This window comes from Paroedura picta, chromosome 1 (assembly GCF_049243985.1).
Source record: "Paroedura picta isolate Pp20150507F chromosome 1, Ppicta_v3.0, whole genome shotgun sequence".
NCBI classification, from domain to species: domain Eukaryota; kingdom Metazoa; phylum Chordata; class Lepidosauria; order Squamata; family Gekkonidae; genus Paroedura; species Paroedura picta.
Window position 1 is genome coordinate 13,359,376 of NC_135369.1, and position 281,885 is coordinate 13,641,260.

The window sequence follows — 281,885 nt, forward strand, 5'->3', positions numbered from 1 at the left end:
AGACGCTAGTCTTCACGGATTGTGGCAAAGACCTTCCTTTCTTCCAAAGAAACAGGGAGGTTGAAGTCCTCTCAAAGATTGCATGATGGGGCGGGGTCCTATTGTATTTCAAAAGCAGAAGCACAATTCCTTCAAAATAAATATCCCACCATCCCAATATATATATTGGCTCTATGATCACTCAAAGTGGTGGGTGCAGCCGTGAGATCAAACGGCGAATGTTACTGGGCCGGAACGCAATATTAGTCATGAACCAAATATGGAAGAGTAAGGATATCAGCCTTAATACAAAGTGCTGGCTAGTCAACACCGTTGTCTTCCCCATAACAACCTATGGATGCGAAAGCTGGACCATGAAGATGGAAGACAGGAGGAGAATAGATGCTTTCGAATTATTTTTATTATTATTATTATTATTTAATTTCTAGACCGCCCTTCTCCCAATAGGTCTCAGGGCGGTTTACAACATAAATAGTTAAAATACAATAAAATCCCCATAAAAACCCCAATTAAAAGTTACATATAACATAACATATAGCGGCGGTGGTCACAATTCTGATCTTAGTTCAGCCTGGTGGAGAGAATAATGTTCAGAAGAGGGTGGCACCAATACAATAGATCTAACCATGATCTCGGTGTTAGAGATCTCAATATTGGAGGGGATCCTCTGATGGGTTAGTGGGAGAGCTGCCCTGGCCTCAACCATATGCCTGGCGGAAGAGCTCCGTCTTACAGGCCCTGCGGAAAGCTGGTAGATCCTGCAGGGCCCTTAGCTCTTCTGGGAGCTCGTTCCACCAGGTTGGGGCCAGGACTGAAAAGGCCCTGGCCCGGGTCGAGGCCAGGCGCACATCCCGTGGGCCCGGGACAACCAGTAAATTCATACCCGCAGAGCGGAGTGCCCTGCGGGGGGCATAAGCAACCAAGCGGTCCCGCAGGTAGATGGGACCCAGACCGCGTATAGCCTTAAAGGTCAATACCAATACCTTGAATCTGATTCGGAAACAGACTGGTAACCAGTGCAGATGACGAAGCACCGGCTGAATGTGGGCCCTCAAAGGTGTTCTAGTGAGGACCCTGGCAGCCGCATTTTGGACCAGCTGTAACTTCCGAGTCAAAGACAAGGGAAGGCCCGCGTAGAGCGAGTTACAGAAGTCTAATCTGGAAGTGACCGTTGCATGGATCACTGTGGCCAGGTGTTCCGAGGACAGGTAGGGCGCTAGTAGCCGGGCTTGGCGAAGATGGAAAAATGCTGTCCGAGCTACATTGGTGACCTGAGCCTCCATAGAGAGGGAGGCATCAAATGTCACTCCCAAATTCCTGGCAACTGGTGCAGGTGTTAATTGCACCCCGTTCAGGCATGGGAGGCGCGCTTCCTGGTCCTGCCCTCTTCTGCCCAGCCACAGGACCTCCGTCTTGGAGGGGTTGAGTTTCAGGCGACTCTGCCTGAGCCATCCAGCTACCGCTTCCAAACAGCTGGCAAATGTATCCGGGGTGGAGTCCGGCCGGCCGTCCATTAGGAAGTAGAGCTGGGTGTCATCCGCATATTGGTGGCAACCCAGCCCATAGCCCCGGACCAGCTGGGCTAGAGGGCGCATATAGATGTTAAAAAGTGTGGGAGAGAGTATCGCCCCCTGCGGAACCCCACAAGGGAGCTCACAAGGGCTCGACAAACTCTCCCCCATCGCAACCCTCTGCGTCCGGTTCTGGAGGAAGGAGACCAGCCATTGAAGCGCAGTCCCCCTTATTCCAGCTCCGGCGAGGCGGTGTACCAATAACTCGTGGTCGACCACATCAAATGCGGCTGACAGGTCTAGAAGCACGAGAATGGCGGAGCCGCCCCGATCCAGCTGGCGCCGGATATCATCCATGAGGGCGACCAGCACGGTCTCCACCCCGTGGCCAGGGCGGAAGCCAGACTGGTATGGGTCGAGGGCCGAAGTTTCATCCAAGAAACCTAGGAGTTGGTCCGCTGCGGCCCGCTCTATCACCTTACCCAGAAACGCCAAATGCGAAACTGGGCGGTAACTGGCGGGGTTCCGCGGGTCCAATGATGGCTTTTTCAGTAAGGGGCGTACCACTGCTTCCTTAAGCCCCTTGGGAAACTCTCCAGATGTTAAGGAGAGGTTGACAATCTCCCTCAAGGGGCCTCCTATCCGCTGGTCGCCCGATTTGAGCAACCAGGACGGACAGGGATCCAAGGGGCAAGTGGTTGCCCTCACTGAACCCAGTAACTTGTCCACTTCGGTTACAGAGAGCCGCCTGAAGCCATCAAACACTAACCCCCTTGACGGCCACGGAGCTTCCAGTTCACTAACTGTATCAATCGTGGCAGGTAGGTCACGGCGGAGCGACAGGACTTTGTCCGCAAAATAGCTTGATAATGCCACACAGCTCAATTCCAATTCCCTTATCGTTTGTCGCCCTTCTTCCAGGGCGGTAAGTGATCTAATTACCTTAAATAATTGTGCTGGGCGAGAGCTTGCGGACGCGATTTCTGCGGCGTAGAAGTCTCGTTTCGCCGCTTTCACCGCATTCTCATACGCCTTCATAAGCGTGCGATGAGATGTCCTTGTAGCTTCGTCACGAGTCTTCCTCCACACTCGCTCAAGCCGTCTCACTTCCTTCTTCCTCTCCCGAAGCTCCTGGGAATACCATGGAGCCTGTTTGAGGCGAAGGCGGAGAGGGCGCCTAGGAGCAATCTCGTCAATGGCGGCCGTAAGGCGGGACTGCCAGTCCTCCACCAAGGCCGTCAACGAGGTGCCGGAGGGCATCGGGTCCCGCAGGGCATTCAGGAATCTCTCAGATTCCATGAGTCTCCGCGGGCGGACTAGAATACGTCCGTCACCCAAACGGAGAGGGGGTGGTATCCTCAGTCGAGCCTTCAGGGCATGGTGGTCTGACCATGGAACGATGTTATTCGCCACCAGATCTACCGCTACACCTGCACCAAAGATCAAATCGAGGGTGTGACCAGCCTGATGGGTGGGACCAGCAACAATCTGCGAGAACCCTAGTGTCTCCATGGCTGACACTAGATCCAGGCCAAGTCCTGAAGACGGCGCATCCGCATGAACGTTGAAGTCCCCCAAAACTAAAAGTTTTGGGTACTGCAATGTCCAGGCAGCCACCGCCTCCAGCAGGCCTGGCAGGGAATCGGGCGGAGCAGTGGGTGCTCGGTACACCAACCAGATCGCCACGTTCTCGACCGATTCCCACCCAAGACCGACACACTCAATCCCCGGAATCGTTGGCGCAGGGAGAGCCCTGAAGGAGAAGGTGTCTCTGACCAGAATTGCCACCCCCCCTCCCCTCCCATGGAGCCGGGGTTGATGCAGGACGGAAAACCCAGGCGGTGCCAGATCTTTCAAGGCGACGGTCTCGCCTTCACGCACCCAGCTTTCCGTCACGCAAGCCAGGTCAGCCTCATGCCTTACGAAGTAATCCCGCAGGGTTGAGGACTTGTTGTTTATTGACCTGGCATTGCATAGGATCAACACCGGTTCCACCCTAGCCCTCTCCCCCATGAACCTGGGGATGGGACGAAGATTTGAAGGGCAACGTCCATATCGACCAGGCCACCGTCCGTGGAAATTCCACGGCTGGGGCCTTCTTGGACCTACGTATGTCGTTGCCCCCCTATTATTGAATCTCCTCCCACCGCTATGTTTGCCTTGGCCCAGAAGAACTGGAATTATAGCCCCGGGCCGGATCCCCATCTCAATGGCCACACTCTCTTCCCTAGGCCACCATGTAGGGCAGTCCTTCATCTAGCAGTTCTAATAGCTGTCTAAAAACCTCCCAACCCAATCCCTCCCGTCCCAATCCCCCCTCAAAAAACCCTCCCTCAAACCCACCCTCGACTAACTACAGCTATACTGGTCCCACCCACTAGCTATCCAGGGTGTTATACCGAGGATCCAGCTGAGTACCCAGCTGCTCTCCTCTGGTCGTCCACCCCTACCTAACACTCTGGAAAAATAAAATCCTGTCCCCCAACTGAATAGAACTTAGTCAGAGCAGTTCTGTCAACATCCAGGAGGTGGCGCAGGGGGTAGCTTGAGACAGTCTCCTTCTTCTCCTACTCTTCGGATGTTGCCGTTGCACTTTATAGCAGCAGGGCCTCTGATCTTGATTGCTCCAGCATGGAATGCGTGGAATGCAGGGGTCCGTTCTGCTCTCAACAGCTCTGCCACAGCTGAGTGAGACAGACAAGGTCCCACACTGCAACCAACCTTCCAGGCTGAATCCTCCCAAGCTTCGAGTTGGGGGAAGCTGTTTTCTGTGCCAACACCTGCTGGATGGATCAAAGGTGTGCAGTCCTTGCAGCAAGAGCTCCCACTCGTCCTCCAAGAAGAGGGCAGTGAGAGGGGGTGGGGGAGAGGGGGAGTAGTAGAAGAGCGAGCCATGCAGTGTTAAAGTGACCGCAGAGCATTCTTCCGTTCCAATGATGTGGGAAAACTCTCTAGGCGACGCCAGCTAAACACAGAGCAACGCAGCTCCTGCTGCTCTCAGGCCAGCTACTGAATTGTGCTGGTCCTCCGCACACAGTAAGTTCCACGTAGCTCAGATATTAACTATTAGCTCAGCATTAACCGCTCCGGCTTTTCTGCTCAAAAGCTCTCCGACTCCTTCCCAGTTCCTTGTTCTTCAACTCTCCCAGTCTCTCACTTTCTCCTCTCAATCCCCCTCCACTTGCCCTCTTCGTCTCCAGCCGGCTCGTCTGCTGTCTCTCGGCCGCTCCGCTCTCCTCGGCACTCCCTGCAGCTTTCTTCCAAGCTTCCCAGCTTTCTTTCCAGCTTTCAGTCTTTGGAAACTGCTCTTCTAGTTAAACAGTTGGGGTGGTCTCTGCCCTACCCGGTTGACAAGTTCGGGGCTGAACAATGAAAAAAAAAAAAAAAAAAAAAAAAAAAAAAAAAAGAACCCTAAAAATTCCCCAGGACGGAGGAGCTAATGCCTTCCATCCGCCCCGGTGGCCATCTTGCCGCCAATGTGGTGTTGGAGACGAATGCTGCAAATACCATTGACAGCCAGTTACCAACAAGATAGTTTTTTGTTGTTGTTAGGTGCGAAGTCGTGTCCGACCCATCGCGACCCCCTGGACAATGATCCTCCCGGCCTTCCTGTCCTCTACCATTCCCCGGCGTCCATTTAAGTTTGCACCGACTGCTTCAATGACTCCATCCAGCCACCTCATTCTCTGTCGTCCCCTTCTTCTTTTGCCCTCAATCGCTCCCAGCATTAGGCTCTTCTCCAGGGAGTCCTTCCTTCTCATGAGGTGGCCAAAGTCCTTCAAGGATCGCTGCCTTGTCGTGGCAAGGGGGCTTGCGTAGTTCAGTGAAGCTATGAGCTATGCTGTGCAGGGCCACCCAAGACGGACAGGTCATAGCTGAGAGCTCTGACAAAAGGTGATCCAAAGGAAAAGGAGATGGCAAACCACTCTAGTATCTTTGCCATGAAAACTCTATGGACAGTTCCAAAAGATAGTTTTAGAGAGGAGCAGACCAACTATGCCATTAGAAGGCAAGATATTAGGGCTAAAGCTCACTTACTTTGGACACATCATGCGATCAAACTCGTTGGAGAAATCATTAATGCTCGGCATGGTCAGCGGCAAAAGGAAACCTGGTCGCCAAAGGATCCGCTGGCTCGACACGATCAAAGCCGATACAGGGAAGACCATGAACCAACTACAAGAAGTGGTCATTGACAGAAACGTAAGGCGAAAACTTTCCTATAGAATCACCGAGGGTCGGACACGACTGAACGGAATCGTAGCCAAACGAGGTTTTTTCTTGGAACTCCAGTCGAGGTTTTTAGACTATCATTTACAGAAGCAACTTCCTACCTCCAGTTCTTTGTTACAGGATACAACATTTCATTTCATAAAACTGTAAAAGCAGTGGTTCTCAACCTTCCTAATGCCGTGACCCTTTAATCCAGTTCCTCATGTGGTGGTGACCCCCAACCATAAAATTATGCTTTCTTTCACATAAATTAAACCAAAACTGACCAATGGCGTGAAGATCCATTATTGACAATTGTATATAAATTGTTTTTCCCCCGGGGTTTCTCTGCTCAGTCCTGCCTCTTGGCCCACCGTGCCGATCTCTCTCTTTTCCGCTGCTCCCGACAGACGAATGCTCTATCTCGATCTACCCTGCAAGGCTGTTGTGTGGATGGCGCTCCCCCAGCCAAGCTGCTTGCCCTGCCGCGACCCCTGTGAAAGGGTTGTTCAACCCCAAAAGGGGTCCCGACCCCCATGTTGAGAACCACTGTTGTAAAGATACCTCCTGGGGCATTGCTAGTCAATTTGTATATCACAGCTCTTTACATGAACATACCTCACGATGAGGCAAGAAATGTTGTAGAAAATTGTTTAGTCATCCTAACCCCCCATACACACTCATTTTTTAAAAAATCTGTTTGATATTGTTTTAGAAAACCATTGTTTCAAGTTCGAGGGAGAGTCATTTCTACAGATTAGCAGACTCTCAATAGGATCTGCCCTAGAACCAATCACTGCTAATTTATTCGTGCTCTGGGTAGAAGAATCTTGGCTTTAAAATAGGGAGGAACCACCCCCCTTTTTTATTGTATTATTATGCAAGATTTGTGACCCTTCTAAAATTAATGACTTTTCTGTGTGGATCAACAATCAACATGGAACTATTTTTTTAGGAATGGGGGTAGGAAGGGGATCTTATTATTGTGCTGCCATGTTGTGACATTTTAAAGTCTTTTAATGGGAGTTTTAATGGGTTTTTTAAGACATTGTAACCCGCCGCGAGCCATTAGGGAGTGGCGGGAAATAAATTGAAATAATAATAATAATAATAATAATAATAATAATAATAATAATAATAATAATAATAATAATAATAATAATAATAATAATAATAGCAGCACAACAGGACCTCCAACAAATTTTCTTTTTGGACACATTGGTAACTAAAGATGTTGAAAGGGGGTTTATTTGTTTCATCCTCCCAGATGCCTCCAGGCAGACTCTTCTGCACTTTGATTCTTTCCACCCCAGACTTTTCAAAGTTGAACCGCCGCTTGGTCAATTTCTCCGATTAAGATACAACAATGTGTCTTTAGCACATTTTGAGAAGGTGAGTGAACAATTAGTGGTGGAGTTACAGGAAAGGGAATATCCAAACTGGACTAATAGCAGAACACAAAATTGGCCAGGCAGCATCAACTTACTATGAAATGCTTCTCACATACAAACACAGAATCCCTGTTAACAGACTTGCATGTTCTTTTGAGTTTAGCCGATTTTCTAATCCGGTAAAAAGTATTATTTTTCATCATTGGCATTTAATATCCAGCATACCTGGTTGTGAAGAAAAGCTTTTATGGGCATGGAAAAACAGTCACAGCATGGTCAATTGGACCATGCCCCATTGTGGGGGAGAGGAGGATAATAACACAGACTTACCAAAGGGTAATTTACAACATGGACATTGTGTGTAAACACAGGTGGAAAATTTCTGAATATATGCATCCTTATAATGGCTTCAAAATCAATATTATATCTTTCATAAACTGTATATCCTCCTCGTCCTCCTCCCCGGCTGCTGCCTCAGGGGCTGCCCTGCCACTCTGCCGCCGGCTCACCTTTGGTGCTCTCCAGCGGCCGCCATGGCTGGGGCTCGCCCTCGGCGTGGCACTGTGCAGCTGCTGCTGGCAGCGCCCCCCAGCGGGTGGTAAGAAGTCAAGGATGCCAGCAGGAAAGCAAGTGGAGCAGGGGCTCAGCCAGCGGCGTCCCTCGGCAAATGACTACCCCCCCGGGCCTCAGTAAAATTGTCAAGCATTGACCGGTCTCCGGTGATAAAAAGGTTGGGGACCACTGTTATAGACTATTCAACTATAATTAAAATCTATTCATAAAAATTACAGCATAGAGATTAAGGTATGTTCAGGTTGGTAGGCATATCTGGTTTATCATAAAGATCCCAGTAGGGGATATTAAAGAGCCTCTTGTGGCGCAGAGTGGTAAGGCAGCCGTCTGAAAGCTTTGCCCATGAGGCTGGGAGTTCGATCCCAGCAGCCGGCTCAAGGTTGACTCAGCCTTCCATCCTTCCGAGGTCGGTAAAATGAGTACCCAGCTTGCTGCTGGGGGGTAAACGGTAATGACTGAGGAAGGCACTGGCAAACCACCCCGTATTGAGTCTGCCATGAAAACGCTAGAGGGCGTCACCCCAAGGGTCAGACATGACCCGGTGCTTGCACAGGGGATACCTTTACCTTTACCTTTAGGGGATATTAATTTGGTATTATGTCATTATTTATTTATTTATTTGTTTGTTTCTTTATTTATTTGTTTGTTTGATTTCTAGCCCACCACTCCCAATAAGGCTCATGGTGGGTTACAAACATATATAAAAACCCCAATAAAACTACCTCTAAAAACAATCAAAAATCTACTCAATAAAATACACAACAGTTCAATACACAAGATGTCCAAAAGCAGCGGAAACTCTATATAACTAACCCTATTTATAATGATTCTGGAGTCAGCCATCTGCTTTCTGAAAATGAGAGTAAAATCTGGGACCTCATTTTGGCAAAGCTCCGATTTTGATTTCCACTGTTTGACTTCTACTGAGACAACACACACACACACAAAAAAAATCCCGGATTTGAATCTTACAATAAAAGAACTTCATTGTACAATCATACTGTTGACTCTTTCTCTTCATCCAACCTGCAGGTCATGGCTGGAGACCTCCCCTCCCCAAACCCCACACTTCTCAGGCGCCACTCCCCAAATTTTCAGGCACTTATGAATCTGGATCAGATAACCCTATCCTTTAGACTAGCCTGGCCTTTACGTTGCGGCCTTTCAGGCACCATGCCAAAATAGTTCTCTTTGGCCAAGGTTTTAAATCTGAAGTTCTATCCTTTCCAAACAGCTCGCACGGTCTGCTTGTAGCCTGACGAGTATTAACAGGCATCATTTTAGGCTGCTGAGTACGGCATTATGTTCCCCCTGGCTTGGCTTCTGGCTTATCTTTTCATTGATTCTTACGTTGCTGTTTCTATGGTCTTAGTCTATTTATTTACGTTTGGATTTATGCGACCGCTCCTCCTGGGATGCCGGCCCCGGTTGTTTAAACAGCATATTAGTTTTCCCTTCTGAGACATGGCATGGAAATGCTCTAAATATAGGGTCTGCTATCTCTGGTGCCAGAGCCCCATGTGCTCTGGAAGAACTGCTCTGCAAGAACAGCTCTCAGAGAACTGGGAAAATTGAACTCTAGAAATTCTTAGAGAAGCTTCATAAAAACAGAAGCGACAGGGATGAACAGGTGCCCGGAATCCAAGCATGCACCGCACACAGATTTATGTTGGCACACTAAAACAATCGCTCTGGGTGTTCCAATGTGTATTTATGACTTATTATGTGTTTGCCACTTCCTAATAAAGGGCTGGCAATGAGAAGCGTTTGAACGGTGGAAACATGATGGGTCATAAATCCATAGGTTGGCAGTCAGTTACGGAAATGACATTCTCAGAAAGTCACTTTGCTGGCCTCTAGCTCCGAGTCTAGCTCTGAGAGCCTCTTGTGGCACAGAGTGGTAAGGCAGCAGAAATGCTGTCTGAAGCTCTTTTCCATGAGGTTGGGAGTTCAATCCCAGCAGCCGGCTTGAGGTTGACTCAGCCTTCCATCCTTCTGAGGTCGGTAAAATGAGCACCCAGCTTGCTGGGGGGTAAACGGTAATGACTGGGGAAGGGAATGGAAAACCACCCCGTATTGAGTCTGCCATGAAAACGCTAGAGGGCGTCACCCCAAGGGTCAGATATGATTTGGTGCTTGCACAGGGGATACCTTTACCTTTACCTATAGCTCTGAGTCTGGAGGTCACTTTTCAGGGATAAAAAGGCTGCTCAGCCCTGTTCTAAATAAATACAGGAGCAGCAGCATCTCCAACGCGGTACTCGTGAGCACCATTCCGCATGCTGATTCCTAGTGCCTGCCAAGTCCTTTTAGAAAGTGGGGAGCCCTCTAATCTGGAGAGTAGGGCTTGATTCCAGGTGGGTGACCTTGTTTTGCCCAAAACGAACCCTCAAAATGGTCTGCATATTCTGCTTTGCGTGACATGCACCAGTAAGCCCATTCCTGGCCTGTCGTTGTCCTTGGGGGGTGCCTCCCCCACTTCCATTGGTTAGGACTCCAGCCTCATTCCTCTGGACCCTGTACAAATGTTCAGCTTCTAAAGTAGCCAAATTCCTGGTGGTTTTCAAGCTGGTGACGGCAAATAACAGTTTATTCCACTATGAACAATTCCTCAAACTTCCAAAACATCAAAACGAACTCCTAGGTATTTGTTCGTCTTTGTTATCTTCGTCAGTGATGTAAGATACTTTTCAATTCCTATCATATGTCAGATATGATAATACGTATCGTAATATGTATCATTTCATTTGCTTGTATTACGGCTGATGGGTCTTCACCAGTTGGATAACCTCCTGGTAGTGGCTGGAGCTTTCTTGGGCTTCCAGCTGATCTCCAGGAGATAGAGATCATTTCCCCTGGGGAAAAGGGCTGCTGTGGAACGAGGACTCTATGATGTTATAGTCCAGGGGTAGTCAAACTGCGGCCCTCCAGATGCTCGTGGACTACAATTCCCATGAGCCCCTGCCAGCATTTGCTGGCAGGGGCTCATGGGAATCGTAGTCCACAGACATCTGGAGGGCCGCAGTTTGACTACCCCTGTTATAGTCCGTTGAAGTCCCTCCCCTCCCTAAACCGCACCCTCTTCAGGCTCCACCCACCCAAAACTCTATGTATCTTTCCAATCTGGAGTTAGCAGCCTTAAACTGTGACGGATACCTGCTGAACTTCAACCCTCTCGGCCTTGGGAAGTGGCGTTCTTGTGTTGGAAAGAACATAACAAAGCTTAAGCAATCTTCTCCCTTTTTTTTACTGTTGATCCCAACATCTGTTATGACTGGAGAGTTTTGTTCTCCTGAGCGTCAAGGACGTTACCCTCTGTGTCAAGAACATGCGATAAGGGCCGAAAATAAAGATTGCCTAAGAGGAGATCAGCCCTGACTGCTCCTTAGAAGGCCAGATCCTGAAGATGAAACTCAAATACTTTGGCCACCTCATGAGAAGGAAGGACTCCCTGGAGAAGAGCCTAATGCTGGGAGCGATCGAGGGCAAAAGAAGAAGGGGACAACAGAGAATGAGGTGGATGGATGGAGTCACTGAAGCAGTAGGTGCAAGCTTAAATGGACTCCGGGGAATGGTAGAGGACAGGAAGGCCTGGAGGATCATTGTCCATGGGGTTGCGATGGGTCGGACACGACTTCGCACCTAACAACAACAAGAGGAGAAGGTTGGGAGGAGAGAAGCACAGATGCCCAAGGTAAAGGATTCAAGCCGACACTTTTTTATTGTGATCCCAGGGGATCTCCAGCCACCAACTGGAGATTGGCAACCCTATTGATTTAAGAAGAGGAAGAGTTGGCTTTTCTACCCCACTTATTCACTACCTGAAGGATTCTCAATTGCCTCCCCTTCCTCTCCTCACCACAGACACCCTATGAGGTAGGTAGGGCTGAGAGAGCTCTGACAGAACTGCTCTGTGAGATCAGCACTATCAGGTCTGTGACTAGCCCCAAGGTCACCCATCTGGCAGCCTGTGGAGGAGCGGGAAATCAAAGCTGCTGCTCCTGTCAGCTACTCCAAACTGACTCTCTTGTGGCAACGTAAAAGACGATAAAATATTCAATGAAACACGAGTTTTGAGATATCATTTATCCGGACTTCCTTTGTGCCTTTGCATGAATTCCGTCCTCTGAGGTGCTATTACCGCCGTGTAATAGCAAAGTGCGTTTAGTCAAGGCTATGGTCTTCCCAGTTGCAATGTATGGCTGCGAAAGTTGGGCCATAAGGAAGGCCGAGCGTCAAAGAATTGAGGCTTTTGAACTGGAGAAGACTCTTGCGAGTCCCTTGGACTGCAAGGCGAACAAACCGGTCAGTCCTAGAGGAGATCAGCCCTGACTGCTCCTTAGAAGGTCAGATCCTGAAGATGAGACTCAAATACTTTGGCCACCTCATGAGAAGGAAGGACTCCCTGGAGAAGAGCCTAATGCTGGGAGCGATTGAGGGCAAAAGAAGAAGGGGACGACAGAGAATGAGGTGGCTGGATGGAGTCACTGAAGCAGTCGGTGCAAACTTAAATGGACTCCGGGGAATGGTAGAGGACAGGAAGGCCTGGAGGATCATTGTCCGTGGGGTGGCAATGGGTCAGACACAACTTCGCACCGAACAACAACAAACAGCAAACAAACAGCAAAGACAGGTCCCTTTTTGTATACAGATTGACTTCAGCCACACAGTGAGGACTCTTGTGCTATGGCGGCAAAGGCAGCCCAAGCAAAACTGCACAGCCACTCAAAGCTCACTCCACCACTATGCCCGGCCACTTCCTAATAACATTGGCGGGCACCAGAAAAAGTGTTGATGGGTGCTGTCGGGCACACGGGCACCCTGTTGGGGACCCCTGAAAGAGGTCCATGGAAGAGGATGTCACAGTGAAGGCAATAATTGTTACGATGCTATAATATTCCTTCCGGCTAGGTTGCCAAAGACCAACACAGTTTTCCCCGTGAATGTGAACTCGCGCATTCATCCTGCACGCATGCTCCCAGCGTCACCATTCCTGGGGCTACAGCGCCACCCTCTGGGTTTTCCTTCCCAACAGCAAAGACAGGTCCCTTTCTAAAGCATTTATAGACGTGTCTGTACGTATCAATAAAACCAAAATAATTTCGTCCTCAAGTGCCTCTAGACGGCAGAGGGTTTGACCTGTTTGCCCTCTACTGGATAATGGCAGTTCTCTTCCCCAAGTCCTGTTGGGCAAGCTGTTTCTTGTTCACAGACAACCCCCCCAGTCTCAAAAACTCCTCACCCTTAACAATGCAATGTCTAATCTGGACACTGGTACTAGAGTTTTCAACAAACTCGGATGCCAACTCTGCTGCCACATACACTCCAATGACACAATCACCTAACAACATCACCTACACCAGGGGTAGTCAACCTGTGATCCTCCAGATGTCCATGGAATACAATTCCCATGAGCCCCTGCCAGCTGGCAGGGGCTCATGGGGATTGTAGTCCATGGACATCTGGAGGACCACAGGTTGACTACCCATGACCTACACCATCAAAGGCTTATTCACTTGCTCAAGTTCTGACATTTATCCCATTAAACGCCAACAATGCCTCTCTGTTCTCTACATAGGGCAAACAGGTCAAACACTCTGCCAAAGAACTAATGGACATAAAGTCTGACATCAAAAACCACAGGACTGAAAAACCTGTAGGGGAAGATTTCACCCTTGCAGGACATTCAAGAAGGGACCTCAAAGTAGCTGTTTTATTGCAAAGGAACTTCAAGAACAGACTGGAAAGGGAGATTGCAGAAATGCAAGTTATTACAACACTGAAAACAATGGCATGCCCAGGACTCAACAAGGACCCAGGTTTTTTTATCTGACTATGCTTGCTAATCTCATTAAACTTTTATGTCCACATTTCTTACAATCCCCTCTTCTTCTTTTTTTTAAATTTTATTTGGGACAATGTGACTGTAATGTGATGTTAGTAATCTGCAATATAATTTTGAATCTAGCTCTCTGGCCTCAGGACAAGATAACTGGCCAGCATAGCTTGTCCCTTGCAGGGATGCTTCCATGCTCACATGGAGACAGATGGGGCCAGCAACTAGACTCTTTTAACTATTTCTTTTCACAACTGGGAAAGTGTCTGCCATTAATTACTAACATGGACAGTTTTATTTCTCCAATGTTTCTGCGAACCACAACTGAACTCAAAAGGACTGATTAGCTGTTTTAGCAAAGAATTTATCATACTGCATTATTTGGCTGTTAGAACATTGTTTACTAATTTGCCACTAATTTACCTTTTCTATATATCTGTACGGGCCTCTTATGGCACAGAGTGGTAAGGCAGCTGACATGCCGTCTGAAGCTCTGCCCATAAGGCCGGGGGTTTGATCCCAGCAGCTGGCTCAAGGTTGACTCAGCCTTCCATCCTTCCGGGGTCAGTAAAATGAGTACCCAGCTTGCTGGGGGGTAAACAGTAATGACTGGAGAAGGCACTGGCAAACCACCCCGTATTGAGTCTGCCATGAAAACGCTGGAGGGCGTCACCCCAAGGGTCAGGCATGACTCGGTGCTCACACAGGGGATACCTTTACCTTTACCTTTCTATATCTGTAGTCTCATGATCCTTGTTCCATTTTGAGGAAGTGTGCATGCACACGAAAGCTCATGTCTTGAATAAACCTTTGTTGGTTTTAAAGGTGCTACTGGACTCAATTTTTGTTGAGCAGACGGAATAGTTATCCAGAGAAGTGAAGGTAACTGTCTTCACCTGAACAATTTTGAGTCCCACAACACAAGACCAGCCATGTTTTATTCAAGGTATGAGCTTTTGTCTGTGCATGCACACTTCCTCAGATGCAGTGCTCAGACCTTGAATAAGGGTCATCTAGTCTAACACCTCCCCCAGCACAATGCAGGAACTCACAACTGCCTGCCCACCCACAGCGACCCCAATTTCATGCCCCTGTGATCTCCCCACCAAAAGGCCAAGCAGATAACCATGAAGGAAGACCAAGTAGGTGACCAAGAAGAAGACAGCCAAAGAGAATAAGTAAATGACTGAGTAGATAACCAAAGAGAAGAAGACAACCAACAAGAAGGCATTCTTCAAGGAAGGGATTACAAAGAAGACAGGCAGGATGAAGGAACGGGTGACCAAGTCGATGACTAAGATCAGCAGGAACAAGAAATTACCCAAAGAAACAACCAAAAAGAAGATAGCCAAGAAGATGTCGAAGTAAGTAACAAAGGAGATGCTGTTCAAGGAAGTGTTTTTAAAAACCCCAAACCCACAAAATCAACCAAGGTAGAATAGCCAAAATCATGAGGTTGAGGGAGCTTAGTCTGTTTAGTTTGGAGAGAAGACGACTAAGAAGTGATATGATAACCATCTTCAAGTATTTAAATGACTGCTATATAGAGGATGGAGCAGAGTTGTTTCCTGCTGCCCCAGAGGGTCAGACCTGAACCAATGGGTTGAAATTAATTCAAAAGAATTTTCGGCTAAACATCAGGAAGAAATCCTGACAGAGTAGTTCCTCAGTGGAACAGGCTTCCTCGCAGGGTGGTGGGTTCTTCTTTGGGAGTTTTTAAGCAGAGGCTGCATAGTCATCTGGCAGAAATGCTGATTTTATGAACAGATTGTGAGTGGGTGGGCAGCAAGGGATGTGCCAGTGTTTGTCTCTTGTGGCCCTTCCTTTCATACCTAGGGCATTGCTGATCACCACTGTGGGATGGTAGAATTCCCGCCCGGCCAGGCTGTATTCTGGAGATATTTGGTGATCATTTGGGCATGAAATGGGGGTCACTGTGGGTGGGCAGGCAGTTGTGAGTTCCTGCATTGTGCGGGAGTTGGACTAAATGACCCTGGAGGTCCTTTCCAACACTATGACTCTATGATTCTATGAGCTGAAGAGTTAAAACCAAAATCAAGGATAGAGAATAGGTCATTGTTCAATGAAAGAATTTTTGAAATTCTAATTTGTAACTTTGGGTTGCAAATGTTCGTGTTAGAATCCCCGACACTCACACACCAAGGTAATACCATGTGGAGAGACAGCTCTGGTGATTCTGCCTCTGAATACTCACCACCAAGTCTTGAAGGTGACTGTGAAACCTTCGTTTTCTTTTAGCACCTGGTAGCCAGAGATAGATTGCTCTTTAACACAGAAGCTCCATTCTTAACCATCAGGATGAATCAAATGAATATTGACATGATTTATTGGCATAGCTCTGTTGGATTGGACCCAGCGTCCATCGAGCACAGCATCCTGTTTCCCAAAATGGCCAGCAGAGCACAAAAAACAGGACAGCAACCCTTCCCAATCTTTGTTCCCCAGCACAAAGCTGGGTGCCAACCTACCGGTGTGGCCTGGGATCACCTGGAATTACAACTGATCTCCACTCGTGAACAAAGGCTAAATTCTGAATTCAAAGCCCAAATTCATGAGTGATGTAAGGCCAGTTTCCCATCTAGGGTCCCTCGAAGGTACACACACACCTGGGCTCTCGAAGGATTGTTCTCAATTTTAAATTGAATTCATTCATTAGAAGGAGTAACCACTTGTAACTGAGCTGGAGCTATGCATAAAAGGTGACTGATGATCTTTGTAATAAATAATTATTGGCATGCTTGCTACAGTAACCCGAGTTCCTGTTTTAAGAAAAAAAGAATTTTATGCTTGCTGCCATCTCCCCATTGGCTCAACTACGATTGATTTGACACGCAGTGAAGAACACAATTTGTTGACGGGAAATAAACCCTTAATAGCTATCTGACCATCTTCGGCCAACAGAGGGCAGTCCCCCTGGAGGAAATGGCTGCTTTGGAAGTTGGTCTCTAGGGCAGGGGTAGTCAACCCGTGGTCCTCCAGATGTCCATGGACTACAATTCCCATGAGCCCCTGCCAGCAAATACTGGCAGGGGTTCATGGGTATTGTAGTCCATTGACATGTGGAGGACCACGGGTTGACTACCCCTGCTCCAGGGCATTCCCCCATGCTGAGGCCACTCCCCTTTCTAGGCTCCACCCCCAAATCACCAGGAATTCCCCAACTCTACCCGTCAGCCATCTTGGGGGTGAGAGGTGGTCCCCAAGGAAAGGAGGTTGTTTTAATCAATATGTACAGACACTTCACTTTCAGAAACACTAAATAATGCCCATAAACGTCTCTTTGGTCCCAGATTCGTGTTAAATATTCATCATATTATCTGCATATAAAGGTGTGTTCACCATCTTTATGGGTTCTCCATCTTTGGAGATTGTTAAGCAAAGGCTAGAGAGCCATCTGATGGAGAGGCTGATTCTGTGAAGGTTCAAGGGGGTGGCAGGTAACAGTGGATGAGCAATAGAGTTCTGGGTGTCCTCCATAGTGCAGGGGGTTGGACTAGATGACCTTACAACTCTATGATTCTATGTGTCAAGGAATTAACCCTATACTATCATGTTCACAACCTTTGAAGGCAATCACAATAAGAAAAACGGCTGTTCCCCACCCCACTATCCAAAGGGGTCTCAAAGCAGCTTACAAACACCTTTCCCTTCCTCTCCCCTGTGAGGGAGGTGGGGCTGAGAGAGCTGTAAGAGAACTGCTCTGTGAGAACAGCCCGAAGAGAACTGTGACTGGTCCAAGGTCTCCCAGCTGATGGCAAGTGGAGGAGGAGCGGAGAATCCAACCCGGCCCTCCAGAATAGACACTGCCCCTCTTAACCGTTACGCCACGCATTACGGACGTTTCTCCCCCAAAAACTAAAAGAAAAAACCAAACTAACAAACAAAACCTAAATCTAAGAATAACGTTAGCTTGCACTTCCAATGTTCAAGTGAAGAGTCTGGAAATAAAGTTTGCACCAGCTAAATGGGCCTAATAGAGATATCTTCCAAATCACATCTGGGAAAATTCCATCTTGTAAAATGGTTGGGATTCCCCCCCCAAAAAAAACAAAAACACCTTTACAGAGCTTGTTAGAGGGGTGGAAGTCAGGAATGAGATTTGGAACTGAAAATACATTATATAGCCCTAAAGGTTTCAGCGGTCGCTCAGAGGCACAGGGAAAACATTTGGCACATGCTCAGAGGCGGCTCTGCTGACTTTGCAGCCCGTCTCCAGGGCCGAGGCCCTGGGTTTGCGTGTGTACTGTTGCCTGTCCCCGTCTCCCTTGGCAGCTTGCGCATTGCCCTTTTAAGAGCGGGCTTCTCCTTGCCTGAATGGGCTCCACAGCCCAGGCATGTCCATTGTTGCCGACGCTCCCGTCCCGGGCGGCTCCATTGTGCACCAGAAGGGCAACGCTAAGGGGGCCCCTCGGAACAGAAGTTTTGCGGGAACTGACGCCAGCCAGGGCCTGGGACTGGCAGAGGGGCAAAAGAGGAGCTGCGTCAAGCTTCTCCCCCAGCCCCGACGCCCCCGCATGCGTCCTCCAGGCTGGGGGGCAGAGAGGATTTCCTCCCCGAAAGGCAAGTGGGAATTACGCGGGAGGGAAGGGGTAGGGGGAACGGTTAGGCCTTCTGCCCAGGAGACCCTCTCCAAGCTCAGCGGACGGGTTAGCCAACAGGTGGATTGGGAGGTGGCCAACTATTCCCCACCTGACCTGCTCCTGTGTCCTGAGACTGAGCAGGTGGAGCTGTATGGGCATGTCTGGGAAAAAAAACGTTGCCCATGCACTCTTCCCCAATCCAGGCTACGCTGCCAGAAAAGCAGCAGCGCCTACAGGGAGAAAGGGGCCACCTTGGCGGATCCCGAGGAGGAAATGTGGCGGCGAACGGTGCGCCTTACAAAAACTCCGGGAAAGTTTTACCGAGGCGTGAAGTTTCGTGAGGACGAACTGTCGTCCCGAACCCTGCAATGCTCGAAATTTCACAAGGACGAATTCATTTTCCAAGCTCTGTTATGTGCTTGGGGGAGATTCGCACCAGTGGGTTGGCCACTCCGCCTTATGCGGTGAATGAGTTTGTGGGAAGGGGGGGGCGGCAAAGGCTTTTTGCGAGGGCCGCATTCACTTGACCGTTGCCGGGACACTCATCGCCACGGCAACCCCCGAGCGCTTCAGCCAGGCGGGTGATTATTTAACCGAATTCCCAGGTCCCGCGTGCCAAGCGGCCACTTCGGCACTCCCGGGGGACCTGGATGAGGCTTGGGAATACTCGCTGTGAGTTCGCTGGGGAAGGGGGGTGGGCGTGCAGATTTGGGGTGGGGCTCCAAAATACGCACACTAAACTTCTGAACTTTCTTTCCCCAGAGTGTCATGCCAACTGCGGAGCCTGACTGCGAAGCGGAGTGAGCCGTTCACCGTCCCAGACAGGCGCTGGCTTCCGGGGCGGCCGGAGGGATGGGACAGAGTGCAGTGTTGTTTGCTTTCACACTAATATTGCACTTGTCCCGGCCTCCTGCTGTCCTGGGTTCACGCACGGGTGCCTGCTGGGACCGCTCCTAGCGGAGGAAGACTGCCCCGGCCTGCCTTTGCGCTACTTGTGGGGTGGATGTCACCCAGTGGGGTTACGGAGCCCCGCACTGGTCTGAGGGCCAGGGGAGAGTGGACTGAGGGCTGCTGCTGACCTTCAGGATGTCCACCCAGGAAAAGTGAACTGGGTGGCCAGAAAGCTGGACTTCAGGGTTGACTGAATGCTGCACAGTTCCTTATGCCATGGTCGGGAGGAAAAGTCAAGGCAGCTGAAAGGAACGAATAATCGTTTTTTGGATGTTGAGGGCAATGCCATGCCTTGGGGAGCTCTCTTGTAGCTTGACGCAGAACTGAGAGCAGTCCTGAACAGGGGCATATTCCTATAGGCGTGGAAAGTGACCCTGCAGAGTTTTCATGGCCAAAGTTGAACGGAGGTGGTTTGTCATCGCCTGTCTATGCGTAGTGACTTGGGGCTTCCTTGGTGGTCTCCCATCCAAGTATTAGTGCTCACCCTGATGAGTTTCTGAGATCTGAACAGACTGGGCTAGCCAGGTGAGGGCATATTCCCATAGGAAGGGTTTAAAACCAGGAACAGCCAAACGGGCTCTCCAGATGTCCATGGACTATGCTTGCAGGGGCTCATGGGAACTGTAGTCCATGGACATCTGGACAGCCACAGTTTTGCCATCCCTGGTTCACAGTTATTCCCAAGGAACCCTGGGGACTGTAGTTATCTGCGAGGAGGAGAAGTTTTGAGATCTTTAAGAAAATTCTTACCGTGCTCGCAAAACTACGTTTCCCAGGGTTCTTTGGGAAGCATAGAGGCAGCCATGACTTTCAACCTGGTATCAACCTGACTTGGAAATCTGGAACAGATATATAGGGCTGGGCCCTCTATTGACGGCTACTCTGCAAGGACTGGAACAGCCCAAACGGTGATCATTCAGAATGGTAGAAGGGGTTCGGAGTAACGGGGGCAAATCAGAAAATAGGATTCAGACCAGATTGCTTCCAGCCCCTCCCCTCCCCTCCCCTGAAACCATCCAAGCAACAGAAGGTAGAAAAAAAAACAGCCAGAATTTTATGGGCAAATTGTTTCCCAAAGACAGGGAGCAAAACTCAAGAGGGAGGCCGCAGCACGAGGGAATGAGCTCGGTAGAGGCCTCGTTCTATTGGCTGGAGCCTTTGCTGCCCCACAATCCTCGGTTGTATCCTGTGGCTTTAGCAAACCTCACGGACAAGACTGCCAGGCTGGGTTTGCAGCTTTGGGGTCTCCGGTTGCTGCAGGGTGAGGTCGGTCAGTTTCCCAGTCCCTGGTGTGTGAAAGAGAGGCGGGCGATGGATGCCCAACTTTGGGATGAGCCATCAAGGAGTCTTTGGGGAGAGATGTCCTGATCTTGCACGGGTGACGGAGAGCGGTGCTTTCATGGCCCTTCCAGTAGCATCCGCCGAAATGGCTCAAAGTCCTCGGGGACGGTGTCTGTGATGGAAAGAGAGAGGGATGCTCAACCTGGCTTTGACAATATTTAGGTTAGCAACAACCTGGGGGGGGGGGGGAATAGGTTCCCTTAAGTCAGCCTTTCTCAACTTTTCTCCCACTTAGAAACTCCTGAAACATTCTTCAGGCTTCAAGAAACCCCACAAGTGGCACAATCGTGCAGAATATGGTTAGGAAGCAGAGCTGAGTATATGCCCACCCGGGGCTCCTCCCCTCCCCACCCCCCTCCAGGCCCATCATTGGCCATTGGAGGAGGGGAACGGGTCGGCATGACCCTATATCACCCAATAAATGTTTAATAAATTTTAAAAAATCATATTAAAGCTAATTAACTCCCACCCATTCAGGAAACTCTTCCAGGGCTGTCAAGAAACCCCTGGGTTTCATGAAACCCTGGTTGAGAAAGCCTGCCTTAAGGGAAGCTTAACAGGATGTTTAGCGGGTGACGTTATTTACCTTTGTGCTGTGGAATGCCCCAGAAACCCGTTTCAAGCACCTATAAACAAGGTATCTGCACTACAACCTTGCTTGTGTGTACAGCGCTGTCAAGTCACGGCCGACTCATAGTGACCCTCGCAGGGGGGGTTTGAGGAAGGGGAAAAGCAGAGGTGGATTGCCGTCGCCTTCCTCTGCAGACCTTGGCGGGCTCCCTTCCAAGTACCGACCCTGCTTTGCTTCCAACACGTGACCTTAACCACGGGTTCTCAAAGGGAGAACCAGAGGTGGTTTGCCATGGCCTTCCTCGGCAGAGTCCTCCTTGGTGGTCCCCCATCCAAGCTTAGGTTCTGAGATCTGACAAGATCAGGTCATACTGTGCTGTCTTCCCTCTGCTACTACAATCTTACAGCAGATTTATGCCAGTATTAATTGTCGCGGCTTCCCCCAAGAACCCTGGAACTGTAGCTCAGTGAGATTCCTCGATTTTAAAAATCCCTTCCCCTCTTACCTGCGAGAGGGATTTGGGTGGGTGGGTGGGTGGTCGTGTTGGTCGGAAGCAGCAGGACAAAGTTTGAGTCTGGCAGCACTTTTAAGTCCAACCCAGTTTTATTCTGGGCTCAAACTTTGTTCTGCGAGTGGGAATGGCTGAAGCCAGTTTAAGGAGGATTTTATATGATGGAAAGAAAACAGGTTGAAGTGTCCCTTCTTTCCCCGCAAGGAGCCTTGGGAACTGTAGTTCTGAAAAGTATGGAGACGTTTAATTAAAAATGTAATTGGAATTATGAGTTTTAGAACTTTAGTCTTAGTCTTAGCACCTTTATTGGCATTATGCATTTTAGAATTTCAAGACCTATTTAAAACATGTTGTATATTTTAATTTTTTTTGTAAGCCGCCCTAAATCTCTAGCAAAAATGTCCAAATAAATGGGAATGCCTGACACCTTGACCACAAATAATTACCCAGCGTTCAACAGGAGAAACAGACATGTTTAAATGAAATATAACCCAGACTGTTAGTCTGTCTGTAGTAACAGAAAAGAGCAAGAGTTCAGTGGAACCTTCAAGGCTAACAAAATTTGTGGCGCCTCCGTGGGGTACAAAGCAGCTGTTTTCTCAATGGGAACTGATCTCTGTAGTCTGGAGAGGAGCTATAATTCCAGGGGATCCCCAGGCCCCACCTGGAGGCTGGCATCCCTAACTTCCCGCACTCAGCTGTCCCAGTTCAAAGCCAACAACTTGCTGAAAGTTTTTATTTTGCTCCTTGAGGAAAGCTTTAGCGGATTCTCCTGGTCAGGAAGCCCCAAAGTTTCCCTTTCTGTTGGATCTACCTGTTGGGCCATTGTGGTTCTCATGCCAGGTCCCTCTGCGACCTGTTCTTTGTCCTGCCTGCTCCCAAAACATGGGTGAGAAGCAGGAGGGATTGATGTATGAGCTGGCATTTTGTTGGAGTGTGGACATCAGTTCAGCCCAAGTTGGATGTGAATTCATGGATGATTTCAGATTTGCAAAAGCCCCTTTCTGCTTGAGGCTAAAGGAAAAACTCAACTTCCAGGTAGGACCTGGGGCTCCCCTGGATTTATAGCCCCTCTCCAGACTACAGAGGTCAGTTCCCCTGGAGAAAATGGATGCTTTGGAGGTGGACTCTGTGGCCGTGTACCCCTCTGAGGTCCCTGTCCTCCCTAGGCTATTTCCTTCCTAGATCATGCCAACTTCCTTCCAATTCAAAGCTTGCTTCCTGTTTCCTCCCTGGTGAATGCCCACTCCCAGTTTCATCCCTGATCCTTTGTTGCTGTTTGTTCCTATGATACCTGTGCCTTTCTGTTGCCTGGGCCTGACACGCTCCATCCACTCTTGGCTTGGAGGCCGTTCTTTCACAAACACAGAATCATAGAGTTGGAAGGGATATCCAGGGTCATCTTGTCCAATTCCTTTCACAAGGCAGGAAGCCCACCCCAGAGTGACCCCCATTTTTTGGTGATGCCCCCCCCAAAACATTTGTCATGATATCAACACATTGTGCTTTTCCACGTCTTTGCCAGCAACATCCAGGGATGTGGGGACAAGGGTGGCTTAATCAGTAACATGACACCATTGGGATAAATTATCCTGTTACAGGGGAGATGGTGAGAGCTAAACACAGTAGTGCTTTTTTCTATGGTTAACCCATGCACTTCCATTCCACTTAAAGTTGCCAGGTCCTGCCTGGCCACAGATAGTCAATGGGAGAGTCGGATTGCCAAATCTACCCTCCAAAGTATCCATTTTCTCCAGGGGAACTGATCTCTGCAGTCTGAAGAAGAGCTTTAATTAAAGGGCATCTATAGGTCCCACCTGGAGGCTGGCATCCCTCGTTCCACCTCCGGCAAAGTTTTATGGCAACGCTATTCACAATTATTCCCAAATGCCCTCAAGGAGTATTTCTAATCCCAGAAGGTCCAACCATCTGTTGGGCCAAAAAAACTATATATGACAATATGTCATAGTTCCAGTGTGACCAATGTGGTATATGGTCAGACTCCATCTGGAGTCCAATGAGCAGCTCTGAAGGCCACACTTCAAAAAGGAAGTGGACAAAATTAAGAGGGTTCAGAGGAGAGTGATGAGAATGACCTGGGGGCTGGGGACCAAGCCCTGTGAGGAAAGTCTGAGGGACTTGGGAATGTTCAGCCTAGAGAAGAGGAGGCTGAGAGGGGACAGGATGGCTCTCTTGAAGGATCTGAAAGGCTGTCACTTGGAGAAGAGCAGGGAGCAGTTCCTGTTGGCAGCAGAGGAGAGGACCTGCAGTCATGGGTTTAAACTACGTGGAGAACGATATTGGCTAGATACCAGGGGGGGAAATGTCCAGAGTCCGAGTAGTTCAGTAGTGGAATCACCTGCGTAGGAAGTGATGAGCTCCCCGTCACTGACATTCTTCAGCTAGACAAATAATTAGCAGCTGGACAGATAATTATCCTGGATGCTTTGGGCTGATCCTGCATCAAGCAAGGGTTGGACTAGATGGCCTGTATGGCCCCTTCCAACTCTGATTCTATGATAAACTATGGCTAAAGCTCACTTACTCTGGACACATCATGCGATCAAACCTGTTAGAAAAATCATTAATGCTCGGCATGGTCCGCGGCAAAAGGAAACGTGGTCGCCAAAGGATCCGCTGGCTCGACACGATCAAAGCCGATACAGGGAAGACCATGAACCAACTAAAAGAAGCGGTCATTGACAGAAACATATGGCGAAAACTTTCCTATAGAATTACCAAGGGTCGGACACCACTGAACGGATAACATCACCATCATGATCATAGAATCATAGAATTATAGAATCATAGAGTTGGAAGGGGCCATGCAGGCCATCTAGTCCAACCCCCTGCTCAACGCAGGATTAGCCCTAAGCATCCTAAAGCATCCAAGAAAAGTGTGCATCCAACCTTTGCTTGAAGACTGCCAGTGAGGGGGAGCTCACCACCTCCTTAGGCAGCCTATTCCACTGCTGAACTACTCTGACTGTGAAAATTTTTTTCCTGATATCTAGCCTATATCGTTGTACTTGAAGTTTAAACCCATTACTGCGTGTCCTCTCCTCTGCAGCCAACAGAAACAGCCTCCTGCCCTCCTCCAAGTGACAACCTTTCAAATACTTAAAGAGGGCTATCATGTCCCCTCTCAACCTCCTTTTCTCCAGGCTGAACATTCCCAAGTCCCTCAACCTATCTTCATAGGGCTTGGTCCCTTGGCCCCAGATCATCCTCGTCGCTCTCCTCTGTACCCTTTCAATTTTATCTACGTCCTTCTTGAAGTGAGGCCTCCAGAACTGCACACAGTACTCCAGGTGTGGTCTGACCAGTGCCGTATACAATGGGACTATGACATCTTGTGATTTTGATGTGATAAACTAGGTTAAATTGCTTCCCACAAAGAATCCCCACCCCCCAACCCCCGCAAGCACAACCCCCCGCCCTGCATTCCTCCCTCCGTGTATCCCGAGCCTCACCGTTGCAGCGGTACTGCAGGTTCGACCATATGATGTTTTCCTGGGAGAAGCAGAACACGCCCAGGCGGCCCCCGCGCATTGTCGTGTCGATGACCACGCCTGAGTCAGCCACCAGCTGGGGACCCTCATACAGGAGCACCCTGTGAAGGGAGACAGAGCCAAGGAAGACCGGAATTGAGGGAATGTCACTGCACAGAACAAGCGGGCGACCGAGGTTGGAGTTTTTATCGCTAGCGGGCAAGAAAAATCCTTGGGGGTGTTAAAAAAATAATGGAGTCTTCTGTCTCAGTGTGAAGGCATTACATGCTAGAAGGCCAGCACGTAGGAGATAGAGACAGTAAAAATAGGAGTAGACTCAGGCTGGTATGTTACAAGATGCAAGGGCACAGACACTGTAGCAGAAGGCTTAGCATCATTTGGGGTGGAAGGAGGAAAGAAAGAGCACAGTCCGAAGGGAGGGAGAACGAAAGTCAGAACACTAATGTGGGGAGGAAGGGAGACATTGAAATTTAGAAGTGTAGCGTGATAGGATGAGTGTGAGCCCATTGACCTACTGGCCAATTGGACAGAGTCAGGTGTGTGCTTAAGATGAGCTGCCCTGCGAGGCAGACCTCAGAGTGGTTCCGGGACTGCACTGGGCTGCTCTGGATGCTTTGCAAACCCTGTTTTAGGTTAAATAAACCTTGCTCTTTCCTAAACTTGGTGTGATTCTTTGTCCGACGGAAAGGCTCTGAAGCTGTCACTTTTAACAGGGGCTACTCAGTGGGCATGCTTTTGCTCGGAAGGAATGACTTGTTGGTATGCCCACCAGCGTGCGTGTTATCGACTGTCAAGTTGCTTCCAATGTATGGGGACGCTGTCTAGGGTTGCAGACTCTGAGATGGAATAATCCAGGAGATTTGGGGGTGGAGCCTAGAAGGGAGGGGAGGGGCCTCAGCAGGGTATCACACCATAGAGCAGGGGTGGTCAAACTGCGGCCCTCCAGATGTCCATGGACTACAATTCCCATGAGCCCCTGCCAGCATTCGCTGGCAGGGGCTCATGGGAATTGTAGTCCATGGACATCTGGAGGGCCGCAGTTTGACGACCCCTGCCATAGAGTCTGCCCTCCAAGCCAGCCACTTCCTCCAGGGGAATAGGCCTCTGTAGTCTGGAGATAAGTTTTGATTCCAGCTCTTCAAGCCCCTCCTGGGGGCGGAAATAATCAAAGCACCGTCTGAGGCACAGAACGAAAGAACATTTGAATTTTAGTCCTATTAAGTCCAATTTTTTAAAGTATCTTTTATCAAGCACTTCAAGAGCCTCTTGTGGCGCAGGGTGATAAGGCAGCAGAAATGCTGTCTGAAGCTGTCTGCCCATGAGGTTGGGAGTTCGATCCCAGCAGCCGGCTCAAGGTTGACTCAGCCTTCCATCCTTCCGAGGTCGGTAAAATGAGGACCCAGCTTGCTGGGGGGCAAACGGTAATGACTGGGGAAGGCACTGGCAAACCACCCCGTATTGAGTCTGCCATGAAAACGCTGGAGGGCGTCACCCCAAGGGTCAGACATGACCCGGTGCTTGCACAGGGGATACCTTTACCTTTACCTTTATCAAGCACTTCACATGGGGGGGGAATCCTAAGCTATGAAGACAAGACAAAAATAAAGATTGTATTATCAATGTTTCCAATAAGAACTTTAAAATATGAGCCTTATTTTTGCCTTGGGTTCATGCCTCCCAAGTGCAAAGTTCGAGTTTGAAAAAAGACATTTAAAAAGACAATATTGGACGTAATAGGACTAAAATTAAAACCTTCCCCCCCCCCCCGTTTTGTGCCTTAAAGCAGTGGTCCCCAACCTTTCCAGGGCCGCGCCCACGGATCGGGCCGCACCCGCGGATCGGGCCGAGCGGGCGTGGCCCGCACAGGCGCGGCCCGGCCCTGATTCCCTCTCCCCGCCTCCCGCAGTAAGAAGCTTCCCGGGCCGCAAGCTTGCGGCCTGGGAAGTTTTTTACTGCGGGGGCGGGGCGGGGAGAGGGAGCCGCGGCCCGGTGCCATGGCCTTTGTGGCCCGGCACCGGGCCGCGGCCCGCAGGTTGGGGACCACTGCCTTAAAGGCTTTTTTGATTATTTCTACTTCTACTCTTTGGCCAACTTGTTTGCTTGCCCTTCTGGAGGTTGGCAACCCTCCTTTCACCAATGACCCCACATAGATGTTGATCCTAAAGTGGTGACCCAGTATGGTTTGCCCATCTCCTAGTGGGCATGGAGCATTTGGGTTATGACAATATTTCTTATTTATTAAATTTTTATCCTGCCGTTCCCAGACAAGCTGGCTCACGGGGGCTTACAATGTTAAAAGCATAATCTTATAGTAAAGGTAAAGGTATCCCCTGAGCAAGCACCAGGTCATGTCTGACCCTTGGGGTGACGCCCTCTAGCGTTTTCATGGCAGACTCAATACAGGGTGGTTTGCCAGTGCCTTCCCCAATAACCTTATAAATACAAGCTAAAAACCCGATAAAACAGAAAAATACCGAAAGATGGCGGTCGGATAATCCCTATTCCTCCAATTCCTTCTTTTCCCAGCTGTGTCCATCCAATGTAAGTCTGGGGGCGATGGTAGGCCCCCTCCTGGGGGTCCAGATTGTACAAGCACAGGGGAGGACCTGATATTATTTCCCGGTATGCAGCCCAGCCTCAACCAAAAGCCTGGCGGAAGAGCTCCGTCTTGCAGGCCCTGCGGAAAGCTGACAATTCCGGCAGGGCTATCAGCAATTCCGGGAGCTCATTCCACCTGGCAGGGGCCAGTACTGAAAAGGCCTTGGCCCTGGTCAAGGCTAGGTGTGCTTCCCGGTGGCCCGGGACCCTCAATAGATTCATACCCACAGAGCAAAGTGCTTTGCAGGGGTCATAAGGAAATAAGCAGTCCCTCATCTCCGAATGACAGGGATCAGTTCCTCTGCCAAAAATGGCTGCTTTGGGAGGGAGGGGGGTAGCCTCTGTGGTACTATACCCCCCCATCCCGAAACTCACCCCTAGGCTCCGCCTCCCCCAAATCTCCGGTTATTTCCCAAACCCAGATCTGGCGACCCCATAACCAGAGACCTTCCTTCCTAATTCTCTCAAGGTCACGGGACGATACTTTGGAAGGGTTATTGCAAGCAGCCGGCTTCATTGGTCCAAGCGTGTCAGCCACAGAGCTCTGAGAAACGGGAGTAGCCATCCCAGACAAGTGAAAAGTGCAAAACGGGTGGGTTTTTTTTTGGGGGGGGGGAGGTGTTTAGAAGAGATGGAGCCAACATTTTTTCTCATGGTCATGCAGAGAAGGCAGAGAGGTTCCCAGGCCCCGGCCGGCTGCCGCCTCCCCCTCTGCCCCCTCCGGCTCCCCCCTTCCCCTGGTTTAGCCGCTTTGCATTTTAAAAGGCCTGTGGTAGGCCGAAGCATTCCACCCGGACTGGGGTTGCCATGGCGATGAGGACAATGGGCCTTGGGGCCCAACAAGTGAATGGTTCTTAGGGAAGGGAATTGGGCGGTGATGCTGGGGGGGGGGGGGTACAATTTCCCAGAAGCCTCCGGGGCTGCACAAACATGCTTCCCCCCCCCCCCCCCCCGGCATCAATACACACAAACCCTGCCCACTTCTCGTAGCTGTCAACCCCGAACGAGGGCCGGACAGATTTTTAAACAAGGAATGGAGCCTCTGGGGAGAGGGAGAGGCCCAAAGTGGGGGTCCCTTCCTGGCCCCTCCCTCATGCCATGAAGGTCGGGGAGGGGGGAGGCGCGTTCTGCAGAATGAGAGGGCCACGCTGCCTCAGTCCAAGGGTTGCCAATCGCCAGGTGGGGCCCGGAGAACTCCTGGGATTAAAACTGGTCTCCAGACATTTATGTATTTTGTCTACTTAATTTTTTTTTAGCTCCCACTTTTCTCCCAAGTAGAGAGCCAAAGTGGCTTATATCATTCTCCTCCCCTCCACTTTAGCCTCGCAACAACCCTGTGAGGTAGGCTACGCTGAGAGTGTGCGGCTGGCCCCAGGTCACCCAGCGAGCTCCCGTGGCAGGCTGAGGATTCCACTGTGGGTTCTCCCAGATCGTAGCCTGACACTCTAAATTGGGGGTGGCCAAACTGTGCCTCTTCAGTTGTCCATGGTGGGGGCTCATGGGAATTGTAGTCTATGGACATCTGGAGAACCGCAGTTTGGCCATCAGAGCAAAGTTTGAGTCCGGTACTACTTTTAAGATCAACGACGTTTAATTCTGGCACACAAACGCCTGTACCCAGAATTAAGCTTTGTTGGTCTTGAAGGCGCCACTGATTCTGACCAATATGGCTACCTAGCTGACTCTAACCACTACACCAGCCTGGCTCTCACAGCTCTCAGAAATAGTGGAGAAAATAGCTGCTTCAGAGTCCAAAGCATTATACTCTTCCCTCTCCAAAGCCCTCCTTATCTAGGCTGCATCCCTAAAGGTTCAGGAATTTCCCAACCTGGAGTTGGAAACCCTTTACAACAAGCCACAAACATTAAGTCAGATAGCTCACGCAAGTGAGCCAAGCTGCATAACACAGAAGGGGGGGAGAGGGGCTAATCTTCCAATGCACAAACCTTTAATTCATCCGTATATAATACTGAAAGAAGAAGAAGAAGAGTTGGTTCTTATATGCCGCTATTCCCTACCCGAAGGAGGCTCAAAGCGGCTTACAATCGCCTTCCCATTCCTCAGCTTTGCTGAAGTGATTGTTTGCAAGAAGTATGTTTACAGCATAACACACACATCCTGCCCTTAACTGTTCTGAGGCCGTGACCTCCCTTTGTGTTTTTCTTATTTCCCAACAGGGGCTGATCAGAAACAAAATAAGTCTTTAAAAAATTACACAATCCAGCACTCCAACTAGCAACCCCAGCTTCAGTTGAGGGAACTAGCTATTCAAATAGTAAAGAATGAGAAAATTTCATTTGACTCAACTGTCTCTCCAGGCTATTATAACTGCTTGTGATTTTTCCTGCCCTTTCTATTTCCTCATTTTCCTCTCTAGTTGTACTCCACTCTTGACTACTTTAAGGAGTCTTAAAATTATCTTCCTCTCCCCTCAATAGGCACCTTGTGAGGCAGATGGGACTGAGAGAGCCTTGAGACAACTGGGACGGGCTAAAGTCACCCAACTGGCTGCCCGTGAAGGAGAAGTGGGGAATCAAACCTTGTTCTCCAGATTAGAGGCTGCTGGTCTTAACCACGACACAATGCTGGGGGCATACACTGGTGCCGGTGGGAACGGGAAGTTTTTTTTTTAATGGGATTTTATTATGTTTTAATGTGGTCATTGATTTTAAGGCTATTTTTTAATTGCCATTTATGTAAACCGTCCTGAGCCTGCTTGCAGAGAGGGGCAATAAGGTAAAGGTAAAGGTATCCCCTGTGCAAGCACCAAGTCATGTCTGACCCTTGGGGTGACGCCCTCCAGCGTTTTCATGGCAGAGTCAATACGGGGTGGTTTGCCAGTGCCTTCCCCAGTCATTACCGTTTACCCCCCAGCAGCAAGCTGGGTACTCATTTTACCGACCTCGGAAGGATGGAAGGCTGAGTCAACCTTGAGGCGGCTGCTGGGATCGAACTCCCAACCTCATGGGCAAAGCTTTCAGGCAGCTGCCTTACCACTCTGCGCCACAAGAGGGGCAATATAAAAGCCAAATTAATTACTATACATTTATTGATGTATTTAATTGATTTATACCCCACTTTCCTTCCCCTTGGGGCTTATATCATTCTCCTATCCTCCATAAATAATCGTATCAGTACCAGTAATCAATCTATCTATCTATCTATCTATCTATCTATCTATCTATCTATCTATCTATCTATCTATCTATCTATCTATCTATCTATCTATCTATCTATCTATCTATCATCTATCCATCTATCCATCTATCCATCTATCCATCTATCCATCTATCCATCCATTCATCCATCTATCCATCCATCCACCCACCCACCCTGATGGTTCACAATAGCTAAAATATACAAATTATATATAAATAGAATTTAAATGATCTTAGGCTTTAAAAACATTAAAACTGAGGAGAGGAAACTAAATTGCTCATAAATTCCTCCCTCTCAAGGGAGAGATTTGTGTGTGTGTGTGTGTGTGTGTGTGTGTGTGTGTGTGTGGAACTACACAATATAATCTTCAATGAAATGTCTATTAGGTGGAAGTTGTTTGGGAAGCCAGCCAATTGGACGTTATGTCAGGCCTCAACCACAGGCCTGGCAGAACAGCGGTTATTCTTATTGATATTCTTGTTGTTCCTATTAAGGATATTGTTATCATGCTTTTTTAAACTAAAGAATTCCATTGCATTTCAAAAATATTTTTTGTAAATTTCAGGCTAGCATGCTCCATTCTGCGCTGATTCATCATCTCCGGTATATTCATGGATCCCCTTGAAACAGAATTCCTGGCCTAGGATTTCGGAACCAGGAGGAACACAAACCTTTCTGACCCTCACGAATCACCACTCAGGTGTCCAGGCAAGCAAAGGGTAGCAAGACGGGAAAATACCTGCAGCAGGTGAGCCCTGCAGCCTGCCTCCTCACCTGATGTAGCCCACCTGAGGCCGGTGCAGGAGACGCCAGCGATAAGAGGTTTTGTCCTTCCACCCCACGTTGCGCGGGTCCTTCCAGAGCAGCCGCACATGGTCAGGGGTGTGCCCCGTGTGCCAAAGAGCATTACGCAGGTATTCACCGGGGCCCGTGGCTGACTTCACTGCCTGGCAGAAAGGGAAAAAAAATCCAGTCACCATCTAGTACTTATTGAGACATTTCAGCGTTCCACACCCACTCTGTACTTCTAGACTTTGCAATAAATTAGCACGTTCACTACCAGAAGGAGCCCCAAAGCAGCTTATAAACAACTTTCCCTCCCCCTCCCCACAACAGACACCCTGTGAGGCAGGTGGGACTGAGAGAGCCCTGAGAGAACTGCTCTGCGAGAACAGCTTTAAGAGAACTGCGACTGACCAAGGTCACCCAGGAGGAGTGGGGAATCAAACCCAGTTCTCCAGATTAGAGGCTGCCACTCTTAACCACAACACGACGCTGGCTCTCTGCGAAATTCGTTTCAGGAGAAAGTTCGCAAGCCAATTCCAGTTAGGGGAGATTGCTGGAGATTCTCTGCCTCCACCAGCGGGAGAAGCAGAGGGATGGTTGCCAGATCCAGGCTGAGAAACTCCTGGGGTGGAGCCAAGAGAGGAAAGGGACCTCAGAGGGGAACAAAGCCAAACAACCCATCCTCCAAAGCAGTCTGGAGAGGAGCTGTGATTCCGTAGATCCCCAGATCCCACTTGGAAGTTGGCATTCCTATCTGAAGCTCTCCCAAATGACTATAGATTCCGTTGTGGTAGCCATGCTGGTCTGAAGCAATTAAAATTTGCGTCCAGCATTTGGTAGGGTGCCGTGGGAGGCTGGAATCTGTGCAAGGAATAGGGTTGGCGGCTCTGGGTTGGGAAATACCTGGAAACTTTGGGGGTGGAGCCAGAAATGGGTGGGATTGGGTGGAGGGACCCCAATAGAGTTATAATACTATGGAGTCCACCTTCTAAAGCAGCCATTTTCTCTGAGGAACGGACCTCCGTTGCCTGGAGATGAGCTATAATTCCAAGGGATCCCCGGGTCTATGGTTGCCAGCTCTGGATGAAAAATACCTGGAGACTTTGTGGGTGGGGCCAGGAGTGGGTGGGATTTGGGGTGGGGAGGGATGGAGTCTAATGCTATGGAGTCCACCCTGCAAAGTAGCCATTTTCTCCAGTGGAGCTGATCACTGTAATCTGGAAATGAGCAGTCATTACAGGGGATCCTTAAGTCCCACCTGGAGGCTGGCATCCCTAGCAAGGAAACAGCAATCCCATAGGTCTTTGGCCTTCTTGCTCAGATTACATCTCCCTTGCCTCTGCCCCTGCGAATCCGCAAACTCCAGGTGCCAGATAAAACTATTGCACGCGAGCCAGAAGGAGAAAGATCTCAGACCTTCAGCTGTAGGCCCGGTTCGGCATTGGCCCGGAAGGGAGTCCCCTGCCAGTACACCTGTTCCGTTTGCTTCCACATGACCACGTAAAAGCTGGCGCTGTCCTGGTAGGCAAAGATGAAGCCCGCGTAGTCGTCGTCTGTGATGGTGTTCACATGGAAGGTGCCTTCAAAGTCGACCCCGTTGAACGCTGTGTACCCTGCCACAGGATTGGACGTAAGGGGTTAGTGGACATCTTGCTGGGAAGGGGAAGGACGGTTCTCCAGCTGAGCTACCCAACGTACTGCTTGGAGCAGCACTATCAGAAAGGTACTGATGGATCACAAGGGAACCACTCTGTCCCTGCCATCTGCATGAGCTCCAATGAGTGTTCCTGCCATGGACTCCACCTCCATTAAGAGAACATCAGAGAAGCCCTGTTGGATCAGGCCAATGGCACAGTTCAATCCTCTGTGTCACACAGTGGCCAAAGCCCAGGGGCCCTCAGGAGGCAGGGCCAGAACACCAGGAGTGCCTCCCACTGGGGCCCTCCCAGGCACCAAGAGTACAGATTATCACTGCCCCAGACACAAGGACATAAGAGAAGCCATGCCAGAGTAGGCCAATGACCCATCCAATCCAACACTGCATGACACAGCGGCCAAAACCCGATCAGGAGGTCCACCAGCGGGACTAGAACTCCAGAAGCCCTCCCACTGTGGCCCTTCAGGAACTAGCCAGGGCTGAGGAAAGTCTGTGTGGCAGTGACAGGAAGAGGCAACAGTGGGATTTACAGGGTTACCAACCTCCAGGCAGGGCCTGGCAATCTCCTGGAAGTACAAGTGATCTCCAGGAGACAGAGATCAATCCCCTGGAGAAAATAGCTACTTTAGAAGGTGGGCTCTAGGACATTTAACCCCTCTTCTCTCCAAATCCCACCCTTTGTAGGCACAACCCTTCAAAAAAACCTCCAGAAATTTCCCAGAGCCACCGGAGGAGACCCCAGTGGGGAGGAGGGGGCAGCCAGGCTGAGCCACTAGAGTTTCTGCTGAGGGAAAGAGAAGGGGGAGGTGGTTTCCTCTGTTCCCCCCTCCTCTCTGCAGCCCCCCCCCCAGGCTGCCCAGCTTTTTGTTAACTTGAGTCCTGCAGCCTCCAGAATCAGAAGTGTGAAGTTCACGGTGGACTGTGGGGATGAGGTGGGAGAGGAATCCAGCCCTGACACACATGCCATCCCCGAGATCCAAGCCAATATGTTGAAAAGCAGCTCCTACCTACTGCCAATCCTGGGTCACTGTTCATCGTCTGCACAATCTCCATGCCCTGCGGAAGAAGAGGCCGAAGAAGAAGAAGAGTTGGTTTTTATGTCTTGCTTTTCACTGCCCAAATGAAGCTTACAATCACCTTCTCCTCCTCTCCCCACAACAGATGCCCTGTGAGGGAGGGAGGTGGAGCTGAGAGAGCTCTGACAGGACTGATTATTATTATTATTATTATTATTATTATTATTATTATTATTATTATTATTATTATTATTATTACTATTACTATTACTATTATTACTATTACTATTACTACTACTACTACTACTACTACTACTATTATTATTATTATTATTATTATTATTATTATTATTATTATTATTCTCTGCCACTCCCGGAGCCAGCTCGTGGTGGATTACAGATTTCCCATAAAAACCCATTAAAACCCCATTTAAAAGGAAATAAAACTCAGAATACAATCACAATAAAAAGAGAGAAACGTGGCAGAATATTACCCACCCCAACCCTGCCTCTAGAGGGGGGAGGAAGGAGAGCTAAGATGACTTGAGTTGCTTAGCGCTGGAGGGGGGGCACCCTCGATCTTTCTCACCGACCCCGGCCTGTCAGAGCTGTGACTGGCTCAAGGTCACCCTTGACAATAAAAACCACACCGTCAGAAACTATAGGAATCCCCACCCCATCAAAATGAACAGCTTTCCCTGGGCAGAACCAATGTGTTCCATTTATATGGCCCCGTTTCCCAAGTGTGTGGATTTTCCGGTTCCCGAAACCAGCCGTGCCTTACTGTACCTGATTGAGAACCACCCAATTGGGGTCGATCTGGGCGTCCCCCTCGGGATCCAGTATGACCGTCTGATACGCACGGAAGTCAGTGAGCGTCACCTCGGAGCTCTCTGGGCATACGTCCATCGGATCGGCGACCGTGTCGTTGTCAAAGTCCTCCTCGCATGCGTCCCCTATGCCGTCACCTGCGGGCAAGCGGAGTGTAAGAAAACGTACATGGGAAAACGCCTGAAGAACTACATGATGACCATCTATACCACAAGTACATGCATTGGCAAAGGCTAGAGATGCTCAGGAGTTTGGTGTAGTGGTTAGGAGTGCGGACTTCTAATCTGGCATGCCGGGTTCGATTCTGCACTCCCCCACATGCAACCGGCTGGGTGACCTTGGACTCTCCACAGCACTGATAAAGCTGTTCTGACCGGGCAGTGATATCAGGGCTCTGTCAGCCTCACCCACCTCACAGGGTGTCTGTTGTGGGGAGAGGAAAGGGAATGCGAATGATCGGGTAGAGAAAAGCGGCATATAAGAAACAACTTTTCTTCTTCTTCTTTCCTGCATTCAGCAGGGGGTTGGACTAGATGGCCCTTCCAACCCTTATGATTCTATGCTGTGTTGGAATTTTAAAGCTGGGACCAACTGGGTACTGCTGACTTGACAAGGTCAGAAACCTTTTGCAAACATTCCTCATAATCCAGGCCACCTGATTTTCATAGGAAGAATCTGGCTGGGGGGAAAGGATAAACCAGCCCCAAGAGAAAAATTCACAAGGGAAACGCAAAATCGGAAGAAGGATGCTTGAGGCTGATCCTGCCTTGAGCAGGGGGCTGGACTACATGGCCTGTATATCTCCTTCCTACTCTATGATTCTCTAAGCAGCAGCTGGACAGATATCCTGGATGCTTGAGGCTGATCCTGCCTTGAGCAGGGGGCTGGACTACATGGCCTGTATATCTCCTTCCTACTCTATGATTCTCTAAGCAGCAGCTGGACAGATATCCTGGATGCTTGAGGCTGATCCTGCATTGAGCAGGGGGCTGGACTACATGGCCTGTATATTTCCTTCCTACTCTATGATTCTCTAAGCAGCAGCTGGACAGATATCCTGGATGCTTGAGGCTGATCCTGCACTGAGCAGGGGGCTGGACTACATGGCCTGTATATCTCCTTCCTACTCTATGATTCTCTAAGCAGCAGCTGGACAGATATCCTGGATGCTTGAGGCTGATCCTGCATTGAGCAGGGGGAGGACCAGATGGCCTGTCTGGTCCCCATCCAACTCTATGGTTCTATATTCTGCATTCGGATCCCACAAGCCAGCTTTTGAGCTTTCATCTTCCTCCTGCTTTGGAACGACAGCCTGCAGAAGGCCAGAACCCAGCCCCGCCCCTCCTCCTTCGACACTCACTGTCTGAATCCTTCTGGTTGGGGTTGGCCACGAGGCGGCAGTTGTCGGGGCCGGGGGGCACGTAGTCCGGGATGCCGTCATTGTCATCGTCGTTGTCGCATTCGTCCCCCAACCCGTCGTTGTCCGAGTCCAGCTGAGAGCTGTTGGGGATCTCCGCACAGTTGTCTTTGGTGTCCTGATGACCATCACCATCGCTGGACAAGACGAGAAGGAGATCATGGTGAGTGAGGCTCAGGGGGGCAAAGGAGCCCTCCTGCAATTGGGGGTGGGGGTGAGCGGAGAGTAGCTTAGTGGGATTTTTTTCCAGGAACAAGTTTCTAGTTCCTCCTTTTAGAAAGATAGGAAATGTTGGACAAACTTTTCAGGTAGGGCTCCAGAAGTTAGAAGAGTAGCATGCTAAGATTTCCAGGGGCCACCAAGTTTGGGCTGGGAATAGCTGTTTGCCCTAAGTGTAGACTAACATTAAACTTTTGTGAACTCTTGCCAAGTCACTTCAACCTCCCTGAGACATTGCAGTGAGGGGAGGTGTATAAATGGAATGAATGAATGAATGAATGAATGAATGAATGGATGGATGGATGGATGGATGGATGGATGGATGGATGGATGGATGGATGGATGGATGGATGGATCATAGAGCTGGAAGGGACAACCAGGGTCACCTAGTCCAACCCCCTGCCCAATGAATGAATGAATGAATGAATGAATGGATGGATGGATGGATGGATGGATGGATGGATGGATGGATGGATGGATGGATGAATCATAGAGCTGGAAGGGACAACCAGGATCACCTAGTCCAACCCCCTGCCCAATGAATGAATGAATGAATGAATGAATGAATGAATGAATGAATGAATGAATGAATGAATGAATGAAAAGGACGTGAACAAAATTGAGAGGGTTCAGAGGAGAGCGACAAGGATGATCTGGGACCTGGGGACCAAGCCCTAGGAAGAAAGGCTGAGGGACTTGGGAATATTCAGCCTGGTGAAGAAGAGGTTGAGAGGGGTTCATGATGGCTCTCTTTTTTATTTATTCTGATGATACAATTTCACGAGCGCTTTTGATTTCATATAGTGCTGTCCAGCTTTTGTATAAAAGTTGGGGTTGGTTGTGGGTTTCTTGAATCCGGTTTTTGTCTTTTGTACCATTATGTTGGGGTCATAATAAAGAGCTGAAATGAACTCCCAGGGTCCTGGTCTCTCGGAACCCGCAGATCTGGCATGTTATGAAATGATTTCAGCACCAAAGAAAGCATGTTTCCCTGTGTTTGTGTGTGCATCATCATTACCTGTCCTGGTTGGTGTCACACACGTCCCCCACCAAATCGTTGTCTACATCTGTCTGAAAGACACCAGGGGCTCAGGTGAGCAATGGATTGGGCGCATGCCACACTCCCCCCCCCCCCCAAGGCAATCTGCTTTGGGCCGAAATGAAATTTCCCACCAATTCGGCTTCTAAGATCTCCCTTTGTTTTCCAATCCTGACACTTCAGTTTTGCTGGGTTCCCAAATCCTACTGTTTTCAAATTGCACTAGTTAACCTCGTTTAGCCTTTCAGTCTAAAAGAAAAAAACAACGAAGTCTTGTTGGCAAATTTAAACGTGCCGCAAGCTGGGGAACTGGACATCACATCCTTTCTGTGAATGACAGTGAGAAGAGTAGAGCTGGTTTTATTTGTAGCCCGCTTTTTACTACTTGAAGGAGTATCACAGCAGCTTGCCCCTCCTCTCCCCACAACGGGCACCCTGGGAGGAAGAGAAAGCTCAGAAAGAACTGGGACTGGCCCAAGGTCACCCAGCTGGCCGCATGTGGTGGAGGAGTGGGGAAGCCAACTCAGATCTCCAGATTCGAGGCTGCCACTGTGAACCACAACGCTGGCTCTCTGCAAAATTTGTTTCAGGCCAATTCCTGTTTGGTGGAGTTTCTCTGCCTCCACCTGATCCATTTGGGGTCTGCCCAGATCCTGAACCCCTCAACCACCTTTATCTGCATGGAACACGGATTTCAATTGGCTCAATTGGTTGGGTATGTTCCTCCCCAGGGCAGTCTTAGCCAACGGGCAACCAGGGCAATTACCCAGAGCCCTGCATGAAGGAACAGGGACTAACCAACAGGGGGAAAGAAGACCATGAGTAAGCTCCACTCACTACTGCTTTCACCTGTCCCATCTGGTCCTTGGGGAGCTGGATTCTGATGGCAGCAGCTCCTGCGTGCAGCCCCTTGCTTGGCCCTGGTGCAGAGGAACACTGTTTCTGGGGCCACACCCTGGCCTTTTGCCCAGAGCTCTAGAACCACTTAAGACTACCCCTGCCCCTCTCTTCCCTCTGTTCTCTCCCCACTGCCAAACTCTCCTGCAAGTTCCTTGGGGCAGAGACTCTGTCTTTGGCGTACCCAGCTCTGGAGAGTGCTCCTCCCACTTGCAGAATGACATGGTATCATCCGTCCCCTGATTCAGAACCAGAATTTCCTAGCTCCAAGAAGACTGTGCATGTTACGTGCTGCCAACTCGCTTCTGAATTATGGCGACCCTGTGAATGAATGACCTCCAAAACGGTCTGGCCGTTAACAGCCTTGCTCAGGCTTTGCTAAGAGAGGGCCGTGGCCTCCATCCATTTCCTGTTGGGGCTTCCTCTCTTCCTGCTGCCGCCCACATTTCCCGGCACGATTGTCCTCTCCCAGTGATTCCACTTGCAGAAAGGGTGGGTCTTTGTGGATCAGGGGAAATCATCCGGCCATATAGCCATCTGTTTTAACATCTACTCTGAGACTTGGGGGTAGGGCTGGGGTCTGTGGAGGTTGTTTTGTCATTTTATAAACGGCCGTGAGCCGTCCGGTCTGAGAGTGGTGGTGAACAAATTGAATTAATAAATACAAAATAAATAAACAATAAATCCAAGTCATAGAAGCACAGAGTTGGAAGGGACCTCCTGGGTCATCTAGTCCAACCCCCCACACTATGCAGGACACTCACAACCCTCTCGCTCATCCACTGTAACCTGCCACCCCCTTGAGCCTTCACAGAATCAGCCTCTCCGTCAGATGGCTATCCACACTGCATGTCTTACTTCTACCAAGTGGTTCGTTCTCGGACTATTTTGTCTGTCTATTAGCAACAATTTTTCAGGGCATCGACATACAGATGTCAGACTGTTACTCTCTGGCGAATTACCCCAGTATACAGCTTTTAAATGTGAAATTGCATGCGGCTGCTTGTAAAATACATCAGCGGTGAACAACCTAACTTTTTTATTTTCATAATTCTTGCTGTTTGTAAGGTTTAACGTATTATTTTTATACATGCAGTCTACCCCGTGAATGCATTTGCTGGTCAAAGACCGTCTTAATAAATACCACTCTTTCCAGTGAGTTGCGTCTTCTTGTTGTTGTTATTGTTAGGTGCAAAGTCGTGTCCAACCCATTGCGACCCCATGGACTATGATCCTCCAGGCCTTCCTGTCCTCTACCATTCCCCGGAGTTCATTTAAGTCTGCACCAACTGCTTCAGTGACTCCATCCAGCCACCTCATTCTCTGTCGTCCCCTTCTTCTTTTGCCCTCGATCGCTCCCAGCATTAGGCTCTTCTCCAGGGAGTCTTTCCTTCTCATGAGGTGGCCAAAGTATTTGAGTTTCATCTTCAGGATCTGGCCTTCTAAAGAGCAGTCAGGGCTGATCTCCTCTAGGACTGTCCGGTTGGTTCGCCTTGCAGTCCAAGGGACTCGCAAGAGTCTTCTCCAGCACCAGAGTTCAAAAGCCTCAATTCTTTGATGCTCGGCCTTCCTTACGGTCCAGCTTTCGCAGCCATACATTGCAGCTGGGAAGACCATAGCCTTGACTAAACACACTTTAATTGGCAGGGTGATGTCTCTTGCATCTTCTTAGGATGTGACCAAAGGAAGATAGCCTCAGTTGAGCCATTTTAGCTTCTAGGGTGAATCTAGCAAGCCTGTCAGCTCTTCTTTCTTGACTCCGGGCCCTGTAGACTGTAAGCCCCCCCCCCCTCCCCACACCAAATGCTCCTACCTGAGTTGGGTTGCTCATCTCCGGGCAGCTATCGCAAGCATCGCCCACCCCATCTTCATCCCGATCCGTCTGCAGTGGGTTGGGTACCTTGGGGCAATTGTCTAGCCCATTAGGGATGCCTGCAGAAGCGGAGAAAGGAAAGGAACAGTTAAAGGTTCAGCCCATGGGCACGCTGACCCACAGCAAAATTGTTCCAATGGACTCCTGACTGCCCACACACCAGAAAGCCCCACTGCCTCCTATTTGGCCTCGTGTTTATTTTTATGTCCTTCAAGGCAGTGGTCCCCAACCTGCGGGCTGCGGCCCAGTGCTGGGCCGCAAAGGCCATGGCGCCGGGCCGCGGCTCCCTCTCCCCGCCCCCCCCCCGCAGTAAAAAACTTCCCAGGCCACAAGCTTGCGGCCCGGGAAGCTTCTTACTGCGGGAGGGCGGGGAGAGGGAATCAGGGCCGAGCCGCGCACTGCGCATGCACGACCGGGCCACGCATGCGCACATGCGCCACACGCGGCCAAAATAGCACATGCGCAGCACTTTGCGAATGCGTGATTTCAGCCGTACATGGCGCATATGCATCCCCATGTGCGATGCGCAGGCGGGGCAGTTGCCCTGCCGGTCCCCAGCCTCAGAAAGGTTGGGGACCACTGCTTCAAGGGACTGTGTATCTGAGGAACTACCTTTCCCAGTATGCTCACTGAAGGGCATTGCGCTCTGCAAGTTCCAATCTGCTGGTGCTCCCTGGCCGCAGAGAAATCAGGTTGACCTCAACCAGAGGCAGGGCCTTCTCAGCTTTGGCTCCTGCCTAGTGGAATGATCTGTCAAGAGTGAACCGGGCTCCGACGGAGCTATCAGCGTTTGGCAGTGGCTGTAAAATGGGGCTCTTCCACTAGCCTACGGGTGAGGCCAGGACAAGGTGGAAACAATTACGGGCTTCTGTCCTAGCTTCTTCCTATCCTTTCCTCTAATTGGGCTCCCCCCTCAATCTAGGGATTATCCCACCATTGGGAATATGCCAGCCAGAAAACGGTAATAAGACAAAGTGGTGAATCCCCCCCTTTTTTTAATTGTGAGTTATCATGTTTTTATTTAAGAAGAAGAAGAAGAAGAGTTGGTTCTTATATGCTGCTTTTCCCTACCCGAAGGAGGCTCAAAGCGGCTTACAGTCGCCTTCCCATTCCTCTACCCACAACAGACACTCTGTGAGGGAGGTGAGGCTGAGAGAGCCCTGATATCACCGCTCGGTCAGAACAGTTTTATCAGTGCCGTGGCGAGCGCAAGGTCACCCAGCTGGTTGCATGTGGGGGAGCGCAGAATCGAACCTGGCATGCCAGATTAGAAGTCCGCACTCCTAACCACTACACCAAACTGGCTCTTGTTTTTTTGTTTTTCATGTTTATGTTGTAAACCAGGGGTAGTCAAACTGAGGCCCTCCAGATGTCCATGGACTACAATTCCCGTGAGCCCCTGCCAGCGAATGCAGTCCCCTGCCAGCGAATTGTAGTCCATGAACATCTGGAGGGCCGCAGTTTGACTACCCCTGTTGTAAATGGAGGGGTGGCCTAGAAATTAAATGACAATACTAATAATTAACAGGGATTTGACCTTGAGTTCCCAAGGGACCTAGTCAATCACGCTGTACACTACATTTTAGGGAAGAGGACGGTGTCCTCATATTCCAACAGAGAGTGCCGCATTTCAGACAGTACTAGGGTAGCCGCTCAGATTGTGTGGCTTGCAGAAGAGTTCAGACCCGCATGGTACTTCTAGGGAAGTACCGAATTGTGCTGTCCCAAGAGCCACTCTGACTCCCCACCAGCTGGGTGTAGTGGTTAAGAGCAGTGGCTTCTAATCTGGCAAGCCGGGTTTGATCCCCTGCTCCTCCACAGGCAGCCAGCAGGGTGACCTTGGGCCAGTCACAGCCCTGATAGTGCTGTTCTCACAGAACAGTTCTCTCAGAGTTCTCTACCTCATCTACCTCATGGGTAGATGTTGTGGGGATAAGAAAGGGAAGGCGATTGCAAGCTGCTTTGAGACCCATTCAGTCAGTGGAAAGCAGGGTACATAAACCAACTCATCTTCTTCTCCCCCAAATGTCCTCACCATCCCCGTCGATGTCATTGTCACACGCGTCGCCCTCCCCGTTGCCATCTGTGTCCTTCTGGTCATTGTTGGGTACGTTCGGACAGTTGTCGCAAGCATCCCCATATGAGTCGGTGTCCGAGTTCTGCTGGTCTTTGTTGGGGAAAAGACGGCAGTTATCCTGCATTGGTGACACAGAGAGAAAGATGATAACGCCACGCCGACCGTGGGAGATCAGATAACGGTCACAAGAAACCTCCTGATTCCAGCGGTTTCTCAGTGGAACAGGCTTCCTCGGGTGGTGGTGGGTTCCCCATCTTTGGAGATTTTTAAACAGAGGCTGGAGAGCCATCTGACGGAGAGGCTGATTCTGGGAAGGCAAAGGGGTGGCACGTGACAGTGAATGAGCGATAGGGTTGTGCTGCATAGTGCAGGGGGTTGGACTAGATGACCCAGGAAGTCCCTTCCAACTCTATGATTCTGATTCTATGAGTCAGACCATCGAGTCTCAAACGGTCTTCTCCAACCGGGCCGTAATTTTTCAGTGTCTGTATTTCCCAGCTTGCACCTCATGAGACCCCTAAATTGGGGACTGAACTCGGCATTTTCAGCGTCGCCTGCTGAGCCAAAAGTTTTTTCGCTCTGGCCGGGGTCTCGGTGGTTGTCAAAGCTGGGCCCACACGGGAGTCTGATCTACAAGCCCCATGAATTCTGCTTCCCTAGGCAGCTGCCCACACTGGCTGTTGGTTTGAGCCAACCCTGCCCGTTCCCCCACCCAGGAAACTGAGAATCGAGCACCTCGACATTCTTGATTCCGTCGCCGTCTGCGTCGTCGTCACACTGGTCCCCGATGCCATCGTTATCGGCGTCCTCTTGACCCGAATTTGGCGTAAACCGGCAGTTGTCCTGTGCAAAGTCGGAGGAGTGGGTGTGACAAAAGAGATCAGGTGCTGCTTTTGAGATGGTGGCGGACAACGAATTAAAAATAACGAATGCAAAAAATACGCCCAGTCATTTAATATATAATAAATATATATTATATAAGCCCTGATCTGGATGGTCCAGGCTAGCCCAATCTCAGCAGATCCTGGAAGCTAAGCAAGGAAGTCCAAGGTTGCTATGGAGAGGCAGGTAAAGGTAAAGGTAAAGGTAAAGGTATCCCCTGTGCAAGCACCGGGTCATTTCTGACCCTTGGGGTGACGCCCTCTAGCATTTTCTTGGCAGACTCTATACGGGGTGGTTTGCCAGTGCCTTCCCCAGTCATTACCGTTTACCCCCCAGCAAGCTGGGTACTCATTTTACCGACCTCGGAAGGATGGAAGGCTGAGTCAACCTTGAGCCGGCTGCTGGGATTGAACTCCCAGCCTCATGGGCAGAGCTTTCAGACTGCATGTCTGCTGCCTTACCACTCTGCGCCACAAGAGGCTCTAGGAGAGGCAGGTAAGGGCAGACAAACTGTGTCTCTGCCCTGGCCTGGCTGGCCCAGCTGTTCCACCAGATTTATGGCTGAGGCCAAAATTCATATCCACCGAAAAAGCTGGACTCACAGCTGGAAGGGTGGGAAGAGACAGAAGATGGAAAATCGGACCCTTGCCAAAACCCTCCTGTCTTGGAATTTAGCCAGGGGGTATTAGTTAGATTGTAAACGTCTTAATTATTAAATTTCGCATGTGGTTTTAATGTTGTTACCCACCCGGAGCGATTTGGAAGGATCGGATAAAGATATATTATTATTGTTGCTGTTGTTGTTATAACAGCCAGTCTGACGATCCCACCCTACCTCCTTATCATCAGGGCCCCCGGGTTTACATCACCCAGGGTCATCTATGTGAGGAACGAGACTGGGAACAGCTGGGTGGTGGATCCTGGAGAGAACAAGTCTTCGGCTACGCCACCAGCATTTGTCATTGCAATGAGGGGTTATGTGTTTCATTCTGTCATTTTTATTGGTTTTAAAATCTGTAAACCGCCAGGAGACAGCTAATGCTGGCAGTGGCAGTCTAAAAATCAAATGATAAATAAAATAAAATAAAATAAGTAATTTATTAAAAATTATTTTAAAATAATGTATTTATTAATTTATTAAAATCTTTATGCCAGAGATACTAATAAAATCAAATCAAGAATAATCACTGAAGCACCACACAGAGAGAATACTTACTCTGCTACCCATGACAACACTCATAAATACTACCAAACCAAGGTGTAAACTGCACGGAGCTTTTATTCCAACCCCAGATCGATTCAGTCCCTGCCCTCTACACAGAATGCGATTTTAATTTTCCTTCTGCAGCAAGAAGGATTGATCCGGAGTGACCCTACCCTTATTGTGCGATATCTCAGACTGCTTTTAAGCCTGAATATCCATTGTGAAAGAAAGCTCCGTGGTAGAGAACCTCTGATAGGCTACACCTGGTCATGTGACATGTTTGCCTTAAAGGAGAAGCCCCTAATTTCTCTCAACTTCTGTCGGTCCTGGATTTTTCCTTCCTCCTCTGCCTTTTTCAGTCCTCTCCCCCTCCCCTCCAAGAAAAGAAAGAGGCTCCCTGCTTGGCTCCTCCCCCCCCTTCTGAGCCTCCCTAACCACGTGCAGAAAACTTTCCTGTTTCAATGGGGAGGAGGGGGGGAGAGGAAGACCTGAGTTCAAAGCGATCTGAATTCAACAGGATTGACAATGGAATAAAGAAAGTAAGTGCAGACTCTGCCCAGGGGTCACCAGTGTGGTGGGTGTGGGCACTGTGGGGCCCACCAAACACTTCTCTTGCTGCCCACCAAGAGTTTTTAAGAAGTGGCCGGCGACTGGTGAGAAATGGGGGTGGACTTACCAGTAGAAACAAGGCGGCCCAGGCCACGTCACCAGCAAACCACAGGAAGTGACATCATCACCCCCGTGACTTCCGGGAGACACTCCAGTATTGGGGCAAAAACTCTACCACAGAGCTTTTGGCTAAATACCAGCACGTCACCCAAAAGTAGCTGGAGTGATGACATCACTTCTTAGGTGATGCTGGCAACATGGCGCAAGCCCCCGCCCCGTCCTCCGCACCATCGCCCCCGCACGGCTGGAGCCTCCTGCCACAGCCTCCTCCATCGCCAGCCACGCGCCCTCGGCCAGCCCACGGCCCAAACGACCCTTGCATTGTGCCAGATCTACCCGGCACCTCTGAGGACGGGGCCCGCCGCGGGGAGACGTCTCCATGCCTCTATGACCACCCCTCGCCACGCACTCCCACTTGCGCCTGCTGTCTTATAAAGCAGCAGACTTAGCAGCTAGTAATTCAATAAATCTCCCTCCCCTCACCGAGGGTCGTTTCTACCTGTGCGCAGTTCTTGTGGTTGTCGATGCACGGCAGGGGCTCATCGGGGTACCCATCGATGTCCGTGTCTCGCCCACAGATGTTCCCGTTGCCTGCCCAGCCCACGTTGCACTGCGGAGTCAAAGAGGGAATTTTGTGTTGGGGAGAGACACGGAGAGCAGCAGGGATCCGACAGATTTGGGGATGGAAAATGTTGCACAAGGTAAAGGTAAAGGGATCCCCTGTGCAAGCACCGAGTCATGTCTGACCCTTGGGGTGATACCCTCTAGTGTTTTCATGGCAGACTCAATACAGGGTGGTTTGCCAGTGCCTTCCCCAGTCATTACCCTTTTACCCCCAGCAAGCTGGGTACTCATTTTACCAACCTCGGAAGGATGGAAGGCTGAGTCAGCCTTGAGCCGGCTGCTGGGATCGAACTCCCAGCCTCATGGGCAGAGCTTCAGACAACATGTCAGCTGCCTTACCACCCTGCGCCACAAGAGGCTCTACCTTCACATGGTTAGAGGGACTCAAAAAGGTATCTGCGGCTTGACTTCACTGCAAAAGAACCAGCGGAGGATGTGGGGATGTCGTGAAAAGACGGACACAAACACACGCAAACGCATGCCCTGGTTCTCTGAATCTGCTTCTCGAAATCTATCCACGACAGGCTGCGTTGACTTACAGCACAGGAAACGTCTCCGTTGCGCTCGAAGAGGCAGTAGCCGTTGATGTCGCAAGGGTTGTGCGTGGGACTCTGGCACGTCTTCTGCGGGGTGCAGCTGCCCGTCTGGTTCCCGACGAAACCCAGTTTGCAAGGCCCGCATTTATAGGAACCCTGGGAGACAGACAGAGAAACAGCAGAGAAACTTACCGGGTTTCCCTTCATCAGCAGAATCCCCAGCAATGGCCTACAAATGACATCCTATTTGCCTTCTCCAGGTAAACGTTTCGGTTTGCCCAGGGGCCGACCCAACCTGTAGTTAGATTTTTAGCTCAGTTAGCTCGGTATGGGGATGCCTGGTGGAATGAGCTCCTGGGAGAGCTGAGGGCCCTGCAGCAACTTTCCCAGTTCCACAGGACCTGCAAGACGGATCGATCCTGCCACGTACGTGGTTGAGGCCAGAGCAATTAAGCTCTTGGGGCTCTCTTCACCACAGCTGTCACATCATGCGATCTCCCCGCTTATTCCCCTGAAGTTCACTGAATCTGGGGGGTGGGTGGGGGCCCAGGGATTGGATTACTGCCCCAGCTGTTAATTTTAAGGGCTGGGGCTGGGGGTTATTATTTTGTTGTGGGGATTTATTGTAACCCGCTTGAGCCTAGTCCGGGAGTGGCGGGTAATAAATCAAAACAAAACATTAAAGGACAGACTATACCTATGCTCAGAACAAAGGGCCTGACACCCAACCATTACACATCTGTAAGAAGTTCCTGACAGAGCGGTTTCTCAGTGGAACAGGCTTCCTCAGGAGGTGGTGGGTTCTCCATCTTTGGAGATTTTTAAGCAGAGGCTGGAGAGCCATCTGACGGAGAGGCTGATTTTCTGAAGGTTCAAGGGGATGGCAGGTTAAAATGGATGAGCGAGAGGGTTGTGGGTATCCTGCATAGTGCAGGGGGTTGGACTAGATGACCCAGGAGGCCCCTTCCAACTCTATGATTCTATGATTCTACGCCCTCAGCTAGATGGACTCACCAACGTGTTGGTGCAGATGGCGTTGGGGTCACAGCCGCCGGTGTTGCCGTCGTTGCATTCGTCGATGTCCGTGCAAACCTGGCAGAAACAGGAAATGGGGGCTGGGGATGACTTGGCCCGCAAGAAAGGTCTCCTCATGTAGGGACTGGGAAATCCCTGGAGGCTTGGGGGCGGAGCCCAAGGAGGGCGTGGTTTGGGGAGGGGAGGGGCTTCCACCAAGGCCACATTCTAAAGCGGCCATTTTCTCCAGAGGAGCCGACCTATGTTGTCTGAAGATCAGTCGTCACCCGAGGAGATCTCCCGCCACCAGCTGGAGATTGGCAACCCTAGTAGGCCACGAATGTCCTAGGGCAGGGGTAGTCAAACTGCGGCCCTCCAGATGTCCATGGACTACAATTCCCAGGAGCCCCTGCCAGCGAATGCCCTGGGACCTTCAGCAGATTCATACCCACAGAGCAAAGTGCTCTACGGGGAGCATAAGGAGGCAAATCGCAACAACTGTCTCACCTGCTTGCTGGCCTTGGCGTAGTCAACCCCTACGCCGGAGACGAGGTTCCCCTTGAAGCCGGCGGGGCAGGGTTGGCACCGGAAGCCGGGGGCTGTGTTCAGACACTTGGATCCCGGAAAACAGGGGTTGGCGTGGGCACACTGTGGGCGACAGAGTCGGGAACACGAGGTCAGTCATCCCTCCGCCGCCGCACCTCTCCGGCCCAGGTGCTGACCCACATTGTCCAGGCCCGCTAACCTCGTTGATGTCGGCACAGTGGGTACCATTCCCGTGGAAGCCCGGGGGGCAGGGCCCGCAGCGGTAGCCCGGATACTCGTACGTCTCCATGCAATCCACACCGCTGAAACAAGGATTTGGATTGCAGCGGGAGCGATGCTCGTGGAAGCCTGCAGGATGGAGAAATCGTGAGGTTCAGTGCCTGGAAAACTGGGGCAGGAGAAGAATCTCTGCTTTAAGAGGCAAAGGAAATTCCTAGGTCTTAGGGCTGTTGAACGAAGCTTCAACGCTGCATGGCACAGGTTTCAGCAGGAAAAAGTGGAATATTTTCAAATCAGAGTCCCTGAATTCTTTCAGCCTCGAAACCTTTGGGATTTTGGGAACCACCCCAAAAATGGCTGCCGCAGGAACCAGTTTGGTGTACTGGTTAAGTGCAGCAGCTTCTAATCTGGTGAGCAGGGTTTGATTCCCCACTTCTCCACATGCAGCCAGCTGGGTGACCTTGGGCCAGTCACAGTCCTGGTAGCACTGTTCCCACAAAGCAGTCCTGTCAGAGCTCTCTCCGCCTGTTGTAGGGAGGGGAAGGCGCTTGTAAGTTGCTTTGAGACTCCTTCTGATAGCAAAAAGCAGGGTATAAAAACCAATTCTTCTTCTTCTTCAAAGCCCAAATGGCTGCCATGGGAGGAGGAATCAAACCCAAAATGGCTGCCACATGAGGCAGAGGCAAACCCAGCACCATTCCTTGCTCTGCGAAGGAATTGCATGGGAACCCTGCCCAACACATAAAGCTGCCTTGTTCTCGGAATCAAACTACTGATCTGTCAAACTTAGTATTATTTGTACTTATACTGAAGGAAGTTGTGTGTTGTGTTGGCAGGTAGTTGTGAGTTCCTGCATCATGCAGGGAGTTGGACTAGATCAGTGGTCCCCAACCTTTTTATCACCGAGGACAGGTCAATACTTGACTATTTTACTGAGGCCCGGGGGGGGGGGGGTAGTCTTTTGCCGAGGTGCGTCACTGCCGCCTGAGCCCCTGCTCCGCTTGCTTTCCCGCCGGCACCCCTGACTTCCTGCTGCCCGCTGGGGGGCGCTGCACAGTGCCATGCTGAGGGGGAGCCCCAGCCATGGCGGCCACTGGAGAGCACCAAAAGTGAGCTGGTGACAGAGTGGGAGGGTAGCCCCCGAGGCAGCAGCTGGGGAGGTGGACAAGGAGGAGCCGTGGCCCGGTACCGACTGATCCACGGACCAGGGGTTGGGGACCGCTGGACTAGATGACCCTGGAGGTCCCTTCCAACTCTAGGATTCTATGAGGTATGGCCCATCCACTGGGAGGACACAGTGATTAAGGAAAGATGGGGTCCTTACCAGCCCTCCCAGTCTCCAATGGCTGTGGATGCCACTACAGAGATCATAAACCCCGCTAATTCAGATTAAGGAAGCTTTACTCTACTCTGGAAGGATGTAGACAAACTGGAGCGTGTCCAGAGGAGGGCGACAAAGATGGTGAGGGGTTTGGGGACCAAGACATATGAGGAAAGGTTGGGGGAGCTTGGTCTGTTTAGCCTTGAGAGGAGACGACTAAGAGGGGATTTGATAACCATCTTCAAGTATTTAAAAGGCTGCCATGTAGAGGATGGAGCAGAGTTGTTCTCTCTTGCCCCAAAGGGACGGCCCAGAACCAATGGGATGAAATTGATGCAAAAGAAATTCCATCTAAACATCTAGAAGAAGTTCCTGACAGTCAGAGCGGTTTCTCAGTGGAACAGGCTTCCTCGGGAGGTGGTGGGTTCTCCATCTTTGGAAATTTTTAAACAAAGGCTGGATAGCCATCTGATGGAAAGGCTGATTCTGTGAAGGTTCAAGGGGGTGGCAGGTTACTATGGGTGAGCAATTGGGTTCTGAGTGTCCTGCATAGTGCAGGGGGTTGGACTGGATGACCCAGGAGGCCCCTTCCAACTCTATGATTCTAGGATTCTAATAACAAACTCTGCCTGTCATGGTTTCACCCACTTTCTGAAGCCGCTGGCAGTGGGCACCCCTATTTTAAACCATCCGTCCCCTTAGAACGTTGCCTTCCAGTCATATTCAAGTTCTGCTTGCTTTGATGTACAAAATCAAAGAGAGGGAAGGAACGACTTCACAATCTGCTTAGCATTTTTTGGTACGCCACATTTTCTTGCGTTTGACGAAACCCCCCTTTATCTTCAGGGCGCCCAATGAAAAATCGTTCCCTTGATGGGTTGTTCTGAGATATGAGTGAGTCCAAAGCCCCCTGGATCATCCAGAGGTCCTTCTCGACATGCTAAATCCACTTCAGCCCTACGTTAACTTGTTGGCCGTTTATAAAACTTGTCAGCTGTGTATAAACAGGTCGCCGGCTGAAAGGGGAGCTGTCAGGATAGAGCGAGGAATAGCCCGAGGAAATGTGTGCTCATTATGTCAAGACTTGGCCAGCCTCCTGGCTTGGAGCCGTTCCCGTTCCAGCACTCACCGCACACCTGGCACTCCATGATGGTGTTCCGGATCAAGGACATCTCCTTCACCTGGAAAGAATTTATATGGTGTCAGAACGGGCATCGGGAGAGGGGCCAGCCTGCGGGCACCGAGGTCCAGGAAGAGAGCAGCCGTTTTGGGGGGTAGCTGACAGGGCACCACACAGATTCTTCCACAGAGCCAGGCTTCTCTGCTGGATGCTCTGTGGCCGCTGGACGGAGAGCTTGCCAGGCATCCAAAGCTGCCAAGGCCCAGGGTCTGGCTTCAGGCCCTCCAGCACCCACAAACGCTTGGCCCCTCTGCTTCCACCAGGAAGGTTAGACTAGCCAGAGGTCTCCATAATGACACCAGGACAACCTTCTGTTTCATGCTGAACATGCCTCATGTGCCCCTTCAGCTTTGCTGAAAACTGCAGGGCTTAAAGGAGTGCCAAAGTAGACGTAGTGGGGCACCAGAAGGCAGCGGGCCTGCATAAGAGATGCCGGATCAGGCCAATGGCCCGTCCAGTCCAACATTCTGTGTCTCACAGTGGACAAAACCCAGGGTTCAAAACCCAAGAGGTCCCCCAGTGGAGCCAGAACTCCAGAAGCCCTCCCACTGTTGCTCCCCAAGCACCAAGAACACAACAGAAGCCCTGTTGCATCAGGCCACTGGCCAGTGGCACTTGATTGGGGAAGGTCAGAGTGGGGAGGGGAGTGGTGGTAATGACTCCATCTGGCACTAGTGCTTTATTTCTTCTCTTTCGACTCCCGAGCCAGCAGCAGCCTCTCAGAGAACGAGGCAAATCTCTGCTGATGGGTGAAAGCTCACGCCTTGAATAAATCTTTGTGGGTCCTCAAGGCGCTATTGGACTCTATTTTTGTCGGGCTACTTCAGACTAACACAGCTACCCACTTGAATCTCTCCTTCTGGAGCACAGTCACTTTAAAACAGGGAAGGAAGCCTTGTAACCAGGAACCAGGAAGTCTTTGAACTGATGCTCTGGCCAATCAGGGAAGACTGCTTTGCTACGAGGCACGGAGAAGGGAGTTAATTCGCAAAAAGGAGAAATCTACGCTTATACTGGTGGCGGTTTTTCAAATATTGAGGTCTATATCTGCTCCTGGATATCGTGGGGGAAAGGTAGGGTCACCACGGATCAATCATGCATGTGCGCCCAAAATTAAAGTGGATATCGAATTCAGTGTAGACGGGAGGGATTTATTTGGACTGGGAGTGGATAAAAAGTCCTGTGCAGACTTGACCCAGGTCAGGGATAGGCTATGGTATCGCCCTCCTCAAATCATTCAGTTAGCTCACTATAACTCCCACATGACCCCTCTCATTTTGCCCATCTACCAATGAAGTGATACTACTTTTCAGGTCAGATGCAGAATTACCCAAACGGAGAGAGGAAAATGTTTCTGGAGGGGCGTCTGCTCTCCCTCGCTGTTCCCCAGACTTGTCCCTGCTCCAAGTCTTGTGAATCTCAATCCCCCAGAAGTCCCCCAGAACACCCCAGCCAGAACCAACCCAGCAGAGTCCAGCTCTCCCCATCCACACTCACCTGATCTCTCATGTCCTCTTGAAGCTCCATCAGGATCTGGTTGAAGAGGGTGAGCTGTTTCACCAAAGCCTTCGTCTGTTCACCTGCCAGGCAATGGGACAGTTCATCACCCTGTCCTCTAGGATGCCTGTCCAGAAAGTATAGATCAGGGGTCCCCAACGTGGTGCCCTTTCCAGCTGCCTGCCAAGGGCTTGAAGAAAAGGGGTGGGGCCAGGTAAGTCTTTTGCCCAGCAAGGTTTCTGACTGGCTATTGGAGATTCAAGGGGCTATGCGAGTTTTTTTAAATGTTGCCTTGGCGGCAGCCGCCACAACACTAAAGAGAGCTTCATCATGTGGATGAATCTAAGTTGTAGCAGCCATTTTGTGGCAGCCATTTTGTGCCCACCACACAGTGTCAAAACTCCAAAGGTGCCTGAAGGCTCAAAAAAGTTGGGGACCCCTGGTATAAATGGAGATGTCAACCCCCATACTCCTGGCTTTGGGCCAGTCACTGTCTTCCTGCCTAATCAGCTCTCAGAGTTGTTGTTATATTATTGGGGGAGGGAACCATATACATACAGATAAAAATGAAGTGAACCTAACAGCATAAGAGAAGCCATGTTGGATCAGACCAGGAGCCCATCCACTCCAATGATCCATCAGTGAGGACAGAACTCCAGAGGCCCTCCCATTCTTGCCCCCCCAAGAGCCAAGAAAATGTGAAAACAAGCCATCTTGGATCAGGCCAGTGGCCCATCTAGCCCAACACTCTGTGTCACACAGAGGCCAAAACCCAGGGGCCATTAAGAGGTCCATCAGCAGGGCCAGAACTCCAGGAGCCCTCCCACTATGGCGCCTCAAGTGCCAAGAAAATGAGAAGAGAAGCCATGTTGGATCAGGTCAATGGCCCATCTAACCCAACAATGGCCCATCTAACCCAAGTCACACAGTGGCCAAAACCCAGGGGCCATCAGGAGGTCCACCTGACACTGCAGATCCAAGATTTTTTATCAGAGGCCATTCACATGTCAGCCAAGAATCCATCAATGGCCATGTTGTATGACCTCTCAGTTCCACGCTTCTTGCACTGATCAGATGAGATCAGGCCAGCCTGGGCCATTCAGCTCAGAAGGCTTTACAGGACGTTATTTACCAGATGATGCTGTTGACCTCAGCTGCCCATTTCACAGGATCACTGAATCATAGAGTTGGAAGGGCCCAACCAGGCCATCTAGTCCAACCAATGCAGGATCAGCCTCAGGCCTCTAGGATAAGGATCTGTCCAGCTGCTGCTTGAAGACCACCAGTGAGGGGGAGCTCCCCACCTCCTTCAGCGGCCCATTCCACTGCTGAACTACTCTGGCTGTGAAATTTCCCCCCTGATATCTAGCCGATATAGTTCTCCGCCTAGTTTAAACCCATTCCTTTGGGTCCTTTCCTCTGCCGCCAACAGGAACCTTTCCCTGCCCTCCTCCAAGTGACCACTTTTCAGATCCTTCAAGAGAGCCATCCTGTCCCCTCTCAGCCTCCTCTTCTTCAGGCTGGACATTCCCTAGTGTGTATTTCCACAGATGCAGCCTCTGCTAAGGGGGAAAGGCAGTTTTTCCCTCCAGGCGGCCAGCAAAACTGTCCTCCCTCTATCCTCCTGCCAGGAAGTGCTTTAGATGCCTACAGGCTGTGCTGGCACAATGCTGGCCCCTGTGGGCCGCAGGCATTGGGGTCTTAGGGTGGGTCAGGCTGCCAGCTCTTGATTGGGAAATAACTGGAGATTTGGAGGGGGTGGAGCTTGGAAGGGTGGAGTCTGGGGAGGGGAAGGACCCTCCTCAGCAGCCATTTTCTCCAGGAGAACATTTCTCTATTATCTGGAGATTAGTGATAATAGTGGGAGATCTCCACACACACACACACACCCATGGGTGATCACAACCGTACATTATGGGGCTGGCAGCTTCATTCATTTCAGTCAAGCCATTCATGACAGCGTGCTGTTTTCTGGTTCAGCGTTTGCCCACTGGGGCAGTACCGGACCCCCCAACCTACTTTCCTCAGACCAAGGATTTGCTCTCGCGCCCAAATCCCCCCCTGAAGCGCTCAGAGGAAACACAAAGAAGGCCAGCCGGGTGGTCGGCAAACTCACCAAAGAGGGAATTGATCACGTTGGAGACTGAAAGAGAAGCAAAGGAGAAATAAAAATTTGAATGGGGGAGGAAGGAGCCAACGGCTTAGGAAAGCTGCCAGGGCGTGCCAGGTTTTCCACAAAGTTTTCCCTCTCCAAGAGAATCTTTGTTGTTGTTGTTTTCCATTTCCAAATCTCCAACATTAGGCAATATTTAGGAAGAAGATCCATACGCCTGAAAGCAATGGTTAGGGGACTTTCCTTGCTGCCTGGGCTCGTGGCCTTCAAAATGGGGTTCCTCCAGAGAGGAAAAGACTGAAGGTAGCAGGAAATGAGGAAGACCCAACAGAAGATGAATCGACTCCATCAGGTAGGATTGATAGGTCCCTCCTGGCAACTGGCAGGGGGGACTTAGCAGGAACAGCAGGAAGACGATCAGACGTGCAGTGACGTATCTTTGTCACTGTCCACATGACCTGGAAGAGACGTCATCATGTCTGGAATGTCAGGGAGACCCACTAGCATTTTGGGCCAAAATTCTATGGCCAATTCGTTTTTTTTACCATAGAGATCTGTTCAAATACCAGAGCGTTGTCTCGACATTCTGGATGTGATGACATCACTTCCGGGTCACATGAGCAGTGAGGTAGACACGTCATTGCACGTTGTATGGATTTCCCTCTTCTTTGGGGCAAGGTCCCCCCTACTGGTCAACTAATCAGTGGAAGAGCATTGGGACCTGACATCAGGGGACCCTTGCCTCCCTGGGGGGGGGGGGGGTTAGCAACAGTTGACAAGAACTGAGCAAAACTGAAAAATCTAAGAAATTAAACAAATAAACAAACAAACAAGCAAACAAGCAAATAAACAAACAAGCAAGCAAGCAAATAAACAAACAAATAAACAAGCTGTTTTTGAGGTCATTAATTTATCTGGTTGCCATAAGCCGGAAGCAGTTTGATGGCTCATAGGCCTCAGAGATGAGATGTGGAGATCTGTCTAACCAAAACATGAGGAAACAGTCTATGAAGAGGAAGAAGAAGAGCTGGTCTTTTATAACCCACTTTTCTCTACCTGAAGGGGTCCCAAAATGGCTTACAAACACCTTCCACTTCCTCTCCCCACAACAGACACCCGGTGAGTAGGTGTAGCTGAGAGAGCTCTGAAAGAACTGTTCCAGAGGTCCCAGCAGGATTTCTGAGCTAGAGCTACTCTTGATTGCTAGATTGGCAGATCAGCCCTGGTCACTACACTGCAGTTCTAGGAATCGCCAGGAACTCTATGATCAGAACTTCTGGTAGGTAGGCCAGATCTTATTTTAGTTTTGAAATTCGTCTCCCAGGGTGCTCCCTCCCCGGATCCTCTTGCCAGTAGACTGGCAACTTTAGTTCAGGCCAGTTTTAATTCCAGTTGTGGGGGAGGAGAGCAACAGGATAGACCCCACTTGTGAGCCAACTTGGTATCATAGAATCATAGAGTTGGAAGGGACCTCCTGGGTCATCTAGTCCAACCCCCTGCACCATGCAGGACTCTAGTCCAACCCCCTGCACCATGCAGTGGTTGGCCACTGTGGGAACCAGCATGCTGAACTAGATGGACTGCTGGCCTGATCCGGTAGGGCTAGTCTCATGTCTTCATTCTTACAATTGTTTTGTTCCTTGGTTTTTATTGTTCTCTTGCTCTGTCACAAGCCTTCGTGTGCCCTTTAAAGCCCCTGTAAGCATACTGGTTAAGAGCAGTGGCCTCTAATCTGGAGAACGGGGGGCTGATTCCCAGATCCTCCACATGCAGCCAGCTGGGTGAACTTGAGCCAGTCACAGTTCTCTTAGAGCTGTTCTCAAAGAGCAGTTCTCTCAGATCTCTCTCAGCCCCACCTCCCTCACAGGGTGTCTGGTTTGGGGAGAGGAAGGGAAAGGTGTTTGTAAGCTGCTCTGAGAGTCCTTCAGGCTGCAAAAAGCAGGGTACAAAAAACCCAGCTCTTCTTCTTAAATAACAAGAAAGGAGGGACATAACTTTTCCAACAGAAATGAAATTAAACTAAAAGACCAAGGCATCAAAATCATTTAAAATGGCAATAAAAACAAGGGAAGGGGGTAAAAGAAGAGAACCAAGGACTGACCTGTGTTTTGCATAGATTCATCCCCCTGGAAGGGACACTCGCTCAGTGCCCCTACTCGGCTCATGGAGCCTCCTAAAATCAGCTTCAGGATCTCCACGAAACCCTAATACAGAAACAACACAGAAACAAGGGACGTGTGAATTTAGGGAAAAACATGCTCTTGAGGGAATAGCTCTTTAGCTTCTCCTTCCCATCCACTGAGCACTGTTCCCTTCTCTTTAGCTCCTCCCTTCCTCCATCCACTGCACGCCGCTCCCTTCTCTTTAGCTCCTCCCTTCCTCCAACCACTGCATGCTGCTCCCTTCTCTTTAGCTCCTCCCTTCCTCCTATCCACTGCATGCCGCTCCCTTCTCTTTAGCTCCTCCCTTCCTCCAACCACTGCATGCTGCTCCCTTCTCTTTAGCTCCTCCCTTCCTCCAACCACTGCATGCTGCTCCCTTCTCTTTAGCTCCTCCCTTCCTCCTATCCACTGCATGCCGCTCCCTTCTCTTTAGCTCCTCCCTTCCTCCCAACCACTGCATGCCGCTCCCTTCTCTTTAGCTCCTCCCTTCCTCCTATCCACTGCATGCCGCTCCCTTCTCTTTAGCTCCTCCCTTCCTCCAACCACTGCATGCTGCTCCCTTCTCTTTAGCTCCTCCCTTCCTCCTATCCACTGCATGCCGCTCCCTTCTCTTTAGCTCCTCCCTTCCTCCCAACCATTGCATGCCGCTCCCTTCTCTTTAGCTCCTCCCTTCCTCCTATCCACTGCATGCCGCTCCCTTCTCTTTAGCTCCTCCCTTCCTCCCAACCACTGCATGCCGCTCCCTTCTCCTTAGCTCCTCCCTTCCTCCTATCCACTGCATGCCGCTCCCTTCGCTTTAGCTCCTCCCTTCCTCCCAACCACTGCATGCCGCTCCCTTCTCTTTAGCTCCTCCCTTCCTCCTATCCACTGCATGCCGCTCCCTTCTCTTTAGCTCCTCCCTTCCTCCCAACCACTGCATGCCGCTCCCTTCTCCTTAGCTCCTCCCTTCCTCCTATCCACTGCATGCCGCTCCCTTCTCTTTAGCTCCTCCCTTCCTCCTATCCACTGCATGCCGCTCCCTTCTCTTTAGCTCCTCCCTTCCTCCTAGCCACTGAGCAACACTCCCTTCTCCTTAGTTCCTCCTTTCCTCCCAGCCACTGCATGCCACTTCCTTCTCTTTAGCTCCTCCCTTCCTTCTATCCACTGCATGCCGCTCCCTTCTCTTTAGCTCCTCCCTTCCTCCCAACCACTGCATGCCGCTCCCTTCTCTTTAGCTCCTCCCTTCCTCCTATCCACTGCATGCCGCTCCCTTCTCTTTAGCTCCTCCCTTCCTCCCAACCACTGCATGCCGCTCCCTTCTCTTTAGCTCCTCCCTTCCTCCTATCCACTGCATGCCGCTCCCTTCTCTTTAGCTCCTCCCTTCCTCCCAACCACTGCATGCCGCTCCCTTCTCCTTAGCTCCTCCCTTCCTCCTATCCACTGCATGCCGCTCCCTTCTCTTTAGCTCCTCCCTTCCTCCCAACCACTGCATGCCGCTCCCTTCTCTTTAGCTCCTCCCTTCCTCCTATCCACTGCATGCCGCTCCCTTCTCTTTAGCTCCTCCCTTCCTCCCAACCACTGCATGCCGCTCCCTTCTCCTTAGCTCCTCCCTTCCTCCTATCCACTGCATGCCGCTCCCTTCTCCTTAGCTCCTCCCTTCCTCCTATCCACTGCATGCCGCTCCCTTCTCTTTAGCTCCTCCCTTCCTCCTAGCCACTGAGCAACACTCCCTTCTCCTTAGTTCCTCCTTTCCTCCCAGCCACTGCATGCCACTTCCTTCTCTTTAGCTCCTCCCTTCCTTCTATCCACTGCATGCCGCTCCCTTCTCTTTAGCTCCTCCCTTCCTCCCAGCCACTGCATGCCGCTCCCTTCTCTTTAGCTCCTCCCTTCCTCCTAGCCACTGAGCAACACTCCCTTCTCCTTAGTTCCTCCTTTCTTCCCAGCCACTGCATGCCACTTCCTTCTCTTTAGCTCCTCCCTTCATCCACTGCACGCCGCTCCCTTCTCTTTATCTCCTCCCTTCCTCCATCCACTGCATGCCACTCCCTTCTCTTTAGCTCCTCCCTTCCTCCCAACCACTGCATGCCGTTCCCTTCTCTTCAGCTCCTCCCTTCCTCCCAGCCACTGCAAGCCGCTAGATGGGGGGGGGGCATGGAAGAACTCTGTGGATGGCCTTTCTCTCCCCCCACAACCTGGAAAGGCTGCAGGCCCCCGGGAAGTGAACTCACTGGCAGGGGCAGCTTTCAAGCAGCAAGGATCTGCAGCCTCTGAACCTCAGAGGGAAGTAGAAGGAGGATAGGGGGGTCAGCAGTAGGGGATGTAAGGCGATTGGCTGGCTGCTGGGCAGACAGGCAAACCAGTTGGAGGAGGAGGCACGCAGGGGCGGGACAACCGCCCTGAATGGGTGTTAAGCGCTGAGTGGCACTTAATCCATGAGACACGCTCCTTCCACTTCCCTCCGAGGCTCGGAGGCTGCAGATCCCTGCTGTGTGAGAGCTGCCCCTGCCAGTGAGTTCCCTAACAGCTGCCTGCATCCTTCCCAGGCCCTGGGGGGTGGGAGTGCCCGTCTAGTGCCCGTTGTATTCCTGAATGCAATGGGCTTCGTCCCTAGGAACATCATAAAACAATAACCATGCGATCAATTACCATGAAAGTCAACCAAAGCAAGCCATTAAAACTTTCAAACCAAACCAAGTTGAAATCCTTGGTCACGCTACAGCGTCCTACCACACTGGGAGCCACCTTGTAGGTTCAGATGCTCCTTACCTGCATGCGGAGATAGGCCTTCTGTCCTGTCCGCACTTCCATGGCCTCCACCTGGTCCGGGTCTATGGGCACCATCTGGGGCAGCCCCGCATTGGAGTCCACCTGCTTGCAGTCCACGTACAGCTCCACTGACATGCTGCTTCCCTGAAGGCCGCTCAGCCGTAAGAGGGCCGTGTGGCTGCGGCCATCAGCCAAGTTGGCGTTCTGCAGGTTCAGGGAGTGGAGTTTGCCGTCAGCCCGCAAGTATCGGATGAGGACTGTGGGAGGAGGCAGAAGGGAGAGTTATTATGGCCAAGGCTGCGTGCCTGAATTGGAAGAGGCCCTACAGGCCATCTGATCCAACCCCCTGCTCAGTGCAGGATCAGCCTCAAGCATCCAGGATCAGGATCTGTCCAGCCACTGCTTGAAGACGGCCAGTGAGGGGGAGCTCACTACCTCCTTAGGCAGTTGCTTTCCCACTGCTAAAATGTGAAAATCTTTTCTCTGATATCTAGTCGGTACCATTCTACATGTAGTTTAAAGCCATGAATGCCTTAAGAAGAAGAATTGGTGGTTATATCCTGCTTTTCAGGAGCTTCAAAGCGGCTTACAAGTTGCCCACCCTCCGGCTTCCCACAAGAGGCACCTTGTGAGTAGGTAGGGCTGAGAACACTCTGAGAGAACTGTGACTGGCCCAAGGTCACCCAGCTGGCTGCATGTGGAGGAGGAGTGGAGAATCAAACCCAGTTCTCCCGATTAGAGGCCGTCACTCTTAGCCATGACTCCAAGCTGGCATAGAATCATATCATAGAATAATAGAGTTGGAAGGGACCTCCTGGGTCATCTAGTCCAACCCCCTGCACTATGCAGGACATGCACATCCCAATAGCTCATCCACTGTCACCTGCCACCCCCTTGAGCCTTCACAGAATCAGCCTCTCTGTCCGATGGCTCTCCAGCCTCTGTTTAAAAATCTCCAAAGATGGAGAACCCACCACCTCCCGAGGAAGCCTGTTCCACTGAGGAACCGCTCTGACTGTCAGGAACTTCTTCCAGAGGTTTAGACAGAATTTCTTTTGCATTAATTCATCCCATTGGTTCTGGGCCATCTCTCTGGGGGAAGAGAGAACAACTCTGCTACATCCTCTATATGGCAGCCTTTTAAATACTTGAAGATGGCTATCAGATCCCCTCTCAGTCGTCTCCTCTCCAGGCTAAGACCAAGCTCCCCCAACCTTTCTTCATACATCTTGGTCTCCAAACCCCTCACCATCTTTGTTGCCCTCCTCTGGACACGTTCCAGTTTGTCTACATCCCTCTTCAACTGGGGTGCCCAAAACTGAACACAGGACTCCAAGTGAGGCCGAACCAGAGCAGAGTAAAGTGGTACCATCACCTCCCATGATCTTGACACGATACTCCGTTTGATACAGCCCAAAATCCCATTTGCCTTTTTAGCCACTGAGTCACACTGCTGATGGTGCTTATTGAAATCCCTGAAGGGAAAGGACTAGCTAGCCAAGGCCTCCTGTATGAACCTCTCTGCTTGTTCAAGCACTCTACATTGTGGGACATATTAAGCAAAAGATGAGAAATTGCACCAGGAGGATTTTAATGTTTGTACTTTTGAGGACTTGCAAAACTCAGCTCTTCTTGGCCCAGAGCATTCTCTTGCACAACTGAGGAGCCCACACATTTTGACAGCTGCCCGAACGGATCCAATTCAGCACCAATGGAAAGCATAAGGTCTTCTGACACACAAATTGCCTGTAAAAGCCTCCATTTGCCTTGGGGCCAGGCGCTGGTAGAAGATGTTAACTCTTTCCTGCTCAAAACCACCACGATCCAGGCTGTTACCATCCCCAGTAGGGGGAAGAGAAAGGTAAAGAAAGGACACATTAGCTTTTTCCTCACAAGATCCAATTTTATAAGCAGTTTTGAGGCACGGAATTGTCCTGGGGGAAAGAGTAAACTCTCTCACACACACCCCCCCCCCCCAATGCCCGAATCCTGATCTATCGTCCCCTTTCGTCTCAGGTGTTGTCAACCTATGGTCCTCCAGATGTCCATGGACTACAATTCCCATGAGCCCCTGCCAGTATTTGCTAGCAGGGGCTCATGGGAATTGTAGTCCATGAGCATCTGGAGGACCACATGTTGACTACCCGTTTTAAAATTTAAACACATGTTGCTTCATTCATAAGCCTTCAAGTAGGGATAACTCCAGGGAATTGCACCGGATAGTGGACATCTTTTGAAAAGTTTGTCCCTCTACCCCTTCTGGCATTCCAGTCTTTAATCAAAAAGAACCAGCGTGGTGTTGGTTAAAAGCAGTGGCTTCTAATCTGGGAAGCTGGGTTTGATTCCCCACTCCTCCTCCACATGCACCCAGCTGAGCAACCTTGGGCCAATCACAGCCTTGTTAGAGCTGTTCTCATCGAGCAGTTCTGTCAGAGCTCTCTCAACTTCACCTACCTCACAGGGTGTCTGTTGTGGGGAGAGGAAGGGAAGGTGATTGTCAGCCGCTTTGAGACTCCTTTGGGCAGTGAAAAGCGGGGTATGAAAACCAACTCTTCTTTTTTCCGACATGTCTGACCTGAAAACTCTACGTTGGAGCCAGCCCACAGAACACAAGAGGAGCGAAACAGGGCTGAGTTTTGCAGCTCTTTTTCGGAATAGTGCCGGCTTTTACTCAAGGGACTGCGCTCCAGTTACAGCTGACACCCTGGATTTCTGACCTGATTTCCCCTGGCACAAAACAGGATTGACTCCAGAGGCTCCTGGAGAAAAGCTGGGGAGGATTGTTGGCAAGAGAAAGTAATGGTGAATTATACAAAGATCAGGCCACAACTTCTTCTGCATATACACAGCAGGCATGGCAGCCAGATTTAAGCGATTCCCAAATCTCAGCTACTAAGGGTGGTGCCCAGTCTCTAATCAAAACCACAGTTAGAACTGTTCAGAAAAGAGCGACAAGAATGATCTGGGGTGAGGAAAGGCTGAGAGACTTGGGAATGTTCAGCCTGGAGAAGAGGAGGTTGAGAGGAGCCAGGATGGACGTCTTTAAGTATTTGAGAGCCAGCTTGGTGTAGTGGCGAGGAGCGCGGACTTCTAATCTGGCGAGCTGGGTTTCATTCGCCACTCCTCCTCGACATGCAGCCAGCTGGGTGACCTTGGGATGGTCACAGCACTGATAAAGCTGCTCTGACCAAGCAGTGATCTCAGGGCTCTCTCAGCCTCACCCACCTCACAGGGGGTCTGTTGTGGGGAGAGGAAAGGGAAGGCAACTGGAAGCCACTTTGAGACTCCTTCTGGTAGAGAAAAGCGGCATATAAGAACCAACTCTTCTTCTTCAGTAATCTCAGGGCTCCCTCAGCCTCACCTCCCTCACAGGGTGTCTGTTGTGGGGAGAGGAAAGAGAAGGCAATCGTAAGCCGCACTGAGACTCCTTCTGGTAGAGAAAAGCAGCATATAAGAATCAACTCTTCTTCTTCTGAAAGGTTGTCACCTGGAGGAGGGCAGGGAAAGGTTCCTGTTGGCAGCAGAGGAGAGGACCTGCAGTAATGAATTTAAATCTGTGGAGAACAATATCGGCTGGATATCAGGAGAAAATTTCACTGTCAGAATAGTTCAGCAGTGGAGTCAGCTGCCTAAAGAGGTGGTGAGCTCCCCCCTCACTGGCAGTCTTCAAGCAGCAGCTGGACAGATACTGATCCTGGATGCTTTAGGTTGATCTTGCATTGAGCAGTGGGTTGGACTAGATGGCCTCCAGGACCCTTTCCTTGGTTCTAGGATTCTATGGACAAAACTCAAGAGGAATGACAAATATTCAGTAAACAGTAAAGCAAAAAAATTATATTAAAATATGGCAACCCATTCATTTCCTTAAAATCTGGAATAGTTCAACAGTAAGAGCCAATATGGAGTAATAGTTAAGAGCAGTGCCTTGTAATCTGGAGAACCGGATTTATTATTGTTGTTGTTGTTGTTATTGTTATATTTATATTTATATACCGCCCTCCCCGAGGGCTCAGGGCAGTTTACAGGAAACAGGAAAAGATACAGATAACATATAGTAACAGGTGATAGTCTAGTAACAGGTATTCCCAGTTGCAATGTATGGCTGGGAAAGTTAGACCATAAGGAAGGCCGAGTGTCAAAGAATTGAGGCTTTTGAACTCTGGTGCTGGAGAAGACTCTTGCGAGTCCCTTGGACTGCAAGGCGAACAAACCGGTCAGTCCTAGAGGAGATCAGCCCTGACTGCTCTTTAGAAGGCCAAATCCTGAAGATGAAACTCAAATACTTTGGCCCCCTCATGAGAAGGAAGGACTCCCTGGAGAAGAGCCTAATGCTGGGAGCGATCGAGGGCAAAAGAAGAAGGGGACGACAGAGAATGAGGTGGCTGCATGGAGTCACTGAAGCAGTAGGTGCAAACTTAAATGGACTCCGGGGAATGGTAGAGGACAGGAAGGGCTGGAGGATCATTGTCCACGGGGTTGCGATGGGTCGGACACGACTAAGCACCTAACAACAACAACAGGTGATAACAGTAATAACTTTATAACAATAATAACTTAACATGATCATAACAATAACATTAGAAAATAGACATTGCAAGAGCCTCAGCTCAACTCTTACTGGGACCCAGTGGGTAAGGCCGATTAGTGTCAGTCGTAGCGGGGGGGGGGGCTTGGGGGCCAACTGGAATCGATGGTTTGGATCGACCTCAACCGATTCTCTGCTTCCTCATGTGAAACGTCAGGGGCTAAAACGGCCAGACCGCGGCCCCGCAAGCAGCCCGGAAAACCCACAACAACCAGCTGACTCTGGCCATGAAAGCTCTCGGTAATTTGTTATTTATACTGTGTTCAGTTTTCCATGTCTTGCTCACACAGCAAATTTTTTATGCCGCTCAGGGGGAGCTCTTCTAAAACAAACAGCCGTTGACTAAGATGACAATCTCAGAATATGGTTATGCAAGCCCTTGGTAGGTCAATGGACGAGACTTGGGGCCAGAGACAGGTGGAAATGGTGCCACACATTGCAGGAATCCCATGTCAGGCTGGGACTGGTGTATTTTTTTTTCCTTTCGAAGATCCGCGGACCAAAATCTGCTTGGGATCCCTGGCCCAAAGGAGGTCCAATTGGCCTTGACCAGGGCCAGGGCCTTCTCGGCCTCGGCCCCAGCCCCTTGGAATGCTCTCCAAAGAGATTCAGGCCCTGCTGGACTCTAACTACCAGTCCTGCAGGGCCCATAAGAGCAGGCCCATGATCGGGCCCAGAGAGACCTCTAAGAACTGCTGCCTGTGCTCCTGAGAACTGAGGAAAACCGGCTCCAAGAACTCTGACCCACTCCGCATTTGACCCGGTGATTTAGTCAGGGGTAATTGAGAATGTTTTTCGGATTCTAAGGTTTTATTGATTGTGTACTATATAGTGTTGTCACCTGGCCTGAGCTCCAAAGGAAGGGTGGGGTATAAATGAGCTCCCGGAGGAGATCAGGGCCCTATCGGACCTGGCACACTTTCGCAGGCCCTGCAAGACGGAGCTCTTCCACCAAGCTTTGGGCTGGAGCCAATGATCTAATAACATCTGTGGCCCTATCCTACAAAACACCCCCATGACATGCAGTCTGGAGATCTATGGGCAGTGGAATGTCTGGATCAGGGGTAGTCAAACTGCGGCCCTCCAGATGTCCATAGACTACAATTCCCAGGAGCCCCCTGCCAGCGAATGCTGGCAGGGGGCTCCTGGAAATTGTAGTCCATGGACATCTGGAGGGCCGCAGTTTGACTACCCCTGGTCTGGATGCTTGTATTGTTAATGCTGCTAATTTGTTGCTGAAGTTTTATTTTGTCTTATTTAATATTGATGTATTGTGTTGTTTTTTTAATCCACTGTTAATTTAACCAGTTTTGTACACAGCCCTGAGCCATATTGGGAGGGCGATATAAAAACTATAATAACAATAACTATAATAATAATGCCATAGAGTCCATCTCCCAAAGTGGTCATTTTCTCCAGGTGAACTAATTTCTGTTATTCTGTTATAACAACAACAACAACTTTATTTGTTGAACCAATGAAATCAGGACCCTCCCTCTTAATGAAAGAGCTCTGGACTGCAAGCTGGACAGGGAAGGAGATTGTTGTTGTTGTTGTTGTTAGGTGCGAAGTCGTGTCCGACCCATCGCGACCCCATGGACAATGATCCTCCAGGCCTTCCTGTCCTCTACCATTCCCCGGAGTCCGTTTAAGTTTGCACCGACTTCTTCAGTGACTCCATCCAGCCACCTCATTCTCTGTCGTCCCCTTCTTCATTTGCCCTCGATCGCTCCCAGCATTAGGCTCTTCTCCAGGGAGTCCTTCCTTCTCATGAGGTGGCCAAAGTATTTGAGTTTCATCCTCAGGATCTGGCCTTCTAAATAGGGGGTTAATTTTACTGAATTGCCATCTTTTATGTCTGGGGATTTTAACGGTTGTTATTTTATTCTTTTACTAGACGTAAAGCGAGTTTTTGAGAGTGGCGGTATATAAGTTAAAATATGAATGAATGAATGAATGAATGAATGAATGAATGAATGAATGAATGAATGAATGAATGAATGAATGAATGAATGAATGAATGAATGAATGAATGCATTTTTATAGCCTGCCTTTTCTGGTTGACCCAGGGCAGGGAATAAGAAGTGATAAAGTTGCATTGATAAACAATGACATTTTTAAAAATTAAAATCCAAATTAAATTATATTATCAAACTACCTTTTATATTATCAAACCACCATCTTTTCCTGTTTTCTGTAAACCACCCTGAGCCTTCGGGGAGGGCAGTAAATAAATAAATAAATAAATAAATAAATAAATAAATAAATAAATAAATAAATAAATGAATGAATGAATGAATGAATGAATGAATGAATGAATGAATGAATGAATGAATGAACAAAATAAAATAAAACAAAACAAAACAAATCAAATAAATAAATAAAACAAACAAATAAAACAAACAAATAAAACAAACAAACAAATAAATAATAAACCTTCATTAATTATAAAGTGGAACTATTCCTGCTGGACAGTTGGTGGCTTTGGAGTAGGAAGGCCAGCATTTTTGCAGTGTTAATTCCTTGGCCTCGACCCTAGGCCTGGCGGAACAGCTCTGTCTTGCAGGCCTTCCGGAACTGTTGATGGTTCCGGAAGGCCCTGATCTCATCAGGGAGAGCATTCCACCAGGTTGGAGCCAGGACCAAAAAGGCCCTGCTTCCGGTCGAGGCCAGTTTGACTTCTTTTGGGCCAGGGATCCTGAGCAAGTGGACAGGAAATCAGTTGTCAACTGGGGAGATTGTCAGCCACCAACTGGAGGTTGGCAACTCTAAATTACGATCCATTCAACGCCGGTTTGGCCAACATCTCCTGGTTGCATCTTCCACCTCCCGCCCCCCACTCACCTTTGTTACTTTTGCCAACGACCGAAGCCTCGAACCAACGAGAATTGTCCTTCCTGTAGTGCAGGCCGAACAGCACCCCGCCCTGCTTGGGGGGCAGGCGGAAAGTGGACAGCAGGTAGACGTCGTTGACAGAGAGCAGTTCCGCTCGGATCTTGCTGGCCACGCTGGCCATGTGCCGTGACTCCGTCACTGTCAGGAGGTCGATGACTACGAGGAGGGAGGGAGAAGTCAAGGTGGGGCACAGCTGCACATTCCACAGCATACTTGCTAATGTAACAAACACCCTCCTCTTGGGAACTCAAATATGAAAAGTGTGGGGTTTGCCCAGCCAGGCAGAGTGATGTGGCTGCTGGTCTAGATGGCTTTAAAAGGGGGGTGGGGAGGGGTAGAACCTGTTGGCAGAGTTTAAATACGCCAAGGTATAAAGCACAGGCTTCTTAAAAGAGTAAAATAGCTGTATTGAGAAGAGAAACAACTTTGTAAGTGAGAGAGGAGAGAGATGGTCCTAACTGACTAACTGTTGTGAAGGGGATGTGAAGAAGAAATGGATAGATGCCAGTCCCCAGGTGAGACCTGGGGTTCCCTTGAATTGTAGCTCATCTCCAGGCAACACAGATCAGCTCCCCTGGAGAAAATGGCAAAGAAGAAGATAGTTTGAAAATATCAGGAAGTTCCTAATCTAAAATTGCTAACTATACGTCCCTCCCAATGCCCCCCCCTTTTGTAGGATATTCTTCACATGCTGTTGAATCATGCACGCTACGGATCCTGCATATTCCGACAGAACCAATGCCAGCAGGCGGAACGCTAGCATGGTGAACAGGAAGTGGAAGGCCCGAGTTCATATCCCATTCTACCACAAACCTCTTTAGGACTAGTCACTCTTTGTGGGCCAAAACCCGTCTCAGGAGCCTGTTGTAGGGATAAAATGGAATAGTAGGACACAGATAGGAACTTGGAGGAAAAATGCAAGATAGTCAGATGTCAATGGCTGTCCCATTGTATATGGCACTGGTCAGACCACACCTGGAGTACTGTGTGCAGTTCTGGAGGCCTCACTTCAAGAAGGACGTAGATAAAATTGAAAGGGTACAGAGGAGAGCGACGAGGATGATCTGGGGCCAAGGGACCAAGCCCTATGAAGATAGGTTGAGGGACTTGGGAATGTTCAGCCTGGAGAAAAGGAGGTTGAGAGGGGACATGATAGCCCTCTTTAAGTATTTGAAAGGTTGTCACTTGGAGGAGGGCAGGATGCTGTTCCCGCTGGCTGCAGAGGAGAGGACACGCAGTAATGGGTTTAAACTTCAAGTACAACGATATAGGCTAGATATCAGGGGGAAAAATTTCACAGTCAGAGTAGTTCAGCAGTGGAATAGGCTGCCTAAGGAGGTGGGGAGCTCCCCCTCACTGGCAGTCTTCAAGCAAAGGTAGGATACACACTTTTCTTGGATGCTTTAGGATGCTTTGGGCTGATCCTGCGTTGAGCAGGGGGTTGGACTAGATGGCCTCTATGGCCCCTTCCAACTCTATGATTCTATGATTCTAGCAAGATAATTAAAGGAAACCCTCTCAGTACAGAGGCAGTCTACCACTGAATGGGGATTGGATTCTCAGAATGCAGTTGAGGACCCGGCTATGTGGATGGAGCTTAACGGAGCCTACAGGTTCAGAGGCAGTCTACCACAAACGGAGGAAAAGCCACTCAGGGGCACGAAGAACCAGGAGGCTGGATTAGACAGGCCCTCAAATGGATCCACCTCTGTTCTTCCAAAATGTTTATGTTCCCCTGTTTGGAATGTGGGTATTCAGATCCTTTCATATGTAGGCACTTATTCTGATCACAGCTGCATCCTGCCCTTCCCCTAGGACAGCGGTAGTCAACCTGTGGCCCTCCAGATGTTCGTGGACTACAATTCCCATGAGCCCCTGCCAGCAAACGCTGGCAGGGGCTCATGGGAATTGTAGTCCATGGACATCTGGAGGACCACAGGTTGACTACCCCTGCCCTAGGACATGGGTGACCACACGGTGGCTTTCCAGATGTCCACGGAGTACAATTGAGATTTTCAAAAACGGGTTTCGTACACTGGCCCCGTTGAAGTACACGGAGGCCAGCAGAGCTGTGGAGGCCGCTGTGGTCTCCTCCTGGTTGAAGGGAAGAATCTTTCCGTAACTCCTCATGTCAGACCTCTCCAAGAACATGTGGTGACCCATAAGATTCCACACGGACACAGCCCAGATCCTGGTTCCTGGCACGGGTTTTCAGAAATCCTCCCTCCCTGATGAACAATGCACAGTTTGAGCAACCAGGAGTGGGAAGGGATGTCAAAATCCTCCCTCCAAGGTGGCCACTTGGCAGGGCCCACCTCGGGGCTGGCAAGGAGTCCAGGTGATGAGAACGCTGGGCACAAGGTCTGGATGACTCCTGCAAGGGCAGGCAGGGTCGCCTTGGCAAGCTTGGAGGGGGACTTGGACTGGCCCGATTCAGAATGTGCGTCAAACAAGAAAGGTCGTGGCTCAGCGATAGGTCAAGAGAGACCAAGAGTCCGGTAGCCCCTTAAAGGTAAAGGTGAAGGTATCCCCTGTACAAGCACCGAGTCATGTCTGACCCTTGGGGTGACGCCCTCCAGCGTTTTCATGGCAGACTCAATACGGGGTGGTTTGCCAGTGCCTTCCCCAGTCATGACCGTTTACCCCCCAGCAAGCTGGGTACTCATTTTACCAACCTCAAAAGGATGGAAGGCTGAGTCAACCTTGAGCCGGCTGCTGGGATTGAACTCCCAGCCTCATGGGCAAAGCTTTCAGACGGCTGCCTTACCACTCTGCGCCACAAGAGGCTCTTAAGGACAAGCAAAACTTGAGCTTCCATCACTGTCCACCTATTTAGATATCTGCCAAAACTTTTGTTCACATTTAAGGTGTTCCTGGATTTTTGCTTGGTCTCTTTACCTGGAGAGGAGACACCTGAGAGGGGATCTGATAACCATCTTCAAGCATTCAAGTGTTTCCTCAGTGGAACAGGCTTCCTCAGGAGGTGGTGGGTTCTCCATCTTTGGAGATATTTAAACAGAGGCTGGAGAGCCATCTGATGGAGAGGTTGAATCTGTGAAGGCTCAAGGGGGTGGCAGGTTACAGTGGATGAGCAATTGGGTTGTGAGTGTCCTGCATAGCGCAGGGGGTTGGACTACATGGCCCAGGAGGTCCCTTCCAACTTGTCACATCCAGAAGCGATTTGCCATTGTCTGCCTCTGCGTGACAACTCTGGCCTTCCTTGGCGGTCCTCCCCTCCAAATACTAGCCAGGGTTGCCCTCGCTTAGTTTCCGAGATCCGACAAGATCAGGGTGACCTGGGCGCTGGAGGTGTCCTGAAATGATCCACATTCAGCAGAGAGAGAGAGAGAGCACGTAGGACTTAGAACTGGCAGACCCGGGTTCGAATCTCACTCTAACACTGGTGCTGTCGCGGTGACCTTGCACCAGTCACTGTCACCCACCTCACAAGCTTGCTACGAGAATAAAATGGAGGGGTGTTTGTGTGTGTGGCTAATGTTCCATGCTCCTCTGGGTGCCCTTGGGGAGAAAAGCAGTGAAATATAAAAACGGAAGAAAGTGATTGCGTTGAAGGTGGAAAAATACCATCAAGTCAGACTACAATGACCATGAGCCCCTGCCAACCCAGGGGCTCAGGGTAATTGCAGTCTATGGGCTTCTGGGAAGCCACAGTTTGGCCACTCCTGCTGCAGGGTTTTCAAGAGAAGAGAGGTGGTTTAGCTTTCAAGTTGCAACTCGGGACATCCTTGGTGGTCTCCCACGCAAACACTCACTGGGGCCAACTTCTAAGGCCTGATGCGATCCAGCCCTTGCTGCAAATAAGCCCTTGTTGCGTTCCCAACCTTGTTTTGTGGCTTTACGAAACCGTTCTTTCTTGCCTCCCCCATCCCAAGGGGCCAAGGCAGCAGGACAGCGCCAGCCGACACAGGGAATTCAACGGAGCGGGCGACCCGGATGCCAATGCTCAAAAAGGCGCCAGGGTCTTGATTGACTAGACCAGGGGTAGTCAAACTGCGGCCCTCCAGATGTCCATGGACTACAATTCCCAGGAGCCCCCTGCTGGCAGGGGGCTCCTGGGAATTGTAGTCCATGGACATCTGGAGGGCCGCAGTTTGACTACCCCTGGACTAGACTCTCCAAACTCTTAAAGTGAACTGCGATGCCACGAGACAGGGGGTCAGAGAGCTTAATTCCTCCCCTATGTTTGCAAAGGGGCCTAAAAAGATCTTGGTGCCAGCCAGAGCCTCATTTGCCAGAGGTAAGTGATGTGTGCCCAGCTGGGTCCCTGATGGCACAGGCCAGCCCAGTCTCTTCCGATCCGGGAAGCTAGCAGGGTCAGCTCCAGCTAGACCTTGAATGAAAGACCACCAAGGAAGTCCAGGGGGGCACACAGAGGCAGGGAATGGCAAGCAGTCACTAAACGTCTCTTGTCCCCCCACGGGGGTCGCCGTAAGTGGGCCGCGGCTTGACAGCCTTTCAAAAACACTGAACAGATTTCAGAAGGCTTTAAAAGGGGCAGGGGGACACAGGTGGCTCTTTGTCCCGATAACCAAGCCGTGGAACCTCCACGTTCAGGGGCAGTTTACCCTGGAATACCGTTCCCTGAGATGGGGGGCTCCAGGAGAGGGGAATGGCCATTCTGACTTGCTCCTGCGTTTCCCTGGAAGCATCTTGGGTGGGGTGGGGGGCAAAAGGATGCCCGACCGGGATGCCCGGGGGTTCGATACCGCAGGGCACATTGGAGCTTCTTCCACGGGCACGCCAGGTTCCCAGGCACCGAAGGCCACGGATGCTCCGGACCAGCCAAACTCCCCGCGCGGCGATGCCAAGGTGCTTGGGAAAGAGGGTGCCAAGCGGGGCTTTGGCACGCTGCCACCCTTCTCTGGAGGTGCCCAGGGCCAAGTTTTGCGAGCCAGGCGAGCAGTGAAGGGGGGAAGAACGAGCCTGGGCATCACCTCCGCGCGTTTCTCAGTCGCGCCAAGCGCCGGGACTGGCACCTTTCCCTTGCTGGGGCGATCAAGGGAGAGGGGCACCCAAGGCGCCGTCGCCAGGCGCGCGTGTGTAGGGAGGGGGCTTACCTTGCAAGTCCTGCCTGGCGGCGCCCAGCATCAGGAGCCAGGGGAGGAGGGCGAGGGGTCTTCGGAGGCGCGTCCGCCGCTCCATCGCTGCTTCCCGCCGTGGGGTGGGGGGTGGCCCCGAGGAAGGGGCGGCGCTGCTGGGACAAAGGGCAGCGGCGGAGGCGCCTGGCTCGCTTTGAACGGCGCGGACGGAGCGCTGCCTCCTCCGGGGTCCCTCCCCTCGCAGGAGCCGCCGCAGCCCAGCCCTCCTCGAGCCGACGGGACGGCCCAAAGCCGGGCGGGGGCCCCGAGAGCGCGCTTGGCCTGAGCCCCCCCTCCCGCGGCACGACTACAGGACCTCGGGGGCACCAGGATCCCCTTCCCGAGAGGCCGCCTGTCCCTTTAAGAGCGGCGCGGCGCGGAAGCTAGCCGGCCCACCCGTCCGATGTGGCTCTTCAAAGACGGGCCGGGCGCTCTTAAAGGCACAGGGACCCTCGGAGAAGCAGCAGCAGGAGGAACAGCAGCGCTGGGTTGTTTTCTTTTTTTCATATATATATATGAAATATATATATTTCCTACCCGGAGGAGTCCCAAAGCGGCTTACGATCAATTTCCCTTCCTCTCCCCGCCGAACGCCCAGAGAGGTAGGAGGACCTGAGAGGGTTCTGAAAGAACTGCTCTGCAAGGACAGCTCTGAAAGAATGGTGACTGGCCCAAGGGACATTGAAGATTGCAGCTACAGCTGTGCCATGGGATGGCCAAGAGCTGGCCACGACTGAATGGCTGGCAACAATTAATATAGGGACTCTTTGGTATAGAATATGAAAGAACAGAGAAGGATAAAGGGGGACAGGCTAGGGGGTTATAAAATTATGCCCCAGGGGGAGGGTGGTGAAGTGGACAAAGGGAACTTTTGTCTCCTCCTGAAAGACTAGAACTCACGGGCATCCAATTGAGCTGGTGGGCAGTAGGTTCAGAAGGGACAAAAGGAAAGACATCTTTACATGGAGAGTGATTAAAATGTGGAATTTGCTGCCAGAGGATTTAGTGATGGCCACAGGCGTAGATTACTACGAAAGGGGATTAAACAGATGCAGGGAGAAAAGGTCTATCAGTGGCTACTAACTATAGTAACTAAAGCGAGCCTCCGTGTTCAGAGGCTGTCAGAATCCCTGTGTCAACAGGCAATATCAGGGGAAGCTCTTGGCCTCTATACTTAGCTGTTGTCCCCCTAGAAGAACTGGCTGTTGCCACTGTGAGGCAAGATGCTGGACTAGATGACCCATCCAGCAGAACTCATTTGAAGGTTTTACCAGGGGAAGACCTCAGCCTCTTTGCCCTACTGTCGGCCCTGCAGAGGGACTGGCTGGCCCCTGGGTGAGGCAGGAGGCTGGACTGGAGGGACCCTTCCTGGTCTGACCCAGCAGGGCTCTCCTGTGTCCTTATGAGGGGAAGGCCTCGGCCTCCCTGCCCTGTTGCTGGCCCTGCAGAGGGACTGGCTGGCCCCTGTGTGAGGCAGGAGGCTGGACTGGATGGACCCTCCCTGGTCTGACCCAGCAGGGCTCTCCTGTGTCCTTATGAGGGGAAGGCCTCGACCTCCCTGCCCTGTTGCTGGCCCTGCTCTTCTTTTGTGCTTTGAACAGACTGAACCAGACCCAGCAGCCTCAGAAACATTCACACCAGAGCAGTGAAGCATTCACACACTATGGTTTGCAAACCATAACATCCTTTAGATGCTTTGTTAGCATCTCCCAACACTGAGAGATCCTTGACGGCACATAAGATTTGCTAAAAATAAATAGTAGCATTATTGCCTCCTGCTAGGGATCTTCCCTCGCCCTATAAAGCAGAAGAGTCTTGGGTACATCTTCAGTCAGGCCAGCCTAACTGACCCGACCCAGAAAGTTGTCAAACCGTTCCTGAATTTTACAAGTTTAGATTCCAGACAGGAAATTGCATGGCTGTATATTCTTCCGTGGGGAGGAACAAACAAAAGATGCCTCATCTGCTACCCTTATTGATTTCTTGGCGTGCTTCGCTTCTAGTCTGTCTTTCTCGCCGTAGGACTCAAATAAGACTGGTGATGGGAAATTCCATCGAGTTGCAGCTGACTTAGAAGAAGAAGAGCTGTTTTTTTATACCCTGCTTTTCACTGCCCAAAGGAGTCTCAAAGCGGCTTACAATCACCTTCCTTTCCTCTCTCCACAACAGACACCCTGTGAGGGAGGTGAGGCTGAGAGCACTATGACTAGACTGCTCTGCGAGAACAGAACTACCAGGGCTGTGAGTAGCCAAAAGTCACCCAGCTGGCTGCATAGGGAGGAAGAGTGGGGAATCGAACCCAGCTCGCCAGATTAGAAGCCACCATTCTTAACCACTGCTACATTCTGGCTCAAGGCAGCTTACAACCCCCTTTCCCTCTCCCCATAACAGACACCCTGTGAGATAGGTGGGGCTGAGAGAGCTCTGACAGGACTGCTCTGGGAGAACTGCACTCTCAGGGCTGTGAAGAGCCAAGTGTCACCAGATTAGAAGCCACCGCTCTTAATCATGTTGGCCTGCAGAGTTTTCAAGAGAAGAGATTATCTATCTGTCTGTCTGTCTGTCTGTCTGTCTGTCTGCCTGCCTACCTACCTGTTAGGTTTTTATATTTTACAGAATATAAATACATAAAGCCCCAATAAAAATGCCCTTAAAAATTTATAAGATCATATAATCTACAACCCCAGGATGTGATGCAACAAACCAATTAAAAACCGCCCCCCCCCCACTACCTCCGGGGTAGAAATATGGGATGTCATGAGCCGCCAAGGATGGTTCCAAAGGGGGGGTCAGATCTTCCTTGGTGCGCTGGCCTCAACCATGGACCTGGCGGAAGGGACCGCTTGTCTGCTTATGCCCCCCACAGGGCACTCTGCTCTGTGGCTTCTAATCTGGTAGTGGTCCCTGGCCCTAGACCCGGGCCAGGGCCTTTTTAGTCCTGGCCCCAACCTGGTGGCATGAGCTCCCAGAACTGAGGGTCCTGATGGAGCTGGCGAAGTTCCACAGGGCCTGTAAAACAGAGCTTTTCCTCCAGGTCTTTGGTTGAGGCCGGTTTAGTAAGATCAGTGGGCCACCCTCAAGTCCCACTATAATATCTAGCACACCCTGGTTAGTTGGCTGCAGGAGGTAGGAGGGACTTTGCCATCTTAGTACATTTTTTGATTGTGTTGTTTTTAGGATGAGGCTTTATGGGGATTTTTATATGTAACCTGCCTTGAGTCCAAGGAGGAAAGCAGGCTAGAAATTTAATATGCAAATAAATAAAACTGGATTACAAAATTTAAGAACAATAGGACTGGCTTTCTCAACCAGGGTTTCGTGACACCCTGTGTTTTCTTGGTGGCCCTGGAAGGATTTCCTGAATAGTTGAGAGTTAATTTTAAATAAATATTTTTTGAAAAGTTGTTAGACATTTATTGGATGAAAAGTTGTTAGACATTTATTGGATGCTATGACAATACATATGGTCATGTTGACCCACAAATCCCTCCCAAACTGCTCAATGATGGGTCTGGAGGGGGTGGGAAGGGGAGGGTCTCCAGGTGGGCGTGTCCACAGCCCTGCTTCCGAACCATATTCTGTCCAATGGTATCACTACAGGGGTGATACTACTTCGAAGCCTGAAGGATATTTCAGGTGGTTCTCAATGGGAAAAAAGTTGAGAAAGGCCGGACTAGGGCCTTTGTAGCATAGAATCATAGAATCACAGAATCATAGAGTTGGAAGGGGCCATACAGGCCATCTAGTCCAACCCCCTGCTCTACGCAGGATCAGCCCTAAGCATCCTAAAGCATCCAAGAAAAGTGTGTATCCAACCTTTGCCTGAAGACTGCCAGTGAGGGGGAGATCACCACCTCCTTAGGCAGCCTATTCCTCCTTAGGCAGCATATGCAAAGTCTGACAAAGAGTGCTTGCACTCGAAAGCTCATGCCTTGAATAAATCTTTGTTGGTCTTAAAGGAACTACTGGCATATGTTGTGTATGCCGGTTCAGTCCCCTGCATCTCCAGTGAGAAGGATCGCAGGCAAACCGCTGCAGCTCAAGAGCTGACAAACTGGTTGTTGTTGTTGTTAGGTGTGAAGTTGTGTCTGACCCATCGCGACCCCATGGACAATGATCCTCCAGGCCTTCCTGTCCTCTACCATTCCCCAGAGTCCATTTAAGTTTGCACCGACTGCTTCAGTGACTCCATCCAGCCACCTCATTCTCTGTCATCCCCTTCTTCATTTGCCCTCGATCGCTCCCAGCATTAGGCTCTTCTCCAGGGAGTCCTTCCTTCTCATGAGGTGGCCAAAGTACCTGAGTCTCATCTTCAGGATCTGGCCTTCTAAGGAGCAGTCAGGGCTGATCTCCTCTAGGACTGACCGGTTTGTTCCCCTTGCAGTCCAAGGGACTCGCAAGAGTCTTCTCCAGCACCAGAGTTCAAAAGCCTCAATTCTTTGACACTCGGCCTTCCTTATGGTCCAACTTTCGCAGCCATACATTGCAACTGGGAAGACCATAGCCTTGACTAAACGCACTTTTGTTGGCAGGGTGATGTCTCTGCTTTTTAGGATGCTGTCTAGATTTGCCATAGCTTTCCTCCCCAGGAGCAAGCATCTTTTAATTTCTTTGCTGCAGTCCCCATCTGCAGTGATCTTGGAGCCTAGGAAAATAAAATCTGTCACTACCTCCATTTCTTCCCCATCTATTTGCTAGGAATAGATCTATTTGCCAGGAATAGGACAAACTGGACTCAAGGGTAAAATTCAGCATCATGCCATTTCACCCACTGTTTGAAGAGTCTTTCACAGGCTACCAGCTGCTCGTGTTAATCGGAGCGCTCTCCGGACTCCTTGACACCATGCCGCGGTTTCAGGGCAATGTTTGGCAAACTCTGCTGCAGACACTCCTGCTTCCCGTGGCTGAAATTGGGTCTGCCAGACGGTCCTGGCTTCCCTGCTCCCTGCCTCTCTTCCCCTGGTCTTGTCTGTGAGCTTCCAAGATGACCTCATTGTTTTGTTTCCCCCAAGATTTGGGCTGACTCCCAAGAACAGGAATTTTTTCTGGGGTGGTTGTTACTGTGGTCTGGCAGAGCTCTCTTTCTCCACCCAGTGAGCGCTGGGATTGCACGTGGGGTACCCATGTCAGGGGGGGAATCCCTATGAATCAGCAGCAGAGGAAAGCAAGCATCCAGTAGCACCTTAAAAACTAACAAAAGTTGGGGGAGATTAGTTTTTTGGGAGCCATGGCTCACTTCTTCAGATACCCGTGACTCACGAAAGCTCCTGCCCTGCCATAAATTTTGTTAGCCTTTAAGTTGCTACTGAACCTGTGCTCTTTTCTAGTGCTAAAAATGGAAAGGTAAAGGTATCCCCTGTGCAAGCACCGGGTCATGTGTGACCCTTGGGGTGACGCCCTCCAGCGATTTCATGGCAGACTCAAGACAGGGTGGTTTGCCAGTGCCTTCCCCAGTCATTACCGTTTACCCCCCAGCAGCAAGCTGGGTATTCATTGTACCGACCTTGGAAGGATGGAAGGCTGAGTCAACCTTGAGGCGTCTGTTGGGATTGAACTCCCAGCCTCAGGGGCAGAGCTTTCAGACTGCATGTCTGCTGCCTTATCACTCTGCACCACAAGAGGCTCTTTTCTAGTGCTACAGACAGACTGACTCGGCTACCCATCTCAATCTGTTTTAATTGGCAGGGAAGATTTTGTCTTCTGGAAAGGAATCACCTTCCAGTTTCCTTTTGTATGGCCAAAACCCCTTGCATTTTAATTTTGCAAACCCAAGACAGGATTCTGCCAGCATATCGATCGTGTTTTTCTCCCAAATTCTCAGGGTCCTTAGTATTCTCTCCCTTGGGGTTATTAACTGGCTTCGAGAAAAATGTCTCGTCCTTTTAATAGGTGAATATGGGGCAATTGAAGCTTTTCATGGTATACAGCAGGGGTAGTCAAACTGCAGCCCTCCAGATGTCCATGGACTACAATTCCCAGAAGCCCCTGCCAGCATTCGCTGGCAGGGGCTTCTGGGAATTGTAGTCCATGGACATCTGGAGGGCCGCAGTCTGACTACCCCTGGTCCCCTCTTGGATAGGAAACCATACCAAACAGAAGCAGATTCGACCAAAAAATTATTCAAGATGAAAAGCCTCAAGTTCCATTCTAGATAGCGAAATTTTGCATCCATGTCATTCAAGCCTGCCAGGAGGATACAAAATACTTACCATTTTAATCCTTTCAGTGCCATATATTGAACATTTAATTTTTTGATCACTTTAACGTCCTCAAAGTTTTATCGTGCTTATAATCTTGACATTCTGGTCAGTGACCATATAAATAAACCTGTCTGACTGACTGGATGCGTGGGGTAAAGAGGGATTATGTCTGGTATTTATTGAAGGTCAGGCTGATAGTAAAGGAACAGCTAGAGGGGCTGGTTTAACAGCTGGCACAGCAGAGGTTATTTTTAACCTTTCCATGTCGCAAGTGCATATCATAACTATAGTATGAGATACACAGGCTTGATTAGGGATCAGGGCCCAGGCTAGACCAGTCTTGTCAGATTTCAGGAAATAAGCAGGGTTGGTCCTGGGTAGTGCTTGGATGGGAGAAAGACTAGTAATCTCTCGTCTTTGGCTACCGATTGCTGGCCAGATTAGATTCAAGGTTTCGGTTTTAACCTTCAAGGCCCTCCACGGACTGGGACCCACATACTTGAGGGACCGCCTCGCGCCCTATGCCCTCTGCAGAGCCTTACGCTCTGACTTCACTGGAAGTCTTCAAGCAAAGGTTGGATACACACTTTTCTTGGATGCTTTAGGATGCTTAGGGCTGATCCTGTGTTGAGCAGGGGGTTGGACTAGATGGCCTGTATGGCCCCTTCCAACTCTATGATTCTATGATCCTGCGTTGAGCAGGGGGTTGGACTAGATGGCCTGTATGGCCCCTTCCAACTCTATGATTCTATGATCCTGCGTTGAGCAGGGGGTTGGACTAGATGGCCTGTATGGCCCCTTCCAACTCTATGGTTCTATGATTCTATGATTCTATGATCCTGCGTTGAGCAGGGGGTTGGACTAGATGGCCTGTATGGCCCCTTCCAACTCTATGATTCTAAATTTGTTGGTTGTTTCCGGCCCCCGGGAGGTGCGTCTGGCCTTGACCCAGGCCAGGGCCTTTTCGGTCCTGGCCCCTGCCTGGTGGAATGAGCTTCCGGAAGAGCTGCGGGCCCTGTGGGATTTGCCAGCTTTCCGCAGGGCCTGCAAAACGGAGCTCTTCCGCCAGGCTTTTGGTTGAGGCCGGCGCCTCCATAGTAGATCAGACCCCCCCCCTTCCCTTTTAGAATTATGATTACAGTGATTCTTACTATCTCCTTGGGTTATAAGCTAGGTGGTATAATGTCGCCACCACTTGGATTGCTTGGGTTAGGTTGGATTGTTCGGCTTTTTTAGAAGATTTTGTTGTATTAGGGGGTTTTATGCAGGTTTTATTGTTGTGACCCGCCACGAGCCTTGTGGGAGTGGAGGGCTATAAGTCGGATGAATGAATGAATGTATGAATGAATGAAATCCTAGAGTTGGAAGGGGCCATCCAGGCCACCTGGTCCAACCCCCTGCTCAAGGCAGGATCAGCCTCAAGCATCCAGGATAAGTATCTGTCCAGCCACTGCTTGAAGACTGCCAGTGAGGGGGAGCTCACCGCCTCCTGAGGCAGCTGATTTAAAAATATATATCATAGTCAAGTAGTTCATCAGTAGAATATATATAAGAGTGGGGCATGTATAGTTTGATAGCAGGTTTTCTCAACCAGGGTTTCATGAAACCCTGCAATTTCTTGACGGCCCTGGCTTACCCGAATGAGTGGGATTAATTAATTTAAAAAAAACAACTTTTAGTCATTTATCAGGTAATAATCAGGTCATGTCTATTTGCCCCCCCCTCCCAAAGTGGCCACTGAAGGTCCTGAAGAGGGTGGGAAGAGGAGGGGACCCTGGGTAGACGTGTCCACAGTTCTCCTTCCCAACCATATTGGGCACGATCCCTCAACTTCTGGGGTTTCTCAAAGCCTAGAGAATGTTTCAGGGGTTTCTCAATGGCAATATAGCTGAGAAAGGGTGCTCTATAAGAGGTACCCGATGGACTAACAGCTTGCAATTTTGATTCAGGAAATTATAGTGTACGTTTTGAAACAGAAAATCCAATATTCAACACCCCCCTCTAAAAAAAGGTTTACCATGTAGGCCAGGGGTAGTCAAACTGCGGCCCTCCAGATGTCCGTGGACTACAATTCCCATGAGCCCCTGCTGGCAGGGGCTCATGGGAACTGTAGTCCATGGACATCTGGAGGGCCGCAGTTTGACTACCCCTGATGCAGGCCCTGATCCTTGGTGACCTATTCAGATGCAGCTGTTGAGGCTTATGTGAAAGAGGAAGGATTTCCTCTCCCCACCCCCCCACCCCCATCTCTGAAGATGGCTGGGAAGGTTTTCCCTGCGCTGCAGCCAAGCCCTGGGCTGGAGAAGCTGTGTTTACGCTTTGTTTTCCCCCCCAACGCCATGACAACGGGGCCTAGTGGTGCCCAGGTGGGCCTTTCCGTCGCTTCCCTTCCCGCCAGGCCACAAAGTCACGTCAAGGCAGGCCGCTGTGGTCAGGCCGGGATCCCAGCCCTTAATCAAAGGGGCTCCTTCTGGGATTCTCCCCCAAATTACAGAGCGAGTGGTTTATCCGTCAGGCAGCTCCCGCGCCTTGTTTTCTTTCCATGGCAACCATCTGCGGAGACCACGACATTGGCCAGGTCTGGATCCAAGCATCACGACCTCCCGAAAACATGCAGCGTCTGGCAGCCGAAGAGGCCGGAGGAGGAAACGCGAGACGGAGCTGCCGGGAGCGTAAATTTGGGCGTTTTCACAAGTGGCTTGGAATTTTGCTTTCATGATCGGCTGCTGCGTGAAAGCCGTCCCTGCTGGGTCAGACCAAAAGTTCATCTTGTCCAGCCTCTTTCGTTCTAACCAGCCTGGGATCTCCAAGAAAGCTGACCAGCGGGATGCAAAGGCCACAGCCGATTGTTCCTCCGGCATCGGGTGTTCAAGGGTAGACTGCCTCTGAGCATGGAAGTTCCATCAATGGCTTAACAGCAATGAATCAAAAAAAAAAACCCCATGTTGGTTCATTGCTGTTAGCCATAAATGAAGGGGAGCATCGTGGTTCAGTGAAAGCACTTCTGCTTTGCATGTAGAAGGGCCCAGGTTTAACACTGGGCATCTCCAATTGAAAAAGGGCCAGGAAATAGGTAATGGGAAGGACCTCTGCCCAAGACTCTGGAGAGCTGCTGCCAGTCTGCATAGGCAGTTATTTGAATGGAGCTTCAAGTGTGATCCAAATGAACAAGTTTGCATTAATCTCAAGCCTTTGCAAACATTATTTTCAATTATCATATGGTGTGAGCATAACCTGAGGATAACCTCAGAACTGAGGATAGTTCAGAACTATCTGAGGATAGTTCAGCAGTCAGACAATGGTGGTGGTTTGTCATTGCTAGCCTAAACCAAGGATTTAGAGAGACAAATGGATGTTTTGCGCTTCCCAGAGTATTCGACAGCTCCAAGTTTGAGGTATATTCAAGCCCTAGCTGAATACCTTTCTTACCTGGAAATAAAAAATCACAGAAGGGCATTCACGTTGGCGAGATGTTCGGCTCCCCCCTCTGCAATTCTAGAGGGTCGACAGAAGAAAATTCCTAGAGCTGAAAGAATTAGCCCCTGTAATTCTGGAGAGTTGGAGACGGCAGATCATCTGCTATTCAGATGTCCATTCCATATGACAGCTAGAGGTCATTTTTCTCCCCTTTACTCGGTAAGACCGGTGCTACTTCAGAAAAAGGAAAAGTTCTTCCTGTTGCAAGGGAAAGAGTCCACTTTCAGGCAGGTTGCTAAATTTTGTGCCTTTGCATACAGAGTACGCCCACAGAGAATTAGCGGTCAAAAATGGGATACTGTAATTGAAAACTAACTCTAATATATTTATACTGCTTTCATATTTTAAAAATGGTTATTTTATTTTATTAATTATCTGTGCAGGTCAATGTTTTGGTTAAATGGGGGACAACAGAGATCCAGCGTGGTGCAGTGGTTAGTGTGGACTTCTAATCTGGTGAGCCTGGTTTGATTCCCCGCTCCTCCTCCACATGCTGCCAGCTGGGTGACCTTGGGCTCGCCACAGTGGTGATAAAACTGTTCTGACCAAGCAGTGATATTAGGGTTCTCTCAGCCTCACAAGGTGTATGTTGTGGGGAGAGGAAAGGGAAGGCGAATGTAAGCCGCTTTGAGACTCCTTCGGGTAGACAAAAGCGGCATATAAGAACAAACTCTTCTTCTACTCCAGTAATCTCAGGGCTCTCTCAGCCTCACCTCCCTCATAGGGTGTTTGTTGTGGGGAGAGGAAAGGGAAGGCAATTGCAAGCTGCTTTGAGACTCCTTTGGGTAGAGAAAAGTGGCATATAAGAACCAACTCTTCTTCTTCAGTAATCTCAGGGCTCTCTCAGCCTCACCTCCCTCACAGGGTATCTGTTGTAGGGAGAAGAACAGAAGAGGAAAACTTATCTGACTGGCCCTTGTGGAGAAGAGGATGCTGAACAGCTGTCAAGAACCTGTCCTCATATTCTTGCCATGGGATGTTTCCTTGACCTGTTTCTACCCTGCTTTATTTGTATAGTATTTTTCCATAGTTGACAGGCCTCTCCTTGGAGTGTTTTATTGTTTTGACCTTGCTAGCCTGATGCCTTTGGAGTGTCTCAGCTGCTCTCTGTGCTTTTGCATGGGAAAACTGTTCACTCATCTCATCCAGCATGCCGATTTTCAAACTAGGGGAGGGGATTTGGGGAAAGCATATAGTCTTCCTTGTAAGCTTTGGTTTTTAGTTATAGCAAGGAAACACCTTGCTCTCTGTTCACTATTTTTCTTTCAAATAAAGGGATTTTCACTCAACAGCAAGTCAGCTTACTGGGAATTCGAAAGACACCTGACAGTCCTCTGCTGTGTTCCTGGATCACCACCTTCCCACCCACTCACCCCCTCCTGCCCAGGAGGTGACTGAATGAGGTACTGGGTTCTCCTCCACATGAGATCACTGTGAAGGGAAATATCATTTGGCCACAGCAGATTGTGTTGGCTGCCTGCCTGGGTAAAGCTGGGTATTGCTTAGCTAAGCAGGTCCCCCAAGAGAGTCTCTCTCCCTTGCAGAACAATGGGGTCCATGCATTGCTCTTCTCGGACATGGATCACACATCCTTTTGCAAAAAAGGGCAGGACATATACACCCACCAGGTCTTCAGAAGAGCATACACACAAAAGCTTATGATGATGTCATCCGTTCAGTCGTGTCCGACCCTCGCCGATTCTATAGCAAAGCTTCTGCCACGCGTTTCTGTCAGTGACTGCTTCTTTTAGTTGGTTCATGGTCTTCCCTGTATCGGCATTGATCGTGTCGAGCCAGCGGATCCTTTGGCGACCACGTTTCCTTTTGCCGCTGACCATGCCGAGCATTAATTATTTCTCCAACGTGTTTGATCGCACGATGTGTCCAAAGTAAGTAGTAAGCTTTAGCCGTAATATCTTCCCTTCTAACGACATAGTTGGTTTGCTCCTCTCTAAAACTGTCTTGTTGATAACTAAATAAACAAAGAAATAAATAAAATATTGTTCTCCATGTAGTTTAAAGCCATTACTATGGGTCCTCTCCTCTGCTGCAAACAGGAGCCTTTCCCTGCCCTCCTCTAAGAGGCAACTTTACTCATATTTAAAGACAGCAATCATGGCCCCTCTCAACCTCCTCTTCTCCAGGCTTCCTTCCAGATCATAGAATCATAGAGTTGGAAGGGGCCTTACAGGCCATCTAGTCCAACCCCCTGCTCAACGCAGGATTAGCCCTAAGATCTGACTTCCATGCTCCAAGTCAAACACACCTGGGAGTAAACCCCCATCACATCCTATGGAATTATGGCTACCAACCTTCAAGCGAGGCCTGCAAGTCTCCCAGAATGAACAGCGGTCAGACAAGAGACAGGTTTCCCTGGAGAAAATGATTGCTTTGTGGGGTGGACTACAGTTACCACAATCCCCTGCCAGCACGGTTTGGCCCCCCGCCATACAGAAGCTGGCAGGGGCTCGTAGTCATTTTAATCCATGGACATACACACACATTGGATAATGCACTTTCAATGTGCTTTTGCAGCCTAGTATTGCGGTCAAGAGTGGCGGATTCTAATCCGGCGAGCTGGGCTTGATCCCCACTCCTCTACACGCAGCCAGCTGGGTGACCTTGGCCTAGTCACAGTTCCCTTAGAGCTGTTCTCACAGAGCTCTCTCAGCCCCACCTCCCTCCCGGGGTGTCCGCTGTGGGGAGACAGAGGGAAAGCGACTGCAAGCCGCTTTGAAACTCCTTCAGGCCGCGAAACGTGGGGTACAAAAACCAACTCTTCTGGATTTGCAGGAAAATCCACTTCTAAAGAGCACTGAAAGCGCACATATCCAAACTGTGCACAATGGGGAGAGCCACCGTCTGGCCACCCTCCACTCTAACCCCCCAATTCCCGAAAATGTCCCCTAATCCAGGGAATCCTCAACCGGTGCTCCTCCAGATGTTCATGGACTACAATTCCCATGAGCCCCTGCCAGCAAATGCTGGCAGGGGCTCGTGGGAATTGTAGTCCATGAACATCTGGAGGAGCACAGCTTGAGGATCCCTGCCCTAATCTGCATCGAGGGAACCCAATCCGGTTTACATTTCCGCGCCCTGTTCCTGGCACCAGCCCGGCCTGCGACTCCCAAATTCCCATCCGCGCGCGAGGGAAGCCCGCGGGGAACTCTGCGCGCGTCCCGGGCCCTTCCGAGGCGGAGCTCCACGCCGTGCCCAGCCGAGAGCCAAGCGCTCAGGAGCGAGCGGAGCTTTGCGCGCAGGCGGCCGGGCGGCCGGGCCCTTGGAGCGCGTCGCCTCGTGCGGTTCCGGGTCGGGAGGGCTGGAAGATGGCGGCGCCCATGGAGCTGTACTGCTGGGCCCCGGGCTGGGGCTTGCCCTCGGTGGATCCCGACTGCCTGACGGTGCTGGTGAGCAGAGGGCAAAAGCAAGGGCGGGCAGGCAGGCAGGCAGTGGCGCCTCTTCTTCTTCTTCTTCTTCTTCTTCCTCCTCCTCCTCCTCCTCCTCTCCAGCCTGGGCGCGCAGGGGCTCTCCAGCACGCGTGCAACCGTCCCGGGGCAGGTTGAACTTCCCAGCCTCGTCGCCGCATGTCTTAAGGGAGGCAGAAGGGTGGATCTCCGGGGGTAGGGCGCGCTTCACCGGGTCGACTCCTGCCTGATGGAGGCCCCCCCCCCCTCCCCGCGTCAGTCCACGCGCTCTCGGCTTCATCGCCGAAAGGGCAGCGTCACCTGCCTGGTTCCTGCCTGCTTGATTGGGGGCCTCTTCCCCCGCTTTTAATCGCCACGCTGAAGAAAGCAACCCCACCTGTTTGATCTCTGGCCCTCATTCTAAGGCAGGGGATAGGGCTGCCAGTCTCCAGGAGAGGCCTGGAGATCCCCTGGAATTGTAGCTCATCCCCAGGGTTCCCCTGGAATTGTAGCTCATCCCCAGGGATCCCCTGGAATTGTAGCTCATCTCCGGAATTGTAGCTCATCTCCAGACTACAGAGGCCAGTTCTCCCGGAGAAAATGACCGCCTTGGAGGGCGGGTTTAGGGATATCCTCCAGGCGGGACCCAGGAATTATAGCTCATCTCCAGGCGACTGAGATCAGTTCCCCTGGAGAAAAGTCTGCTTTCCAGAGTGGGCTTTGTAATACAGTGGTTTGCAACCTTCCTAATGCCACGACCCTTGAATACAGTCCCTCCTGTTTTGGTGACCTCCAGCCATAAAATTATCCAAGTGTTCTTTCACAGAAATTAAACAGAAACTGACCAGTGGCGTGAAGATTCATTGTTCATGATTGTATATAAATGAGTTTTCCCCCAGGATTTCTCCGTTCAATTATGCCTCTTGTCCCGCCATGCCCATCTCGTTCTTTTCCGCTGCTCCAGACAGACGAACGCCCTATCTCGATCTACCCCGCAAGGCTGTTGTGTGGATGGCGCCAGCCCGGCTAAGCTGCTTGTACTGCTGCGAACCCAACCCCCAAAGGGGTCCCAATTCCCAGCTGAGAACCACTGCTGTAGTATCTAAGGATGCCAGCCTCCTGGTGGGACCTGAGGATCCCCCAGAATTACAGCTCATCTCCAGACTACAAAGGTCAATTCTCCTGGAGAAAAGGGCTGTTTTGGAGGGTGGACTATATAGCATTATACTCCACTGAGGTCCCTCCTGGCCACTCCCTGCTCTACCCCCAAAATCTCCAGGTATTTCACAACCCATAGCTGGCAACCATAGTAGGTAAAGCAGGACTGGGGCTACCTAGGCACTTTGTATGTTCTCAGAGAGCACTTTTTGCCTTCATGACCGTCTTGGCTGTCCGCTGTTCTGAAGATCTTAGCTGACCTGGTTTTAGTTAGTTTAGTTAGGTGTCACAGGATGCTGTACTGCTCATGTGCACGATGTTGACAACCCCAGAGCTAGGGAGTGTCTGCTGCCCCCCCCCCACATACTTTGAGGCTCCTGTGGTTGGCTTGGCTTTTCTACCTTTGTGACTGGCGTCGGGGTTCAGGCATTTCTATACAGCAATAATATTGTCTCTCTTGGTTGTAAAACCCATGAAGGCGCTGTATAAATTATGAGGGTTGTTATTGGGAAAGCAGTGGTATTTTATAGAATCATAGAATCATAGAGTTGGAAGGGGCCATACAGGCCATCTAGTCCAACCCCCTGGTCAATAGAATCATAGAATCATAGAGTTGGAAGGGGCCATACAGGCCATCTAGTCCAACCCCCTGCTCAACGCAGGATCAGCTCAAAGCGTCCTAAAGCATCCAAGGAAGACTGCCTCATTTCTTTGTTTTTGAGGCTGTGTGCAAATGTCTCACAAGGCCCTCAAAAGAAGCTCTTTTGGGGTGTCCGCTGGACATACCTCCTTGTCAAGATATTGTCGTTCCAGTGCTGGCAGCGATTTGATGGCCCAGATGGTTCCTTCCGGCTCTGAGATTAAATAACGAACTGGCCCCCGATGCTCACAGTTTTGCAAGGACACTTCTAAATAAACAGGATAACCTCTTTCTTTTTTTTTTTAAAGCATTGCCTCATTAAGTGGGAGTACTTTTAAGGAAAACTAGAAAATTCTTAAATGGCTGCTCGTGTCAATTGACATGGAGGGGAGGGTGCAGACAAAGAAAATTTCCTCTCTCTCTCTCTCTCTCTCAACATAATAGAACTCGAGGACATCCAACAGAACTGATGGGCAGTAGGTTCAGGATGGACAAAAAGAAAGACTTCTTTACACAAATTGTGATTCAAATATGGGATTTGCTGCCAGGGAAAGTTTTGATGGCCACAGGAATAAACATCTTGAAAGGGGGTTACATAGATTCATGGAGTTATCCCCATTTTGACTGAGGGGAACCTGCACATTTAAAGGACTAAACCTCTGAATCCCAGAGCCAGGAGGCAGCATCAGGGGAAGGCCTCGACCTATATTCTCTGCTGTTGGCTCCCCAGAGGAATTGGCTGGCCCCTGTGTGAGGCAGGATGCTGGACTAGATAGACCACTAGTTTGACCCAGCAGTGCTCTACTAATGTACTTAGGAAACCCTGCTGATAAACCATTGTCATTTCCATTTCCCATTCTGGAAAAGCCTCCCAAAGACCTATAAGGCCGACTCAGTTTTCTCTCCTTCCTTCCTTTCCAGACTTACGCCCGGTTCACAGGAGCGCCCCTGAAGGTTCACAAAATTGCAAACCCCTGGCGAAGCCCCTCAGGTAACGTTGCAGTGGGAAGGAGGAGGGGTTTGAGGTGGATCATGTGGATGATAATTCAGTGACAGGAACCAGTCGATAGCCTTCACGTCAGGCAGTGTCAAGTAGAAAAACCTCTCCGTTTTTGTCTTCTGAAAGGATGTTTCTTGTCCTTAAAGACAGGTTCACAGCCATTTTGAGCCTGCAGGCGTTTTTGGAACTCTGGCCGAGCGTGGTAGACGCAGCCACAAAATGGCTGCCCCAAATGGTTCCTGCAAGAGGTTAAGCCAGCCCTAAAATGGCTGCCACAGCTTGCTTTTGTCACACATTGACGATCCCTGTCTTGTGGTGGCAGCTTAGCACAGTCGAAGCATTTATCCCACTCACTGTTCCAAAGTCTCTTGGTCATGAGGCCCGTTACAAAGAATCTTGAACCGTTTCTGAGCATGGCCCGGCTGGACGGAAAGTTCCAGAATGTGGCGTCTTCTCTGTGCCATGGCTGCTTCACCCTGAACTCAACCGCCAAAATAGCGTTTTGAAGAGGAAGTGCTGGTATTCTCCCTCCGGGCCCGGCAGACTCTTGGCCGCCTCAGAGGCTGGGCTTCTTTTTCCACAGGAAACAGGCGCTGAACATTTGGCTTTGGTTACAGTCCTGCAGAAAGCCCTGGAGAACCCGGCTAGCCCTCAAGGAGACTCCCTCCCCAACTAGAATTGCCAGCTGTGTGAATTGGCTCTGCTCTTGTGCTGTAAACCGATGTCTGGCGTGGAAAAATTAAGTGGGCATGGGTTTTCTTGGGAGAGATGGTAGGAAACGCCATTTTTAGTCTCTTAAGCTGAAGCTGCAGGGCTGGGCTTAAGTTGGCAGCCTTCACCTGCAGCCTCTTTTCTGAGAAATCCTGATACTGGGAACCGGAATTCCAGCTATAAGCCTTAAAACCAGCAGCATTTAATGGGTTTTAAGTCTTAGAACCGAGAAGTTGTATGCGAAAGATGTGAGAGCCAAGGTGGTGTAGAATCATAGAATAATAGAGTTGGAAGGGACCTCCTGGGTCATCTAGTCCAACCCCCTGCACTATGCAGGATACTCACATCCCTATCGCTCATCCACTAGAACCTTCACAGAATCAGTCTCTCTGTGAGATGGCTATCCAGCCTCTGTTTAAAAACCTCCAAAGATGGAGAACCCACCACCTCCCGAGGAAGCCTGTTCCACTGAGAAACCGCTCTGTCAGGAACTTTTTCTGGATGTTTAGGTGGAATTTCTTTTGAATTAATTTCATCCCATTGGTTCTGGCCCGTCCCTCTGGGGCAAGAGAGAAAGGAGGGTTTCCAGATGGTTTATTCCCTGTGCCCAAATTTATTTCCCTACAAAATCTGTATCCCGCCTTTCTGTCCTCACAAGGGCCACCAAAGTGGCTAACAATTTAGGGGACACATGATAAAGTCATATTATAAAATGTAAGAACATAAGAAAAGCTCACCTGGAGCAAACCAGTGGTCCATCTACCCCAGCATCCTGTCTCAGACACTGGCCAACCAGTTCCTCTGGAAAGCCAACAATACTGCACAGAGATTGAGGCCTTTCCCTGATAAGAACAAAAGAACCCTTCTAGGTCAGCCCAGTGGTCCATCTAGTCCAGCATCCTGCCTCACACAGCAGCCAGCCAGTTCCTCTGGAGGGCCAGCCACAGGGCAGGGAGGCCAAGGCCTTCCCCTCATAAGGACACAGGAGAGCCCTGCTGGGTCAGGCCAGGGAGGGTCCCTCCAGTCCAGCCTCCTGCCTCACCCAGGGTCCAGCCAGTCCCTCTGGAGGGCCAGCAACAGGGCAGGGAGGCCAAGGCCTTCCCCTGAAGTTGCCTCCTGGAAGCCAGGACATATGACCCAAGAATGAAGTGAGGTGGTCCCTTACAACCTTCTCCAGTCAACAAAGTGAATGACTCCTCAGAAGCCCCAAACAGATAATCAAACATCTGCTTTAACTGCTGTTTTTAAGTAGAGTTGTTTTTTATACCCCATTTCTCACTACCTGAAGGAGCATTGTGGCTTACAATCACCTTCCCTTCCCCTCCCCACAACAGACACCCTAGGAGGTAGGTGGATCAAGAGAGCTCTGAGAAAACTGCTCTGTGAGAGCAGCACTATCAGGGCTGGGACAAGCCCAAGGTCACCCAGCTGGCTGCATGTGATGGAGCGGGAACCTTTCCTCCAGAGTATAAAACGTCACCTGTCTCCCGTGTTTTGCATCTGCTTCCAGGGACCCTCCCAGCGCTGAGGACCAAGGACGAGGGCGTCCTCTCAGACACACATCAGATTATCACCCATCTCAGGAAACAGGTATGGTGCCTGGGAGAATCGCTGGTGTATCCCAAGACAAGATGGTGACCCCAGGTGCTTGTCAATGCCCCTGGGCACCAAAAGCGGAAGGGATGTTCATAAGCGAGACACCCCCCCCCCAAATGAAAGCATGCCCCTAGATTGAAGGGCATGACCTCACTTTGCATTGCATCTCACACATGGCCTTGTCCGACAAAGTGACATTAATGTCATATCCGGCCCTCCTAACAAAGGAGTTCAGCCTCTCTGAGTTGGCCCCGCAAATGCTTTTGGAAGCTGCTGTCCTCCTGGCCCTTACTGTGTCTCCTTCTGGCTTCAGAAATTCAATGCGGATTATGACCTCTCGGCCCGGCAGGGGGCCGACACGCTTGCCTTTGTGTCCCTGCTGCAGAAGAAGCTGCTGCCTGTATTGGTGAGTTCTCCAGGTCAGGCGATTCTGTGTGTCCAGAGCGGGTGGGACTAGGTGGGAGGCCCAGGTTAGCCCGAGAGCATCAGATTTCGGAAGCTAAGTAGGGTTGTCCCTGCTTAGGACTTGGATGGGAGACCTCCAAGGAAGTTCGGGGTCTTTTTGCCATTTTATGAGGGAAGGCTGAAGAGTCTGGCACTTTTCAGTTCTTAAAAGAGACGACTGGGGGAGGGGGAGGCGTGATAGAAGGTTATTCAATTACTCATGGGCTAGAGAGAGTTGACAAGGAGAACTTTCCCTCCCTCTCCCAAAATGCTAGAACTCCAGAGCATCCAAGGAAGCTGATGGGAACTAGATTTAGGAGAGACTAAAGGCAATACTGCTTTACACAGAGAGTGATTAAAATGTGGAATTTGCTGATACAGGATGTAGTGATGGCCACAGGCATTATCCTGCTTTAAGGCAGGATAAGGGAGATTCATGGAAGCTACAGTTGACTCTGTTATCCTCTGAACTCCAGAGGCAGGAGGCAACATCAGGAAGGCCTCGGGCTCCCTGCCCTGTTGCTGGCCCTGCAGAGGGACTGGCTGGCCCCTGTGTGAGGCAGGAGGCTGGACTGGAGGGACCCTCCCTGGTCTGACCCAGCAGGGCTCTCCTGTGTCCTTATGAGGGGAAGGCCTCGGCCTCCCTGCCCTGTTGCTGGCCCTGCAGAGGGACTGGCTGGCCCCTGGGTGAGGCAGGAGGCTGGACTAGGAATATACATGACCTTGGCTAAGGGCAGCAGAAACAGGCTGTATGGGAGGTCCCGATGCCATGCGGTCCCCTCTTCCAGATCCACACGTTCTGGGTGGATGCCAAGAATTACGTGGAGCACACGCGGAAGTGGTATGCTGAGGCCATCCCCTTCCCGCTGAACTTCTTCCTGCCGGGCCGTATGCACAGGCGGCAGCTGGAGCGGCTGCAGATGATCTGCGGAGAAAACTGCCTGGAGAACGAGGAGGTGCAGGAGAAGGAGGTGAGCAGAATCACTCTGGCTGGAAACGCTGTCTGGGAACCTTCCACCCTGTCGTAATTGTAGGAGTCGTCGTCCGATAGCCCAGTTGTCCTCAACCTTTTTAACTCTCCATTCATCTCTGGAATTAAGGCAAACATTAGTTTCTGATGGAGTGGATAGTAAGTGTGTTTTGATATTTGCAGACAGAGTTAAAACTGAGTACCCCCAGGTCACTTCCTTTCAGGTCCAGTACACTAGCGATCCCCAACCTGTGGGCTGCAGACCACATGTGGTCCTTCGACTAATTGGAGGTGGGCCCCGAAGGACGCCTTCTCCCCCCCCCCCGGCCATCCCCCCCGGCCCTTTACAACACACTTCGGGTGTCATTGTCTCCCATCACTCCCAGATGGAGTGTAGAGAAACAATCTCGTTGCCGAGAAACAAGCTCAGGGTTCCCATTGATTTGTCATTGTCATGAGTTAAAATTTCCATGAAAATAAAATGTTCCTTATGTTCATTGTTGTGGCGTGTCTGTATCTTATTTTGAAGGGGTGTTTAAACAATACCATAGCGATCAGAGAGCGTTAGGGCAGTGGTTGAGAGTAGAGGAGTAAACTAACCCCCCCACGGGCCTCAGTAAAATTGTCAAGCGTTGAGTGGTCCCCGGTGATAAAAAGGTTGGGGACCACTGCAATACACCATACTCTTGTGGGTGATTAACTTGAATTGTAAATGCCCATCCAACGCCCATCATTTTATGTTTACTTGCATTTGAGTGGTTGGCTTCGATCGTGACCGAATCGGCAGGCTGCCAGCTGGTAGCCAGCTTGGTGTAGTGGTTGAGAGCGGCAGCCTCTAACCTGGAGAACTGGGTTTGATTCCTCGCTCCTCCTCCGCATGCAGCCAGCTGAGTGACCTTGAGAGAGTCCCAGTTCTCTCAGGGCTCTCTCAGCCTCACAGGGTGTCTGTTGTGGGGAGAGGAAGGGAAGGTGACTGTAAGGTGCTTTGAGACTCCTTCGAGGAGTGAGAAGTGGGGTATAAGAACCAGCTCCTTTTTCGCGCTGCTGTTTGCATCTGTTCAGAACCTACTGGGGAAGGTGTGAGCTGAGTTGTCTGAGTCTTTCAGATTACAAAAACTACAATTCCCATAAGCCCAGCAGGAAACCATGCTGGGGGTGAGCGATTTACAGAAAAGATGGAATCCAACAAGGGATGATCTGCTCCCCATTATCCCCACACAGAAGGATACTCTCCTCCTAACCCCACCTCTGCAAACAATGTTTATGTCTTGGGGAAGGGCTGGTAAAGAGGGGAGTGTGCTTCTCTGAGTGTGCTCAGGTGTACATAGAATCATGGAATCATAGAGTTGGAAGGGGCCATACAGGCCATCTAGTCCAACCCCCTGCTCAACACAGGATCAGCCCAAAGCATCCTAAAACATAAGTTTCATGATGTGATATGAGCCACTGGCTTTGACATAGTGACTTTCTTCTGCCCTGCAGCTGTACTGGGAAGCCTGCGAGTGCCTGACCCTCCTGTCCCAACGCCTTGGGAGGCAGAAGTTCTTTTTCGGAGACTCGTAAGTAGCTGGCAGCAGGCACTTTGGGGGTTGATGGCGAAGGCAAGCTGCTGAAAGGAGGGTGGTGCAAGTAGTTTGGGTCAGTGATGACAAAGAAAATCTATATTTAATTAACACCGCTATATCTAATTCTCAGCTATGTCCCATCTGCGGATACTTAAATCTGGCAATTAGGGCCGTGCGTAGACTAGACATCTTTCTACAAACTTGACAAAAGCGAAAACCTGTGCTCTCCACCCATATTATCCAGCTCGACCAGGTTGGGGATTCTCAAGGTGTCCCATTTTCTTTCTCTTTCAGGCCGGCTTCCTTGGACGCCTTCGTCTTCAGCCACCTGGCCCCACTCCTGAAGGCCAAGCTGCCCAACGCCAAGCTCCAGCAGCATCTGAAGTCCTTACCAAACCTCTGCAATTACTGCACGACCATCTTGAGTCTATACTTCCCCTGGGATGAAGGTGAGGGCTGCTCCCACTCTGTCGGAGATGGGAGGGGAGGGAAACATCCACTTCCTCACCTGGAATGATAAGTGAGGGGGGGGTCAAACCCTCTTGTGGATGGATCCCCAGATGGTCCGGGTGGGATAGTTTCACCAAGTCTTCCTTTGACCAAGAAGGACTTTCTTCACGAAATAAAGGCTTTTCTCCATCAGAGGGGGAAAAATTTCCCTTAGAAAAATTATTCAGGAGGAAGACTTTGTGGAAGAGAGTCATAGGTCCCAACTCTCGTTCTATCCAGGAGAAAGCTCATGTGTAGAGTACAAACTCTACACCCAGTACAAACAATTGATATTCTGCAGTGGTTTATCCCATTCTGCAACCTGTGCAATTCTGCAATCTTCCTCTCATTTGCATTATTTAGTCTGATGATTCTGCTAAGCTTGGGGGGAGTCAGTGAGCTGCTTAGAACAGCCTTTTTCAAACTTTAGACTATGGAGGCATCCCGGAAATATTTTTTCAGGCTTTGTGAAACCCCAAAAGTGGTGCCATGCCCCTTCAGAGGAGTGGGCACAGGAGTAAGATGTGGAAGCCAGCCAGTCAAACAGACGACCATTCACTCTTCCAATTGTGGAGAAAGAGACTAGGCCTGTAAAGTGACAGGGAAAGCGGGACTGAAAATAAAGGAGCTAATATCATAAGGCAGGGGTAGTCCAACTGCGGCCCTCCAGATGTCCATGGACTACAATTCCCAGGAGCCCCTGCCAGCTTTCGCTGGCAGGGGCTCCTGGGAATTGTAGTCCATGGACATCTGGAGGGCCGCAGTTGGACTACCCCTGTCATGAGGCCTCCACATAGCTCTGTGGTGTGGCCTCATTAGGAACACCGTGTCCAGTTCTGGTCACCGAATCTCAAAAGGGGCCTTGCAAACCTGGAAAAGGTACAGAGGAGGGCGAACAAGATAATGGGGGTGGGTTGAAACCCCTTCCCTAAGAAGAACGGCTGAAGAGTCTGAGGCTTTCCCACTTAGAAAAGAGACAACTGGAGGTAGGGGGGTGTACTATAGAAGTTTATAAAATTCTGCACGGGGCAGAGAGAGTCGCCACAGATAATTTTTTCCTTCCCTTTCCCAAAATACTAGCACGCCCAAAGAAGCTGAGGGGCTGTAGGTTGAGGAGGGACAAAAGAAAGTACTTCTTTAGCCAAGAAATTATTACAATGTGGAATTTCGTGCCAGGGGATGTGGTGATGGCCCTGGGCAAAGATGGCTCTCCAACAGAACCAGACAGCATCATCAAAGATGAGTCTGTTAGCCCTGGTGCCTAAACATAACCTGTTCAAAAAAAGGCCTCAGCCTCTCTGCCCCCCGTTGGCCCTTCAGAGGAGTTGGTTAGCCAGTGTGTTAAGCCGGGACGTGAGACTAGCTTAGGGTGGCCAGACTGTGGCTCTCCAGAGGTCCACGGTCTACAATTCCCATGAGCCCCTGGGGCTCTTCTGGACTAGACAGACCACCAGATTAATCCAGCAGGGCTCTTCTCCTATTCAGGTGACCCTCCGCCCGTGGTTCCCAAGGCAGCCACCGGCGACGAGGCCGAGGAGGACCCCCACAAACGGCGGAACCAGATCCTGTCCGTGCTGGTGGGGCTGGCCGCCATGATCAGTTACGCGTTCCTCAGCGGCATCATCTCTGTCCAGAGGCAAGTGCCCAGCCAGTTACGGCCTCGCGCCATCTTACTGGAGGAAGAAGAGGAAGAGGAGGAGGAGTGACCCACCCAGGAGGAGTGACCCACACGTGCGGTCATCTTTCCACGGACTGTTTTGTACCTGGCCTGGCCCCGCCCACCCATCTCCTCAGACTTTTTCCACTGATCCATTCCAGAATCCCAGGGGGTGGGGATGGGGCGGGGGAAGCAGAGGCCAATAAATCCATGCGAACCCACTGGGTTTCAATCCGTGTCTTCTCCAGCCTTTTGGTCCTAAGGCATTTCTTTCTTCTGGGGTTGTGAAATGAAGAATTCAGGTGTGGGCGAAACTGGGTGTTAGTTCCACAGAAATTTGGTACGAATCCTTTCTTCTTTTCTTTTTCTGCCCTAAGCAATTTATTTTGTGTTCCGTTTGGTCCAAAGCAGCCTTTCTCAGCTTTTCAACCACTGAGACCCCCTGAAACCTTCTCCAGGCTTCAAGAAGCCCCAGGAGTTGTATAATAGTGCACAGTATGGTTCGGAAGCAGAGCTGTGGACATGCCCCCCCCGGGACCCTCCCCTTCCCACCCCCTCCAGGACCACCCATGGATATTTTTTTGTGGGAGAAGGTTGACATTGACCATGTATGGTCACATCATCCAAAAGATGTTGAACAATTTTTTTTAAATATGTTAAAAATTTACTCCCACCTGTTCATGACACCCCATGGTTTCACAAAACCCTGGTTGAAAAAGCCCGATCTAAAAATAGTCAGGTCAGATTTTATTGCATGTAGCCATAGGCCATTACAATACAAAAGGAAAATATAAAAGGATTTAAAACATTTCAAATCAGTAATAAAAAGAATGTGCAATCTCAGACAACGATCACTTAACATCATAAAAATATTTCCAGACTACATATGTCCACCTATCCTAAAACTCCCCTAGGTACTTGCTCTCTGCAGCACCACTCTGGCCCTTATTTTCTTTGCTGCAAGGGCAAATAATGACATTTTGCTAGAAACAAATGAATTAGTATCTGCTAACAAAAACACAAGTTTTTCCTGGTCGGATTTATCATTTAGCCCATCTAGTAGGCCTGCTAGAAATTTGGCCCTAGGATCTGTATACGATGGGCAAGTGAGAATGTAATGTGGGAGATCCTCCAGGCCTAAAGCTCCACAAATACAGAAGCATTGATCTTTTGGTGTTTTATGAAAATAGTCAAGGTATTTTATCTTACGTCTCTGTTCTTTAAAAAAAGAAAAGAAAAAAAGGATTGGCACAATGTTTGTTTTATATCATTGGGATCAATCTTTTGATTTGGGACCAGCCCCTTCGAAAGTCTGAGGTGATGCACTGCTGCGTTTACAACCAAGCACTGCAAAAATTGTATCAAAACTGCACCCCTTTCTTCCCCGCAACCTAACGCCCAGCATCCTCACGTCTCCATAATCTGTGGGTGGGCAGAGCACAACCTTGGGCTGTGGGGTGAATGGAGAAGGTTATGGATAGACTTCTGTGGGGTGCTCTGAAATTTAAGATCCGGGAGTCTGAAGCATTTTACCATATTGGGACACTGTATGCCCTGATCTTCCTTCATGGGCACTTTGGATCCAGTGCCAGGAAAGATGCTGGCTCCGCCTCTTGATCGTTAATAGCCCCGCCCCTTGTGGCAGAAAGCCACTCCCCTTGGACTCGAGCCGATGCTAGGAGGGCCAATGAGAGCCAGTCTGATGGTGTGGGAAGAGGAAAGGAAGTTCCACTGAAATATTAGGAAGCATTTTCGGACATTGAGGGCTGCCTGTCAATGGAATGTGATGTCTCAGAGGGTGGTGGAGACTCCATTCTTGGAAGTTTTTAGGAGGAGATTGGATGAGCCCCTGCCAGAAGCTGTGGTTTTTAAATCCCTGAGAAGGTAGGAGGGGAGCTGGACTGGCTGGCCTTTTGCCAGCTCTGTGTGATTCTGATCTTGGGCGACCGAGCTTTGAATTCCCACTTCTACCCTGGAAACTCACTGGGTGACTTTGGGCACATCTCAAACTTAGCCTGGCCTACCTCACAAGGTTGTTGTGAGAAAATGGAGGAGGGGTGAGCAACGTTCTAAGCTGCTTTGAGACCCTGCTATGTGGAGAGTTGTAGGATATAATTAAGTGTGTGTATTGCTCTCGGACAGAAGGTGCAAACTTCCTAAGGTAGCCTCACAATTAAAAAAAAATTACAGGCATTTTTGTTCTTTTGGTCTGGGTCACGATGATTTTAAATCCATGAAACCAAAGCAAAGTTCTTTCCCAATCTCACTTTTACCCCTTGTCCCCCGCCCCCCAAAAAGGGGGGGAGGAAATGGATTTCTAAGCAAGGCCAGCAACTTTGAAACACTCCCCCAAAAGATGCGAGGGGGTGGAGGAGCACATTCCCTTCTTGGGAAAGACAAGGTGTCCAGATTACTAAATGGATTCTAAATCTCGGGAAGGGGAAGGTAGGAAAACAATCTTCCCCATTCTTAGGGGATATATCTCATCCATTGAGAGCCAACTTGGCGTAATGATTAGCAGCATGGACTTCTAATCTGGCGAGCTGGTTTTGATTCCCTGCTCCCCCACATGAAGCCAGCTAGGTGACCTTGGGCTCACCAGGGAACTGAGAGCTGTTCTGACCGAGCAGAGGGGTGGATTAAGAAGAAGTTGGTTTTTATACCCTGCTTTTCACTGCCCAGAGGAGTTTCAAAGTGGCTTACAATCACCTTCCCTTCCTCTACCCACAGCAGCCACCCTGTGAGGTAGATGGGGCTGAGAGAGCTCGGATGGAACTGCTCTGTGAGAACAGCTCTAAGAGGACTGGGACTAGCTCAAAGTCACCCGCTAACTGCGTGTGGAGGAGTGGACAATCAAACCTGGCTCACCAGATTAGAAGCCACCGCTCTCAACTACAACAAGTTGGCTTTAAAACACACACACAAATACACACCAAGTGGAGAAGCATCACTTTATTCTGTATAATGGATTGGATCTTTAAGTGGCCAATCAGAAGCCCTGCTGGACGAGACCCCCACCCACTTTATAAAGGGATCGGTCCCTTGGGGTCCCTAAGCATTACCTCGAGGACCTCCGCTATGCACTACGGGTTTTTGTTTTGTGCGTGAATCCAGCTTTACGGGGAGGTTTTGTGGAGGAGGAGGAGAGAGCGAGGGTTTCCTTGCAGCCTTCCCCAAGATCCTGCCATCCTCCTGCCGCTGACCGTCCCGCCAACCCCATGACTTTGTTCGCACCACCAGTTTGGCCCTGCTTACGTAGTCCAGAGCCTGCCGTCATGGCTGTGCAAACTGCTTGGCCACACATCAGCCCCGGGTGCTTTCTGGCAGCGCTGGCCAGACAGGAGCGTTTCCCCGCAGACGTAGCTGTTGATTTAGACAGGGTGACGTCACCGCTCCGTCCTTGCCAAGACCCAAAGCCAACAGCTTCTGTTTTCCGTAGAGAGGCGCGGAGCCAGCCCAACCTCCTGTGCCCTGCGGTAACTTCGTGCCTCTCGCCTGGATGCTTCAGCCTTCGGAGACAGTGTGGCTGACCCATTTGCTTTGGCAGCTCTGCTTTCCAGCTCTACAAGCCTCTTGTGCTTGCAGGGGCCGGAGGTGCTCTGTTTGAACATCTCCGGGAATGATGTGGTTTGAATCCTCATTCGGCCACAGGCGTGGTGGGTGGCTTCTTTTTGCTCTCTGGACAAACAAAACAGATCGGTTGCTCTTGAGATCGCCGTGTCTTCTGAACTAGCCACCAGATAGCCAGCCTCCGGGCAGTGTCTGGAGATCTCGTGGGATGGAGAGGAGCTCCCTTGGAGAAAATGGCTATTTGGGAAAGTTGAATTCTAGGACATTATAACCTACTGAACTTCCTTCTCTCCCCAAGCAAACCTTCCCCAGCATTTGCCTGGCCATATATACCTTTGTGAAGGGGACAGTATCCTTTTTTTCACATTTCCAATTCACTCCCTCATTTGAATAAAGATCTCTTTTTCCTCCTTTTTAATAAAAAGTATGTACGTGCAGTTGCATTATAGAATCATAGAATAACAAAGTTGGGCCTCCTGGGTCATCTAGTCCAACCCCCTGCACGAAGCAGGACACTCACAACCCTCTTGCTCGTCCACTGTCACCTGCCACCCCCTTGAGCCTTCACAGAATCTTTAGTTTTTGTCTGTCTTCTCAATAAAATGTTGAGAAAACTAGAGCTATGTTAGCTGTAAGTCAAAATTACCTCACGGAGTGTGAGAGATTTCCTGCCAAGGCGTTGAAAGACCGAAATTAGCTGAGTAAGATTACTTCATCAGTGAAATATTCGTGGTCCAATCATGGTGAAAAACAATTCCTCTTGATGACGCTTGCCTAAATTTTTGTCTGGGTTCCCTCACTGGAGACTAATGGTGAGCTGAATACGTTTATAAAACTTTTTTAATCATCTTACTTTCATGAATACAGAATATTCAGCCTACAGCTCTCTTTGGACCTGGGTTTCCTAAATCGGTGGGAATTATTTTTTATATATTTCTTAAATTTGGTAAACATTTATCAGGTGATATGACCATATAGGCATATTGACCTGCCCCTCCCTCCCAAAATGGCCAAAAATAGGCCTGGGGGGCCAGAAGGGGCCTTAGGTGGGCATGTACACAGCTATGCTCCCAACCATATTCTACATGATTACATCACTGCTGGGCTTTCTTGAAGCCTAAGAAATGTTTCAGGGGTTTCCCAATGGTAAAAAAGTTGTGAAAGGCTGCTGAAGAAGAAGAAGAAGTTGGTTCTTATATGCCGCTTTTCTCTACCAGAAGGAGGCTCAAAGTGGCTTCCAATCGCCTTCCCTTTCCTCTCCCCACAACAGACACCCTGAGAGGGAGGGGAGGCTGAGAGAGCCCTGAGATTACTGAGGAGGAAGAGTTGGATCTTATATGCTGCTTTTCTCTACAAGAAGGAGTCTCAAAGCGGCTTACAGTCGCCTTCCCTTTCCTCTCCCCACAACAGACACCCTGAGAGGGAGGGGAGGCTGAGAGAGCCCTCAGATTAGTGAAGAAGAAGAAGAGTTGGTTCTTATATGCTGCTTTTCTCTACAAGAAGGAGTCTCAAAGCGGCTTACTTTCGCCTTCTTTCTCCTTTCCCTACAACAGATACCCTGTGAGGTGGATGAGGCTGAGAGAGCCCTGAGATTACAGAAGAAGAAGAAGAGTTGGTTCTTATATGCCGCTTTTCTCTACCTGAAGAATGCTCAAAGCGGCTTACAGTCGCCTTCCCTTTCCTCTCCCCACAACAGACACCCTGTGAGGTGGATGAGGCTGAGAGAGCCCTGATATCACTGCTCAGTCAGAACAGCTTTATCAGTGCCGTGGTGAGCCCAAGGTTACCCAGCTGGCTGCATGTGGGGAAGTGCAGAATCGAACCCAGCTCGCCAGATTAGAAGTCCGCACTCCTAACCACTACAGCAAGCTGATTCCCTAGATGGGCCACTGGCCTGATCCAGCATGGCCCTTCTTACGTTCTTCAAAGGAATTCACCACCGTTAGAGTGGGATGTCCACCAGGTGGCACTGCAGACTTTGACCCTTTCCCGCTGGACTGGAAAGCCGGGGCTTTTAAAACAGGCAGCTGCTGCGAAGGAATCGATGTTCCCTTTCTGGACACAAGTTGCATTTACACAGGGGTGGTCTCAGCCAGTGGGCAACAAGAGCAGCTGTCTGGGACCCCACACTGGGAGGGCCCCCCAAAGTACCCTGCCTCCCACTTCCCAGAATGTGAGGAAAGAGTGGGAGGTTCTTGCCACACCTTGTAAAATTCCCGTGTGGGGTTTGGACAGCAACCCACTGCCTCTCCAAGGCCAGCAGTGGGCTGGAAATGATTGTGGGTGTCCATCTTGTGCTTTTGCCAAGGTCCCAGAATCACTGAAACCACCCCTGCAGATTCACACACAAATGCCAATATTATTATTATTAAATTTCTAGACTGTCTCTCTCATTGGCTTGCAATTGCCTTCCCTTCCTCTCCCCACAACAGACACTCTGTGAGGCAGGTGGGCCTGAGAGAGCTCTGACAGAACTGCTAGGCGAGAACAGCTCTCAGGGAACTGTGGTAGCCCAAGGTCCCCGAATCAAACCTGGCTCTCCAGATTAGAAGGTGCCGCTCTTAACTACCACACCAAGCTGGCTCTCGAGGCGGTTTACCAAATATGAAAAGATGCAAGACACTTTATTAATTATGTATTAAAATTCAAACATTAAGCACTGAAAAGAAGCACTTCTCTGTCCAGGAACTAATTTCGTTAATTAACTAACCTCCTCCCCCATTTTCAGCCATCATTTCATTTCCCTGAGAATTGGATACGGCAGGGACCTCAGCGGCATAGAAAACAGTGGGGAAGATCTGCCAAGATTGGAAGGAGGCCCTTTCAGTGGGTCGTCCTGGCCTCCCCTATAGGCCTGGTGGAAGAGTGTCACTTTGCAGGCCCTGCAGAACTTTAATAACTCTATCAGGACCCTAGAATCAGGCAGCAGCTCATCCCACCAGGTTGGAGCCAGTCCCAAAAAGACCCCATCTCTGGTCGAGGCCAGGCTGCCCCATCTCCTTGGGGCCAGCTGCCACAGACTACCAGTAAGTTCTTACTAGATCACCGAAGTGCTCTCTGGGGTATATATTGGGAGAGGCAATCCCTCCCAGTGGGTATAGACTAGTAGAGCTGAACCAATGTGCCCCCAATTGCTGCCCCCCCCCCCTTATTAAAGTTCAACAATACATTTTCTTCACACAAGTGAGGGAGGGTGGGAAGAAGACAATTGTTCTGGGACAAGGAAGCCCAACTTTCAGAAACTGTAGCGCTGCCAACCTCCAGGTGGTGGCTGGAAACCTGTTATTTCAACAGTTCTCCAGGCAACACAAATCACTTCCCCTGGAGAAAATGGCCACTTTGTTAGGAACCCTGGACCCGGTCCACTGTGGGCAAGGAGGAATGTGACTGCAAACTTCCATTTGTTAATGGCGAGAGCCAGTTTGGTGTAGTGGTTAGGAGTGTGGACTTCTAATCTGGCATGCCGGGTTCAATTCTGCACTCCCCCACATGCAACCAGCTGGGTGACCTTGGGCTCGCCACGGCTCTGATAAAGCTGTTCTGACTGAGCAGTGATCTCAGGGCTCTCTCAGCCTCCCTTCCCTCACAGGGTGTCTGTTGTGGGGAGAGGAAAGGGAAGGCGACTGTAAGCCACTTTGAGCCTCCTTCGGGTAGGGAAAAGCGGCATATAAGAAAGAACTCTTCTTCTTCTTCTTCTTCTTCTTCTTCTTCTTCTTCTTCTTCTTCTTCTTCTTCTTCTTCTTCTTCTTCTTCTTCTTCTTCTTCTTCTTCTTCTTCTTCTTCTTCTTCTTCTTCTTCTTCTTCTTAATATTTGTAGTACAATGTAAGCAAGGAGGGTTAGGCCAGAAAGCCTTCCCAGGAATCTCTGCATATCAGAAATAGGCTGTACTTGAAGTCAGTCTCCTCTAAGAGAATTTCTGACTGTCCCAGGAGTGATGCAATTAATCAGGACAAAGGAAGGCCTGGGCCATTAACTGCTCCCTCAACCTGAGACAGAGGAAGCATTGGCATCTGGCACTTAACCCCCTCAACGACCAGCCACACTTGGAAGGATTGTTTCCCCCTAATGTGTTTTACCAATGAAGTCTTCCTTCATCCCATTATCCCATCCTTAATTGCTGGTTCATCAAGCTCCCATTGACTGCCTAAAAGACCCATTGTGGTCAGGGTGTAAATATGGCCGACACCTGAGGAAATCCCTTTTCACTACATCAAAATGGGGATTTACGGAGAATCCAACTGAGGCTTATCCATCAAGGATTAGCTCACTCATTAGCAAAGTCTCCACATCTTTGTCTTACCCCCCCCCCCTAGCTATTCCAAACACATTGTCTTAGAAAATAATCACCCCGACCTGCCCTCAGGATACATTTTTGTCTATAAAAACAGCATGCTTGGCTCAGTGCAGTGTGGTGTGTTGTTTGGACCTTGTACAGTGTGCTGGTTCATTCTTTGCTTCTTCTCTGCATGAACCCCTACTGAATTTCTGCACATCAGACGGTGGATATTAAAACCTTTGCTGACCCAAAAACCTAATCCTCTTAATCTCAGCCCTATACTTTCTTCTGTGTGCTTGCCTATCTTAAAGACCATGAACGTATGTTAGGGTCTTTTAAGTAGTTTCTCAATAAAAATCCTTTTTGGTTAATTTCTAAAGTCTGACTCTGTCTGAGATTTCTGGCTAGAGCCTCCCCTCATATACACAGGTGGAATATTCTTGCTGACAAAGTAGATTCCTATAATTGCTAATTCTCCCATCATGAATTCAGAGGAGAGGCCTATTTTAGGTAATAGCTTTAGAAGACGGACTCTGTGACATTATACCCCCTTGAAATCCCTCCTCTCCCCGAGCCCCACCCTCATCCGGTTCCACCACCAAAATCTCCAGGTATTTCCCAACTTGAAACTGGCAATGCTACAAAAGCCCTACAGGGAATTCCTCACCCTGAAGTTTCTGTGTAGGTAAAATCTCAGGGATGTGAAATAGGGATGTGAACTAACAGAAAAATCCGGACCGCTTCGGGTTTGGAAGAATCTGCCCCAGACCAGCATAAATTTGCCTGAAGCGGATACTTTGGACGAAGCTTCGGTTGGAGTGCTTTGGACATCTCTGAACTGCTTCGCCCATTAAAGTCCTGCACATTCCTGCTCCGCCAGGGAGACCGAAGCCACAGGCATGGAGCTTTGGGGAATGGGAAAAGCTAGGGCCTGCCTCCCCCTCCTCGAAACTCACTCTCTCCATCTCCAGGGCAAGCAAGCTGGCACAGCTGCCTTCCAGGCTGGTGCAGCTCCTGCCCAGGCTCAGCCTCACCTGGGCAGCAGGGTGACGGCAGAATTCTTCCCTCTGTGGTGCATGTACTCTGTGGTGCTCAGGGGAGGTGGCAGCCATGGAGGCTGCTGCTTCTCGTCACCTGCCCAGCAGGCGGAGACCCAGGACTCGGAGCGCTTTCCTCCAACCGCAGGTGAGTTAGGGAGTGAGTGACAGTCCGGGCATGGAGAGGGCCAGGGTGGACCTCTCGCTCTCCTCCCTTGAGGCCCTTGAGGCCAGGGCAGGCCTCATGAGAGGAACATCGCTCCAGGGAGGATGGGCACAGAGGCATGCCAAAGCATGCTTCAGACAGCCACTTCAGCTTTGTCTCCCTGTGGGATTTTATGCTCCAGACTGTATTTGGTCGATTTTTTTGCTTCAGAGATTTTTCGACCAGAGTGCTCCAAAGCGCACATCCCCAGTTTGGAATGTTGTATCATCTAGCAATGCTTACGTGGGAACGCGGCTGAAAAAGATCATTTGTACCTGACAAGTACTTTGCGTGCCAGGATTCAAACTGGGAAGAGAGGCTGCAGGTAGCCATAGTGGTATGCTAACTGAATTGCAAATCAGTTTCAGCAAGGGAAACCTTGCTCTTAGTTGTGCCTTCTCAATAAAGAGATTTCATTTCCACAAATGAGTCTGCATATTGGAAGTACTCCTGGGAATTGGCCCTCTAGGAATTGTTGGCAACTCTATGGCAGTAACTTCCTGTCATTAGAAGTTTTATTTTTTACAGTTCTCCCTCTCTGGTTTCCTTCTCCTCCATGGCAGCCTTACTGTCAACCTTCACTCCTCCTCAAGGCAGAACGACAAAGAAAATCCAGAGAACAAAAGGATTCCTAGAAAAAAATGGTTTATTCTATGAAAACATCTGAGAAAAGGAGACCCTGAGCCAATGAGGAGGACATGAGGAACGCTGAGGGATTAATGTCAAGCAACTGGGAGGAAGCAGATAGGGAAGGCAGAACACCGTGGGAATATTTACTGCACCAATCCTGGTCAGGACAGGATCGGGAGTGACCAACACCCCCCTCGTGACTATCTCAACCTGGTTCATGCAGGCTTCTCTGTGTAGACCCCTCACAGGACCCTGATCCCCAATCTACCCGCAGCGTTAAGCCTTCTCAAGGGAGCAAAGCAATTTAGGGCCATGATTATCGGGAGCCAAGCTGCTCCGCCTCTTCCGTGGGCCGTTTCCACAGATAAGTCTGGATGGAGTCTGCAGTGGACACTGCTTGGATGTAGCCCACGCCAGGATCGGAGATTCCGAATGGCACATCTTTGGAGGACCTGGGAAGGAGAATAAACATGGTGAGCACATACAAGGGGAGGAAGAAAAAGAAGAAGAATGATTGGTTCTTATATGCCACTTTTCTCTACCCGAAGGAGTCTCAGAGCAGCTTACAATCACCTTCCCTTTCTTCTCCCCACAACAGAGACCCTGTGAGGGAGGTGGGGCTGTAGTCACCATGGCCAGTAGCTGCTGGTGGTAAGGTTGCCAGGTCTGCTTCGGGAGATACCTAGAGATTTTGGGGGACGAGCTAGGAGTGGGCGGGTTTTGGGGTGGGGAGGGACCTCAGTGGACTATAATGGAGGGAATTCACCCTCCAAAGCAGCCATTTTCTCCAGGGGAACTGATCTTGACCCACAGAACTCTGCCAGGCAAGGAAACCTCTCATGCTGAGGAGGCAGACAGTCTCTCCTTGAGAAACTTTGACTGTCTTCCCAAAAGCCAGTTAGCTTTTGTTGAATTTCTAGATAGTCCCTCTGAACAGCGGTGTGAAGACACACACACAGCCCAGTTGACATTATTTGGCCACCCCAAGCAAGAAGAAGAAGAAGAAGAGGAAGAGGAAGAGGAAGAGGAAGAGGAAGAAGAAGAAGAAGAAGAAGAAGAAGAAGAAGAAGAAGAAGAAGAAGAAGAAGAAATGCTTGCCACTTCCTTCTGCATTGCTCAAAGGGGCAGAAAAAGCATTGGTAGAACCCCAAGGGCTGAATTTGGACATAGTCATCAGCAATGTAGATCCAGGAAGTAGCTGTGAGTGGAGGCCAGGGTCGGGTGGGAGGTAGTTAAATGTTTATATATTTTTCAAATTTGTTAAACATTTATCAGGTGATATGACCTTATATGACAGGGGTGGCCAAACTGTGGCTCCCCAGATGTCCATGGATTACAATTCCCACGAGCCCCTGCCAGTACCATGTTGGCAGGAGCTCATGGGAATCGTAGAGCGTGGACATCTGGAAAGCCAGTTTAGCCACCCCTTCCATATATGGTCACATCGACCCACCCACCTCTTTCCAAAATGGCCAATGATGGGCCGGGAGGGGGTGGGAAGGGGAGGGGCCTCTGGTGGGCGTGTCCACAGCTCTACTTCCTAGCCATATTCTGAATGATTGCGCCACTTCTGGGGTTCCTTAAAGCCTGAAGACGTTTTCAGGGATTTCTCAATGGTAAAAAAGTTAAGAAAGGCTGGTGTAGTCTATGCCTGTCTTTCAATATGTCAGCAGCACCATCTACATTTCAATAGAGTGAGCACGCATGCACACACACACAAGCAGAGCTTCCCATTCTACTTTGAGCCATATCTCAGGGAGCTCCTCGAGCCATTCTTGATCCTGTTTGCTCACCTGTTCAAGACCACGACAGCCGCTGAACCATCGGGGCGCAGGAAAGCAGAATACTCTAAGCTGGTCCACTTGCTGCTCTGGATGCCGATGCGCTGGGTCCCCTCTGGGAGGAATTTGCTATGGGAACAGAACAGCGAGACAATTAAGGGTTGTCGCCTGCAACCCCAACTGGGTGTGTTTGAGTTTTGGCAGTAAGAATATAAGAAAAGCCCTGCTAGAAGAGACCCATAGTCTGTCTAGTCCAGCATCCTGTCTCTCACGTGGAATCATAGAGTTGGAAGGGACCTCCAGGGCCATCTAGTGAAACTCCCTGTGTTCAGTTTTGGGATGAGGAGTGTAGACAAACTGGAGCTTGTCGAGAGGAGGGCAACAAAGATGGTGAGGGGTTTGGAGACCAAGACGTAGGAGGAAAGGTCGGGGGAGCTTGGTCTGTTTAGCCTGGAGAGGAGATGACTGAGAGGGGATCTGATAACCATCTTCAAGTATTTCAAAGGCTGCCATATAGAGGATGGAGTTGTTCTCTCTTGCCCCGGAGGGATGGACCAGAACCAATGGGATGAAATTAAGGCAAAAGAAATTCCATCTAAACATCCGGAAGAAATTCCTGACAGTCAGAGCCACTGAGGCCCAGGTCTCATAGCCCTAGAGGCTTGTCCTGTTGTTTCCAGGTCCTCTTCTGCATGATGGATAAGCTGATGAAAACTCACTAAATACATTGTTTTTCTGATCTCTGCGCAGAAGAGTGAATTTACTCCACAAAACTGATTTTGCTCTGCATGGTGAACTGCCTCTTCGCTGCTTTAAGCGTCTTTTAAGCGTTGTTTCTGAAAAATGCTTTTCACCTATTCATTTCTCTCCTGCCTGCCTGAGACGTCCTTTCAGTCATGCAGAGAAGCTCCTTAGTTATGCAGATCAGTAACTGCATTAGAGAACAATGCAGAGTTGGCAAAACTACAGGGGGCGGGGCTATGAATTGTTTCATGCAGAGAGCATTGCAACGTAGTTTTTCAACAGACTATATTCAATGCAGAACAACGGCTGTAATATAATAAAAGCGGTCTAAACTGGTTTATAAACTGTTTTATGTGGCTCCGTGCAGAATACCTCCAGGCAACGAAACAGTCTCCTGCATCTCTCACCTGAAATGGGCCATGTGGTAGAACATCGGTTGCTTGTAGAAGATGTCGTTCGCTGCGTCAACGATGATCGGGCTGTCCACGTAATTCCTACTCCAGTTGGGGCCCCCTTCCATGTCCAGCACCAGGTTCCAGTCGGTCCAGCCCGTGACATAGTTGTTCAGGTTCTGCAAGACCAAGAGACAGTGGGGGAGCTGATCCAGAGCTTTGCTTGTGGCAATAAATGCATTCAAATGAATTCAAAAAGAGATCTGTTCCCTGGAGGCTGAGCTGGATGAAGGCCAAGTACTGCCAGAAGCACAACCCAACGACAGTGCCCTTCGGCACTAAAACTTGCCTTGTTTATGTGAAGAATCAGTAAAATAAATAATAAACCAGCTTAAGGCTCCATTTTGCAAATTGGCTGATGAGTTAAACCAGGTTTTCTTTACCAGGGCAGAGTCTGCACTTACTTTCTTTATTCCATTGTTAATCCTGTTGAATTCAGATCGCTTTGAACTCGATTCTTCCTTCCCCCCCTCCCCATTGAAACAGAAAAGTCTTCTGCACATGGTTAGGGAGGCTCAGAAGGTGGGTGGGGGGGAGCCAAGCCTCTTTCTTTCTTTTCTTGAAGGGGGGGGGGAGAGGAGCCAGGCAGGGAGCCTCTTTCTTTTCTGGGAGGGGAGTGGGAGAGGATCGAAAAAGGCAGAGGAGGGAGGAAAAATCCAGGACCGACAGAAATTGAGAGAAATTAGGGGCTTCGCCTTTAAGGCAAGCGTGTCATATGACCTCGTGTAGCCTATCAGAGGACCAGGTGTAGCCACGGAGCTTTCTTTATTCAGGATTAACAGCACTCTGAGATATCGCACAATAAAGGTAGGGTCACTCTGGATCAATCCTTCTTGCTGCAGAAGGAAAATTAAAATCCCCCAAAATCCAAACGGAAATCGCATTCTGTGTAGAGGGCAAGGACTGTATTGATCTGGGGTTGGAATAAAAACTCCGTGCAGTTTACACCCAGGGTTTTGTGAAACCCTGGGGTTTCTTGATGGCCCTGGAAGGGTTTCCTGAAAGGGTGGGAGTTAATTCTTTATATATTTAAAAAAAATAAACATTTAATAGCTGATGTGACCACCTATGGTCACGATGACCCATATCTCCTTCCCAAAATGGCTCTTGGATGGGGTGGGAAGGGGAGGGGCCCCAGGTGGGTGTGTACAAGCTTTTTATAAGGATGCCGTAAATTCTCCAGGATCCAAAGAAAGACATGTCCCCAGGGTCAATGTTAAGTTATCCGCAGCTATCTGAAACTTACCGCAAGAATACTGTGGCTGTATTTGCTGCCACGGTCCCAGCCCCCAAGCACCACACGTGGCTCCCAAAAGTACGAACCGGTGGAGGCTTCGGTGGAAATGAGATAATATTGGGGAAAGAGATGATGGGTGATGGACAGTGTCAAGTCGATGGGGGCCAGGAAATCCAAATACCAGTGGATGCCAATCCCATTAATGTAGCGGGAAGCCTTGTGGTCCTTAAGAACCTAGAAACAAACAGAGTGCTTGATGTTACAGCTGCTAGCCAATCAGTAATTTCTTTCAAATGATTGCTAGGGTCCAAGAGTTGATATTTAAGCAAGGGGAAGTAAAAGTTACAACATGTTCCCCTGGATTTTGGTAATCCTCCATCTCCAGACTTGAACAGGAGTCCCATCAAGGCTAGGAGAAACTCTGGAAGGGCAGGCACTAAACTTCTGGATTCCCGAGTCAGGAGGCAGCATCAGGAAAAGACCTCTCTGTCCTTTTGCAGGCCCTCCAGAGGGACTGGCTGGCCCATGTGTGAGGCAGGACTGGATGGACCCTCCCTGGCCTGACCCAGCAGGGCTCTCCTGTGTCCTTAGGAGGGGAAGGCCTCGGCCTCCCTGCCCTGTTGCTGGCCCTGCAGAGGGACTGGCTGGCCCCTCTGTGAGGCAGGAGGCTGGACTGGAGGGACTCTCCCTGGTCTGACCCAGCAGGGCTCTCCTGTGTCCTTAGGAGGGGAAGGCCTCAGCCTCCCTGCCCTGTTGCTGGCCCTGCAGAGGGACTGGCTGGCCCCTCTGTGAGGCAGGAGGCTGGACTGGAGGGACCCTCCCTGGTCTGACCCAGCAGGGCTCTCCTGTGTCCTTAGGAGGGGAAGGCCTCGGCCTCCCTGCCCTGTTGCTGGCCCTGCAGAGGGACTGGCTGGCCCCTGGGTGAGGCAGGAGGCTGGACTGGAGGGACCCTCCCTGGTCTGACCCAGCAGGGCTCTCCTGTGTCCTTAGGAGGGGAAGGCCTCGGCCTCCCTGCCCTGTTGCTGGCCCTGCAGAGGGACTGGCTGGCCCCTCTGTGAGGCAGGAGGCTGGACTGGAGGGACCTTTGGTCTCATCCAACCGGGCTTTTCTGATGTTCTTATGAACAGAGAGACAGAGGCCAACAACTTTCCTTTCGAAATCTTGCCGGAGGCTCTGGGGTACCCTGGGGGAGTCAGCAAACTCACCACTTCTGCCCAGTAAGGCAGCATGACTCGTTGGTCGTCAAGAATGATGAGCTCTATGTCCTTGTAGGAGCTGTTGGCCAAGGCAGGGCCCAAGTCTTCGGCGATGAAGTCTCGTTGGTGCTCCGGGGAAAATCCCAGACACTGGAAGGGGTAGAAGATGATGTCTCCGGCTGTCGGTTCGTTCCCGGCCGTCAAGGCCCAGAAAGTCAGGTTGTATTTGGCATACTCATCTAAGAACCTGTAAGCCAGAAAATGGTTGGCATTATGCATAAGAAGCATAAGAAGCTGGCTGAATCAGCGTCAAGATCTATCTAGGCTAGGGTTACCAGCTCTAGCTTGGGAAGTTTCTGGAAAATTAGGGGTGGAGCCTGGGAAGGGCAGGATTTGGGAAGGGATCTCAAAGCTGCCTACATTCGCCTTCCCTTCCTCTCCCCACAACAGACACCCTGTGGGGAAGGTGGGGGCGAGAGAGCTCTGAGAGAACTGTTCTGAGAAAACTACTAAAACAGAACTGTGACTAGCCCTAGGTCACCCAGCTGGCTGCATGCAGAGGAGAAGACTATCAAATCTGGCTCGCCAGATTACAAGCCACCGCTCTTAACCACTACGCCACGCTGGCTCTCATCCCTCACTTAAAACGTGCCTACATTTATAGGGTGCACTAGGAAAGTGCACAAGAGCCTGTTGTGGCGCAGAGTGGTAAGGCAGCAGACATGCAGTCTGAAAGCACAGCCCATGAGGCTGGGAGTTCAATCCCAGCAGCCGGCTCAAGGTTGACTCAGCCTTCCATCCTTCCGAGGTCGGTAAAATGAGGACCCAGCTTGCTGGGGGGTAAACGGTAATGACTGGGGAAGGCACTGGCAAACCACCCCGTATTGAGTCTGCCATGAAAACGCTAGAGGGCGTCACCCCAAGGGTCAGACATGACTCGGTGCTTGCACGGGGGATACCTTTACCTTTAGGAAAGTATACAATATTGCACACAAATGAACAACAACCTTTTGGACTACGGCTCATACAACGATACCTGTTATACAACGCTCGCTACAGTGTGATCCACATCTCTTTTGATTTGGGCCAATCAGAGTAGACAAGAGGGATGGTCAAACTGTAGCTCTCCAGATGTCCATGGACTACAATTTATTTAATTAATTTATTTATTATATTTGGCCGTGCAGACAGCCCAGGAGGCCGGCCGGGCTCAGGAGGCCCCCTGGGAAAGGTCCAGGCCCCTGCGCAAGCTGCTGGGCGGGGCTTGAGTGGCGCGGCCATTCCCACCGGGGCCGGCCGCTGTAGGGAACTTTTTACTACCTGAAGAAGTCACAGCTTACTGTTCGGCCAGCTCTGCTGCCACCTGCTCGGGCGGCCTTTTCTTGCACGCCTTCCTGCCTCCTCCTCCCTTTAAAGATAGACCCGTCCGCTGGGCTCTTCCTGGGCCACTGCTGCCGCCACCCTTCTTGAGCCCAGTCGGGGAGGGGGAGGCGGAGGGGAAGGGGAAGGGGAAGGCGGAGGGGGGGTGATGTCATGTGCAACTTGTGCCTCACTGGTTTGCATGCTTTTCCTTGGGAATGGGAGGAAGCCCGCCTTTTCCTGAGAACCAGAGAAACCTTCCTGTTTCCGCTGAGGACGGAATTCTATTGATCAGGGTGTTGCCTATCAAACTAGTTTCAGCAGGAATAATCCTGAGCTTCGTAGCGCTACCTCAGTGAGCCGCTTCCACAGCTAATGCCAAGGTCCATTCCGCACGGCTTTAATGTAGCAGAAGGCTTGCAAATTGTAAACGCTACTAATTTGCAGTTCCGCAAGACGTCGCACACAATCTGCAACACGCCTGAAACAGTCCCGCGAAAAACAATTCGCTGTAGCGCTTCTAGGGAAATCGGGAAAAGTGGATTCACCCTCCGAAAAGCGTATTCATTGGGAAAGTCGACGGGGATCTGACACTGACATGTCATTGGCCACCCTCTGCAACTACTATGCCCCACCCAGATGCCCCAAGGCCCACCCCTAATCCTCCTGGCGCCACCCGTTACGTCCCAGGCTCTGCCTCCTGAATCTGAGCCAGGAGCTCTAGGGTCCAGGCGGCCGCCTGGGTGGCTCTTGTGGAGACAGAAAGGCAGGAGGTACGATTTGTAAACTAAAACAAACAGAAGTGGGAGCTTTTCCCAGGAACAGAAGCAACCCCTTGAGGGTGCCTGCAGCGGACACAGCACAATCCCTGTTTCAAGCACCGGTACCTGATGAAATAGTTGGCCCAGGTCTTGTGGTACTGGTCACCTGGCTTCCCCTTCAGGGTCCCGCGGCCCGTCATGGCTCCGTTGGTTTTCATCCAGACCGGGGAAGTCCAGGGGCTGGCGTAGAGGGACAAGGGCTTTGAGGCCACAGCTTGGGCCTGCTGAAGGATGGGGATCTGTGGGACAGAAGGCCTATATCATTTACCTGGACATTCTGAGCACTCATCTGGCCTGTATTGCTTACCTGTCATTCATCAACATCGGATATTCATGGCTGATGGGGGCCCTGGGGCCCACAGGGATGCTAACTCTGGGCTGGGGGATTCCAGGAGATTTGGGGGGGAGGGTGGGGCTTGGGGAGGGACATTGGGCACAATGGCATAGACCTTCTTCTCTGAAGCAGCAGAACTGATCTCTGCAGTCTGGAGAATTGTTGCCATTCACGGAGACCTGCAGGCCCCACCTGTAGGTTAGCATCCCTATGAAAAGCGATTCCTTTTGCCAAAGAGTGGTGTGGAACGGGCTTTTTAGAAGAAGAAGAAGAAAGAAGAAAGAAGAAGAAGAAGAAGAAGAAGAAAGAAGAAGAAGAATTGGTTTTTATACTCCGCTTTTCACTATCTGAAGGAGTCTCAAAGCAGCTTACAATTGCCTTCCCTTTCTCTCCCCACAACAGACACCCTGTGAGGTAAATGGGGTTGGGAGAGCACTGACAGAACTGCTCTGTGAGAACAGCATTATAAGGGCTGTGATGACTCTAAGATTGCCCAGCTGGCTGCATGTGGAAGAGGAGTGGAGAATCAAACCCAGCTCTCCAGATTAGAAGCCGCCACTCTTAACTACTGTACCAAGCTGGCCCACAGCTGTGACTTCTTCTGTAGGGTTTATTTGAGCGGATTTGGCTCAGCCCATCCATTTTTAATCCCCTTTAGAAATTTTCAGCCCTGCTGTTAAGCCATTAAAGCAAATTTCCTAAAGTGCACATGAATATGTGTGGAGAATCCCAAATTTCAAACAAGTTTCTACTCCTGAGGGTTCAAATGTTCCTGCCCTGATTTCTGGAAATTGTTGTTTTCCTATTTCCCTGAACATATCTCGTACAGACCTGAAAGTCATCATTCTTCTCAGCAAAAAACAAATTTCAAAAGGACTATGCAGTGGGAAAGTGCTGAATTAGAAGTTATAAAGAAATTAAACTCTGCATGTCATCCTGGTCTAAACAAAGATTTGGGTTTCCTTACTCAGTGACATCTCTAACAGCTCTACAGAGCCCACTTTTTAGAAATTTTAATTGGCTGCTATTAATGTTTCAGCACATTATAAACATGCTGAAATCAGTTAACTTTCATGTAAATTTCGGACTACTCCCCTAGTAATTGTTATTTACCCTGCTTATTTTACTTTGCCACTTTTCTAGTTTGTTCAAACCTCTGACCTTTCTCATCATACATTATGTGTCATGATGCTGAAAGGGAAAGCAGGGGGGGATGAGCCAGTGTTCAGCTCTTGTGGCCCTTTTTTAAGTGCCCAGGGTCATGCTGATCATCATTTTGGGGCCAGGAAGGACTTTTCCTCTAGGCCAGATTGGCCCAGGGATCCTGGAGGGTGTTTGCCTTCCTCTCGGATCCCTGGGGGAATGGAGATGGATGGAAGGTAGTTGTGAATCATAGAATCATACAGTTGGAAGGGCCCTCCAGAGTCATCTAGTCCACCCCCAGCAGAATGCAGGAAATTCACAACTACCCTGTGAAATTCACTGTGAAGCCAATTCCATGCCCGGATTATGTCCCTCCAAGAAAACCAGAATCCTCGGCCAATCTGGCCTGGAGGAAATTTGCCTCCCGACCCCAAAGTAGTGATCGGAATTTCCCTGGGCATGAAAGAGAGCCAAATTTCCTGCCTTATGCAGTGGGGTTGGACTAGATGACCCCTGAGGTTACTTACAGCTCTATATTTCTGTGTTTCTAACTGCTGATTCTGTTTCCCGCCACTTGGCACAAGGAATTTACACTTGGAAGTCTCCTGATGGGCTTCACACCTCCTCTTTCTCCCCCAGCTCCTCCCTTTTTCTCTTCTATCGAGAATGTACATGCAAAGGATCCTTGACACAGAATTCACCTGCAGCCTCTGTGATTCAAAGGCTTCTTCTCTGGTAATCCAGACTTTCTGAACTTTTTTACCATTGAGAAACCCCTGAAACATAGTTCAGGCTTCCAGAAGCCCCAGAAGTGGCACCATCATGCAGAATATGGTCAAGAAGCAGAGCTGTGGACACGCCCACCAGAGGTCCCTCCCTTCCCTCTTCTAGGCCCATCATGGGCCATTGGGGGGGCGGTCAACATGACCATATATAGTCATATCACCCAATAAATGATTATCAAATTTAAAAAAATACATTTTTTTTAACTCCCACCCATTCCAGAAACCCTTCCAGGGCTGTCAAGAGACCCCAGGGTTTCACAAAACCCTGGTTGAGAAAGCCTGGGTTAGAGTGTCAGACCAGGATGTGAAAATCCCCGGTTCGAATCCCAGCCAGCTTGCTAGGTGACCTTGGGCTAATCACCCTCTCTCGGCCTGACCTATGTCACAGGGTTGCTGTGAGGCAAAAATGGAGGAGAGGAGAAAGATGTAAGCCACTTCGGGTCCCTATAGGGTAGGATGGTGGGGTGTAAAAAACGGTGCCACTGGAATTTTGCTTGGTTTAGAGAGAGTAGACTGACACAGCTCCCCTTTTACAATTCTGTTGGTTTTATATTCTGCTTTCCAGTACACCATGGAGTCTCACAGCAGCTTACAAATGCCTTCCCTTCCTCTCCCCACAACAGAGACCATGTGAGGTAAGTGAGGCTGAGAGAGCTCTAAGAGAACAGCTCTGTGAGAACAGCTCTAACAGGACTGTGACTAGCCAAAGATCCCCCAGCTGGCTGGATGCAGAAGAGAAGTGGGACATCAAACCCTGATTCTCCAGGTCAGAAGCCACTGCTCTTAACCATGACCCCTAGCCTCCATGTCCATATTTCAAGTGGACACAATAGCACTTGCCTTCATTTTGGTGTCTTCCTCAGTCAGACTGAAATTTTTCAGATCGAAATCATTCTCCGTGTCGTCGTAGGTGTACAGTCTCACGGAGAAGTCACAGCTGGCCATGGGGACCCGGATTAAGTTGTACTCGATCCCTGGGAGAGAGCCGGGAAAGACGCACAGGGTTCAGGGATGAGAAATCAAGTTCCTCTTCCAACCAGCCGATTGTCAGTGTGTCTGGGGGGGGGGGGTAAGGCCCAGGGTTGGGGATCCCATGCCTCCAGTGAGGGGCTAGCAACCCTAGGACTTCCCCCACTTAGCTTCCAAGATCGAATGAGATCAGTCTAGCTGGGCCACGCTAGAAGGAATTCTAAAATGGTTCTCCTTGTGAGGTTTTCAGCATTTGTGTTTTGTCATGAACTGGGCTAGTAAAGTCCTCTCAAAGCAAGCATCCGAGATTTCCAGGTGAAATCCAAAGAAAAACTTTATTGAATAGGCAATACAAAAACTGAAGGCAGCCAAGAAGCATAGAGCAAACTTCTTGGCAGAGACAATTGACATAGGCACATTAGTTACATATATAGGACCCGTACCATGGGTAAGGGGGGCACTGGAATTATGGCGGGTGAGCATAGAATACACAAGGGTGCTAAGGTTCTCAGGCCAGGCCAGATGGCCCAACTTTGATCTACTTCGTAACAACTCTGTTTCATCTCTGCATTCTACAAGGCCACTTTAGGTGGAAGAGATAAGAGCGTCCCTCAGGGGGATGTGAAGGGAGGTTTGGGCAATAGATAGAAGGCAGGAGAGGCCTGAAGGTTTTATGGCTACAGGTTCAGAGTGCGTGTGAACTGGGTTCAAAGGGGCATCATGAACGCTGGAATGCAAGGCAATCGAGGAGGCATGAATCGGGGTTCATGACAGGTTTTGATCACCTCCTGAAAGAGCTGAACAGAAAAAGCTTGGCATGCGGGTGACAGAGCAGGAGAATCTTTGCTTATCTAATTTCAGGAGGCCAGCCCTGCTAAAGGTGCACAGGGGCACTGGAGAACCTTCCCCAGGCACTTACCTTGCTCCGAGAAGTATGATTTGAGAAGATTCGTCTGAGCCTTAGGCGATAGTGCCAGTATATTGATAGCTGCAGAGTCTGTCAAAGCCCCTCCGAAACCCTTGATCTTCTGATGTTTCTGGGTGGTCTTGAGCTTCAACTGGAGACTTGCTGGAGGGGGAGAAGGGAGCGGCATTAAGAAGAGGGGGGGGGGATTCTCTCCAAGGCCCGTTCTGCACACATAGGATAATGCACTTTCAATGTGCTTTGGGAGCTGGATTTTCCTGTGCGGAACAGGAAAATCTACTTCTAAAGTGCATTCAAAGTGCATTATCTATTGTGTGCAGAATAGGTCCAAGGCTTATTATTTAAAAAGAAGAAAAGTATACCCTGCCTTTCACTGCCTGAAGGAGTCTTAAAGCAGCTTCCAATTGTCTTCCCTTTCTCTCCCCTCAGCAGAAACCCTGTGAGGTAGGAGGGTCTGGGAGAGCTCTAACAAAACTATGACTGGCCCAGGGTTGCCCAGCCGGCTGCATGTGGAGGAGCGGGGAATCAAACTCGGCTCTCCGGGTTAGAAGCCAGCGCTTTTAACCATTACACCCAGCCCCAGTTCGGTAATCCCAAGATAATGCATACGGCATGCATATACTTGGCCAGCTTGTGCACGAACCAACAATAAAAGGCTAGACTATGTGACAAGGAAGCATATGATGCCGATAGCATTTTAGGCTACTTTGGCACTGAATTAGAATCATAGAATCATAGGGTTGGAAGGGACCTCCTGGGTCATCTAGTCCATCCGCCTGCACTATGCAGGACACTCACAACCGTATTGCTGTAACCTGCCATCCCCTTGAGCCTTCACAGAATCAGCCTCTCAGTCAAATGGCTATCCAGGCTCTGATTAAAAATCTCCAAATTTAGAGAACCCACCACCTTCCCAGGAAGCCTGTTCCACTGAGGAACCGCTCTGACTGTCAGGAACTTCTTCCGGATGTTTAGATCTCCAGGCTAAACAGACCAAGCTCCCCCAACCTTTCTGCATATATCTAGGTCTGCAAACCCTTCACCATCTTTGTTGCCCTCCTCTGGACACGTTCCAGTTTGTCTACATCCCTCTTCAACTGGGGTGCCCCATAACTTGGCAGAACTTTCTAAAACTGTTCTTTGATATAGGTTTATTTTGTTTATTTCATTCTTTTATGGTCCACTGGCCTGATCCAGTAAGGCGTCTCTTATGTTCTTCTGTCTGTGTGACACAGAGTGTTGGACTGGACAGACCATTGGCTTGATCCAGCATGGCCTCTCTGACGTTCTTATGTCTGGGTCACTGATGTTCAACATCCTTGGTACTTGGGGGGCAACACTGGGAGGACTTCTGAAGTTCTCAACCTGCTGGTGAACCTCCTGATAGCCCCTGGGGTTGGCCACTGTGTGACACAGAGTTTTGGACTGAAGGGGCCACTGGCCTCATCCAACATGGCTTCTCTTATGTTGTTATGTAAATGGAGACAAAGCAAGACTAAATGGAGGCAGTTTTACAGAATCATAAAATCACAGAATCATAGAGTTGGAAGGGGCCACACAGGCCATCTAGTCCAACCCCCTGCTCAACGCAGGACCAGCCCTAAGCATCCTAAAGCATCCAAGAAATGTGTGCATCCAACCTTTGCTTGAAGACTGCCAGTTAGGGGGAGCTCACCACCTCCTTAGGCAGCCTATTCCACTGCTGAACTACTCTGACTGTGAAATTTTTTTTCCTGATATCTAGCCTATATCGTTGTACTTGTAGCTTAAACCCATTACTGCGTGTCCTCTCCTCTGCAGCCAGCAGAAACAGCATCCTGCCCTCCTCCAAGTGACAACCTTTCAAATACTTAAAGAGGGCTATCATGTCCCCTCTCAACCTCCTTTTCTCCAGGCTGAACATTCCCAAGTCCCTCAACCTATCTTCATAGGGCTTGGTCCCTTGGCCCCAGATCATCCTCGTCGCTCTCCTCTGTACCCTTTCAACTTTATCCACGTCCTTCTTGAAGTGAGGCCTCCAGAACTGCACACAGGACTCCAGCACGTATTTACAAAACGTTTCTCGGTCGTAAACATCAGGCCCACCTACCTGTTTGCTCAGGATTTCCCTGCAAGCTTCCTTCACTGCGCTCCATGCGCCTCCCAGCCTTGCTGCTCTCATACCTGACGTAAGAGTTCAAGGGAGGGAGTGTGACCGGCTCCAGCGTGTCACAATAGGAGGCTCCACATTCGCACACCAATGAGCCATGGCCAAAATTCCTCGCCGAACACGGGTGGCCTCCTGCGAAAGACAAGCATGCTTTTCTTAGCAAGAAAGTATTTGCTGAGCGAAACATCAAGGCAGATTCCTCCGGAGACCGTCTCACTCAAGCCTCGGGGGGGAGTCTCAGCCGGAATATGGTTTCAGTGCCAGAATCGCAACTTGGAGTATTGAAATATCGGCACCCATCAATGTAAATGGGCCAAATCCTTTTATAGACTCAATCAATCAATCAAACTTTATTGCAGTCGTTCAGACCAAATTATATGAAGTCATTACATAAGGGACCAAAAGAATACGGTCATTTAATATCATACAATTTAAAACAGATCATAAAATAGAACTCAAAACTATGCTACTTTAGAGCAGGGGTAGTCAACCTGTGGTCCTCCAGATGTTCACGGACTACAATTCCCACGAGCCCCTGCCAGCGTTCGCTGGCAGGGGCTCGTGGGAATTGTAGTCTGTGAACATCTGGAGGACCACAGGTTGACTACTCCTGCTTTAGAGCATCGGATTTTATGGCGGCGGCACTAAACGTAGCCAGCTGAGTTGTCACCTGGGGGGACTCCTCCCTTAGCAGCCTCTTCGACTTCTCATGACCACAAGGAACTCTGCACGTGCTCCGAGGAGCCTGCTACAGCACTGGTAATGTGCTTAGCTTAGCTCAAGCTGTCAAACAGTATGGCTTTCTATTTGAATATCTCTGTTCTGTTGTTGCTGTGTGCTTTCTCCTGTATTTTGTTTTGCCTCCCCTCTCTCCTTTTTGAGTGAATCCAACCGCCCATTTTGCTCTCCCTTACAATTTTTTAAAAAATGAATCCCTCTCCCCACTACAGACACCCTGTGAGGCAGGTGGGGCTTTTTCAGTGATGTAGTGAGCCCAAGGTCACCCAGCTGGCTGCATGTGGAGTAGGAACGAGGAATCGAACCCGGCTCGCCAGATTAGAAGGCCGCACTCTTAACCACTACACCAAGCGGCTGTAGTATTTGGCTGGAAGCCTGCCTTCTCAGTGGCTCAGTCTAGGCCAGGGGTCCCCACTCTTGGGGAGTCCGTGGGCCCATTTGGAATCCTGACACAACACGGTGGACAAAATGGCTGCTGCAAAATGGCTACTGCAGGAGGCGGAGCCAGCCACAAAATGATCATCACAGTTTAATTTCAGTCACGCACTGTCGATCTTTGTGCTGTTTTTCGACTGACATTCCCCACAATACTTCACAGAGCCTGTGGCCTATTTATATACATAAAAATTGCTTGATAAAGAGTATAAGGAATCAACCACTGAAGAAAAACTGTGAAAATGGAGTATATCTAGAAACCGTTTTGGTTGGTCCTTAAAAAATTATCAATATATAAAATTTATTGTACCAATTGCCTTGGAAAGGTTCTGCTTTTCTCTGTTTATGTTTTGAACCTTTCTTCCTTTTTTTCGTATTGTAAGATTTTTGTGCTGTGGCAGCAGCTGCCAGAAAAGCAATATTTTAAAAAAATATCCCATAAACAATCAAAAGCCTAGCTGGGCAAAAGCCCTCCCTGGTCCCACCCAGACACGCTTGGGACTCCTGGTCTAAATGTTCTCAGGAGACCCTGAATGGCAGCAGGTTAAGAAGGTATTTTCTGTAGAGCCCTTGGTTTGAGGGAGTTTCCCAGCAAGGAAAGGCACCGATTCCCCCTTGCTGCTCTAAGAAATTTCTCCAATCCCTTTGTACACGAAATAGGTGTTGTGCTTGGATGTACTTGAATTTGCCCTGAAGCAACCGCTGAGCAATTTCACACTCTTACCTGCCACATTAATTGTCAGCTGGAAAAACAGGACACCAGCCGAGAAACTGAGTCCCCAATGCCACATGACAACACTCTGGCACACCTTGGGATGGATTTTACAGCCCAGATGGGAGTCGGCAGCTTCAGGCACCTGAAAGGAGAAAGGAAAAGGGAGAGGATCTGAGTCCCACGGCTCTGTAGTCCCAGAAGGTTATTTTCATGGTCAAGGCCCAGGGTCGAGCATACAGAACTTCCTGATCAGGTCTTTCAACAATTTTGTTTAAATGTGAAGAAGAAGAAGAAGAAGAAGAAGAAGAAGAAGAAGAAGAAGAAGAAGAAGAAGAAGAAGAAGAAGAAGATCTGGCTTTTTATACCCCATTTTTTACTACTCCAAAGAATCTCAAAGTGGTTTACAATTTCCTTCCCTTCCTCTCCCAACAACAGACACCCTGTGAGGTAGGTGAGGTTGAGAAAGCACTGACAGGACTGCTCTGTGAGAACAGCTCTGATAGAACTGTGACTGGCCCAAGGGTCATCCATCCGGTTGCATGTGGAGGACTGGGGGGATCACCCAGTTCTCCACTACACCATGTTGGCTCTGGAATTACCCCAGCACAGGGATCTTCAGCCTGCTGCCCACAGGTACTAAATTCCTTTTCCGATGCCTGCCAAGGAAGGTTGGTGACTGGTGGGGGGTGGATGGGATTTACCAGGAGCAGGAGGGAGGCCTAGGCAACGTCACCATGACACGTCAACATCGCTTCTGCCATGTTCCAGAAATGACGTCATGTCACAATGTTGGGAGATGCTTGTATTTGGGCAAAACTCTATGGTAAAAATCCCCCTAGCCACTCCACCCCACAAATCTCTATGGTAAAAATGGCTTCTACTAGACACTTTTTGACAAAATACCAGACGGTGGTCTGGGCATTGCCAACTTGATGACATCATTTCCCATGCACACTGGAAGTGATGTCACCACATCGCCAGCGTTGTAACCTGGGCCTCACTCTCTCTCCTGGTAAGTCCCCTTGGCCAGCTGATTGGTGGCAGGACATGAAGCCTGGCATCAGGGGGTCCCTGCCTGTCTCCACTGGGGGGTCTGATAACCCAATGGCCAAGAACCTTTAGAAAGTGGATGTGGCCATTACTGAACAGGGCTTCTGATTGGCCATTTGAGATGGGTTTGATGGTGCAGATTAAAATAACGTTGTTTTGTCAGTGGCTGCCATTGTAGAGTTAATTTTAATCTGCCACCGTACACAAGGGGCAGTTTGCCCCCAGAGCTCTCTCAGTACCTGGAATTATACTTTTTCTAATTTCTTCCCTGATCAATTTATCTCACCCATCCATTTCCCATGCATGTGCACTGGATTGTCAAGCTCTGCCACACCCAAACACCCATTCAGATACAAATGCTAATGCTGCAGTGACAACCCTTCAAATACTCAAGGCATTTCGGCACATCAGAAAAAATGCAGGTAAACAAGGTAAACCTGTCATTCAGTCAAAGAAGGAAACCAGGTTGGTCTGGCAGGAGACAAATCCAAGCTGACTTCCCTAGGATCAACAAATTGTCCTTCAGATCTTCGCAGATAGCCCCCTTTAAAATTATCTTCCTTGCAGCTGAGGTGAGGCTCATAGAATCATAGAATAATAGAGTTGGAAGGGACCTCGTGGGTCATCTAGTCCATCCCCCGCACTATGCAGGACACTCCCAACCCTATTGCTCATCCACTTGAGCCTTCACAGAATCAGCCTCTCCATCAGATGGCTCTCCAGTCTCTGTTTACAAATCTCCAAAGATGGAGAACCCACCACCTCCCGAGGAAGCCGGTTCCACTGAGAAACCACTCTGACTGTCAGGAACTTCTTCTGGATGTTTAGATGGAATTTCTTTTGAATTATTTTCGTCCCATTGGTTCTGGTCTGTCCTTCTGGGTCAAGAAAGAACAACTCACTGGCCTACAGTTTCCCAGGTCATCTCCATTTTTTTGAAGATAGGGATAACATTCACTTCTCCTCCAGTCTTCTGGCACATCTCCAGTCCTCCAAGATGTCCTAAAGATGGACAATCTGAAAGCTCTCCAGAAAGTTCTTGAGTACTCTTGGGTGCATATCATCTGGCCTAGGGGTTTCAGACTCATTCAGTGGAATCAGGTGCCTCTTGACAAACTCTGTGTCTACGTCAACCTGCCACCCAGCCATGATGCCTTCCTACTACCATCTCCAGATGTGTCCATATTCTTCTTGGGGGAAAACAGAGGCAAAATAATACCGAACCTTTCTACTTTCTCTCCATCTTCTGTCAGTGTCTCCATCTTCATCCAACAGCAGGCCTATTGCCTTCACATATCTGAAGAATTTTTCTTTTGGTATAGTGGGCTTCCTTGGCCACTCTCAGCTTACTCTCAGCGTTGGCCTCTCTGCTGGCTGACCTACAGTGCCTTGTAACCTACAGATATTCTTCTTTAGAGACAGTTCGATGTAGTGGTTAGGAGTGCGGACTTCTAATCTGGCATGCAGGGTTCGATTCTACACTCCTCCACATGCAGCCAGCTGGGTGACCTTCGGCCCGCCACAGCCCTGATTAAAATGTTCTGACCGAGTAGTAATCTCAGGGCTCTCTCAGCCTCACCATCCTCACAGGGTGTCTGTTGTGGGGAGAGGAAAGGGAAGGCAAATGTAAGCCGCTTTGAGCCTCCTTCGAGTAGAGAAACGTGGCATATAAGAACCAACTTCCTCTTCCTCTTCCTCTTCCTCTTCCTCTTCCTCTTCTTCTTTAGAAGTCTGTCCTTCCCTCCATTTCTTAAACATTTCCTTTTTCTTTCTTAGCTCAATTCTGAAATTCTCTGTTAATCTATATAGGCTTCTTGGCTTCCCTACCATGTTTCCATCTTGTTAGAATAGTCATGGCTTGAGCACTGAATAACTCTTCTTTAACGAGAGCCCACCTGACACTTTCTCTTCAGCATTGTGGTCCACAGGATGACTTTCATGTCTCTGAGTTTATTAAATTTTGCCCTACAAAAGTCTAACAGATACCCCGTCTCAAAAAAGGAATTCTAGGAGGATATGGTCACCCCCAAAGGCCCTCACCCCCTTCACCCTATCCACTAGCTCTTGCTTGCTTCTTGGTCAGTATTAAATTGAGCATGGCCAAGCGTCTTGTAAGTTCTTCCACCATTTGATAAATGAAATTGCTGGCCCGGCAGGCCAGAAAGTTGCATGATGCTGGACACTTAGCAGTTTGTTACCCAGCATACATCAGAGAAATTGAAGTCACCCATACTGACCCCCAGCTCTTCCTTCTGATGGATGGCCGCTGTGACTCTCCCCCAGAAACATCAGCCAGCTGCCTGGAAGCAGTGACGGGACGGCTCAAGCAGAGTCGTCTGAAGCTCAACCCTTCAAAGACGGAGGTCCTGAGGCTGGGCAGGAAGGGTCCAAGCGAGAAAGTGCGCCTACCCAACCTGGATGGAGTGCAGCTATCAGAGGCCCAATCCGGCAGGAACCTGGGAGTGAGTCTTGAGGCCTTCCTCTCAATGGAAGCTCAGGTCACGACGGAAGCACGGCTGGCCTTCTACCACCTTCGTTAAGCCAAACTACTTGCACCCTACTTGGCCACAGTGATCCACGCAACAGTAACCTCTAGGCTGGACTTCTGCAATTCAATCTATGCTAGCCTGCCCTTATACTTGATCCAGAAACTACAATGAGTCCATAATGCAGCTGCCAGGGTCCTCACAGCAACACCTTGGAGGTCCCACACTCAGCCCATCCTCCAGCAACTGCGCTGGCTTCCGGTCGAATTCCGGTCGAATTCCGGTCGAAGCTTAAGGTTTTGGTTATCATCTTGAAGGCCATACGAGGTCTGGGCCCAGTATACCTGAGGGATCACCTCTCTGCCTACACCACGCAAAGAGTCTTGCGCTTCACCACCTCCAACCTCCTGGTGGTCCCTAAACTCAAGGAAGTCTCAACCAGGGCCAGAGCCTTCTCTCTCCTGAACCCCACCTGGTGGAATGAGCTCCCAGAGGAGATCAGGGCCCTGACGGAACTTGAACAGTTATGCAGGGCCTGCAAAAGGGAGCTCCTCCGCCAGGCATTTGGTCGAAGTCAACCTGAACAACTGCTTCCCATAGGCCCCCATGCCTCCATCTTACACTACAAATTCGCCCAACCCACTGGGCATCAGTACAAGTTGAATTCAATGATCTTCACAGTATTCCACTGTTCTATAATGTTGTTATTGTTATTACTGTGGTAGTTATAATTATCATCACGTTATTATTACAAATGGAGTTACCTGTATCATTCTAGTTTCATGTTAACTGCCCTGAGCCTTTGGGAAGGGTGGTATATAAATACAATAATAAATAAAATAAATTAAAAAGGAGGGCAGTATCCACGTCCTCACCTTGGCCTATGGCAGATGCCAACCAATATACTCGTTGTTTTCCCCTCTATCTTCACCCAGATACTTTCCACTGGAGTGTCACTCTCTTCCTCTAGTATATCTTGAAAGGCAAGCCCTCTCCTCACATACAATGCCACTCCACCTCCTCTTTGTCATAGACTTGCTGAAACCTTTAGTGAGTCTCCGTTTCTTTATTTCACATTGGTAATTGATTCATGTACATTGTTTTAGGGGCCAACTGCTCAAACCTTGCCTTAGGATACATTTCTGGCTACTAAAATGTCACACCAGATCCTGTCTTGTGCATGCTGTTCCTGTATACACAATATACATCCAACCTCACACACTGGATGGTCTGGCTTCAAACCCAAAATATCAGTCCTCTTTTGTACCATCTCAACTCCTTTATTTCTTCTTTTATGCCTGCTTGGTTTAAATAGCATGAAAGTGTGTTAGATACTTTTGTTTTTCGATAGACTCGTTTTTAATATATTTTTTTAGCTCCTCCTCCTGTGGCAGCCATTTTATGATTGTGCCCACCTCCCTGTGTCAGAATTTTAAAGGTGTCCACCCCCTGCCAGCTGGCAGGGGCTCATGGGAATTGCAATCCGTGAACATCTGAAGAGCCACAGTCTGGCCACCCTTGGGCTACGGGAAGGGACATATCTCCTAAAACAGTCACTGCTGCAATGCAGTTATTTTTGACATTCTTGGCTCTCGTGGTCCTTTCTTGCATACCCAGTGAAATGTCGATGGCCACTTTGGGGGCAGGAGTCAAATTTCCTCCAGGCCAGACTGGCCAGGGATTCTTGGGGGGGGGTATCATCTGGGCATGGATTTGGGGTAACTGTGGGTGTGCAGGTAGTTGTTAGTTTCCTGCATTGTGCCAGGGGTTGGACTAGAAGACCCTTGATGACCCTTCCAGCTCTGATTCTATGACTATGACTCCCAGGGGAGACCTCTTCTCCATCATCTTTCCTTCCAAACCCTTTATTCCCTTTCACATGTGGATTCCACTGATTTATTCAATAATTAAAACACAGAACAACAGATCAGCTAAGAATTCTTGAGTGTCTGGTGATAGTTTTTCAGAATGTATGTTAACCAAACGTGTCTGTGCCATCATTTTTTGTTACTAATTATCCCAAGGAGATATCATTCTGGGGACATTCACAAGAAAAGTAACATATTTTAGGGTTACCAGTCCTATTTTTTGTGTATCCATCCTCTTAAAAAAAGAAAACTGACGAAAAGTCCGCTTTTGGGGTTAGAAGTTAAGGAGAGCTGAGTGGGTTTTATGCCCTGCTGTTCACTCCCCGAAGGAGTCGCAGAGCGGCTTACAAACACCTTCCCCGTCCTCTCCCCATAACACAGGCACCTGGGAAGTAGGCGGGGCTGAAAGAAAAATGCTCTGTGAGAACTGCTGTAACAGGACTGTGACTAGCCCAAGGTCACCCAGCTGGCTGCATGTGAAGAAATAGGGAATCAAACCCAGTTCTCCAGATTAGAGGCCGCCACTCTTAACCACTGCATCACACTGGTAGGGAAGATTCCTCGTTAGAAGCAATTATCACTGTTTCAATGGGAGGGATATTTAAAATGAGAGTTGTTATGGTAACCTGCACAGCAAGCAGAGGCTCTGCTGCAGCCCCCACCCAAAACTTTCAGTGACCTTCAGAGGCCCCAGGGATTCGGGCCCCCAGAATGACAGCCCATCTCCAGACTACAGAGATCAGTTCCTCTGGAGAACACGGATGCTTTGGAGGGTGGACTCTATGGCAGGGGTGGCCAAAATGTGGCTCTCCAGATGTCCATGGACTACAGTTCTCACAAGCTCCTGCCAATTGGCCATGCCACCAAGGGGCTCATGGGAATTGTAGTCCAGGGACATCTGGAGAGCTACAGCTTGGTCTCCCCTGCTCTGTGGTATAGTACTGCCGTCTCTGTCCTCCCTCAGGTTCCTTCCCCAATAACATCTCCAGATGTTTCCCAACCTGTAACTGGAAGCGCTATGCCTTCCCTATGCCCTAGGACAGGGGTAGTCAAACTGCAGCCCTCCAGATGTCAATGGACTACAATTCCCATGAGTCCCTGCCAGTGAATGCTGACAGGGGCTCATGGGAATTGTAGCCCATGGTCATCCAGAGGGCCACACTTTGACTACCCCTGCCCTAAGATGTCTTCAGACTGGCTATAAACCATCCTTGCTTGCACCTGGGTCCCATAATGCTTTGCTCTTGTTTCCATCTGCAGACTGCCCAAGGGGAAGGTTCTTCCACCCACCGCCTCTCCCTCCTCCACCTCCACCGGCCACTCCCAGGCAGCTCCTTTGATGCGCCCTGGTGCATCTTGGGCCGCCATACGTCAATCACTGGCCCCAAATCTGAGGCTGCCGGTTTGGGCTCCTGTTGTTTGTCTGTGGGTTAGCCCAGTGGTTTTTGACACCTGAGAACGAACACATGACCTTTATCCGGCCGTTCCTTTGACTGCAACAAGCCTCTACAATTTCCGTTGCAACATTGCTACCTACCCCCGGTTGTCTGAGTCAAGATGTGCAAGCGACAGCCTGCAGAGCTGGAAAAGGTACAGGATGAACAAGGGGGGGGACACTTTCTCCACTACAAGAGGCTAAAAAACCAAGCATCTTGTGAGGTAGGTGGGGCTGAGAGAGCTCTGACAGGACTGCTGTGTAAGAACAGCATTATCTGGGCTGTGACTAGCCCAAGGTCACCCTGCCGGCTGCCTAGGGAGAAGCGGGGAATCTTTCCCTTGCTTAGATCAAAAACTAACTGCAATTCCCCCCCTCCCGCTGGTTGTTGCAACATTCCATCGTGGGCGTCCTCACAAACCGAGGAGTTTCCTTCCCCAGTAAACAAAGGATTCCTCATCATGCTTCCATCTCAACAGAAGGCCTGGGTGTAAACTGCACGGAGCTTTTATTCCAATCCCAAGGTCGATTCAGTCCCTGCTGTCTACACAGAATGCGATTTCCGTTTTGATTTGAGGTGATTTGAATTTTCATTCTGCAGCAAGAAGGATTGATCCAGAGTGACCCTACCTTTATTGTGCGATATCTTAGAGTGCTTTTAATGCTCAATATTTCAAGATTCGGATTGAGAAAGCGGGTTGTTTTGAATCTGGGCTTTGCTCTGTGGTAGAGAACCCCTGATTGGCCAAAGCTGATCATGTGACAAGCTTGCCTTAAAGGAGAAGCCCCTAATTTCTCTCAACTTCTGTTGGTCTTGGATTTTTTCTCCCTCCACTGCCTTCTTTGATCCACTCTCCCCCCCCCCCCCAAGAAAAGAAAGAGGCTTCCTGCTTGGCTCCTCTCCCACCTCCCTTCAAGAAAAAAAAGAGGCTTGGCTCCCCCCCCCCTTCTGAACTACCCTAACCACATGCAGAACACTTTCCTGTTTCAATGGGGACAGGGGGGAAGAGGAAGACCTGAGTTCAAATCATCTGAATTCAACAGGATTGACAATGGAATAAACAAAGTAAGTGCAGACTCTGCCCTGGTTTGTTAAATGCTCCTCAAGGGCACTCCGTCAATTTCCCAATCCCTGAAATTTATAACTGAGGTTAAGTCCCAGGGAAGGAACCAACCGTGGCTTGTTATAGAGTCCGCGCTTAGAAGACAAGGACAAATTAGACCTGATACACGATCTCAATCAGTCTTGTTTTAACACAGGAGAGAAAAGGAGATGGGTTTTTTCTACCCCACTTTTTACTACAAGGAGTCCCAAGTGGTTCTCGTCTCCCTGTGCTCTTCCCACAACAGACACCCTGTGAGGTAGGTGGGGCTGAGAGAGCTCTGAGAGAACTGGCACTGGCACGTGGTCACTTAGCTGGCTACATGTAGAACAGTGTGGAATCAAACCCAATTTTCCAGATTAGATGTTGCTGCTCTTAACCATGGAGAGGAGCAAGGGTTTCAAGATTGGGAATTAACCAGGATCACACCCATTCCAGAGGAAACCCCTTGGGTTCCGGGAGTCTGGAGTGAGCCTGCGATGAAGATCCAGCCAATAAATTAGCTCGTTTTGAGTTCAATAATACTTCAGAGGACCAACAAGATTCTGGGGCATTTCATAGAATCATAGAATCATAGAGTTGGAAGGGACCTCCTGGGTCATCTAGTCCAACCCCCTGCACTGTGCAGGACACTCACAACCCTATCGCTCATCCACTGTCACCTGCCACCCCCTTGAACCTTCACATAATTTCTAGACCCAAAGTTTTTTTCCTCAAAACTTTATTTATTTATTAAATTTATATACCGCTTTCCCATACGGCTCAGAGCCAGTCTAGACCTCTTGTGATGTCTCATGAGGGTCTTCCACCGAGATTCAATCACAACCAAACTATGATGACCCCAACAAGGGCCTTTCAAGGCAACTGAGAAGAAGAGGCTGGACATCACCTCCCAATTTGGGGCAGTGGTTGAGAGCGGCAGCTCCTAATCAGAACCGAGTTTGATCCCCACCCCTGCAGATGCAGCTAGTTAGGTGACCTTAGGCCAGTCACAGTTCTCTCAGAGCTCTCCCAGGCCCAACTACCTCACAGGGTGTCTGCTGTGGGGAGAGGAAGGGAGGACAGTGTAAGCCATGTTGATACTCCTTTGGGTGGTAAACAGGGTACGAAAAAAAAAAGCAGCACTTCACTGGAGACTTTTCTGGTGGTCTCCCATCCAGGTGCCAACCCCGCTAACTCAGCATGGATAGCCCAGGCAAACTGGATCCCATCAGGTCTCAGAAGCTAAACAGGGTCAGCTCAGACTAGCACTTAGAAGCATAGTATCATAGAATTATAGAGTTGGAAGGGACCTCCTGGGTCATCTAGTCCAACCCCCTGCACTATGCAGGACACTCACAACCCTATCGCTCATCCACTGTAACCTGCCACCCCCTTGAGCCTTCACAGAATCAGCCTCTCTGTCAGATGGCTCTCCAGCCTCTGTTTAAAAATCTCCAAAGATGGAGAACCCACCACCTCCCAAGGAAGCCTGTTCCACTTGGAATGGCGACCTCCAAGGAATACCCAGGTCATGACACGACCTTCTGAAGTTTCAAGGGGGTGGCAGATTCCAGTGGATGAGAGAGAGGGTTGTGAGTGTCCTGCATAGCGCAGGGGGTTGGACTAGATGACCCAGGAGGTCCCTTCCAACTGTACGATTCTATGAACATCTCCTGCCTGGCAGCCGGACATGCTTAGTGTCTCCTGGCTACAATACACACCTGCCATACAATAAATAAAATTAATAACCAACCCTCTTTAGCTTCTGAGATGTAGTGAGATCAGGCTGTCTGGGATATAAAGATCTCCACTCCGAATCCATTTAGACATCAGGAAGAAAGAGGCAACAGGCCCTTCAGAATTCATGAGCACATGAAGCTCGTTATACTGCATCACCCACTGGTTGACCTAAGTCAGAATTGTCTACTCAGAATGGAAGCAGCTCCCTCGGGTCTCAGGCTGAGGTCATACACATCACCTACTGCCTGATCTTTTAACTGGAGATGCCGGAGATTGAACCGGGGACCTTCTGCATGCCAAGTGGATGCTCTTCCACGGAATCAGAGCCCCTCCCCACCTTTGATCCCTCAAGGTGGCAGCCGCTCTCCATGGTCTTAGGCAGAGGTCTTTCCCATCACCTCCCCAAGCAGGAATATCAGGGCTCTCTCAGGCTCACCCACCTCACAGGGTGTCTGTTGTGGGGAGAGGAAAGGGAAGGCGACTGTAAGCCGCTTTGAGACTCCTTCGGGTAGGGAAAAGCAGCATAGAAGAACCAACTCTTCTTCTTCTTCAGTAATCTCAGGGCTCTCTCAGCCTCACCCACCTCACAGGGTGTCTGTTGTGGGGAGAGGAAAGGGAAGGCGACTGGAAGCCGCTTTGAGCCTCCTTCGGGTAGAGAAAAGCGGCATAGAAGAACCAACTTTTCTTCTTCTTCTTCTTTCTGGCCCCGGCTTACCTGTTGCCTCAAAGACCTGGAAAGGGACCCTTCTGTTCCAACGTGGACGCTCTGGAAGCTGCTCTTCTTATGGCTCTCCCTAATCCCCAAGGCACCCCAAAGCAGTTGGCTGTTAGATCTTCCAAGCTTCACGGGGCGGGCCCAGCCAGTCTGGCTGAGCCAGAAATTCAGCTCCAGTGAAGAACGCTTTCTTTTCTCAGCTTGCAGATGTTGCTGCTCCTTTGGGGAACAGGGGGGCGGATTTTGCAACCACCGATGGCGGCAGACTCTGCCAGCCTCACCCAGAACTTGTCAGGTTCCCTGCCCACCCCCGAAACATCCCAGGGAAAGGCCGGGCGCTTGCCTGCCCCACTCATTGCGACGAGAGCTGCTCAAACCTTACTCGGTGTAGGCAGAATGGTAAAGGGGAAAGGGGCCAAGATATGAAGCTGACAGACAAATCTCGTTGGTTCCTGCCCCTCCGTCCCCGGCATCCTCGGAAAGACTTCCTCTGAGCAGGGTCACATCAACTTTAGCTGATGTGGTTAATCCTTCCAAACAGACCACACGCTGGCGGCCAGCCGGGTGACCTTAGGCCAGTCACAGTTCTCCCAGAGCTCTTCAGCAGTTCTCTCAGGGCTCTCTCAGCCTTAGTTACCTTACAGGGTGTCTGTGGTGAGGAGAGGAAGGGGAGGCCATTGTGAGCCACCATCATGAACTGCAGTCATGAAAACTGAACTGCGGTCAGGAAAACTGGCCAAACTCAGAAGTTAGGCAAATGACTGGAGTTTATTTTCCAGGATTCCAGAACATACAGGATACGTGGCATCTCTAGGTAACCCTTTGGAAAATATAGCGTAGGCCTGGCCTGCCCCCATTTGGAGCTCTGTCTTCTCATATGCAGTCCCAAGGAGACCGTTTGGGAGAGACTGTAATTGTAAGAAGGACCTCAACAAAGAACCTGCCCCCGTTCCTTTCTTTCATGAATTTGCATCTCTGGATTGGGAAGAGATAAGCCCAGAACAGTGACTCATCCGGAAGCACAACAGACAGCCTTCTCCAAGGGCAAGTCATGCTGCCTCGGGTGTGTCTGGCTGATACAGAGGCAGGACCCAAATGACCAGTATAGATGTTTATCGGAAGGAGGAACAGCTGGAGCACCCGTTTGTCTATCTCAGTGATCCCCTACCCCTGGTCCGGGGACCGGGATCGGTCCGTAGATCAGTCGGTACTGGGCCGCGGCTTCTCCTCGTCCTCCTCCTCGGCTGCTGCCTCGGGGGCTGCCCTGCCACTCTGCCACCGGCTCACCTTTGGTGCTCTCCAGCAGCTGCCATGGCTGGGGCTCCCCCTCGGCGTGGCACTGCGCAGCTTCTGCTGGCAGCGCCGCTCAGCAGCCAGCAGGAAGTCAGCGGCACCAGCAGGAAAGCAAGTGGAGCAGGGGCTCAGGCGATGGCGATGTCCCTCAGCAAAAGACTACCCCCCCCCAGGCCTCAGTAAAATTGTCAAGTGTTGGTCTATCTGATTATAGATAATAGAACAATTTCCTATAGACGGCATTTCCGCACCCGTTAAATGCAGTGTCATGTTTGCCAAAAGAAGTCGCTATATTCTGGCCCTTCCATATGAAGCCGCCAACATCCAGCGTCTGGGCAGTAACCGGCTTGCTACATCCTTCATTTTAAAGTGCTAGTTGGGGAATCACATAAAGTGGATTCCCCAACCTATTTAGCGGGAGCGAAGGGAGAGCAACCAGCAGGCAAAAAGCAGAGGAAAGGTCTGGAGGCTCAAACACACGAAAGGGCCCTGCCTCATCCCGCCCTCACACCCGCCTCTCTCTCCCTTGTTCGCGGGGATGGGAATTTTGTTTTAAAAATGGCTAACTTCCTGGAGCAACGAATAGGCGGACAAGTGTGCAGGCGATGCCAGAAATAAAAGTGTTTTTTTTTCAAAGTTGTAACACAAAGCGTGCCTCTCCAAAGTTTGCCCCCACTCCCAAAATCAGGAACAAGATTAATTTTTAAAAGTATCAAAGGACTTGTGATCCCTTAAGGGGCGGTGTTCAATAAGCACTATGCATCTCTGATCCTATGCGTTTCAGGCGTTTCAACGGAGAAGTATGAATTTAAAAAACATTAGCAGGAATTGCGGGACCTTCAAAACATGGAGAAAGGGATTGGCTGCCTGGATTGATTGAAAGGCGGAAGTGAGTTGCGTATAAGGCATTTTTCTGACCCAGATGCAGATACGCTTCTAGGGAACAGAACTTTACACTTATCTTTATTAAATTGCATCTTGTTCTCATTTGCCCATTTTTCCATTGTGTTCAGATCTCGTTGAACTCTGTCTCTATCTTCTGGAGTATTTGCCAGTCCTCCCAATTTGGTGTCATCTGCAAACTTGATGAGTAGTCCCTCCACCCCCTCATCTAGATCATTAATAAATATGTTAAAAAGTACCGGGCCAAGCACCGAGCCCTGAGGTACCCCGCTACTCACCTCTCTCCAGTCTGATGAAACACCATTGACAACAACTCTTTGAGTGCGGTTCTCTAACCAATTCCCTATCCACCTGACTATCTGAAAATCCAGATTGCAGTCCTTCAATTTATCCATCAGAACATCATGGGGAACCTTGTCAAAAGCTTTACTAAAATCCAAGTAAACGACATCAACCGAATTTCCCCGATCCAGCAAACCTGTTACTTGGTCAAAAAAGGAAACCAGGTTGGTCTGGTAGGACCTGTTGGAGACAAATCCATGCTGACTTCCTTGGATCACCAAATTGTCCTCCAGATGTTTGCAGATCACTCTCTTTAATATCTGCTCCATTATCTTCCCCACAACAGAGGTCAGTCTCATTGGTCTGTAGTTTCCCGGGTCATCCTTCCTCCCTTTCTTGAAGATCGGAATAACGTTTGCTCTCTTCCAGTCCTCCGGGACTCCAGTCCTTAAAGAGGTCCCGAAGATGATGGACAAGGGCTGTGCAAGTTCTCTGGAAAGTTCTTTGAGTACTCTCGGGTGCATTTCATCCGGACCAGGGGATTTGAACTCATCCAGTGCAGCTAAATGCCTCTCGACAACCTCTCTATCCATGTTAACCTGCCACCCAGACACTATCCTTTGACTACTGCCATCTCTAGATGTGCCTAAACCCTTTGACCTATGGGAAAAAACAGATGTAAAATAGGCACTAAGCCTTTCTGCTTTCTCTGCATCTTCCATTAGAGTTTGTCCATCCGCATCCAACAGTGGGCCTGTTGCCTCCTTTACTTTACGTTTGCTCCTCACATAACTGAAAAATCCTTTCTTGTTACAATGAACAAGGGATCTTCACGCCATTGGTCAGTTTTGGCTTAATTTCTGTGAAAGAACACTTGCATCATTTTACGGTTGGGGTCACCACAACATGAGGAACTGTATTAAAGGGTGGGCAGCATTAGGAAGGTTGAGAACCACAGATTTAGAGGGTGGGAGGCTGGGCGGAAGGGTAGGGGGAGAAGTCCTCCATCTCCGGGTCAGGGTCTCCTGGGACAAGTTCTAGCTATTATCGCAGAGAAAGCAGGACAATGCAGGAGAGATGTAGCCAAGACCTTGGGGGTGATGTTTGCTGCCAGAAGCAATATAAGTACACTCTGTGCCTGTTCCACAGGTACACAAACATGTTCTCTGCACATAGGAGATATCTGATGGGAACTAATTTAATTCGCTCCTATGCTCCTTCTCCCATAGAGCCACTGCACGGAATTTCAGCATCCCAAGACCTTCTTCCCTTGAACCACAGGGAGATGTTCCATGAAATTACGCCCACCCAGTGAAAACAAAGGGCATTTCCACACATAGGCAAAAATAGCATTACGCCAGCTGAATGGCATAGCATTAAATATTATTGCACCTCCCGGCCCTACCTCAACTTTTTTCTGTCTCGCTCTTGTCTGCCGCCTTTTCCCACTTCTCACCCTCCACAAGGAAAGGGAGGCTGCTTTGTAAGCCGCTTTGAATGTAAGCAGCTTTGAGACTCCTTCGGGTAGAGAAAAGCGGCATATAAGAACCACCTCTTCTTCTTCTTCTTCTTCTTCTTCTGCCTGTCAACCAAGCCAGGCAGCCGATCCCCTTTCCTCCAGGTTCTAAAAGAAGGAACCAAATATCCCACCCTTGTGTGTACAAGCTGGGAACCTTAGATGTTGAGCATTTGTGTGGATTAAGATATTATAAACATCAGCATCAATCATACACTGTTGCACAGATTCAGTACACATTGGCACATGGATAAAGTGACCTAATACTTAATAAAGTGACGTAATAAAGTGAGCTAATTTGAACCCCTCCTGGAGTCTTCCTCAGAGGTCTAAGACACAAAATAATGAACTCAGACTAAGGGTGAAATTTTGAAAAATAAATATTTTGCATGGGGGGTTCCTAGAGAAATCTATCTGGAGACATTTTATACTAGTAGTATTTAGAATCATAGAATCCTACAGTTGGAAGGGGCCATACAGACCATCTAGTCCAACCCCCTGCTCAACACAGGATCAGCCCAAAGCATCAAATTATATTTATACTATATAAATACCTCATAAATTCTGCACTGAGCAGAGGGTTGGTCTAGATTAGTAGCCAAACTGTGGCTCTCCAGATGTCCGTGGATTACAATTCCTATGCCAGTGCTCACAGTGGCTCATGGGAATTGTAGTCCATGGACATCTGGAGAGTCACAGTTTGGCCATCCCTGGTCTCGATGGCCTGTATGGCCCCTTCTAACGCTATGATTCTACCTCACACAGGTGGGCTGGACAGCTCTGTGACAGCAGACAATAATCAGGGACACCTCCTATGTTCATCAAAGCCAAACAAAGACCTTGCACTTGTTCTACCTTGCAAAGTTGGTGTTACCACCTGAACCTTCTACCTGCAAGGAAGTAACTGAAGCCAGTAGGTGGAAGAAGGCATCACAGGAAAAAAATGATGGTCTATACTAGGACAGCACTGGCAGGGGCTGATGGGACGAAATAATTGGCAATGATGCCTTTTCCCTGAAAGAAGAAGAAAAGTTGGTTCTTACATGCCGCTTTTCTCTCCCTGAAGAGAGTCACAAAGTGGCTTACATTCGCCTTCCCTTCCTTTCCCCACAACAGACACCCTGTGAGGTGGGTGAGGCTGAGAGAGCTCTGATATTTCTGCCTGGTCAGAACAGTTTTATCAGTGCCGTGGCGAGCCCAAGGTCACCCAGCTGGCTGCATGTGGGGGAGCGCAGAATCGAACCTGGCATGCCAGATTAGAAGTCTGCACTCCTAACCACTACACCAAACTGGCTCTCTCACCAAATCAGCTAGGACAGTTCAACTCTTGCCCCACCCTCTGATTGCTACATTTCGAGCAGGATATATCTGTTCCCACAGCTGACCCGTTTCTTCCAGGAGAGTGTAAAAAGCAGAGAGAATGAGTTTATGTCACACCCAGGTGCAGGAACAGCAAGACGGCGTGTTTACATTCTAGCCAAGAACAAGTGATTTTGCATTAACATAACAAGCCCTAACTCTACACTTTAGAGCAGGAGTAGTCAACCTGTGGTCCTCCAGATGTCCATGGACTACAATTCCCATGAGCCCCTGCCAGCATTTGCTGGCAGGGGCTCGTGGGAATTGTAGTCCATGGACATCTGGAGGACCACAGGTTGACTACCCCTGCTTTAGAGAACTAAAATAAAAAAAGGAACAGAGAGAAGAGGCTGTTCCCAGGAGTGCAACTCCAGCCCGAGGGATTAACACAGAGATTGACAGAGCACATGACAATCTGTCCATGCAGCAGCTAAGGTTTTCCAGAGCGCAAACAATGACATTTAGTCTGCAAACTGCAGAAGGAGTTCTAACCTGAGCCTGGTGGATCCTCAGGGCGGGCGTGTACAATTCAACAGAAGTATATAGATCATGTGGGCAGAGATGAATAGATCAACCGATAGACAGACAAATAGAAATTGAGAAAGAGCAAAATTAGTCACAGCAGGATTCCCTACAACCGAGCAGCTCAGAACATAACAACAGCTAGCTTGGTGTAGTGGTTAAGAACTCGAGAGCCAGGTTTGAGTCTCCACTCCTCCACAAGGAGCCAGCTGGGTTACCTTGGGCTGGTCTGAGTTCTCTCAGCCCCACCTACCCCACAGGGGGTCTGTTGTTGGGAGAGGAAGGGACAGGTGTTTGCAAGCCACTTTGAGGTTCCTTTGGGCACTGGTCCCCAACCCCCAGTCCGGGGACCGGTGCCGGTCTGTAGATCAGTTGGTACCGGTCCGCGACTCCTCCTCGTCCTCCTTTCTGGCTGCTGCCTCGGGGGCCGCCCTACCACTCTGCCGCCGGCTCACATTTGGTGCTCTCCATCGGCCGCCATGGCTGGGGCTCCCCCTTGGCATGGCACTGCGCAGCTGATGCTGGCAGAGCCCCCCCAGCGGACGGCGGGAAAGCAAGTGGAGCAGGGACTCCGGCGGCGGCGACGTCCCTCGGCAAAAAGACTACCCCCCCGTTCGGGCCTCAGTAAAATTGTCAAGCGTTGACCAGTCCCCGGTGATAAAAAGGTTGGGGACCACTGCCTTTGGGTACTGGGAAATGGGGTATAAAAAACAACTCTTCTTCTAAGCTTACTGACTAACACTTGAAGGGTTGCGTTAAAATGGCACAATCTTCCTTTCTTGCAATTGCAGGTCTCGGCTCAAACACACTTTCTACAATGCTGATGGCAACTCATAGATATGGACATTTTGATTCTCCAAATCCGCGGTAGCCTCCTGTCTCCAAATGCTAAGGTCTTTTATAGTTTTAGGCCGACCTAAACAGTCAGAACAGTCTGAGTCAATTGGGAATGAACCAAGTGGGAATGAACCAATCAGAACAGTCTGAGTCAATTGGGAATGAACCAAGTGGGAATGAACCAATCAGAACAAGTCTGAGTCAGTTGGGAATGAACCAATCAGAACAAGTCGGAGTCAATTGGGAATGAACAAATCAGAACAAGTCTGAGTCAATTGGGAATGAACCAATCAGAACAGTCTGAGTCAACTGGGAATGAACCAATCAGATCAGACTGAGTCAGAACCTTCTGGAAAATTACCTCATACCCCTGATTCTCCTATTCTTTGGCTCTGTGGTGCTCTGGTGGCACCAACTGTCCCATGTCTTGCTTTGGCCTTGAAGATGCTAAGGGGCTGTTAAGCTCAACTAGGAACACCCGTGAGATTAAACCAGGCAAACATGGTGCATATTAATCTTTGAGAGGAGGAAACAGGGTTGCACTGCCTCACATAACCTCTTTAGAGAGAGCCAGTTTGGTGTAGTGGTTAGGAGGAGTGTGGACTTCTAATCTGGCATGCCAGGTTTGATTCTGCGCTCCCCCACATGCAGCCAGCTGGGTGACCTTGGGCTCCCCACAGTACTGATAAAACTGTTTTGACCGAGCAGTGATATCAGGGCCCTCTCAGCCTCCCCTCCCTCACAGGGTGTCTGTTGTGGGAAGAGGAAAGGGAAGGCGATAGGAAGCCACTTTGAGACTCCTTCGGGTAGGGAAAAGCGGCATATAAGAACCAACTCCTCTTCTTCTTTAAAGAAGCTGGGAGCCATGGCCAAGCAAGGGTCAAAGCTAACACGGACATCATCATCATTATAGCAATAATAATAATAATTAATATTATTATCATTATAATCAAAATTAATATTAATATTTCTGCCCTTCCCAGCTGGCTCCGGGTGGGTAACGACAGAAATCATACAGCTAATTTAAAAGATATGATTTATTATTGAAGACAACTCCTTACAAAACCTCATAAAAAGGAGGGCTGGCTAATTGGGTGGATTGATATTCCGTGGTCATACTTTATAGTGATGATACTTTATAGTATTATCGAAGATACTATAAAGCATTTTTGCAAGTTTATATGGCCCTTAAGCAAGGCAGATTACCTTTTTCATAGCAGCCGAGTATAGAGCCGTGGGATCAGTTCTAGATATAGGAATAAGTTTAGGATTTACTCTCCCCCCTCTCCTTTTTGTGATACAAACCATCATCCACCTGCATTTTGGCCCCCCATAATGTGAGCGATATGCAGATATGCAGATGATACCACTCTAATGGAAGAAAGCGAAGAGGAACTAAAGAGCCTGTTGATGCGGGTGAAGGAGGAGAGTGCAAAAGTTGGCTTGAAACTCAACATCAAGAAAACTAAGATCATGGCATCCGGCCCTCTCAGTTCCTGGCAAATAGATGGGGAAGAAATGGAGATAGTGACAGATTTTATTTTCCTGGGCTCCAAGATCACTGCAGATGGGGACTGCAGCAAAGAAATTAAAAGACGCTTGCTCCTGGGGAGGAAAGCTATGGCAAATCTAGACAGCATCCTAAAAACAGAGACATCACCCTGCCAACAAAAGTGCATCTAGTCAAGGCTATGGTCTTCCCAGTTGCAATGTATGGCTGTGAAAGTTGGACCATAAGGAAGGCCGAGCGTCAAAGAATTGAGGCTTTTGAACTCTGGTGCTGGAGAAGACTCTTGCGAGTCCCTTGGACTGCAAGGCGAACAAACCGGTCAGTCCTAGAGGAGATCAGCCCTGACTGCTCCTTAGAAGGCCAGATCCTGAAGATGAAACTCAAGTACTTTGGCCACCTCATGAGAAGGAAGGACTCCCTGGAGAAGAGCCTAATGCTGGGAGTGATTGAGGGCAAAAGAAGAAGGGGATGACAGAGAATGAGGTGGCTGGATGGAGTCACTGAAGCAGTCGGTGCAAACTTAAATGGACTCCGGGGAATGGTAGAGGACAGGAAGGCCTGGAGGAACATTGCCCATGGGGTCACGATGGGTCAGACATGACTTCACAACTAACAACAACAACATTGTGGGGGTTTTATGTTGCAATCCACCACGAGCCGACATCCCCAGAGTGGCGGTTAAGAAATATAATTATTACTAATACAACAGGTGCTAGGCAACCCGCCCTGGGCAGGTCAGGCAAGGCTGGAGAGGTATTGGTAGGGCTAGGGGTGGGTGGAGGGAGGCACTGCTGAGCAGCCTTGCCCCCTGACCCCAAAAGAGCCACACAGGCCATGGCTGGGATTTCCATGGCAGGAGGGAGGTGGTAGTGGCAGGCAGGCCTTTCTCCCTCCCTGCTACTCCCAAACGCCCCGCTGACAGGCTCGCGGGGTGTGGTGGGCCTTTTCAGGGCAGGGGGGAGCACTAGCAGGGAACTCCTTTCCTCCCCTCCCCGGGCAGCCCCACTGACCTCCGTTCCCAGTGGCAGTAAGGGGCAGAATGGCAGCAAATGTGCCACAGTGATCCTCATCAGCTTTGTTGGGGGCAGGGGCGAGCAGAGCTAGCCCAATCAGGACTGATTGGCCCATTATGCCGGAAACAGAGGCCGGACCAGCTCCGCCCAGAAGCCCTCTGTGCAAATATTTAAACAGCTAGGAGTTAAAGATTGTTATTATTATTAATAATTATTGATAATAATTGTTAATTAATAATAATAAATCATAATAAATCATAAGACTTCAGTGTTTTGCACAGGGTTTCCGCATACCTCTCCACCAGTCCATTTGCACTCTGACGGTAAGCTACCACAGTGTGTGCTTAATGCCCGCAAGTGAATGAATATTCTACAACAGTTTAGAAGAAAGTTTGCCCCTTGATCTGGAAATGAACTCCAACAGTGGTTTGACAATGGTTTGGTTTGTAACCCACCATGAGCCGGCTTTAGGAGTGGTAAGAAATAATAACAACAACAACAACAACAACAACAACAACGACGACGATGATGATGATAGAATCATAGAATCACGGAATCAAAGAGTTGGAAGGGGCCATACAGGCCATCTAGTCCAACCCCCTGCTCAAAGCAGGATCAGCCCTAAGCATCCTGAAGCATCCAAGAAAAGTGTGCATCCAACCTTTGCTTGAAGACTGCCAGTGAGGGGGAGCTCACCACCTCCTTAGGCAACCTATTCCACTGCTGAACTACTCTGACTGTGAAAAATGTTTTCCTGATATCTAGCCTATATCGTTGTATGATGATGATGATGATGATGATACTAATAGTAATAGTAATAGTAATAGTAATAGTAATAGTAATAGTAATAGTAATAGTAATAGTAATAGTAATAGTAATAGTAATAGTAATAGTAATAGTAATAGTAATAGTAATAGTACGGTGGCACTGATGGATTTAAGTGGGAATACTGACAGATATCAAAGCATGGTTGATTAGAAGGAACACAAATTGCCACCGCAATCTGGCCTTTGGCAATGGCCCCAACACATCCTTGGGCGTTTGCTGGAATACTTGGCCCACCACTGGGAAGTGTCTCAGAGGCATCCTTGGATGACCTTGTAGACCCCCATCCACCCCTGTCCTCCTCAAGCCTGCCTGTTAACTCGGGTGGTGAAGAAGAATCATAGATTAATCATAAACCTCAGTGAGGCGAGGAAAGAACAATATTCTGGCTACTGTGAATGCACAGGGTTTTGTCCTTCCCTCTTGCTTTAAAATAGCGATCCCCAACCTGTGGGCTGCTGACCACATGTGGTCCTTCGACTAATTGGAGGTGGGCCCTGAAGGACGCCTTCTCCCCCCCCCCTGGCCCTTTACTTCATCCCCCCCAGCCCTTTACAACACACTTCATTGTTGTAGCATGTCTGTATCTTATTTTGAAGGGATGTTTAAACATTACCATAGCGATCAGAGAGCGCTAGGGCAGTGGTTGAGAGTAGAGGAGTAAACTACCCCCCCCCCACCGGGCCTCAGTAAAAGGCGTTGAGTGGTCCCCGGTGATAAAAAGGTTGGGGACCACTGCTTTAAAACACTGTAGATTTTCTGAAGCCGGTGGGGCTACTTTCTGGTAAGGGGGCTGCGCCCTTCCCATGTGTTCCAGGGTAGGCTTGTCTGGGAAGTGGAGTGTGATGAGCAAAGAATGTATGGTAATGGGGATTGTGCAATCTCCATGAGGCTGCGTTAACCCTTCAATGCTCAACTTCGCCTCCTGCACCCCCCCCCATCAACCCTCCATTAGTTCTCAACCTGGGGGGTCGGGACCCCTTTGGGGGTTGAATGACCCTTCCACAGGGGTTGCAGCAGGGCAAGCAGCTTGGCCATTCGGTGGGGGGGCTCCATCCACACAACAGCCTTGCGAGGTAGATCGAGATAGAGCGTTCGTCTGTCTGGAGCAGCGGAAAAGAGCGAGATGGGCATGGTGGGACAAGAGGCAGAACTGAACTGAGAAACCCCGGGAAAAAGCCAATTTATATGGATCTTCATGCCATTGGTCAGTTTTGGACAGAGGCTTCAGAGCTTTCTGCAGCTTCCTGTACATGCTAGCCCCGTGTTGGCCTCATTAAGGCAGGGAGAGGGGGAAGCGGAGACTGTTCTTTCCCTCCCGAGCTTGCTGCATCTCTCCTTTGTTCCTGCTTATGCTCTTCAGGCAAGTATACTTGTCTCCCACCTTCCTGTATTGCTTGGCAGCTTTTTTATATATATACTCACATATAAGCCGAGGGGGACCTATTCAGCTTCGGCTTATATGCGAGTATATATGGTAATTTGATTTATAAGACTGCCTCTCTCAACCCAGCACCTCGGGATGGTTTATGTGGCATAAAAACATAGGTTAAAACCAGCTTTCTCGATTTCTTTACCATTGAGAAACCCCTGAAACTTTCTTCAGGCTTTGAGAAACCCCAGAAGTGGAATATGATGTGGAAGTAGACCTGTAGACACGCCCACACAAGGCTCCTCCCCCTCCTATCTCCTTCAGGCCCCTCATTGGCCATTAGGGGAGAGGGAGGGGTCAACGTGACCATATCGGGTCATAACACCCATTAAATGTTTAGCAAATTTTAAATATATATTAAAAATTAATTAAGTCCCAATTATCTGGAAAACCCTTTTATGTTCCTGTGCCATAATAGGAGATTTCTCTGTATTAAAGTTTATTTTACAGGCCCGCATCCATCCCATTCAATTAATTTGGGATGTTCACAGGGGGCCCCCTCCCCTTCCTATCCCCTCCAGGCCCCTCATTGGCCTAACTGGTCATATCACCCATTAGCAAATGTTAAATATATATTAAAAATTAATTCCCACTCATCTGGGAAACCCTTTTATGTTCCTGTGCCATAATTGGGGATGTCTGTGGATGAAAGTGTATTTTCACGGCCCGCATCCATCCCATTCAATTAATTTGGGATGTTCACAGAGCAACCTGATTCACCTGTTCAAGAGAAACAGACGGCATAGGCATGTCGTCTTTTCTCCAAATGCCTGGATGATCGCTCCTGGTACATTCAAGCCCAGGGCATGAACCTGCTACAAATAATCCCTGTGTCATAAACTCAGGGCTCAAACCGAGCAGACAACGATCATGCTGACCTTCCGCCCAGAAAGAGCAAATTGCAGCCTCCATTTGCCTGGTGGCTGTTCTGGAACGGGCTGGGGCATATCCAGGGTGTGGCAGCCAGGGAACAAGCCCTGGGCACCATCTGGAGGGTTACCCCACACTCGTTCACCTGCACAGTCTTGCTGAGGATCACAGTGCCCAACCGTTCAAAGGAGTGCATCGGGGGACTAGGGACCAGCTAGGTGTAGTGGTTAGGAGTGAGGACTTCTAATTTGGCAAGCTGGGTTTGATTCCCCACTCTTCCTCCACATGCAGCCAGCGGGGTGACCTTGGGCTCGCCACAGCACTGATAAGGCTGTTCTGACCAAACAGGAATATCAGGGCTCTCTCAGCCTCACCTCCCTCACAGGGTGTCTGTTGTGGGGAGAGGAAAGGGAAGGCGAATGTAAGCCGCTTTGAGACTCCTTAGTTCGAGGAAGAGTGTTTGCACTTGAAAGCTCATGCCTTTGCTGGTCTTAAAGTTTTGTTGAGACTCCTTCTGGTAGAGAAAAGTGGCATATAAGAACCAACTCTTCTTATTCTTCAGTAATCTCAGGGCTCTCTCAGCCTTCCTTCCCTCACAGGATGTCTATTGTGGGGAGAGGAAAGGGAAGGCGACTGTAAGCCACTTTGAGACTCCTTCGGGGAGATAAAAGAGGCCTATAAGAACCAACTCTTCTTTTTCAGTAATCTCAGGGCTCTCTCAGCCTCCCCTCCCTCACAGGGTGTCTGTTGTGGGCAGAGGAAAGGGAAGGCGACTGTAAGCCGCTTTGAGACTCCTTCTGGTAGAGAAAAGTGGCACAGAAGAACCAGCTCTTGTTCTTGGTGACTGGCTGTGAACATATGAAAATCACTGGAAATTAAGGTTTTGGGAATATCAACTTTTTGTAGATAATTATCAGCATTTTGCATTCTCTTTTTGTGTGTAACATTTCAAAAATATGGACAGAAAACTGGTAATTTGTATAATTCGTTTATTTAGATTCGGAAGCCATCCCCCTGAAAATGAGTTATATACCAGATCTTGTTTGGGCTTTGGGCTTTTATTTTTCATGTTGAACGGGTCTACTAGGATGTTCCCTAAAACAGAGATGACAAGGGACATGACATCCGTTGGCCCGCCTTAGGGACTGCGCCAGTAGATGGCAGCTGCAGCGGCAGAACTGCAAGGCTCAGAGATGGGCACTGGAGCTCTGCCCCCATGGTGCCCCTCTTCCCAGTCCTGTCCTGCCCTCCACATACATACATACATACATACATACATACATACATACATACATACATACATACATACATACATACATACATACAGAATCATAGAGTTGGAAGGGGCCATACAGGCCATCTAGTCCAACCCCCTGCTCAACGCAGGATCATAGAATCATAGAGTTGGAAGGGGCCATACATGCCATCTAGTCCAACCCCCTGCTCAACGCAGGATCATAGAATCATAGAGTTGGAAGGGGCCATACATGCCATCTAGTCCAACCCCCTGCTCAACGCAGGATCATAGAATCATAGAGTTGGAAGGGGCCATACAGGCCATCTAGTCCAACCCCCTGCTCAACGCCGGATCAGCCCTAAGCATCCTAAAGCATCCAAGAAAAGTGTGTATCCAGCCTTTGCTTGAAGACTGCCAGTGAGGGGGAGCTCACCACCTCCTTAGGCAGCCTATTCCACTGCTGAACTACTCTGACTGTGAAAATGTTTTCACATACATACATACATACATACATACATACATACATACATACATACATACATACATACATACATACATACATACATACATACATACATCATCTTAGTTCCACACAGAGAAAGAACCTGTGTTAATAAAGTGTGCACTTATGTGAAACCTAGCAATAATAACATGACCATCCTCTTCAAAACCAGAAACTTTCCCTTCAAACATTTCACTTAAGTGAAACGTTTTTAAAAAATGGGGAAGGAGATAAACCAACACCCACTTTCCCCCAATTATAACCTCAAATGTCTCAGGGGTGGCCAAGCTGCGTATGAGCCAGCCTTGCGTTGGCATGCAGGCATCACTTCAGCCCAAACTGGATGTGATAGAGTTGATGCTTTATAATTTGCAAAAACTTTCTGCAGGGCTAGCTAAACTGTGGCCCTCCAGATGTCCGTGGGCTACAATTCCCATAAGCCCCTGGGCTGGCCGGGGAATGGTAGTCCATGGACATCTGGAGAGCCGCAGTTTGGCCACTCCCACTTTAAATGATAGATTTACCTTCTCCCCCAGAGAAACAGAATAGTCTGAATAGCCCTACAGTTGTCTTTTTGTGGCAGCTTTAGGGTAGCCAGGTCCTTTCTTAAGAAAAGTGTGAAGTGGGGAAAGACCATAATCCCTTAGCACAGGGGTAGTCTAACTGCGGGCCTCCAGATGTCCATGGACTACAATTCCCATGAGCCCTTGCCAGCAAATGCTGACAGGGGCTCATGGGAATTGTAGTCCATAGACATCTGGAGGGCCCCAATTTGACTACCCCTGCCTTAGCATCTACCTTCCAACCCAGCCATTTTCTCCAGGGGAACTGATCTCTGTCTTCTGAAGATTCGTTGTAATTATGGCTTGTTCACGTGAATCTCACATGAATTAAAAGGGTGCCATATATAGAATGGAGCAGAGTTCTTCTCTCTTGCCCCGGAGGGACGGACCAGAACCAATGGGATGAAATTAATTCGAAAGAAATTCCGCCTAAACATCAGGAAGAAGTTCCTGACAGTTAGAGCCATTTCTCAGTGGAACAGGCTTCCTCGGGAGGTAGTGGGTTCTCCATCTTCGGAAATGTTTAAAAAGAGGCTGGATAGCCATCTGACGGAGAGGCTGATTCTGTGAAGGTTCAAGGGGGTGGCAGGTTACAGTGGATGAGTGATGGAGTTGTGAGTGTCCTGCATAGTGCAGGGGGTTGGACTAGATGACCCAGGAGGTCCCTTCCAACTCTGCTATTCTGTGATTCTATGATTCTAAGAATCTTCTTTATTCTTAAACAGCCAGGACAGCACCGAAATGAGATCCTATGGGATTCTAGGATTCTAATCCTTTTAGAGAGGTGCCTGCAAATTGGAGGTGACTGCAAATACGTGGCATTTTTTTAAAAAGGTAATTTCAAGGAAGGAAGAGAAAAGAAGAGAGTTAGGAATGGCAGACACTGGAGGGAAGGAAACAGAGTGATGAAAACTAACAGAGAATACCTGATACAGAAGATTCCCAAAGGGGACGGGAGGTAATAAGGTTTATCATTTGGCTGCAGGGACTTTCCAACGTAGCCCAGTATTTGCATCAAAGGTACCCTGTCATTTGAGGACGGAATCATTTGGGTTGCAAAGAGATTCTAGCAAAGATACAGAGCCTCCATTGGCTTTGGCTGACTGTCAAGTCACAGCTGAGACCGTGAGCAACTTTGAGATTCTATCAAAAAATGGCTACGACAGGCAGGAGTGATTCAGATTCAAACTTTATTACAGTCGTTCAGACTAAGTTATATGAAGTTAATACATAAAAGGCCAAAATAATATGGTCATTTAATATAATACAATTTAAAACAGATCATAAAATAGAACTTAAAATTATGCTACTTTAGAGCATCAAATTTTTATGACGGCGGCACAAAACTTAGCCAGCTGAGTTGTCACCTGGGGGGACTCATCACTTAGCAGCCTCTTTGCTCGATCTACATCATGATGTTCTGGCAACTTTTTAAGGAGTGGTTCAATCAAGTTGCTACGAATGTCTACATAAGCAGGGCAGTGGAACAATACATGCTCTCTTGTATCAATTGCGCCACTCCCACAAAAACATTGTCTCAGTGTAAGGGGAATGTTCTTATAGCAGCCATCCACAAGAGCTGAAGGCAAGACGGAGCATCTTGCAAGGGTAAATGCTCTTCTTTGTTTACTTGTTACCAGCTGAGACAGATAAGTGGCAGGGGCCAGAACATATCTTTTATTAACTGGGGCAAAAAAAAAGCTGGAGCTTTACTCAGGTCCACTTGACGTCGATTGTCTCGTATCCGCTACTTAACTAATGATACAGCTTGATCATGAGCTAATTTGGATAAGAAGTGTACAGAGAAGCCCAGATTTTGGATTCCTCTGTGAACAGCCTTAGTCCAAGATGATTGGTAGCTGTCATTCAGGGTTAAAGAAACTACCCCTGTGGGTTATGTATTAATTTCAGCCACATTCCTATTGCTGACAGGCAGATTTTGTCTTGGAACATTAACATTCCTGTTTCCAGACGCACCATGGAGTTGGTTGCACAGAATGGAAGTTGGAGGACTGCCTGAAGGAATTTAGACTGGACCCTTTCAAGCTTGATAGTATCTGATATTGGAACACCCAAAATGCACCATAAGTGAGTTGGGTTAGAGATTTAGCAGAGTATAGTTTCAGGGCTGCTGGTATAAAGAATCTGTCCTTTGTTCGATAGAATTTTAATGTTATTTGCTGGTCTTTCTGCTGTGTATGTGTATGAATAATGGATGCTCTTTGCTCCAGAGGCTTGAATAAAGGTAAAGGTAAAGGTATCCCCTGTGCAAGCACCGAGTCATGTCTGACCCTTGGGGTGATGCCCTCTAGCGTTTTCATGGCAGACTCAATACGGGGTGGTTTGCCAGTGCCTTCCCCAGCAAGCTGGGTACTCATTTTACCGACCTCGGAAGGATGGAAGGCTGAGTCAACCTTGAGCCGGCTGCTGGGATTGAACTCCCAGCCTCATGGGCAAAGCTTTCAGACGGCTGCCTTACCACTCTGCGCCACAAGAGGCTCTCAATGAATATATACATCTAAATATATGAATATATACACGCTTGAATATATACACCTAAATATCTAAATTTGGTTACTGGTTCAATTTTGTGCCCATTTAGCGTCCATGTTCTGTTGGGCTTGGCACTCCCACAGGGGCACTGGGTTCTGCTGGGCCTTATTGTGCTGCAGCCCCTTTGGACTTGTCTCCTTCCTAGAGCTGTTTTCTATGCCTCATAGTGTGTTTCACTTATTGGTAATTGTATTTTGGGATTTATATCTTGTATTGTTTGTGTCTTTTGTTATTCATTAGCTTTGCTGCTGGCAATTTTTTTTCAAAGCACAGAATTTACTAGAAGCTTGTTCAGCTGAGCATCAGCTTTCAGTCTTGCCTAAAGGAGACATACTTGTTTATGGATTATTTCTTCAGGATTAATTTTGCTTTGGGTGAAGATTTGTTAACATAATTATATACTAGACCTTCCTGGAAGCACTGAACGATCCACTCCTTGGTTTTTCTTGTTTTTCTTTTTTCTCTATCTCCAGTTGTTGACTATATGCTATGCTGGTTCTATTGCTTCAGATGTTGGGGGTGGAGTTTGTATTTTACCGTCATCTTGATTCTAATAATTTTAGGGATTACTGTTGTTATATTTGGATATTTTAAATTGTACTGATGTTTTTAGGGGTGTTTTATTCTATGTTTATTGTAAACTGCCAAGAGCCAACTGTGCTGGGAGTGGCGGTATAAAAATCCAATTATAAATTAAAAAATAAGGATACTTTTTACTTACCCTTTCTTCTTTTGAGCCAGTTTGGTATAGTGGTTAGGAGTGCGGACTTATAATCTGGCATGCCAGGTTCGACTCTGCGCTCCCCCACATGCAACCAGCTGGGTGACCTTGGGCTCGCTACAGCACTGATAAAACTGTTCTGACCAGCAGTGATATCAGGGCTCTCTCAGCCTCACCCACCCCACAGGGTGTCTGTTGTGGGGAGAGGAATGGGAAGGCGACTGTAAGCCGCTTTGAGCCTCCTTCGGGTAGGGAAAAGCGGCATATAAGAACCAACTCTTTGTCTTCTTCTTCTTCGTCGTCTTTGTCCTCCTAAAGACAGAGATTCATATTTTGGTCCCATGATCTGTTGTTTCTTGTGCTTTATTGTATTTTCCATAATGGGGCACTGGGTTCTGCTGGGCACTAGTAGAGTTGCATGGGGTTCTGCCTCTACATTGCACTGGTTCTGCTGTCCCTGTGCAAATGCTCCTCCCTCTCTGTTCCATGTCAATTATTCTCTGGTGTGAACTTGGTCCTGTTAGGTTGACACTCATAGAATCATAGAATTGGAAGGGGCCATACAGGCCATCTAGTCCAACCCCCTGCTCAACAGTGGCACTGGTTCTGCTGGGCTTGCCTTGCAAACATGCCCCCCCCCACACACACACTTTCATTGTAGAAATTGTCTGGCACAATCTGCTGGGCCGATACTGCTGCCTAGCTATTTTCCCCTATTGGAAAAAATGGAGGATGGGGCACCTTTTTGAAGTCTGCAGAATTGGACGGCCTAGTCCAATCTTTTGGAAACTGCGGGGCTCTTTTGAGGAGAGACTCCAGCCGCTATGCTGTAAATCTGCTGCCTCTAACTTTGCCTCCATCAGACCACTAGATAGACTTACAGCAAAGAAAAAAGGTGGCCTGCCAGCCAAAGGAAGTCACAAATGAAAGGAAAACTGGTGAACTGGCTATTTGCAAACCAGAAATCTTTGTTATTAAACAGGAATGACGGCACTAAAATGAGATCCAGTAATACATTAGTTTTCAAGGAGAAAGTCCTCCATCAGTGGCTTATAGTTCTCATGTTGCAATGTTTGAAGAGGGTATACTAGATCAGTCTCCTTTGAGGTAGGCTATGGCCACACTGATCCCCCACTAAAGTTATTTGAACCTTTGGATGATTGGATACTGTGTAGAATTGAATGCTCACTGAGACAGATCTAGAATACCCTGTCTAAACACTGGAAAACAAGAGATATAAGCCACAGGTGGACTTTCTCCATGAAAATGAATTCATTACCGGATTTCACTTTGGTGCTGTCATGGCTGTTTAAGAATAAAGAAGATTCTTAGAATCATAGAATCACAGAATAACAGAGTTGGAAGGGATCTCCTGGGTCATCTAGTCCAACCCCCTGTACTATGCAGGTCACTCACAACCCTATCGCTCATCCACTGCAACCTGCCACCACCTTGAGCCTTCACAGAATCAGCCTCTCCGTCAGATGGCTCTCCAGCCTCTGTTTAAAAATCTCCAAAGATGGAGAGCCCACCACCTCCCGAGGTGGAGGTGGTCTAACTGTCAGGAACTTCTTCCGGATGTTTAGATGGAATTTCATTTCATCCCATTGGTTCTGGTCCATCCCTCCATATCTTGGTTTGACCATATCCAGTTCATCAGTTTTATTTCATACATCACTAAATAGATTTAAGATAGATTTGTCATTGATATTAATATAGGAAGAGGCAATGTCTGGTATGCAAAGAAGAAGAGAATAAGACCTGCAAGAAAATTAGATAAGATAGTGAGGACAACACTTTTTTCCTGTAAAGTGTCATTCCTTGTTCGTACTCTTCCTCCTTCTCATAAGGGCCATACCTCCCTCCCTCCCTCCCTCCCTCTCTCTCCCTCCCTCTCTCTCTCTCTCCGTCTCCCTCCCTCTCTCTCCCTCCCTCTCTCTCTCTCTCTCCCTCCCTCTCTCCCTCCCTCCCTCTCCCTCCCTCCCTCTCTCTCTCTCCCTCCCTCTCTCCCTCTCTCTCTTTCTCCCTCCCTCCCTCCCTCCCTCTCTCTCCCTCCCTCTCTCTCCCTCTCCCTCCCTCTCTCTCCCTCCCTCCCTCTCTCTCTCCCTCTCTCTCTCTCTCTCCCTCCCTCTCTCCCTCTCTCCCTCCCTCTCTCTCCCTCTCTCTCTCTCTCCCTCCCTCTCCCTCCCTCTCTCTCCCTCTCTCTCTCCCTCCTGCTCCCTCCCTCTCTCCCCCTCCCTCTCTCTCTCCCTCGGAGAAGAACAAAGATGGCAAACTCCTGTTATGCACAGCACAGCCACTTGATAGATACGCTCATAGAGAACAATTATCTAATTTGGAAAGAACAAATGATGATTCACCTTGAAGAAGGATTATACAACATTATCCAGGATCCTAGTTGCCATGGGAATATCTCGCCTTAGCAATTTATCCTGCACATGCGCGCGCGCACACACACACACACACACACATTCTGAGAAAGGGTGCAATGCTCTTTGGCTCTTAAATATTAGTTAGAATGTTGTTCTTAATCATTTTAAATTTTAACAGAATCATATTATTATGTCTTAATTGAATGGATTAATTAACTGTATTTCAAAGGTTGTAAACCATCTTGAGCCCACAGGGAAGGGTGGTATTGAAATGACAAATAAATAAATAAATCCTTGACCAATAACCAAGCCAAAAAGGCGATAACCAGGGAGAAGGCAAGAGTTTATTAATCAAGGATGTAACTGACAGAGATTAATTAAGAGTATTAAAGATGCCGACAGCCAAAGCTGGGAAGACTATATTGGAATTCCTTCTTCAAAAGCCAGGTTTATATACAAAAGAAATTCTTCAGCACTTAAATGAAAAAAGGAGGCAATTTATGCCATGAGCTTGATGAGATGCTTGAATTGGCTCAGCAATTGAGCTTTGGGAAAGAGCTTGTTGGTCAAGATCTGATTGTGTTACTCTTAATAAGTCTGCCAGAGTGGTATGAAATTAGAATGTCTCTAATTGAATCTATGGGTAATTTATCCCTCATGGAAGTTATAAACCTGTTTGAGGAAACATACAAAACCTGATAATTTGAAAAGGCTGGGAGACATCTGAAGCTGAATCCTGATCAGAGAACTATGAATGTAAATAACAAAGGAGGGATAATTTGTCACCTCTATAGGAAGGCAGACCACATTAAGAGAAATTGTATTACCTTTAAACAAAAAAAAGACAGTTCCCAGAAAAAGAATGGGGGGAAATTCCAAGAAGTTGCCTTCGAAAAAAATGCTTTATGTTAACACAAAAAGCCACAAAAAGTCTTGATTGTACAGCGCATGTACAAGTCATATGTGTGCTCATAACAACTAATTTGAAATATTGGATGAACAAAGGAAAGAGTTATTGAGTTTTACAGATGAACAGGATATAATGGTACAGGAGTCATGAAATGCAAATTCCATAAAGAGGAAACTCCAGAAATCCTTGTTGCAGGCTGCTTTTATGTCCCTGAACTGGCAAATAATCATACTTCCGTGACAGTACTTGCAAAGAACGGCATGATTCCATCTTTTGGAGAAAGATCATATATCAGACAGGAGATAGCTCATTGCAACTGGAAAAGTACACCAGGATTCATATGCTCTTGACATTTGCCAGCAGAAAGTAAACTTTACCAAAAATTAGGATAGATTCAGATGGGTTTACCAAACATTGTGATCACAAAAAGTGCTAATGGTTTCGGCACAAACATTTGAGATGCAGAGACTATTATGCAATTAACCAGCTTGAAAGCAAGGATTTAACTAAAGGCATGCAAATTAACAGATGTCCTACTGAATGAATGTTTATAAATTGTGTGAGAATGAAAGAAATGAGACCCAACTTTAAGAAACATTGGTAAAAGCCAGACACAGCATCCTTTAGAGCAGTGATCGCCAACCTTTTTATCACCGGGGTCCACTCAACGCTTGACAATTTTACTGAGGCCCACTGCCCTAATGCTCTCTGACTCTGGTCGCTATGGTAATGTTTAAACATCCCTTCAAAATAAGATACAGACACGCCACAACAATGAACATAAGGAACATTTTATTTTCATGGAAATTTTAACTCATGACAATGACAAATCAATGGGAACCCTGAGCTTGTTTCTCTGCAACGAGATAGTCCCATGTGCACCTGCCGGATCGTGGATGAAGGGCCGGGGGGGGGGGAAAGGCCCACCTCCAGTTAGTCGACGGACCACATGTGGTCCACAGCCCACAGGTGGGGATCGCTACTTTAGAGCTCATTCATAGTAATGTATATGTCACAAAGAAGACAGTGACCCCTAGTGGGAACAAATATAGTGTACGTTTTATTGAGGACTTTTCAAAATACACAATGACCTACCTAATTAAAAAGAAAAGTCATGCTAGAAAAGTTTTAAACATATGTGGCTATGGTCAACAACAGATTTCAAGGAAAGCCACTAGCAATCCACACTGATAATGGAGAAGATTATGTGGGACTTAAAATGAAAAATTATTTTACTGGAAAAGGAATAGAACATTTGCTTACAGTTCCATACAATGCAGAGCAGAATGGTATAGCAGAAAGGAAAAATAATTCTCCCACTGAAATGTGCAGATGTATGCTCTTTGATGCAGAGCTACCTGATCTAACAAGTATTGGGAGAAACAAACAGCACAGCTACTTGACTGCAAAACAGATTACTTACTAAAGGTGCCAGCAGTACACCATTTGAACTGCAGAATGGGCAAAAGCCTAGACTGAACCATCTAAAGGTGTTTGGATCAAAGGCCCACACTTACATTCCTAAGGAAAAGAAGACCAAAATGAATCTGAGAACAGAAACCAATTTTGTAGGATGAGGATACAGATTCCTCAACCCAGAAACAGAAATTGGACAGATCTGCAGTGTGATGTACATCTGTTCCTGATTATTACTACTACTAATAATACCTGCTACTACTACTACTACTAATAAGTTCTTATACGCCACTTTTCTCTACCCAAAAGAGTCTCAAAGCAATTTACATTCACCTTCCCTTTCATCTCTCCACAATAGGCACCCTGTGAGGGAGATGAGGCTGAGAGAGCCCTGATATTACTGCTCAGTCAGAATAGCTTTATCAGTGCTGTGGTGAGCCCAAGGTCACCAGCTGGTTGCATGTAGGGGAGTGGGGAATTAAACCCTGCTCATCAGATTAGAAGTCAGCTCTCCTAACCACTACACCAAGCTGGCTCCAATGGCCAGATTTGATTTAAATGTCAGTGAACACTGGCTGGACCACTTGCGCCATAGAACATACTGGTGAATACTGGAGATATTTTACCACTGACCACAATCCACAAGCCCTCCTCAAAAGAGCTAAGGATCAGACCAGGCCTCCTCACCCCATATGGCTACCAACTCTGGACTGGGGAGCCCTTGAAGATCTGGAGAAGACCCCGAAGAAGGACTGAATTTGTGGAAGGGAGGGACCTCAAGCAGGAGGTATAAACAACACCCTAATATAGGCCCTTCTTGTCCAACATTTGGACATTACCCCCCAGTTGCTTGCACTCTAAATAAGAGCACTAAACAGGTCCATGAGTGTATATTTGACACCTCTGATCTAAGAAGTCCCAGAACTCAGGGTATGTCTAGGACATACGAACAGCAGGCTTAGATTCTGATGGTAAAGGTTTGGTGGTCTTCAAGATCCCACAAGATGCTTTTCCATTTTCATTAGGGGTTGATGATAAGGGACAAACAAAGCCGTTGGTTTTTGGTAGGGACAGCAGCATCCTCTGGTGGACAAGCTACATTCCTACAAAAACGGAGCCTTCTATGGTTGCAGAGTTCAGCCGAATCTCCAAACCCTCCTACTTCCTCTTAAGGAGAGCCAGCTTGGTGTAGTGGTTAGGAGTGCCGGCTTCTAATCTGGCAAGCTGGGTATGATTCCCTGCTCCCCCACATGCAACCAGCTGGGTGACCTTGGGCTCTTCACAGCACTGATAAAACTGTTCTGACTGAGGAGGAATCTCAGGTCTCTCTCAGCCTTACCCACCTCACAGGGTGTCTGTTGTGGGGAGAGGAAAGGGAAGGCGAATGTAAGCTGCTCTGAGGCTCCTTTGGGTTGAGAAAAGCGGCATATAAGAACCAACTCTTCTTCTTCAGTTATATCAGGGCTCTCTCAGCCTCTGCCCCCTTACAGGTTTTCTGTTCTGTCCAGCCAGGCAGCTTTTAGCTGGATCTCGCTTTAAGAGATAGGATGCTGGGAATTGTAGTAAGCTAGCTCTTTCCTTTGTTCCCCATATGTGACTGGAAGTTAAGCCCAATTTCCTGGCTAACGGCCAAGGCGGGGAAAACACACCTTCCCCTTTCTTTCCAAACTCTACTGTTGGTGTTCAGCCAGTTCAGGATGAGGGATTAGATGGGATACTTATTAAATTTGCAGATGAGGTGTGGCAAACACAACTGAAGACAGCAACAGAATACAGGATGATCTTGATAGGCTCAAGAAGTGGGCTAAACTGAATAAAATGAAGTTCAATAGAGACAGATGTAAAGTTCTGCATTTAGGTAGGAAAAACCAAATACACCAATATAAGATGGGAGATATTTGTCTTGGCAGTAGCATGTGCGAAAAGGATCTAGGAGTCTTAGTAGACCATACATTGAACACGAGTCAGCAGTGTGACTCGGTGGCTAAAAAGGCAAATGGGATTTGGGGCTGTATCAAACGGAGTATTGTGTCCAGATCACAGGAGGTGATGGTACCGTTTTACTCTGCTCTGGTTCGGCCTCACTTGGAGTACTGTCTTCAGTTTTGGGCACCCCAGTTGAAGAGGGATGTTGACAAACTGGAGCGTGTCCAGAGGAGGGCAACAAAGATGGTGAGGGGTTTGGAGACCAAGACATATGAAGAAAGGTTGGGGGAGCTTGGCCTGTTTAACCTGGAGAGGAGATGACTGAGAGGGGATCTGATAACCATCTTCAAGTATTTAAAAGGGTGCCATATGGAGGATGGAGCAGAATTGTTTGAGATGTAATAATTGCAATGCTAAATGCTTTTATATAGTTTTCTTGATTTCATGTGTTGTTTATCATTGTTGCGAGCCTCTCTGCACCTCCTGGGGAAGGGTGGCATACAAAAGGAAAGAGATAGAATGACAGATGAGGATGGATGGATGGATGGATGGATGGATGGGTGGATGGGTGGGTGGTTGGACGGACGGACGGACGGACAGACGGATGGAAGGATGGATGGACGGACGGACGGATGGACGGATTGTTGGATGGATGGACGGATGGATGGGTGGGTGGTTGGATGGATGGATAGACGGATGGATTGTTAGATGGATGGATGGATGGTTGGATGGGTGGTTGGATGGACAGACGGATTGTTGGATGGATGGATGGATGGGTGGGTGGGTGGTTGGATGGATGGATGGATAGACGGATGGATTGTTAGATGGATGGATGGGTGGTTGGATGGATGGATGGATGGATGGATGGATGGATGGATGGATAGATAAACGCAGTTCAATACATTTTTAATGTGTGATAAATTAAGGCAGGTTACAAGGAAATGAAGGGCAGGTCTGCGGGCAACCGTTCAGCATCAGCTCTGCAGTTCCGGCATCTTGGCCTCCAGTCGACAGCGGTGCCCCTTCTTGGTCCTCGCAAGAGAGGTCGACTCCAAACCTTGGCAGAGATGGGGTGAAGAAGCCGCCTCGGCCCTGCCAGACAGCTTTCTCCTTCCCGTCACGGCCCTCCTAGGGAGGACTTCCATCTCCCACTGCCCCGGGCAGGTCTTTCAGGATCACGCACGCCTCCACAGGTACGTCTGGATGCTGTAGGCCGGAGCGATGTCCCGGAGGACCCCGACTGAGCCATCTGAGATGGTGAACTCCACGTCAGAGAAGCAGCTGGAGGGAGAGGAAAGGCTGGGGTGAGAAGGAGTCAAGGAGGGTCCTGGAAGGCCCTGGAAAACCCCTGCCCCAAGAAAATGGGGGGGGGGAGTTCCTGTAGCCCCATGTCCAAAGGGACTGTGCCACATCAAGTGGTGGGTCTGTTTGGGAAGGTTCCACTATGTCAGGGATTCCCACCCAGGGCTCTCTGGCCTTCCCCCTGTATCCTGCCTTAATGGAATCAGCCAGAAGCTATTGCTGGCATTGCCAGGAAAGCAGGAACCGGCTGCTTCCATTGGCCAGGGGTGTTTGTGTCCGGAGATCTCCCGGAATCACAACTGCTCTTCCAGCGACAAAGATTATCTCCCCTGGACAAAAAGGCTGCTCTTGAGGCTGGCATCATAACCTGCTGATGCCCCGCCCCTCTGCAAACTCCTCCCTCCCCAGACTCCGCCCCAAATCACCAGAAACTTCCCAATCCAGATTTCAAGGTGCAGTCTAATTCATCGCCAGTGTGGGGCTCTAGGAACTCATAATGAAGGACCTGTACAGCATACAGACAGGAGCGTGTTCTGGCCACGGGGAGAGCCCCTTCAGCCACTTCCAGAGGGTAGAACAGGGGTAGTCAAACTGCAGCCCTCCAGATGTCCAAGGACTACAATCCCCATGACCCCTTGCCAGCAAATGCTGGCAGGGGCTCATGGGGATTGTAGTCCATGGACATCTGGAGGGCCACAGTTTGACCACCCTTGGGGTAAAGAGCAGCAGACTCTAATCTGTCAAGCTGGGTTTGACCCCCCACTCCTCCCCATGCAGCCAGCTGGGTGACCTTGGGCCAGTCACAGTCCTGTTGGAGCTGTTCTCGCAGAGCAGTTCTGTCAGAGCCCTCTCAGTCCCACTTACCTCACAGGGGAGAGGAAGGGAAGGTGACTGTAAGCCGCTTTGAGACTCCTTCGGGTAGTGAAAAGTGGGGTATAAAAACCAACTCTTGTCCTTCTTCCCCACTCCAACCTGCTCCATCTAAGGTCTGAGCGAAGGTCACCGCCCACCTCCTTCCTTACTTGTTAAGTATGACCACCACAGCCGCCCCGTCCGGCCTCAAGACGCCCACAGAATGAAGCTTGCAGCCGAGCCAGCTGTTGCTGGTCAGTCCGACACGAATGGAGCCCTCGGGGATGAATTTGCTGGGCGGGAGAGGAGAGAGATTAAAATGAGCCACTCCGAAGAAGATGCGCCAACAAGAGCCAGTCAAGACATGCAGTGATGATTTCCCACCTGTGGGCCAAGACCTAGAAGCGGGTCATGATTCTGTCGCCAGGGTTTCAAGGCCAGGGGAGAGGAAAGGAAGGGGACTATGCTAAAGCCTTTGATTGTGTGGAACACAACAAATTGTGGCAAGTTCTTAAAGAGATGGGAATACCAGAGCATCCTATTTGTCTCTTGAGAAACTTATATGCAGGTCAAGAAGCAACAGTGAGAACCGGGCATGGAATCACTGATTGGTTCAAAATTGAGAAAGGAGTTCGACAAGGCTGTATACTGTCGCCTTGCCTATTTAACTTGTATGCGGAGCACATCATGAGAAAGGCGGGGTTAGATAGGTCACAAATTGGGATCAAGATCGCAGGGAGAAATATCAACAATCTCAGATATGCAGATGATACCACTCTATCATATGACCTAATGTAATTAATTTTTCAATATTTATTTATTAATCTGTATACAGCCGCTCTCAAATTGACTCGCAGCGGTTCACAGTAAAAAGATGAAAACCAGTACAACCCCTAAAAATATATATATTTTACATAAATTAATTAATTCCCACCCATTTAGGAAACCCTTCCAGGGCCATGAGGAAGCCCCATTTCACGAAACCCTTGTTGAGAAAGCCTGGTGTAGTGGTTAAGAGCAGTAGCCTCCTCTCCGTGCAGCCAGCTGGGTGACCTTGGTCCAGTCACAGTTCTCTTAGAGCTCTCTCGGCCCCAGCTTCCTCACAGGGTAGGAGAGGAAGAGAAGGTGGGGAAAGGAAGGGAAGGTGTTTGTAAAGTTTTTGGGGACTCCTTTAGGCAGTGAAAAGTGGGGTATAACAAACAGCACTTTGTTCTTCTTCTTTACTGATTGGGAGAGGGGAGCCGGAGTGCCATCCCTACTGCTGGGAAGCAAGAACTACCTGAAGTGACCCAGGTGGTAGAACATCGGCTGCTTGTAGAACTCATCTTTCGTGGCATCCACAATGATGGGGCTGTCCACGAAATTGTCGAGCCAGTTGGGGCCTCCTTTTGTATCCAGAGCCAGGTTCCAGTCGATCCAGCCGACGACGTAATTGTTAAGGTTCTGCAGGGCAAAAGGCGAAATGGTCATTCGAGGAGTTGAGGTTAGAGGGAGGTGGGAGCAGAAGTAGAATCATAGAATCATAGAGTTGGAAGGGGCCATACAGGCCATCTAGTCCAACCCCCTGCTCAACGCAGGATCATAGAATCATAGAATCATAGAGTTGGAAGGGGCCATACAGGCCATCTAGTCCAACCCCCTGCTCAACGCAGGACTAGCCCTAAGCATCCTAAAGCATCCAAGAAAAGTGTGTATCCAACCTTTGCTTGAAGACTGCCAGTGAGGGGGAGCTCACCACTTCCTTAGGCAGCCTATTCCACTGCTGAACTACTCTGACCGTGAAAAACTTTTTCCTGATATCGAGCCTATATCGTTGTACTTGTAGTTTAAACCCATTACTGCGTGTCCTCTCCTCTGCAGCCAACGGGAACAGCATCCTGCCCTCCTCCAAGTGAAAACCTTTCAAATACTTAAAGAGGGCTATCATGTCCCCTCTCAACCTCCTTTTCTCAAATAGCTGTACCCAAAGGGGACAAGGCCCTAAGAATGTGTGCCGAATGTGGGCGTCTCTCCCACACATGCCACAGCTAGAAAAGAGAGGGGAGACCCCTGTATGCACCATGCTGGGTTATAACTCAGGAGAGGAAAAGGCCCCTTGGACTGATCCGGCCAAGGTTCTTCGAAAGCCTGAAAAATATTTCAGGGGTTCATTCAAAGACAAAAGGTTGGAAAAGGCTGGTCTATACACACTAGCCCCCTTCAAGGATCGCTGCCTTGTTGTGGCAAGGGGGCTTGCGTAGTTCAGTGAAGCTATGAGCTATATCGTGCAGGGCCACCCAAGACGGACAGGTCATAGCTGAGAGCTCTGACAAAAGGTGATCCACTGGAGAAGGAAATGGCAAACCACTCTAGTATCTTTTCCATGAAAACCCAATGGACAAGTTCAAAAGGCATAACGATATGTCGCTGGAAGATGAGCCCCTCAGGTCGGAAGGTGTCCAATATGCTACTGGGGATGAGCAGACGGCTAGTACGAGTAGCGCCAGAATGAATGAAGCGGCTGGGCCAAAGCCGAAAGGACGCTCAGTTGTGGAAGTAACTGGTGGCGAAAAGACAGTCCGATGCTGTAAAGATTTTTATTCCATAGGAACCTGGAACGTCAGATCCATGAATCAAGGCAAGCTGGATGTGGTTAAACAAGAAATGAGAAGACTGAACATCGACATTTTAGGAATCAGTGGAATGGGTGAATTTAATTCAGATGACCATCAGGTATACTACTGTGGACAAGAATCTCGCAGAAGAAATGGAGTAGCCTTCATAATCAATAAGAGAGTAGGAAAAGCAGTCTTGGGATACAATCCCCAAAATGACAGAATGATCTCAGTTCGAATCCAAGGCAAACCATTCAACATCACAGTGATCCAGGTCTACGCCCCAACCACTGCTGCTGAAGAGGATGAAGTTGATCAGTTCTATGAAGCCCTACAACACCTTCTAGAAGCAACGCCCAACGCCCATGATGCTTATCATCATGGGGGATTGGAATGCTAAAGTAGGAAGCCAAAAGATAACCGGGATAACAGGCAAGTTTGGCCTTGGAGTACAAAATGAAGCAGGACACAGGCTGGTAGAATTTTGTCAAGAGAATACAATGGTCATAGCAAACACTCTTTTCCAGCAACCCAAGAGACGACTCTACACATGGACATCACCAGACGGTCAACACAGAAATCAGATTGACTATGTGCTCTGCAGCCAAAGATGGAAAAGTTCTATCCAGTCAATAAAAACAAGACCAGGAGCTGATTGTGGTTCAGATCATGAGCTTCTTGTTGCAAAATTTAGGCTTAAATTGAAGAAAGTAGGGAAAAGCACTAGGCCACTCAGGTATGAACTAAATCATATCCCCGACGAATACACAGTGGAGGTGACAAATAGATTTAAGGAATTAGATCTGATAGACAGAGTGCCTGAAGAACTATGGACGGAGGTTCGCAACATTGTACAAGAGGCAGCAACTAAAACCATCCCAAAGAAAAAGAAATGCAAGAAATCAAAATGGCTGTCTGAGGAAGCTTTACAAATAGCTAAGGAGAGAAGGGAAGTGAAAGGCAAGGGAGAAAGAGAAAGATACACCCAATTGAATGCAGAATTCCAGAGAAAAGCTAGAAGAGATAAGAATGCCTTCTTAAATGAATAGTGCAAACAAATAGAAGAAAACAATAGAATCGGGAGGACCAGAGATCTTTTCAAGAAAATTGGAGATATGAAGAGAACGTTTCATGCAAAGATGGGTATGATAAGGGACCAAAATGGTAGGGACCTCACAGAAGCAGAAGAGATTAAACAAAGGTGGCAAAATTATACAGAAGAACTATACAAGAGCGAGCTTAACATCCCTGATGACCACAATGGGGTAGTTACTGACCTGGAGCCAGACATCCTGGAATGTGAAGTCAAATGGGCCTTAGGAAGTCTGAGCAACAATAAAGCTAGTGGTAGTGACAGCATTCCAGTTGAACTATTCAAAATCTTAAAGGACGATGCAGTAAAAGTGCTACACTCAATATGCCAGCAAATTTGGAAAACTCAACAATGGCCACAGGATTGGAAAAGGTCAGTTTACATTCCAATCCCAAAGAAGGGCAATGCCAAAGAATGTTCAAACTACCGCACCATTGCACTAATTTCTCATGCTAGCAAAGTTATGCTCAAAATCCTACAAGCTAGGCTCCAGCAATATGTGGACCGAGAACTTCCAGAAGTACAGGCAGGATTTCGAAGAGGCAGAGGAACTAGAGATCAAATTGCCAACATACGCTGGATCATGGAGAAAGCTAGGGAGTACCAGAAGAATGTCTACTTCTGCTTCATTGACTATGCTAAAGCCTTTGATTGTGTGGAGCACAACAAATTGTGGCAAGTTCTTAAAGAGATGGGAATACCAGAGCATCTTATTTGTCTCTTGAGAAATTTATATGCAGGTCAAGAAGCAACAGTGAGAACTGAACATGGAATCACTGACTGGTTCAAAATTGAGAAAGGAGTTCGGCAAGGCTGTATACTGTCGCCTTGCCTATTTAACTTGTATGCAGAGCACATCATGAGAAATGCGGGATTAGAGGAGTCACAAATTGGGATCAAGATTGCAGGGAGAAATATCAACAACCTCAGATATGCAGATGATACCACTCTAATGGCAGAAAGTGAAGAGGAACTAAAGAGCCTGTTGATGCGGGTGAAGGAGGAGAGTGCAAAAGTTGGCTTGAAACTCAACATCAAGAAAACAAAGATCATGGCATCCGGCCCTCTCAATTCCTGGCAAATAGAAGGGGAAGAAATGGAGATAGTGACAGATTTTATTTTCCTGGGCTCCAAGATCACTGAAGATGGGGACTGCAGCAAAGAAATTAAAAGACGCTTGCTCCTGGGGAGGAAAGCTATGGCAAATCTAGACAGCATCCTAAAAAGCAGAGATATCACCCTGCCAACAAAAGTGCGTTTAGTCAAGGCTATGGTCTTCCCAGTTGCAATGTATGGCTGCGAAAGTTGGACCATAAGGAAGGCCGAGCGTCAAAGAATTGAGGCTTTTGAACTCTGGTGCTGGAGAAGACTCTTGCGAGTCCCTTGGACTGCAAGGCGAACAAACCGGTCAGTCCTAGAGGAGATCAGCCCTGACTGCTCTTTAGAAGGCCAGATCCTGAAGATGAAACTCAAATATTTTGGCCACCTCATGAGAAGGAAGGACTCCCTGGAGAAGAGCCTAATGCTGGGAGCGATCGAGGGCAAAAGAAGAAGGGGACGACAGAGAATGAGGTGGCTGGATGGAGTCACTGAAGCAGTAGGTGCAAACTTAAATGGACTCCGGGGAATGGTAGAGGACAGGAAGGCCTGGAGGATCATTGTCCATGGGGTCGCGATGGGTCGGACACGACTTCGCACATAACAACAACAAATACACACTAGAATCATAGAATAATAGAGTTGGAAGGGGCCTCCTGGGTCATCTAGTCCATCTCCCTGCACTATGCAGGACACTCACAACCCTCTCGCTCATCCACTGTCACCTGCCACCCCCTTGAGCCTTCACAGAATCAGCCTCTCCGTCAGATGGCTATCCAGCCTCTGTTTAAAAATCTCCAATGATGGAGAACCCACCACCTCTCGAGGGAGCCTGTTCCACTGAGAAACTAACTTCTTCTGGATGTTTAGACGGAATTTCTTTTGAATTGATTTCATCCCATTGGTTCTGGTCTGTCCCTCTGGGGCAAGAGAGAACAACTCTGCTCCATCCTCTACATCCTCTACATCCTCTTTTAAATACTTGAAGATGGTTATCAGATCCCCTCTCAGTCGTCTCCTCTCCAGGCTAAACAGACCAAGCTCCCCCAACCTTTCATCATACGTCTTGGTCTCCAAACCCCTCACCATCTTTGTTGCTTTCCTCTGGACATGTTCCAGTTTGTCAACATCCCTCTTCAACTGGGGTGCCCAAAACTGAACACAGGACTCCAAGTGAGGCCGAACCAGAGCAGAGTAAAGCGGTACCATCACCTCTCGCAATCCGGACACGATACTGTTTGATCCAGCCCCAAATCAAATTTGCCGTTTTTAGAGAATCACAGAATCATAGAGCTAGAAGGGGCCATACAGGCCATCTAGTCCAACCCCCTGCTCAACGCAGGATCAGCCCAAAGCATCCTAAAGCATCCAAGAAAAGTGTGTATCCAACCTTTGCTTGAAGACTGCCAGTGAGGGGGAGCTCACCACCTCCTTAGGCAGCCTATTCCACTGCTGAATGGGTTTAAACTTCAAGTACAACGATATAGGCTAGAGATCAGGAAAAAGTTTTTCACAGTCAGAGTAGTTCAGCACTCTGATGGCCTGTATGGCCCCTTCCAACTCTATGATTCTATGATTCTATGATTCTATGATTCTATGATTCTATGATTCTATGAACTACTCTGACTGTGGACATTTTTTTCCTGATATCTAGCCTATATCGTTGTACTGGAAGTTTAAACCCATTACTGCGTGTCCTCTCCTCTGCAGCCAACGGAAACAGCATCCTGCCCTCCTCCAAGTGACAACCTTTCAAATACTTAAAGAGGGCTATCATGTCTCCTCTCAACCTCCTTTTCTCCAGGCTGAACATTCCCAAGTCCCTCAACCTATCTTCACAGGGCTTGGTCCCTTGGAACAGTCTGATCCAGCACGGCTATTCTGACATTCGCATGTTCCCATGCTTACTTCTATGATGTTTTTGGAGTAGCGAGCGCCTCGGTCCCAGCTGCCCAGAAGCACTTTAGTGTCCCAAGGCAGGAAGCCGTTACAAGCCTCTGTGTAGAGCAGGAAGACATCCGGGAAGAGGCGGTGGGTGGCCCCCAGGGTACAATCGGCACAGATCACTGCATCCATATACCAGTGGATTCCAATGCCAGAGATGTACTTAGACGCGCTGCTGTTTCCAAGGACCTAACAAAGAAAGGAAGACGGACAATCTTATAAAAAGCTGCCCCAGGTTCGTCTCCCACCTTGTATTCCCTGATTCGTTGTGAGCATCGAATGGAGGAGAGGGGAGCGAGGGGGGAAGGACAGAAACAAATGAAATAAATAAATGGTGTCAAGAAGGGAAACATAGAAACTGAGAACGGGAAGGGACCTGCGAAAGAGCCAGTGTGGTAAACGCGGCGACTTCTCGTCTGATTCGTTTCTGGTTTGATTCCCTGCTCCTCCTCCACATGCAAACTATCCAGTGGCTTAATAAAGCATAAGAAGATAAAAAGTCTCTTATGTTATTTATTTAGGCTTTGACTCTGCCAAAACGGTCTCTAGATTTGTTTTCCATTTTCAGTCTGGCTTTCATCAGTGGCAATGAGTCCGTCCCTGTTAATGTTTGAATATAATGAGGCAAATGCTCCTGTATCATGGAGAGTCAAGGTTGTGACTTTCCATGACACATCAGGGTTATGGGGGAGTGGAGACTTTTGGACAAGACTCTATGGTAGAATTTGCTTCAAGCCATAGTGTTTTCCTCCCAAACCAGAGCCCTTCCCCCCCCTCCCAATGACCCCGATTTGCTAACTTCCAGGCAATGCCAGCACATAGTGCGGTGTTGTTCCAGCTTGGGGGAAGGTGGGTAGTGAGGTGTGTTCAGATAATGGAAGACCTTCCGCCTCGACCAGAGTTCTTGGCAGCTCTACTGGCCCTGTTTACAGCTTTGACAGGAGCCCGCCAAGGAAGTCCAGGGTTGCTATACAAAGGCCGACAACCTCTGTTTGTCTCTTCCCTTGAAAACTCATTGGGGTGACCATAAGTCAGCCGCAAGTTGACTTCCCGCCACCAGGAAAATACCCACTGCTCTTGGCCGTCCTAGCCGAGAGGCAGCGATCGATCCCGTACCACTTCGGCCCACCTGGGCAAGCTGAGCCGCACGTCATCGTGCATGAGGATGAGGACATCTCTGTGCTCGCTGGCGGCCAGCGCAGGGCCCAGATCCAGCATGATAAAGTCGCGCTGCTCCTCGGGTGTGTACTTGATGGTGGGGAAATCCTCCATGGCAACCAAGGAGATTCTTGGCTCGTTCTGAGAGGTCATAGCCCAGAACTTGATGTTGTATTTGGCGTATTCTTGTAGAAACCTGGAGTCCAGCACACGGAGGAGAGAGAGGTTAGCATCACGTGGCGTGAATGGGGATTGGCCCCTCTTGGCTCCTTTCCTGGATTTTCAGCCCTCATTAAATTAGACAAAACAAGCTCCTAGTCCTTTACCCTCACTCTGCACATGATGGATACTGCGCTTTCAATATGTTTCACAGTTGCATTTTCTTGTGCGGAACAGGAAAATCTCCTTCTAAAGGGTATTGAAAGAGCATTATCCAAGGTGTGCAGAATGAGATACACGGCTTTCTACTCTTCTGGTTCATCTTTCACACAACCCCGTGAAGCAGGTTAAGGTGAGAGGCAACAACTGCTCAGCATCCTCAGGAAGCTGCCTCGTGGCAGAGAGCGGGGTTGGTTCAGCGGTAGGGCATCTGCTCGACGAGCAGAAAGTCCCAGGTTCAATCCTTGGCATCTCCAGTTACAGGACCAAGCAGTAGGTGATGCAAAAGACCTCTGTCTGAGACCTTGGAAAGCCACTGCCCATCTGAGTAGACAAAACTGATGTGAATCAGGCAGCTTCATGTGTGAAATCAAATCTCCACAATTTAAGTCTGACTCAAATATTATTTAAGTCTGACTCAAATTTAGGTCTGACTCAAAGTCTATAAGCGTTTAAGAATAAATGTCTATAAGCTTTTAAGAATAAATATCTTTTGTCTATAGGCTTTTAAGAAATAGTTTATTATTATAAAAACAGGTATAGATTCCCCCCTGCCCCTTCACATAAGAGGGCCTTCTCTTTTATATTATGCTCATTCGTATTGTGATTGTTTTAAATGTCTGGGGTCTTAATGGGTTTTTTAACGGTGTTTTATTCAGACTGATGTAACCCGCTGTGAGCCACTGGAAACGGTGGGCAATCAATCAAAGTATAAGAATAAAAATATAATAGGGTCCAGGGTTTGGAACATAGTAGGGATGCCAGCCTCCAGGTGGGATCAATAATAATAATAATAATAATAATAATAATAATAATAATAAATAATAATTAATAATAAATAATAATAAATAATAATAATAAATAATAATTAATAAATAATAATTAATAAATAATAATTAATAAATAATAATTAATAATAATATTACATAATTTAAATCTTTTATCCTGCCCTTCCGTGGTCCACTCAGAACAGATAACACACTTCTTCAGAGCCAGGTCATCAATCTTCCCACCCTCTGAGGCAGGAACCACCGACCGGAGGGGGGGGTGGGGGGGTTGCCACTGGACAAATAGTTGTTGGGACTGTTCGTTTTTTTGTTTTTTTTTAAATGAGGGAATAATTATTTGTAGCCCACCAAAAGCTGTTTTTTCAGGAGTGGCAGGCTAAAAGTAAAAATATAAATAAATAAATAACATTAATAAAACTGGTACTTTATCCGTAGGTGTATATAAGTTTAAAGGTGATATTAGAACACAGGTTAGGCTTGTGCCCTCAGTTTTAATCCTTGGCCTTTGCCTGACTCTCAGCCAGCTTGGTATAGTGGTTAGGAATGACGGTTTCTGTTCTGGTGATCTGGGTTTAATTCCCTGCTCCTCCCCCTGCAGCCAGATGGGTGACCTTGGCCTAGTCACAATCTTGAGATCTGGTCTCACAGAACAGTCCTGTCAGAGCTCTCTCAATGCCGCCTGCCTCACAGGGTGACTGTTGTGCGGAGTGGAAAGGGAAGGCGACTGTAAGCCGCTTTGAGACTCCTTTGGGTAGAGAAAAGCAGCATATAAGAACCAGCTCTTCTTATTCTTCAGTAATTTTAGGGATCTCTTAGCCTCACCTCCCTCACAGGGTGTCTGTTGTGGGGAGAGGAAAGGGAAGGCGACTCTAAGCCACTTTGAGACTCCTTTGGGTAGAGAAAAGCAGCATCTAAGAACCAACTCTTCTTCTTCTTCCCTTGGACCAGCATATAACAGACCTTTCCGTTACAGATTCCCGAGCTAACCCCAAAGTCCTTCATCGTTTCTTTCAAGAAATCCAAGATGACTAAAAGCTTTCAGCTTGCATGAAAAGAAAGGCCGCTGGGAATTGACACTGGTCTGCAACGATATCAGGCCTTTCTATTCTGAGAACATATAGAGGCCTATGAATATTACTTGGCATATGGCAGTGGTCCCCAACCTTTATTAGGCTGGGGACCGGCAGGGCATTGGGCCGCGCCCGCGCGGGCTATGCTCACGCTTATGGCCGCGCCCGCGGGCCGCGCCTGCACATCGAGCCGCGCCCGGCCGCGCCCGCGCCTGCACGGGCGCAGCCCGGCCCTGATTCCCTCTTCCCGCCCTCCCGCAGTAAGTAGCTTCCCGGGCTGCAAGCTTGCGGCCTGGGAAGTTTTTCACTGCGGGGGAGGGGGGGCGGGGAGAGGGAGCTGCGGCCCGGCGCCATGGCCTTCGCGGCCCAGCGCCGGGCCGCGGCCCGCAGGTTGGGGACCACTGGCATATGGCACCAGGCCAGAAAAACTCTCTGATCTAATCCAATGTAATTTTTCATAATCCCTTGTAATCTCTAAATTAGTATTAAAGCTCGTATTTTGAACTTAACATTAAACAAGGATGTAGGTCTAGAGCTTGGCAATTTAGAAATATCCTTCCCCGCTTTCGAGATAATTGTATTATAAGCATCCAAAGGACACTTCAACTCTTTCTTGTATGCTCTAAAAGGATCATACTCAAATACAATCTCATGGCGAAATTTCATCTATAAACCTTTCCTAGAATTCATTACTAATACATCAAGTTCTGGCAGTTTACCATTCTTCAGGTTTTTAATTGCTAATTTAATTTCCCCAATTTAAATGGATTTATCTCACTAGCTATGACGTTCTTCAGAAATCTGTAGTATCTGTATCCTCTCAAAAAACTCCAGCCTGGTATAGCGGTATAAGCTGGGTTGGATTCCCCGCTCCTCCACACACAGCCAACTGGGTAACCTTGGGCTAGTCACAGTCCTGTTAAAGCTGTTCTCATGGAGCAGTAACATCAGTGCTTCCTCAGCCTCACCTCCCTCACAGGGTATATCTTGTGGGGAGAGGAAGGGAAAGGTGTTTGTAAGCCACTTTGAGACTCCTTCAGGCAGTGAAAACTGGGATATAAAAAACAACTTCTATATTTTCTTTCTCTCAACAGGTTGTGCAGCATAGAGATCCCTAAAAAAAAAAAAAGAAAAATCACCCAAATTCCTGCGTGATGATTCCAGGAATTCCTAGTTCCTAACCTGAACTAGGAACAATTTGTTGTTACATTTATATAAGAGAGCTTGCCCTCCTAGGCCAGGATGCAACTTAAGATCACGTCTCAGGCCAGAAACCTGGGGGTGACCATGGAGGCTTCACTAAGACCGTTTATGCACTGGGAACTTCTCTGCCCCAGCTCCCATGCAGGAGCACAAATCGGGGGGTGGATGAGGTGCACCAGGCCAAATGTTCCCCCGTGTGGGTGCAGGAAGAGATGGGGCAACCTGCCACGACTAAAACTCCAGCCTGCAGTCCAGCATGAAACCTCCAGTGCATAAACAGTCCAACACTCGAGACACAGGTCAAACAGGTAGCTGGCCAGGCATTTTTCCATCTCCACCAGGCTCGGCTACTAGCGCCCTATCTGTCCTCTGAACACCTGGCCACAGTGATCCATGCGGTGGTCACCACCAGATTAGATTTCTGTAACTCGCTCTACACTGGCCTGCCTTTGTGCTTGATCTGGAAACTGCAACTTGTCCAAAATGCGGCTGCTAGAGTCCTCACAGCTACACCATGGAGGGCTCACATCCAGCCAGCTGCATTGGCTACCGGTTTTCTTCCGGATCAAGTTCAAGGTTTTGGTTTTGACCTTCAAGGCCATCCGTGATCTGGCCCAGTGTATATGAGGGACCGCCTATCACCCTATGCCCCCCCAGGGCCTTACGCTCTGTGGGGGCTAACCTATTGGTCATTCCCGGTCCCAAGGAAGCTCGCCTGGCCTCAACCATGGCCAGGGTCTTCTTGGTCCTGGCCCCAACCTGGTGGAACGAGCTCCCGGAAGAGCTGCGGGCCCTGCGGGAATTGTCATCATTCCACAGGGCCTGCAAGACGGAGCTCTTCCGCCAGGCTTTCAATTGAGGCCGGGCAGCAAGAAGATCTAGCCCCCCTCGCAAATGTGATGGTTGGGTCTGTCATCTGCCCCCTCCCTTTCCCTTCTTAGTGGGTGTGGAATTGGGTTAGCTATATTGAATTTTGCCGCCATTCTTGTCTTAACTTTTGTATTAATTGTATCATGTTTTATTGTGCTTTTATTGTTTTAGGGGATTGGTTTTTATGTGACCCGCCTCGAGCCTCCGGGGGGAGGCGGGATTTAAATTTAATAATAATAATAATAATAATAATAATAATAATAATAATAATAATAATAATAATAATAATAATAATATACCACTCTGTGAAGAGCCTCTTGTGGCGCAGAGTGGTAAGGCAGCCGTCTGAAAGCTTTGCCCATGAGGCTGATAGTTCGATCCCAGCAGCCGGCTCAAGGTTGACTCAGCCTTCCATCCTTCCGAGGTCGGTAAAATGAGTACCCAGCTTGCTGGGGGGTAAACGGTCATGACTGGGGAAGGCACTGGCAAACCACCCCGTATTGAGTCTGCCATGAAAACGCTAGAGGGCGTCACCCCAAGGGTCAGACATGACCCGGTGCTTGCTCAGGGGATACCTTTACCTTTAACTTTATACCACTCTGTAGGGAAGCCAGTCACCTATGAGATCTGGGGATCCCCTGGAATTACCTTCAGACTAGGGAAGTCATTGCCCCTGGAGAAAATGGCTGCTTGGGAGGGTTGACTCCAAAGAATTATATTATCATTATATTTATTTATTACTTCCATTTCTTACCTGCCACTCCCAAATGGCTCGTGGCGGGTTACAAGGTCAGTATAAAATCCCCAATAAAACTCCCCTTAAAACCACAGACAAACATGCAATCGAAAAATGAGAAGATAAAATAGGATATGGCGTAAAAAAAAAACAATTTCTGCATTGACTCCACCCATTCCCCTGAAAAAATCTCCTAGAGCCAGTTTGGTGTAGTGGTTAGGAGCACGGACTTCTAATCTGGCATGCCGGGTTCGAATCTGCGCTCCCCCACATGCAGCCAGCTGGGTGACCCTGGGCTCGCCACGGCACTGATAAAACTGTTCTGACTGAGCAGGAATATCAGGGCTCTCTCAGCCTCACCCACCCCACAGGGTGTCTGTTGTGGGGAGAGGAAAGGGAAGGCGACTGTAAGCCGCTTTGAGCCTCCTTCGGGTAGGGAAAAGCGGAATATAAGAACCAACTCTTCTTCTTCTTCTAGAGCAAGGGTAGTCAAACTGCGGCCCTCCAGATGTCCATGGACTACAATTCCCAGGAGCCCCTGCCAGCAAATGCTGGCAGGGGCTCCTGGGAATTGTAGTCCATGGACATCTGGAGGGCCGCAGTTTGACTACCCCTGTTCTAGAGGGAGGAGGGAAGAGGGGGCAGATGTACTCCATAGCCACCATACACACAGCTGTATCATGGAGGGGGGGTCATATAGGTCTTCCTTAGTGTGCCGGCCTCAACCATAGACCTGGTGGAAGAGCTCCATTATGCAGGCCCTGCGGAATGCCAAAAGCTCTCATTGAAGTCGCTCCCTGTCCCAAATCCCACCCACTCCCAGTTCCACCCCCAAAGTCTCCAGGTATTCCCCAACCCAGAGCTGGCAACCCTACTGCTCCTTAGCTGTGATTTCATAAGACCTCACAACAGATATTAAAAACAGGTTAAACTAAATATCATCACTCGCTAGTAAATGCAATTAATGATTGACTTTCTGGGGATACATCTTTTCAACTCCTGTTTACTCTCTTAGAGCAGGGGTAGTCAACCTGTGGTCCTCCAGATGTCCATGAATGCTGGCAGGGGCTCATGGGGTAGTCCATGGATATCTGGAGGACCACAGGTTGACTACCCCTGTCTTAGAGGACTGGGCTGTTGCTCTGACACCGTCCGTGAGCTGCCATGTTGGTTATGGCCATGGGCGAATTCCCATTTCCCCCTGAATCCATCCACAGAGCAAAAGATCAAGCAGCTCTTATTCTTCCCAAGTTCTGCAGAGGCACTCAGAGTTACCTGATGAGGTAGTTGGCCCAGGTCTTGTGGAAACGATCTCCTGCTTTCCCTCTCAGCTGGCCTTTCCCCTTTACCTGGCCATTGGTCTTCAGCCAGGCAGGTGCAGTCCATGGGCTGGCAACAATGGAGATGGGCCGCTGGGCTACAGCCATGATGTGTTGGAGGACGGGGATCTACGGGAAGAGGTAAGGAGGACCCGATAAGCAGACTGGACAATGAGGATCCAACAAGCAATATGTTTGTTGCCATTGAAGAAAGAGGACGACAGGCCAAGAGCTGTGTGAAAGAAAAGGCTGGGAGACTTGCTAGGGGAAACGCAAGAAAAATGGCAGATGGGGTGGAAAGGAACTGGGCGTAGGGGTCATCCATGTAAGATGTGGGGGTCTTCCAGGTGCAGGGCCCTGGGAGTCCTTATTCCAGTGTCTTTTGTGAATAGTCATGACGCAGGGGGAAATCACGAGGTTCATACCTGAGCCAGTACCTTCAAGATATACAATGAGTCCAGGAAAAACATGGCCAGAAGGAAGATTTCAGAACACTACAAGGAAATAGCTCTTCATGCAAGCTCAGGGTGGAGGTGAGAGAAAGGAGAAATAGCTATTTGGATTCCATTAAGGACGGATTTCTCAACCAGGGTTTCGTGAAACCCTGGGGCTTCTTGTTGGCCTTGGAAGGGTTTCCCAAATGAGTGAGAGTTAATTAATTTTTAATATATTTTTAAAGTTGTTAAACATTTATCGGGTGTTATGACCATATATGGACATGTCAACTCACCCCTCCCAAAATGGCCCATGATGGGCCTGAAGAGGGTGGAAAGGGGAGGGGCCTCTGGTGGGCGTGTCCACAGCTCTGCTTCCCAACCATATTCTGCACGATTGCGCCACTTCTGGGGTTTCTCAAAGCCTGATTAAAGTTTCAGGAGTTTTTCAACATTTAAAAAGTTGAAAAAGGCTGGAGGAAGGCGAAGAACGAAGATGGGAATTGAGCGAGGAGTTGAGCCTAACCAAGAGATTGGGGGAGACAATGTTGGTTCATCCCCACCTGTGAGGACTCCCCACTCCCTTCTAGGGGTCCTTCAGAGGCATCATTGGAGGTCATGTGGGACTGCAGCGGTAGGAATAATTGAGAAGGTCACAAGGGGGCAGGGAATCCTAATAGCCACAGTAAATATTAATGGAGCTCAAGCCACAATACTGCATAGAACAAAGGTCGCCGTTGTTTTTGACCCTGCAGGCATGTTTGGAATTCTTACATAGCATGATGGGGGACAGCCGCAAAATGTATGTCCCAAAATGGCTGCCGCAGGAAGTGGAGTCAGCCACAAAATGGCCACCACAGCTCACTGTCGGGCCCATAGTGAAGCCGCCGCGAGGCAATGTTTATAAAAACCTGCACGGCCAACCAGATTTCCAGTGGCCAATCGGAAACCTTGCTGGTCAAAACTCCCACTTGGCCACAGGCACAAACACTTGGTGGGTACCAGAAGAAGTGTCAGTGGACCCCAATACAGAAAACCATAAAATGCCATGACACTCGTAGTGATAATATGGATGTAGGTAGGACCAGTAAAAAAAAAGCCTTTATAATAATTAAGCCCAGCCTGGGAGTCGGGACCCCTTTGGTGGTTGAATGACCTTTTCTCAGGGGTCACAGCAGGGCAAGCAGTTTGGCCGGGGGGGGGCAATCCACACAACAGCCTTGCGGGGTAGATCAAGATAGAGCATTTGGAGCAGCAGAAAAGAGCAAGATCGGCATGGTGGGACAAGAGGCAGAACTGAACTGAGAAACCCCAGAAAAAAAACCCAATTTATATACAATCATCATGAACAATGGGTCTTCACCCCATTGGTCAGTTTGGGTTTAATTTCTGTGAAAGAACACTTGCATCATTTTATGGTTGGGGGTCACCAGAACATGAGGAACTGTATTAAAGGGTTGTGGCATTAGGAAGACTGAAAACCACACACCTTACGCGGACTGGGCCCCATCAGATACGTCCGCTATGTCCAATGCAGTCATCTTTAAGGTTCCACAAAACTCTGCCTGAGTAATAATCACAGCTCTTCTGCAGAAGAGGTCATTTTCAGAAGAGCCACTGGAGGGCGGAAGAGAGCCTTCCATGGGATTTACTCACTCTGAATTTGATATCCTCCATCGCTAATTGGAAATACTTCAGGTCAAAATCGTACGGTATGTCGTCGTAAGTGTAGGGGTGCGTGGAGAAATCGCAGGCCGCAATGGGCATTCGCAGAAGGTTGTACTCAATTCCTGCAGAGACAAGGCAGAAAAGACGGTCTTGGCAACCCACTTTTGCAGCGCTGCTCCGCCTAGTTCAGTGCTGCACCTTCCAGCAACTTCAGCCTTTTGAAACCTGTGGGCATCTTTTCAGCGCCACAAAATGGCTGCTGCAGGAGGCGGAGCCCATAACAAGTTGTCTGGGAATGAAGCCATGCCTTAGTCTCATAGTAAGTGGTCAACCTCGCAGGCAAAAGTTCTGCTTACTCAGGATTCGGAAAAGGAACATCTTGTATTAGAAGAAAAGAAGAAGAAGAAGAAGAAGAAAAAGAAGAAAAAGAGTTGGTTCTTATATGCCGCTTTTCCCTACCTGAAGGAGGCTCAAAGCGGCTTACAGTCGCCTCCCCTTTCCTCTCCCCACAACAGACACCCTGTGGGGTGGGTGAGGCTGAGAGAGCCCTGATATCACTGCTCGGTCAGAACAGCTTTCTCAGCGCCATGGCAAGCCCAAGGTCACCCAGCTGGCTGCATGTGGGGGAGCACAGAATCAAACCTGGCCTGCCAGATTAGAAGTCCGCACTCCTAACCACTACACCAAACTGGCTCTCTATTAAGTCTTCTGGCATTCACTGGGCTGACTTTCAGTCAAGCACTGAAGACAGGGTTTCTGGACTGCAGCTGGCGACTCCCAGGAGCCTGGAGCACTCATCAGAGCTGCCGTAACGCAGGGCCACGCTGGGCAGTTCCCTGGGACCCCACAAGCACAGGGGCCCCATGCTAATCTAGGCATGTATAGATAGTTCGTGATACATGAATGGACAAGCTGCTTATATAAGATGTGAAAATTGTAGAATGTAGGCCTTGTTTTTTAATGTTTGAACACTGATTTTGTGGGAGGTATCGATAAATACAAGTTTAATTTTATCGATAATTTATGTTTTTATTCCTCTGAATGGTTGGGAAGGGAGGATCCCCAGTACACTGCTCTCCCCGGGAGCCTGTAATGCTGTTAAGGTGGCCCTGGCGCTGACATCATGCCTGTGTGCCTATGGCATTTCTGGTTTAAACAGGGGGAAGCCATAGCATTTTGCAGAAACTCTGAGGCTTTACTACAGAGATTTCTGCAGAATGCTAGAGTGTCCCGTAGAGTAGTCATCCCCAACCTGTGGGCGGCGGACCACATGTGGTCCTTCGACTAATTGGAGGTGGGCCCCGAAGGACGCCTTCTCCCCCCCCACCCTTTACTTCATCCCCCCCGGCCCTTTACAACACACTTCGGGTGTCCTTGTCTCCCATCCCTTCCAGATGGGACTATCTCATTGCAGAGAAACAAGCTCAGGGTTCCCATTGATTTGTCATTGTCATGAGTTAAAATTTCCATGAAAATAAAATGTTCCTTATGTTCATTGTTGTGGTGTGTCTGTATCTTATTTTGAAGGGATGTTTAAACATGACCATAGCAATCAGAGAGCGTTAGGGCAGTGGTTGAGAGGAGAGGAGTAAACTACCCCCACCCCACCGGGCCTCAGTAAAAGGCGTTGAGTGGTCCCCGGTGATAAAAAGGTTGGGGACCACTGCCATAGAGCAGGGGAGGCCAAACTGTGGCTCTCCAGATGTCCATGCCTAGAATTCCTATGAGCCCCTGCCAACTGGTAGGGGCTCATGGGAATTGTAGTCCATGGACATCTGGAGAGCCACAGTTTGGCCACCCCTGCCATATAGAGCAGTGGTCCCCAACCTGCGGGCCGCGGCCCGGTGCCGGGCCGCAAAGGCCATGGCACCGGGCCGCGGCTCCCTCTCCCCGCCCCGCCCCCGCAGTAAAAAACTTCCCAGGCCGCAAGCTTGCAGCCCGGGAAGCTACTTACTGCGGGAGGCGGGGAGAGGGAATCAGGGCCGGGCCGCGCCTGTGCGGGCCATGCCCGCTCCGCGGGCGCGGCCCGTGGGCGCGGCCCGATCCATGGGCGCGGCCCGGGCGCGGCTCGCGGGCGCGGCTCGGGTGCGGCCCGATCCGCGGGCGCGGCGTGGGCGCGGCGTGGGCGCGGCCCGATCTGCGGGCGTGGCCCGCGGGGGCGCGGTCCGCGGGGGCGCGGCCCGATGCCCTGCCGGTCCCCAGCCTCGGAAAGGTTGGGGACCACTGATATAGAGCATCACGTCTGGTTTAGAATGAAAGTGACACAGGTGTGCCAGGCCAGATGCTGGGTTTCACATGTGCCCTGGCTTCATGACACACGCTGGCATTTTCAAGCCGTTTGACAGATGGAACCCATTATCACAGTGGTCCCCAACCTTTTTATCACTGGGGACCGGTCAACGCTTGACAATTTTACTGAGGCCTGGGGGGGGGTTAGTCTTTTGCCGAGGGACGTTGCCAACACCTGAGCCCCTGCTCCACTTGCTTTCCTGCCAGCACCCGTGACTTCCTGCCATCCACTAGGGGCGCTGCCAGCAGCAGCTGCGCAGTGCCACGCCGAGGGGGAGCCCCAGCCATGGTGGCCGCTGGAGAGCACCAAAGGTGAGCCGGCGGCAGAGTGGCAGAGCAGCCCCCAAGGCAGCAGCCAGAAAGGAGGACGAGGAGGAACCACGGCCCGGTACTGACTGATCCACGGAACGGTACTGGTCCCCGGACCGGGGGTTGGGGACCACTGCATTATCTGATAAATGGACATCTTCTATCAGTTCCATTTTAATGGATTTTGCCATTATAAAAAATAATTTCTATAATCGTATGGGTTGTTTTCTGTACTTTTTGCTTCATCATTATGTGTGTCCATAATTAGACCTCTAAGAAGTCCCATTTTGGGTTGAAACACATTAGATCTAAGGTTCAGAATTGTATGATGCATATTATGTTTTTTAATGAGTCGCCTGTGGGCTTTGTGGATGTATTTGATTTCTTAGTTTTGCAAGGTGTGCATAATAAAGGCTTATATAATTTTATGATTTACATTTGTACAGACAGCCAACATTGAGTTTCTCATTCTCTTTCTGTTACGTTTTTTTTTGTTTTCAGTCCCTTCTTTCACAAAGAGGCCAACCAGTTCCTCTGGAGTGATAACAATAGGGTAGAGAGGCCGAGGCCTTCCCCTCATAAGGACACAGGAGAGCCCTGCTGGGTCAGGCCAGGGAGGGTCCAGTCCAGCCTCCTGCCTCACTCAGGGGCCAGCCAGTCCCTCTGCAGGGCCAGCCACAGGGCAGGGAGGCCGAGGCCTTCCCCTCATAAGGACACAGGAGAGCCCTGCTGGGTCAGACCAGGGAGGGTCCCTCCAGTCCAGCCTCCTGCCTCACACAGGGGACAGCCAGTCCCTCTGCAGGGCCAGCAACAGGGCAGGGAGGCCGAGGCCTTCCCCTCATAAGGACACAGGAGAGCCCTGCTGGGTCAGGCCAGGGAGGGTCCCTCCAGTCCAGCCTCCTGCCTCACCCAGGGGCCAGCCAGTCCCTCTGCAGGGCCAGCAACAGGGCAGGGAGGCCGAGGCCTTCCCCTCCTAAGGACACAGGAGAGCCCTGCGGGGTCAGACCAGGGAGGGTCCCTCCAGTCCAGCCTCCTGCCTCACCCAGGGGCCAGCCAGTCCCTCTGCAGGGCCAGCAACAGGGCAGGGAGGCCGAGGCCTTCCCCTCATAAGGACACAGGAGAGCCCTGCTGGGTCAGACCAGGGAGGGTCCCTCCAGTCCAGCCTCCTGCCTCACCCAGGGGCCAGCCAGTCCCTCTGCAGGGCCAGCAACAGGGCAGGGAGGCCGAGGCCTTCCCCTCCTAAGGACACAGGAGAGCCCTGCGGGGTCAGACCAGGGAGGGTCCCTCCAGTCCAGCCTCCTGCCTCACTCAGGGGCCAGCCAGTCCCTCTGCAGGGCCAGCACCAGGGCAGATGTCACCTCCTGGCTTTGGGATTCAGAGGCTTACTGCCCCTAAATGTGAAATTTCCCAACAGCCACCCTCATTAGGAGCCATTGATAAGAGTTATCCTCCATGGAGTTATCCTCTCTAATCTCCTTTTAAAGCTTTTCATTTCTGTGGCCATCACTACATCCTCGGGCGGCGATTCCCACATTCTGATCACACAAACACACACATGCACAAATTCCCATATGCTGAGAGTTAGGCTAATCTAGAACGTTGCTTCTCAAGAGGCTCAGTCCTCACTCCGCCAGCTGCTGGGTCCCAATCCCCACCCCAGGGTGCTCTCACCAGAGCTGGAGAAGTAGGATCTCAACAGCTGGTCTTGGGCTGCTGGAGACAGGCTCAAGATGTTGATCGCAGCAGCGTCCGTGTGGGATCCACCAAAGCCTTTGATGTACTGGTGGCGTTCAGAGTCATTGAAGATATAGTCTGTCCCTTTAGGGAAAGAAGAGATAAGGTAAGCATGGAACACAGGGGGAGAGAGGGGAGACGTCCTGCAAATATAGTATTTCAGCGTACCCATGAAGCCAGTAGAGGTGCCGTTTTGCTGGAACCTTCCTCTTGTGAAATCCATGCGGTAGCCAGACCTGCTGGACACATACTTCGAGTAGAAGCCCTTGGGCAGGAGGAAGACAGAGTCCAACGTGTCACAGTAAGTTGCATTGCAGACACAAACCATGTCGTCGCTGTCAACAAACTTGGGGAGGCAAGGCCTGTTTGCTAGGCAAGAGACAGAAAAGATAAAGGGACTTTGAAGAAATACATTTTTTTTTTCCTTTCGGGGTTGGAACCGAGAGAGACCTACCATCTGAGCTTTAAAAGTATTTTCTTTCTCCCTTTCGGAGCAGAGGACAGGCGGAATCTATGATTCTAGGGAGGAAGAAGTCAATTCAATTGTTTTCCAGATTCACCCCAGCCCACCTTCATGTTATTGTTGTTAGGGGCGGCAAGCTAGGGCATGCTTTCTCAACCAGGGTTTCATATATATGTCTGTAACTCGCCTCGGGCCTCCGGGGAGAGGTGAGGAATCAATCTAATAAATAAATAAATACCGTATTTGCTGGCGTATAAGACGACTGGGCGTATAAGACGACCCCTCAACATTTCCACTCAAAATACAGTACTATGGGCCACTATGGGCAACTATGTGTATCCCAACTGAAGTGCACCCGGCGTATAAGACGACCCCCCCACTTGGAGGCATGTTTTTCAGGGGGGAAAAGTAGTCTTATATGCCAGCAAATACTGTAAATAAATGAAACTGGCGTTTCTTGATGGCCCTGGAACCCTTTCCCAAATGGGTGGGAGTTAATTAATTTTATATATTTTTTTTAAGTTTGTTGATATGAACATATATGGTTATGTTGACAAGTGACAACCCTCCCAAAATGGCCAATGATGGGCTTGGAGGGAGTGGGAAGGGGAGGGGCCCCAGGTGGGCATGTCTACAGCTCTGCTTCCCAATCATATTTCAGATGATTGCGCCACTTCTGGGGTTTCTCGAAGCCTGAAGAAGGTTTGTGGGGTTTCTCAATGGTAGAAAAGTTGAGAAAGGCTGAGATAGGGAACTGGCCACCTCTGCCCCAAGGGCTCAGTGGGTAGGTCATAGATGTAATAATCAAAGAGAGAGGAGACAGTTATGATCTGGTATGGGGCTGTCTTCTCAGCTCCTGCCCTTCTTTCTGGCCTGCATGAGACACGGCCACTGTCACGCCCCCGCTGTCTCCTCCCGAACTGCCAGAGTAATCGGACCCAGCAGCTGACCCAGATCAGGCTGAAGACTCCGGGGAGTCTGACGAGGACCCTGGGGAGGGCTGCTCCAGGCAACCAGAGAGATCACGGACACTGGCACGGCAACAGCAGGCTGGATCGGATTCCGATGATTCGCTCGTAAGGCGCAGGCGACAACGTAGGGTGGGGTTGGCAGACGGCCCTGCAGGCGAGCTGTCAACTTAGATGGGGCCCAGCTGAAAGCACTTTGGGGGAGGACGGAGTGAGTCTTCCCCCAGGTGCAGGGAATTAGCTGGGCTGCCTTTAGCTGAACCGGCAAGAGGCTTCTTTGTGGAAGCAATTTTATGCAGATACCCCTCGGTCCGGCTTTGAATTCCTGCACTTCGTTTTGACTTCCCCTGGCTCCTGAGACCCCTGGCACCGGCTTGACCATTCTTCTTGGACATCGGACTGATTATTACTGGTTTCCCTCGGCTTCTCTGACCCTGGCACAGGATTTTGACAACGCACCTGGTAAAGTGGACTAGCTTTGTGTAAATATTTGATAACTGGACTCCGACCTTGGCTTGTTTTGACTACTCCCTGCATTGCCCCTGCACTGTGCTGATTTACCTCCTGGCGAGGCTTTGCAGCCCTGGCTCCTCGGGCATAGCGGCCATGGGGCGTGGCCGGCTAGGTCAGCATAGCCACTGTGGTAGCAGTAAATTTGGGGGGAGGGAGGAAAAGGAGGGTGAAGGGTGTGGATGGTTATGTCACTTTTGGGGAATGTGAGTGGTAGGTGTGTCCAACTGACATCACTTCCAAGGGTGAGCACTTATTTCAGGGCTCCTCCATGGTCAAACGGTTGAAAGAGGCTGGTCTAGACAATGAAGCAGAGATTTGGAGGAATTAAATACTAGAGGGACTTCAGGAAGAACATTTCTGGAGATTTCAGGAAACGCTTCTCTGGCCCTGTCTGACTTAGTTAGTGGTTGGGGAAAAGAGAGGTGACAAAACTCATGTTAGCAAGGAGGAAGGTCTCTTTCGTGCTGAGTTCATCAGATCAGACAGAGCTCTGAACTGAGGTCTGGAGAAGGCAGCTATTAATGATGTGCTCACCCAGACAGCTGGAGGAAGATGTAAGGCAGTGGTCCCCAACCACCAGGCCGCGGCCCGGTGCCGGGAAGGCCCTGGCCCCGGGCCGTGGCTCCCTGCCTCCACCTCATTTTTCTGTTGCCACTGTAAGCTCAAGCCAACTAACCAACTTAAGAAAAAAGGCTCTCCTAATTATTTTAACGTGATGGGGGGGCGTGTCTCTCTTCAGAGGAAGGCGGCTGACAATGGAGAGCTTGGCAAAAAAGATCCAACGGGAAGGTGGGGAGGGGGGTAAACATTAAAATCCTTGCAAGAGCAGAGTTTTTCTAGGGCAGCCGCTGTGTGCTGCAGACCCTGCGCTGCCTTGCAAACCTCATTTTCCCGTTGGCGCTCTAAGCTCAAGCCAACTAACCAACTTAAGAAAAAAGGCTCTCCTAACGTGTAAAAAAAATCCTAGCTTGTTTTTAACCTCGACCAGGCAGCCGCTGGCTTTGCAGAGGCATACTCGTTATCCCTCCAATCACGCCAGAGACAGAGGAAGAATGAAGAGACGGAGAAAAGGCGGGACTCAGAGAGTGCAGCTCAAATTTCACACATGCGCACTGCAGGGAGTCGGTTGCTAAGTGACAGGCGGCTGGAGGGAAAAACACCCGGCCGGCGGGCCGGATAAAAATCGTCTGCGGGCCGGATTTGGCCCGTGGGCCGTAGTTTGAGGACCCCTGCTCTACGTCTTTCCTGGAAAGAAAGTCTACAGTTACGTTGTTCTGTCCAGCAAAGTGTCCCAATCTCAGGTCAAATTCCTCAGTCTTCCATGACCACCATTGAAGTTTGGAGTCTTCCTAATCTGCAACCAGTGTAGAGGTGTTTGGTTGAAGCCCAGAAGCACCCTGAGTTGTTCAGGGACCAGTAGAGGTTCCCAAACTTGGAATGGCTCAGCTTTGTCCATCATGGGTGTGATGTTCTCTCTACCCCTGCTATGTTTCAAAAAGATCACCCCGGGTTTCCCGAACTGCCAGTTTCCCAGCTGGATCCTGAGACTGGTCCCCTGGTTGGCTAGGTACTCCTAGCACAAACTCCAGTCCCTGCAAAAAGCCTTGATGTGATCACAGTTAACCACTACCAAATCCAACCTGCCAATCCACAAGTAAGTTTTAGAACATCTATGTTCTTAAGTGCAGAAGGCACCACTGTGACTTCTGGCAAACCTGCTGGAGTGTTGAAGACAGAATGAAATCTGACCTTTTCCTCCAGTTCCATTTGCCAACAGGCCTTACTATCTGCTCTGTGAATAGTTAAATCCGTTTCCCCTGGTTTCCTCTTGAAACCCATCTCCCCACTGATGGACAACTGAGATGCCTCCCTGTCTTGCCCACACCTTTGCATTTTAGATTGCACCAAATGTTTGGTCTCCTTTGAAATGCAGGCCATCACCTTCCCAAGGGAGGGGGGAATGAGGTGTGCTTGGGTTTATCAGGGGAGTCTTTTCCAAGCCTCGCCATTCCTGTCTATGCCTTTGTTTTCCTGCTCATTTTGATAAGCACTCTTACCCCAATCTGTTTTTTTTTGGCAGGCTAGCCAAATTGTATATAAGTTCATGTTGTTCCTATGTTCCCTGTTTGTTGTTGCTAGTTGGTTTTGGAGTTAATAAAGAGCTGATGGTTTCAAAGAGCTGTGTTGGTGCCTACTGAGCCTGCAGACTTAATATCTGCCACTGCCTAAAAGATAATAGGTAAAGGTATCCCCTGTGCAAGCACCAGATCATGTCTGACCCTTGGGGTGATGCCCTCCAGCGTTTTCATGGCAGACTCAATATGGGGTGGTTTGCCAGTGCCTTCCCCAGTCATTACCCTTTACCCCCCAGCAAGCTGGGTACTCATTTTACCGACCTCGGAAGGATGGAAGGCTGAGTCAACCTTGAGACGACTGCTGGGATCGAACTCCCAGCCTCCTGGGCAAAGCTTTCAGATGGCTGCCTTACCACTCTGCACCACAAGAGGCCTAAAAGAAGGGGGATGGAATTTCATCACAATTTATATTAACCTTAGACTAGTTTGTTTCATTCCTGGAGAAAGACAAGTATAACCCATAGCAGAGAGAGCTTTCCACCATGGTCAGGCTCCTCTGCGCTCCTGGTGGTGCAATCAGATCGGAATTTAAATAAATGGTGTTTTTCACTCAGTTCCCACGTGTGGTGGTGGAGGAACAAAATGATACAAAAAGAGAATCGCCCTTTCCCCACTGCATGCGGTTCTACCGTTAAGGCACTTTGTAAAAGCTTTGTAAGAGCACAGTAAAAGCTTTACCTTAAATCCTGTAGGCACAGCTTCAATGAGACAATGGAACACTGAAACAGGCTGTACAAAATAAAGTGTACTTTCTGTACAAATATATCATGCTCACTGATCTGGCACCCTTTGCCAGATCAGCCCAGCATCAGCCCAAAGCATCCTAAAGCATCCAAGAAAAGTGCGCATCCAACCTTTGTTTGAAGACTGCCAGTGAGGGGGAGCTCACCACCTCCTTAGGAATAGGCAGCCTAAGGCCCTGGGCATGCAAGAAAAGACAACAAGACTCAAGCACCAACACGGTCCCTTCTGCCCACCCACTAACAATCTTACAATCTGCTTTAGGTATTTCCAATGAAGATTACAATCTTGCTTCCTTATAAAATGTGCCCTCCTTACCTGGCTTATCTTTTCCTTTCAATCATCATGATTCATAACGGAGCCTCCCTGTTCAGAGGCAGTCTAACCCCTGAATCCCAGCGAAATAGATCTACCCAGTAACCACAATCATTAACAGAAGCTCTTCTGGGGAGTTTCCCCATCATCACAGTCTTACTCACCGGTAGTACTTCCTATCACCCAAAGGAAGAAGGAGAAGACCCAGACACCGGCATCCGAACCCCACATCTCTGCTTCCACGCACTACCGTCAGAACCCGAGAGCTGTCAAACCTGTACGCCGAAGAAAGACTGAGATGAGGAGTGCTGATAAAGGCTCCTGCCGTCATTGTTCATTTTACAACAGCCGTTTTTATCGCATATGACTGTATTCTAAATGGCAGCTATCTATTTCATAAGTGTGTTCTTTTTTAATTATGTGAGATGTATACAAATTACGAACGGTAAACCAGGAGAATATGCATGTATGAAGGAATGTGCAATTTGTCATTCTGGAATATCTGCCAAGGAAGCAGTTTTGGAGGCAGGTTGTTTAGGGTGAGAAGAGGGAAGGAGGTTTGCTGGGATTGCCACCGTGGCCTTGGAGCCTCAGGGGAGGGCGGTGTACAAATATAATAGAATAAATAGAGTTACCGTTGGAATAGACAATGTCTGGAATAGACAATGTCTGAAGAATGACACCAAATTGGGAGGACTGGCAAATACTCCAGAAGATAGCCCTCTTTAAGTTCAGCGAGATCTGAACACAATGGGAAAATGGGCAAATGAGAACAAGATGCAATTTAATAAAGATAAGTGTAAAGTTCTGCATCGGGGTCAGAAAAATGAAAAGCATGCCTACTGGATGGGGGATACGCTTCTAGGGAACAGAACTTTACACTTATCTTTATTAAATTGCATCTTGTTCTCATTTGCCCATTTTTCCATTGTGTTCAGATCTCGTTGAACTCTGTCTCTATCTTCCGGAGTATTTGCCAGTCCTCCCAATTTGGTGTCATCTGCAAACTTGATGAGTAGTCCCTCCACCCCCTCATCTAGATCATTAATAAATATGTTAGAAAGTACCGGGCCGAGCACCGAGCCCTGAGGTACCCCGCTACTCACCTCTCTCCAGTCTGATGAAACATCATTGACAACAACTCTTTGAGTGCGGTTCTCTAACCAATTCCCTATCCACTTAACTATCTGAAAATCCGAACAGCTTTATCAGTGCCGTGGCGAGCCCAAGGTCACCCAGCTGGCTGCATGTGGGGGAGCGCAGAATCGAACCCGGGATGCCTGATTAGAAGTCCGCACTCCTAACCACTACACCAAACAAAAACAGGGTGTTGGACTAGATGGCCTGTATGGCCCCTTCCAACTCTATGATTCTATGATTCTAAGAAGACCCTGCAGGGGGCAGCAAGAAGTCTGTTAGATAGGATAGTGAGGTCAGGACATTCTCTCCTTGTCTGTCTCCAGATTGCTACTCTTAGGGGCCATTTCCTGCTTCTTCTCAGAAGCCACAGTTCTAATCTCTCTCTCTCTCTCTCTCTCTCTCTCTCTCTCTCTCTCTCTCTCTTAGTTAGGCAAGTAGTCAGCTCCTGTCTCTGTCTCTCCTCTGCACTATCAAGTATGTTAATTCGTTAATAAACTTTTACTTGTTCTTAAATCAGGGTGTGCAATCTTACTGCCTTATTTACTCTGCTAAAAGGGGTTATGGGCCCAGATTAAGCATATGGCTGTTTAAATTGGGAGAATCGCTTGGGGCTCAACATGAGCAGGTGAGAACAAAGGATCAAATATGGCCACCACCTTTGGTGCATAGCATGGCCACTTGATAGACAGGCTTATGGAGAACAATTACCTCATCTGGAAGGAGTGAATAAAGACCAGTCTGCTTGAAGCTGGAATATGTGATGTACAGAATCCTTGGCCAGATGATGCGAATCCAGATTCCCAGAAGATGTGGGACACCCAGAATCAAAAGGCCAGAGGTTTGATAATAAAGAGATTAACTAATAGAGAAGTTTTAAGAGTATTAGACTAGAGTACAGCTAAAGCTGTTTGGGAGGAACTTGAAAGGCTTTATGATAATGCCTCATTAAAAAGTCAAATGTATCTATTAGAGTGGCTATATACAACCAAGATGAAAGAGGGGATGAATCTAAGAAATCACCGTGATGAAATGCTTGCATTAGCACAACAGTTGCATAGCTCTGGGAAAGATCTGCCTGGATTTAATTGTGATACTCCTGATAAGTCTTTCTGTTTCATATCTATAGGATCTCAGATTGAGGCAAAGGGAACTCAATTCCTCAATGAAGTCTTCAGCTTGGTGTGTAAGAACAGAATGTTTGAAAAGCAATCACAGCCAAATGAGACGCACGTATCTCTGAATGTGAATAACAAAGAAGTAATTTGTTACTTCTGTGCCCAGAAGTGTCACATTAAATGGAGGTTTAAGAAAATGCTTCCGAGTATCACAGAATATTTCCAAAAATAATTACTGGTTGGTTGATAGTGGCTCATCCTGTCATATGTCAACTCGAGAACTAAACAAATTGAGGTGAAGCATCCCCTTGACCGTTTATGCACTGGGAATTTCATTGCCCCACCTCTCATGCAGGAGTACAAATCAGGGGTGGATGAGGTGCACCGGGCCAAATGCTCCCCTGTGTGGGCAACCTGCCATGACTAAAACTCCTGCCTGCAGCCCGGCATGAAACCTCCAGTGCATAAACGGTCCTTGTAAGGAACATGAAGGAAAATGGGCTTGTTAAGTTGAACTGCTGTCCTACAAATGAAATCATTGCAAATGCACTCACCAAGCCACTCCCTAGAGAAACATTTCAAAGTCTACGTAAGAAAATGAACCTTGTGGACTTTCATAGAATCATAGAGTTGGAAGGGGCCACACAGGCCATCTAGTCCAACCCCCTGCTCAACGCAGGATCATAGAATCATAGAGTTGGAAGGGGCCATACAGGCCATCTAGTCCAACCCCCTGCTCAACGCAGGATCAGCCCTAAGCATCCTAAAGCATCCAAGAAAAGTGTGTATCCAACCTTTGCTTGAAGACTGCCAGTGAGGGGGAGCTCACCACCTCCTTGGGCAGCCTATTCCACTGCTGAACTACTCTGACTGTGAATTTTTTTCCTGATATCTAGCCTATATCGTTATACTTGTAGTTTAAACCCATTACTGCGTGTCCTCTCCTCTGCAGCCAACAGAAACAGCATCCTGCCCTCCTCCAAGTGACAACCTTTCAAATACTTAAAGAGGGCTATCATGTCCCCTCTCAACCTCCTTTTCTCCAGGCTGAACATTCCCAAGTCCCTCAACCTATCTTCATAGGGCTTGGTCCCTTGGCCCCAGATCATCCTCGTCGCTCTCCTCTGTACCCTTTCAATTTTATCTACGTTCTTCTTGAAGTGAGGCCTCCAGAACTTCACACAGGACTCCAGGTGTGGTCTGACCAATGCCGTATACAATGGGACTATGACATCTTGTGACTTTGTACACTACACCTTGAGAAGGGGTGTTGGAATAGACAATTTCTGGTGTACAGAGAAGAAGAACTTTGGCTTCAGAGAAGAAGCAGGAAATGGCCCCTAAGAGTAGCAATCTGGAGAGAGACAAGGAATGACACATAACACAAGAGAGGGTCCTGACCTCACTACCCTATCTGACCTTCTTGCCCCCTGCAGGGTCTTCTTCCAGTCTCTCTCGCTCTCTTTCTCATTTAGGCATGTAGTCAGCTCCTGTCTCTGTCTCTCCTCTGCACTGTCAAGTATGGTAATTCCTTAATAAACTTTTACCAATCTTAAATTAGGGTGTGCAACCTCACTGCCTTATTTACTCTGATAACAGTTACAAGCCTTCCCGATTCTATTATTAGATGCCAGGGGTTGCTGACACCAAGGTAGTAACAAAAATGGCACCACACAGGAAATGAAAGGAATAAAAAATGAGTCCATGAGAGGCAAAAAATGTAAACGAGAGGTGTTACTAGTATAATCAAACAGCTTCTATTTCGAAACAGTCAAAATATATTATCATTTAGGGAATGAATACTCAAGTATTAGTTTTCTTGGTTCTCAAACAATTTCTGATAAGCATTTTGTTTTAGTGAAACGGTCTCTGGAGAACTAAATATTTTCGATCTACAAGATAAGGAAACCATAAATAAGGAGCTATATCATCTTCATGAAATACAAAAGACTAAATATAGAGACTTTTACAGCTTAATCTTACCCTGTCCATGAGCTGCAGGAAATTGTCGAGGTAAGATTAAGCTCCCCCACATGCAACCAGCTGAGTGACTTTGGCCTTGTCACAGCACTGATGAAGCTGTTCTGACAGAGCAGTAATCTCAGGGATCCCTCAGGCTCACCTCCCTCACAGGGTGTCTGTTGTGGGGAGAGGAAAGGGAAGGCGATTGTAAGTCGCTTTGAGACTCCTTTGGGTAGAGAAAAGCAGCATATAAGAACCAACTCTTCTTCTCCTTCTCCTTCTCCTTCTCCTTCTCCTTCTCCTTCTCCTTCTCCTTCTTCAGTAATCTCAGGGCTCTCTCAACCTCACCTCCCTCACAGGGTGTCTGTTGTGGGGAGAGGAAAGGGAAGGTGATTGTAAGCCGCTTTGAGACGCCTTCGGGTAGGGAAAAGTGGCATATAAGAGGAAAGGGAAGGTGATTGTAAGCACAATAAAATCCAGTAGCACCTTTAAGATTTATTCAGGGCGTGCGCTTTCGAGTGCAAGCACAACAATTTCAATTTCAAGGGGACTGATTGGCTGTTTTGGCAAAGAATTATCATTGGCTGTATTTGGATGTGTGACACAGTTTACTAATGTGACCGAATTCATTTTCCTACAGTCATGTAAGGAGTTCTTAGTCTGAGGAAGAGCGCTTGCACTCGAAAGCTCGTGCCCTGAATAAATCTTTGTTGGTCTTAAAGGTGCCACTGGACTCTTTTCTTACCATTGAGAAACCCCTGAAACACCCCTCAGGCTTTGAGAAACCTCAGAGGTGCCCTGGAAGCTTGCTGGGTGGCCTTGGGGCTGAGGGTGACCTAACCTCCTTCACTTGGCCGTTGTGAGGATAAAATGGAGTCAGAGGAGGACAGTATAAGAGGCTCTGGGCTCCCCAGTGGGGAGAAAGCTGAGGTACAAATGAAGCAATCTTTTTCCAAACGGGGACTGAGGTTGCAAGAATTCTGATTTGAGAATACCTGCGTTTCCAGACTCTTGGGACGGAAAGAACCTTATGATACAAGGGGAGACCGGCAACTGATTCATCCGGGCTTTGTCTAAAAGTTAATCTTGTATCCCTGGTCCCTCAGGCAAAGATCTCTTTTGGCTACTGTTTTGTGGAGAATTCTACAGAATCAAAGACAAGATGCTGTAATTAGTTCTTGGAAAGGGTTCAAAAAGTGACTCACCTGTTGGGAGAGGCAGGAGAGAAAGGATAAACTGGTAGCAACTCCTTAGAAAGACTACACAAATCTATGCAGAATTCACTCCCATTTCAGCTAGAGTTAGCAAATCCAGCCTGGGATTGGCCCTGACTTGGTGGAGTGAGCTCCCGAAGGAGATCCAGGCCCTGTAAGAGCTGGTACAGTTCCGCAGGGCCTGCCAGACGTAGCTTTTCCGCCAGGCTTTCAGTGGGGGTAAACGACTTAATAACATCCCACAAAACACCCCCTTTAGAGAGAGATCTGGCCTGGAGACTTATGGGCAGTGAATATCTGGAGGCCGCTGTTACCTAAATGCATCTAAATTGCTACTTGTTTTTTTAATGATGTTTTATACTATTAAAGTTGATTATGATTGTGTTGGTTGTCATCCAGGGTTAATTCGTAACCTATTATTTAGGTTACTGCCCTGAGCCATTTGGAAGGGCAGTATAGAAATGCAATAAATAATGACAGGGAGAGAATTGTCGGACTGTCCATCCTGCCAAGCTGTCATTTTCTCCAGGGCGGGCTTTCTCAACTAGGGTTTCATGCTTTGCTAAACGTAGCAAAAAAAGGTTTCTTTAGTTTTGCTTCAAGTAAGGAAAAGAGTAGGGGCACTGTAAGGCCACCGGGAAGACAAGAAAGTGAAATTGTAACAGATGATGAAGAGAGGGCCGAACTGCTTAACTCCTATTTCTCCTCAGTCATCTCTTGTGAGGGAAATCATGCTCAATGTGGCAAAAACATATCACAACAGGGGGTATGAGAAGGGTGGCCTAGGATCACTGTGGGGGCAGTCCATAAACACTTAATTTCTTTACATGAAATCTTCTGGGCCAAATGAATCGCATCCAAGGGTACTAAAAGAACTTGCAGATGTCATCTCTGAACCTCTGACCATTATTTTTGAAACTTCTTGGAGAACAGGTGAGGTGCCAGATGATTGGAGGCGGGAAAATGTTGTCCCCATCTTCAAGAAAGGGAAAAAGGAGAATCTGGGTAACTAATGACCCAGCAGCTTGATATCTGTAGCTTAAACATTTTGGAACAAATCATCAAACAGTCAGTCCTGGAGCAGCTGGAACAGAGAGCTGTGATTTCTAAGACTCAGCACGGGTTTAGCAAGAACAAGTCATGGCAGACCAACCTTATCACTTTTTTCGAGAAAGTGACTGCCTTGCTGGATCAGGGGAATGCTGTGGACATAGTTTATTTGGATTTCAGTAAAGCTTTTGATAAGGTTGCACATGACATTCTTGTTGACAAGTTGGTAAAATGTGTTATGGATCCTAATTTTGTCCAGTGGATCGATAACTGGTTGACAGATCGTAGTCAAAGGGTATTTGTTAATGGTTCAGCATCCTCTTGGAGAAGAGTGACAAGTGGAGTGCACCAGGGATCTGTCCTGGGGCCTGTGTTGTTCAACATTTTTATAAATAATTTGGATTAGGTACTTAGAGGAGGTACTTATTAAATTTCCAGACGATCATAAACTGGAAGGTTTAGCAAACACAACAGAAGATAGCATCAGATTATAGGATGATCTTGATAGGCTCGAGAAGTGGGCTAAACTGAATAAAATGAAATTCAATAGGGGCAAATGTAAAGTTCTGCATTTAGGTAGGAAAAACCATCTACACCAATATAGGATGAGTACACTTTGAGTACACTTTCTGCCCATTTCCCTCCATAATTATGTCTATTAGACTCTTAGGACTATCTCTCTCCTCACAAAGTTTGTTTCTCTTCTCAATACAACTATTTTATCCTTTTAAGCAGCCTGGCGCCGTGCTCTCTTGCATATTTAAACTCAGCTAACAGATTTACGCGACCAGCATGAGCAATGAGGCTACAAAATAAAATAAAAGGTACATAATTTGTCAAATAAAGGAAGAAAAAAATGGCAGCTTCATGCAACATTCAGTATTACAACCAACAAGCAAAACAAAGGATCTGGGATTTTGATAACAAGAAGGAAAGAGGAACTCTGATCAAAGGTTTGACTGACAGAGATGTTTTGAGGGTCATTCAAATATAGGCTGCAAAAACAGTATGGTCTGAATTACAGAGGTTTTATGTTAATTCTTCTTTGAAAAGCCAGCTCTATTTGCAAAGCAGATTATTGTCATGAATCCTAGGAAGGCAATCCACAGATAAATCTCCTTGTAAGGTAAAGCCACAACAACTCCATATAGTCAAAAGCAGCCCAGTCTTTATTGGGAGAATAACAACAGAGCAAGCATCTTCAGGAGTTACACAGAGCAGAGGAATTGGCAAAGACAGGGAACAAAGTGGGGAGGTTATATAGAGAGAGATAGTTTATACCTATTGGGGGTGGATTGTGTAAGAAAAATGTGGGAAAGTACAGTTACCATAATTCCCCTTTGATCTAGCTGAGAACATAAAACCAGAGACTAACAGTATGTACTTCTCAACATAAATCCAGCTGAAGTTGGGAGACTTCACACTTCCAAGGAAGACAGATGTTAAGTCTGTGGGTTCAGTGATCACAGACTCCAAGTCTTCAAAACAACTCCAGTAACAGACTACAACTGCTGAACAGAGAAAAACAGGCAAACTCATGGACTTTTATACCTTTCAGGCAGCCAGCTGCTGCCTCTGATTGGCTCTAAGCAGAACAATCTGATTGGCTCTAGCGGAGCAATCCGATTGGCCCCTAAGTGGAGCAATCCGATTGGCCCGCAGCAGAGTAATCCAATTGGCCCTAAGCAGAGCAATCCGATTGGCTCTGGCAGAGTGATCAGGTTCCTTGATTGGTTAGTTCCTGGGATAGCAGAGATCCCTCATTTGCATCTGTGTCCAAATGCCCACAGACATAACAACAGATCAGCAGGGAGCTTCAAAGGAATTTCTGAGAGCAGCAACAGGGCTCAAGGATCAAATAACCAAGCAGGGGAAGTAAAGTAGATGAACTGCTGATGGTTTGAGTCAGCTTGTCTCTGCTGAACCTGGGTGCCTAAGTAAGTACTAAGGAAACCCACAGCCATTGGGAGGCATTACAAATACTGCATCTCAAACTGAAGCAAAAGGCAAATTTTCTCTCACTGAACTAATAAGCCAACTTGAAGAGACTTATAAACATAAAATGTTTGGCGACTGCAATAACAGAGTTGATGTAAATATTGGACAAGTATCTTGGAACATAAGAAACAAAAGCAAAATGATCTGCCACTCATGTGGAAAACAACGGCACTAAAAACGGAACTGCCTCTAAGCAGAAGGGTGTCTTTCCAAAAGCAAGAAGAAAGGATAATTTTAAGCATCCACTCATCTTTTATATTGACGCAAGGTGCAGCTGAAAGTAAGACATGGTATTTGGACAGTGCACATACAAAACACATGCGTTCACACAGGGACTTCTTTAAAACCCTAAATGAAGATAAGAAAGAGACTCTTGGGTATAGCAGATGGATGGTCTGTGGTTGTAGAAGGAGTAGGCTTAGGAATCGTAAAATGCACACTTCCCAATGATTAAATTGGCCAGAATGTCATTGAAATCTGGCTATCATAGAATCATAGAGTTGGAAGGGACCTCATGGGTCATCTAGTCCAACCCCCTGCACTATGCAGGACACTCACAGCCCTATTGCGCATCCACTGTAACCTGCCACCCCCTTGAGCCTTCACAGAATCAGCCTCTCCGTCAGATGGCTATCCAGCCTCTGTTTAAAAATTCCCAAAGATGGAGAACCCACCACCTCCTGAGGAAGCCTGTTCCACTGAGAAACTGCTCTGTCAGGACTAGGGATGGGCGATTCGGAAATGTCCGAAACGCCCGAATCGGAAATGGTCCAAATTGGGCCCCTGCGCCTTTAAAATGGTCCGAATCTCCGAGATTCGGTGATTCGGCTGCCGAATCGATCCGAATCGATTTGGCAGAGTCGGAGGCCAGGCAGCCGTTGCCTCTGGCTACCCTTTCTTTTTTTCCTGGCTTTTTCCCGCCAAAAATGGCGGTGGGGGGAGGGGGGAGTGAATGGCCAATCAAAATGCCTGTAGCTTTTCAGCTCCAGCATTCTGGCCACTCACGGAAGACTTTTGATTTTTAAATCCCCTTGTTTTGTAGCCTGCCCAGGAGGAGGCTACTTAAAGCAAGGGGCTGCTTGTTGGAGCTCACTTGAGCTCCGGCTGGCTGTGCTACTCCCAAGCTCTCTGCCTGGTTGAGCGGCCTGCCTGCCTCCTGGACCCTGGACCTGGCCTGACATCGCTGGAGAAGACAGCAAACAGTTTGTTTTAGGGTTTTTCCCCCCTCTCTTTCCTATTTTTCTCTTTTTTTCCCCTCCCTCTTATCCCTCTCCCTCCCTCCTCTTTTCCAAAGTTTTGTGCCTTTGGGTTTCTGTGGGTGGGGGCCTGGGGGCATTGTGTTTGCTGTTTTTATTGTGTTTAAAGTGTTTGCTGTTTGGTTTGGTATTTTGGGGGTGGGGGTTGGGGCTTGTATTTTGAAGTTCTACTGTTTCTGGTTGTTTTTTGGGGGGTTGTTTGATTGTTTTGTTTTTTTATCCCCAGGTTTTCTCAGTTGCCACCTTAGGGCTTCGTGCGCTGGGTGGCTGCTGGTTGTTTGGTAGTTGTAGGTGTTTTTTGGTGGGGGGCTAGTTTCAGTTTTGGGGGGGGGTTGTGTTTGTTCTTAGGTTGGTTGGTTTAGCTGTTAGGGCCTTGCAGGGCCAGTTTTTCTTGATTGCCAGCCACCTTTGGCGGAGTGCCCTGGGTGGGGGCTGGTAAGGTTGTTTGTTTGTTGAAGCTGATTCTTTGGTTAGCCTAGGTAGAGTTAGCTTGTTTGGTTAGCTGTTAGGGCATTGCAGGGCCAGTTTTTCTTGGTAGCCACCTTTGGGGGAGTGCCCTGGGTGGCTGCTGGTTGTTTGTTTGTTGAAGCTGTTTCTCTGGTTGGCCTAGGTAGAGTTAGCTTGTTTGGTTTGGCAGTTTGGGCCTTGCAGGGCCACCTTTCCTTGGTTGCCACCTTTGGGGGAGTGCCCTGGGTTGGTGTTTTAGAGATTGTTTCCTGGGGGGAACTGCTGCGTTCTTCTTGGGGTGCCCAATCAGTGACCCTTTAAATAGGCAGTAAAATCCATAGTTTCAGGGAAAAAATTAAAGTGCTACTAATTTTTTAGAATTGCTAGTTTCTTTCCTAAGTAGGTAGATAGGATTGCATTTTTATAAGTGATTTGGGATCTAGGCTAAATAGAACTTTCTTAATAGTTTAAAAAACTTTAAACCAGCAGGGGCTGTGCCTTATCGAAGGCCAGCTTTCGTGGTAGAGACAGGAATTGATTTAATGGCCAACAGGTTTAGGGGTTCTTCTTAGCAGATCAGGTGGGGGCTTGGTGCGTAAATCTGCTCCAGCCTTCCTTCTAGCTAGTAACACTCAGGTAGTTTAAAACACTTTAAAAGTGTAAAAAGGTTTTTTTTCCTAATTTTTCCCTGCTGCAGGTTAGGTAGGGCCAGTTAAACGTAGCCCAGACAGGTTCCTTAAGTTTAAAAAAATCCAAGAGAGAGAACAGGAAAACATAGGTCAGCTTAGGGTCTATCTAAAAAAACTAAACAGGTAGCTGGTGGGAGGTTTTATAAGTTGCAAGGTTTCCTTAGAAACAGGTGTTAGGGCAGTTAGTGGCAGGGCCTCAAATTCCCTTGTCTCTTAGATTAGAAGAAACAGGTTGTCCAAGGGAACATGAGTGGCAAGAAGGAAGTTCAGGCTAGGGGCCCTGGGGGAAAGGCCCAACAAGGCCCACCTGAGAAGAGGCCTGTCTTGGGTCGACCTTCCACCACTCAGACCTCTGGCCGGAGTGGTGCAATAAAGAGTGTCCGCAAGGGTCTCTTTATTGAGGCGGCTGCCGGAGCGCCCCCTTCTAAGGTGCGTCAGGCAGGGGTCTTTGCTGGCACTTCTGCGGGGCCTGCTGATCAGGCAGCCCCTCGTGACGCTCCTTTTGCTAGTGAGGCATGGGGGCGTCAGGAGGAGTTGCCTGATCTCTCCCTCGGGGTGAGCCTTGGGGACATGAGTGGCTTGGGGGTGCAGAGAGCCCTGGAGGAGATGGCCCGCCAGTCTACTCCCCTTTCTCCTCCAGGATCCAGCAGGCTTCAGTTGGGGGGGGGGGACAGGAGCAGATGGAAGAGGTGGTGCAAGAGGGAGAGATGGAGGTGGCACCCCCTGCCCCGCTATCTCGACCCCTTCCCCCTCTCTCACCTCCTTCTGTCCCCACCTTAGGATATGGTGTGTCCGGCCCGAGTTCCTCACAGGGGACTTTGCAGGCTGCAAGCCAGCCTGAGTTGTCCAAAGGCTCCAAAGTCTGGAATTACTTCCAGACAATGGAGGGAACCCACCTAGCAGAGTGCCAGCTCTGTAGGCAGAGGGTTAGTCGTGGAAGGCAGGAGCGCCACTACACGACTAGCGGCCTCATGAACCACCTGAAGAGGCACCACCAGGCTGTCCTGCTTCAGGGGGAGAGACAGGCTGGCAGTGGGGTGCCTGCGCAGGCACAACCTACCAGCACGGGGGCTGGAGAGTCTCCCTGGGACCTCCACCTCCAGAGCTCTCCCTAAGAGTTCTGCTCAGGGGGCGGGTGGAGTTAGAGGGAGGCAAGCGACCATGGTGGAGATCCTTGCCCGGGCTCGCAGTGGCATGCCGAAAGGGGGGTTTGAGGCAGGGTTTTGGGCCGCGAACCATGACCTAGCTGCGCTCGTGGCCGTGGGTGGGTACCCCTTTCATCAGGCCAACAGCGTGTACCGCCAACTATGCCGTCGCATATCCACCTGGTACACGCCTCCTAGTTGTACCACAATTAGCAGGTCAGTGTTGCCCTCTCTTTATAAAGTGTGAGGAAAAAATGATTTCAGCAGGTAAATTGGCAATTTCCTTGTTCTTAAATCATTTTTTTCCTACGCATTTGGGAGCCCCTAGAATGGGACCCCTTGGTCCAATCTTCTTGAAACCTTCAGGGGACTCAGGGAAGACCCTCCCTGAGCTCCCCAAGAAGTTTCAGGGGTGCAACGTACACCCCCTCCCTTAAAAGCATAAAGATTTTGTCAGATTTTCCCAGATGCATCTTTTTCTTGCCTCTCAGAGGCCACTCCAATACCATCCACATAGATGTCATTCCGCCATTCCTCCTCCCTTCATCATCACTAAACATAATAAAGCTCAAGTTGACAACTCACTCCCTACCTGATTGGCCCTCTCTGGGGCCTATTGGCGGCACTCTCCCAATGAGAGCTAAGTTCAAATTGCCTGCAGACAGGGAGACAGCACTGTCCCAACGAGAACCAAACAGTTCAAATTGCATGCAAATAAGGAGAGGCTACTATCTTAAAGAGGGCTAATTAGTTCAAATTGCATGCAGACAGGGAGACAGCACTGTCCCAATGAGAGCCAATCAATTCAAACTGCATGCAAATAAGGAGAGACTACTATCTTAAAGAGGGCTAATCAGTTCAAATTGCATGCAGATAGGGAGAGAGCACTGTTTTTTGAGGGATAATCAGTTCAAACAACTTGCTCCCTGCCTGATTGGCCCTCTCTGGGGGTGTACCACCAATAGGAAGAGAGCACTCTCCCAATTAGGGCCGTCCTCCCTGCTGCTTGTTGGGTGGAAGAGGCTGGCCTTTCTGAACGGCCCTTCTGCTGGTAAGTTGCCTCAGCCAACTCTCTATCTCCCCCAGGCAAGGGAGGGAAATCAGCTGCTTCCTTTGCCTCCTGTGTTGGTTTCAGCTCTCTGCTGAAAAGAAACACAAGGGAAAGAATGCAATGAATGTCTTAACTCAGTCCAGAGAGTCAAGGGTTCATTCAGGCAGTCCAAGGACATCAGTAGAAAAAGCAAGTCAGGCCTCCCAGCCTCAAGCTAATATAGGCTCTGAGTCCTTACTCTGTGATAACTCACAGTCTTCTGCAGTCAGCAACTGTCTCTTCCAGCACATAGCTGGCATTGTTTAATTGCTTCAGGTGAGCCAGGTGGGCTGATAAGGCAGGGAGCTGCAGCTGGAGGCTGGGCAGAGCAATGAGGTGTTTTTGCAACAACTTTGGAATCTAAGCCCTGGGTTGTCTGTCGTTCCATTCCCTCCTGCTGGTCAGAGCTCTCTGCCTGTTAAGTTAAGCTCTCATCCAGCTGAAGTCCAAGTGAATTTGGGCACTCCTGGCAAGGTTTTTCCTCTGAGGAGTCCTCAATAATGGGAGCTGGGCTTACAACACCTCCCCAAGGCCCTGCAGCTGGCCATCAGAGCTCTCTTTGCTTTCCCCCAATCTCCCTCTCCTCAGAGGGGCTGGGGGGATCCAGCAGTCTTCCCCACCCAGCTTGGTCCTTGGGAGACGTGAGGGGATGAGAAGGGGGCAGCCCCCCATGACCTTCTCTGCCTGGCCTGGCCTTTGGGAAATGGGGGGACAGGAAGGAGGCAGCCAGCCCCTCCCCCATGGCCTTCCTTTAAGAGATGGGGAGCAGGAAGGTGGCAGCCCACCCCTCCATGGCTGTCATGGCTCTGTCCTGCCCAACCTGTCCTTTGGAAGATGTGAGGCTCGATGGGAAGGTGGGGACAGTAGTGACCTGTGTAGACATTGTGGTATATGGGTGGCGTTAGGAGGGCCAGTGCCCCTCTAAAGCAGGGGTAGTCAACCTGTGGTCCTCCATATGTCCATGGACTACAATTTCCATGAGCCCCTGCCAGCGTTTGCTGGCAGGGGCTCATGGGAATTGTAGTCCATGGACATATGGAGGACCACAGGTTGACTACCCCTGCTCTAAAGCAGCTGCTTTCTACAGAAGAAGAAGAAGAGTTGGTTCTTATATGCCACTTTTCCCTATCCGAAGGAGGTTCAAAGCGGCTTACAGTCGCCTTCCCTTTCCTCTCCCCACAACAGACACCCTGTGAGGTGGGTGAGGCTGAGAGAGCCTTGAGATTACTGAAGAAGAAGAAGAGTTGGTTCTTATATGCTGCTTTCCTCTACCCGAAGGAGTCTCAAAGCGGCTTACAGTCGCCTTCCCTTTCCTCTCCCCACAACAGACACCCTGTAAGGTGGGTGAGGCTGAGAGAGCCCTAATATCACTGCTCGTCAGAACAGCTTTATCAATGCTGTGTTGAGCCCAAGGTCACCCAGCTGGCTGCATGTGGGGGAGCGGGGAATCGAACCCGGCTCACCAGATTAGAAGTCCACCCTCCTAACCACTACACCAAACTTCCTTCCTTCCCTCTTCCCATCCCTCCCCCCCTCTTTCTTTCTCTGTTTTTATCTCTCTTTCATACTGCCTTTCTGTCTTTCAGCTTCCCCAAAGTTTCCACGCCCCCACCTAGGAACTCACCTGGCTGCATATGAAGGAGAAGTCAGGAATCAAATCCAGTTCTTAAGAGCATTAGAGTCTGCTACTCGTTAACCACTTCACCCCCCCTGGATCTCAAGACAGGGGTGAGGATCAGCTGCCGCTGCCTTGACAATCACCGAAGCCCGAGGCAGCCAGCTCCAGGGAGGGGAGGGGCACACCAGCCGGCACACAGGAGCAGAGCTCTGCGCATGCGTGTGGCCATCAGCTGACACTGACCAAGCGGGGAGCAGGGGGGAGGGGGAGAGAGGGGGAAAGAGGGGGAGGGCCCACAGAGGTCAAAGTGCAGATGCATGTGCCGGCACCTGTTGCATTCCTGGGGGCAACGGGCTTTGCCTCTAGACAGTAATAAAGCTCCAATGTCGCATATTATTGTTATTATTATTATTATTATTATTATTATTATTATTATTATTATTAGATTTCTAGCCCGCCACTCCACTGAGGCTCGTGGCGGGTGACAACATGTAAAACCCCCATAAAACCCCTAGTACGTAAAACACCTAAAACAATCCCCAACCCAGCCGACCCACCCTAGCCATTATATATGGACTCTAGCCCAGCAATGCTACTCTTTTTGGCTGAAACTGGTTCCCTGGGGGGGGGAGGGAGGGGGGAATCAGAGACAAGGAAGGATTTAAAGATTGTTTCTGCCTGAGTGCTGCTTAAAGTTAAAGAGGACGTGTGCCCTTAGGAAGGAGCCGCTGTGTTCAACTGGGAAGGGCCTCTTTCTTGGAGGAAGCTTGGAAGTTTGCAGTTCTCCCCAAGCCCTTGGGGCAGAGGGAATGAGTGACAGACAGACAGACAGACAGAGAGAGAGAGCCATTGCAGTGGTCAGGTTGGGCAGGGCTGGGCAGGAAGACCCCATCCTCCTCCTCCCCTGCAGTCGATCCTGTGCAATTTCCTGGAGAGAGCGTTCCCTTCCCAGCTGGGCGATTGGGACATTCAGCATTTCAAGAAGGTCTGTTCTGGCATTGCCAAACTTCCCCAAACTGTCTGGGATCTGGGCTAAAGAGCAGTCTAAACCTCCTGAGCACGCCTCCTGCCTTCCGTTCCCTTGTGCTGCTGCAAGCCAGGAGCCCAGCACTTGTTGCACTGCTGTCACCGCCCCCCCCCCCTGCCCTTCGAGGATGCTTTTGTAATGAATACTCACAGATACTCACAGGAGCTGCAGAACAAAGCTTCTTTATTTGCAGCCTAGCTCCAACTAACTTAGGAAAATGAAAGTAAGGAAAAAGAATAATGTGAAGGGGTGGAGTTTCCCTCCAGTTAACTCTTTGCTATCTAGTTTACTACATCCCTCCCCCTTTAAGTTTTGTTGTTATTTAAGTCATCACCCGGATATAGTCTTTCAAATACTCTGGAGCAGGGGTAGTCAACCTGTGGTCCTCCAGATGTTCATGGTCTACAATTCCCATGAGCTACATTCCCATGGTCTACATTCCCATGAGGGGCTCATGGGAATGGTAGTCCATGAACATCTGGAGGACCACAGGTTGACTACCCCTGCTCAGAAGGTCTTCTTGCACGCCTGGGATAATGGTGTTCTTCCACAGCCTCATTTTCCTCAGGTCTGGAAAATTCAGGTTCTGTATCTTCCCTCCTTGTTGATCTGGAAGGAGAAGCAGATATTTCATCTGCTTCTGAAATATTGTCTTCCAACATTGCTGTCCCTCTCCTCCTTATACTGACTCCTGCACATCGGTTCTTCTGCGGATGTGATCCTGATGTCGCCTGAGGACTCTGACATCTGGTAACCCAATCTGAAAAGACAGAGGCCCTGTCTGTGCTTGAATTCTACCTGGAATCCAGAGAGGTTGGGAAGCACTAAAACTTTTGGTATAGACGTGATCCTGGATTTCCAGGTCTCTATCCTTTGAATCAGGGGTAGTCAAACTGCGGCCCTCCAGATGTCCATGGACTACAATTCCCAGGAGCCCCCTGCCAGCATTTGCTGGCAGGGGGCTCCTGGGAATTGTAGTCCATGGACATCTGGAGGGCCGCAGTTTGACAACCCCTGCTTTGAATGGTAATCATGGTTGCCTTTTTGAAGAGTGTGTTTTCTTTGCACCTCCTCTTCTATTTTGGGACACATTAAATCCAGGTGGGTCCGTAACCTTCTCCCCATCAACAGCTGAGCAGGACTCACTCCGGTGGTGGTCTGTGATTCTATATTTCAGAAGAAATCGAGCCAGTCATGTCTCCACAGTCCCATTTGACCTCTTTTTCATTCCCTCCTTGAATGTTCTGACAAGCCCGTTCAGCTAAGCCATTGGAAGCTGGATGAGAGGGAGATGTTAAAATATGTTTAATTCCATTCTTCCTCAGAAACTCTGTAAATTCCTGGCGAGTGAAATTTGGTGCATTATCTGTGACAAGTACCACTGGAAGTCCGTGACAAGCAAAAGCCTGTCGAAGTTTGTCACATGTTGCAGCTGAGGTGGTGGTGCTCATTGCGTGAACCTCCACCCACTTGGAGTGGGCATCAATTATAATCAAGGACATCTTCCCCAAAAATGGTCCTGCAAAATCAAGATGAAGCCGAAACCAAGGTTTCCCTGGCCACTCTCAGGGATGTAATGGAGCCAATGCTGGTGTCTGCTGGTGACCTTGACATTGGGCACATTGCTTGCATTCCTGTACTAAATCCTTCTTCTTCTTCTAAATCCTTACCCAGATTTGGCCACCGGATGTTGCTGCGGGCTAAAGCCTTCATGCAGGGGGGGTACCAGGGAGGGCTTCATGGAATTCCTGTAGAACCTTCTGTCTTCCCTGTGGAGGAATGACTACCCTGGTACCCCAAAAGACACATCCATCTTCTACACTTAGTTCAGTCCTCCTGTTCCAGTAGGGACAGATTGCTTCTTTAGGATTCTGTATGGGCCAGCCCTGCAGGATGAATTGAGTTACGCGAGATAGAACCGGATCCTGTCTGGTCCAGACTCTGATCTGAGAAGCTTTGACAGGGGTTTGATCCAGATGTTCCATGAACAATACCACTTCCTCAGGTGCATCTTCCGTCCTGGGTGCTTCTGGTAGTGGTAATCATAGAATCATAGAATCATAGAGTTGGAAAGGGCCATACAGGCCATCTACAATGCCCTGCTCAATGCAGGATCAGCCCAAAGCATCTAGTAGAAATCAGAGGTGTCACAGAGGAGCTTTTGGAATTCACCAGGAACACCGTGGAGTGCTGTTTAAGGGAGATGTTTACCCTCAGAATGAGCTGGGGAGTGCCTCTTTCTTTGGGCTGACTTGGAAGTTCACAGCACTTCTCCTGCCCTCGGGGCATAGAGTTTCTGGCAATTCCTAGAGCTGCCTTATTTTTTCCCAATTTGCTCACCCACAATATTCCTGCCGATTTCCAGGTGCTGCCCAGAAAGGCCGCTGAGCTCCAGCTCGGATGATCGAGATCAGTTCCCCAAGAGAAAAAGACAGCTTCAGAGAGTGGACTCGATAGCATGATACTCTGCTGAGTGCGATGGCAGGGGATGACTGGATAGCTCTTGTTGTGACAACTTATCTCCAGGGCCTAGTCTGCACACATGAGATAATGCACTTTCAATGCACTTTAGAAGTAGATTTTCCTGCTCTGCACAGGAAAATCCAGCCGCAAAAGCACTTTGAAAGTGCATTATCTATTGTATGCAGACTGGGCCCAGGTGACAAGGGCCAGTTCACCCGGAAGATGAAGAGCTGGTTTTTACACCGTCTTTTCACTGCCCGAAGGAGTCTCAAAGTGGATTACATTCGCCTTCCCTTCCTCTCCCCGCAACAGACACCCTGTGAGGGAGGGGAGGCTGAGAGAGCCCTGAGAGTACTGAAGAAGAGTTGGTTCTTATATGCCGCTTTTCTCTACCCAAAGGAGTCTCAAAGCGGCTTACAGTCGCCTTCCCTTCCTCTCCCCACAACAGACGCCCAGTGAGGTGAGGGGGTGGGGGCTGAGAGAGCTCTGACAGAACTGCTCTGTGAAAACTGTGACTAGCCCAGCGTCACCCATCTGCCTTTCTGTGATGGAGAGGGGAATCAAACCCAGCTTTCCAGATTAGAGGCCACCGTTCTTAACCACTATACCAAGCTGGAGAAAATGGACTCTCTGGCTCTAGGCCTCAAGCTCCCTCACCGGAGGCTCCATCCCTCAAACCATCCAGGCATTTCTTAACCTGGAGCCAGCAATGTTACTGCTTAGGTCCAGCCGTGGTTCCATGGGGTCCGTAGCTCCAGAGCCAATTTAAGGATTTGCGGGGCCCTAGCAGAGTACAATGGCACAGCCAGAATCATAGAATCACAGAATCATAGAGTTGGAAGGGGCCATCCAGGCCATCTAGTCCAACCCCCTACTCAACGCAGGATCAGCCCAAAGCATCCTAAAGCTTCCAAAAAAAGCGTGTATCCAACCTTTGCTTGAAGACTGCCAGTGAATGAAAAGGATTGTCACTCCAAGCGTCCCTTAAAGAAGGGAAAGGGGGGAACAGAGGCTACGACCTGGATCCATGGGGGGAGGCATTGTGCAGGGCCCCTGGAAATGTGGGGGGCATATTATTTATTTATTTATTATGTGCTACATGCGCTGCATGGCCCTGCTGAGGTCCCTCCCCCTCCCTAACCCCCCACCCCCAAGTCCCCAGGAACTTTCCAGGCTGGGATTAAGCAACCCGAATCGTGCCACGAGAAGGACATACCGGTCCTTTACCCCAGACGTTTGGTGGCCCAGCTCTCAGGGGTAGGGATCTCTTTGGTGGTGCCAAAGTGCAGACCTGGGTACTCTTCTCCCGGAATTGACTTGGCCGAATCCGAAAGGTACTTTTTGCCCCTGTGCACATGCCTGCCCCAATCTTTTCAGACAGCAGGAAGCCGTCTCTCCCTCTCTGCTGCCCGAGAAGGCCATGGGGGTGGGAGGGGAGGGGAGGCATTTAAAGGACACATCAAGCAGTTGTTTGGTGCCGCTCCCTCCCACTCAAGACCCTTCCTAGACTGCTGATAGTGCCTGGGAAAGGGAGCGTTTAAACTGGCCAAATTATGGCTGAATCTCTATTCAGAGACTACTAATTCGGCCGATTTAAAATACCAGGATGGGTGATACAGCCCAGGTACCTCCGAAAAGTAGCTGAATCAGCATTGATTCCGATACTTGTCAGCTTATCAGAGCCAAACCGCCCATCCCCACCCGTCTCCTTTACCCCGCCTGTCATAATGACAGGGATCTGAAGGCTGCTACTAACCAATGAATTCCCTATCAGATAGTTCCAGATGGGGGATGATGATATAGGTCAGATTCGTTTTGTTACACATTCCATTATTAGGTTAAGAACTATGCTAATGACAGAGCTTCACCATCACAGCTGTTGTGAGATCACGGCAATGAATCCCTCTCTCCTGCATTCTTTCAGGTGCCTCCGAGCTACGTGCTGTCTCAGACAGGGAAGTGCTGTCCCCGTCTCCCCAACAGATGCCAACCTCCAGATGGAGCCCTGGAGATCGTCAGGCATGGGACCAAGCCCTACGAAGATAGGTTGGGGGACTTGGGAATGTTCAGCCCGGAGAAAAGGAGGTTGAGAGGGGACAGGATAGCCGTCTTTAAGTATTTGAAAGGTTGTCACTTGGAGTAGGGCAGGATGCTGTTTCTGCTGGCTGCAGAGGAGAGGACACGCAGTAATGGGTTTAAACTTCAAGTACAACGATATAGGCTAGATATCAGGAAAAAAAATTTCACAGTCAGAGTAGTTCAGCAGTGGAATAGGCTGCCTAAGGAGGTGGTGAGCTCCCCCTCACTGGCAGTCTTCAAGCAAAGGTTGGATACACACTTTTCTTAGATGCTTTAGGATGCTTTGGGCTGATCCTATGCTGAGCAGGGGGTTGGACTAGATGGCCCATTCCAACTCTATGATTCTATGATTCTGTGATTGATCTCCACACTCCAGAGATCAGAGCCCCCCCACCCAAGAAAACGATTGCTTCTCTCCCCAACTTCGCCCACCCCATGCTCCATCCCCAAATTTTCGGTATCTGAGTTGGCAGCCCTCCTCCTACTACTACTACTATCATAGAATCATAGAATCATACTACTACTACTACTACTACTACTACTACTACTATTAATATTATTTAAATTTATTACCCGCCACTCTCAGCAAAGCCTGCTCATGGCGGGTTACAAGATAAAATAAAGTAAAGTACAATTCCCCTAAAAACCCCACTACTAAAATATTGACCTTTCTGCAAGGTCCATCTGAATGCCCATTTCTCAGAATCACCTTTCTGTATTTAACAATGTCCCAGTGGCCTTGAACTGTACCAGTCTTAAAAATTGCAGGGGAGGCCAAATTGTGGCTCCCCAGATGTCCACGGACTACGGTTCCCATGAGCCTCTACCAGCACGACCATAGGCTAGTAGATGATGACGTTATCCAATCAGTCGAATCCAACCCTTGGCCATCCCATGATCCATGCTGCTTTAAGTTGTGTAATGTTCTGTCCGGTGTCCATCCCAATCATGTTGGCCTGGTTTCCTTCTTCCACTGACCGATCCTAGCAGAACTGCTTTCTCCATTGAGTTGGATCGCATGATACGGCCAAAGAAAGCGAGCCAAAGTTTCGTGATTTTGCCCGCCATATTTTCATGTTTGTGACTTTTGCTGTCCATGGAGCCCGCAGAAACCTTCTCCAATACTGGAGCTCAAATGAGTCCATTCTCTTCCTGCCCCATTTTTTCATCATCCAATAAGAGGCACGTACAGCCAAGCAGGGTAAAGTTATAATAGAGTAAAATAAGCTAATATTATAGACTAAAATACAGTAAAATCAGCTGATTAAAACATCTTAATTCTAGCTCGATAAACAGCCATTAAAAATTCAGCTACACGCAATGTGGTCTCTGCAGAAAGATCATTAAGCAGAAACTGGAGTGTAGCTTCATCATTTACTAGACCTCTGGGACGAAGTAGAGGATCCAGATGTTTTCTGCGAAGACTCACATGAAGTTCACAATCTAAAATAATATGTGAGGTTGAAGCGGGACAGTTCGCAGAACACGGACACAATCTTTCCCTCCTTGGGACATGCTGGTATCTTCCTGCAAGGACGCTTGAGGGAAGACAACTCATTCTTGCCAGCATGAAAACTCTACAAAGGGCTGGTCCAGCCCTACAGCCATAAGCGGCTATTGGAAATATGATAGATCGAACTAATCTACCAGGCTTATCTCTTTACCAGCTCATCATTGCTTGGAGAGGCTCATGGGAATTGTAGTCCATGGACATATGGAGAGCCACGGTTTGGCCAGCCCTGCTCTATTGCCGTCCTCCGCATAGAAGCCGCTGCAGCCAGAGGGTTGGCCACAGCCAAAGTCATATCGGTAAAAGAGACCAAGAGTCCGGTAGCATCATAAAGTCTGACAAAATTTGTGGCAGGGGAGGAGCTTTCAGGAGGTCTCTGAAAAGGTGACCAGTGGCTCTCGAAAGCTCCTCTTTTGCCACAAACTGGTTAATCTTGAAGGTGCTGCTGGGCTAGGGGTCTTTTCTACTGCTGCAGACAGACTAACCCAGCAAACTCTCTTGCTCTAACACCATGGGAAGCACCACATTTCGCCGTACAAAGTAGGTATCCATCCACTTTGTGCTATAAGGACAGACGGACTCGCATTTTAACCATATCTGACGAAGTGAGATGTGACTCCTGCAAGTTTAGGCAGGTTGTAAATGGGTGGACAGAAGGGATTATCTATCCATCTATCCATCCATCCATCCATCCATCCCCCCCTCTCTCTCCCTCTCTCTCCCTCTCTCTCTCCCTCTCTCCCATCTATCTAGATTTTTATACCGCCCTTCCGTATGGCTCTGGGTGGTTTACATAAAACATTTTAGAATGTTTACATAGAACAATATCAATATAAGAATAACATACCGACTAGAATAACTAGAACAGCATTACAATGACAATAACTTTGACACTCCCTCGGTAGGTTCGACCTCTTCATATGGGGGGGGGGGGGACCTGTAGATGTTTTGGGACTCAACCAGATGCCTGGTGGAGGAGCTCCCTTTTGCAGGCCCTGTGGAATTGTGGAAGTTCCGGCAGGGCCCCTGATCTCTCCAGAGAGCTCGTTCCACCAGGTGGGGACCAGGACTGAAAAGACCCTGGCCATTGTTGAGGCCCGATGTGCCTCTTTAGGGCCAGGGATCCACAGCCTGTTGGAAGTGGCAGAGCATAGAGCTCTTATGGGGGGGTATAGGCAGGGAAGCGGTCTGTCAGATACACTGGCCCCAGACCACATGTGGCTCTTGTGGCCCTTTCTGGCATGCCCAGAGAATGCTGATCACCACTTTGAGGTCAGGAGGCTAATTTCCTCCAGGCCAGACAGGACAGGGGGGTCTGGTTTGTGGGGGGCATCATCTGCGCATGGAATCGGGGTCTCTGTGGGTGGGCAGGGAGTTGTGAATTTCCTGTGTTCTGCAGGGGGTTGGACTAGATGACCCTTGTGGTTCCTTCCCACTCCATGTTCCTATGATTCTAAACTCCTCCCCTGCCAGCCTTGAAGGCGCTACCGGAGTCTTGCTCTTTTCTGCTGCTACAGACAGACTCACATGGCTACCCCTCTTGATCTATAATCAGATCAGGGTCAGTGGGAAGAAAAGCACAGAAACAGAGGGAAGCTTGGAACCCATCATGGCCTGTATCCACAGAGCTCCAAAAGAAGAGGAAGAAGAGTTGGTTCTTTTCTCTACCGAAAGGAGTCTCAAAGCGGCTTACAGTCGCCTTCCCATTCCTCTCCCCACAACAAACACCCTGTGAGAGAGGTGAGGTTGGGAGAGCCCTGAGATTACTTCTCGGTCAGAACAGCTCTATCAGTGCTGTGGCGAGCCCAAGGTCACCCAGCTATTTGCATGTGGGGAAGCACAGAATCAAATCCGGCTTGCCAGACTGGAAGTTGGCACTCCTAACCACTATGCCAAGCTGGTTCTCAACGGGACAATTGACACACAATCAGACAACAGGGGATCATGCCTAGTAGACTGAACTCCCAGAGGAGATCGAACTTGCTAAGTTCCTTTCTTCTACCCAGCCTGTTTGAGGCCAGCCCAGAAGTTAGACCATCTAAATACCAGGGCTGAATCTGCACTTACTTTGTTTATTCCTGTTGAATTCAGATTGATTTGAGCTCGGGTCTTTCTCATTACTTTCCCCCGACTTGAAACAGAAAGTGCTCTGCAGCATTAGGGGAGCTGAGGGAGGGGAGGGCTGAGGATTTCTCCTCTTTTGAAAGCCGATGGAGAAGCAGCACGAGGGCTCTTTCTCTAACAAGCACGGGGGAGCTGGGGAGGGAGCCAGCCAGCCAGCAAGCAGGCTCTCAGAGAAGAGGCAAATTCCAGAGGGAAACAAAGAAAAAAAATATTTGGAGGAAAGTTTCGCAACCAGGAAGCGTTTGAACTCACGCCCCGGCCAAGCAGGGCTTTTGTACAATGTCGGAGGCTCGGCAGCAAGTTAGTCCGCGGAAAAGCAGAGAGCTGCACCTTTATTCATGTGAATTTTAAAATAGTGAGGGTTAAAAGCACTCCAGGAAATCGCGAGGAAAAGGTAGGGTCACTCCGGATCAGTCACGTTTGTTGCAGAGGGAAAATTTACATCGCCCAAAATCAAAATGAAAATCGCATTCCGTGTAGACGGCAGGGACTGAATCGACCCGGGATTGGAATAAAAGCTCTGTGCAGTTTATACCCAGGTCTCCCCCCTGCCGCCCCCCTCCCTTGCCTAGTCCGCAATAGTAATAGTTAACATCATTACCAACCTCATGTTTGATTTTAATGTTAACTGATCATACTGTGATAGTTCTACTATGTTCTAATTCATTGTTGTTTACCGCCCCAAGATGGCAAGTCCGAGAGGGGCAGTATATAAATCGATGAAGGAATAAAATAAAATGTCTTGGTTGTTTCTAACTCACCTGTGTCAAATCTCTCTGAGTAGGCTACCTCTTGGAATCTTCCCACCCAACAGAAGAGGAGTAAAGCATTCATCTAGGGAGGAAAACTGGAAGCACCATTTTATTTCCTCCTTTCCAACAGCTTTTTCCCCATGATTATGCAGGGATCGTGATCTTCCCATCCCGGATCTTATCTTCCAAGTCTGATGTTAGAAGGGCTCTTATTGTCCGGAAATGTCATCTTGTTTTGGGAGACAGACGGGCTGCCGCAGAATTAATCCGGTGCTAATTAGAGGTAGCGTAACAGAGGATGCAGTGAGCTGGTCGCCCACAGATTTACACCTGTGCTTTCTACACCGAATACAGGTGCAGGAATATTTTTTTGCTGTGCCAACCGGCCAAACAACCTCTGGATTTGTTCTTAGAATTCTCTGGCACAGGAAGCCACCATTGCTGGCGGGTTGGATGGATTTGATAAAGGTTACATCAGCGTGAGAAGCAGGCAGCTTTTCAGGTGAATGCTAATAATGTTTGCTAAACAGAGCTTCCATGTTCAGAGGTTCTGAACACCCCAAAATGGTACGGACCAACCAGAGGGGAACCTGTCCTCTTTGAGGCTCTGAACACCCCAAAATGGTACGGACCAACCAGAGGGGAACCTGTCCTCTTTGAGGCTCTGAACACCCCAAAATGGTACGGACCAACCAGAGGGGAACCTGTCCTCTTTGAGGCTTTTCTCACACACTTGGATCATCTTGTTGCCAGATGGTAGAGCCTGACAATGATCAGGTGAGCCTCAATCCAATCAAAGAGGGACACTTTTTCAGTTCACGCAGTAGCACAGCTGTTGAAGTACTGGATTATGACTTGGGAGATAGAATTGTAGATGCGAGTTCAAATCCCCACTGCACCATATAACTTACTCCCACCTCAAGGGGCGAGGATGAGGATAAAAGGGAGAGGGGATATAGATGTCATGCGCACCGTGATCTAAACTTTTGGAGAATGGATGGAATCCAAATCTCACAAATCACAACATTTTGAAACGCAGCATCTCAAAATGGAACCTCCATGTTCATGGGCAGTATATCCTAGATAAGCCTTTCTCAACTTTCTTACTATTGGGAAAAGCCTGAAGCATTCTTCAGGCTCTGAGAAACCCCAGAAGTGGTGCCATCATGCAGAATATGGTTGGGAAGCAGAGCTACTATCACCCCCACACACACCTGGAGCCCTCCTTCCTACCCCCTCCAAGCACACTGTTAGCCAATTTGAGAGGGGGGGGCAGGTTGACACGATGATATCTGGTCATATCACCAGATGTTTAAAACATATGAAGAATTAACTAAGGCCCACCCAGGACCATCAAGAAACCACAGGATTTCACAAAACCCCGTGCTAGATGATCATGACCAAACAAAGGAGTTAACTTGTCCCTGCTTGTGAGGATTGCAGTGATATCTTCTCGGACCTGTCAAGCAGAGTATAATTTGTATGCTCCATTAAACATTTAATTTGAACTGTGACGTGGGAAAAGATTTTTACGCACCCCATGGACTGCCAAAAAGAAAAAAAAATAGGCAGGTTCTAGATCGAATCAGGTCGGAATTCTCCTTAGATGTTAAAACGACTATGCCCAGGCTGTGATCCTTTGGTTGCATTCTGCAAAGACGACGCTCAGCAGAAAAGACAGTAATGCTAAGAAAAGTTGGTGGAAGCACGAAAAGAGGCAGACTCCAACAGGAGATGGATGGATGCATTTCAGGAAAGCCCCATCTTCCATTTACAAGGCTGGAGAGACAGTTTGGTGTAGTGGATAGGAGCACAGACTTCTAATCTGGCGAGCCGGGTTTGATCATAGAATCATAGAATCATAGAGTTGGAAGGGGCCATAGAGGCCATCTAGTCCAACCCCCTGCTCAACACAGGATCAGCCCTAAGCATCCTAATGCATCCAAGAAAAGTGTGTCTCCAACCTTTGCTTGAAGACTGCCAGTGAGGGGGAGCTCACCACCTCCTTAGGCAGCCTATTCCACTGCTGAACTACTCTGACTGTGAATTTTTTCCCCTGATATCTAGCCTATATCGTTGTACTTGTAGTTTAAACCCATTACTGCGTGTCCTCTCCTCTGCAGCCAACAGAAACAGCATCCTGCCCTCCTCCAAGTGACAACCTTTCAAACACTTAAAGAGGGCTATCATGTCCCCTCTCAACCTCCTTTTCTCCAGGCTGAACACTCCCAAGTCCCTCAACCTATCTTCATAGGGCTTGGTCCCTTGGCCCCAGATCATCTTTGTCGCTCTCCTCTGTACCCTTTCAATTTTATCCACGTCCTTCTTGATTCTCCATTCCTCCTCCACATGCAACCAGCTGGGTGACCTTGGGCTTGCCACAGCCCTGATAAAGTTGGTCTGACCGAGCAGGAATATCAGGGCTCCCTCAGCCTCACCCACCCCACAGGGTGTCTGCTGTGGGGAGAGGGAAGGGATGGTGACTGTAAGCCACTTTGAGACTCCTTCGGGAAGAGAAAAGCGGCATGTAAGAACCAACTCTTCTTCTTCAGTAATCTCAGGGCTCTCTCAGCCTCCCCTCTCTCACAGGGTGTCTGTTGTGGGGAGAGGAAAGGGAAGGGGATTGTAAGCCACTTTGAGACTGCTGGTAGAACCGACTCTTCTTCTTCTGGAGCAAGGCAGCTAGCAGGAGAACGTTGTGGTGGCCAATCATTCAACGGGTCACCACAATTTGGAAGGAACCTGGCTGCACATCACAGACAAACGTTTAGAAGTCCAAGGTGGTGTAGTGGTTAGCTGCCTCAGAACATTGGTTATACTACTATACTGCTATATGTTTATAATTATCAGTTATTATTGCACGGTTATTCAAATGTTTTATAGACTCTTCCATGTATTGTTCTTATGTTCTTAAGTAAACCGCCCTGAGCCCCCGGGGAGGGCGGTATATAAATATAACAAACAAACAAACAAACAAATATATAAACAAGCTACAGATCTCCATCCTATGCACTCCAAAATCTCACCGCTTAGTGTGGATTCCACATCTCCCTTTTCATTATTTCTGCCGTCAGCGTGTATATCCATCTTCTGATGGATTCTGCCCTGATCACACCACACTCACCTTTGTGGTTCCAAAATCCATTGGTACTCGAGGATGGGCTGCTTGGCTTAGAAGACTTGCCCCACTGCTGCTTCCGGGGTGGAGCGGGCCCTTGTGCTCGACTCTCCAGGCGTGCCACACATCAAGCCAGCGACGCAGCGTCTGTGGATGCCACGGCAGTGGGTGGTTAAGTCACTGGCTCAGCAAGAAAAGTAGCTGCTGCAATTTGCAGTGGGGTGGGGGGGGAGGATCCTCAGGGAAGTGAATTCATTCAGGACAGAATCGGAAAAGAGATGCATTTAATGCATCCGGGATAGAACTGGGAGTCAGGTGCATTTGATGCATTTGGGAAGGAATTGTGGGAGGATGCATTTAATGCATCCAGGATAGAACTGGGAGTCAGGTGCATTTGATGCATTTGGGAAGGAATTGTGGGAGGGTGCATTTAATGCATTTAATGCATCCAGGATAGAACTGGGAGTCAGGTGCATTTGATACATTTGGGAAGGAATTGGGGGAGGATGCATTTAATGCATTCGGGATAGAACCGAGCGAGAATGCATTTGATGCTTTTGGCATGAAATTGGGGGAAGATGCACTTGGGATGGAACCAGGAGAGGATGCATTTGTCGCGTTTTGGATAGAATTTGGAGGATGCATTTCATGTATTTGGGATAGACCTGAAAGATGATGTACTCAGCCGATTTGAGATAGAATTGGGAGATGATGCATTTAATGCATTTTAGGTTTGGGTTTTTTTTAAATGCTGGATATGCCAGCGTTTATTGTTTTTTTTAATATTAAAGAGAGGAAAGAAAAAGATCTATACAAAGATATAGATGAAAAACCTCCAAAAAGTTATGCCTATTTAACTAATACACATTGTAACTATCTGAGCATATAGTCTTTATAATAATGCCATGACTTTTCAAATTCTTCTTCTGGTCTGTCGTTAACTAAGCTGGTTAACTTTGCCATTTTAGTTTGTTCCCCTAATTTGTTCAGCCAGACCGTTATTTACGGTAAGTCTTGTTATCTCCAGTTCTTAGCAATGATTATTCTTGCAGCTGTAGTTGCATCAAAAAGAATCTTGAGCTTCTCAAGGGATATTATTTTGCATTACACTTAATAATATCTAATCTGGATACATTGGGAATTTAGTATTTATCATCTTTTCTAGGTAAAGGTATCCCCTGTGCAAGCACCGGGTCATGTCTGATAATAAACACACACACCTACATACATACTTACATACATACATACATACATACATACATACATAATTTATTTTATATAATAAACACACACACCTACATACATACATACATAAAGGTAAAGGTATCCCCTGTGCAAGCACCGAGTCATGTCTGACCCTCGGGGTGACGCCCTCTAGCGTTTTCATGGCAGACTCAATACGGGGTGGTTTGCCAGGGCCTTCCCCAGTCATGACCGTTTACCCCCCAGCAGCAAGCTGGGTACTCATTTTACCGACCTCGGAAGGATGAAAGGCTGAGTCGACCTTGAGCCGGCTGCTGGGATTGAACTCCCAGCCTCATGGGCAGAGCTTCAGACTGCATATCTGCTGCCTTACCACTCTGTGCCACGAGAGGCTCTTTTTATGATCTTTTCTAATAGAGTATAAATTTTTATCCAAACTTCATTATTAATTTTCAAGACCACCACATGTGATACCAGCCTTTGTTATCAGAATTTTTAGACATTTCGCTAATTAATTTCGGTGTAAAATATCTATAAAACATTTTATACCAGTTTTCTCTTAACAACTGACATTTTGTATATTTTAGGGTTTTACCCCATAGCACAGCGGTCCCCAAACCCCAGACCATGGACCGGTACCGGTCCATGTATCAGTCGGTACCGGACCGCAGCTCCTCCTCATCCTCCTCCCCGGCTGCTGCCTCGGGGGCTGCCCTGCCACTCTGCCACCGGCTCACCTTTGGTGCTCTCCAGCGGCCGCCATGGCTGGGGCTCCCCCTTGGCGTGGCACTGCTCAGATGCTGCTGGCAGCGCCCCCCAGCGGGTAGCGGGAAATCAGGGGCGCCGGTGGGAAAGCAAGTGGGGCAGGGGCTCAGGCGGCAACGACGACATCCCTCGGCAAAAGGCAAAAAGCAACCCAGCTGTAGAAATAGTGAGGCACATTGAACCCACAAGCAAGCAAAATGAGTAAGAAACAGATGTCTTTGCAACGTTTCTTTGCGAAGGGGAAGAGGCCGAGTGAAGAGACAGGAGAAGAGACCAAGAAAAAGAAAGCTTTTAAGAGACAAGACCAGGAGTCCTGATTTATCCCGATAGGTGATTCCCACATACCAAGCCCACTCTGCATAATATGCGGCAAATGGCTCGCTAATGAGGCAATGAAGCCTTCATAACTTCTTCGCCACTTGGAGACCAAGCGACTTGGATTAAAAGACAAACCCCTGGAGTATTTTGAAAGAAAAAAACGGGAACACAACGGACAGAAGAAATTACTGAGGGCCACCACATCAGTAAATGTGAATGCCCTGAGAGCATCGTACTTGGTGGCTAATCGTATTGCTAAGGCTAAAAAGCCATTCACTATTGGTGAGGAAACCGATCTTGCCCTCCACTGTAGACATTTGCCGTGAACTTCTAGGAGAGGCTGCTATTAAAAAGATCGCACAGGTGCCTCTGTCGGCTAGCACCGTGACTTGGCGCATTGAAGAAATAGCCGAAGACACTGAGACACAATTGTTGGAGAGGATTAGTAAATCACTGTGGTACGCCCTCCAGGTTGACGAATCTACGGATGTTGACAACAAGACAATACTACTTGCGTATGTGCGATATCTTTATCAGGAGGATGTGCATGAGGATATGTTATGTGCACTATCGTTGCCATGAATATGAAACTCAAATACTTTGGCCACCTCATGAAAAGGAAGGACTCCCTGGAGAAGAGCCTAATGCTGGGAGCAACTGAGGGCAAAAGAAGAAGGGGACGACAGAGAATGGGGTGGCTGGATGGAGGCACTAAAGAAGTCGGTGCGAGCTTAAATGGACTCTGGGGAATGGTAGAGGACAGGAAGGCCTGGAGGATCATTGTCCATGGGGTCGCGATGGGTCGGACACGACTTCGCACATAACAACAACAATCGTTGCCAACCAACACCACCGCTGCAGAACTGTTCAAGTTGCTGGATGGTTTCATATCAGGAAAACTGAAATGGTCCTCTTGTGTTGGCATAGGCACAGGTGGAGCTGCTGTCATGACCGGACGGCTGTCTGGTTTAACTGCTTGGGTTAAGGAAGTTCCTTGAAGTCAGGTCTATAAGCCAGTCTGATAACCGTGTTAGGACAGCAGCATGCAAATAAAGGTTTAAATTTGGGACATTTTGTCCTCTTCTTCTTTTATCATTCTGCAGAATTTTAAACGACAGTCTTGGTCTTTTGTTGTTCCATATAAATTTCTTGATAATGCCTTGCCATTTATATATTAAAAATTATCTTTAGCATCAAGTGGGATCACTTGAAATAAAAAAATTAATTTAGGCAAAGTGTTCATTTTTACTGTGGCTATCTGAGCTGACTATGAAAGTTTAATTTCTTCTTCAAAATTTAATTTTTGTCCATCTTTGTAAGTTCGCCTGAATTCTCTTCCATATTTTGTAGTTATTAAATAAATTTCGGAGGTCCTTTTCATAGAATCATAGAATCATAGAGTTGGAAGGGGCCATAGAGGCCATCTAGTCCAACCCACTGCTCAACGCAGGATCAACCCTAAGCATCCTAAAGCATCCAAGAAAAGTGTGTATCCAACCAAAACAAAATCTGTATCCAGTAGCTCCATATGCTTTTGAAAAAAATCATCATAAAATTATCATTAGTATTATGTGGTGCATAGACATTTGTTAGTATTATTTTTTCCCATCTGGTAGTTGAATCTTTAACATGATATAACACTCATCCTGATCTTGAATCAAAGTTTCAGTTATAATATCTGGATGGGATACATATGTTGCTACTCCTCTCTTTTTTACATTGGCCAAGACAAAATCACTTTTCCTAATCTGTTATTCAAAATGTTGACATGTTTTTGTTTTATATGAGTTTCTTGTAGACATATGATATCAGCTTTGTGGGTTTTTTTAATTGGTTGAAACACTTTGTTCTCTTAGCTGGTGCATTTAAGCCATTAACATTCACTGAATTAAAAAAAAATCCATAACTTTAAGCACGGCTAGATGCTATGGATACAATAGGCTGGACAAATGTTTGCTCCTCATTCCCCCATGAAAGTTAGTCGGCTAAGTCTTGTGCTTGTTGAAGAGTTTTAATTATCCTCCTTCCAGTGGGTAATATCACTTCCAGGGCAAAAGGAATTTTCCAAAAATGTCTGATCTTTTGTATGAGTATTTGGCATAAAAAATGAAATTGTGTTCTTTTGCACAAAGTTTCGTTGGGGAGATCTTGAAATAACTTGACTTCTTGGCCTAAATTTTTAAGTGAAGCAACCGGATCTTTTCAGGAACAGAATCTCCCTGAATCTTGCTGTCAAAACTTATTAATATGTTTTCTTGGTTGCGTCTTGCCATGGGCTGCTCTGGAGAAAACCCTATAGGCCCTGTCAATTTTAATATCTTCATCTGAAAGATAATCTTCAAGTGAAGTTATTATCTCCTGTGGCAGATCTCTCTTTCCAAAATCTTCAGAAGCGCCTTGGATTCTAAGATTCTTTGTTCTTGTTTGAATTTCAAGTACTTTGAACTTCTCTTCTGCAGTTGATTTCCAGTCCTTTAATTCTATCATTTCAGATTCCATCTTTTGAACTTTATTATGACCTTCTTCAATTTGTTTGGTATTTGAGTCCACAGATTTCTTTAAATCATCAATTCTATCTAAAAGATCTTTCTTGGTGTCTATGTCCTCCTTTTTCAAAACACCAATTTCTTTAGGAAGTCCTTCAGTTAGGGTTCTAATTTTGTTATGGATCATGCAGTGTAAAATTTACAAGACCACAACAAAGACAGCTAAGCAGCAAGAGGATTTATTTAGGATACATGTTTGCAAGCATGGAGAGAAAGCTAATTGGTGCATTCTCTGAAGTCTGCATCAGTGCAGCTCATTTTTAAGACCTTGATACGTCATCATGAGGTATCCTGACGCTCAGTCCCTCACTGTCCCTTTGACCAATCAGGTCAATGACGAAGGGCGTACAATCTGACCTATCACGGATGGCTATATATCTTATTCCAATTTTCTCGCTCTTTGTTTCAAAGAATACATTCCTTTATATGGAGGGATGCTACATTCAGGAGCTGTCTGCTTTTGACAAACTCAAGGTTACTTTGAGAGACAAAGAAATAACTATACACATAGTGCCACAATGAACTCAAGATACATTCTGCCTGACCTAAAAATAAACCATAGACAGACTGTGTCTAAAGTGTGTTCCACAAATCTGTATTTGTGTTCTCAATTGTGTTCCACAAATCTATATAATCTATATCAATTTCTTTATTGTGTTTTTCAATTACATGTAGGATTTGTGCATTGTCTGGTCCGTCATCCTCTTCATCTCCTTCTCCCACCTTCTTTTTGAATATGCCGTATCCTTATTTTCCCACGAGTAGGAGAGTAAGGCAGTTAAAGATTTCTTTTTCGGTGATTATTTAAAACGTCTTAATTTAACTGACATTAGTTGAAAAAAAAGGACAGCAATATCTCATCTAAATAACAACAGTAAAATTAAATGCAGTTAAAAACAGATCTAAACATTCTTAGCCTTTATATTACTAGTATCTTTTTAAAACAATAATAATTATATATGTATATTTAAAAAGAGCCTTGATAAGCTATTAATTCATTTATAATTCAATACAATGATTTGAGCTTCCAATTTTATGGTATGTTATTGTTCATTATGCCCAATAGGTTGTTGCCCTTAGTTCATGTTCCAGCTCCAATACTTTTTACCAGTACCTATATCCAGGATCTTCTGAAAAACTTTATCCAAAGCACTGGACAGTCCCGAGTCTCGATCCCGACATCCGTCTGAAAGGCCTGGGCTGCCCAGATTTATATTCCAACGCAGCTCTTTCGTTTCTTCCTTTACTTACAGCCACTAGAGGTCTCTGTGTGATCAACTGGGATCACTGGCCGACGTAGTCTGTGTCACCAAGAAGGGACTGAAGGAGAGATCACACTTCCTTATTCAATTAGTAAGTTACATTGAGTGCTCTCATGATTCTTTCAACAATAATCTCAACAGAAGATCTCTATGAGGGTAAACAATTTTATAAATCCATTTAAGATTAATCTGGAAGCTTAAGACATCCCCGCTTTCAATAGTTTTCTCTCCCCCACCCCTCTTTTAAGAAGAAAATGTCTGTCTTTTCAGCTGCAAATCGAGGGATCCTAAGCAGATAAATTTAGACCCGAAAAAAAGGGAAGAAGACTTCCATAGACGAGGCTGACAATTAAGACAGTCACGTTCGTTGAGTGTTGTTGATGAAAAGCCAGGCAAGTTTCATGGAGATTTAAATCTATCTGGAGGTTGTAGAGCAGAACAAGAAAGTTTAGGTAAAGATCATAGAATCATAGAATAATAGAATCATAGAGTTGGAAGGGGCCATACAGGCCATCTAGTCCAACCCCCTGCTCAACGCAGGATCATAGAATCATAGAGTTTGAAGGGGCCCTACAGGCCATCTAGTCCAACCCCCTGCTCTACGCAGGATCAGCCCTAAGCATCCTAAAGATGTTGAAATAGCGGCATCATCATTGGGACCCCTCACACAGGAGACTGTTCAAGGCTTCTGGCACATCTGGAGAGGCTACCAGAGGAGAGCTGTAGAGAGGTTAGCATTTGTTGTTGTTGTTATGTGCGAAGTCGTGTCCGACCCATCGCGACCCCATGGACAATGATCCTCCAGGCCTTCCTGTCCTCTACCATTCCCCGGAGTCCATTTAAGTTTGCACCTACTGCTTCAGTGACTCCATCCATCCACCTCATTCTCTGTCGTCCCCTTCTTCTTTTGCCCTCGATCGCTCCCAGCATTAGGCTCTTCTCCAGGGAGTCCTTCCTTCTCATGAGGTGGCCAAAATATTTGAGTTTCATCTTCAGGATCTGGCCTTCTAAAGAGCAGTCAGGGCTGATCTCCTCTAGGACTGACCGGTTTGTTCGCCTTGCAGTCCAAGGGACTCGCAAGAGTCTTCTCCAGCACCAGAGTTCAAAAGCCTCAATTCTTTGACGCTCGGCCTTCCTTATGGTCCAACTTTCGCAGCCATACATTGCAACTGGGAAGACCATAGCCTTGACTAAACGCACTTTTGTTGGCAGGGTGATGTCTCTGCTTTTTAGGATGCTGTCTAGATTTGCCATAGCTTTCCTCCCCAGGAGCAAGCGTCTTATAATTTCTTTGCTGCAGTCCCCATCTGCAGTGATCTTGGAGCCCAGGAAAATAAAATCTGTCACTATCTCCATTTCTTCCCCTTCTATTTGCCAGGAATTGAGAGGGCCGGATGCCATGATCTTTGTTTTCTTGATGTTGAGTTTCAAGCCAACTTTTGCACTCTCCTCCTTCACCCGCATCAACAGGCTCCTTAGTTCCTCTTCACTTTCTGCCATTAGAGTGGTATCATCTGCAGGTTAGCATACCTCTCATAATTCTGCTGTTCGCAGCTGCAACCAGCCCATGACTGGTAAGGGAGCTCGCTGGAACTGACCCTTCTACACTGCCATCTTCCCTGCCCCCCTGCCCCATTTAATGCATTTTGGATAGAAGAAGAAGAAGAGTTGGTTCTTATATGCCGCTTTTCCCTACCCGAAGGAGGCTCAAAGCGGCTTACAATCGCCTTCCCTTTCCTCTCCCCACAACAGACACGCTGTGGGGTGGGTGAGGCTGAGAGAGCCCTGATATTCCTGCTCGGTCAGAACAGTTTTATCAGTGCCGTGGCGAGCCCAAGGTCACCCAGCTGGCTGCATGTGGGGGAGCGCAGATCAAACCCGGCATGCCAGATTAGAAGTCCGCACTCCTAACCACTACACCAAACTGGCTCTCTCTTTAAGCACTGAGAGATTATGCATTCACTGCATTTCAGGTGGAATTTGGGGAGGATGTGTTTAGTAAACTGAGCTTGAAAACTGGAATTTTGGAAGGGATTGAGCCTTTTCTCGATCTTAACCCTCTACACATGCCCAAAAAAACCCCATACACGCCCATAAACCAGCCTTTCTCAACTTTTTTACCATTGAGATCCCCCTGAAACATCCTTCAGGATTTGAGGAAACCCTGAAAATGGCACAATCCTGCAGAATATGGTTGGTAAGCATGGTTGTGTACATGCCCACTTGGGGCCCTTACCTGTCCCACCCCTTCCATGCCCATCATTGGCTATTTTGGGAGGGGAGTCAACATGACCACATATGGTCATATCACCCGATAAATGTTTAACAAATTTGTATTTATCATCTTTTCTAATAGAGTATAAAATGTTTAACAAATTTTAAATATATATATATATATAAACAACTCCCATCCATTTGGGAAACCCTTCCAGGGCCATCAAGAAACCCCACAATGTCATGAAAACCTGGTTGAGAAAGCTTGCGGTAAACTAAAAAAGAGGGCAAATCTACAGTCTGCATATTCATTCATTTGTTGGGGCCCCAAAGATGCCAAAAAAAAAAAACAGCCATCAAAAGGAAGGTCATGTAGCAATCAGGCATCTTTCCATCATGCCTGGACCCTGGTGCAGTCAGGGAAAAACACCTTTGGCTTCCAGTTGCCATTGATGGAGCATCACAGGAAGAACAGGAAGCAGCTGGGCATCTCTCCATCATGCTCAGATCTGGCTCCAACAGCGAATCTCCCCTCAGTCCAGCTGCCACTGACATCTCGTTCCTCCCAAGGGAAGTGACAACATGCAGGCACCTGATTCCAGCTGAGAGGGCCTCCCTCCCAGAGGCCAGTGGGACAAATGGCAGAAGCCAGGCATGTCTCCATCATCCGGATAGGGGTGGTTCAGCTATTCACGTGATCTGTTGGCCACGTTTTTCACTACTCAAAGGAGTCTCTAAGTGGCTTACAATTGTCATCCCCACAACAGACACCGTGAGAGGTGGGTGGAGCGAAGAGAACTCTGAGAGAACTGCTCTGTGAACTGCTTTAACCAGACTGGGCTGCAAGAGTGGGAATCAAACCTGGATTTCCAGATTAGAAGCCACTGTTTGTCACCACTACACCATGCTGGCTCTCTAGCTTGCCTGGATCCAGCATCAGCTGACAGCTGCTGCTCTTATTCACTACACCAAGCTGTGAGTGAATGAGTGAGAGAGAGGGGAATGCCATCAAGCTGATTCTGACTTTTATTAATGACCTCCAAAATGCTTTGTTGGTCACAGCCTTGCTCTGGTCTAGCAAACTGAATTTAATCCATCTCATGTTGAGAAGAAGGAGGAGGGTTGGGTTTTCTGCCCCGCTTTTCTCTACCAGAAGGCGTTTCAAAGTGGCTTACAATCGCCACTCCTCACACATTAAGCCTGCTGGGTGACCTTGGCCTAGTCACAGTTCTATCAGAGCTCTCTCAGTCCCGCCTACCTCAAAGGGTGCCTGTTGTGGGGAGAGGAAAGAAAGGCGATTAAAAGTCAAATTCAGACTCTTTCGAGTAGAGAAACGTCGGGGCATAGAAACCCGAACTCTTCTCTCTTCTACCTCCAGACGTTGAGAAACATTCCCATCCTTTCGGCTGCAGGTTCTGAGTCCCCTGGGCATGCCAAGTACAGCCATGGCTCTTCTCTTACACTTCCTTGTACTCTTTACAGCCATCCTATAAACCTCCGGGGAAGGGCAGGGTGCAAATATACAAACAAACAAACAAATAAGGCCCTTGTGGTCACACCCATGTTGCCTAGGGCCTTCCTCGTGAGTTCTCAGCAGAATTCAGATTTGAACTGGGGAGTTTCTTGTTTTCACTGAGTCTCATGCGACATCAGCAAACGAATCTCCCTGCGAAAGCCGTTCTCAAAAATTCGGAGGTCACGCAAAGCCTGTCAGATCTGTTTAGAGACGGCAGTTGGTCTGTCCTGAGTGGTTTTCTGCCACTTGAGAGCCAGGGTGGTGCAACGGTTAAGACTGTCAGACTAAAACCTGGGAGGCCTTGGTTCGAATTCTCACTTGTGCCTCAGAAGGTGGCTGGGTGACCCTGGGTCAGTCACAGACTCTCAGCCTGGCCTACCTCACAGGGCTGGTTGGAGAAGTGGGAGAGTGTTGAAAACCACTTGGGGTCCCCACTGGGGAGAAATATGGGGTATAAATGAAGAAAAATAAAAATAAATAAAATAAATGGAGCGGTCTGCTGTGGGGGAGGGTGTTGTCAGTAAGCCAGCTTGGTGTGGTGGTTAAGAGTGGTGGCCTCTAATCTGAAGAACTGGGTTTGTTTCCCAGTTCTCCACATGCAGCCAGATGGGAGAACTTGGGCTAGTCACAGTCCTGTTAGAGCTGTTTTCACAGAACAGTCCTATCAGGGCTCTCTCAGCCCCACCTCCCTGACAGGGTGTCTGTTGTGGGGAGAGGAAAGGGAAGGCGACTGTAAGCCACTTTGAGACTCCTTCTGGTAGAGAAAAGCAGGGCATAAAAAACAGATCTTTTTCTTCTTCTACAGCCCCCTTCTTTCAGGGGAAATCCTACATGGGATCCAACCCGCAAACTTAGAAATATTTAACTTGGCTATTACCATGTTCTGTTACAAACTGGAACCCATATTTCCCACTTCTTTTAGTTTTGGTGCTTGCAAAAGCTGAGATTCCATTCTTAAATACTGATTAAACATGCTCTGCAAACCCCCCCCCCCCCCTTATGTAATCAACTGAGGGGAAATTTGGCAATGCTATGGGCCATTTCGCACAGAGCTCAAGGTGGCTATTTGGTTGCCGTTTGTGAAATCGCTACTTTAACTAGCGAAAATCGCCCGTAATGCACAGCTGCGGTTTTTGCGGAATTTGGCACTTTCACTTCTCGCCAGTTTCGTAACCCACAGGCTTCCGGTCTCCGTCTTATCGCCACAAAGGAGGTCCCTTTTTAGCGCTTCTGGCCTCCCGTGGCCGTCAATCAAACTGCAGGGACACCTTTGACCTCCACCCTAAAGCCAAATTTGTTGGGGTTCCCTTTTTTAAAAAAAAAACCCAGAAAACCCCGTAGCAATGCGTCATCGTCAAATCATTGGCACCGTTGGAACGGGTTTTCTATTGTTTTCTATGAACCAGAGGTTGATGCATTGATATGTTTGATTGGTTAATCCCCGCCCACAGTACACGCCCACAGGTTACCTGCTTATATGCACCTAGGCAGACACGTGGTCGGCCTCACTCTTTGTTTGCGTAGCCTACTGCCCGCAGCACAGGTTAACGTTGCAATGGAGAGGATTATTTTTCAATTGTTGGCTCAGATGCTTGCGGTAGTCCAGCGTATCCATACCATCGTGCGGCATAGGAGGGCTGCTATCGAGGACTACCGACAACGTATGGCCGGAACGATGACCACCAGTAGAAGACGCGATGCACCCCACGCTAACATGCCATGGTTTCTATTCTTTTCTTTCCCTTATTTCAGAGTATGGACGGGTTTGCCAGGCTAGGATTTCCGCATTGTTTCGCAGCCGTCGATGGAAGCCACATCCCTATCCGTGCACCCGGGGGAAGCATAAAGGAGTACGGGAACAGGAAGGACTTTTGTTCTGTTCTCCTGCAAGGAACTGTGGACTTCTCCGGACGGTTCATAGATGCCGAGGTGGGGTGGAGTGGCAGGAGGCATGATGCCCTTGTTTTCAGGGAATCTAACCTCAGGAAAGCCATGGACGAAGGGGTCTTTGTTCCAGGAAACCCCACCGCCACCATTGAGGGCGTGCGTGTACCGGCGTTGGTGCTCGGGGATGGAGCCTACCCATTACGCCGCTGGCTCATGACTCCCTATAAGCGGCCAAGGACAGACGTGCAGAGCCACTACAACCTCAGTCACTCCCGGGCAAGGAATGTAGTGGAGCGTGCCTTTGGACGTTTGAAGTCTCGGTTCCGTTGCTTGATGTCACGACTCCATGTGCATATAGACAATGTGACTCCGTTGATCATCGCATGTGTCATTTTGCACAACATCTGCGAGGACAAGGGACATAACATCCCCTTCCCTGTGGCTGAACCAGAACCTGTAGTCCTTGAGGATACACCAGACATCCCTGAAGCCAGGAAAAAAAGGATCTATGCGGAGGGGTGCAAGGTTCGGGACGCTATAGCCACTCACCTATACAGAAATAGGAGGTGTTTTTGATTGTTTTTTCTACTCTGTTGTAAAATAAAGGTTTATGTTCTTTGTTTAACCTTGTCTTGTGCGGTTTGTCTATTTAGCCAGCAAAAAAATGGGGAATCTCTGGTCCAAAAGCACTTTGACAGACCTAAATGCTAACTCCACGCTGAAGTTGACAAACACAGTACGGAAGTGCTGAACAGGGAAAGGTTGGGGAGGCGGGTAGCCAGGGAGTATTGGCGACCCCTGTCAAACTGGAGGATAAAACCACTGATGTTCCAAGGAATAATTTTATTGGTGGGCAGCTTTGATACATTTAAAATTGGGGTGGCTGATCGGAGCAACGCATTTTCGTTGCCTAACTGTCATTCCGAAGATGCTGAAGCCACGGAAGGGCTCCTTCTGGCAGCGCGCCGAGGCTGAGGCACTTCTGGAGCTGGTTCTCCAGTCCAAAAGTGTTGGCCGCCTTATGGCCAGCACCCACTGCCACACCAAGGGTGCTTACCTGGTGTTGGCATCCAGGCTGAAGGAGAGGGGCTACGTCCGGACCTGGGAGCAGGTCCGGACGAAATTTAAGAGGATAAAGCTGGACTTCCTCAATAGTATAGAACAGTGGGGGGGGGGGGGTTCCGCAGCCCAGTGGAAGAACAGTCTTCCACGATCTCATGGTCCAGATATGGGAGAAGGCTGGGAAGCCCCCCCTGGAGATGAGGCGACATATGGGTGAGTGCTGCCCTCGTTATGTTTTACCCTAAAGCATGCATTGAATGTCTAGATGCCTCTTTCCCCTACTGTCTCCATGATACTTGAGAAAGCATTAAGATGCTGTCAACTCCTTCTGACATCGCCAGCCAGTACTGTCAAACCACTTTGGTAATGCACTTTGGCTCTGATTGTGGTGTGGCCATCAGCTGTGTTTTATCTTTGGTTTGTGTGCTTTTAGTTATGAATTCTCTTTTTCTTCGCCCAGCCACACAATCACCAGCAAAACTTGCCGTGGCCAAAGTACCTGAGCGTGAGGAAGGGGAGGAAGAGGGGCCTTCCACCTCAGCACAGGCTGCAGGTGAGAGTTATAATTCTTTGAGGGAGACCCATGTGTGTGTACCCCCATGAAGCCATAAGGGAGCCTGCTGTGATGCTTCCATTAGAAGTGTGATTGAATTCATTTTATTTTATTTCTATAGCAGAAACAATGGAGGCCAGGATGCGTGCCATGGAGGCCAGGCTGGCATCCTTGGAGGGGCTCGTAGAGCAGCAGAGAAGGGACTGTGAGTACTGCACCTGTGCTTGGGTGTGGGTTGTGTCACTTTAGCCTACATATATGGCTTACCATTTGTTTTTAACCCATTTGCAGGGCAGGCAGAAGTGGCTGACCTTAGAGGGGAACTGGAGAGGCAGAGGCAGCAGAGGGAGGAGGAAGAACGTAGGTTATGGTCCCCACCGCCCAACTCTCCGCATACTGTGGCTAAGGCCACTAAAAACTGTATCCTTGTAAACTCCAGATTAAAAAATATCTGTGGCACTAATGTGTACCTGTTTTTCCTCCCCACACAGTGAAGAAGAAGGAGGACGAAGACCTCTTCCGCCATAAAGTCAGGGGCACAATGACCCGGTTGGGCAAAAGGCTGAGGGAGATGACAGAGGCCGGAGGGAAAGGGGCTGGTGAGGGGAGCAGTGGGACTTGAGTATTGTTTTCTGTGTGTGTGTTGGGGGGGTGGTGGTGGTGGGGGGTCCAAGTTACATTCCCAGCTGTTTTTCCCCTGTTAAATATATATATATATATTTTTTAAAGTTGTATTTCTAGGGGGGTGGGGGTGCTGGTGGGGCTCCAAGTTACATTCCCAGCTGTTTTTCCCCTGTTAAATATATCTATTTTTAAAACAAAAGTTGGATTTCTTGGGGGGTGGGGGGTGGGGGTGGGGCTCCAAGTTACATTCCCTAATGTTTTTCCCCTGTTAAAATGTTTTTGAAAATAAAATGTTATTACAAATTTTCTGAAAAGACTCCAGTGTGACTCCTTACACTCGCACACCTTTCACCCCACACTACTAAAACTCCTTGAACTGACACCCCTCCAACCTCCAACCCACACAACAGTACCAGAATATACACAATCACTAGAGAGGCTGCTTTCGGCCTTCCTGATTCTACAGTAGGGTACACAGAGACAGAGTCAAAAATATAAACTTTATTTAACAAACAACAACAAACACAGATAAAATTAACAAGAAAAACTGGCCCAAACTAGGAGGGGGAGAACTTGTCTGCTGGTTTTATTATTCTCTTCCCGAGAACAGTCCTCCTTCTTGTTTGGGTGGCGGCATTCTGAGACGGGGTCGGTGGGGTGGGTGCTGGAGGTGGTGGTGTTGGTGTGGGTGGGGGGGGGGGACATGGACGGTGATTTGTGGCGGGTTGGCCGTTTCCATGACCACGACCGCCCTCTCCATTAGTCTCCTTATCAGTCGCACCTCCTCCACGCTTTCGCGTAGGGATTGGTTCAACTCCCTAAGGATTGCCCTCAATTTTTTCCCCTCCTGGGCCATGAGGGTGAGCATGGCCTGGTCGGCGGCTGCAGCACGCCGTGTCTCCTCCTGGCAGTGTTCAAGGAGCCTCTGTCCCACGTTGGTCAAGAGGGAGACGCGCCTCAGCCTGGCGCGTTCCCTCATAAGCCTCTCCTCTGCTGGGAGCGCACCTCTAGGTGGTGGGCTGGCTGGACCCAGGGGTGGTTCCTCCTCATCTGAAAGAACCTCTGTTGGCAAAAATGAGAAACAGAACTGTTAGTACCATCGATACAATCAAAACCCACCATGGTGCCCATGGTGGGCTTTTTTGTTTCCCTGTTTTCATACCAAGACTCTGAACAATGGCCAGGGAGCACATGGTTAGTGTTTGTTTGCCCATGGTGGGCTTTTTCGTTTGCCTACTTTCACAGCAAGACTCACAACAATGAAAAGGGAGCACATGGTTAGTGGTTTGCGACATTGTCCTGCAGCTATGGCTCGAAAGGAACAGTTCATGCACACTCACCATCTTGAATCTGTATCCGCCTGCGCTGGGCAGGAGGTCCAGGCACCCCACGCTCTTCCTCCTCCTGTGTTCCGGGTATGAAATCTGCAAAAAAGAAAAAAAACAGATCTAGGACCGAAGGGTGGCAAAGCAAGCTTCAAAGCCTACACCAGCAACGTAGAGGGACTCTCTTCTTTCTCTTAGCAGTGCTGCTGCCCCCTGCACAAACAGAAAAGCACAAAGCAGTTAAAACAGCACCCCCCCATTATTGTCACTAATACTTACCAATGTTTGTTGATGCCCCCGAATCGCTATCCACGTCCACTGCTGCTGGAGACTCGAGGGGCTCCGTCCCTGGCATCTGTGTCTCTGTGGACAACAGCAGACAATAGTGAAAAAGGAGCAAGCATACAACCTGAACCACACAGCATGCTCCCAAAGTAGTGAACCAAAGTACTGCAGAAGGCCTATAGCTGAGGCATGCTGCAAATCTTTTGGGGTTGTTGGTTAAACATAACCGTTTCAAATAGCAACCATAGCAAGCAGTCCACAAACAGCCTAGCATATTATGCGTTGCAATGAATACACGAGAAAACGATTCCCAAACATCAGAACACACATTTGCACAAAATTAAATATAAAATTAAAATAAAAGTGCTTACCGGAGGCAAGGGGCGTCTGCTGCGCAATGTCTTCTGGCTCCCCAGGAACGAGGGCAAGTAGGTCCAGCGTTATGAGGTCCGCACCGCGTTGCTGGACCTGGGGTGGAGGCTGGACGGTCAACGAGGTGCCCTCTCCGGGATCCTCTGCAGCGGGTGGTTTCTCCACTGGGGCAGCCGGCCTACGGATGACCTTCAGGCTCCTCCCGACGCGCTTTGGCCGGCCGTCTCCGTCTCCCTCGCCGTACAGTGCCCGCTGCTCCTCGAAATACGGGCAGGTTACTTTAGCGTTGCCGGAACCCTTATTGTGGTTCACGGCCCGCATGTACTCTGCCCGCATAGTTTTTGTTTTGGACCGGCATTCAAGGCCGGTCCTTTGGTGGCCCAGGGCACGCATCCGAATCGCCACCTGTTCGAACACCTCCCGGTTCCGATGTGAGGATCGGAAGGCATCCTGTATTTTCTCCTCGGCGAAAATCGCCATCAGGTCCCTTATCTCGGCATCCCTCCATGTTGGCCCCCTGCCGGTTGCCTGGACGGACGACGACTGTGAACCGGAGTCCATACTGCCTTCGCAAGTGGCTAAGCAAAATGGAGGTGCGAGATGCAGGGTGCAACGGATCATATACCTTCCCGCACACAAAGACAAAGGGACTAGCCGGCTCCTGATTGGTGGTGGGCAGTAGGGGACACGCACATTGGCCACACGAGGTCACATGTCACGTTCAAAACTCCTCGCGCGGGAACAGGATCTGCCCCTAATGGCCAGATTGGCGCTCTTATTGTTTGACCTCTCGCATGCGCTGATTCGTTTACACGCGAGAAGAGCAGTATGGACATGCAGCAGGAGCCATTTTACTGAAATGTCCGCCATTACACAAACGCATGCCGGTGTTCAACCGAGAGCAAGTGCAGCAGTACTCGACAGTTCCCCAATAATATTCACCAGCCAAAGCTTAAATCAACCAAACATGACATGTTACTGGCGAACTTTTGTTGGCACGCTCAGAGGAAAGTTTTTTAAAATGAACGGGGGACGGCGACTCCGCTTGCCGGAGGTCTAGCCGCCGATGGAAGGGGTTGTCCGCACCCAAGCACAACCACGCACCTGGAACCACACAAAGACCCACTACACATAAACCGCCCCTCATGATATCACATCGCATCATATCTATTGAACCCCTCTAAGCTAAACAGGAGACTGCGAGCGGCGAATGTTCGTTGGCACGCTCATAGGAAAGTTTTTTTAAATGATCCCTGTACGTTGACTCCGCTAGGACTGGCCGATGGTAGACGGGGTTTTAAGCTTTGGGCATATTTTGGGACCGTGACGGTGTGTGCTACTGTGCTTTTGAAATACTATTGTGGTGTTCGGGCACAATTTCCGATAGTGATCGTGCTAGAAAGCCAGTCGCTGTCTCGTTGCTTCGTTGATCTGTGCTCGGTCTGAGAAAAAAAAATGGCGAACAGTTCGCCGGAAGTTTGGAGGACAGGCTCAGGAGGAGGGACTTTGAAGAAACCGCAACAATGTTAACGCACAGGTCTTTATCGCTAGTGTTGCAGATTGGTTGCAGGAGTGTATCGATTTCCGGAGGGTGAATCCACTTTTTGGGATTTCCCTAAAAGCGCTACAACGAAGCGCTTTTTGTGGGTCGGTTTCAGGAGTGTTGCAGATTGTCAACGACGTCGTGCGTTATTCCAAATCAGTAGCGTTTTCAATTAGCAACCATTGTGCTATTTTGAAGCCGTGCAAAAAGGCCCTATGTTTTAGGTTATCCCTTTCCTGAGCTGTACTGTTAGGGCTGGCTAGAAAAAGAAAGGGTTATTTATTTTAATTATTCCTACAAGGCTTCTTCCAATCAGTAGCAAAGGTAAGAGAAGATGGTTATGCCTGCGGCATTACTGAAGGCAGATCTGACTTAAGAGTTTCAGTTCATTAACGCTCCTGTAACGGGTGGCAGACGGCAAAACTGAACTGAGAAGCCCTGCAGGAACCCCAGCTTATGTACAATCGCAAACAATGGATCTCCCCGCCAGCAAAGCTATTGGTCAGACTTGGTACCACCAGCATCCTCACATTGAAAAGCCAAAGGCTCTTTGCAAATAATAACATAGGCTATATTATTCAACAGAGGTTTGGATATTCATGATATTTACATTCAAAGGACAACCACTGAGGAAAATTTCCATTTGATAACGGGACATATCTAGAAACCGTTCGGGTGGGATCACAAAAAGTAAAGGTAAAGGTATCCCCTGTGCAAGCACCGGGTCATGTCTGACCCTTGGGGTGACGCCCTCTAGCGTTTTCATGGCAGACTCAATACGGGGTGGTTTGCCAGTGCCTTCTCCAGTCATTACCGTTTACCCCCCCCAGCAGCAAGCTGGGTACTCATTTTACCGACCTCGGAAGGATGGAAGGCTGAGTCGACCTTGAGCCGGCTGCTGGGATCGAACTCCCAGCCTCATGGGCAGAGCTTCGGACAGCATGTCTGCTGCCTTACCACTCTGCGCCACAAGAGGATCCTACACGACAATAAACAAACAAGAACAAAGAACCCTTTACTTCATTTATTCTGTAATAATTTTAGTAACATCTATAGTAGCGTTGGGATAGGTTTTTTCTCTTATTGTATTCACTACAAACCGCCCCACTTATCTACATAGCCTTTGTCTTTTAGCAAGAGTCAGTAATCTCAGGGCTCTCTCAGCCTCATCTCCCTCACAGAGTATCTGTTGTGGGGAGAGGAAAGGGAAGGTGACTGTAGGCCGTTTTGAGCCTCCTTCGGGTAGAGAAAAGCAGCATAGAAGAACCAACTCTTCTTCTTCTTCTTCTTCTCCTCCTCCTCCTCCTCCTCCTCCTTCTTCTCCTTCTCCTCCTCCTCCTCCTCCTTCTTCTTCTCCTTCTCCTCCTCCTCCTCCTCCTGCTTCTTCTTCTTCTTCTTCTTCTTCTTCTTCTTCTTCTCCTCCTCCTCCTCCTCCTCCCCCTTGTAGAAACTTACAATATTCCAGAAGTTCAAAATCATATTGGATTCCAGATCAGGAAGAACCCACCTGTCACTCAGCCCCCATGAAACTCTGTAGACGCATTCCTAAGCAGAGTTATGCCTTTGTAAATACTGCAAAGTCAATGGGTGTAGAAGTGTGTATCTCTCTGTAAGATTCTGCCACGAGGCATCTTCCATTATATAAGGTTGCTGTCGTGACTCAATCTCCTCAGGAGGTAACAGAAACACTCCTTTCTTTTTGTGGGTTAATCTGTGTAGGGTTTGGTCGACTCACTCCTTCACCCTCATATGTTTCCCCCCCTCCTTTGCATCCTGAATTATTATTTTGCCCTGGCATTAATAATGACGGTCCCGTAATTAGGAAAGCGGCTTAATTTGTCTTGGTGGCGAAACACTAAAAACAGAAAAACCCAGCAACCTCAAAACAAGCTCTGGATGAATAAGCGGGTTTGTCCAATCTTATTTCACAGTGTCCTATCAAAACGACTTGTTTTCTGGGTTTTCTGTTAGTCTGCTGTTTTCCGCTGTGGGATTAAACAGTTCATCTCACAATTCGAGTGGTTTATAATCGGCTCAATGCCGAGGGCTATATTGTGCTTGACATGTCACCCGTTTTGATCCAGGAAGCTCTTATTTTGCAGCTACGGTAATAATGGGTTGCAAATTAGGCCAGGAGAGGGTGAGTTACGAACCTAGCCTAGGCACGTTTACTCGGAAGTAAGTCCCTGTATGTGATCATTGCTTACTCCCAAGTTAAGGAGCATAAGACTTCCGTCAGAGTAAAATGGGATTTGGAGCCAGGTCTCCCTGGTTTAAATCTCAATACCCACAATGCATTCTGGGGAAGGGGGTGGGACGAAAGAATTCAGCAAGCCAATGAGGCGTTGTGCCGGCACCTCTCCACTTGGCAGTTCACGAATCACGATCCTACCCACAAACCGATGGAAGTTTTGATTGTTTATAAGCCGCTGTCCCTTTAAGATTGAACCACGTGGCATTCTGGGAAAATGGAAACGGTGGTTAGAGACGGCAAAACCATCTTTCTGAAAGTCTGCAGCCGCAAACTTTTTTTTCCCAGCTTGTTTTATGGGTTTTATTGCGTTTTAATGTTTTATTGCTGTGAACCGCCCCAAGTCCATGCAAAGAGCGGCAGTATACAAATCAAAAAAATAAAAATAAATAAATTGCAATATTGGCCCTTCTTGGACAACTCTGTATAGTCCTGAAAGTAACGTCCAAGATCAGAGAAGGAACTGGATGCTGCTAGCTATGTTATTGGAGCATGAAAGAGCATGCGCAGAGTTCCTCCCAGCATGGGAAAGAACTCTTACATATAAAGTTGTAAGAACTTACCAGTGTGGGAAGGGGGAGAATATACCTGTCTAGCACAAAGCAGTTAGAATGATAGAGGCCATCTAGTCCAACCCCCTGCTCAGTTCAGGATCAGCCTAAAGCATCCAGGATAAGTATTTGTTCAGCTACGTCTTGAAGACTACAAGTGAGATGGGAGCTCACCACCTCCTTAGGCAGCTGATTCCACTGCTGAACTACTCCGTCTGGGAAATTCTTTCCTGATATCTAGCCAATATCATTCTAGAAGAAGAAGAAGAAGAAGAGTTGGTTCTTATATGCCGCTTTTCCCTACCCGAAGGAGGCTCAAAGCGGCTTACAGTTGCCTTGCCATTCCTCTCCCCACAACAGACACCCTGTGAGGTGGGTGAGGCTGAGAGAGCCCTGATATCACTGCCCGGTTAGAACAGCTTTATCAGTGCCGTGGCGAGCCCAAGGTCACCCAGCTGGTTGCATGTGGGGGAGCGCAGAATCGAACCTGGCATGCCAGATTAGAAGTCCGCGCTCCTACATGTAGTTTTAAACCCATTAATGTGAGTTTAGCACAGAGGGAGGGAACAGGTGAGAACAGGGACCAGCCAGAAACAAACTGATCATAGAATCATAGAGTTGTAAGGGGCCATACAGGCCATCTAGTCCAACCCCCTGCTCAACGCTGGATCAGCCCTAAGCATCCTAAAGCATCCAAGAAAAGTGTGTATCCAACCTTTGCTTGAAGACTGCCAGTCAGGGGGAGCTCACCACCTCCTTAGGCTGCCTATTCCGCTGCTGAACTGACTGTGAATTTTTTTTTCCTGATATCTAGCCTATATCGTTGTACTTGAAGTTTAAACCCATTACTGCGTGTCCTCTCCTCTGCAGCCAACGGGAACAGCATCCTGCCCTCCTCCAAATGATAACCTTTCAAATACTTAAAGAGGGCTATCATGTCCCCTGATGTAATATAGAAACTCACACATGCATAGTTAACTTGGTTTACACCATAACTTTGTGACCACAGAGTCCAGATGGAATATAAAACGTATAAGTAAGACTGTTTATTCTTGTTGCGTCGAAAAAAAATTGGCTTTTTTGTCTTACTGTAAAGGGACATCTTCCTTTGGCAAGCAAAATAGATTTCTCATTCCTCCTCAAGTGGTCACACTTCATTTTTCTGATGGGCTGGAGGGACGAGGAGCACCTTTTACACACAATATTATGAACTTTGCCAGAGAAAACAATGCGTACAGGAGGACTCCCATAACAAGTGGATCCATGCATAGAACCGTATGCACCATGAAGTCTCAAGGTTTCCCCTCTTTTCTTGCTTTAAAAATCACAGCGTTTACCCAAGGATGGACAGGTCCCACTTAGCAGCCTGCTGGGGAAGGGAACGGGCTTACCGAAAGCAGAGAATTTCATCCAAATTTTCAGTGACATGCCCATAACCTGGAAGTGAAGAAGGCATGCCGGGGATGTCAGGGTGACACTCTAGTTTTTGGGCAAAAACTCTATGGTTGAATTAGCTTCTACTATACAGTTTTGTCAGTTGCAATGTATGGCTGCGAAAGTTGGACCATAAGGAAGGCCGAGCGTCAAAGAATTGAGGCTTTTGAACTCTGATGCTGGAGAAGACTCTTGCGAGTCCCTTGGACTGCCAGGCGAACAAACCGGTCAGTCCTAGAGGAGATCAGCCCTGCCTGCTCCTTAGAAGGCCAGATCCTGAAGATGAAACTCAAATCCTTTGGCCCCCTCATGAGAAGGAAGGACTCCCTGGAGAAGAGCCTAATGCTGGGAGAGATCGAGGGCAAAAGAAGAAGGGGACGACAGAGAACGAGGTGGCTGGATGGAGTCACTGAAGCAGTCGGTGCAAGCTTAAATGGACTCCGGGGAATGGTAGAGGACAGGAAGGCCTGGAGGATCATTGTCCATGGGGTCGCGATGGGTCGGACACGACTTCGCACATAACAACAACAACATACAGTTTTGTTGTTGTTGTTGTTGGACTGGATGGGCCATTGGTCTGATCCAATGTATCTTCTCTTATGTTCTTATGTCTGGGGCACTGATGCTCTGTACTCTTGGTGCTTGGAGGACCACAGTGTGTGTGTGTGTGTGGGGGGGGGGATTCTGGAGTTCTATCCCTGCTGGTGGACCTCCTGATGGCCCCTGGGTTTTGGCCACTGTGTGACACAGATCATTGGGCTGGATGGGCCATTGGCCTGATCCAACATGGCTTCTCTTATGTTCTTAGTCCTCGTGATAATAATCTAAAGATATTTTGAAGGATGGGGTAATGGACCTTCTTTTCACACCATGCTGAGTCACCTGGCCAGATGGGTTTCTCTCCCTCACTACACCTGAAATCTACATAGTTACTTGTTGAGTAACTTCCACTGTCACCAGTTAGTCGATCCACCTGGGAACTAGAACCCAGTCACCCTTTGCTGCACTTCCATATGAAAAGTTACAGCTAAATATGTTTTCGGCACAAGTGTATCAAACAAAGAGCATAATCTTTTTCTTTCTGTATTAATAATGTAGATTACTTGTATTGCATTATCTTTAAATATTACAAAAGGGGATTGAAACGGGGGACTAAATGTATCAAATGCAGAGCATAACCTTTCTTTTTCTGTATTAACAATGTAGATTGCCTGTATTTCTTTATCTTTAATCTTGGAAAACAAAAATAAAAATCTTATAAAAAAAAAAACCAACTCTTCTTCTAAATACATATTAATTGCTGCCAGAATTATTAAATCTTATAAATTAAGATTTATAGTATATATTGGAATTATCATTACCCAGCAAACGCTGGCAGGGGATCATGGGAATTGTAGTTCATGGAGGACCACAGGTTGACTACCCCTGTCGTAGATCATCTTGCATTAAAAAAAAAAAATCCATGTGCCATATTTTGCATAAAACCTGGTCTTTTATTTCGTTCTCACAATGGGGTGGGGGGGGAATTGTAGGCGCTTTCTTTGTCAGTGTGTCCCTATATTTCCCAGTCTTAAAATCAGAGAGAACCCCCCCCCCTCCTTGAATATGTCTGTGTTTTTCTCTTCCGGCCATTCTCATATCATAGCGAAGGATCTACTCACAGCGGGTGTGAACCACTCCCGCCTGTGGATGGATGTCTCTGACAATATTCATATTTTTCATATCTCATCGGGAGTTTCAGTTAATAAGCACGGCTAATTGACACGGCTGAGTAGTTCAAGCAGACAGTTTCATGGGAAGGCTCCAGGGACTAGCTGCTGAGTTGGAATGTGTGTGTCAGAATTCTTAAAAGTTTGGAAAGAGAAACTGCTGAGTGGCAACTGATAATAGAGCTCAGGGCATGACAGCCTCCTGGACTGAATCGAGACCTAGGTTTCCCGTTTCATTACCAATGCTGGCTTCTCCACACCTACTACATCTAACCAGGCCTGCTATTATCCCTCGCCTGCTATTTTCTTTCAGCCTCTGAAATCACATCCCCCCACCCAAACATATAAGGACAAATGGACTCACATTCAAGCCGCATCTCCCCAAAGCTCCTTCCCTGCCACGGATTTTGTTAGCCTTTAAGGTGCTACTGGATGCGTGCTCTTTTCTACTGCTAACAAGGAGACGAACATAGCTTCCCATCTCAATTTAATACTCTCAGCCTCGATAGGGATTTGCAGGTGGTGGTTAGCTTACTACAAAAGCACATTTTTCCTCTTTACAATTTATGCACAGTATGCCAATTCTGCCGATTCATCAACGGAAGGGAGTGGTCTGTACCCTTTCAAAGAGGATCATTTACAATGCATGCTACAGATGAGGAAATGATTTGAGTACACAGAGAAATGCAACACACCTTATTGTGGAACGTGCTCCCCCCCCCGGTTGTTCGTAACTGAGTATAAATCTTTCTACCAACTGAACATCATACTTTGTGGATCTGATGACTTGGATACTGGCTCTTGGTTGCAACGAATGTGTTAATGTCATTCCAAGGAGGTCAGCCAGAACGGTTTCCCAGATAAAATCCGTTTTCTATTATCTTTTCCTCAGTGACTTGTCACTGAGGAAAAGATAATAGAAAACGGATTTTATCTGGAAAACCGTTCTGGCTGACCTCCTTGGAATGAAATAAACCGAAAGTAAACTCAAGAAAGGACATTGTTTAAAAATGTTCTTTATTATTGTTTAACTCTATAACGTTAGGTCTTTTCTTCTTGGTTTGAGTTATCTGAGACCATGTGCAAACCCAAGAACTGGTTCCTGGTCAGTTGGGATGTTGGTGCTGCCCCTTCTGCAGATGCGGATCAGTGGGCAAATCTCATTGGTGTTCTTGGACCTGAATTAGCATCATGTTGTCCTGTCCTCGTGCAAACGGTAGAGAGACATCCGTTGGAGATGCTGTGGCTGCAGTTGGGCGCAGTTGATACGATTGTCTGGTAGACTTATCAGCTTTGCATGGAAATTGAGCAGGCTGTCCTCCTGCCTTTGGGAGCCTCCTTTGCCATGTCTTGTCCTTATAACCACATCTGGCTACATAGTGCAACTAGTGAAGTGGCCACAGGGAATCTGTTGGTTTTACAGGCAACAGAGAGCCATTCCCCTGGAGAAAAGGGCTGCTTGGGAGGGAGAACTCCATAGCGTTATCTTCCACTGAGGTCCTTCCCCGTCCCAAATCCCACCCACTCCTGGCTCCACCCCCAAAGTCTCCAGGTGTTTCCCTACCCAGAGCTGGCAACCTTAAGAGGCCACCATGGAATAACAGATTATTCAATAAGGTGCAGAATTACTCATGGAGTGGAACATCAGCTCTTTATTTAGACCAGTGGTCCCCAACCTTTCTTAGGCTGGGGACCGGCAGGGCATCGGACCGCGCTGGCCACGCCCACGGATCGGGCCGCACCCACGGGCCGCGCCCGCACAATGCACCTCTCCCCACCCTCCCGCAGTAAGAAGCTTCCCGGGCCGCAAGCTTGCGGCCTGGGAAGTTTTTTACTGCGGGGGGGCGGGGAGAGGGAGCCGCGGCCCGGTGCCATGGCCTTCGCGGCCCGGCACTGGGGCCGCGGCCTGCAGGTTGGGGACCACTGATTTAGACCACTCCCGAGAACTGAACTCAACTCCACCCAAAGTTATATGGAGATGAGGGTTCCGGCCAAAGATCCAACCGATCCATTGGCAGGACGGATCCTGCATGCTGACCAATGGCATCAAATGTCTTTTTCATCAAATGTCATCAAATGTCTTTTTCACTGCCTACGCAACAGGCGCTGTTGCCCAAAATCTCCTGCCCCGCCCACAACAAACCTGGCAGTCTTCAAGGTCCCACAGGACATCTCTCTGCTTTCGGCAGAGGTTGACAACCAAGGACTCTGTGTGTCTAGCCTGATCTTGATAGCAAAGTAGGATTCGCCCTCGTTAGTGTTTGGCTCGTTGGCCACCAAGGAAGTCCCAAACTGCCACAAAGTCAGGTCATGACAAACATTTGTTCAGCTCTCGCCTTGAAAAAAACCTATAACAGGGAGGCCCAACCAAGGATCTGTGGATCCCTGTGGGTCTGTGGGAGTTCTGAAGTGGCATGGCATGGAGGGGAAAGGGCCCGGTCTGTCTTCTCAGCTCCTACTCTTCATTCTGGCCTACATGAGGCAGAGCCACCATCGTAGTAGTAAAAGCGGTGGGAGAGAGCAAAAGAAGGGCTAAGGGTGCGGGAAATGATGTCACTTCTGGGGGTGTGGTGGGGGCGTGGCCCCTTGACCACTTCCTGGGCATCTTGAAACCTGAAAAATTATTTCAGGGGTTGCTCCATGGTCAAAAGGTTGAAATGAGCTGTCCTGTAGACTAGGGGAGGGGTGGCCAAACGGTGGCTCTTCAGATGTTCATGGACTACAATTCCCATGCCAGTCCGTGTTGGCAGGGGCTCATGGGAATTGTAGTCCATGAACATCTGGAGAGCCACCGTTTGGCCAGCCCTGGACGAAGGGGATCTCTGGAAACGTAGTCCAGTACCACCTTTAAGACCAACAAAGATTTATTCAGGGCATGAGCTTTCAAGTGCAAGCACTCTTCGTTAGACTTGCACTCAAAAGCTCACGCCCTGAATAAATCTTTGTTGGTCTTAAAGGTGCTACTGGACTCTGCTTCTATTGTGCTACTTCAGACCAACACGGCTACTCATTTTATCTCTGGAAACGTGTTTATCTTTGATGGCGCAGGAGTGATGTTTGGTTTGTTCTTGAGGCTGGTCCACCCCCTGCTGGACAAGCTATGCTATCATAGCAAAGTTTTCCTAAATCTCTAAAGTTTTCAATTCCTCATAATTCGGAACTAGGCCTATCCCAAACTATCCACAGCTGCTGTGAGCTAGGGGAGGGACCAAAAGTCTAGACTATTCAACAGCTTATCTGAGGACCGATGCTGTAAATAAACCCATCATTTATGTTGACACATTTCCCGTCTCAGATTTGTCACTGACTTTGGGCAAAACCACAGTTTCTTAGGCTAGGCAATAAAATCAGAGTCCAGTAGCACGTTTAAGACTAACCAAGATTTATTCAAGGCGTGAGCTTTCGAGTGCAAGCACTCTTCCTCAGACAATGAACTGGCCATCATTAGGAATATATAAACAAAAGTTAATCCCGTTACATTAGTAAACATGTGTCACAGCTTCCAAACACAGCCACATGATAGCTCCCTGCCAAACCAGCTAATCAGACCCTTCGAACCCATTTGTAGTTCACAAAGCCATATCAGAAATAAAACTGTCAATGACCGTTTATGCACTGGAGGTTTCATGCCGGGCTGCAGGCTGGAGTTTTACTTGTGGCAGGTTGCCCCAGCTCTTCCTGCATCCACACGGGGGAGGATTTGGCCTGGTGCACCTCATCCACCCGCGTCCTGTGCTCCTGACGGGGGGGTGGGGCAGTGAAGGTCCCAGTGCATAAACGGTCAATGCCAGTGATCCACAGCTTCCACCCTCCTATTTACTGCCGGCCCCATCTGTCTCCATACCAATGTGAAACATTCCTACAAGTAGAAGCTAAGCTGGCAAGAAAGTGGACTTGGGAAAAGGGTCTGGGAGAGGTCACCCAGTGGGTAGCCCCATGAAGGAGAGTGGAGGAAAAATGGAAGAACAAAGTTTGAGTCTAGTGACATCTTTAGGACCAACAAAATAGCCATCTGATGGAGAGTCTGATTCTGGGAGGGTTCAAGGGGGTGGCAGGTTATGGTGGATGAGTGAGAGGGTTGTGGGTGTCCTGCATAGCTCAGGGGGTTGGACTAGTTGACCCAGGGGGTACCTTCCAACTCTGTGATTCTATGATAATGTAATCCTAATTCCGTATGCACATGAAAGCTTATGCCCGGAAGTAAACTTTGTGGGTCTTAAAGGTGCCACTGGACTGTTCTGCTGCAGCAGACCAATATGGCCACCCACCTGAATCTGTGGGGGAAAGATGTTGGGTCAGTTTGGCTGTGAGAACTTAATGAAACCTCCATGTTCAGAGGGAGCCTATGTCTGAATAGCAAAGTTTGAAAATTAGTGGGAAGCCTGGGGAAGCGGGGAGAGGAGCTTGGATTGACGATAGGGCAGGCTTTCTCTACCAGCGTTTCATGAAAACATCCACGAAACAGCATTTCTCTCTGTGCCATCCTCTGGTAGGGTCTTTAACCCTGATCTGGCTAATCCTACAATAGGAGGGTTTTCCGCAGAAGGTCGAGCAGGTTGCAACCCCCTCCCGCAAACCTTCAGCAATATGTGAATCATAAATGGAAAAGATTGTAAGCTGGAGTAATGAACAGGGCTCTGACTAAAAGTCGTGCAGTTTTAGTAAAATCTTCATTTTACTGGAATTTCAAGAGGAAGGCCTATAGACTTATACAGGTTCGACTGTCCATCAACTCGGCATTTCAATTCCTTGTCAAGGGACATTCAATCTTCTCCCCCCCAGAGTCCAAAAAGTTAAGTAAGGATTCATTTAATATTTTCCCACTAGATGTACCTCTGCTGTCACAATGGATCGGTGTTTAGTCCTCGCAAAGTTGATGCGTGCATCTTTTGAACCCGTAGCCAGTCTGGATGTGTCTCTTATCTCGTACAAAGCTGTCTTTCTAGGAGCAATAACTTCCGCTAGGTGGATGAATAAATTATCGGCACTGCACTGCAACCCTCTTTGCATTAAATTCCACCCAGACAAGGTAACACTCAGACGTATCATAAGGTTCCTTCCTAGGGTGGTCTCTGCCGCCATGTTATGATTTTCAATGTCTTTTAATGGGGTTTTAATTGGGATTTTTAAGACAACTGTTACCCGCCACGAGCCTACCCAGGGAGTGGCGGGAAATAAATCTAATAATAATAATAATAATAATAATAATAATTCCAGCTCAACCAAGACATTAGTCTCCCAGTGTTCTTCCCATTCCTGAAGTCACCATCCAAACAAACACTGCACAAACTAGATATAAGAAGGGGATTCCTTTTTATTTAAAAAAGACACAACAGTTCAGGAAAGATAGAAGCTTATTTGTATGTTTCCGGGGGTCAAATAAAGGAAGAATTTATCAGTGCAGTCACTCTCTCACTCTATAACAGGGGTAGTTAAACTGTGGCCCTCCAGATGTCCATGGACTACAATTCCCATGAACCCCTGCCAGCAAATGCCAGCAAAAGGGCCGCAGTCTGACTACCCCTGCTGTATAAGAATAACTTAAAACAAGGCTATGGTCCCTTGCCCCATAACTCTGAAAGCTCACTCAACAAGGGTCTGGGCATCTTCTGCAGCCTTCTGTGCCAGACTTGCCCTGGAGGACATCTGTAAGCAACGTGGTCCAATGTGTCTACATTCGTCAAGCATTCCTTGATGGGCATGGACTCCATAAATGAAGCTGCAGGGGGGAAAGCGGTGTTCCAGGTAGTCTTCCGTTGATCAGCCGGCACCCTTCTCCTAGGGCAGGAGAGCTTGCTATTCTCCCATGTGGGACTGCACAGAAGCCACGTAGATAAAAACAGAACTGCACTTACCTGTGACCATTGTTCATCAAGCAGTCTTCTGTGCAGGCACACATCCCTCCCTCCTTTTCCAACTGTGAGCTGCAATCATACAGGGGCCTTCTAAGGGCAGAGAAAGGAAATGAGGGGAGGAGTACCCACCATGCCTCTATCATGTGACACTTTGGGAAAAGGGATCTCAAGAGGGGAGAGGGAGCACTCCTGAACCTAGAAGCTTCTTCAGAAAAGCTTGGAAGTTCCTCTCCCTGGCTGGCCTTCAATCATGCAGTCCCAGGCGAGCCTGCACAGAAGACCCTTAGATGAACAGTGGTTACAGGTAAGTGCAACCCTGTTTTGTTCCACAGAAGTGCAAAAACGCATGGTCCACCCTTCCTTCCATCTCAGAGGGCTCTTGCCAGCACAGGAGAAACCAAGGCACTGCCACTCAGCTCACAGTACCTACTTCAGCTCTTGGCCTCCAAGCTAGAAGCATAAAGTAGGCCCCAGTTCGGCCTGCTGAAGTCCGCACTGAGCAAGGCCACGGCATGGGGGGGCAGGAGACATATTTTTCTCTATGGGATATACGGGCCTCTCTCCTTGCATTCTTCATCATTCACGCCTCCACAGGTACGTCTGGATGGAACTGGGTGGAATTTGAGTCACTATCAGGCCGGCTGTATCGGAAAGCCCAAAGGAGATACTCCTCGCCGACCTAGGAAGGAAAGACAAAGAGGAATAGAAAGGGAAAGAAACAATGTGGAGACCCCACAGAGTTTCTCCACTCCTTGCATTACAGGAAACCTCTCAGATGATCATGTGATCACTGGCTGGGACTGCCCAGGTCACTTGAAAGGCAATAAGACTGAATTTGCCACTTTATGCAGGTACTGTACCTTGCTAGGCCCTCCCCAACAGACAGGAGGGCTTCGGACCCTCCCCAGAGAAGGGAAAACTTCTCTGCCAGCCCCTTGGACTCAGGCTGAAGTTTTGCTGGCCCCTTCCTTCAGCCTCACAGGAGGGGGCACACTCAGGGCTCCACATACAAGCATGCCCGCATTGCGTTCCCTTGCTGCTTGGTTCAGTGGGATGAAGTGAGCTGCAATGGCAACTCAAGAGCTCAGAAAATCCAACTCCCGTGATGACCTGCACAAAGAATCCTGCTTTAGGGCTGATCCTGCATTGAGCAGGGGGTTGGACTAGATGGCCTGTATGGCCCCTTCCAACTCTGTGATTCTAAGAACACTTAAAGTTTCCATCCAAGTGACTCACCGATTAAGAACGACGACCACAGCGGCCCCATCGGGGCGGATCACAGCCACGTACTCCAGACTGATGCTTTTCGGCTCACTTCTCAGACCAACACGCTGAGACCCCTCGGGAATGAACTTGCTGCAGAGAGAAGGGAGAAGCACAGAGAGCCTGTCGACTGACCCGGAGGCAAAGGACCTGCGCTTCAGCTAAGGAGGAGCAGGTTTCTGCAAGGCTACCCCTTCGTCTTCATCCTGCTCCTTCTAAATTCCAGGCTAACTGCAAGGCTCCATTTTTGGGCATCTCTCCCCTCCACCCGAATCATGTTATCGACACACATACAGGACGTTGTGGAAAAGCAAACTTCTTATGACTACAGAAGAGGAAATGCCCTTGTATGCTCCTGTGCATTATTACTGCACAACAGTAATCTATCTATTTTATTTATTTATATTTATATACCGCCCTCCCCCGAAGGCTCAGGGCGGTTTACAAGGAACAGGAAACAGGTACAGATAACATAAGGAAACACATGTGACAACAGCAATAACAATACAGCAATAATAACTCCAACATGATAACAGCAGTAATAATAAGATAGAACTGCAAAGGAGCCTCAGCCTCTAGCCGTGAGAAATGTGATTGTGCATGTTAACAGCTACAGGGAGTTGGGCCCCTCCTTTTGTGTGGAGCCCAGGCCTGTGCAATCTGCTTCTCATGTCACCCTAGCACCTAAAATCATAGAATCCTAGAAACTTAAGAGTTGGAAGGGGCTACACAGGCGATCTAGTTCAATCCCCTGCTCCGGTAGAGAAAAGTGGCATCTAAGAACCAACTCTTCTTCTCCTTCAGTAATCTCAGCGCTCTCTCAGCCTCCCCTCCCTCACAGGGTGTCTGTTGTAGGGAGAAGAAAGGAAGCCACTTTGAGACTCCTTCGGGTAGAGAAAAGTGGCATAGAAGAACCAACTCTTCTTCTTCTAGCTGTTCCTAGCTTATGACCCTTGCAGATTCCCAAATTCTTCTTCCCTGCCTCGCACCCTGGTATTCTGATACCATGACTCCCAGCTCCTCTGCTCCGCCTCACCTGAAGTGCGCCATGTGGTAGAACATGGGCTGCTTGTAGAACGTGTCAGTGGACACATCCACGATGATTGGGCTATCCACGTAGTTCTTGACCCAGTTGGGGCCCCCTTCCAAATCCAGGGCCAGGTTCCAGTCGATCCAGCCTATGACGTGGTGGTTCAGGTTCTAGGGGGTTGAAAGGGTCGCAATCAATAAAGAGGAAGGGAGCGACGAAAGCTGGGCCGAACCATTTCCCTCCCGTACCGCCAAGATGCTGCGGCTGTACTGGTTCCCCCGGTTCCAGTCTCCGAGGACCACGTCCCTTTCCCAGAACTGGACGCCAGTGCAGGCCTCGGTGGAGAGCAGGAAGTAGTCGGGGAAAAGCTCGTGGGTGAGTTCCACCGTGTCTTCGATGGGCGCAATGAAGTCCAGATACCAATGGAGGCCGATGCCGTGGACGTAGCGATGAGCATTACTATCCTCGCTCAGTACCTGGGCAGGGAAAGGAGGAGGGTGTCAAGGTGCTTAAATCCCGTGGGATCAGACCGTAAACAGGAAGTATTTCTACAGGAAAGGAGACGTTGACTAAGAGAAGGGAACGGGCTATGAACCAAGCACAGCGAGGCATGTAAGAGGAGCCACACTTGATCAAGCCGATGGACCATCCAGTCCAACACTCTGTATCACACCGTGGCCAAACCCCAGGGGCCACCAGGAGGTCCACCAGAAGGGCCAGAACTCCAGAAGCCCCCCACTGGGGTTCCCCCCAAGCACCAGGAATACAGAGCATCACTTCCCCAGACATAAGAACGTCAGAGAGGCCATGCTGGATCAGGCCAGTGGCCCCTCCAGTCCAACCCTCTGTGTCACACAGTGGCAAAACACCAGGTGCCACCAGGAAGCCCACCAGCAGGGCTAGAACTCCAGAAGCCCCTCCCACTGCGGCCCCTTAAGCACCAAGAATACAGAGCATCTGGGCCCCAGAGAGAGCGTACCACCTGTACTGTGTGGCTAAGAGCCACTGATGGGCCTCTGCTCCGTATGTTTATCCGATCCCCCCTTGAAGCTGCCTATGCTTGTAGCCCTGAATTCCACGTGTCAATTGCTCTTTGGGTGAGGAAGGGTCAAGGTCAAGAACCACTGAACAAACTGCTTGGGCCCCTGGAGGCTAGGTCCTATCTACTCTCACCTTTGTGTGCAGGGAGAGCAGATCTGCAACAGAACGACTGAACTTTAGAACCCAGCGACGCCGGGTTTTGCAGCTGGCATCAATCCCGCACGCCCTGCCCAAGTCTGCTTTTTAAAAAACAATTGTGCGTTTATTCATTTACATTATGTTTACCGAAAACGCTTCCGCACCACTTTTCTGCCGTGCACCCAAAATGGTTCACTCCGGCCCCAATGGTCAAAGGACCCACGCGGGGCACGCCAGCCCTGTGCCTAACTACCTACTGCAACTTCAACGAGACACCAGCCATGCGCTACCCACAAGCATCGCATCAGGAATAGGCTGCCTAAGGAGGTGGTGAGCTCCCCTTCACTGGCAGTCTTCAAGCAAAGGTTGGATACACACTTTTCTTGGATGCTTCAGGATGCTTTGGGCTGATCCTGCGTTGAGCAGGGGGTTGGACTAGATGGCCTGTGTGGCCCCTTCCAACTCTATGTTTCTAGGACGAGCAACGCATCATCCTCAGGGACATGCCAGATCCCAGCGGGCTTTTGCAGGGTGGGCTAGAGCCCTGCTCCTTTTCCTCTGCCATTTGTTCCTAAAAGCTGCATTCTGCAAGCTGATTTCCGCCACCCTTTTCCTGATCCCCACAGACTGTCTGCGCACAAACGGATTTGAACCAGACGCCCCTGCGGGACTCACCACTTTCGCCCAGTGGGGGAGATGCACTCGGTTGTCGTCCAGGATAATGAGGCGGATGTCCTTGTAGGAGCTGTTCGCCAGGGCGGGGCCCAGATCCAGGGCGATGAAGTCCCGCTGCTGCTCAGGTGTGAACCCCAAGCACTGGAAGGGATAATTGGCGATCAATCCAGCAGTGGGCTCGTTCTCGGCCGTTAAGGCCCAGAAGGTCAGATTGTGTCTGTCATACTCCTTGAGAAACCTTGAGGGTGGGAGGGGTAGAGGAAAAGAGGAGGGAGTCAGGGAGTCCTTGGGGGGAGGGCTGCTCCTGCAAGGACAGTCACGACTCCCTTTGTGGCACCAGCTTGGTGGAATGCACTGCAAGTCAAGACCCAGGCCCTGCCAGAACGACCAAAGTTCCGCCGGGCCTGCAGAATGGTGTTCTTCCACCAGGCCTTTGGCTGAGACCAAAACAAGCCAGTACCCGATCAGATCACTGGCCGTCTTCAAGCAAAGGTTGGAGACACACTTTTCTTGGATGCTTTAGGATACTCAGGGCTGATCCTGCGTTGAGCAGAGGATTGGACTAGATGGCCTGTACGGCCCCTCCCAACTCTATGATTCTATTGACCAGGGGGATGGACTAGATGGCCTGTATAGCCCCTTCCAACTCTATGATTCTATGATTCTATTGACCAGGGGGTTGGACTAGATGGCCTGTATGACCCCTTCCAACTCTATGATTCTATGATTCTATGAAATTCACAAGCCTCCCTCTTTCCATCTCCGGGTTCCCTTGCTCCGAGTTAGAACCTGATTTAATAGAAATATGAGTGACCCTTATTCTCTCAACTGGCTAAGTAAAATGTCAAAGAAACTTCAAATTATGGGTCTGGACATCTCAACCCTTAGCATGCAAGACGAAAGGATTACACTAAAACTAATATCACAGAGACTAGAAGAACAGGATACCCAGATTCTGGGCTCCTCTAACAACAGCGTATGTTCTTCCTATTTCTGGGATATTTCTTTAACATACATATCCATGCCCCTGTATATCCAAATTAAGGAGCTTTTCTAGTAGCTCGCTTAAACATCTTTCCCTTACATGCCACCCAAGGTAGATTTCTGAAGATCCCTCCCACCCATGTTTACATGGGTGTAGTGTCCCTGGCACGTTGTGCCATATACTTCTGGTGTGTCCTAAGTCTGACCTTATGCTCAAAATCCTACAAGCTAGGCTCCAGCAATATGTGGACCAAGAACTTCCAGAAGTACAGGCAGGATTTTGAAGAGGCAGAGGAACTAGAGATCAAATTGCCAACATACGCTGGATCATGGAGAAAGCTAGGGAGTTCCAGAAGAACATCTACTTCTGCTTCATTGACTGTGCTAAAGCCTTTGATTGTGTGGAGCACAACAAGTTGTGGCAAGTTCTTAAAGAGATGGGAATACCAGAGCATCCTATTTGTCTCTTGAGAAACTTATATGCAGGTCAAGAAGCAACAGTGAGAACTGAACATGGAATCACTGATTGGTTCAAAATTGAGAAAGGAGTTCGACAAGGCTGTATACTGTCGCCTTGCCTATTTAACTTGTATGCGGAACACATCATGAGAAATTAGATTAGAGGAGTCACAAATTGGGATCAAGATTGCAGGGAGAAATATCAACAACCTTAGATATGCAGGTGATACCACTCTAATGGCAGAAAGTGAAGAGGAACTAAAGAGCCTGTTGATGCGGGTGAAGGAGGAGAGTGCAAAAGTTGGCTTGAAACTCAACATCAAGAAAACAAAGATCATGGCATCCGGCCCTCTCAATTCCTGGCAAATAGATGGGGAAGAAATGGAGATAGTGACAGTTTTATTTTCCTGGGCTCCTAGATCACTGCAGATGGGGACTGCAGCAAAGAAATTAAAAGATGCTTGCTCCTGGGGAGGAAATCTAGACAGCATCCTAAAAAGCAGAGACATCACCCTGCCAACAAAAGTGCGTTTAGTCAAGGCTATGGTCTTCCCAGTTACAATGTATGGCTGCGAAAGTTGGACCATAAGGAAGGCCGAGCGTCAAAGAATTGAGGCTTTTGAACTCTGGTGCTGGAGAAGACTCTTGCGAGTCCCTTGGACTGCAAGGCGAACAAACCGGTCAGTCCTAGAGGAGATCAGCCCTGCCTGCTCCTTAGAAGGCCAGATCCTGAAGATGAAACTCAAATACTTTGGCCACCTCATGAGAATGAAGGACTCCCTGGAGAAGAGCCTAATGCTGGGAGCGATCAAGGGCAAAAGAAGAAGGGGACGACAGAGAATGAGGTGGCTGGATGGAGTCACTGAAGCAGTCGGTGCAAATTTAAAAGGCTTCCGGGGAATGGTAGAGGACAGGAAGGCCTGGAGGATCATTGTCCATGGGGCCGCGATGGGTCGGACACGACTTCGCACCTAACAACAAAGCCTGATCTATATCGTCGCCCTTTAGCTAACTATCTGAAGACATTGAAATTGGAGTTTTTGCTGGCCATTATAAATGAAAATCTTTTTACAATGGATTTTACATCTGGAACTGTTTGAAATTTTCGTTTTATGCTTTGCAATTTTATGCCAATAAAGGTACTCTGAATCTCTGAATCTAGAACCGGATTAAAAGGGCATATTAGCCCTGAAACCGACCAGGAGGCAGGCTGATGAATTGAGCAGATGGAACGGAGCACCATACATTTTTTAAATAATGTTTTTAACGGTGGTTTTGTAGATGATGTACGGGTGACACATGTTGTGAACCGCCTCAAGCCTGATACAGGGATGGGATCAGGTTTAAGGTTTTGGAGATAACCTTCACAGCCCTAAATTGAGAGCCAGTTTGGTGTAGTGGTTAGGAGTGTGGACTTCTAATGTGGCATGCCGGGTTCGATTCTGCGCTCCCCCACATGCAACCAGCTGGGTGACCTTGGGCTCACCACAGCACTGATAAAACTGTTCTGACCGAGCAAGAATCTCAGGGCTCTCTCAGCCTCACCCACCTCACAGGATGTCTGTTGTGGGGAGAGGAAAGGGAAGGCGACCGTAAGCCGCTTTGAGTCTCCTTCGGGTAGGGAAAAGCGGCATATAAGAACCAACTTCTTCTTCTTCTAAATGGTCTGGGATGGTAGCATCTGTGGGACTGTCTCTTCCACTATTTATTTATTTCATAGAATCATGGAGTTAGAAGGGACATCTTGGGTCATCTAGTCCAACCCCCTGCACCATGCAGGATACCCACAATCCTATTGCTCATCCACTGTCACCTGCCACCCCCTGGAACCTTCACAGAATCATCCTCTCCGTCAGATGGCTCTCCAGCCTCTGTTTAAAAATCTCCAAATAGAGAACCCACCACCTCCCGAGAAAGCCTGTTCCACTGAGAAACCGCTCTGACTGTCAGGAACTTCTTCCGGAGGTTTAGGCGGAATTACCTTTGCATTAATTCCATCCCATTGGTTCTGGTCTGTCCCTCTGGGGCAAGAGAGAACAACTCTGCTCCATCCTCTATATGGCAGCCTTTTAAATACTTGAATTTACTTTTATTTACTTTCGAATGCATATGCTGCTCTTCCATCCATCTCCTGCTGGGCCCCTCTTTACCTGCTGCTTGGTTTTCAGTGAGTCTTGGCTTCTCATAATGTGACAATAGCCTCAGTTTAGTAATTCTGTCTTCCAGAGAATAGTTCAAGATTGATTGGCTCCAGAATTCATTTTATCTGATTTTTTGATGGTTCAGAACTATAATATCACACTGCCAAAATATAGCTCATGGAATGAGTTGGGATTCCCCAAGTTTTAATGAAAAGAGGCTGTATGGTAATCACAGATGTATTTAATACTTAATATTTATACTGGTTTAAGTATGGATGGTTTAAACCAGTGGTAGTCAACCTGTGGTCCTCCAGATGTCCATGGACTACAATTCCCACGAGCCCCTGCCAGCCTTTGCTGGCAGGGGCTTGTGGGAATTGTAGTCCATGGACATCTGGAGGACCACAGGTTGATTACCCCTGGTTTAAATATATTGTAACCCGCTCTAAGCTAAGAGGAAGAGTGGGAAATAAGAATAAAGATTATGATGATGATTGGGTTCATCTGAGTTTGTGCTGACTCAGCTTCAGTGAGGGCAAACTCTCCTGGCTGGTTGCCAACATGACATAAGAACACGGCATGATCACCACCCGATGTTTAACCTTCAAACATTAGACAATAGGGACTTGTGGTTAACATGATCTGGCCACTCTGAGAATCTAACCTTCAAACATTAGACGATAAGGTCTTGTGGCTGATAATGTATCATCGTGCAGCTGCACAAAGCAGACTTTTGTAACTATGAGCACGATGCGCAGTGGTAAATTTCATGTTTCAATAAAACCGGCCTCCCAGAGAGATCAGGAGTCAGAGCTGGCTGGATCAGCTCTTTGTATGTATGTATGTATCGTTCCAACAGATACTGATGATGACGATGATGATGAATATAAATATAATAATATAATAAAATAAGTAAATAAATTTCCCTTGCCCTGTTTCCTGTCTAGCAAATACAGACAAATGGGATGGGTTTGTAGCATCTACAATCAGAGAGAGCAAACCTATCCCTGGGCTACTAACGAAATTTTCAAAAACGGGAACTCGTGTCTAAAATCACGTGTTTGTTTGAATATAGTGGTCATGCCCATGAAATCAGAGAGGGTGCAGAGGAGAGTGATGAGGAGGATCTGGGGTCTGGGGACCAACCCCTCTGAGGAAAAGCTGAGGGACTTGGGAATGTTCACCCTGGAGAAGAGGAGGTTGAGAGGGGACATGATAGCCCTCTTTAAGTATTTCAAAGGTTGTCACTTGGAGGAGGGCAGGATGCTGTTTCTGTTGGCTGCAGAGGAGAGGACACGCAGTAATGCATTTAAAGTATGTGGAGAAAAATATTGGCTAGATATCAAGAGGAATAAATTCACAATCTGCATAGTTCAGCAGTGGAATTGCCTGCCTAAGGAGGTGGTGAGCTCCCCCTCACTGGCGGTCTTCAAGCAGTGGCTGGACAGATACTGATCCTGGATGCTTGAGGCTGATTCTGCACTGAGCAGGGAATTGGAATAGATGGCCCATATGGCCCAACTCCAGGATTCTATGATTCTATGCTGTCCGTAGGAAAGACCGCAACAATCCCTCCCAGTCCACTTACCGGATAAAATAGTTGGCCCATGTCTTGTGAATTTTGTTGCCTGCCTCCCCCTTCAGAGACCCCTTCCCTTTCCAGTCGTTGTTGGTTTTCATCCAGATTGGAGCGGTCCACGGGCTGCCCACCAAGGAGATGTGCTTCTTAGACATGGCCTTGGAGCGATGGATAAGAGGGATCTGCAGGGAGAGAGTGGTTCCAACTAAGACTCATATTTTACTAAAACAAAGTATGAGATCAGTGGCACCCTTAGAGAAAGGGAAAGGGGTTTGTAAGCTGCTTTGCGACTCCTTCGGGTAGTGAGAAAGTGGGGTATAAAGAAATCAGCTCCTCTTCTTAAAACTGAAAGCCTTTGTTATGTCCCGAATTCCTGAAATCTGCCTGAATTCTACTAATGCCATAAATGGGGATAATGTTATTTAGGAGATGTCCTGTTACAAATGTATCTGCCTGCCTCAAGTAGATGTGGGACTGGGATCAATAGAATGGTTGAGGCCAGGGCGGTACCTGCTGTTACCATCTCAGGATCTCTAAATTGAGGTCAGCTAGGTTCCTCGCTTCCAGTGAGAAAGCCTCATTGACCCATGCTGAAGGGGGAAGAAGTTTGGTATTTTATTCTTTGCCATCTTGTTATGCTCCAGTTTGGTGTAGTGCAGTGATTCCCAAAGTGGGCGCTACCTCCCCCTGGTGGGTGCTGCAGCGATCCAGGGGGGCGGCAATGAGCCACAGGTGCATTTGGGGGCGATGAATAACTATTAAAATTAAAAAAAATCATTTCCAGGGGGCGCTGAGTAATATTTTTTCTGGAAAGGGGGCGGTAGGCCAGATAAGTTTGGGAACCACTGGTGTAGTGGTTAGGAGTGGTTAGGTTCGATTCAATTTATTTCCCACCGCTCCCAGCAAGCCGTCCTGTGGAGGGTTACAGAATAAAATCCTGCATAAGCACCCCAACAAAGGCCTTCTTGGTCCTGGCCCCCACCTGGTGGAAGGAGCTCCCTGAGGAAATCACAGCCCTGCCTGAACTTCCACAGTTCTGCAGGGCCTGCAAAAGGGAGCTCTTCCACCAGGCATTGAATCATAGAATCATAGAATCATAGAGTTGGAAGGGGCCATAGAGGCCATTTAGTCCAACCCCCTGCTCAACGCAGGATCATAGAATCATAGAATCATAGAGTTGGAAGGGGCCATACAGGCCATCTAGTCCAACCCCCTGCTCAACGCAGGATCAGCCCAGAGCATCCTAAAGCATCCAAGAAAAGTGTGTATCCAGCCTTTGCTTGAAGACTGCCAGTGAGGCTTGAGGCTGAGCGACTGGGAACATCTGCTGGTTTCCACCCCAGATACCCTTCCATGACTGAACAATTTGATCTCCCCGGCATTGTTATTCATGTTGTGTTGTAATTGCTATTGATAGATTGTGATGTTCTGTTGAAAATTGTATACTGTTACGGAGTGTTCTAATGTTCCATGTAAAGTTATGCAGTGTTCCATCTAAACTGCCCAGAGCCGTAAAGAATGGGCGGTATAAAAATCCAAATAAATAAAAAATAAAATAAAAACATACAATATAAAATCCCCATTTAAATTACCCCGGCGGCAACAATCTCCCAAACCCCACTGCCACGAAGGCTGCCTCCCGGTATGTCACTGGGCGATATGACCAAATATGGTCATGTTGACCTACTCACCCCCTCCCAAAATGGCCTGGAGGGAGTGGGAAGGGGAGGGGCCCTGGGTGGGCGTGTCCACAGTTCTGCTTCCCAACCACATTCTGCATGATTGCACCCCTTCTGGGGTTTCCTGGAGCATGAAGAATGTTTTCGGGGTTTCTCAATGGTAAAAAACATGGAGAAAGGTTGCACTACACATTCAAACCCCACAAAAGAAGTTCCTGACAGTCAGAGTGGGTCCTCAGTGGAACAGGCTTCCTCGGGAGGTGGTGGGTTCTCCATCTTTGGAGATTTCTAAACAGAGGCTGAAGAGCCATCTGACGGAGAGGCTGATTCTGGGAAGGCTCAAGGGGGTGGCAGGTTACGGTGGATGAGCGATAGAGTTGTGGGTATCCTGCATAGTGCAGGGAGTGGGACTAGATGACCCATTTGTACCCTTCCAACTCTATGATTCTAAAACACATCGTGTTTACTTTTAAATAAAGTGAAATGGGGGAGTCTTCGCAGGCCACCAGCGTCCCAAATAAAGCTAGCCCAAATGGCCCAGCAGAGACTCCTCCCCTCCCCCTTGTGGCACTCACTTTCATCTTGATGTCCTCGCTGGCCAAGCTGAAGTGTTTCAACTCGTAGTCGTGTGGCCAGTCAGCATAGGTGTACAGCCGCATGGAGAAGTCGCAGCTCGCCATGGGTACGCGCACCATGTTGTACTCAATCCCTACAGAAAGGTGTGGGGGGAAGGGGGGGATAATTAGAGGGGGGAAGAGAAATGCGGACCGTAATGCTTTTATAAGCCCGTCATCATCCGCCTCCCAGCCCTTCCCTTCCTGAGTATTCACCATCCTCTGAGAAATAGGAACGGAGCAGATTGTCCTGGGTATCCGGTGTTAGGGAGAGGATATTTATGGAGGCTGCATCGGTGACCGAACCGCCAAAGCCTTTTATCATCTGGTAGTGCTCCCTCGGCTCCAGAGTCAGGACGATATCTGGAAAGGGAAGGAACCAGAAAAAAGGGTCAAGCTAGAAATTGAGGGGCTGGGTGGGTTAGGAATGCCAGTCGCCCGCTGGAGTCAGAGGAATCGCTGCTTCGGCGTTGCTTCCCCCCAATTTGGGGGGAAAGCCCACCCACCCACCCCAAAAAAACAGCTGTTTGCGGCAATGCCAAGACCTCCCAAACACAAACACCCTCCTTGAATCCACCATAACCGGAAAGAATGTCCCGATGTACTGAAGTTACCCAGAAGTGATGTCAGCATGCCAGGGTCGAAAAAGGGTGATGTTCTGAGTTTGGGGCAAAACTATGGTCTGATGCCAATTTTTTTTTTACCATAGAGTTTTCACAACACATCACCCCCATTGACATCACCGACATCACTTCCGGACGTTCTGGATTCAGATAAGTGGGTAGGGGAGAACTCCTAGAGAGCGCCCCCTGCTGACAGCACAGCACCACCCGGCAAGCTAGGGGAGGCGGAACAAGCAGGACCTATCGATGCTACAGCACAGGGGTAGTCAAACTGCGGCCCTCCAGATGTCCATGGACTACAATTCCCAGGAGCCCCTGCCAGCAAATGCTGGCAGGGGCTCCTGGGAATTGTAGTCCATGGACATCTGGAGGGCCGCAGTTTGACTACCCCTGCTACAGCATTTCAAACTGGCGGAAGAAGAAACTCTGCTAACTGTAGTCCTGTACTGGAAAAACCCCACAAAGAACGCTCAGCACCCTCAACCAATGTGGAAACGATTAGACATGCTTTGAAAGTGTGGCGCGGTTGCTAAAGGATGGAGGGGAGGACAGAGAATGTGCCGCAGGTGCGTCTCTCACCCCCCAATCTTAATCAAGGTAGGTGCTCCATAATCCTTACCTTCAGTGTACGGGTTGGACATGCCAATGTAAAGAAGCTGGCAGCGGCATAAACTCCCACAGACAACATTTCTAGATAAATAACTAATAAATGCATGAACATGTACCCGAAACCCATTCCCTGGGATAGTTAACTGGTCAGCTGTAAGCATGAGCTTGCACATCCTACCTAAACCGCACTGAATTAAGGCTGGGGGTGAGAGATGCTCCATTAATGCTGCACTTTGAGATGCATCATCGTAGCACAGAACACCTGAGGATCTTCGAGACAGAACAGCTTGCTTTGCCAAAACACCGCAGAGTAGATATCACTCATACAACGTTACGAAGAGAGAGCTTCTACATAATTTCCCTGGGAACTCTCGGAAGCAGGGGTCTTAATACTAGCTGGGACCTTCCTTGTTTTCCGTGACGTTGCCCCTTTAAGACTGTATAGGGACACACCCCTGCTGTTTAGAGCTAATTATTATCATTAGGAATCACTAAGCACTGGGTCTTTGAGGTTGCATTCCAGTAAATTCGCAGCCTCCCGGAAAGCAAAAACATTATGTCAAGGGGTATTATAAGGACTCTCTCAGGACTCAGGGAGAGGAATGGGAAGGCGACTGTAAGCCGCTTTGAGCCTCCTTCGGGTAGGGAAAAGCGGCATATAAGAACCAACTCTTCTTCTTCTTCAGTAATCTCGGGGCTCTCTCAGCCTCTCCTACCTCACAGGGTGTCTGTTGTGGGGAGAGGAAAGGGAAGGTGACTGTAAGCCGCTTTGAGCCTCCTTCGGGTAGGGAAAAGCGGCATATAAGAACCAACTCTTCTTCTTCTTCTTCTTCTTCTTCTCTCGGCTCCACCTCCCTCACAAGGTGCTTGTGGTAGGGAGAGGAAGGGAAGGAGATTGTGAGGCACGGTGACACACCTGAGGCCTGCTGGGTGGTCTTGGGCCAGTCCCAGTTTCTCTCAGGACTCTCTTGGCTCCACCTGCCTCTCAGCTTGCCTGCTGTGGGGAAGGGAAGGCAATCATAAGGCGCTTTGAGTCATATGAGATCTGCTGGGGGGCCTTGGGCCAGACCCAGTTCTTAGGTCTCTCTTAGTCCTCCCTGCCTGACAAGGTGCCTCCTGTGAGGAAGTAGATGGAAGGCACCTGAGGCCTGCTGGGTGACCTTGGGACAGTCCCGGTTCTCTCAGGACTATCTCAGCCCCCCCCCCCCTGCCTCACAAGGTGCCTGTTGTAGGAAAAACAAATTTTGATTCCAATGGCACTTTTAAGTCCGACAAAGTGGAAGGCAATTGTAAGCCACCTTGAGACTCCAGAGGGCAGTCAAAAGTGGGATATGAAAACTACGCTTCTTCTAAACTTCTTCTAAACTTACTTGACTAAGGCCAAGTGAAACTTTTGCCCAGCCACAAAAGATCTGATTGTCTGTGCAGATTAATCTTGCTTTGGCAACTGCTGCCACAACAGCAGCAGGATCTTAATTGCAGGTCTGGAGGTAAGGTCAGCGATGTGTGTACAAGGAACGATTCTGAAACTATGCATCCAGGCAGTGTGTTAAGCAGAGTTAGTTACTGTTAAATCTATGCGTAACCTGGCATTTGATGGCTGGCCCCGCCTCCTTTGGCAGCCATTTTGTAGTTGTGCCTACCACCCCACGTCAGAATTCCAAAGGGGACCACATGCTTATGAAGACTGGAGACCCTTGTTCTTTAGCCACTTTCTGACTCTTTCAGTTTGACCAACATAAACCAAATCATTTTTAAGATCAGCCAAATGTCCAATCAGGCTATATTATGATCGATCGATCGATCGATCGATCGATCGATCGATCCATCCATCCATCCATCCATCCATCCATCCATCCTTAGATTTATATCCCGCCTCTCACGACTTTTGTCCCCTCGAGGCGGCTAACAATTAAAACCATAAACAATATCCCGTAAAAACCCCATTAAAACAGCAACGCAGTACATATAATAACCCACAAGATGGCGGAAAACGATCTACCCCCAACCCAACTCTACTAAGTCCAGCCAGAACGTAATTCGAATCTAGTTCTTAATATATTTCCGGGCTGCTCGGCTAGGGTGAGACGCCTGATCATGAGGACGAGGTGTAAACGTCCCAAAATAAATCAAATTATTTATTGGATTTTTATACTGCCTCTCTCCCATAATGGGCACAAGGGTTGGCACTTTTGTCTCTGCTTTACACACACACACAGAGCCATCTCCTTGAATGCTTCGTCCCTTTTGTTAACAAGTCTTTTAGGCGGAGTGATGGGACCTAAATAATTCCAACAACACTCAACAGAAACCACCACTCCCTTTTTCCCTCAACGTTCTTCCAAAGCACATTTTAGGTTGCCTGAAGCACCCTTTGGCTCTTCCACCTGTGGTTTTCCTCCAAAGGATTCCCAGCGCTTGCATAAGATATTCATGCGGCGAAAGAACATAATTAACAGATTTGTATCTCACTTCTATAAAAAGATAAGCATCGGAATGACGTCGCCTTAAGCCTGCTTTCTGATGGTCCCTGAAAGCAGCGGAAGCAGCCAGGTGTCCCTCCTGTTAGGCCTAGGCCAAACTTAGAGACCACTCCGCTGCCGTCAACCTGACCTTGTCACTGAGACCTGAGCACAAAATCTGGCCTGACAGCCAAGGTGGAAAAAACACAACGGAATGAACAAGACTGACCCTTTCGTGTCTGCGACTGGGGCTAAAAATACATTTGACACCAATAATATGTTTTACACCGTACCTGCAGGACTGTTTCACACTGGACCTGCGAGTGCTAATAAACTGGAGATCCTCGGACTGCACGATGTTCGCCTGGCCTCAACCAGGGGCAGGGTTTTTTTGGCCCTGGCCTCTGCCTGGTAGAATGAGCTCCCGGAAGAACCGAGGGCCCTGACGGAACTAACGCTGTCCTGCAGGTCCTGCCAGACGGAACTCTTCCTCCAGGCATTTGGTTGAGGCCGGGCGGAAAGAAGGAAGAACTTAGCCCCTCCTCCGATATGCCCAACAGCAATTCCCCCCCCCCCCCAGATTTGTGGCAGCTGGAGAGGTGGTGGGGATGACTGGCGTGGGGATGTGGGTGGGGCGTTTTGTGCGCTTTTATTGTTGTGCTGTATTTTTATGTTTTTATGTTGTAAGCCGCCACAAGTTGACAGGCAAGGAGCGGTGACCTAGAAATTGAATGATAATAAATAATAAATTATATATATATATGTGTGTGTGTGTGTGTGTGTGTGTGTGTTTATTATATAAGATAAATAAATAAAATAATAAATAATATATGTGTGTGTGTTTATTATATAAAATAAATAAATAAAATAAATTTATATATATATATATATATATATATATATGTATATGTATGTGTATGTGTATGTGTATGTGTATGTGTATGTATATGTATATGTATATGTATGTAGGTGTGTGTGTTTATTATATTAAATAAATTAAATAAATTATATATATATATATTTAATATATGCTGAATTTCAGTTTTGCCTCCCAAGCTTGTTTTTCCTCACAGAAATCATACCCCACTATTAATCCTCCCCTCACTCATAATACTTCCCCACGTTGATGAATAAAATGAACTGAGAGCAACAGAGATTTGTTTTCCTAAGCAAGCGGCTATAAATTTCGGCCTAAATTTCAGTGTGGGAGTCCCACGCTCAAATTCCTCTCAAATTGAAGGTGCTGAGAGACTTAGCCTAGGTCATCAAACTCTCATCAAAACCAATTAAAAATGAAACCACGTAAAACCACCTGACTTAGCCTAGATCAGGGGTAGTCAACCTGTGGTCCTTCCAGATGTCCATGGACTACAATTCCCATGAGTCCCTGCCAGCAACGCTGGCAGGGGCTCCTGGGAATTGTAGTCCATGGACATCTGGAGGACCACAGGTTGACTACCCCTGGCCTAGATGACATTGCTCGCGCATACGCAGCAAAGGCAGGCACCTGGTATGAACGTCCTGTTCTGAAATAGCCCTTGGCTCTTCTCCAGCCGCCTCCCACTCTTGGTGCTCTCGTACTTGACGAAGAATCCAAACTTCGGGATGGAGACGGGGTCGTGGGTGTCACAGTACGTGCTGTTGCACACGCACACGATGGACTCGCGGCCAAAATGCTTCGGGTTGCAGGGAAGCCCACCTGGCGGGATTAGACAATGCAGAAGAGAAAAATCCGATTATTCTGTGCGCCGGAGCGGAAACGTTCAACCAGCTTTGGGTACCTACAGGGCAGCTGTCATCAAGCTCTGTTAACTCGACCTCTCCGGGCACCTGGGCCGAGCAGCCTTCCTAGCTCTTCGGCATGCAGCTCTTGGGGTGGTGTGTGTGTGGGGGGGGGGGTTTGAACTTAGGACCCTTGCAAAGCTAAAGTATTTACCACTGAGTCATGGCCTAATAGGAACCTCAGTATACTACCCCTCCTCAAACCCCACCCTCCTCGGGCTCCACTCCAAAATCTCCAGGAATTTCCTTCGCTAGAGTTGGAAATTCAGGTAGCTGCCCAGGGGAGAATTGAAGAGCTAGCTCCCATTCTCTCACAAGCACAAATCTTCTAAATTCTATACACCAAAAAGTTATTCAGTACCTTTTCCCCCTGACTCGGAATATTTTGAGACTTCAGAAGGTAAGAAGAATCCTGATAGGTCAGACCAGGCTTCCAGGTACCAGGAAGTGATGTCAGCTGGCCACACCTTCCAGCCACGTCCCCCAGATGTGAGAGGAGCCTTGACCAGCAAAGGTTTAAATGGCTGCAGCCCCCCTCCCTTTCCTACCCCCTCCAGACCCATCAGAAGAAGAGGAGGAGGAGTTGGTTTTTATACCCTGCTTTTCACTACCCAATGGAGTCTCAAAGCAGCTTAGAATCGCCTTCCCTTCCTCTCCCCACAACAGACACCCTGTGAGGTCGGAGAGAGCTTGGACAGGACTACTGGGCAGAACAGCTTCTATCAGGGCTGTGATGAGTCCAAGATCACCCAGGTGGCTGTATGTGCAGGAGTGGGGAATCAAACCCGGCTTGCCCGATGAGAAGCCGCTGCTTTTAACTTATCTCTATTTCGGGAAAGTGACGGCCTTGCTGGATCAGGGGAATCCCGTGGACATAGATTATCCAGATTTCACTAAAGCTTTTGATAAGGTTCCACATGATATTCTTGTTCACAAGTTGGTAAAATGCGGTATGGATCCTAATTCTGTCAGGTGGATCAAAAACTGTTTGACAAGTCATACCCAGAGGGTACTTGTTAATGGTTCAGCATCTTCTTGGAAAAGAGTGACAATTGGAGTACCCCAAGGATCTGTCCTGGGGCCTGTGTTGTTCAACATATTTATAAATGATTTGGATGAGGGATTAGAGACGATACTTATTAAATTTGCAGACGATACTAAACTTGGAGGGGTAGCAAACAAAACCGAAGACAGAATCAGAATACAGGATGATCTTGATAGGCTCGAGAAGTGGGCTAAACTGAATAAAATGAAGTTTAATAGGGACAAATGTAAAGTTCTGCATTTAGGTAGGAAAAACCATCTACAACTATATAGAATGGGGGAGACCTGTCTTGGCAGTAGCATGTGCAAAAAGGATCTAGGAGTCTTAGTAGACCATACATTGAACATGAGTCAGCAGTGTGACTCAGTGGCTAAAAAGGCAAATGGGATTTTGGCCTGTATCGTGTCCAGATCACAGGAGGTGATGGTACCACTTTACTCTGCTCTGGTTCAGCCTCACTTGGAGTCCTGTGTTCAGTTTTGGGCACCCCAGTTGAAGAGGGATGTAGACAAACTGGAACGTGTCCAGGGGAGGGCAACAAAGATGGTGAGGGGTTTGGGGACCAAGAAGTATGAAGAAAGATTGGGGGAGCTTGGTCTGTTTAGCCTAGAGAGGAGACAAATGAGAGTGGATCTGATAACTATCTTCAAGTATTTAGAAGGGTGCCATATGGAGGATGGAGCAGAATTGTTCTCTCTTGCCCCAGAGGGACAGATCAGAACGAATGGGATGAAATTAATTCAAAAGAAATTCCATCTAAACATCTGGAAGAAGTTCCTGACAGAGCGGCTTCTCAGTGGAACTGGCTTCCTTGGGAGGTGGTAAGTTCTCCATCTTTGGAAATTTTTAAACAGGGGCTAGATAGCCATCTGACGGAGAGGTTGATTCTGTGAAGGCTCAAGGGGGTGGCAGATTACAGTAGATGAGTGATTGGGATGTGAGCGTCCTGCATAGTGCAGGGGGTTGGACTAGATGACCCATGAGGTCCCTTCCAACTCTACGATTCTATGATTCTATAATTCTAACTACTACATCACTGGCCAACTTAGCAGGGGGTCGGTCAACCAGCCCAAATAAAGGTAGAATTTTTTAAAGTTAAAAAAGCTTTTGTTTCACAGGGTGGAATGGCTCTCCCCTGCCGCCATTTTGAAACATGGTACCATGACTGGGATTCCCTACGTCAGACTAATATTCACCTAATTCCATGACCTGTTCCCAACTGTGGCCTGTCAGGTACTGCCATGCATCATGCAAGCAAGGCATGGAGCAGACTGTGGCTGCATTCTTCATTATCCCTGTTGACAGGGGATGATGGGTAAATTCATCTCAACTGTTTATCAGAATCGCTCTGCTGGATCGAGCATCCTGTTTCCTCCCGTGGCCAGCCTGGCCTTTCCAGAAAGGCCACACACGAAGGTAACAATTTTCCCGTTGTTTGGATTGGAAGCTATAATTGGAATCATTACACATTTCAAGCTAGATTTCAGAAAGATTTCAAAATAATTAGTTCCAAAAAAATGTGGACAGAACAGAGCAGGTGCAGAGGTGAGCGACGGGGAAGATCCTGGGCCTGGAGACCAGGCCCTTTGAGGAAAGGCTGAGGGACTTGGGAACGCTCAGGCTGGAGAAAAGGAGGTTGAGAGGGGACGTGGCAGCTCTCTTGAAATATTTGAAAGATTGTCATTTAGAGGAGGGCAGCAAGCAGTTCTTATTGGCAGAAGAAGATGGGACACTCGATAATGGGCTTACAATATAGTCAGAAAGGTACTGGCTAGATATTAGGAAAAATGTAAGAGTAGTTCAGCAGTGGAATCGGCTGGAAAGGTGGTCGAATGCTGAGCACTGTCACTTGCCATAGGTGATTGGTTGTTTAAAGGGCTGCAATCTTTGAGTCACTGAAATGCCCTACGACCTGATTAATAAGCATGTTAAAAATATGTGGGACCCTTCAGTTTAGAAAAAAACATAGAATCATAGAGTTGGAAGGGGCCATACAGGCCATCTGGTCCAAACCCCTGCTCAACGCAGGATCAGCCCTAAGCATCCTAAAGCATCCAAGAAAAGTGTGTATCCAACCTTTGCTTGAAGACTGCCAGTGAGGGGGAGCTCACCACCTCCCTAGGCAGCCTATTCCACTGCTGAACTACTCTGACTGTGAAAAATTTTTTCCTGATATCTAGCCTATATCGTTGTACTTGTAGTTTAAACCCATTACTGCGTGTCCTCTCCTCTGCAGCCAATGGAAAAACATGACTAAAGTGGGATGTGATACAGATTTGTGTGTTTCTATGTTCTTAGTTTTTTTAAATGTTCATCAAAATCAACCCTGGGTGTGCTTATTTCTCCCACTGGCGTAAACATACAGATGCTCTGCAGGGGGCCTTTAAGTGTGCCTCAGTTCAGCATGAAGCAGCCACCCTCAAGAGCCATTTCAGGCTGGGGGGGGGAGAGACATGAACATAAGAGCATCAGAAGAACCCTGCTGGATCCATCTAGTCCAGCCTCCTGCCTCACCCAGGGGCCAGCCAGTCCCTCTGCAGGGCCAGCAACAGGGCAGGGAGGCCGAGGGTCAGACCAGGGAGGGTCACTCCAGTCCAGCCTCCTGCCTCACCCAGGGGCCAGCCAATCCCTCTGCAGGGCCAGCAACAGGGCAGGGAGGCCGAGGGTCAGACCAGGGAGGGTCCATCCAGTCCAGCCTCCTGCCTCACACAGGGGCCAGCCAGTCCCTCTGCAGGGCCAGCAACAGGGCAGGGAGGCCGAGGCCTTCCCCTCATAAGGACACAGGAGAGCCCTGCTGGGTCAGACCAGGGAGGGTCCCTCCAGTCCAGCCTCCTGCCTCACCCAGGGGCCAGCCAGTCCCTCCGCAGGACCAGTAATATGACATAGAGGCTGCCAGAAGAATCCTGGCCCTGGGATTCAAAGCTTGACTGCCTCTGCATGTGGAGGTTCCCCTCAGACAACCATGGCTCGTTGTTGCCACCGACAGCCCTCTCCTCCATGCGTCTATCCCCCTTTAAAGCTGATTATTCCTGTGGCCTACATCCGATTCCTACATCCTCTGGCAGCGAATTCCCCATTTTAATCACTCTGCCTGATTTTTTAGAAAGAGAACTGCCAGCGCCATGTGAGTTTTCGTCCCTGGAGATTCATGTCACTGGAAGGGAACCGAAAGAACCAAAAAGAGGAAGCGTCAAATTGCCCCTGCAAATGCAGTGAGGGAAGAACCTGGGGAGACTTGCCAACTTCGAACGGGCATAAAATCTCCTCAGTGATGGCAAAATTTCCCCAGTGTGTGGGCGATCAGCAGCTTTTGCCAAGGAATGTCTGGCGGCGGGAAAGTCTCAAGGGGGGGGGGCATGTGGCAATGTTGTTGACAGGAAATAACGCTGTCACAGAGCAAAAAGACATCTCTGAGTAGGAAAGAAGTCCACAGTACCCCTCCTGGGGGATTTCGGAAGGAGGCAGAACATGATGACTGTGGCACGAAGAGGCGAGACCTGAACGGCAGGTCTCGGAGTGGCACAGATAAAATTGAAAGGGTACAGAGGAGAGCGACGAGGATGATCTGGGGCCAAGGGACCAAGCCCTATGAAGATAGGTTGAGGGACTTGGGAATGTTCAGCCTGGAGAAAAGGAGCCTGAGAGGGGACATGACAGCCCTCTTCAAGGATTTGAAAGGTTGTCACTTGGAGGAGGGCAGGAGGCTGTTTCTGCTGGCTGCAGAGGAGAGGACACGCAGTAATGGGTTTAAACTTCAAGTACAACGATATAGGCTAGATATCAGGAAAAAAAATTCACAGTCAGAGTAGTTCAGCAGTGGAATAGGCTGCCTAAGGAGGTGGTGAGCTCCCCCTCACTGGCAGTCTTCAAGCAAAGGTTGGAGACACACTTTTCTTGGATGCTTTAGGATGCTTAGGGCTGATCCTGCATTGAGCAGGGGGTTGGACTAGATGGCCTGTATGGCCCATACCAACTCTATGATTCTAGGATTCTTTGATTCAACAATGGAGTGGCAAATCCTTCTTTGCAGGTGTGTCGAGAGCCGGGGAGCCGTACAGAGAGTGGCCTCCGTGTCAGAAAGCAGCCTGACTCAGTGCGCGGTCTGCCCTCCTCAGGCACATCTGGACTTGGGACTGAAATAGCAACAAGGCCCCATAAAAACCGTGAGCCCTACCTTTGCTCCCCAGACTTCTGAATGGCCTGTCAGCATATCTGAGAGAATAAGATTTCAAAAGAGGGACGGGCATTCTCCTGGGTAATTTACTCCGATCTCCTTCGACAGAGACCGGAGGGACGTAAACAAGGAAAGGCAGGGAGACCGTTCTCTAAGGACGAAGGAAGAATTTGGGCGCTGGGTCCAGGCCTGCCCCTGCTGCAGCTCTCTGCAGGCTAGCCCCAGCCCCGGCCCTCCCACACCCAGAAGCAGCCTTAAGGGGGGGCCTTCTGATCCAGTCATAATTGTTAAACTGTTCTCATCATTAGATGGTTTCACCCGGTGATCAACTGACCTCTGCCCTCCAGTAACTGCCTCTGCATGGTGGCAGTGTGGTGTAGTGGTTACCCACAGTGTGGTATAGTGGTTAAGATCCAGCGTGGTGTAGTGGTCAAAGAGCGGTGGACTCTTATTCGGAGAACTGGGTGCAATTCCCTACTCTTCCACATACTGGTGACCTTGGGCCCGTCACAGTTCTCTCAGAGCTGTTCTCATATAACAGTTCTGTTAGAGCTCTCTCAGCCCCACCTACCACACAGGGCGTCTGTAGTGGGGAGAGGAAGGGAAAGGTTTTTGTAAGGCATCTTGGGACTCCTACAGGTAATGACAAGCAAGGTATAAAGAAGCAGTTGAGGCCAGCCACACGTCTGGTTTGCATTTGCTGAGCAAAGAGCTCTTTGGGGGAACACAGTCAGAGATGCGGTCCCTCAGATACACCTAACCTAAAGCATCCACGAGTATCTTTCCAGCCAGTGCTTAGACTGCGAGTGAGGGGGAGTTCACCACCTTCTTAGGCAACCCGTTATACTGCTGAACTACTCTGTGAATGGACTTAAATGGACTCCGGGGAATGGTAGAGGACAGGAAGGCCTGGAGGATCATTGTCCATGGGGTCGCGATGGGTCGGACACGACTTCGCACATAACAACATCAACACTCTGTGAATAAAATTTTCCTGATATCTAGCAGGCACCATTCTGCCTGTAGTTATAAGCTGCCAACAGGAGCCTTTCCCTGCCCACCTCTAAGTGACAACCTTTCAGATCTTTCAAGAGAGCCATCCTGTCCCCTCTCAGCCTCCTCTTCTCTAGGCTGAACATTCCCAAGACTTTCCTCAAAAGGCTTGGTCCCCAGACCCCAAATCATCCTTGTTTTTGACATGTCCAACTCCCACATCCTTAGAATCACAGAATCTTAGAGTTGGAAGGGATCCCCCAAGGTCATCTAGTCCAACCCCCTGCAGAGTGCAGGAAATGGCCACAATCCCTTCTGCCCACCCACTCACAATCTGCCTAAATTCACAGAAACAGCATTTCTGTGAGACGACTATCCAGCCTCTGCTTCTAAACTTCCTAAGGAGGAGGACCCACCACCACTGAGGAACTGCTCGAACTGTCAGGAACTTCTTCCGGATGCTTAGTTGAAAATTCTTCTGAATTAATTTCAACCCATTGGCTCAGGTCCGACCCTTTGGGGCAACAGAAGACAACTCTGCTCCATCTTCTCTATGACAGCCCTTCAAGTACTTGGTTATCAGATCCCCTCTCAGTCGTCTCCTCTCCAGACTAAACAGACCAAGCTCTCTCAACCTTTCTTCATACGACTCTTCGTAGCCCTCCTCTGGACATGTCCCAATTTCTCTACATCGCTCTTCAGTTGTGGGGGGCCAAAACTGAACACAGTACTCCAAGCGAGGTGTTATCAGATAATTGCTGGGTTTATCCCCCTTTCACTCCCCTCCCATCAGCCCCAATCCAGTTTTTTCACTTCTGCATCAACATGCTCTTCCACAGATGTTTGGCACCCAGGCGACCCGTACCGTCCTCACCTGTCACACCAGACGCCATCTGGATCAAGAGGATCCACCAGCGCAGCACGCTGGTGGCTTCCCAGGACCACATGGTCTCCCTCGCAGCCCTCTTGTGTCAGCGCAGAACTCCAAAGATCAGGGAAGGAAGAAAAGGGGCCGAAAGAGAACCTTCGCCCTGCAAGAGAAAGAAAGGTATTACACACATCTCTCCAGTTGGGAAATGCTGGCGGATCCCCCAAAAGGAAGGTGGAGCCCGTTTGGTGTAGTGGTTAAGAGCAGCAGCTTCTGTTCTGGAGAACTGAGTTTGATTCCCGTCTCCACAAGCAGCCAGCTGGGTGACGATGGGCTAGTCACGGTGCTGTGAGAACTCTTCTCACAGAGCAGTTCTGTCAGAGCTCTCTCAGTCCCACCTGCCTCCCGGATGTCTGTTCTGGGGGGAGGAAGGGAAGGAGATTGTCAGCTGCTTTGAGACTCCTCCGGGTAGAGAAAGTCAGGGTATAAAAAACAACTCTTCTTCATCTTCACTACCTCCAGTGTGAATCTCATTAGACTGCTCCTTTGTGGAGTGGGGTTGTAAGATCTCTTCAGCCACAAACGGGGGGTTTGGTTGCAAGACCCAGGCTGGGAAACTCCTGGAGATTTGGGGATGCAGTCAAGGGATGTCAGGGACCTCAGTGGGGTCCAAGGCCTCAGAGCCCCCCCTCCAAAGCAGCCATTTTCTCCAGGGGAACTGATCTCTGTAGTCTGGAGATGAGCTTCTATTCCGAGAGACACCCAGGCCTCAGCTGGAGGGTGGCATCCCTAGTCTGGAGAAACTGACTCACTATTTTAATAAAAGACGACAATATACAAGCTAAAGAGCCTCTTGTGGCGCAGAGTGGTAAGGCAGCCATCTGAAAGCTTTGCCCATGAGGCTGGGAGTTCAATCCCAGCAGCCGGCTCAAGGTTGACTCAGCCTTCCATCCTTCCGAGGTCGGTAAAATGAGTACCCAGCTTGCTGGGGGGTAAACGGTCATGACTGGGGAAGGCACTGGCAAACCACCCCGTATTGAGTCTGCCATGAAAACGCTAGAGGGCGTCACCCCAAGGGTCAGACATGACTCGGTGCTTGCACAGGGGATACCTTTACCTTTACCTTATACAAGCTAAACCTATAGAAGGAGAAGGAGTTGGCTTTTATACTACCTGAAGGAGTCTCAAAGTGGATTGTCAGCATCTTCCCTTCTTCTCCCCACAACCCTGTGAGGTAGGCGGGGCTCAGAGAGCTCTAACAGAACTGCTCTGTGAGAACAGACTGGGACTGGCCCAAGGTCACCCAGCCGGCTGCATGTGGAGGAGGAGTGGGGAATCAAACCCGGCTCTCCGGATGGGAGGCCCCCCCCTCTTAGCCACGATAACCACGCTGGCTCTCAACTGCTGGAATTTAGTCATCAACCAGCAGCAGGAGTGAGCCAAAAAGCACAATACAAAACCAGCAATAAAATTAACAATAGGGCAGGGAATCAGTTCACCAAGAACGCTTTTCTCTCATGCTCGGAGGGCCAAGAGACGGGCAGGGGGGAGGGATGAAACCTTTACCTCCTAAGGCTCTAGTCCAGTGGCTCTCAATCGCCATAACGCCGTGATTCCAACTGCAGCGGCGCCAGTGGCGGCGGTGCATGCACATGCCCAGGTGCGCACGCAAGCGCACAACAATCTGGAGGCCGCGGGCGGGCGGCCAGTGCCATGGCTCCGCTGCCACCACCCACCACCACCCGCTACATCTGCTGCCGCCACCAACCTGGCGATCCTGCGGAAGGGGCCAGGCAACCCCACTTGGGGTCGGGACCCCAAGGTTGAGAACCGCGGCTCTAGTCCCTAGATCTTCAGAGCCAGCTTGGTGTCGTGGTTAAGAGCAGCAGCTTCTAATCTGGAGAGCTGGGTTTGATTCCCCACTCCTCCACATGCAGCCAGCTGGGTGACTCTTCCGACAGAGCAGTTCTGTCAGCGCTCTCTCAGCCCCTCACAGAGTGCCTGGGGTGAAGAGGAAGGGAAGGCGACTGTAAGCCGTTGTGAGACTCCTTTGGTTAGCAAAAAGTGGGGTGCAAAAACCGACACTTCTATTTCATCTCCCTGTACATCTTAAACCCACAGGAACATAAGCAGAACTCTGCAGGATGAGACCCATGATCCATCTTATTCGGCATCTTGTTTCACCTGGACTGCTTTTTGTCCATTTCTGCACTGAGGGGCACCCATCTGGGGGCACAGACCCGAATTGCCCCCTCACTTCCCCAGCAGGAATCCACAGAAATCCGGTTTTCACTTTTTGAAGTGGGGGATCTAACAGGGTCTGCCCAGTGTGGAAATGTGTGCCTTCGGGTTTTTCCCCACGCCTGCCATTTTGAGCCTTTTGGGAATGCCCCTTTCCTCCTCCTCCTCATCCACTCTCTCTCCTCCCCTCCTCTCCCACCCGAGGGAAAGGTCCCCTAGCACTGCCCTCTTCCATCTGCTGTGCAACTGGGGAGCAGACAAAGTGGTGCCTGAAACCAGTGGCGCCAGCTTGCACCTTACTTTTAATTGCACCCCTTCCTTTTCCCATTCCCTCCCCTCGATCTCACACACACACACGTTTTTATTAAGGTTATTGCGTTACAACGCTGCCACGTCGTAAGGCTAAAGACTGCTTTTAATTTCTAAAGGTAAAGGTATCCCCTGTGCAAGCACCGGGTCATGTCTGACCCTTGGGGTGACGCCCTCTACCGTTTTAATGGCAGACTCAATACGGGGTGGTTTGCCAGTGCCTTCCCCAGTCATTACCATTTACCCCCCAGCAAGCTGGGTCCTCATTTTACCGACCTCGGAAGGATGGAAGGCTGAGTCGACCTTGAGCCGGCTGCTGGGATTGAACTCCCAGCCTCATGGGCAGAGCTTTCAGACGGCTGCCTTACCACTCTGTGCCACAAGAGGCTCATTTTTAATTATTAGGAACAGTGAAAGCCATGGGGACTGCTACTGGGGGCAATGACAGAGGACTCCCCAGAAGCCAAGCTGCGATCAGCGAGGTGCCTGAGGAGAAAGTGGGGGCCACCAGCACCACCTCCTCCAGCCTCTTATCCGCAAGGACAGCCACAGCACGGGAGAAGAGCCCTGACAGGGCTGGCCGGGGGAAAGGAGGAGGAGGCTGGACCGACTGACTGGAGAACAGCCATCTTCTCCAGGAGAACTGAGGATCGTGTCCAGATCACTGGAGGTGATGGTACCGCTTTACTCTGCTCTGGTTAGGCCTCACTTGGAGGACTACGTTCAGTTTGCGGCACCACAATTGGAGAAGGAGGTAGACAAGCTGGAGCGTGTCCAGAGGAGGGCAACAAAGATGGTGAGGGGTTTGGAGACCAAGACATGTGAGGAAAGGTTGGGGGAGCTTGGTCTGTTTAGCCTGGAGAGGAGACGACTGAGAGGGGATCTGATAACTATCTTCAAGTATTTAAAAGGCTGCCATGTAGACGATGGAGCAGAGTTGTTCTTCTCTCTTGCCCCGGAGGGACACACTAGAATGAATGGGATGAAATTAATTCAAAAGAAATTCCATCTAAACATCCGGAAGAAGTTCCTGACAGTCAGAGCGGTTTCTCAGTGGAACAGGCTTCCTCGGGAGGTGGTGGGTTCTCCATCTTTGGAGATTTTTAAACAGAGGCTGGAGAGCCATTTGATGGAGAGGCTGATTCTGTGGAGGTTCAAGGGGGTGGCAGGTGACAGTGGATGAGCGAGAGGGTTGTGAGTGTCCTGCATAGTGACATAGCCCATGTGCACTCCTTTCAAGGAGCTGCCGAATGCAGACCAGGTTCGCCCTTTCCTTTTCTCTTTGCGATAACCCTGTTGGGTGGGTTAGTCCGGGAGAGCGCAACTAGGCCAAGGACGCCCCACAAGTTTCGATACATAGGAGTGCATAGTGAGCGTCCTGCATAGTGCAGGGGGTTGGACTAGATGACCCAGGAGGTCCCTTCCAACTCTGTGATTCTATGATTCTATTCTAGGAACCTGTACCCAAATCTCCCATATCTTTATCCAATTGTTCAGCTCCCTTAAAAATAACTTCAGCTACTTACAAAGTCAAAGGGCCTGATGGTCAGTCCAAAAAATGTGAGATTTACACAGGGAGGGAGCCCCAGAGAAGAGGAGCTTGAAAACATGCTGACCCTCCCTTTCCCATAAACTTAATATACCGCTACCAGCTTGGAGTAGAGCAATGGACTCTAATCTGGAGAACCGGGCTTGATTCCCTGCTCCTCTACGGACTGCCAGTTGGGTGACCTTGGGCTAATCACAGTTCTTTTAGAGTGGTTCTCACTGAGCAGTTCTCTCTGGGCTCTCTCGGGCCATGTACCTCACGGGGTGCCTGTGATGGGGAGAGGAAGGGAAAGGTGTTTGTAAGCCGCTCTGGGGCTGCTCCGGGTAGTGAAAAGTGGGGCATATAAAACCATCTCTTCTTCTTCTACTCCGAAATGCACAAGCAGAGAACCAGTGAATGTTGATGCAATCGTTGTGGCGGCATAGATGTGCTGAACATGCATTGTTCGTTTCCTTGCTGCCACGTCAGATCTGTGCATTTGATTGAGACCAGGCACACCTTCCTCCACCCAGTAAAAAAAACCTCACAGCCCTTCTGAGCCCCAGTTCGCCAAACTGGTGAAAACATTAATGTTCTACGGCAGTGGTCCGCAACCTGTCCAAGGCTGTGGACCGGCGGTGATGGGGAGGGCGATCGTGCGGCCGCGCATGCCGTTTGTGGCCGCGCATGGCGGAAACGCACATGCGCGGACCTGCTGCACATGCACGTTGCGCATGCACAGACCTGCTTCCCTCTCCCCCCCCCCCAAAACGAAGCTTGTCAGGCCACAAGCTAATCAGCTGCTTTTGTGGCCAATTTGCTTGCGGCCTGGGAAGTTTCTTACTCCAGGGGGGGGCGGGGAGAGGGAGCCGGTGCCCGGGGCCGGGGCCTTTGCAGTTGGGGACCACCGTTCTACAGAACGTTTTCTAGCAATAGAAATACAAAGTGCTGTTCACTCCTTGCTAACGAACTGCCAGAGCTGTACTTGGTGTAGTGGTCAGAAGTGTGGACTTCTAATCTGGCAAGACGGATTTGATTCCCTGCTCTCCCATGTGCAGCCAGCTGGGTGACCTTGGGCTCACCACGGCACTGATAAAACTGTTCTGACCAAGCAGTAATCTCAGGGCTCTCTCAGTCTCACCCACCTCACAGGGTGTCTGCTGTGGGGAGAGGAAAGGGAAGGCGATTGGAAACCACTTTGAGACTCCTTCTGGTAGAGAAAAGCAGCATATAAGAACCAACTCTTCTTCTTCTTCAGTAATCTCAGGGCTCTCTCAGCCTCACCCGCCTCACAGGGTGTCTGTTGTGGGGAGAGGAAAGGGAAGGCCATTGTAACCCGCTTTGAGACTCCTTCCGGTAGAGAAAAGCGGCATATAAGAACCAACTCTTTTTCTTCTGCAGTAATCTCAGGGTTCTCTCACCCCCACCTCCCTCACAGGGTGTCTGTTGTGGGGAGAGGAATGGAAGGCAATTGTAAGCCGCTTTGAGACTCCTTCGGGTAGAGAAATGTGACATCTAACCAACTCTTCTTCTTCTGCAGTAATCTCAGCCTCCCCTCCCTCACAGGGTGTCTGTTGTGGGGAGAGGAAGGGAAGGTGAATGGAAGCCACTTGGAGACTCCTTCAGGTACAGAGAAGAGGCATATAAGAACCAACTCTTCTTCTACTACTTGAAAGCCACCCCGAACCCCAAGACAGGACCAAGAGATTACCTGGAGTGCTAAAAGAACCTGAGTACATGCTCCACATTTGCCAAATAAATCTATTTTCTAATTACTTTCCTTGCTTGCAGATTCAGAGTGGCACACCTGCCTTGCCCGGAAGTGCATGACTATGATGTACATCTGCACACCTGGTGGAGTCCTGCACGCCTGGAAACACCTCTCCCCAACCCAGCAACGGAAACGATACCTGCAAAAGCCTTGAGCTAAAGACCGGATAAGAGTTCTCTCTTCTATCGCCTCGCTGCTTTGACAAAAAGGAAACCGAAATGCTCCTACAAAAATAACAACAACCCTTGTTATAATTGGGCTGGATCCACAGCTCACTTCCGCCGGCGGAAGGCCATTTCCACTGACAGAGGATATCGCACAGTTCCTCCTTTCCAATGCAGTCGTACCTGTGATATTCTGAGTGGGGGGGTTGATCTCGGGGGGGGGGGGATCTTGCGGGGAGGAAAAGTTCCATCCTGCATTCAAATCCAGTCAACCAAATTATCCATTTGCATCTTTGTTCTATCCTAGATGTAAAGATGAGGCTTGGAGGTGTTGGTTTGCCAGAAAATAGATTTTGGATCCAGCAAGCTTCAGGCTGAAGCCTAGACTTGCTCATCATCCTTCCACCTGCTGCTCCTGAGGAGCTCTTTGGCCTTTAGGCCATTCCTGAACCACATTTTGCCTAATGAATGGGGGAAATTAGCTTAAGGCAGCCTTTCTCAACTTTTTTACCACTGAGAAATCCCTGAAACATTCGAGAAACCCAAGAAGAAGAAGAAGAAGAAGAGGAAGAGGAAAAGGAAGAGGAAGAAGAAGAAGAGGAAGAGGAGGAACAAGAGGAAGAGGAAGAAGAGGAAGAGGAAGAGGAAGAAGAAGAAGAAGAAGAAGAAGAAGAAGAAGAAAAAAAAGAAGAGAAGAAGAAGAAGAGGAAGAGGAAGAGGAAAAGGAAGAGGAGGAACAAGAGGAAGAGGAAGAAGAGGAAGAGGAGGAAGAAGAAGAAGAAGAGGAAGTAGAGGAAGAAGAGGAAGAGGAAGAAGAGGAGGAGGAGGAAGAAGAGGAAGAGGAGGAAGAGGAGGAGGAGGAAGAAGAAGAAGAGGAAGAAGAGGAAGAAGAAGAAGAGAAAGAAGAAGAAGAGGAAGAAGAGGAAGAAGAGGAAGAGGAAGAAGAGGAGGAGGAGGAGGAGGAAGAGGAAGAAGAGGAAGAGGAAGAGGAAGAAGAAGGTCACCCATCTGGCTGCATGTGGGGGAATGCAGAATCGAACCCAACATCAAATCACAGAATCATAGAACGATATTTGAGATGATATATTAGGAAGGGTGCTAATGATTACACCAGCTATAAACTGCCCTTCAGCAAGAGAAGGAGCCTGACTTTTAACACACTGAGAACTAGCATTTCTGTCCGATGTCTATCTAGCCTCTGCTTAAGAACGGTATGAACAGCTGTCCGGAATAGTCAATCCTTGAGAACAATGGGAATTAATTTTATTTGATGCACTGTCAGATATCGCCAAGGTGTTCCGCAACCAGATGTTGGCGATGAATCATACGATTAATGGTAAAGACATCTGGCACGGGATTTTTCTGAAGGAATTGAGACACCTGGAGCAACACCCAGTCACCGATGTTGCTTGCACAAGCAAGTAAAGAGGCAAGCAGTAGTGCCTTGCCAAACAGGCACAACCCTTTATGAAACACTTCTTTACACAGCCAGTGACTAAGATGTGGGATCCTCCAGCTCATCTTGAACTTAACTAGTTTTCAGCACAGCCAGCTTGATATAGTGGTTAGGAGTGTGGATTTCTAATCTGGCGAGCCGGGTTTGATTCCCTGCTCCCCCACATGCAGCCAGCTGGGTGACCTTGGGCTCCCCACGGCACTGAGAAAGCTGTTCTGACCGGGCAGTGATATCAGGGATCTCTCTCAGCCTCACCCATCCCACAGAGTGTCTGTTGTGGGGAGAGGAGAGGGAAGGTGAATGTAAGCCGCTTTGAGACTCCTTCGGGTAGAGAAAAGCGGCATATAAGAACCAACTCTTCTTCTTCTTCAGATTGCAAAAATAAAGTTGGACTCCATTTGAGCGGCTGCAGAAATCTATCATGGGTGCATAATTGTTTCATCAGTCCCGTAGGGCCTTCAAGAGAGAGCTGTACGGCCAGGCTTGGTGCTCAGCAGAATACAGACACAACAGTCACGCCCCAGAAAAACCAACAGGAAATTTTATTTATTTTTATTTATTATATTTATATACCGCCCTCCCCGGAGGCTGACCGAATGCTGACCTTACTACCAGAAATTGAGGGAAAATCCACTCTGAAAACCCTAGATACCTTTGCCTGTTTCATTAGTTTGGGGGGGGGGGGGGATCAGAGGATTTTTTAATAGTTTGAACGGATTGCTTTTTAAGGATATCCTCATGCTCCCTGAGCTGTCCTGGAAGGGGGAGGGTATAAAAATAAAGACTTATTATAAAATTTCAGAGTTAATAGAACTCAAAGGATGACTGCATTCATGGGTCACGTGATGCAGGGTGTCTACACTACCCGTGCCACAGTCACGTACTCAATGGGGGTATGGGATCTTAGGATACCTCCCTTTCAAAACTCTAGAATGGGGATTCCCATCCAGGGGTCCGTGGGAGCTCCGAAGGGGGTCCACAAGAGCTCTGAAGGGGCATGGTATGGTGGGGTCCGGACTGTCTTCTCAGCTCCTACTCTACTTTCTGGCCTACGTTGAGGCAGAGCCACCATAGTAGGAAAGGTGGTAGGAGAGAGGAGGAGGAGGAGGAGAAGAAGAAGGAAGAGGAGGAGTAGGTTCTTATATGCCGCTTTTCTCTACCCGAAGGAGGCTCAAAGTGGCTTCCAGTCGCCTTCCCTTTCCTCTCCCCACAACAGACACCCTGTGAGGGAGGTGACCCTGAGAGAGATCCTGAGATTACTGAAGAAGAACAGCTGTTCCTTATATGCCACTTTTCTCTCCTGAAGGAGTCTCAAAGCGGCTGACATTCGCCTTCCCTTTCCTCTCCCCACAACAGACACCCTGTGAGGTGGGTGAGGCTGAGAGAGCCCTGATATCACTGCTCGGTCAGAACAGCTTTATCAGTGCTGTGACTAGCCCAAGGTCACCCAGCATGTGGGGGAGCGGGGAATCTAACCCAGCTCACCAGAGTAGAAGTCTGGACTCCTCCTAACCACTACACCAAGGTGGCTGTGCTGAAAACTAGTTAAGTTTAAGAAGCAATGTGAGGTGGAGGATCCCACATCTTAGTCACTGGCTGTCCGCACTCCTAACCACTACACCAAGGCGAAAGCTAATTATGGTAAATTAGTAAAGTGTCACAATATCCATATTCAGCCCTATGGTGCCATAGGATAATTCTTTGCTAAAACAGACCGTCAGTCCCCTTGAGTTCAGTTGTGGTTCACAAAAACATTGGAGGATTAATTAGTAATTAAAGGTAAAGGTAAAGGTATCCCCTGTGCAAGCACCGAGTCATGTGTGACTCTTGGGGTGACGCCCTCCAGCGTTTTCATGGCAGACTCAATACGGGGTGGTTTGCCAGTGCCTTCCCCAGTCATCACCGTTTACCCCCCAGCAAGCTGGGTACTCATTTTACCGACCTTGGAAGGATGGAAGGCTGAGTCAACCTTGAGCCGGCTGCTGGGATTGAACTCCCAGCCTCATGGGCAAAGCTTTCAGACGGATGCCTTACCACTCTGCGCCACAAGAGGCTCATTGCGCCACAAGAGGCTCATTAGTAATTAAAAATTAGTAATTAATGGTCAACAATTAGTAGTAATTAATGGCCGACACTTTCCCAGTTGTCCACCCAAGCCTGGAAGCATCCCTGCAAGAGACAAGCTTTGCTGGCAGCTATCATGTCCTGAGACCAGAGAGTTAAATTCAGAATTACATTACATATGACTAACATCGCATTACAGTCACGTGGTCCCAAATAAAATAAATTAAAAACATACTGAACCAGACAGTTGGTCCATCAGAGTCAGAACTGCCTTCTTCAGCTGGCGAGTCCTTCGCATCACCTCCTACTTCATTGTTTAAACTAATATTGTTGTTGCCACCATATGTGGATGACCCCCAGCTCTTCCTCCTGATGGATGGCCGCCCTGACTCTCCCCCAGAAACATCAGCCAGCTGCCCAGAAACAGTGACGGGACGGCTCAAGCAGAGTCGTCTGAAGCTCAACCCTTCAAAAACGGAGGTCCTGAGGCTGGGTAGGAAGGGCCCAAGCGAGGAAGCATGCTCAACCACCCTGGATGCAGTGCAGCTATCAGAGGCCTAATCCGCCAGGAACCTGGGAGTGAGTCTTGAGGCCTTCCTCTCAATGGAAGCTCAGGCTGGCCTTCTACCACCTTCGCCAAGCCAAACTACTTGCGCCCTACTTGGGCCCAGAACACCTGGCCACAGTGATCCACGCAACAATCACCTCTAGGCTGGACTTCTGCAACTCGCTCTACGCAGACCTGCCCTTGACTTTGATCTGGAAACTGCAAGTAGTCCAGAACGCAGCCGCCAGGGTCCTCACAGCAACACCTCGGAGGTCCCACATCCAACCCCTCCTCCAGGAGCTGCGCTGGCTTCTGGTTGAATTCCGGATCAGACTTAAGGTTCTGGTTATCACCTTCAAGGCCACACGCGGTCTGGGCCCAGTATACCTGAGGAATTGGCTCTCTGCTTGCACCCCCCCCCCCCAAAAGAGCCTTGCGCTCTACCACCTCCAACCTCCTGGTGGTCCTTGGCCCCAAGGAAGCCCGCTTGACCTCAACCAGGGCCAGAGCTTTCTCCATCCTGGCCCCCACCTGGTGGAATGAACTCCCAGAGGAGATCAGGGCCCTGACAGAACCTGAACGGTTCCACAGGGCCTGCAAAAGGGCCTCCACCAGGCATTTGGTTGAGGTCGACCTGAACTATCACTTCCCAAGAACCTTCCCCCTGAGCCTCCCTCCTATGGCACCCACTACAATTCCACCTAACCCACTGGGCTATCAGGATGCATTCATTTAATGTTCTCCATAGTTTTCTACTGTTCTCTGTTGCTTGTTGTTACCGGTTTATTATGGTAAAACTAAGTTGCCCTGCATTGTTTCTGTTTTATGTGAACCGCCCTGAGCCTTAGGGAAAGGCGGTCTATAAAAAAAAATTAAAAATAATAACTACTACTATTATTAATAATAATAAACCGGAGGTGCCGGGGGTTGAACCTGGAACCATCTGCACGCCCAGCAGATACTCTGCCACTGAGCCTGACAACACGTCAGCAACAACGTGGCGTGTCAGTTCTCACCCAAGACGACTTCAGGTTTGCTGAGACCTTCTGTCTCCGCAGTCTGCCAACGTTTCCAGGGCGGATCCAGAGCAGTGTTTTTGGCACTCCGCCCCACTGGCACCTCGCCTTTACCTGAGATTCACCTATGACATTTTCATCGTCTGGGCCCGTGGCAGAGAAATCTTCGAGAGATTTCATCAGGCTTTCAACAACGTCCACCCCCTCCGTGAATCTACCCACGAACGACTCTACACAAGAAATTAACTTTCTGGACACTACAGTATGGACACAGGAAGGACATGTAAGTGCCACATAATACTGGAAACGGACAGATCAGCAAACAAATCTGTAAACAAGATCAGCAAACAAGTCTCCAGCTCCCACCCCGGCCATGTCAAACGATCCAACCTTACGCTATAGTCATATCGGCTTGAACCAGAGATATTCAGAAGAGAGAACTGTTTTATACCCCGCTTTTCACTACCCAAAGGCGTCCCATAGCAGCAGCAGTAGAAAGAGAAGGAGGAGTTAGTTCTTTTATGCCGCTTTTCTCTACCCGAAGGACTCTCAAAGCGGCTTACATTTGTCTTTCCTTTCCTCTCCCCACAACAAACACCCTGTGAGGGAGGCGAGGCTGAGAGAGCCCTGAGATTACTGAAGAAGAAGAGTTGGTTCTTATATGCCGCTTTTCTCTACCCGAAGGAGTCTCAAAGCGGCTTACAGTCGCCTTACCATTCCTCTCCCCACAACAGACACCCTGTGAGGTGGGTGAGGCTGAGAGAGCTCTGATATCACTGCTCCATCAGAACAGCTTTATCGGGACTGTGGAGAGCCCAAGGCCACCCAGCTGGCTGCATGTGGGGGAGTGCAGAATCGAACCCGGCTCGCCAGCTTAGAAGTCCACACTCCTAACCACTACGCCAAGCTGGCTTGGTGGTTTTAAGTCTATGCTCCTAACCACTACAAACACCTTTCCCTGCCTCTCCCTACAACAGAATCCACCACCCTTTAATGACAACGTCCAACCAGCTCTCGCTTGAAGGCATTCTTGCACACACAATATCTCCCTGATATGGTGAGAAGCGTGTTTGAATAGAACCCAGGGACAACTTGCTACCAGACAAGCCGAAGAACACGACAACAGAACATCACTGGGGCTCTCCTACAGCTCACAACTCAAGCCAGTTCAGTGCATTACTAACAACTTACAGCCCATGCTGGATAGTGACAGATCCTTCACACAAGAATGGAGGTGGATTGGGGGGGGGGGGGAGAAGACCTTTTCTGGCTTGCAGGCAGATCTGAGAAACCACAACATTCACAAAGCAGCAGAGAAACATCGCAACCGCCCAGGAGGACATTCAGGTGCCGACCTAAGAGGGGCAATTCTTTTCCAAAGTGATTTCAAAGGGAGAGTCGAAAGAGAGACAGCTGAATCGCAAACGATAATGACGCTCAAGACAATGCATCCTCCTGGACTGAATCCAGACCTAGGATTCCTGCCTCATTACCGATGCTGATTCCTTCATGCCAATGCTTGCGAAAGGGATCAGGAAGCAAAGGGACAATGCACAGTGTAATGAGATTATTATTTATCAGATGGTAGAGTTACACATTGATAGTCATATGAAATGGCCCAAGGTCACCCCGCTGGCTGCATGTGGAGGGGCGAGGAGTCGAATACAGAATACAGCCTGCTGCTCTTAACCACCACACCGAGCTGGCTCTAGGCTTTATCCAAAGAGACAGTAGACTCACAAAATCACCTCCCCTGCCACAGATTTTGGTAGTCTTTAAGGTGCTGCTGGCCTCTTGCTCTTTTTGGTTGTAACCGGCGTGGATGGAAAATGCAATAACAGCCTGCCTTCCGTCAGGAGGTTCTGGATTCCACTTCAACCACAAATCTAATTGAGGAAACTTCTTGGCCAAACTACGAAATTTCATACATCTCCACATAATGCACCTGCACAACCATGCACCATGCACATCTAAACACCTCAGCTCTGCAGCGAAATGGGGGTGGGAGGAGAGGGGGGGACTATTACCATCAGCCTCCCGATCGACGACTCTTCAGCCAGGCAAGGGATATGGCCAAAGTTGCAGACTGTGCCAGGGCAGAAGGAACCGCGTGTTTGAGGCCCGGGACCGCCTCGCTAATCGAGCCACAGTCCGGTCGCCCCTTTTTTAGGCAACCCCCCCCCCCCAGTTCTCGTGGGACCCCGAAAGAGTGCCAGTCCTCATCAGCGACTCTCCAGGGACTTTTTGCAGCGGGCAAAGCGGGTGGGGGCGGGGAAGCAGAGTCACAGAGCTCCTCCACCCGGATTCCCCCCCTCCCAAAAAAAAAGATGAAAAAGAAAAGCTGGTTTTTCACAGCCATCTCTTCCCTACCCGGTGGAGTCCCAAAGCGGCTTCCGAATCCCCTATCCCCTTCCTCTTTCTCCTCCCACATCAGACGCCCTGGGAAGTAAGGTGGGCCTGGGGGAGCCCCGAGAGAACCGCGCCGCGAGAACAGCTCTCCTAGAACCGCTCCTCGAGAACAGCTCCAGGAGAACTGGGGAAAATCTGCTGCCAAGGAGAACAGCAACGCGGTTCTCCGGATTAGAGGCTGCTGCTCTTGATGCCACCCGGGCGGCCCCTTCCCCACCGAGGCGTCCCCTACCCGGCGCGCTCCTTCCGCCGCCAACCGAGCCGGTCCGCTCGCCGACGCTGCACATTTCCTAGTGCCTAAGGAAGAGGATCACGTGATTCCGCCCCCCAAAAATCACGTGACGTGCTTCTCTGCCAGGGCGGGGAGTGCCAGGGCGGGGACGGGAGACCTCGGGGGGTGCCAAGTCCTGGTTGGGGGGAGATGCCTGGCAATGTGGGGGGGCGCCCAAGAAGGGGGCTCCCGTGGGCAAAGGGCTCCCGTGCGCGCCCTCCGAAACAGCTGCCACCTCCAGGGGAACTGCGCTCTGTCGCCCGGGAGACCCGTTGTAATTCCGGGAGATCTCCACCCGGGGGCTGGCAACCAGAGGCCGCAGGGGTCCAGTTTGCCTGCGCTCGCGGGTGTCGGAGGCAGTCTTCTGCGTTTCCTCTGAAGGAAACCGCCCCATATTCGATGAGGCATGCTCCCGGGCATGGGGTTGCAGGCTGTGCCGGGGTTTTCTCGCGAGTAAAGGCGAGCAGTGCTCTGTTCTTGCCCAGGGCTGAGAGCCAGTTTGGTGTGTTGGTTAGGAGTGCGGACTTGTACTCTGGCATGCCGGGTTCGATTCTGCGCTCCCCCACATGCAACCAGCTGGGTAACCTTGGGCTCAACACAGCACTGATAAAACTGTTCTGACCAGGCAGTGATATCAGGGCTCTCTCAGCCTCACCCACCCCACAGGGTGTCTGTTGTGGGGAGAGGAATGGGAGGGCAACTGTAAGCCTCTTCTTCTTCTTCTTCTTCTTCTTCTTCTTCTTCTCTGTAGGTAACTCAGCCACAACTTCCTTGTGATAAAGGAAGCTAATTCTTATGGGTGGGATCAGGAGGACGGTCTGACCCTGATCATGGTGGGTTGATTTCCTTGGAAAGCGGCGTTGAAGAATTATGAGTCTGGCGAAGAGTACTTGGATTCGAAAGCTCATGCCTTGAATAAATCTTTGTTGGTCTTACTACTGGACTCTGATTTTTTCGTGCGACCACGCAGTTGGTGATGTCTGAGTAATCGTCCACCTGCAGTCTGCGCTCTATGTAAGACCACGGTGACTTCCACTCTAATCCACAGTGAACCGTTTCCACGGTTCTTCTGAGCCTCTAGACCAGGGGTAGTCAAACTGCGGCCCTCCAGATGTCCATGGACTACAATTCCCAGGAGCCCCTGCCAGCATTCGCTGGCAGGGGCTCCTGGGAATTGTAGTCCATGGACATCTGGAGGGCCGCAGTTTGACTACCCCTGCTCTAGACCAGTGGTTCTCAACCTTCCCAATGCCGCAACCCTTTAATACAGGGTTTGTTGTGGTGACCCCAACCATAAAATTATTCAGGTGTTCTTTCACTGACCAATGGCATGCAGACCCATGATTGTATATAAATTGGTTTTTTTCCAGGGTTTCTCAATTCAGCGCTGCCTCTCGCCCCACCATGCCGATCTCGCGCTTTTCTGCTGCTCCAGACAGACAAATGCTCTGTCTCGATCTACCCTGCAAGACTGTTGTGTGGATGGTGCCCTCCCCAGCCAAGCTGCTTGCCCTGACGTGACCCCCGTGAAAGGTTCGTTCGACCCCCAAGTTGAGATCCACTGCTCTAGTGGTTCCCGGGGGAAGAGAAGCTACACAGATTCCTAGATGTCAAAGCAGCTCCTGTTCTTTTCAAGTGACAGGAAAGATCAGGGCAGACATGATCTAGGCTTGCTCTGAGAAGACATCCCATAAACATCTCAGCTGGGTTGGACCCAGCTCGAGGACAGGGTGTAACTCACTGTGCCAACAAGAATCTTGCCAATCTGGTTGCCAAGCCTCCAGAAATTATCCTTTTCAGCACATCTTCTGTAGATTGTACCATTCGCTCTGCTTGCCTAGGGTCTGTGTGGTGCCACCGTGATAACCCCAGTGAGATTTTTATTAGCAAAGCTTTGGAAAACTGCAGAGGTGAAAGGAGCCCTATAGTCAGGTTCCCCGCCGACTTCTCAAATAAACAGACAACATGTTCAGCGAAAGTGATTTGTTGAAAGCAAGCAGGATGCTTTGGGCTGATCCTGCGTTGAGCAGGGGGTTGGACTAGATGGCCTGTATGGCCCCTTCCAACTCTATGATTCTAAACTAAGCTCACAATATTTTTTCTAAGAAGAAGAAGAGTTGGTTCTTATATGCCACTTTTCTCTACCTGAAGGAGTCTCAAAGTGGCTTACAATCCCCTTCCCTTTCCTTTCCCCACAACAGACCCCCTGTGAGGTGGGTGAGGCTGAGAGAGCCCCGATATTCCTGAAGAAGAAGAGTTGGTTCTTCTATGACACTTTTCTCTACCCGAAGGAGTCTCAAAGCGGCTTCCCATCGCTTTCCCTTTCCTCTCCTCACAACAGGCATCCTGTGAGGGAGGTAAGCCTTAGAGAACCCTGATATTCCTGAAGAAGAAGAGTTGGTTCTTATATGCCGCTTTTCTCTACCTGAAGGCGTCTCAAAGCGGCTTCCATTTGCCTTCTCTTTCCTCTCCCCACGGCTACCCTTCTGAATCTATCCCACCACAACAGACATCCTGTGAGATAGGTGGGGCTGAGAGAGCTCTGAGAGAACTACTCTGTGATAACATCTCTAACAAAGACTAGCCTAAGATCACCCAGCTGGCTGCATGAGGAGGAGCAGGGAATCACACCCGGTTCTCCAGATTAGAGTTTGCCACTCCATGCTTGTTCTCAGGATGGAAACGGCACAAATACTTCACCCATTTTCTCTGTGGGACAACACTTCCATGCCCAGTTGAGACCAAGTGCCAAGATGGGACCTGTTGTTGACATTCTAGCAATCTATGAAGTCTGAAGAGGAGATCCAGGCATGAATTCCAGCATGGTAGAGGAATGGCCCAGTCAGGTATCTGCAGAGGTAGACACTTTAAGGCATCCGTGCTTGTCATTTCTTTCCTGGAATGATAAATGTTTATAAACATAAGCATTCAGCCTAGTGCTGCATACGAAGAGCCTAAATGGGAGGCAGCGTGGGCTGGTCTTTGGTCAGCCGTCCAATAAGTGGTTTGTGGTCAGTTTGGAGTTCGAAAGGATGATCACAGACTTAGATTCAAGCGGGTAGCCACGCTGGTCTGAAGCAGCAGAACAATTTTTTTAGTCTAGTGGCACCTTAATGAACTGCATTCTTCACAATCAAATGTCCTCTGTATTTTAATTTCTCTCTTATTTGTAATCATTATAGGTAACACTGTGTGTGAATGAGACCTTGGGGTACTTGTGGATTGTAAGCTAAACATGAGCAGGCAGTGTGATGCAGCGGTAAAAAAGGCGAATGCCATT

General features: G+C 49.0%; 5 protein-coding genes and 1 long non-coding RNA gene across 13 annotated transcripts; 2 read left to right on the top strand and 4 right to left on the bottom strand.

Annotated features, from left to right (window-relative positions):
* Positions 1 to 4,122: 4,122 nt before the first annotated feature.
* Positions 4,123 to 13,551, top strand: LOC143830200 (uncharacterized). Its single transcript, XR_013228381.1, has 3 exons — positions 4,123 to 4,547; positions 6,991 to 7,115; positions 13,266 to 13,551. It is a non-coding gene; the product is annotated as an uncharacterized LOC143830200 (long non-coding RNA).
* A 6,555-nt stretch (positions 13,552 to 20,106) lies between these two features.
* Positions 20,107 to 72,277, bottom strand: THBS3 (thrombospondin 3). The gene is made up of 23 exons (XM_077322303.1): positions 71,850 to 72,277; positions 66,721 to 66,927; positions 59,292 to 59,548; positions 56,486 to 56,588; positions 54,388 to 54,414; positions 52,272 to 52,354; positions 50,724 to 50,775; positions 48,254 to 48,402; positions 48,016 to 48,156; positions 47,509 to 47,586; positions 46,498 to 46,650; positions 45,834 to 45,944; positions 43,315 to 43,422; positions 42,538 to 42,697; positions 40,443 to 40,561; positions 37,712 to 37,764; positions 36,418 to 36,611; positions 35,016 to 35,194; positions 34,218 to 34,266; positions 32,970 to 33,166; positions 31,542 to 31,714; positions 24,972 to 25,111; positions 20,107 to 20,528 (listed from the first exon to the last, which is right to left on the bottom strand). Exons 1-23 carry the CDS (start codon positions 71,932 to 71,934, stop codon positions 20,473 to 20,475), a joined length of 2,874 nt encoding a protein of 957 aa, XP_077178418.1. The 5' UTR covers positions 71,935 to 72,277; the 3' UTR covers positions 20,107 to 20,472.
* A 12,466-nt stretch (positions 72,278 to 84,743) lies between these two features.
* Positions 84,744 to 95,402, top strand: MTX1 (metaxin 1). Its single transcript, XM_077322317.1, has 8 exons — positions 84,744 to 84,954; positions 87,671 to 87,740; positions 89,971 to 90,050; positions 90,370 to 90,462; positions 91,289 to 91,471; positions 92,953 to 93,029; positions 93,330 to 93,484; positions 95,010 to 95,402. The coding sequence occupies exons 1-8, from the start codon at positions 84,874 to 84,876 to the stop codon at positions 95,228 to 95,230; spliced, it is 960 nt and encodes a 319-aa protein (XP_077178432.1). The 5' UTR covers positions 84,744 to 84,873; the 3' UTR covers positions 95,231 to 95,402.
* A 9,496-nt stretch (positions 95,403 to 104,898) lies between these two features.
* LOC143830212 (lysosomal acid glucosylceramidase-like) lies at positions 104,899 to 131,200 on the bottom strand. The gene is made up of 11 exons (XM_077322331.1): positions 131,063 to 131,200; positions 120,693 to 120,825; positions 118,736 to 118,927; positions 116,641 to 116,790; positions 115,593 to 115,726; positions 112,557 to 112,729; positions 110,320 to 110,557; positions 109,124 to 109,348; positions 107,833 to 107,996; positions 106,694 to 106,810; positions 104,899 to 105,352 (listed from the first exon to the last, which is right to left on the bottom strand). The coding sequence occupies exons 2-11, from the start codon at positions 120,757 to 120,759 to the stop codon at positions 105,217 to 105,219; spliced, it is 1,596 nt and encodes a 531-aa protein (XP_077178446.1). The 5' UTR covers positions 120,760 to 120,825; positions 131,063 to 131,200; the 3' UTR covers positions 104,899 to 105,216.
* A 25,313-nt stretch (positions 131,201 to 156,513) lies between these two features.
* LOC143830216 (lysosomal acid glucosylceramidase-like) lies at positions 156,514 to 199,581 on the bottom strand. Of its 6 annotated transcripts, none has more exons than XM_077322354.1 (11): positions 199,500 to 199,581; positions 183,763 to 183,873; positions 178,632 to 178,832; positions 178,401 to 178,547; positions 174,120 to 174,253; positions 171,986 to 172,158; positions 165,624 to 165,861; positions 164,472 to 164,696; positions 159,058 to 159,221; positions 157,949 to 158,071; positions 156,514 to 156,905 (listed from the first exon to the last, which is right to left on the bottom strand). In XM_077322354.1, exons 2-11 carry the CDS (start codon positions 183,827 to 183,829, stop codon positions 156,800 to 156,802), a joined length of 1,578 nt encoding a protein of 525 aa, XP_077178469.1. In that variant the 5' UTR covers positions 183,830 to 183,873; positions 199,500 to 199,581; the 3' UTR covers positions 156,514 to 156,799. The 6 variants fall into 6 exon arrangements, with proteins under 6 accessions (XP_077178469.1, XP_077178495.1, XP_077178490.1 ...); XM_077322380.1 differs by having other exon boundaries at positions 178,632 to 178,825; positions 199,500 to 199,532; XM_077322375.1 differs by having other exon boundaries at positions 199,510 to 199,528.
* Positions 199,582 to 240,109: 40,528 nt separating this feature from the next.
* On the bottom strand, positions 240,110 to 278,640 carry LOC143830231 (lysosomal acid glucosylceramidase-like). Of its 3 annotated transcripts, none has more exons than XM_077322403.1 (11): positions 278,567 to 278,640; positions 264,836 to 264,992; positions 257,475 to 257,666; positions 252,490 to 252,636; positions 252,235 to 252,368; positions 249,990 to 250,162; positions 244,818 to 245,055; positions 243,212 to 243,439; positions 242,970 to 243,133; positions 241,907 to 242,026; positions 240,110 to 241,349 (listed from the first exon to the last, which is right to left on the bottom strand). In XM_077322403.1, exons 2-11 carry the CDS (start codon positions 264,906 to 264,908, stop codon positions 241,247 to 241,249), a joined length of 1,572 nt encoding a protein of 523 aa, XP_077178518.1. In that variant the 5' UTR covers positions 264,909 to 264,992; positions 278,567 to 278,640; the 3' UTR covers positions 240,110 to 241,246. The 3 variants fall into 3 exon arrangements, with proteins under 3 accessions (XP_077178518.1, XP_077178529.1, XP_077178540.1); XM_077322414.1 differs by lacking the exon at positions 278,567 to 278,640 and adding an exon at positions 278,296 to 278,532; XM_077322425.1 differs by lacking the exon at positions 278,567 to 278,640 and adding an exon at positions 277,953 to 277,970.
* Between the last annotated feature and the right edge of the window lie 3,245 nt (positions 278,641 to 281,885).

Coding starts and splice junctions, on each gene's coding strand:
- LOC143830231 (XM_077322403.1), bottom strand. CDS start 264,908: ATGTGGTCCTGGGAAGCCACCAGCGTGCTGCGCTGGTGGATCCTCTTG. Junction 252,369..252,489: donor TTCCTATTTCTCAGAGGATG/GTGAATACTCAG, acceptor ACCTTTCTGTAG/GGATTGAGTACAACATGGTG. Junction 245,056..249,989: donor TGGGCCAACTATTTTATCCG/GTAAGTGGACTG, acceptor CCCACCCTCAAG/GTTTCTCAAGGAGTATGACA.
- MTX1 (XM_077322317.1), top strand. CDS start 84,874: ATGGCGGCGCCCATGGAGCTGTACTGCTGGGCCCCGGGCTGGGGCTTG. Junction 87,741..89,970: donor CCCCTGGCGAAGCCCCTCAG/GTAACGTTGCAG, acceptor ATCTGCTTCCAG/GGACCCTCCCAGCGCTGAGG. Junction 90,463..91,288: donor AGAAGCTGCTGCCTGTATTG/GTGAGTTCTCCA, acceptor CCCCTCTTCCAG/ATCCACACGTTCTGGGTGGA.
- THBS3 (XM_077322303.1), bottom strand. CDS start 71,934: ATGGAGCGGCGGACGCGCCTCCGAAGACCCCTCGCCCTCCTCCCCTGG. Junction 59,549..66,720: donor CGTTGGCAAAAGTAACAAAG/GTGAGTGGGGGG, acceptor CTCCTCCCACAG/TCCTCATCCGATACTTGCGG. Junction 56,589..59,291: donor AGGCCTATCTCCGCATGCAG/GTAAGGAGCATC, acceptor TTTCTGTATTAG/GGTTTCGTGGAGATCCTGAA.
- LOC143830212 (XM_077322331.1), bottom strand. CDS start 120,759: ATGTGGCATTGGGGACTCAGTTTCTCGGCTGGTGTCCTGTTTTTCCAG. Junction 118,928..120,692: donor GCTGACAATTAATGTGGCAG/GTAAGAGTGTGA, acceptor TGTCTTTCGCAG/GAGGCCACCCGTGTTCGGCG. Junction 110,558..112,556: donor TGGGCCAACTATTTCATCAG/GTACCGGTGCTT, acceptor TCTGGCTTACAG/GTTCTTAGATGAGTATGCCA.
- LOC143830216 (XM_077322354.1), bottom strand. CDS start 183,829: ATGTGGGGTTCGGATGCCGGTGTCTGGGTCTTCTCCTTCTTCCTTTGG. Junction 172,159..174,119: donor TGGAGGATATCAAATTCAGA/GTGAGTAAATCC, acceptor CTCTTCCCGTAG/ATCCCCGTCCTCCAACACAT. Junction 156,906..157,948: donor GTGGTGGTCATACTTAACAA/GTAAGGAAGGAG, acceptor CTCTCCCTCCAG/CTGCTTCTCTGACGTGGAGT.